The sequence below is a fragment of the Melanerpes formicivorus genome, unplaced genomic scaffold (assembly GCF_026170545.1).
Source record: "Melanerpes formicivorus ecotype bairdi unplaced genomic scaffold, bMelFor1.0.p_v2 SCAF_92, whole genome shotgun sequence".
NCBI classification, from domain to species: Eukaryota; Metazoa; Chordata; class Aves; order Piciformes; family Picidae; genus Melanerpes; species Melanerpes formicivorus.
In genome coordinates, this window is record NW_027142444.1 from 1,303,051 (window position 1) to 1,586,390 (window position 283,340).

General features: G+C 49.7%; 3 protein-coding genes across 10 annotated transcripts; 1 reads left to right on the plus strand and 2 right to left on the minus strand.

Moving 5' to 3' along the window:
- The first annotated feature begins 17,464 nt into the window (after positions 1-17,464).
- On the plus strand, positions 17,465-120,510 carry WDFY3 (WD repeat and FYVE domain containing 3). 5 transcript variants are annotated; one of them, XM_068165708.1, is made up of 67 exons: positions 17,646-17,730; positions 31,509-31,603; positions 41,835-42,045; positions 48,089-48,212; positions 51,901-52,010; positions 52,931-53,092; positions 53,679-53,871; positions 55,514-55,700; positions 56,259-56,425; positions 57,114-57,581; positions 58,890-58,988; positions 59,871-60,064; positions 61,444-61,901; positions 63,001-63,084; positions 66,793-66,970; positions 67,406-67,620; positions 67,891-68,003; positions 68,884-69,115; positions 69,981-70,081; positions 70,765-70,983; positions 72,946-73,127; positions 74,264-74,495; positions 74,628-74,788; positions 75,156-75,267; positions 76,295-76,485; positions 77,519-77,671; positions 78,334-78,407; positions 78,512-78,673; positions 79,958-80,052; positions 80,737-80,857; positions 81,520-81,737; positions 82,565-82,800; positions 84,029-84,163; positions 85,587-85,766; positions 86,212-86,445; positions 86,832-86,931; positions 87,765-87,925; positions 88,439-88,668; positions 89,721-89,830; positions 90,684-90,866; positions 91,332-91,489; positions 93,003-93,080; positions 93,576-93,803; positions 95,293-95,346; positions 97,688-97,856; positions 98,333-98,496; positions 99,482-99,630; positions 100,488-100,608; positions 101,047-101,132; positions 101,750-101,830; positions 102,354-102,408; positions 102,728-102,847; positions 103,764-103,881; positions 104,714-104,820; positions 105,950-106,103; positions 106,463-106,554; positions 107,414-107,626; positions 108,434-108,581; positions 109,290-109,444; positions 109,898-110,056; positions 111,130-111,309; positions 112,492-112,674; positions 112,908-113,004; positions 113,734-114,063; positions 115,188-115,299; positions 115,946-116,143; positions 116,792-120,510. In XM_068165708.1, the coding sequence occupies exons 3-67, from the start codon at positions 41,866-41,868 to the stop codon at positions 116,910-116,912; spliced, it is 10,584 nt and encodes a 3,527-aa protein (XP_068021809.1). In that variant the 5' UTR covers positions 17,646-17,730; positions 31,509-31,603; positions 41,835-41,865; the 3' UTR covers positions 116,913-120,510. The 5 variants fall into 5 exon arrangements, with proteins under 5 accessions (XP_068021813.1, XP_068021809.1, XP_068021810.1 ...); XM_068165709.1 differs by having other exon boundaries at positions 82,565-82,755; XM_068165712.1 differs by lacking the exon at positions 31,509-31,603 and having other exon boundaries at positions 17,465-17,730.
- Positions 120,511-121,844: 1,334 nt separating this feature from the next.
- Positions 121,845-145,301, minus strand: PPM1K (protein phosphatase, Mg2+/Mn2+ dependent 1K). 4 transcript variants are annotated; one of them, XM_068165776.1, is made up of 7 exons: positions 145,139-145,301; positions 134,920-135,413; positions 133,959-134,059; positions 127,733-127,898; positions 126,703-126,847; positions 125,568-125,702; positions 121,845-125,193 (listed from the first exon to the last, which is right to left on the minus strand). In XM_068165776.1, the coding sequence occupies exons 2-7, from the start codon at positions 135,357-135,359 to the stop codon at positions 125,062-125,064; spliced, it is 1,119 nt and encodes a 372-aa protein (XP_068021877.1). In that variant the 5' UTR covers positions 135,360-135,413; positions 145,139-145,301; the 3' UTR covers positions 121,845-125,061. The 4 variants fall into 4 exon arrangements, with proteins under 4 accessions (XP_068021877.1, XP_068021876.1, XP_068021878.1 ...); XM_068165775.1 differs by lacking the exon at positions 145,139-145,301 and adding an exon at positions 138,905-138,963; XM_068165777.1 differs by lacking the exon at positions 145,139-145,301 and adding an exon at positions 138,822-138,895.
- A 1,273-nt stretch (positions 145,302-146,574) lies between these two features.
- BMP3 (bone morphogenetic protein 3) lies at positions 146,575-160,444 on the minus strand. Its single transcript, XM_068165719.1, has 3 exons — positions 159,682-160,444; positions 151,659-152,569; positions 146,575-148,084 (listed from the first exon to the last, which is right to left on the minus strand). Exons 1-3 carry the CDS (start codon positions 160,052-160,054, stop codon positions 147,893-147,895), a joined length of 1,476 nt encoding a protein of 491 aa, XP_068021820.1. The 5' UTR covers positions 160,055-160,444; the 3' UTR covers positions 146,575-147,892.
- Between the last annotated feature and the right edge of the window lie 122,896 nt (positions 160,445-283,340).

Consider the following 283,340-nt stretch of genomic DNA (forward strand, 5'->3'; position numbering starts at 1 on the left):
GGCAGAGCAGCACACGGGCTGTTCGATCCACAACCAGTCGCGATGTGGGTGTCTGTGGCGGTGGTAGGGGTCTGCCGGCGTTGCTCACCTTGCTTTGTCCTGCTCATGTGCCTGAAAGTGTTCAAAGCCAGGTTGGGTGAGACCTTGAGCAACCTGGTCTAGCAGGAGGTGCCCCTGCCTGGCGGCTTGGAGCTCGATCATCTTTCAAGTCCCTTCCAACCAAAACCATTCTGTGATTCTCGTGGCCTTTTGTTCTTCACTTGTGAAATGAAGCAATAGGCTACCTGGTGCACCAGTGGTTCCACATGAGGCTTGGGACAAATATTCTATGATAGCAAAGGAAGGAAAATCAAGGAGACTTTTCTCAAGTGTCTTTCAGAAGCTTTTGTAGACTTCTTGCCTCTGCAATATTTTAGACTAGTAATTGAGTTTTGCCATGGATTAGAGTTTATCTGTCCCTATGTTTCATTTACAGTCAGTTTCCCTCCCCCTTCCCCCATGTGTGCTATTTCCATCTTGCTCAAAATGTTGGCCTGACCATTTTTAAGTGGTGCTCATTTGTTTCTCAAAAGTAAAGGCACAAACAGTATCCCCAGCTGCAACAGCCTGGAAGAGCTGCCATCACTCTTTAGAGGAGGAAAATAAAGATGAACAGCTTTCAGACACTTCATAATTAGTAAACAATGCCATGGCCTGTTCCAGAAGTAGGACAAGACCGAGTGAACTCTGCCTTCTTTAGAAAAATCTGCACTCCAGGGCCCTGCATGTGGCTGTTCCCTGGTGCAGGCAGCCTGCAGGCTCCACAAAGTAGGTAAGTGGTGTCATAGGCATGGGAGGGAGCAAGATAAGGGACTGGAGATGTGGAGCAAAGCTCTGGATTTTGCTCCTTGCAATCTCTGTTGCTGCAGAATGGGTAGTCAAAGATCTAATGCAACTAGGACTAGGTGGTGTGACTGCTGTCCTCAGTCATCACTCTTGTGACTTAGCAACAGCTGAACTGAATTTTAGGAACACTATAAGCAATGTCTGCACAACATGCATTTCTCACACTACCTCTGGGAAACACTTAAAGTGATAGTTCTTACCTGTAGAGCAGGTCTGAACACCAGCAAATGGCGAGACTGGCTTTAGCATTGCTGTGGGACACTTCTAGTTCCTGCATCCATAGGAGCTGAATTACCAGCTTGGAAAGATTAGATGTGGATGGAGAAAGAGCATGGGCTCGGAAGAAGCCTCTGCTCCACATCTGTATACAGATAGGCAGCAATGGTACATCAATTTCTAGTCAATTCACCATGTTTCACCTGGACATAACAAGCTGAGCCAGCACTGACAAAACAAATCAGGGTTTTGCTGTTTTACCAAACGTTTTGCTTACCAATGAGGTAATGAATTTTATTTCAGTTACTTAGTGCCTCCTTCTTGTCACCTTTCATCGCATTAGCTTTTCTGTAGTACTAGTTCACGGCATTCTGTGGCTTCTTTCCTTGCTTCTCAAACATGTCAGTTTCATCTGCCCCTTGAAACAAACCATGGAAGTGAACGGCTACGCATTGAAGTCGTAGGGAAAACAGCGGGGCAGGCTGAAGAACCTCTTGTCGCAAACTGAGCCCAAATCAGGATGGAGCAAAGTTATTTTTTAATCTTGCTGTGCTCGATGCCGAGTAAGGCCCCAGGGTCTCTGAACCCATCCGCTACGGAGACAAACCCCTCCCGTCCCGTCCCGTCCCGTCCCGTCCCTGGGCTGAGGCAAGCGGAGCCCGGACTTGCCCGGAGCGCCTTGAGGGAACCATTCCGCAGGCAGAGCGGGCGGCTCGGTGCCTGCCGGTTGACGGTACCGACCAACACCGCAAAGGCGGCGGGGCGGCGAGCAGCCCTCCCTCGGGGCCAGCAGCGCAGGAAGGCATCGCGCAGCTCCCGCATGCGCCGAGACCGCTGCCCGCCGCCAAGATGGCTGCGGCGGGCGGCGTGAGCGGCGCTCGCTCGGGGGTCCCGGTCCCGGTCCCGGTCCCGGTCCCGATCCCGATCCCGATCCCGATCCCGGTCCCGACCGAGCAGGTGGTGGCTCCGGGACTGCCCGGCGCTCTGGTCTGGCCTCAAGCGAAGCTCGCCACCCCATCCCACCCTGCGCAGCGCCTCTGGAGCTCCACTCGCGAGTGGGGCAGCACCTGGAGGTCGTGCGGCCATTGAGGTCTCCTCGCCGGTCCGAGCTGGTCCCCTTGTCCTTGCACCACGGCTCCCAAACGCCTCTGGCAGGCGGGTTTGCATGGGCCTCCCTGGTTGTGCATGCTTCCCTAGGTTACTGGTGCTCACCTGAGCCCTGGCCGATGGTTGCTTCGTGTTTGGGATTTATTTGTATTTAAAGAAAAGAAACCAGCAGCCTGGTTGCGATGCTGCTGTGTTTCCTGCAGGTCAGCCCCAGCTAACTTTCATTTTTCTTCAGCTCTGGGACAAATCTGAAAGTCCTCTAGGTGATAGTAGGTCCTCTGGTGTAAGTAACCATTAAAAGTTGAAGTGGTAACCAAGGCAGTTACAAAAATGTGCGTGCTGGTTCTGGTTGCTGTTTGATGTTTTCTGAACGGGGGTAGATAGCCATGTTGCCTCCTGTGAAATAAACTGAGCACATTAGGCTCTTGCTTTATGAAGATGCCATGGTAGGAGTGGGACAGTTTTAACCTGCAGATTTTGTGGCTGGTCATGAAACTCACAAGTGCATGATCTTCCAGAGCACAAACCTATCTGATCAGAGGCATGCTGAAATGTGTTGTAATAAATTAGTTGTAAAACTAGCAGGAAGTGTAACCAGTTTGCAAGACTTGGTCTAACATAAGTGTGATGCATGCTTGACCTCTGGGTGGTGAACATTCAGTGGGAAGTTGGTGGAGTTATTAATGGCATAAAGATGAGCATGGTTTTGAATGGTTGTGATTTGAGAGGAGTGAGGAGGTTTTTACTAATGCCATTGAAAATGTTATTTGATCTGTCAGCTTTGGGTGCAGCCTTTCTGACCTACAGAATACATCATTTTTCTTTTCTTAGGAAGAGTGAGCATTTACAATCTTCAGAGTGCCCAACTCTGATTTTCATCACAACCATCGAGGTGGTCAGGAAGCTGGCAGGCAGCAGTTAGTTTCCAGGTCTTTGCAGAGTGCTGAGCATTGCCTGGAGGACCAGGAGTTTTGGAACTGCATATGCCCACTATCTTCTGGTACTAAACCTAGCTCCTGAGTTAAAAACTAGTGTCAAAGTAAGCGTTCTCTGAGTTGTATGAAAGCATTTCCTTTACTCTATTCCATCCGAGGCTGAGTGACATGCTTTGTGCTCACTGTGTGTGTCAGATTTTACTACCTAGTCTTCAAAACCAGTAAACAGTAATGGAGACGTTACTGTGGGGGGACATGAGTAAGCAGCTGTGTGGTGCTCAGCTACCAGCTGGGGTTAAACCTGAACTCCCCTTTCTCATGCTGTTAAAAGAGGGTGAAATTCAAAGGGGGCGCAGAGGTCTTTGGCTGTGCTTCTGCAGGTATGGGAGGTGTTTAAGCACCGTGAGGACCTGGTGCTTAGGGGCATGGTTTAGTATTGACCTTTCAGTGCTGGGTCGGAGGCTGGACTGGATGACCTTTGAAGTCTCTTCCAACCGGGTGTTTCCTGTCATTGGGTATTGCCCTGCCTGTCCCTGGGGCGCCTCGGCGCAGAGGAGGTGAGCTCTGCTGGTCCTGAAGCTCCCCCTGCTAGCGCTCCCTCGTATTGCAGGGACAGTGCTCACGTCTCCTCCTGGCTGTTGCCACACGGACAGAAGTTGCCACGGAAAAACGTCTCGGTGCTCTTGTCTACCTGATTTTGATCTGTTCGTATTCTAATGACACATTTCTGTCTCTTGGTCGCTCCCTGTCTGTCTCTCATTTCTTTTTAATCAGGTGGTTGAGTGGTTTTAACTGGGATGGTCTGAGGACAGGTTTCCACCTGTAGGCTGCTGTTAGGAGCCTACTCTTTGATCACAGGAAGTCAAATACTTCTTCTGCCTGGCAGGAGCCACGCACCCCTCTAGAGAAAACAGTGAGAGCTCTGATTGCCCGAGAGTGGCTCCTGTTAACCATAGCTGGGGCTGATCTCCGGGGCTGCTGTGTACTTGAAGGGTGTGTGTAGCTCCCTGTACTTTGACCTTCTGCCTGGTGTGACAAACTGTCATCCTTGCCAGATGGAGGCTGTCCCCACACAGTAAGAAGAAAGCTTTGTCCTGCCCTGCTGCACCCAACTACATTTTTGAAAGGAGACCTCATCACCCTCTGCAACTTCCTCAGAGGAGGCTGAGGCCAGGTTGGGGTTGGTCTCTTCTCACATGCAGCAAGCGACAGACGAGAGGAACCAGGCTCTGGTTGTGGCAGGGAGGTTCAGCTTGGGTATTTCTTCCTTCACAGGAAGGGTTCTTAGGCATGGGAACAGGCTGCCAGGGAGGTGATGGAGTCCCCATCCCTGGAGGTATTCAAGAAATGTGTGGACATGACACCTGGGGACATGGTTTAGTGGTCATGGTGGTGTTGGCTTAACAGCTGGACTCGGAGATCTTGGAGGTCTTCTCCACCCAAACCAATTCTGTGATTTTTGCTGTCTTTTGATGCTGCTCTTAGTCACTGGGCCTTGTTTCTGATTATTCCAACCTTCAAGGTCATCCCATCCTTTAGCCTTAAGGACCTTCCATTCTTGTTAGCCCAGTTCCAGACCACTTCACTTTAACCTCATGCAACCTAAGGGCTGTAGTTCTGTCCTCCTGACATCACTCCTGCCAGCAGAGCCAGGGTGCCACTAGAGGTCCCCCGGGAGCCCACCCAGCACTGCTGCGGGGCTGGCACTGGGAGCTGGCACTGCGAGCAGGCTGACACTGGGAGCACTCTGACACTGGGAGCTGTCGGCTCCTGCTCCAGCCAGCTCAGCCTGAGTGTTGCCAGCACCTGGGCAGGAGGCACAAGTCGCTGGGCACAGTTCAGTGAGGAAAAGAGACACACTACAGTAGGGTGTGGGTGGCACATAACTGCTTCTCCTGCCCTTGCTCTGGGGGTGAGTGGGGTCCCAGGTGTGCTGTTGGTAGGCAGTGGGGTGGTAGTACTGGGTTTTGCTGGGGTGGAGTTAATTTTCTTTCCAGTAGCTGGTCTGTGGTTGGGATTTGTGCTGGAAACAGTGTTACAGCACAGGGAGGTTCTCCTTCCTGCTGAGCAGAGCTGACACACAGTGAAGACCTCTTCTGCTCCTCACCCCACCCTACCAGCAAGCAGGCTGGGGGTGCACAAGAAGCTGGGAGGGGACAGAGCTGGGACAGCTGACCCAAGGGGCATCACAGACCGTAGGACACCATGCTCAGTGTGCAAAGCTGGGGGAAGGAGGAGGAAAGGGAGATGTTTGGAGCCCTTCAGATGTGCCAATCTTAGATGATGATCACCCCGATGGAAAAACCCAACCCAGAGCCTCCTGTAACCAGCTTAAAAATAGGGGAGCTGTAACAGTCTGGAGAGTTGTGGCAGCTGTCATCCTGGTCAGTCCCCTGTTGATTCCAAGAGGAGCAAGGACCAGCTGGCCATGCACACAGCAGCGTGGAGGTGCTGAGCATGGGAAGGAGAACTCCAGCTGGGGTTGGTGCTGCCAGTGGCACTGAGCAACTTGTGACTTGGTTTACTCCACCTTCTCTGTCACCTTGAGTATGGTACCAGGCAACAACCTGCCCAGAGAGGTTGTGGGGTCTCCTCCTCTGTAGACTTTGAAGGTCCACCTGGACTGGTTCCTGTGTGACCTGCCCCAGGTGGCTGTGCTCTGGCAGGGGTTTGGAATCAATGATCCCGAGGTCCCTTCCAACCCCTACCATTCTGTGACTCTGCAGCTACTGTTACTGCGGTCTTTCTACTGTTTGTTTTGTCTTTGGGCTTCAGAGAAAACCCAAGACAAGAAGAGGGGGCATTAAATCATGTGATATCCTGAAAACTCTACTTCAGTAGTGCAGAGTAATCCACCAAGCCCCAGTCAGCAGTTGGGAGCATTTTGATCTGTCTCCATGATCTGAAGAGAGGTGACTCTGACAGTCTGGACAGCAGCAGGTGTCCTTAGCTGGACATTTCTATCACCACTGCAACCTCTCTTCCTGGTGCCCTTCTGTGTCCTGTGTGCCAGTACAAAGCATGTTAACCTTGGCAACCTGCTCCTTGCAGAGCTGCTTTTTGCCCCTGAGACCAAAGTGCAGGACCCAGTGCTTGGCCTTGTTGACCCTCATCCCGTTGGCCTCGGCCCATTGACCCAGCCTGTCCAGGTCCTTCTGCAGAGCCTTCCCCCCCTCCAGCAGATCAACACTGCCTCCCAGCTTAGTGTGATCTGCAAACTTTCTGAGGGTGCAGTTGATGCCCTTGTGCAGCTCACTGCTAATGATACTAACAAGCTGAAGTTACTGAATACATTTTGTCAGCAGTGAGCTGATCCTGCTTGTCTCAACTGAGGAACACAACTGCAGTGCCACCACCTTAGAACAGAGACTGTAAGCCAGGAGAAAAACAGCTTTGTGACTTCTGCTTTTGAGCTTCTTTCTGTGCAATCCTGTGTACAGCTGGACAACAGAACAACCTGCCTGCTGCAGGTGGTCTTGCCTCTAGCCACCAGGTCACAAAGATAAATCTCCAGGAGAAAGCTTTAAATGCTCTCTTTTAGAAGCTTATTTACAGTCTGTGGAAACTCACCTCCTGCACAAGTTGAGAAGAGAGCATTTGTCAGACTCAGACAAGGTCTCTTTGTCTGCTTGATGGTTGCTGTTTAATTTGTGCAGAGATCTGGCATGACTGTGGCACAGGGATAATTTATTCACAGCGGCTCAGTAACACTAACTTCAGACAAATTCTTCTGCTTCATGCTTGTTTAGTTTGGTTTTGTGGCTGGAGCAGCTGCATAACCCCACTATGTGTGAAAGGTCCCAAGTGCCTGATAATTTGAATGCTCCTAGGCAAAACAAAAACTTGGAGAACTTCCTTGTGAGAGAGATTTAATAGAGAGGAATTCTCTCCAGCCTCTTCCACTCCTGCCACTTCCTTTTTGAAGGGCTGCTTTCAAACCAAACAAACAAGGAAAGGTGCAGTGATTTTTGGTTGCACCCCATTGCCAGACAAAGGTGTTTGGAATATGAGGACGTTGAAACCCACCCTGGCACAACTTTAAGAGGTAGGAAGCCAAGCACTGTAACTAAGCAATAGTTTCTTTAATGTAGCCCCAGCCTTGGCAGAGTTAGGGAGTGGTTGGACATGATGATCTTAAAGGTCCTTTCCAGTCGAAACAATCCTGGGAGTCTATGAGCAGCCAACTCTGAGATCTGTTTCCCTGCTCCATGCTGCTCACATCCACCAGTGTATCATGTCTGGCCTGGGGACAAGCACCTCTTCCAGTGACACAAATGATACTCCTCAGGCCATTTGTTGGCTTTTGCTTTGTTTCTTAGTTTTTCTGGACTTACAGAATATTCTCCTTCCCCAGAAGCTCTCTGCCCTTCACTACACCAAGCTCATCCAAGCAGATGTCTCTTCTTGCAACCTACCTGCACAACAATCCCATTTGCAGCTGATAGGACTCAATTTCTCTTCCTCTGAACCACCACTCCAGTGCAGAAACCCATAAGCTGGGGTGTGTGCAGCAGTGGGGCACTCCCACCTCTAGCACACCTGTAGAGGGGCAGTGGAAGGGTTTCTCTCCAGGTGTGGTGTGTGTGATTGCAGGGCAGACTCAGCTCTGCAGATCCTGGCAGGGTACCAGGAATCATAGAATCATAGACCTGTTGAAGTTGGAAGAGACCTTTGAGACCCTCAAGTCCAATCACTCTCACAATCCCACCAGTACTGCCAAGCTGCTACCACTAAGCCGTGTCCTACATCCCTAAGGAAAGGCTGAATTTGCCAAACAGACTGGCAAAGAGCAGAAAAGCAAGATGTGACTGCCAACCAGAACCCAAGCAGCCTTCTACAATGAAAGCAAGATGAATCTGGTCTGATCTTAGCCTTCTGGCTGGTGGTGAGAAGGTGCTGAGATCCTGCTAGGCTGGACATGGTGTTTTGGTGGCTGTGTTGGCATTGCCCTGGAAATGGTGAGAAAGCCCTGCTCTGGGGGCTGCTTTGTGATGAGCTGCTAGTGGCAATAGGACATCTGGAAGCCATGTGAGAGCTGCAGATGGTGGAAATGTGGTACGTGGGCAGCATGTGAATTGCTCAGTAAGCCTCTAGGAACAGTGATGGAAACTCCTACGTGGTTGAGATCTTCCTTGGGTGTCTTGGGAAGGAGTTTGTCATCACTCATGCAAAAAAATATCAATGCTATTTCTGGATATGGAGATTGACTCACCTTTCAGTTTTAGGTAAACCTGATGGGCAGGTTGTGTGACACAGGAGAGGCAAGGGAATAGCATTTGTAGGTCATCCAATGCAACCCCTGCAGCAGGTCCCACTGTGCCATCGACTCCTCTTGACAAAGAAATCCCCTGTGAAATTAGAATCACAGAATGGCAGGGATTGGAAGGCACCTCCAGAGGTCATCCAATCCAACCTCCCTGCTAAAGCAGGGTCACACAGGAATACATCCAGACAGGACTTGAAAGTCCCCAGAGGAGGCTCCACAACCTCTCTGGGCAGCCTGCTCCAGGGTTCCAGCACCCTCACACCAAAGAATTTTCTCCTCACATTGAGGTGGAACTTCCTGTGTTCTGTGTGTGTCCTTTGTCCCTTGTCTTATCACAGGTCACTATTGAAGAGCCTGCCCCCTTCTTCTTGCACGCCTGGCAGGGTAGTGTCCAAACCCTGTCCTGTCTGACCCACTGGTGTGGCTGGCTTGAACTTCACAAGTGGATTACATCAATCTGCAACCACTTTTGCCTCAGGAGGTGCAGCTTGGGCTCTGTTTCATTTCCAGAGGCCTACAGTTGACATCTGACAGTAGCAATTGGGTCCTGAGAGAAGAACCAGTTCTTTGGGGCAGTATTTATGTATGAGAAGTTCAAATACAGAGCATAAGGAAGCTGATACCCAAGTGCTGAGCTGGGGGGGAGTTGTATCACGGGACATTTGTGCTTGACTTCTTCCAGAGCTTCTGGTTAAGTGCTCATTTTGTGCATCAAAAAACCAAACCAAACCAAAAAACAACCACAAACAAACAACCCCCCACAAAACCAACCAACCAAACAAAGCCAAACCAAAACTCTTTGCAAAATAAAGGAACCAGGCAACTCCAGGAGCTGCTTCTTTCCTCTGGTGACTCAAGGTAAGGTAAGCTACCTACACATCTAAAAGCTCCAGACTCCCTCCCTCTACCCTCAAGCTGTTGTAATGATGCTGAGGAAGGGACTCCCAAGTTCTCCCAGTTAACCATAGGAGGAGAGATGTAGGTGATCAGGGATTGGGACAGGCTGCACAGGGAGGTGGCGGAGTCACCATCCCTGGGGATGATCAAGAAGCATAAGGACATTGGCCTTTGGGACACGATTTAATGGCCTTGGTGGTCTTAGTTGAAGGTTGGACTTGATGACCTTAAAGGTCTCTTCCAACCAAAGCAGTTCCATGATTATTTTAGGAATAAATGGGAATAAAGTGGCTGTGATGACCTTGAGCAGAGGAATGAAATGGAAGAACGATCCTACCATGGAAACTCTTCCTTTTATCCACAGAACTGTAGTCATTTAGCCAAAGGGTTTACCTGGCTTGTTGTTGGCAAAGGGCATGGTAAATAAGAGTAAGTAATAACCTTTTTAATTAACATGCTCCTGGTTAATTATCTGTCCGCTCTTTGAAAGCTGCCATAAAAGCAGTCCCCTAGTGACTCAAGAAATGAAGGTGTTCTAAATTCATTAGGTCTCCTGGTTTGCTGTACTTACTGAAGTCTGTGCCCTGACAGACTCAGGTTCTCTGCAGGTGTGTGTAACAGAAACCTGTGGTGCCTCAAGTTTTGTTTGCTTGCCCCAGTTGCTGGCTGGAAGAGCAAAAGTTAGCAGATTTGTATCTTGCTAAATGAGAGACTTCAGTTGCAGCAGGAAGGTGCTGCTGAGGCCACATCCAGAGTATGGGGGTCAGCTTTGGAGCCCTCACTCCAAGAAGGACACTGAGGGGCTAGAGCAGGTCCAGAGAAGGGCAACAAAGCTGGGGAAGGGTCTGGAGAACAGGGCTGTGGAGGAGCAGCTGAGGGAGCTGGGGGTGTTCAGCCTGGAGAAGAGGAAGCTGAGGGGAAACATCATTGCTCTCTACAGCTACCTGAAAGGAGGTTGGAGTGAGGTGGGGTTGTTCTCTTCTCCCTAGTAACAAGTGACAGGGTGAGAGGAAATGGCCTCACGTTGCCCCAGGGGAGGTTTAGGTTGGATATGAGAAGAAAATTCTCTGAAAGGGTTCTTGAGATTGGAAGAGGCTGCCCAGAGAGCTAGTGGAATGGCCATCCCTGGAGGTGTTTCAAAGAGGCAAAGGTGTGGTGCTGAGGGACATGGTTTAGCCCCAGCCTTGGCATAGTTAGAGGATGGTTGGACTTGGATGATCTTAAGGCTTTCTTTCAATGGAAACAGTTCTGTGGTTCTATGCCAAGGCAGTTCCAAGGAAGCTCTGAGCTCTTGAGTCCCTTCACTTGTAGGCATGTCCCTTGTCTTTGCTCTGCTGAGCTGTGCAAGAAACCCCTTGGAAAACTCTTTGGTCCTTTGATTATTCCATGAGCTGGAAGCTGTTCTTGGATTAGTATCTCCCTGGGAAATAGCTGGTGGTGTGGGAGTTTGTTTAGTTGCATGCCTGAGGTTTTGTGACTGCTTTGTCCCAAAATTGGCGTGTTTAAAAATAAATGAGGTGCACAGCACTCTGCACTCAGCTTTCCAGTGGGAAGCTGACCTGCAGGTCTCAAGAGTTTTCCTTTGCCCTCGTCAGGGGACAAACAAATCTGAGTTCAGAGAAGCAGCAGTGATAGAGAGAGTTCTGTCTAAAATAGAGCAGTGGATGGGGCTTTGATTTGATCAGCCCTTCCAGTCTCTCCAAGCTGCCATTATGGCTTTCTGTGAAAGCCTGTAAAAATAAAAATATCTTAGGCAAAAATAACACTCCCTCACTCCAGCACCACCGAGTGTCTCAGCACAGATTTGGCACATTCTCTGAGGCTATGTCAACAACAATCCCAAACTGGCTGCTGTAAAAGTCAAACCATAAAAATAAGTGTTGGTTAGTGTCTTCTCCTGTATCCTCTGTGGCTTCTGATACGTGCTAAGTATAACCTCCAGTGCTCAGAGGAGAAAATAGTGGCCATTGGAGGTTATGGAGTGGCTGCCAAGGTCAAAGGCAGTGCTGCAAAACACATAGAGTCATGGAATGGTTTGGGTTGGAAGGGATCATAGAATTGTCAGGGTTGGAAGGGACCTCAAGGATCATCGAGTTCCAACACCCCTGCCATGGGCAGGTTGCTCCAGGCCTTGAACACCTCCAGGGAGGGGACATCCACAACCTGCCTGGGCAAAGCACTGTAAAGAGCACTTTCTCAGCCCCTTGGTTTTGAGGGCCAACGTGTCCAGAGAAGGGCAACAAGGCTGGTGAGGGCTCTGGAGCACAGCCCTATGAGGAGAGGCTGAGGGAGCTGGGGGTGTTTAGCCTGGAGAAGAGGAGGCTCAGGGGAGACCTTCTTGCTGTCTACAACCATCTGAAGGGTGGTTGTAGCCAGGTGGGGGTTGGTCTCTTCTCCCAGGCAACCTGTGACAGAAGGACAGGACACATTCTCAAGCTGCACCAGAGGAGGTTTGGGCTGGATGGTAGGAAGAAATTCTTCACGGAAAGAGAGATTGGACACTGGAATGTGCTGCCCAGGGAGGTGGAGTCACCATCCCTGGAGGTGTTTAAAAACAGAGTAGATGAGGAACTTAGTGCCATGGTTTAGTAAATAGGTTGGACTTGATGAACTTGAAGGTCTTTTCCCACCTGGTTAATTATTCTGTGATTCCATATGCCATGCAGGACAGTAACACCTTTGAACAACAGGAAGGCAACCAAAGGTGCTGCAGGGCTGACCAGGCAGCACTGCAGGTGATTCACAGCACCAGCACAGCCATCTTTTAAAGAAATATGACTGTTGTTTTTGTAATTTCTCCAGAGGCAGCAGATGGCAGCATTTTCCCTCACTCCGAGAGTGAGCTCATCCTCTCAGATTGACTCTTGGGATCAGCAGGCTTTGAGCCTTCATAAGCCCCAATGACCTCAAGTGAACCGCACCTTCCCTGTCACCACCTGCTCCTTTTCCCGCTTCCACGGGATGTGCAGGGTCACACTGAGCCTGCCTGAATGCAACCCAGAGCCCTCAAATTGGGGTTTGTCTTTTGCCTGTCCGGGTCTGAGGGTCTGCAATAATTATGAGCATGAGGGCATGTAAAAATGCCAACCCAGTGAGCATGGCTCTGAGCCCTTCATTTGATTTCCTTCTCCTCTAAATCTCAAGCAGCCTGCAGTGTGTTTGATGTTCTTTGGCACTACCCACTCTTTCCCATGGTCATGCACAGACAGTAATTCTTGCTTACAAGCAAACTTCGTGTGGGCTCTTTTTTCTCCATGCTTTATTCTTTGAATGTGGAGATAATATTTCATTGTACACCACTCATGTGTGCCTGGGTACATCCAGCCAGGCTTCTGACCTCTGTAGCCTTGCTCCTTCTGTAGGAAGGCTCCATTCCTGGTTAGAAAAAATCCAAGGCAGGGCAAGGATTTGGGAATTTAGCTTTGCAAGCCATGGCTTCTTTTACAGTTATGAATGTGGACTAAAGCTTTGTGGGCTGGGAATTCTCTTGTCACTTTGTCTTATGTCTTGCTTCTCCCCCTCATCCTCATGTTGTTGCTTATAAACCCAGTGGTTCTGCCACAGAAGAAAAAGCACACAACACACTCTGCTAAGCTGTAACAAACTGTTCCTAAATCATCCATCTCTGAACTCTGAACCTGCAGCACTGGGACACAAATGTTTAGTCACTGGCATTGTGAGAGTGACATCAACAGGCAGCAGAAGAAAGGCTGTTTATCCAAAATGGGGCTGGCTGGCCAGGCCCCAGAGGGTGAAGGAGGAGTAGCTCTGGCTGCTGCTTGCTTCGGCTGTTACTTCGTCAGGCTGCTGGCTTTCTGCTGTGGTGACTCTGTTAATGCTTCACAAATGCTGTGAGCTCAGCAGTAGACTATTTGAGGAGGTTTTAAACTTCTGACAAGCAGCTTATTATTTTTTCTGAAGAACACATGTGACAAGGGCTGATTTTTCCTTTTTCGTATTTCAGCCAGATGTGTGTTACAGGAGAGGAACACCAGACCCTCCACAGCTCCACCCGTCTTCTTATGTACTACCAGAAGGTAGCTATAAACAAGCAGGAAGGAGGGAGGGAAGAACATAGAATCACAGAATTGTTTGGGCTGGAAAAGGCCTCTAAGATCATTGAGTCCAACCATCAACCCAGCACCACCATGGCCATTAAACCATGTCCCAAAGTGCCATGTCCAAGCTTTTCCTGAACACCTCCAGGGACAGCAAATGTCTTAAACACGCCTTAAAGGAAGTCATAAGAATCTTGCATGATGAAAAGGTTGGGCTGTGTAAATTTGGGAAGCAGTGCTGGTTTTCTTCTGTTAAAAATCTTCTAATAAAAAAAAAAGAAGACAAACACTTTCTTTTGCCTAGCCATAGCACTTTTTACTATCCAGCACCTTCTCTGAAAAAGATAAGCAGGTATCTCTGATGAGCTTTGGGAGAGGTGACCTTGAGTGGGTAAAATGGTTGCATGGTTTAGTTGATTAGGTGGTGTTGGATGGTAGGTTTGACACGATGATCTTGAGGGTCTCTTCCAACCTGGTCTGGTCTATTCTATTCTATTCTATTCTGTTCTGTTCTGTTCTATTCTATAATGATCATAGAGGGGTCTGGATTGGAAAGGACCTCCAAAGGTTATCCAGACCAACCCCCTCTACAGCCAGCAGGGGCATCCTCAACCGGATCAGGTTGCCCAGAGCCCTGTGGAGCCTCACCTTGACTATCTCCGGGGATGGGAGTGCATGGTGTCCCTCAAGATGGATTCTTATTGCTTGCCATAATTTATTTTTGGAACTCTGACAACTGACCAAAACATGGGGCCTATAAATAGGAATGCAATGAGCATTAACTGTGCAAGAAAGAAAAAAAGCACTGTGAGCTGGCAGGCAGCAAAACTTCTCCCTGCTGTACAGCTGCCTGCAACTCCCACTGCCATCCTGCAGGACTCTTGTGATTTCCCACTAAGTTTGCCTCCACCCGTAATGAATTAGGAGCAGCACCATCTCTGTAAGCTTTGATTCTCACCCAGTGGAGCTGGCTAAGATGGTTCTTGTTAATCCTTTGCCTATAAAAGGTGCAAGTATCCTCCTACACGTAAGTTACAGAGAGAAGGTTTGTTTATTTTGTGAAGGGTGACTGCTATGTGCCATTCACAGACTGCATCTGGCACAGCCAGTGAAATCACTGCAGAATCACAGAATGGTTTGGGTTGGAGAAGCCCTTTAAGATCATCCACTCCAACCATTCTCTAACTCTACAAAGGCTGAGGCTAAACCATGTCCCTCAACACCACATCTTTGCCTCTTTGAAACACCTCCAGGGACAGGGATTCAACCACCTCCTTGGGCAACCTCTTCCAGTCTTTAAGAACCCTTTCTGTCAAGAAGTTTCTTCTAATGTCCAACGTCCCCTGGTGCAACTTGAGGCCAATCCCTTTCATCCTGTCACTGGTTATGAGGGAGAAGAAGCCAACCCCCCACTTGGCTTCAACCTGCTTTCAGGGAGTTGCAGAGAGCAAGAGTTACATGAACAAGCTGACGAAATCAGTGCTTCCTCTTCCTGCAGTCCAGAATGAAAATACAGCACAGAAGGGCAAATCCTGCCTGCATCACATTGTTGCTTCTAGACGGCTGGGGCTTTCGAACTAAGGACAATGCATTGTGAGAATTCAGGTGTGCAAAGAAATGCCTATCTTAGCTTTGAATATGTTGAGGTACAGACCTTCGTTGTATTTAGCACAGAATCATAGAATGGTTTGGGTTGAAAGGGGCCTTAAAGATCCTGTAGTTCCAATCCTCCTGACATGGGCAGGGATACCTCCCATTAGACCAGGTTGCTCAAGGCCCCATCCAACCTGGCTTTCAACGCTTCCAGGCTTGGAGCCTCCACAGGTCTGGAGACTCCACAACTCTGGACAACTTGTACCCAGTGCCTCACCACCCTCATGGGGAAGGATTTCCTCCTCATGTCTTGTCTCAATCCAGCTTCTTCCAGTTTTAAGCCATTACCCCTCATGCTGTCCCTCCATGCCTTTGTCAGAAGTCCCTTTCCTGGAGGCCCCCTTCCAATCCTGGAAGCACAAACACTCTATGAACTTTGAGCCAGGGACAAATGGTTTCAGTCTGTTAGTCTGACAGAATGTAACTGGACACACAAACTTTTCCTTCACTGTATACATTACTCCATGCTGTGTACAAAATATGGTGAGTGTCTCTACAGGCATCCCCTGAAAGCAGTGCTGTAGTTTCATGCTTGGACCCTCCCCATTTTCCCTTCCTGTTCCTGTAGCATTTCTAGAGGCCTCCTGCACCTAAAGAGGAACAGGATGATTTCCACTGCCAGCTGAAGAGACGGTAAAGACTCTGACTGGATCTCCATGTTTGGCTGGATGAATGCAATGTACTCCATTTGTCCTCAAGCACCAGATTACACCCATGAAACACAGAGCTCTTGGGTGGTTTGAACCTTGTTTATTGCAACTCTTAACCCTGCAGCCAGGTTCTCCAAACTGCTAATTAATGCTTGCAGTGAAGGCTCCCGAGGGGATTCTGTAAATGAAAGCAACCCCCCAAGCCAAAATGCTTGCGGGGTGCATGGCTGTTAGCAGCTGATGTCTTGAAGGAGCCACATTTATAAATGACTGGGAAAAGGGAGAAGGGTAACTGGACACACATGCTAGGACACACCTTTGCACCATTCCCCAGAAGCAGTGGAGCAGATGAAACTTGACCCAGGGTTTCACTGACACCCTGTGCTGTGGTGCCCAGCATGTGGCTAAACTGGTGCTTTGTCCTGCTGACGGCAGGAGTCCTTTGGCCATTGGGAATGTAAATGAACTGGGTTAATTAGGCAAAGAGTAACCAGCATGGTGCCCAGGTGGCCAAGAAGGTCAACAGCATCCTGACCTGGATCAGCAACAGTGTGGTCAGCAGGACGGGGGAAGGGATTGTGCCTCTGTACTCAGCACTGGTGAGGCCACACCAGGGAGCAGTTTTGGGCCCCGCATTACAAGAAGGACATTGAGGGGCTGGAGCAGGTCCGGAGAAGGGAAACAGAGCTGGGGAAGGGTCTGGAGAGGAGCAGCTGAGGAAGCTGGGGTTGTGTGGAGAAGAGGAGGCTGAGAGGAGACCTTACTGCTCTACAACTTCCAGAAAGGAGGCTGAAGTGGGTTTGGTAGCTTCTCCCTAGCAAGAAGGGATAGGACAGGACAAATGGTCTCCAGTTGCCCTGGGGAAGATTTAGGTTATTAGGAGAAATGTGTTTCCTGCAAGAGCGGTCAGGGGTAGGAACAGGCTGCTCGGGGAGGTGGTGGAAGCGTACCTGGAGGTGTTCAAGAAACGTGTGCATGTGGTACTTGGGGGCATGGCTTAGTGGCCATGGTGGTGTTGGGTTAACAGCTAGATTTGAGGGTTTTAAAGGTATTTTCCAACCAAAATGATTCTATAGTTTTATTTGTGGGTGCAAGCATTCAGATCATATCAATGGGATGGGCTGCACAGATGAAGCTCTCTTTGCAGGGGATACCCGGGATGCCCACTGGACTTTCCCTAGATGTACACTTGACAAAGAGCCGAGGAAAAGCACTTCAACCCCAGCCCCAAAGTGGTTTCTCTGCTCCTGCATTCGCTCGCCCACAGGCAGGCTCCCGGCTGGGGCCAGCTTCTCCTCCCGGGAGCCCGGGTGGGACCGGTGGTGGGTTCAGAGGTGAGAGGACCCCGGCTGAGTGCTGGAGCCGCGGGACTGCTGCCAGAGAACGGCAGAAACCGACCCCACCGTTCCAGACAGCGGGATGGCTGTGCAAAGCCCCCGAGGGTAGGAGCGGGGGCTGCTGCCGAGCCGGTCCGGGTGAGGAGGGGCAGACCCCCGGGGCGCTGCCGTCCCGCTGAGGGGAAGGGGCTGCTCGCGCCGCCCGCCATTACCGACCCGCGCTCCTTATGCGGCCGCGCCGGGCCCCGGGAGCGGCGGCGACCGCAGCCAGCCGGGAGGAGGAGGAGGAGCGGAGGGAGGAGGCAGCGCTGGCAGCCGGGCGGGGAGGGGGCACTGGGCGCCGCGCAGGAGGAGGAGGAGGACTAAGATGGCCACCAGCTGCGGCGGGCAGCGACCCCGCTCCCTCCGCCCCGCCTCGCGCGGCCCCCTCGGCCCGGCCCGGCCTTGATGGGGCCGGAACGACCCCGGCGCCCGGACGCTGCAGCGGCGGCGGCACCTCCGGCCGGAGCCCGCCCGGGCCGCAGCGGGGGAGCCGCCCTCCCGGCCCGCTCCGCACCGCCCGGCCGCGGCCGCCCCTCGGCGTAACCCCCTCCCCAGGCCCCTGTCCCTGCGCCGCGTCCGCGGAGAGGAGCGAGGAGCGAGGCGGAGAGGAGCGACCGCCCGCTGCCCCTTCCCCGGGCCGGGCCGGCGCAGCGGCACCGGCGGAGACCCCCTGGCCGCCTCCCGGTGAGTGCCTGGCGGCCCTGCCCGCCGCTCCCCGGCGCTTTGTCGCACCGCCGCCGGGCCCGGCCGCGGCCCCCGTCCCTGCCCGGGCACCGGCACGGCTCGGCCCGGCTCTCCGCAGGCCGCGGCGGCCGCCCCGCTCCCCAGGGCTGCCGGGCTGGGGCAGGGGCTGCAGGCTCGGGTGTCCGGGGTGAGGGATCCTTGTCACGGCGGCCGGAGCCCCGCTCGCGCTTGTGGTGGCTGAGCTCGGTGGCCCCCGGGGCAGGGCTGCGGGGGGCAGGGCTGCGGGGGGCAGGGCTGCGGGGGGCAGGGGGTCGGGGGTCGGCCCCGCCGGGCTGTGCCGGGGCCCCGGCCTGGGGAGGCCGCAGTGGGGCTGGGGGCAGCCGGAGGGGACCGCGGAGCCCCGCGGGCGCTGCGGCGGCGCCGGGCCGCTCCGGAGGCCTTTGTTGTGGCCGGGAAGGGCGGGTTTCCCCCGGGAGCCCCGGCGGGGTGTCGGGAGGCGCTGCGCCGCGCCGGCCCGGGGGCGTGCGGGAGGGTCGGGGGGCAGCGCCCCGCGGCCGGCGGGGTCCATCCGCAGCCCCAGCCCGGCGCGGGCCGGCAGCCCGGCTCGCAGGCGGCGAGGCGGAGTTCCCTTGGCCCTTGTGTTGATTTTTGTTTGTCATGTCGATAGCTATTTTGCCTTCAGACCTCGTGGTGGGAAGGGACCTTCAAGTTAGAGTACCCGATGGGTTCCACCCCGCGGTGTCCCCGGGGACAGCCGGGTTGTGGCTCCCGAGGGATCTGGAGCATAGTGCAGGTGGCTTTGTGCAGGTGCTGAGGTGCCTGCTGCTCGTCTTCGACGTGGTTTTTCCCTTGCAGTTCTGGGAGGTGATGTGCACCGATGGAGAGGCTGGCACAGAGGCCAGTCAGTGGTGCTGGGTGCTCAGACCCTGCATGATGCTCACCTTGAAGGATGAGGGCCATCACTGCTAGCTGTGCTTGCATACGCCTGTGTAGAGAGAGACACAGAAGAAAGAGTGCAGAGGGCTAATCTGTGGATTTCAACCTGTCATTTAATGAATAAACTAACTGATGTCTTGGATAACTGGAGTAGCTCCCAAGGCTTCAGTGGAGAACTATGAGTCTTGGCTTTATTTTGATGACTTTGTTCTGGTCACTTGGTGGTGTGGGTTCATGACGAGGTCTCTGCGTGTCCAGGTGTTGGACCATGAAACTTGACTATGGAAGACAAATGTGTTCTGTTCAGAAAGGCAAAATGTCTATGTAGCAAATGGAAATGATCAGCTAAACCATGAAAGTGTGGCCAGTAGTTCAAGGGAGATTCTCCTCCTCCTCTGCTCTGTGCTGCTGAGGCCTCACGTGGGTACTGTGTCCAGCTCTGGGCTCCCCAGCTCAAGAAGGAGAAAGAGCTACCAGAGAGAGTCCAGCACAGGGCCCCTGAGGTGCTGAGCGGACTGGAACATCTCTCAGATGGGCACAGGTGAGAGAGCTTGGGGCTGTTGGGTCTGGAGAAGAGGCCAAGGGGAATCTTACAGATGCCTACAAGTATCTACGGGGTGCTGTGTGACTTGGTCAGTTATTGGAAGCCGACCAAATCCATCTCTGGGCATTTAGGCAGGCAGGTTTAGGAAGCAGAGTGTGATGGGTGCTGGAAAGGTGCATCGTGTTAGCGCAGCGTTGTGCCTTTGCTCCATCATTCTGCTCAAGGAGAGCTGGCAATCCAGCTTTGGCTGCACATTTGGACTAGGAGCAGATATCTCCACGCTGAGTGGTGTGGGATCTGTTGAACTCGGCTGCAGCTGGGTGTGAAATACTTGACACCCTTGATACCAACGTGTTTTGGGTAGAAGAATGCCTCAAATATCAGTGGTGGTAGACTAGGGATCAGTGACCAGTGTTCTTCAGTGTGGTTTGTGCTTGCCAGGAGCTGGATGTGCTAGGTTGCAATTTGCTGAGCAGCCTTAGGCTGCTGGATTTGGGATACAAATGTATGTTTGGGATTATACAGCTACAGGAGTGTTGCAGCTCTTAGCCAGCTGATTATCTGCTGGATTCAAATGGATGCAAGTTAAGCAGAATGCTGCTGTGATGAGTATCTCCAGCACCCATATCAGACACGGTAACATTTCTGTGTGGTGGTTTAAGTGAGGGTTAGTCTGCCCAGTCAGGTGTTTGCCTGGTGCAGTTTGGTGCATCAAGATCAGCTGCTTGACAGTATGGTGAGGTGCTTGGGTTTCTTTCTTTCAGAACAGTCAGATGGTACACAACAAAATGACCACAGTTCTTCACAGTATCACCAAGGCTGGAAGAGACATCAAAGATCATCAAGTCCAACCTGTCACCCAACACCTCCTGACTAAACCATGGCACCAAGTGCCACATCCAGTCCCCTCTTGAACACCTCCAGGGATGGTGACTCCACCACCTCCCTGGGCAGCACATTCCAATGGCTAACAACTCTTTCTGGGAAGAACTTTCTCCTCACCTCCAGCCTAAACCTCCCCTGGCACAGCTTGGGACTGTGTCCTCTTGTTCTGGTGCTGGTTGCCTGGGAGAAGAGGCCAACCCCTCCTGGCTACAACCTCCCTTCAGGTAGTTGTAGAGAGCAATAAGATCTCCTCTGAGCCTCCTCTTCTCCAGGCTAAGCAACCCCAGCTCCCTCAGCCTCTCCTCACAGGGCTGTGCTCAAGGCCTCTCCCCAGCCTCGTTGCCCTTCTCTGGACACCTTCAAGAGTCTCAATGTCCTTCTTAAACTGAGGGACCCAGACCTGGACACAGGACTCAAGGTGTGGCCTAACCAGTGCTGAGCACAGGGCAGGATGAGCTCCCTGCTCCTGCTGGCCACACTGTTCCTGGTGCAGCCCAGGATGCCATTGGCCTTCTTGGCCACCTGGGCACACTGCTAATATTGTCAGTCTGGAAAGAATGCAACCTGAGCAGAGAGAGCTACGTTGTCTTGTTGCATCTTGGTACATGAATCAGCTTCTAAGCTAACAGCCATCTGGGTGGGTATGGAAGCTTGGTATTTAGCTCTGCTTTGCTGGAGCTGCACTGCCAGCTGAGTTCTCCAAGGCGGGCAGGTCTGCAGGGTGTTCCGGGGTGCCTGTGGCTGTCAGAGGAGCTCACTTCACATCTGCCAGGCTCTCTTTAACTGTTTCACACTCTTCTGCAAGCGTTCAGCTGGATTTTCTAGCACAGAAAACTTCTGGGATGCTACAGCTGCCAAGCAGAGAAGGACCTGGGGGCGTTGGATGACAGCTGGCTGAACACGAGCCAGCGTATGCCCAGGTGGCCAAGGCCAACAGCATCCTGACCTGGATTGGCAGCAGTGTGGTCGTCAGGACCAGGGCAGGGATTGTACCTCTGGACTCAGCACTGGTGAGGCCACACCTTGAGTCCTGGGTTCAGTTTTGGGGCCCTCACTCCAAGAAGGACATCGAGGGGCTGGAGCAGATCCAGAGAAGGGCAACACAGCTGAGAAAGGGTCTGGAGAACAGGGCTGGTGAGAAGGAGCTGAGGGAGCTGGGGGTGTTTGGTGTGGAGAAGAGGAGGCTGAGGGGAGACCTCATTGCTCTACAACTCCCTGAAAGGAAAAGGAGCCAGATGGGGGTTGGTCTCTTCCCCCTAGTAACAAGTCATAGGACCTGAGAAAATGACCTTAAGGTGCACAAGGAGAGGCTTAGGTTGGACATTAGAAGAAAATCCTTGACTGGAAGGGTTCTCAGAGATGGGAAGAAGCTACCCAGGGAAGTGGTTGAATGCCCATCCTTGGAGGTGTTTGAAAGAGGCAGGAGTGTGGTATGAGGGACATGATTTCACACCAGCCTGAGAGTTAGAGAATGGTTGGGCTTGATCTGAAAGGGTTTTTATAACCAAAACAATTCAATAAGCAGAGTGGGGAGTAAGCATGGGCAGATGTTCTGCTTAACCTCTGAAATGCTCAGGACTGTCATAAGATTGTTTGGAAACTTCAGCTTTGGAACACGGTGTTTCACTTCCTAAATGCTGATGTTAAGGGTTCTGTAGAGCTGAGCTGTGGGGACTGACAAAAGTAAAGCAGAGCCAGTAGTTCCCTCTCTGCTGGTCAGGTTGCTGAGGGACAGATCTGCTGATGTTGAGCAGCAGTTTCGTTCTTGGTTGTAAGTGATTTCTAAGTTCCTATTGCAACAGAGTGGAAATACTGTTTCAGCAGTGGCCTTTGGCTTGCAGGACTTCCTGCTGTAAGGAAGTCGTGTCCCCTTTGTTCAAAATAAACGTTTGGGAGAGGGCGGATGCGCTGTTGTGAGACACCAGCCGTCTTAGGCACAATTTACCCCCTGGGGCTTGCCTCGCTGGTGAGCCGAGCGGTGGGGCTCTGTGCTCACCCTGTGTTGCTGGAATGAAACGTTTCCAACCATGTCCTGGATCACTGATCCCCAGCAGCATGGGCAGCAGGTGGAGGGAGGGGATTCTGCCCCTCTGCCCTGCTGAGAGCCCACCTGCAGTGCTGGGGCCGGCTCTGGAGACTTCCACACAGGAGAGACAGGGACCTGTTGGAGCAGGGCGAGAGGAGGACACGCAGATGATCAGAGGGCTGGAGCACCTTTGCTGTGAAGGCAGTTTGAAAGAGTTGGTATTGTTCAGCCTAGAGGAGAGAAGGCTCCAGGGAGCCCTTACAGCAGCCTTCCAGTACCTGAAGGGGCTACAGGAGAGCTGGGGAGGGACTTCTGTTGAAGGCATGGAGTGGTAGGATGAGGGGAGATGGCTTTAGGATGGAAGAATTTGAATTTAGATGAGACATGAGGAGGAAATTCTTCCCCATGAGGGTTGTGAGGCACTGTTGCAGGTTGCCCAGAGAAGTTGTGCAGTCTCTAAGCCTGGAAGTGTTGAAAGCCAAGTTGGATGGGGCCTTGAGCAACCTGGTCTGGTGGGAAGTGTCCCAGTCCATAGCAGGGGGGTGGAATTAGATGACCTTTAGGGTTGCTGCCAAACCATTCTAGGATTCTACAGTCTGGGAATGGGGAATGGAAGCTTTTGCTGCTCTGTATACCATTCCTGGGTATGTGTACAGGGGCAGGGCAAATTGTTTCTGCAGGGCTGTAGTACTGAAGTTTTTAACTTCACTGCTTTCCCCCTTGCATGTTGTTGTTTTGGGGGTTTTTGTGTTGCTGCTGCTGGTGGTGTTGCTAATTTAAAATGGCCAAGTTGTGACAAATGCTTAGGCTGTTTGGAAGTTACTGGCAGTGCTGATTGTTTTCACAAATACTTCTTCAGTTACTTATGTGTCCAGGGGGACCTACAGCTTGAGCTGCACTGGTCAGCCTTCACATACCCCTCTGTGCTGCAGAGACTGAGGCATGCTGATGTAGGGTTGTCAGGTCTCTTGGAACAGCTCACTTCTCTGACTTTGTATTGGAAGTTCTCATCTTGTACAGTTTCTCTCTTGTATGGCTCCTGATGTCTTCTGCTGGAGTCTTTGCAGCCTGCTGCTGGGCTGCTCGCACTTGGTCAGGCTGGGTAGGTGGCAGGGCATAATAATAAGGCCCCTGTACAAGTTTGGACTAACACAGCTCTCTGTGGAAAGTGTTACACAGAATCACAGAATGGTAGAGGTTGGAAGGGACCTCTGGAGATCATCCAGTACCAGCCACATTGCCAGAGCAGGGTCACCTGGGACAGGTCACACAACCAGCCTGGAAATATAAATGCAGGCAGAGAGAATTCCTGTGCTGCTTCACTGGAACATGACCAAGTAGTGACTTGCTTGGTGAGAAATCATCTGGGATGAGGGACAGTCCCCAAAGTGAGGAGGACTGGGCAGAATGCTTTAGGGAGGGCAAAGATCATCCAGAAAGTTAATCAGATAGAAGCACACTTGGCATAACCATCCTCAGCTTTTGTCTGAGCTCTGAGAGAGTGTGTGGGGTGTTGGCCCTTGAAGTGTTCAGAGGAAGTGGAATGTAGCAGGGGAAGCTTTTTATTTTGCCTTTGGCTGGATGATCTGGAAGCCTCGGTGACAACACGGGGTTAAGCAGTTCCTGCACCCAAAATAAGCAGAGCAGTGGAGAAGTCTTGTATGGAATTACAGCAGCAAGCTCAGAAACGTTCCTGAATTGTGGCAGAAAAGGAACAGAGTCGTTTTCTGAGGGCAGCCAAAGGAGTAGCGGCAGCCAGGAGCTGGGGATTCCCAGCTCCATCAGGTTTTCTCCTCACTACAAGAAAAACATTGAAGTGCTGGAGCTGGTCTGTTGAAGAGAAGCTGGTGAAAAGGGCTGAAGAACTGGGGCTGTTTAATCTGGAGAAGAGGAGGCTGAGGGGAGACCTCATTGCTCTCTACAGCTCCCTGAGAGGAGGCTGGAGTGAGGTTGGTGTCTAGTGACAAGTGACAGGGTGAGAGGTAATGGCCTCAAGTTGCCCCAGAGGAGGTTTAGGTTGGACATTAGGAAAAATTCTTTACCAAAAGGGTTGTCAAGCCCTGGAACAGGCTGCCCAAAGAAGTGATTGAATCAGTGTCCTGGGAGGTAGTTAAAAGGGGTGTAGATGTGGGGCTGAGGGACATGGTTTAGCAGCGGGCTTGGCAGTGTTGGGTTAATGGTTGGACTCGGTGACCTTAAAGGTCTTTTCCAGCCTAAACATTTCCATGAATCTCTGATGAGGCTGTCAGCCCATGTTTCTGTCAGAGTTGTCTGGTTGTAGAAGCAGGGCCTTGCTGTTCTGACAGCAGCAGAGCCATCCAGGACGTTGGGTTTCCCCATGTGCCTTTGGTTTCACAGCAGGAGAGGCTGAGCTCAGTGACTCCAGGAGAGCAGAGCACTTTGGCAGGGGGCTGCTGAGTACAGCTAGCTCCTGCTTTTCTGCTGACATTCACCACCTCCACAGCATTCAGAGTGCTGCTGCTGCTGCTCTCAGGGCTTGTCTCTGCAGTTGTATTCTTGCCAAGGCTTATTTACCTGTAATGGGGTTTGATGGAGGTCCTTGGGGCTGGGTGCGAGAGCCGGGGACGCGCTCGAGGCCTCTGTGCTTGCCTGAGTGCAGAGAGTGTAGAGTGGCGGAAAGAGAGAGAACCACTGCATGTCTGCATGGAGAAATGGAGCCCCTTGCCAGCCTGGGAGCAGAAATGGCACAGTGCAGGTCCTCAGCTGTGAGATTGACTCACGTTACAGCTTTTAAAGCATTAAAGCACAAACCAAATGCATCTCCAGTCTCGGCTTCGGGCACGCAGCTGTTAACCTTTGCTCACAGCAGTGAGGGCTGTAGTTTTGGAGTCTCCCATGGGAAAATGATTGGAGTTGGGATGCCACAAGCATGATGAGGTAGAGAATAGTAGATTCATAGAATGGTTTGGGTTGGAAGGGATCTATAAAGATCATCTAGTTCCAATCTAGCCCAGTTTGCTCCAGGCCTTGTCCAACCTGGCCTTGAACACCTCCCAGGGCAACCTGTTCCAGTGCCTCAGCACTCTTCACTGGCAAGAATTTCTTCCTAATCTCCAGGCTAAATCTTCCCTCCTCAAGCTTCAGTCCACTCCCTCTCATCATATCACTACAAGCCCTTGTAAAAAGTCCTCCCAGCTCTCCTGTAGCCTCCTTCAAGTACTGGAACTCTGCTCCAAGGTCTCCCCAGAGCCTTCTCCATGCTGAACAGCCCCAATTCTCCCAGCCTTCCTCCATAGGGGAGGTGCTCCAGCCCTCTGATCATCTCCATGGCCTCCTCTGGTCCTGCTCCAGCAGGTGCACGTCCTTCTTGTGTTGGCAGCACCAGAAGGGTATGGTTGGAGTCAGTCTCATGTCATCGCTGGTTTTCTGTCTGATAAAGGGACTGGGGAGGACTGAAGCTCATTTTACTTGGGGGAGATTCTTTCCAGTGGCAGAAGCAAGGCTGCATCTCTGCAGAGGCAGAAGCAAGGATTCTTTGTAAGCACTCATGTGGAATAGGCACAGAGGCAGTTTGGGTGTTGCACCCCAAATGAAACACTAGCGCTGGAGTCAGTAGCTGTCGAGCAGCGAGCCACAACAGAAGTGTGAAACCCAGAGTCTCTGTGGATATGCTCTAAGAGGATGCTAATTTGCTTGTCAATTGGGTTTTCAAAAGTTGGTTTTTTCACCCTTCTGAGTAGTGAGGCTAAGCTGGGGAAGAGTATTGAATTCAGGTTTTGAGTGAGTCCTGAAGGAACCAGGGAGTATCTGCAAGCTCCTCCTTCTCAGGGAGTGTAAAGGCACGGTGGCAACACTTCTTGCTTTGAGTGTGGTGATTTCTGCTTGGATTTCAGCTTCTCACCAGGAGCATCACCAGCAGTGCTGGGCTAGGGAGGAGGAAGAAGAACAAAAAGGCCTCCTTGCTCTTCGTGCACACATGGGCAAGAGGGAATGGATGTAGTGGTAGAGTCACCAGCCCTGGGGGGGTTCAGGTGGCATGTGGAGCTGGTGCTTAGAGATGGGGCTTAGTGTTGACCCTTCCCTGCTGAGCCACGGACGGACTGTGTGAGCTTTGAGGTCTGTCCTGTGGCTCTGTGTGGTCTCTTTGTAACTATTCCTGTGAGTAGCTGTAGTAAGTTGCAGCAGATTCAGCTGCAGCTTGACACTGTTGTGGAGGGTGTCTGCTGGAGACAGGGAGGGATGTCAGCTCTTCTACTTTCACAGCCTGCCTCTGCAAACTTACCCTTAGAAGTGTGCTTAAAGAGGCATGGCAACATTCATGCCACATCCAAGCATGCATGTAAAGGTTGCTCCATGTCTTGGGCCTTACCCAGAAGCCCAGCAAAGCCAGGTGTTTGTAGCACTCCTGTCTTCCTGTGTGTTTGCAAATTCATTTCTCCCTTTCTCTGAGAAAGGCTCTCTGGGGGCCTTGGGACCATGTTGAAGGGTTTATGATGATGTTAGTGATGGGGCAGGACTTAGGTTCAGCAGACCAATTGCTGCTGTCTTGGAATAGAATCATGGAATTGTTTAGGTTGGAAAAGACCTCTAAGATCATCCAGTCCAACCACCATGGCCACCAAACCATGTCCCCACGTGCTATGGCCACAGGTTTCTTGAACACCCCCAGGGATAGGGACTCACCACCTCCCTGGGCAGCCTCCTCCAATCCCTGACCAGTGGTGCAGCAAAGACATTCTTCCTTGTATCCAACCTAACCCTCCCCTGGCACAATTTCAGGCCATTTCCACTCCTCCTGTCACCTGATACGAGGGAGAAGAGACCAACCAGGTGGAGACAACACCATGCCATTTGTGCTGTGGCAGTCATTAGAAGACCGTTTCTCTTCTGAGCTTCCTAGAGAAGCTATCCTGGTGGATCTGCAGTCCTAAGACAACAGCAGTCAACATGCAACAATCCTTCTGTCTTGCTCCTTCAGCTTAGGAAAGAGCAGCACTTGCCTTCAGGTGGATGTAGGCAGAGCATTTTCCCCTGCTTTTAATTGGAGGAACAGGTTTGGGGAGGGGAATACTTGTTTTGCACCCTTGACACTGGTTTTCTTCAGCTAGCCTGAGTTTGCCTGCCTGCCTTCTTGCCTGCCTGCCTTCTCACTGCTCAGTGCTGCAGAAGGAAGGTAACAGCTTGGTTGTTGCCAGGCCCTTTGGGACCCCTCTCGCTGGGTGGCACAGTAACTGTGCTTCCCTTGGGTGTCAGCAAGGGTTGGCAGAGCAGGAGGTGGTGTCTGGAGGTGCACTCTGCATTACCAGCATCATGGCCAGCTCTTCAGCCTCTCCCAGGCTGTGTGCTGATGAGTGGGCAGGCAGAGGAAGGAGTGTGTTGGCGTGCCACAAGCAGGAGAGGCCAGGTGAGTGACCCATCTCTGGCTCACAGGCAGCCTTTCTCTGGCAGGGTGGCTCCTCTGGGGCTGACACTGCTGCTGTTGCTTCTGGGAGTGTCTGAAGTGGTTTGGTTTAATATTCTGCTCTTGCAAAACGCTGGGCTCATGGAGTGTACAAAGGAGGCAGCGTGTGTGCTGGTCTGCCAGAGCATCCATCTGGCCTTGCTGCTGCTCGGGGGGGGTCTGGGAGGTCCTTTGTAACTTCTGTGTGGCAGGATCTCAATCCTTTCAGATCTACCCTTGAAAGAAAATTCTTCTTTCCAGCCTGGTTTGTGGCCTTTCTGCAGGTCTGTTGCTGCCACAGTCTGCTGGGATTCATGTTTAAAGCAAATGCTTTGGATTTGTGCCAAAAGATTGCTTGGGAAAAGATTGCAGCAGAGAATCCCTCCAGTGGCATCCTGGAAATGCTTCGGAGCACAGAGAGACCCCAGACTGCAGTGTGGGGCTGATACACTCAGACCCTTCTCAAAACTCAGCTCCCCTCCTGCCCTTACTGAAATTGGGGTCTTGTTAATTATCATTGAAGACCAGGGGGTTGGCAGGAGATGATCTTTAAGGCCCCTTCCAACCCAACCCATTCCATGGTCACAGGGAGAATACACTGAAGATTAAATACAGTTTAATTTCCCCCTTAAGTGCTTCTGATAATTTCTGTTCATTTAAATCAAGGCTGTTGCTGAGATTCCCTTAACAGAAGCCAGTTTATGGAGCACTTCTCTTTTCCAGGGCCATGGAGTTGCACTGAGCCCTCCTGACTCCTCCAAGTGACTGCAGCAGCACTGAGGCAGGGCTTGGGCTCTCCAGCAGAGCTTGGCTGGATTTATTGCCATGGCTTTGGTTTCTTGCTTCACAAATCCTTCAGCTGTTGGCTGTTAAACTTTGCTTGCTTTTAAATTCAGCCCAGTGCCAAGTGGTGGAATTTTTGGGGTGGTTTTTTTGCTCTTCTGTATGTGTAGGTTGTTTCTGGAGGAGATGTGAATGCAGCTGCAGCAGTTTCTCTAGGGTGATGGCTGCTTCTGCTGCACCTGGGTGTCACTCTGAGTATCTGTCTTCTCAGCACTCTGGGCTTTTGGAGGAGAATCTGGCTGAAATGCAGCACACTGAAGTCTGGAAGTAGTTTTCAAGTAAGAAGGGAGTGAGCTGGAAGGGCCAGGAGTGCATGGTGCTTGAGATGGGCCCTGCCCAGGGGTCTGTAGCCTGATTGCTTTTGGCTGTCGGACTTCATTGGGGCGGAGCAGCATTTAAGAGCTGTGTGGAATGGTCTCTCATTGTGACCCTTTGTGTTGAGTGTGAAGGCACCAACGTTTTGCTGCACCTCAAACACATCGAGGTGCTGCAGCATGTCCAAAGAAGAGTGAGCTGCTGAAGGGCCTTGAACAGGAGTCTTGTGAGGAGCAGCTGAGAGAACTGGGGCTGTTTAGTCTGGAGAGGAGGCTGAGGGGAGGCCTCATTGCTCTCTGCAACTCCCTGAGCTTGGTGGGGGATTGTGATTATTGCATGAGCTTGAGGTACATGGTTTAGCACCAGCCTTGGTAGAGTTGGAGAAGGGTTGGTCTGGATGGTCTTAAAAGGCTTTCCCAGCCCACAGCATTCTGTGATTCTGTAACTTATCCATAGAGGATTACCTGCAAAGTACCTGGAATGAGGGCAGTGAGCCAAGCTGGCAGTCTCTGTAATTTGTGTGTCTTTTCCAGAGCTGTCAGATTCTGTGGTCTGCCTTGAGCAGTTTGTTTCTTTGCAGGAGCCAAGTGGCTTGTGATGGCTGAGATTTGTTATTCAGCACGCCGTGGGCTGGCTGCTGAAGGTAGCCATCCAATGTGGTTGGGTTTGTTAAACTCTAGAAATGGTGCCCAGAAGTACTGAGGCACTGGAAATAAATCTGGAGCCCTAAGTAAAGCTCTTGGTGGGCTGCAGGAGTGGAAATGTTTGATGTTACAACGAGCAAGTTATTGAAATGCCAAGGACATGCAGTGGCAGCTGAGAGAAATTGTTCAGATCATCCATGCATGTGATGAGGAATTGATTTCAGCTTATCAGCATCAGTTCTGAAGCAGAGTGTTTGAATAAGCAGTGGGCAGAGTCCAGTTGTCTAGTTCCTTTATCTTAGCTGAAAGATTTCTATCATGATCAAGTGCAGGTCTGATAACACATCTGCTGACACAAGGCACTGTGCTGCCCCACAGAAAAGCTTTGGGTCACCTGATGGGAAAAGATTGTTTATGTTCTTCTGCTATTAGACAAAGTAGCCTGGGCTGCAGCAAAAGCAGGGCATGGAGCTGATGGAGCAGGTCCAGAGGAGGCCATGAGGATGCTCAGGGGGTTGGAACACCTCTGCTACAAGGACAGGCTGTGAGGGAGCTGGGGGTGTTCAGCCTGGAGAAGAGAGGCTCCAGGGAGACCGAAGAGCAGCCTGCCAGGACCTGAAGGGGGCTACAGGAAGGCTGCAGAGGGACTGTTTGCAAAGGCCTGCAGGGAAGGATGAGAGGCAATGGCTTTAAGCTAGAGCAGAGCAGATTTAGATTGGATGTGAGGAACAAGTTCTGCACCAGGAGGCTACTGGAACAGGTTGCCCAGGGAGGTGCTTGAGGCTCCATCCCTGGAGATATTCAAGGTGAGGCTGGAGAGGGCTCTGGGCAACCTGATCCAGTGGAGGATGTCCCTGCTGAGTGCAGGTGAGGTTGCACTGGGTGACCTTTGGAGGTCCCTTCCAGCTCAGCCCATTCTGTGGTTCTATGGCTCTGCAAAAGTACAGAAACTTGGTGACATGCCTGCAAATGAGGGCTTGGCTGAGAAAGATGTCTGTTGGGTTTGGCAGGAAGTGCTGGGAGCTGTCTGCAAAGGTGCAGGCTGGCTCCAGGGGAGCTCACCTTCCTTTCTGTACCCTTGTGCTTCTCTTGGTCATGCTCAAGCTGGCCAACCCAATAGTGTGTTTGGGGAAAGTCCTTGGAAGTGCTGTGTTGTAACTCTCTGAGCTGAAGGAAGAGCTGCAGTGCACTGAGGAGCTTCCTGTGAGCTCTGGCTGGGGGTGGGTTGGGTGACTGAGCCCTGGCTTGTGAATGACAGTTGAGTTCTGCAAAGTAATAGATGGGTGATGAAAAGGAAGGGACTCAGAGCTGGGAGGCAGCAGTGTGGTGTCTGCAGAGTCACACTCTGTAGGTGCAGCAGGTGGTGGAATGCCCACCCCTGGAGGTGCCTCAGAGGAGCAGAGTTGGGGTGCTGAGGAACATGGGTTAGCCCCTGCCTCGGTGCAGTTAGATACTGCTTGGAGGAGAGATTTAGACTGGAGATTAGGAAGAAGTTTCCAGTGAGGGTGGTGAGACAGTGGAGCAGGTTGCCCAGGGAGGTTGTGGATGTTCCATCCCTGGAGGTGCTCAAGGCCTTGAGCGACCTGGGCTGGTGGGAGGTGTCCCTGCCCCGTGGCCGGGGGTTGGTCCCTTCCACCCCAAACCAGTCTCTGATTCCATGGGTTTATGGAGTTGTGCTGGAGTGAGCTTCTCTTTGGTGCCCTGTGCCATGTGAGTCCACTTACCAATTCCAAGAGACTGGTTTTATAACTGAGGAAAGGGGCAGGAGATGCAGGGCTGGAGCAGGCAAGGTGTGTTCAGGAGCTTTGGTTGCTCAGCTGGGCTGGGCTCAGCTCAGGTCTTCCTCTGCTGTAGTGGTGAGCAATCAGCTGGCTCCTCAGAGGGCTGCTGCTGGTCACAGGCTGGCAGGGCACTAATTAGTGGGCCTGCATTTTGTGGCAGCTCTGCCAGCAGTTGAGGTGCCCTCGCTGAGGATGGGTTCATGGGGATGGTGATGCTCACTTAAGCTTAATGCTGCCTGTCAGTTCCTCCTTTGCTGCAGCCCCTGCTCCAGGAGCTGTTTCAGAGGTTTGTGGCAGATGCAGCTGTCACAGGAGGGACTGCTCTTGCCTTTCCAAACAGCAGAGCTTTGGGGGGGTTATTGTCACTTCTGTATCCTGACCTTTCCCCTTTTGCTTTGCCTAGCAAAGGGACAGCCTGGGTGCTGAAGAGAAGCCTCGGCAAGGAATGGGCCCTGCTCTCTTGAAGCTGTCTGCCTTGCTCCCAGGAATGCTCTAGAGGTTAGTGACAGAGAGAGACTGCCTCCTGGGCTGTAATTGGCACAGCCCAGTCAATCCTGTGGGAAGCAGCTCCTGTGTCTGTCACAGAAACAGGGGCAGGGTGTGGGTGGTTAACAAAAGGGAGGGCTTTGTGTGTCTGGGTAGATGTAGGATTGTGTTTGGCTGGAGCAAGCCAGTTCTGGGACATGGAGCTGTTGGAGAGGATCCAGAGCAAGGGCACACAGATGATCAGAGGGCTGGAGAAGCTCCCCTATGGGGACAGGCTGGGGGAGCTGGGGCTGTTCAGCCTGGAGAGGAGAAGGCTGCAGAGATATGTCAGAGCAGCCTGCCAGTACCTGAAGGGGCTGCAGGAGAGCTGGGGAGGGACTTCTGACAATGGCTTGGAGTGACAGAAGGAGGGACAATGGCTTTGAGGTGGCAGAGGGGAGATAGAGAGTGGAGATGGGGAAGAAATTCTTTGCAGTGAGGGTGGTGGGACACTGGAGCAGGTTGCCCAGGGAGGTTGTGGATGCCCTGGAGCTGTTCAGGGCCAGGTTGGATGAGGCCTTGAGCAAGCTGGGCTGGTGGGAGGTGTCCCTGCCCATGGCAGGGGGGATAGTGCTGGGTGATCTTTGGGGTCTCTTCCAATCCACCCCAATCTGTGCAAAGCAGAGCAAATTGTGTGGGGTGATGTGTGCTCAGAGCCAAGCTGTATTCCACTGGGACGTTTTCATTGCTTGGTTACAAACCAGAAGGTGAGAGTGGTGCTGAGAGCTGCTGGCTGTAAGGAGAGCTGCTGGTTGTGATGCAGGAGGTGTAATTCCTGGCTCTTTCTGGAGTTATCCAAGCCTCTCAAGCTGTACTCTGAGAGAGGACTCCTCCTGCCCTGCAGCAGCTCAGGCTGGGCTAGGTCCATGCTGTACCCACACAAAGGTGACATTATCTCCACTGCTGCCTCCAGTGAGCTGTGTTTTGGGTTCCTCTCCCTGTGTCTGTGCCTTATCTACAGGGCTGCTTGCTGTCAGTCTGGTGCTTTTTTTCCCTTCACAGTAGCCACATGGTCCTGTTATGACTATTATGGGCTACAAGAGGCTGCTCCTTGCAAGGAGAATGTTCAGTCTGGTTTACTTTCACATTTCTTGTGAAGCTAAAGAGGATTAAGTGGATTTATCACCCAATGGATTTCTTCTCAAGTAGTGAAGGGGAAAAAAACCTGCTCTTGACTGTCACATTCAGCAAAGGCTTTGCTCAGGAAAAGGACATTCAACAAATGGTGCTGGGGAGCAGGAGGGAAGAGGAAGAGGTAGGCATGTTGCATTCCATAGGAAAGGGAACTGCCCATGGTAAAAGTGAGTGTCCATAGGATTAGTCTGCAATCTGTTAGAGCTAGAGAAGTGTTGTATGGGATGTCTAGTCTGTGCTAGCCTGCTTTCACAGCACAGGTGTGTGTGGTCTGGCAGCTGAAGGGCAGTGGCCAGGCCTGGCTGGGACACCCTTTAATACACAGACCCTTTGGGAGCTCAAAGTAAAGTAACACCACCCTGGAAACAAATGCTGCAGCATGTTGCAGACAGAGGAGGTGAAGAGGTGAGCCAGTGGGAAAAGAGCTGTCAGGTGCTGGTTCTAACATACTCTGTTAGTGGAGAATGGGAGAAGAGGAAGGGCTCTTTTCCCTCTCCTCTCCGAACCTCACCTCTCCTCTCCTTGCTCTCCCTCTTGTCTCAGTAAAAGCAGTTTGCAGCAGGCTGTTAGTGCAAGGCTGTTTTGTCAGTCTGTGAAGCCTGTCTGTTAGTCTCATGAGCTGAAGTCCCTTTACTTCCATAGGAAGTGCTTCCCTGGCCCTTCATCCATCCTGTTCTTCCAGTTCTGAGGACATGCAGGGACTGGCAGAGCTCATTAGCCTGGCTTTAGCACTGCTGTGGTTGTGTTCCTTCAGCCCTGAGCCTGTTGCTGCTGTGTTTCATTCACTTGGGGGCTCCATGGGGCTGTGTTGAGTGTCTGTCTGTGGTGTGACTTCCCTGCAGCCAGGTGGGTGACTGTACAAGTGATGGTGCAGTTCATAAGCACATGGAAGGTAAAGAGGTAAGGAAAGAAGCAATCAACAGGGCTTTGTCAGGAGGGAATTGCATCACACTGATTTGTTTGCTGCCTTGACACAGGGATTGGATTGCTGCATAAGGGGAGGGAATGGTTAGAAGTGGCACAACTTGAAGTGTGTATAGGTCTGAGGGAAAGGGCCTCAGGCTGCACCAGGGAGCATTGGCTGTGAGGTGAAACTTCTTCCCTGCAAGGGGTCTCAAAGCCTGGCCCAGGCTGCCCTGGGAGCTGCTTGAATCCCCACCCCTGGAGGGGTTTCAGCAAGGCAGAGATGTGGTGCTGAGGGCCATGGTTTAGCCGCAGCCTTGGCAGAGCTAGAGAAGGGTTGGTCTGGGTGACCCAAAAGGGTTCTCTATTCTGTGTCTTTTCAAAGGTTACACATGTCATGGTTTCCTTAGAGCTCAGTACTGCAGCAGCAAACCCTGCTAAGAGATGCTGCTGGGGGGCAGTCAGCAGTGGTTTGAGCTCACCTGGGACAGCATTTGAAGCAGGCTTCCTTGCTTGCTTGCTGTGCCTCCAGTTGTCTTCAATGGCCTCCATGACTTAGCTGATGCAGTGGAGTCTGCTTACAAAATGTGCAGGGATGTCATGTGGGGAGTAGAGCTGTGGGCACCAAAGGTTTCTGTGAAGGTGTTTGGCTGTGATTGGAGCAAGCTGAGTCCTTGGCCTGACTGCCCAGTGGTTGGTTGTTACACCACAGTAACCCTGCCTAGAGAACCACAGTGGATGGAGCTGGCTGAGCTGCCTGACCTCTTCCAGCACCCTTTTGTTTGTGATACTTCCCTGTCCTTCAGTAAATTACAGCACTGAAACCTAGCACTTGAGTGGAAGTGGGTGTTACCTTAATAAATGGTGTTTCTGGATTTGAGCTGTTGAGCTGAGGTACACACAGCTGGGACCTGCAGGAGAGCTGGAGAGAGACCTTCTGCAGAGGCATGGAGTGACAGGACGAGGGGGAAAGGCATCAGCCTGGGAGAAACTGGGCTGAGATGAGAGGTGAGAAAGAAATTCTTCTGCATGAGGATGGTGAGGCACTGTAAGAGGCTGCCCAGAGAAGCTGTGGAGGCTCCAGTCCCGGCAGTGTTTGGTCAGGTTGGATGGGGCCTTGATGCAGTAGGTCATGGTGGGGGGGTTGGAGCTGGCTGATCTTTAAGGTCCCTGCCAACCCAAACCTGTGCTAAATGACAGTGTGCAGTGTCTGTACTGCCAGTGACACTGCAGCACACTTGATTCACACTCACTGGCTGGTGTTGCTTGTTGTTAGAGATGTTTGTTTTCCCTCCAGCAGGGAGGGCTGGTTCCTTGGGGTGTGTGTTGTGTGTACCCAGGGGGAGGATGGGCACAAATTCTGCTTCAGCAGTGATGCTCTGCTGTGTGGCTGTTCAGGCATTGTTCTGGGATAAGTGCAGTTAAAAGCAGTGAGCATTGCAGTCACCTGAGCAGCCCTCTGGGGCAGCAGGAGAGGTTTCTTCAGAGAGCTGCAGTTTCAGTCCTAATTTGATTTACTTTGGCTGCTCCTGGAGAAAGGGCCAGGTGGAGTGGTGAGCTGCAGTGTGTGAGTAACCAGTCATTGTGGAAGGGTTTCCTTGGGAAACCCCAGCACTTTGGAGTGGCTGTTATTAAAACACAGCAGCTGGCAGTGTGGCTCTGCACCAGGGGCTCCACAGTGTCTGGTGCTGTGCAGGAGGGCAGCCCTGCGAGCTGCCACAGGGTACAGTGGGGGAAAGGGAATGAAACCCAAAGCAGAACTCGAAGGGTTAGGCAGCTCCAGGCTGCAGCTGTGTAGGTTTGGCTAAGAAGGGTTTCTTGCCCTGCTTTTGCTTTTCCAGAGCAGCTAGTTCTATTCTACCAGAAATGCTGGCAAAGTTTCCTTTCTAGGAGATAAGGAGAGCAGGAGAAAAGCTTCTTCCCAATGACTTTATGAGCTGCAGCAGATCCTCCTGCCCCGCAGTGCCTGTGCTGCAGACCAGGCTCTGCACACCACTGTGGTCCTGCTGCTGCTCCTCTCATCTTGCTTGATTTTCTTGGGCAGCTCTGTCTGTTCCTGTGGCCTGGGTTTGTAAGGAGGAATCCCTTCCCTTCAGCTTCCTTCCTCCCCTGCCCCACGTCCCCAGGCTCGCTGGGAGGGCCCAGCTGCAGCCCACAATCAGCCCAGCCTGGTGCTGGTACAGCTGGCGCTGGGCGCTGGCGGCGCAAAGCTCGGGCTGGCCGCCTGACTGCCAGCAGGATGTTTACTGCCCAGGGGCTGGCACTGGCTTGTGGGCAGAGGAGCTTGGCATCTCCTGCTAGACATATCTTACACAGAGAAGACTGCAAAGCTAAGATGCTTGTGCTGAACTTCAAGAATTCAAGGTAGGATGAGACCTAACTGCACACAAACTTCTCTTCTCTCTTTGCATGGCTCCTTCCCCCCCTGGACTAACGTTTAATGACATGATTAGCTTCTGTCAAGTTGTGCTGCTTGCTGTCAGCCTCTGCTGGAGTTGTGCTGGATCTTGGAAAGAGAAACTGAACCAAATGAGAAGCTGAAGTTTAGTAAACACAGCCACGTCTTGGCTACTTCACTGAGTGTAGCTCTGCGGTCCCCTGTGCTCAGGGTGTTTGCTGCACAGGAGTCAGTGAAACATGGGCAGATGAACATTTGCCATTCAGCCTGAGGATGCAAATCAGACTTGCAGAATCAAGCTGAAGTGATCTTAGTTCAGCATGTGTGCAGCTGTCAGCCTACAGCTAATGTGTGCCTGCTCTCAAGCCTGGGAGCTCTGCTGTGCAGTGAGTGTGCTGCTGACTTTTTAGACAGTGTTCCTGGAAGGCTACCAGAGCTGGGAGGCTCTTACCATACTCAAATAGCTACCTGCTGCTCTCTGAGGCCTATTGGCTTATTTGCCAGCTAGCAGGGCTGTCCAGGTGGGAGGTTCAGGTTCACACTAACCTGGTGAGTGTTCTGTTTATCAGGTGTGCAGACTGAGGACGTTGCAGACCAGAGCTTCTGTTCTCCCAGGCGGAGGTTGTTAAGTTACTAGACACAATATGCCTTACAGTGAGTGCTCCACAAAGAGTCAGTGGAGAAACTTACCCTGTTTTGTGGTTATCTGTGTGCCTGGGCTCCAGCCAGCCTGGCCTTTCCTCTGCTTGCCAGGATGCTTGCACTGCAGAGCTTTTGATCTCCTCAGCTGCCCAGTCTCTCTGGTGAGCAGTGTCTTCTGTGCTCCAGGAGGGAGGGCAGGAGTTGTGCACCCAGAACTAAGTCAGGCTTTGCTGCAGTCAGGGCTGGATTGCCAGCTTGAGACCACACTGCAACAGGTCAAAGGAGTGGAAAAAATGCCAGTGTGGAATGATTGCCCAAGCAGAGCAAATGGTTTCTGGGAGCCTGACTGTCTAGGAGAGAGCCACCTGCGTGTGCTGAGGCAGGTCCCTCCCTCCTGCAGGAGCCTCTGCACAGCCACTGCTTTGATCCTTGCTGCAGCCAGTGGTTAGGGTGAATGAAACATGGCAGGGGTTGTCTGGAGCAGCCACTCCTCAGCTCCTAGAGCAGAAAGGCTTCTTTTACACAGCCAAAGTTGTGTTTGGTCCCCAGCCCTGCACCAGCAGTAGATTTCTGTCCTGCACAAATGATTTAAAGCCTTCTGACATTAATGTTCCTTTCTGCCCTCCAACTTCAGGAAGTGCCATGGAGCACAGTCTGAGGCATGGGATTTCAGACTTCCCTCATGGCTAGCAAAGCCAAACTGGTTCTTGGAGATCATATCTGTGTTTGTGCAGATGGGGTGATTAAAGACTTTGGATTGAAGCTCCCAGGTGAAGCTGTGCAGAACCCAGCAGTGTGGATTTGGATAGCCCTAGGGCTGGACTGTATCTCTTGCTCTTGTGAGGAGAGGAAGGACAGGTAACCCAAAGGTGAGCTGTTCTGCACCCCTTAGATGTTGAAGAAGTATTTCACAGAGTGGTCTGGGTTGGAAGGGACCTCCAAAGGTCACCCAGTCCAACCTCACCTGCACTCAGCAGGGACATCCTCCACTGGATCAGGTTGCCCAGAGCCCTCTCCAGCCTCACCTTGAATATCTCCAGGGATGGAGCCTCAAGCACCTCCCTGGGCAACCTGTTCCAGTGTTCCAGCAGCCTCCTGGTGCAGAACTTGTTCCTCACATCCAATCTAAATCTGCTCTGCTCTAGCTTAAAGCCATTGCCTCTCATCCTTCCCTGCAGGCCTTTGCAAACAGTCCCTCTGCAGCCTTCCTGTAGCCCCCTTCAGGTCCTGGCAGGCTGCTATTAGGTCTCCCTGGAGCCTCTCTTCTCCAGGCTGAACACCCACAGCTCCCTCAGCCTGTCCTTGTAGCAGAGGTGTTCCAACCCCCTGAGCATCCTCATGGCCTCCTCTGGACCTGCTCCATCATTTATTACATTCTGTTTGGCTTCTGAGATGTGGAAGTGACTTGTGGAATTGCCCTGGCCTTTTCCAAAAGCCACTTTTAAACCAGGTGGGGAGGATGCATCTCTCCAGGTGCTTCCAAAAGCAGAGTCACCTCTGGCTTCTTGGTGGCATGTGCCAGCTTAAGGCAAAATGAGAGGGCCTGGAAAGGCTCTTGAAAGATCATCTGGTCCAACCCCCCTGCCAGAGCAAGATCACCTAGAGCAGGTCACACAGGAACACATCCAGGTGGGTTTTGAACATCTCCAGAGAGGGAGACTCCAAGAATCTGTCTTTTACTTTAGTAGGAAAAGAGCAAGAGTGAAAAATGCCCAGGCAGAAACCTTAAATGAGTGTGTGGTCAGGGGAAGAAAGGCCTCTGAGCTTCCTAGCAGTTGGCTCTGTGGGCACTTGGCTAGCAGTTTATTACTGAGGTGAAAAATGGGAGTCCTTAAATCTTGTTAAAGGCTTGCTTGCAGAGGAGCAGTGCTGGGAATTGTTTGTGCTGGTGACAGAGACTAATGTCTGCTAAATAAAGATTAGGAAGCAGCCTGGAGCCCCAGGTCACAACTCTAGATGCTGTGTGGACAGTTTTGCTCCTGCTAGGAAAAGGCAGCATGTGTGCTTGCTCTTCTTTGCTCACTCTCAAACTGACTGGAGCTCCTTCCTCTCTGGTAGAGCTGGCAGCTGTGAGCCCCAGCCAGCACAGCTATGAGAAAGGAGTTTAGTCACACCCTGCCCCTCCATGTGTCCTTAGTGCTTGCTGACTGCAGTTCTTGCTGCTTCCCTGAAGAGCAAGGTTGAAGCAGGCTCTTCAGTGGCAAGGGCAGGGTGGGTGGTGGGTCTGCACCCGAGAGCTTGAAGTTGCCTGTGTTTTCCTGTGCAGAAATAGAAGGAGGCAAATGGGTACAGCTTGGGCTGTGGTTTGGTTAAGCCCCAGATGCCTTCAGCTGTGGTAGGATTTAATGTTTTGGTTTATAGGCTTTGGACTTGGGAGGTGGCAGGAGAAATGTTTGTAGCTTCTCAATATTTTATTACAGAATCACAGAATGGTAGAGGTTGGAAGGGAGCAGGATCTCCTAGGGTGGTCTGCACAGGAATCCTTCCAGGTGGGCTTTGAAAGTCTCCAGAGAAGGAAGCTCCACAACCCCCTGAGCAGCCTGCTCCAGGGCTCTGTCACCCTCACTGTAAAGAAGTTTCTCCTCATACTGAGGTGAAACCTCCTGCCTCCCAGTTTGCATCCATTATTCCTTGCCTTATTGCTGTGCACCACTGAAGAGAGATTGGCCCTCTCCAAAGGCCTGGAAGTGATGGTGGGAAATAAGATGTGGTTGTTGGGGAAAGAATTAGAAGATGCAGTGGTGGAGCTGCCTGCACCAGTAAGTCAGGAGTGAAAAGCAGTGCTTTGTTATTGAAACAGTTAAGTTCATTTTCATTTGGGCTCAGACCTGTGCCTTTAGTGAGACAGCTCCCCTCCAGCCCTGCAGCACAGGGCAGAAGGATCACTCTTAGTTCCTTGGTGTCCTTTTTCACTGACTACAAACCATTCATCTTCAAGAGGGTCCAAGCCACAGGAAATCTACTCTTAGCAGCACTTGCTGTTCTGTGTCATTATCACCAGTAGCTGCTGGGAAATCAACCTAGAAAGAGGAGGGATGGGCTGTGGTTTACAGCTGGACCTTCCTCTCTAACCCCTTCAGGTTTTCATGTTGAAGCAGTCCAATTCTTTGTTTGCAGGGATGTCAATCACTGAGGTCAAGCTGAGCATGAGAGCAGCACTGCTGATGTTGCACCTGACACAAGGATTGTCTGTAACTATTCCTGTGTCGAGCTCAGAGAACAGGACAAACATCCTGAGTTAGGAGAGCATCCTCTCCCTCTCCTCTTGGCCCCCAGAATTCTCCCCTCCTTCCCTTCTCCTTGTTTGGAGAGATGCTAAAGCAAAAGCTGACTGCCCTGAGTTCTCCAGCCTGGACACTGCCTGTGGACTGCCAGAGCTGGCTGTCAGCATCTCTGCAGCTTGAGAAACAAAGCAGTGTTTCACTGGGCTGGCTCTGCCCTTGCATTTGTCTCTAAAAGGGAAGGTGTAGCTTGCAGGTGATAACATGAGGTTCCTGCAGGCAAGCTCTAAACTGCTTCAGAGCAAAGGAACCAAAAGCCACAGCCCTGCAGTAACCCTGCAGCCTTGCCAAGCCCTGCCTGCCTGTCTGCCTTCCCAAGCTGCTGATGTCTCCCTGCTGGGATGGCTTCTTAGTGGCATGGTTGCTGGTTTCACCAGATGACCAGCTGTTTGAAAAGAGGAAAACTGAATCCAGCAGCAGGCACTTTTCTCCCTGGCTTGGCTCCAGGCCCTGTCTCACAGCACCCGGCGATGCTCCCCAGAGGAGTGTGTGCCAGTGCAGTCCAGCAGCAGCACAGCTTCCTTCTGCAGGGTCTCTTTGTGTGTCAGAGCTGGTTCATGGCTGGGGGAGGATAGGAGGAAACAGTTGTGTTCCTCATTTCCCTTCCTGCTGATGTTTTTGCCTCCAAAGGGAATTTACTATTCCTGTTGAGTTCTAAGGACACATGGCTGTGTATCCAGCCTGGAGCAGATCCTTAGTGGTTCTTCTGAAAACCAGAAACTGTCCTTTCTAAGAGTGCCTGCAGGGGGTTGGACTAGGTGACCTCTAGAGATCCTTTCCAACCTAAAGCATCCTGTGAATCTGTATTGGTGATCATCTCCAGAGCCAATGACATGGGCAGGGAAGCTCAGCATCAGGACAAGTAGCAGGCTTGTGGAGGGAGACATCACTGATGGTGAGGTACTGTGGCTACAAGACTTGTCTTGAATTTCCTTCTCACAGCCTCCCAGAATGCCAGGCCAGAAGGGACCCCAAGCATCATCTGCTCCAACCTTTGTAGGGCACACAGTAGAGCTGAAATGAGCTGGCCCAGCAGCCTGTCAAGCTGAGTCTTAGAACTGGCCAACAGAGTGGACTCCACTGCTTCTCCTGGGAGATGATTCCAATGTCCAGCTGTTCTCATGGGGAAACATTGCCTTCTGGAGTGCCATGGGGATCTCCCCAGCAGTAACTTGGCCCCATCACCCCTGTTCCTGAGCTAGCTGGAGGTGTGCAGTGGAGTCCCATTAGAATCTGCAAAGGAAGCAAAGCATTCCTACCTTGCTGCTCAGCTGCTGATGGAACAGCAGTACAGTGCCTGGAGAAACCCTTGTGACTGTAATTACCAAGCAGCTAATTACCTGGCTGCTTATTTAAATAACAGCCTTTGGAGCCAGTGCACAACTTGGACCTATAGTAGCTGCTGTGAAAATCAGTGTGTTTCCTGAGCCTTTGCTTCTCCCCTGACAAGTGGTTTGGTAGCTCCAGCAGTAGCTGTGCACTGCCATCCCCTCACCAGGGTCGTGGTCACCCCTGTGTGCCATGCTTCCCACCCTCTCTGCCTGGGAGCTTCCTCAGGTGCTGGGATTTTATGCAACACAATTTGTGATCAGTGACTGTGCCAGTGGAGAAGGGAAGACCAAAAGATGTCATCTCTCTGGACTTCTGTAAAGCCTTTGGTGCAGCTGCCTGCAGCGTGCTGCTCTGAGCTGGAGAGATGAGGCTCGGGTGGGCGCAGTGTCCGGCGGGCAAGCGACTGCTGGGGTGCTGCTGGTCAGCTTCTACCACTCTGACACTGAGAGGATTTGCTGGGGTAATGCCTCCCAAGCTGTTGCACTGAGGAAGCTTGTTTTTCCTTTCTGAACAGGGTAGAAGGGAGCTCCCAGAAGCCAGCCAAGATGAACATGGTGAAGAGGATCATGGGCCGGCCGCGGCAGGAGGAGTGCAGCCCGCAGGACAACGCGCTGGGCCTGATGCACCTGCGCCGCCTCTTCACCGAGCTCTGCCACCCCCCCCGGCACATGACCCAGAAGGAGCAGGAGGAGAAGCTCTACATGATGCTGCCAGTCTTCAACAGGGTGAGCTGAGCATGCTCTGCCAGAGGCCTGTTCTCTGTCTGGATGACTGCACAGGGCTAGGATTCCCAAGACCTTTGGTTCCAGTGCCACAAAGGCCTTTCTTCTGGTGGCATCTCTTTGGTTTCCCCTTCTCCTGCCATAGTGGTGTGTGAGTGGGCAGAGCTGCCCCTGGGCATCTCCTTCTCCTGCCACTTTGCTGCAGTGTAGACCACAGCTGCAGGTAGGCTGTCCCTGTGTGTTTCTGCAGAGCTTGCTGTTCTGCACAGCTGTGTGATTGCCAACCTAAACTTACTCTTGGCTAGTCTGTACCTACTTGTTCCTGTGTCTTTGAGCCATTGCTCCTCATCCTGTCACTACAGTCTTTATCAAAAGTCCCTCCCCAGCTCTCCTGCAGCCCCCTTCAGGTACTGGCAGGCTGCTCTGAGGTGTCCCTGCAGCCTTCTCTTCTCCAGGCTGAACAGTCCCAACTCTCTCAGCCTATCCCCCAGGGAAGGTTCTCCAGCCCTCTGATCATCTCTGTGGCCTCCTCTGAACGCCTTCCAACAGTTCCATGTCCTTCTTTTGCTGGAGGCACCAGAACTGGATGCAGTACTCCAGGTGGGGTCTCACCAGAGCCAGAGCAGGAGAGAATCAGTTCCCTCATCCTGCTGCTCACACTTGTGTTGCCCTAGGTCTTACTCCTGCTTCCTGGTAAGCTGTTGTGTGAGCTTGGGAGAAGTGAGCTCAGCTCATCTGCTTTCTCCTTCCTTCATCTGCCTGGCTTCCATGGCTTTCCTGTTTGTTATGACAGGTTAGCACAATGGAATCTGAATCTCCTGAACGCTGTTTCAATGCAGCTAAGCTTAGGAATCTCCCTCTGCTGGTTACAGGTGGCTGATGCTGCTGAAAAAGAGCTGCTTCAGTACTTGGCTGTCATCTGCAGGTGGAGAAGGCCTTTTTCCTGGCCTTTGTGGTGGTTCCCAGCAGTGGGATTGTACCTGTGGAAATGGCAGGCAGTGATGTAACTGGGACTGAGAATAACTGCAACACTGTGTTCTATTTCTGTGTAGCTGTCTGTCCTTGCACTTGGGTTCAGCTTCAGAGGTGCAAAAGAACAGCTAAGTTCCAATTTCTCTGTTTCTCCCTCTTCTATTCCCCCTCTTTTTTCTGGATACCTTTTTTTGCACCACCACTTGCTGGCTTTGTCCTGATGCTTGGTCCTTCCACCTGACCCTGCTGCAGCCTGGTTGTAGTGATCACTCACCTTTGCTATTCATAGATTCCTAGAATCACAGATTGGGTTGGGTTGGAAGGGACCTTAAAGGTCACCAAGTTCCAAGCCCCTGCTATGGGCAGGGACACCTCCCACTAGCTCAGCTTGCTCAAGGCCTCATCCAGCCTGGCCTTGAACACCCCCAGGGAGGGAGCATCCACAACCTCTCATGGCAACCTGTTCAGTGTCTCCCCATCCTCACTCTCCAGAATTCCTTCCTAATCTCCAATGTCAATTTCCCCTCCTCAAGCTTCAACCCATCCCCTCTTGTCCTAGCTCCCCAAGCCCTTGTAAAACATCCCTACCCAGCTTTCTTCTAGGTCCCTTTCAGGTACTGGAAGGCTGCTCTAAGATCTCCCTGGAGCCTTCTTTCCTCCATCTGAAGGAATGCATCCTGGCTGCTCTCTCCTCCCAGCTCCCACTATTTCCCTTCTTCATCACAGTTCTTTTCCTTCCACAGGTTTCCCCTCTCCCTTGTCTGTTCTGTACAGAGTCCATCAAAGTTTGGGGATGGACTCTTGCTCCTTCTCTGAATTTTGGGACCTCTTTTGTTCCCTTCTTTACTGAGATGAACTTAATGCTGAAGAGAGACATTCCTCTGTGTTTGAATGTTGTGCTTTTAGCTCCTACCTGCAGCTGTGTCTCTTCCTCTCCCCTCTTCCCTCCTTGTTTGGTTTTAACACTGCTCTCCTCACTCTGTTTTCATTCTGACCTCCTTGGAGTCTCCCTGCTGGCCACAAGCACAGGCTGTTGCCAGATGATGTCACTCCAGTTTCCAAGCCCTGTAAAACGTGACTTGGAGCCTGGCACACTGAGGGAGTGTGCATTGTTGGTGCTCTCTCCCTTCCTTTCTTGCAGTCCTTGGTAACCTTCAGCAGTCACCAACCAGCTCTTAGTGCAGCTCAAACAAAAGTGAGCTCCCTTGGCCTGTCAGGTCTCATCTGTCCCTGTTGCAAGGGTTTTCTTCTCTTCATCTCACATAGATGCATTCTTGGCTTCCTCTGTTCAAGCAGCTCAGCAGGTGTGATGTCATTTATTTCTCTTTCCACAGTTCACCTTTTTAAGGTTCCTGATTAATGCCACCAGCTTCTCTGGGGCCTGCATGCAGAGTGTACTGTGGTTTCCTTGGCTTCTCTAGTTTTGAGTCTTGTGGAGTGTCAAGCTGGTCATAGGGCTGGGGAACCTTCCCTATGGGACAGGCTGGGAGAGCTGGGGCTGTTCAGCCTGGAGAAGAGAAGGCTGCAGAGTGTGAGGGTGGTGAGAGACTGGCACAGGTTTGCCAGGGAGCTTGTGAATGCTCCCTCCCTGGAGGTGTTCAAGGCCAGGCTGGTCTAGTGGAAGGTGTCCCTGCCCATGGCAGGGTGTTGGCACTGGATGATCTTTCAGGTCTCATCCAACTCAAGCTGTTCCATGATTCTGTCTGCTGGGGATTTATTTTCATTCCTCTCTTGAGAGGTATCTGAGGTTTTGTAGGAAATGCAGTTCCATTTTCTTCTTGATATTGTGAGGCTTGTTGACCAGCAAAGCCACTGAAGCACTCCTAACTTCAGCTTCCATGCCCAGCGTGGTTCCAGCGTGCTGTAGCCTGCAGCACCTCGCCAGTTTGGGGAAGGAATGGCTTTACAGAGCAGTGCTGTCTCCTCCCTGCTCAGGGAGGCTTATGAAATGATGAATTGCATATTAATGAAAAGCTACATGGGTGCATAATTAACAAAAGATTGGCCTTGTGGAAGGGGACTCAAAGGGCTCCTTTGAGTGCAGTGCTGTGCTGTGCTGGCATGGGCAGTGATGCTTCTGCAATGTATAAACCAGTGCTGGAGTGCTGGAGAGGCTGCTTTGGAGCAAGTGCTCCATTGTTTGTCTTGAGCCTTGCTTTACCTGCTCAGAAAGATGATCTACTGGTGAAATGTTCCATGTGCTGCTGCTGGTTGTTACTGCAACCTCTAGGCAGTGTGCATCAACAGCCAGTGCAGTGCAAAGCTGCCTCATCACAAAGCAGCTCACCTCAGCCAACCTTTCACTGGAACTCTGAGCTCTCTGCATTTCCTGGGACCAGCTGACAACTCAGAGCATGATCAGGACAAGGTGCCAGGACCATGAGTTTTTCCCATCCCTTGGTGTGAGTAAAGAATGAAACAGTTAATGATGGTGAGATGCTCTGCCAGTGTGCATCCTGCTGTGGATAACCATGCCTAGATTGTACCAGTGAACATACAAGCCTCCAGTCCCTCTGCCCTTGTAGCCTGGTGGAGGTTAGAGGCTCTGGGGTGGACTGGGAGCTGACACAGCTGCAGGAGGAGGCCTTGTGAAGGGTTTAGGGCAGTTTGGAGCACAGAATCACAGAATGGTAGGGTTGGAAGGGACCTCTGAGGATCTTCCAGTCCAACCTCCCTGCCAAAGCAGGATCACTTAAAACAGGTCACACAGGAACATGTCCAGGAGGGCCTTGAAGGTCAGCAGAGATGGAGACTCCACAACCTCTCTGGGCAGCCTGCTCCAGGGCTCTGCTGCCCTCACAGTAAAGAAATTCCTCCTCCTGTTGAGATGGAGCTTCCAGGGGTCAAGTTTGAGTCTGTTACCTCCTGTCCTGTTACTGGGCACCACTGGCCCCCAGACTCTTCTTCCTGACACCCACCCCTTAGGTACTTGTAGGCACTGATGAGATCCCCCATCAGCCTCCTCTTCTCCAGACCCAGCAGCCCCAAGCTCTCTCACCTGTGCCCATCTGAGAGATGTTCCAGTCCGCTCAGCACCTCAGGGGCCCTGTGCTGGACTCTCTCTGGTAGCTCTTTCTCCTTGAGCTGGGGAGCCCAGAGCTGGACACAGTACCCACGTGAGGCCTCAGCAGCATGGAGCAAGTGGGGTGGCAAACCTGTATTGTCTGCACTGGGAAGGTTACATGCTCTGTCATCCCAAAGAGGGGTGTTTATCCTGGACTGCTGAAAATAGTCAACTGCCTGCAGTGTCTGGGCTCCTGTTTGTATTTATTGATAACAGTGCTTGACATGTCCTGCAGGAGAACTGCTTCATCCTTTTCTTCTGTGAAAAAAATGTTTTTATTGTGAGGAAACAGAGTGTTCAAACTCAGTGTTGTATTTCTGGCTCCATTGCATCAGGGCTTTGCAATGTGAGTAGGCAGGAAAAAGTATTTTGGGCTGTTCTGTAAGATGCCAGAGAACTGATACCAAAGGGGAGTAAGAAGTCAGACAAAGGTTGTTCTGTCTGCTGCCTTTTGAAGTCTGCTTCAGTAACTTTGGGGTTGCAAGGTAAGTCAGTACCAGAAGCACTGCATCCTCCTTGGCTGCAGTGTTGGGGGTTTCACTGATGTCCCTTGACTGCAGAGTGACCTCAGTGGCCTGTGTCAGCTGCCAGCTGTGGTGCTGGAGCTGGCTCACCCCGGGACGGAGCCCAGCTGTTGAGTCCCAATCAACTTACTGCAGGAGATCACATCCTCTCTCTGAGAGGCAGCTGGAGCACCTTGAGCTAAACTTGGACTGGATAAGTACTGGGAGCTGTTGTGCTTCCTGGCTCCTGGTGACACCCCTGCCAGGAGGGAGAAAAATGTAACTGAGCAGAGGTGTTGAGACCCTTGTGGTTGTTATCAGCATTGACACAAGTGGTGACAGCAGCGTTCAGGTGGCATGCTCTGCTGGATAACAAACTGCCTGGTTCTACTGGGCCTGTTTCAGTGCAAGGCTTACAGCAGAAGTGTGGGTGGAGACTCCTTTTTGTGTGCAGCCCTGAATGGGAAGCAAGCTCCCCCCAGCCAGCTAACCCATACTGCGATCCCCTCGTGTCCACAGCTCAGTGCGTACCAGAGGCTGAATGCACTGCTGCCTCAGAAGTGGGGCTGTTGGGGGATTAAGCAGGAAGGATAAGTTATGAGAATGAAATGGCAATTTAGGGGGAAAAAAATACAATCCTTAGTAACTGCTGTGGTTGTGTTCAGGTGGATCTCCAGAGAGGAGAACAAGGCCTTAGGATGGCATCCACATGGGAGGCCTCCTGGTATGGTCACCTGATCAAGGGAAGGCTTGCCAGGGCAGTTCTGCTTCCTAGTGCCCTCTCTGAGGCTTCACACATGTTCTGTATGTGCAGTTTACTCCTCTGGCATGTTTAGCTCCAGAAGATAGTAAAGAAGTTGCTCTTACAAGCAGAACTCCTGTTAGAACTTGCTCTGGTACCCAGTCTTTGCCCCAGTGTTCATAGATTCACAGAATGGGTTGGGTTGGAAGGGACCTTAAAGTTCATCCAGTTCCAGCCCCCTGCCATGGGCAGGGACACCTCCCACCAGCCCAGGTTCGAGGCCTCTTCCAACCTGGCCTTGAACACCTCCAGGGAGGGGACATCCACAGTCTCCCTGAGCAACCTGTTGCTGTGTCTCCCCACCCTCACTGTCAAGAATTTCTTGTCTCCAGTCTCCGTCTCCCCTCCTCAAGCTTCAATCCATTCCCTCCCTGTTTATCACTACCAGCCCTTGTAAACTGCTGTGCAGCCTCAGTCCTTTGGAGCTCTGGGGGGGTTGTCTTGCAAGAAACCTTGTCATTCCCTTCCTCCCTTACTCATTAGATCTTGCCTCCCTGAATGATGGCTTAATTCCAGCTACAAGTACATCTTGGGTTATGAGCTGGGGAAGCCAGCAGAGGGATGGATGCCTCAGGAAAACAAATCCTTGGGATCTCCACTGGACTCTCCAAAGCTTCACTTTCTTTGTAAAGGGAGGAGGTGCTGCATAGTGATCCCTGTAAATGGGATGGCTTCTTGATGCAGCCCTGTTTTCTTCTCTTTCAGGTGTTTGGGAATGCTCCTCCAAGTACAATGACAGAGAAATTTTCTGACCTGCTGCAGTTTACTACCCAAGTGTCACGGCTGATGGTGACCGAGATCCGGCGGAGGGCATCAAATAAGTCCACAGGTACTGCTCGTGGGGGGCACGAGGCTGGCCTTTGTGAGGGGTGCACCAGTCAGAGTGCTCTGAGCTGCCACCCACAGCAGCTGTGCAGGCTCAGAAATGAAGGCTCTGCAGCAGAAATGTCTTGTCTCCCATTTCTTTGGGCTGAGGCAGAGAGGAGGAGGAGGCTGGAGCTTTCCTCCTTGGGTCATGGAGTTAGGGACTTGGCTGGGAGAGCCTGGGGTATGGAGGAAGCTGAATTCCATCAAACCTGACAACACATCAAAAAGAGGGAAGTTGTATCATCTCCCAGTAGGAGGAGACTCAGAGCATGCCTGTGGACAGCTGCTGGGTTGTGCTTGAGGTGTCTGGTGGTGGTGTTTTATCCCTCAGACAGGTTAACATCCCCAAAACATGCAGTTTTAATTAGCCATTGCCCTGGAAGATAGTAAGATGTGAAATTACAGCAAATCCCATGTTAAGACCAGCACCACTAGAAGAATGTTAGGGGACCCCTCTGTTTCCTCTCTCTATTCAGTGTCTGGGTGGGATTTGGTCCTGTTGAGCCCCGAGTGTGTCAGAGCCTGAGCCGTGTGGGGAGCTGCGTGAGCGAGGACGACACGCCATGAAGCCCTTTCATTAGCTTTCCTCTCTGCTTTCCTCTTCTGCAAAGGAATGCTTCCAAGGAGTATCAAGTTTCTGTCTAGCAGAGAATTTTAAGATCTGTGTTGGCTTCTCAGTTTGGATTTGGTGGTAAATAAGGAAATAGCAGGCTGGAAAAGGCTGTGCAGATGCTTACGCATGAAGGCAGGAGTCACAAACTGCAATTACGATTTCTTTCCGTTTCAAGGGGAGTAAGTAGCAGGGAAACACTCCAGATGACTAACAGATAGCCCAGACAAAGCCTCTGCTGGGGGGTGAGCAGGCACTAAATGTGTTTTCCTTGGCTATTTGGGCAAGATGAGTGTCCAACAGCCATGCTGGCAGGGTGGTGGTGTTCATCTGAGCTGCTTTGCTGGGGAGCACCTGCCAGGCCTGCTGCTCTGAAGGCTTCTGCCCATTGTGGTGTGTTTAAGCCATACCTCTGCTTGTTGCTCCAGACAATCCAGTTATCATCCTTGACACTTCACAAGTCACAGGTAGTTTTTATTGTTGGTGAGTTTGGGGTTTTCTTGTGTTCTGCCCCAGCTGGAAACCTAACCACAAGGATTGCAAGGACACTTTGATGCTCTTCTGAGCTTTACTTTAGTGAATGCCAGTGGAAAGCAGTTACAGAATCATGGAATGGCTTGAGTTGGGAGGGACTTTAAAGATCATCTAGTTCCAGCTGCCCCTGCCATGGGCTGGGATACCTTCCACTAAACCACATCCAGCCTGGTCTTAAGCACTTCCAGGGATGAGGCATCCACAACCCCTCTGAGCAACCTGTTCCAGTGTCTCACCACCCTCATAGTAAGGAACTTCTCTTGTCCAATGTAAATCTCCCCTGCTTTAGTTTAAGAGCAGCCCTTGTCCTGTCACCACAGGCCCATGTGAGCTGCATCTCAAGCACTTCCAATGGCAGACTGACAGCTGCCACAACTTATTGTGTTAGGATCTAGATACTCTTGGCAGCACAGGGAGGTTCTGAAAGGGCCCCCTGATGATGGGCAGTCCTGCAACTTGGAAGAGCCTTCCACACTCAGAGTGTGAGTAAGTGGTTGTGGGGACAGCCTGTGGAAGCTGTGCAGAAGAGCAGAAGGTTGAGAACTGGAGCACTTTAACCTCTCCAAGGCCAAGTTTTGGGTTTGTTTTTGTGATTTCCTGAGTGCTGGACCCTGTACATCACTGCTTAGAGCACATTTGGCATTCAGTTCACTCCTCTCTGCCTTCACTGAGTTCAGCCAACCTTCTGTGTGTGTATTGCTGTTTGTTTAATGCTAAATTTGTTTCACCACACCTCTAGGCTGCTCAGCTAATCCTCCTACCTCCAGAAACAACATCTGCAGTCACTGTTCCTGCCCTCTGTATGCTTGGGGTGGTTTGGGCTGGGGGTTTGGGGTTTGGTTTGTTAGGGTTTTGTTTGGTTGATTTCCCTCCTTCACTCCAAATGCTTTTCACTTCTTCAGGCACTTTTCTGCCAGATTTGCTGCAAGGCTATCATTGTGTCATCTTCAAACCACTTTGGGAGATCAAACTGATAAAGCTCCTTCATCAGAATGTATACCCACTGCAGCAAACCACAGCAGTGGTTGGGGTTTGGCCTCCCACAATGCTACCTTTTCATTCTTTGCAGAACTCCCCTGCTCTGCAGACTCTGCCTTCAGTGCTGATGTTCACTGCAGTGTATCAGCAGAGCCATGTTTTATCTTGGATACATAGGAGTGTAATTTGGGCTCGATCTTAGCTGTAGACAGCAATGAGCTCTCCCCTGAGCCTCCTCGTCTCCAGGCTAACCATCCCCAGCTCCCTCAGCCTCTCCTCACAGGGCTCCCCAGCCTCATTGCCCTTCTCTGGGCACAGGACTCCAGGTGTGGCCTAACCAGTGCTGAGCACAGGGCAGGATGACCTCCCTGCTCCTGCTGGCCACACTGCTCCTGATGCAGGCCAGGATGCCATTGGCCTTCTTGGCCACCTGGCCACACTGCTGGCTCATGTTCAGCTGCTGCCTACTGGTACCTCCAGGTCTCTCTCTGCCTGGCTGCTCTCAGCCACTCTGTCCCCAGCCTGTGGCACTGCCTGGGGTTGCTGTGGGCAAAGTGCAGCCCCTGGCACTTGGGCTTGTTAAATCTCATGCCTTTAAAAAGGTGACTTGAGCAGGTAGAAGAAATAAATGAAGAGCAGTATGATGATAGACATTAATCTGAGATGATGGTGCTATCAAAGCTGCTTAGAGCAGATGACAAGAGAACTTCTCCCTGCACTTAGCATGCTGTCTGTGTTTTAGGTACTGCTTAATTAAGACTGACATCTTTGAAGCTGCTATTTATAGTCTGCCATGGCTCTGCCTTTGGGGATGCCAGTAGCATGACAACTTTTTCAGAAGCATCTATTTAACCCCTGAGTCACACCTTCAAAGATGACTAGAAGGGGAAATGGCCTGAAATTGTGCCAGGAGAGGTTTAGGTTGGTGATCAGGAAAAATGTGCTTGCTGCAGGAGTGGTCAGGCACTGGCACAGGCTGCCCAGGGAGGTGGTGGAGTCCCCAGGCCTGGAGATGTTCAAGAAACTTATGGCCATGGCACTTGGAGTCCTGGTTTAGTGGCCATGGTGGTGTTGGGTTGATGGTTGGATGCAGTGATCTTTAGAAGTCTTTTACAGCCCAAACAGTTCTATGATTCTGTAAGAGTTTCTCTTCCATGGGTGGCTTTTGGAACCTGTGTCCAAAGGAGTCTGCACACAGCCTGCTTGGTAGCAGGAACTGTCTGGGCTCCTGCTGATCATTGCCTTCCCTGTTTGCATTGAAACCATTGTTACTGAAACCTCTCTGCTGGTTTCAAGGGTGATGCATGCCCTAAAAATGGACTTTCTGCAGCCTTGCTGGTGTCAGAGCCAAGTGTATGGGAGAGTGGAATGTGTCTGGAGAGAGGAGCCCAGACCTTGTCCCCTCCTCGAGTGCTGCTGCGGAGGTGGAGCCCGCCTCAGCTCCCAGGACTGCTGAGAGGATGTGTTGCCTTCTGTGGCCTGTCCAACTGAATTCTTATGCTGCATTTTTAACCTCTGCCCCCTCCAGAGGCTGCAAGTCGTGCCATAGTCCAGTTTCTGGAGGTCAATCAAAGCGAAGAAGCAAGTAGAGGTTGGATGCTGCTCACCACAATCAATTTACTGGCTTCATCAGGACAGGTTAGTCTTAAACAGCAAGGCTCAAAATAAACTGCTGTGGGAGAGACAAAAGCAAGGGCATGGACATGCTTTAAAATGTGTGTCACTGCATTCTGCTTTCTCCATCAAGGGACTTTCTGTTACACTGGCACAGAACCTCTGTGCTTCAGCTCCTGGTGGTTTCACTCGCCTTAAAAAATTAATCATGATTGTGGGACTTGAACTGCTGATGTTCTCTTGAATTATGCACCCCATTTGTGGTGTTCCTCAAAAGCTTCTCTTGCATGCTGCTGCTTACTGCCCTGTGAGAGGCATGCCCCACACACACATACACTGCTCCAGCTTTGAACTTGGGCTGCACTTTCAAGGAGGGCAGTGGCAGCTGAGAGAAGCCAAGGCAGGAGCAGTGAGGTAGCACTGGGAGTCCTTGCTGCCCTCCCTTGGGGAGCCCAGCTCTGCCAGTGTACCAGACAGCTCTTTGTTTTCCAGCTCTGCTCTGCCTCTCTGCTCCAGCACATCATCTCATCTGTTTAGGATGTCACTGCCTTCCATCTCAACTTGTCTTTCTTCTACTGTGGCTTTCATGTTTTCTGCTACCTTGCTCCTTATGCCTGCTTGTAACAGCTAGCTAACGAGGGCTTGGCTGAAGGCCTTGTGAGCAACTTGGGAGCTTCTGCTGGCAGAGCTTGTCAGGTTTTGTTTGTCCTGTGCACTGACTGCTCCAAACTGTGGCTCTTAGATGCTGTTGTCATGCAAGTAAGTTCTGGTCCTATTTTTAGGTAGGCATTCAAGAATAGAAGGTGAATCCACACTGCCCTGTGGACACCTCACCAGCAGCATGAGGAAGAAGAATCAGCCTTGGAGTCAACTGCACTCTAGGAGCCTGACTGAGGACAGTGGTGTGCTGAACTGTTGTTTCCTTTTTCTGTTTTTCCCCCTAGAAAACTGTGGACTGCATGACTACTATGTCAGTGCCTTCCACACTTGTGAAATGTCTCTATCTGTTTTTTGACCTTCCACATGTGCCTGAGGTAGTTGGAGGAGCACAGAATGAGCTACCTCTCGCAGAGCGCAGAGCGTTGCTACAGAAAGTCTTTGTACAGGTAAGGAAGGTAAAACAGGTCCTGGGGTTTGTAAATGCTTCAGCTGGGGGCAGTCCACAAACTTTTCACTTCAAGCAGGTTTTGCTCTTCCTTGGCTCTTCACAAGCTGATGGCTGAGAGTAAGGTGGATTTGCCTGCAGGTTGTATTTCAAGTCTCCCTGTGGGTTTTGTCCTTGGCAAAAATCTCCTTCACAAGACCAGCTGCTTAAAAGGAGCAACCTGTGGACTGTTGTTCTGGTTTGATCTAACTGGCCCTACCAGTCTTTGGTATCTTGGGCCATTATTGATTGAAGTGGACCTCACTATGGTAGAGTAGAGGGGGAGGAGAGCCTTCCTTCACCTGCTGGCCACACTCTTAGTGCTCCCCAGGATCCCCTGGGCCTTCTTGGCTACAAGAAGCCAAAGAGATTTCAACTCTGCTGCTAAGTTTTTGTGAGACATTTAAAACTTGGCTCCAGGTGAAAAGACAGAAGCAGGATGCAGAGGGAGAGCAGCACAGGTAACTGGGGATAAGAAGGAGAGCTTCTCAGTGTAGGCAGCAGTAGCAGCGCTTAGGGTACTGATGATGTGATGTTTCATGTTGCAGATCCTAGTGAAGTTGTGCAGTTTTGTGTCCCCAGCGGAAGAGTTGGCCCAAAAGGATGACCTCCAGCTTCTCTTCAGTGCAATAACCTCCTGGTGCCCTCCCTACAACCTGCCTTGGAGGAAGAGTGCAGGGGAAGTGCTGATGACCATATCGCGCCACGGCCTTAGCGTCAACGTGGTGAAGTACATCCATGGTACCTGTCTCTTCCAGGGCTGTTGATTGTCTGGCCTGCTTCTCCAAGAGGTGTTTTGGTTACCAAATAGGCATAAAAATAATAGCTTGAGGAAAGCTTCCAGACTTTTTGTTTGGATCTGTAGTTATTTATGGGTAGGTGACATTTCAGAGCACTTGTGTAGTGAGGGAGGTGTTTGTAGCTGAGTCTTCCTCACCCACACTTCATTTTCTCACTGAAGGACTATAGAGTTTGCCCTCCTGTTTCAGTGGAGCTGCTGGTGACCAAAAGGATAGGCTTTCTGTAACTTCACTAGCTGCCTGTCCTGGAAAACATTCCCTGGGAAGGTGGACAGCTCTGTAACTCTTGCTGTGAGCAGTAATTCTTGCTGGGAGTTAGCTGGCTTTGGTCCTGCATTTGAGCTGGTAGCAGCAGCCCCTTGTGGAGATGCAGGACGAGCTGGAAATGCCCTGTTGGCAGTTTGTCTGAGAACCACTCTAGCTGGCAATACATTGTGGAGATGTCCAAGGAAGCCTCAGGAGGAGGAACCAGCTCCATGTGTTCTGCTGACGCAGACTGAGCTATTAGCAGCCTAGGAAAGCTGCTCCCTGTAGTACATACTGGGGAGAGCTAATTGGAGTGTGCTGGGAGAAGATTATTTCATCCAGACATCATGCTTTGGCAGAAAGAGTTGGCAAGCCCTGGACCAGGCTGCCCAGGGAGGTGGTGGAGTCCCCACCCCTGTGGATGTGGTGCTGAGGGCTGTGGTTTTGGGGCAGTGGCTTAGCATCAGTGGTGGGGTTGTGAGCTCTAGGTGAGCATTTGGACTTGAGGATTTCAAAGGTCTCTTCCAACTTCAAAGGTCTATGGTTCTGTGAAGAAGCTAAGTGAGGCTGCAGCTGTAACCACCACTGCCAGACTCAAGGTCTCTCCCAACCACTAATGTTCTGTGATGCTGTGACAGGAGGCTCTCCAGGACGTCAGGGGTGGTGTACCCTGGGAACAGCAAAGTCTGTGAAATAGTGGCACTAGGAGGTGTTCAGGGAAACCTGGTACATGGGCACAGGAGCACATGAGTGTGAACCTCTGATCCTGATTGATGCAATAGTCAGCTGACTTCTGCTGCTGTGCTCCAGCCCAGCTTCCCTGCAGGGTCTCCACTCCAAGGGTGTTGTCACCAGGGGGCCTCTCCTTCACCTGGCTGAGACCCAAGCCTGTGTCCCAAGGAGACAGTTTCTCAGTGCTAGTAGCTTCTCAAGAACTCTCTTTGATCAGGATTTAGCAGGCAGCAGGTGTGCCAGCCAAAGAAAAGCTAACCAGAGCATCACTAAGATGACTCTCTACAGTTGCCATATTTGTTTCTTTATTCTGCTGAGTTTTCCAGGCAAACTTTGTAATCAAAAACCCTCTTTGCCTACACAGTCTCCTCCTTAGAAGCCAAAGGGTTATGAAAGGGAGAAAGTGTTGGCAAAAGGAGGTTAGGGGTGGGATCCCAAGCCACTTGAGAATCCTTTGTGTGCTCTGATGTGAAATGCTCTGTGATTTTCAGCATTGTGATAGGAGATAGTTAACTCACAGCTGCTTTATTGCCATGAGTCTTAAACCAGGGGAGTTTTGTTGTGGTGGGTTTTTTCTGTGATCTGTTCCTTGTGATTCTTTTCAGAGAAGGAATGTTTGTCCACCTGTGTGCAGAACATGCAGCAGTCTGATGACCTCTCACCCCTAGAAATAGTTGAGATGTTTGCTGGACTTTCTTGTTTTCTCAAAGACTCCAGTGATGTATCCCAAACATTGTTGGATGATTTTAGGATATGGCAAGGATACAACTTCCTCTGTGACCTCCTCCTCAGGTATGCAGATGTGCTTGAAGGAATGCAGGCAGGTCTCTGAATGTCCTCAAGGATGGGGCCTCCACCCCATCCCTGGGCACTCAGTGTCTCACCACTCTCATTGTGCAGAACTTCCTCCTGATGTCCGACTTCAACCTGCCCTGCTCCAGTTTCAAACCATTGCCCCTTGTCCTATCACTAGAAGGCCTTTTAAACAGTCCCTCCCCAGCCTTCTTCTAGGTCCTCTTCAGACATTGAAATGCAGCTCTGAAGTTTCCCCAAAGCCTTCTCCTCTGCAGGCTTGAGCAGACCCAACTCTCTCAGCCTGTCCTCATCTTTGTTGAGTTCAAGGATTGAGTGATGAGGTGAATTTCTCTGGCAAACAAATGTGTGCTCTCCTAAAGCCAGTCATCTCTGACTGGCTGCATGGGGAGAAATATGAACAGAGAGTAGCTAAGATACTGCAGGAGCAGATCAGTGAAAGTGTGGTCTTTAATGGAGCAAAATGGAACTGATACTGAAGTGCTTTGGGTTGGAGTCAACCAGTGCTGTTAACTTCATCTGTTGCATTTTATTTAGATTAGAACAGGCAAAAGAGGCTGAATCTAAGGATGCTTTGAAGGACTTAGTTAATTTGATAACATCCTTAACAACATATGGTGTCAATGAGTTAAAGCCAGCTGGTGTTACCACGGGAGTTCCTTTCCTGCTACCTGGATTTGCAGTCCCACAGCCTGCAGGCAAGGGTGAGTCTCTGCTTTCTTTGTCCCTCTGTTTGTTATCTTTGTTGGGTTGGGTTTTAATGTTTGTTTGTTTAAACAAAATACAGAGAATCTGCATGCCACACAAAGCATTTGCAAAAGACTCTTACAGAATCTTAGTAGAAGAACTTACCAGCTGCTTGGTTCTGCTGGCCTCAGCGCTGCTGTTCTGAGGTTGCTCTGTACATGCTGCACCCCCTCGAAGTCTTTCTTGTAGTTAGGGGCCCAAAACTGAACCAAGCATTCAAAGTGCAGCCCCACTAGTGCTGAGTCCAGAGTGTTAGCCACACTGTTACTGATCCAGGCCAGGATGCTGCTGGCCTCCTTGGCCACCTCAGGCACCCCCTGGCTCATCTTCAGCTGGTAGTCAGCCAGCACCCGCAGGTCCTTTTCTACCAGCAGCTCTCCAGCCTTTGGACCTCAAAGACAAAACCAGCCTGCAGTTTCTTTTTGGGGCACTTTGGAAGGTGAAGATGCCATCTGCACAAACACAAGCTGTAGGTTTTGCAGTGTAAGTGGTTGTGCAGAGGCTCCTTCAGTTTTAGTCAAACTCCTGCCATGCTCTTACTTCATTGGCACTAGGTGAAGTTGATGACCACCATTAACCAGTTATGACGATTCAGAACTCTCTCTTCCCTTTTTCCCCCCACTCTCCTTTGTTTCCTGATCTTAGGTCATAGTGTGAGGAATATTCAAGCATTCTCAGTCCTGCAGAATGCATTTTTGAGAGCAAAAACCAACTACCTAGCACAAATCATCCTTGATGCCATCACCAATATTTACATGGCAGACAATGCCAACTACTTCATCCTGGAGTCCCAGCACACCCTGTCTCAGTTCGCTGAGAAAATTCCCAGGCTTCCAGAAGTGCAGACCAAATACTTTGAGATGCTGGAATTTGTTGTCTTCAGCCTGAACTACATCCCCTGTAAAGAGCTGATCAGTGTGAGCATCCTGCTGAAGTCCAGCACGTCCTTCCAGTGCAGCATCATTGCCACGAAGACGCTCCTCAAGTTCACCCGCCACGACTACATCTTTAAGGATGTCTTCAGGGAAGTGGGACTGCTGGAAGTGATGGTAAACCTCCTTCATAAGTATGCAGCCCTGCTGAAAGATCCCACTCAGGCACTGAATGATCAAGGTAGCGTGTGCTCTTCCATTTCCTTCCTGCATGGCTCTGGTTTGGGCTGGCTGTAGCAGAGGTCAGCACTTCAGAGGAGCAGCGAGAGAGTCTGAGCCTCTCTCTCAGGGGCTGAGTTCTGCTTAGGGCTCTGCACTGTCTTAGAAGTTCATTGGAATTGCTTCTCCCTTAACACCCTACAAGGTGCTTGAGGCAGGATTCAATGAATGCAAAAAGCAGTTCCTGTTTTGCTTGGTAAGTGGTTTTTGGGATGGATTGGGTTAATACTTGTGACGTGAACAGAGCAAGCTTAGGAGCAGCACAGAGCACCTCTGCCCTTCCTCACCTAGGGGGCTTGACAAAATTTGAAGCAAGCCTCTGGAGCACACAGCTGAGCTCTTACCAGAGGTGTGCAGGCAAGGCTGCCACCACAAGTTGGGTCTGTGTTTTGTAAGAGCATTTGAGAAAATGTATTAGAAAGAAGAAAGAGTTCTCTCACTTGCAGAGTTGAGATGAGCTCCACAGCTGCTCAGCCTGCCGAGGGGCATGTGCACACACATGCACAGGGAGCCTTTTCTTTTACATGCTTTATGCTGCAATCCTGTCACTGTGCATCAGTGACCCTTCTGCTTTAGTCCCAAGTACTGGCTCTTTTCACCTGGGTTTCTTGGCTGGAACCTCCTTGGTGAGTGGTAGCAGCTGGTTAGAGTTAGAAAGCTGTGTTGGCAGCAACTCCCCTGAAAGAGAGACATTCTCCTGCAGCTGAATGGAGCAGGTTGTCCTCTGCTTCGGGTGCTGCCTGGGTCCACATGCCCTCGTCCCGTGGCTTGCTGCTTCTTAGACTCCTTTTCAACAACTGTCTTTTCCTGGAGTGTTTCTCTGTGTTTCAGATGCCACTTGCAGAGCCAGTTGGTCTGTCATTGTACTGATCTGCCAGTGGGTGTGTGCTTTTGTGTGGAATTGCTGTTTTCAAGGGCTGAATGAGAGACCCTGTTACACCTTCAGCTGTGGTCCAGGCTTGTGACTTGAAGGAACAGCCACTGGGGATATGAAAGTACACCTGCAGCTGCAGTGACAGCCCCTGAGCTCACACAGTGCTCCAAAGCTTCTGTTTAAATTCCTGTCTGCATAGATCAGTGTTTCAAGCCATTCAGAGTTAAGCTATCCCAGGAATGCCTGTGCAGACCAAATCTTAAATTGCTTTGCACTATGGTTAGGGTGGATGTTCTCTGGGGCAGCAAAGAACATTGGTGGTGGAAACTACCAAGAAGTGTCTTACAAAAGAGTCATTGTTGCTATGACTCTGACTGAGGGAATGATTTCTTTCAGGGGATTCAAGAAACACTTCATTTGAGGACCAAAAGCAGCTGGCTTTGTTGGTTATGGAGACCTTGACAGTACTACTCCAAGGATCAAACACAAATGCAGGTAAAGCAGAGAGAGCACTGTCAGGATAGGTACAAGAGAATTCAGCAAATCCTGCCTGGAAGCAAAGCAGTCTTGGCTTGGTACCCTGGGGCAAGTGGTCAGACACACTGCAATACACTTCTGCTCTTTCTCTGTGGCCTGTCCCAGGTGACCCTGCTCTGGCAGGGAGGTTGGACTGGATGATCTCTGAGAGTCCCTTCCAGCCCTGCATTCAGTCTGTAGGAGTGAAAACGCACAGCTCTTATGGAGTCACAGTGGTGGCAGTTAGGAGGGACTCCAAAGCCCATGCGGTCCAACCCCCCTGCCAAAGCAGGGTCACCTAGGGCAGGTCCCAGGGGAACACATCCAGGTGGGGCTTGAAAGTCTCCAGAGAAGGAGACTCCACAACCTCTCTGCTGCAGGGCTCTGTGACCCTTGCAGTAAAGAAGTTTCTCTTCATGCTGAGGTGGAACCTCCTGGGTTCCAGTGTGTGTGTCCATTGCTGCTTGTCCTGTCACAGGACACCATTGACAAGAGCCTGGCCCCTTCTTGCCTCCCACCCTTCAGATGCTTATAGATGTTAATAAGATGTTTATTGCACTGTATGATCTCCAGAGGCCCCTTCCAACCCCATACCATTCAGTGATTTTATGAAGACCTCCTCTCAGTCTGGTCCTCTCCAGTCTAACCAGCCCCAGGTCTCTCAGCTCTTCCTCATCAGACAGATGTCCCTGGCCCTTCACCACCCTCATAGCCTCCCTCAGACTCTCTCTTGTCCCTTTTGAACTGGGGCTGACAGAACTGGACAGAGTACTCCAGATGTGGCCCCACCAGGGCAGAGTGGAGGGTGAGTTGTTGTCATCCTTTGTTCCTGATTCTTTGTCACTCTCCCTTTCTGAGCAGGCATTTTCAGGGAGTTCGGTGGTGCCCGATGCGTGCACAACATCGTCAAGTACCCCCAGTGCCGGCAGCACGCCCTGATGATCATCCAGCAGTTGGTCTTGTCACCCAGTGGGGAGGATGACATGGGCACTTTGCTGGGGCTGATGCACTCAGCTCCACCTATGGAACTGCAGCTGAAAACAGACATCTTAAGGGTAAGATAAATGCTGCTCAGGGATTCTGCTCCTCAGCCCCAAAGGAGCAACCCTGGCCCACCGGGTGGCTGGTGTTCAGCTGCTGAATGTAGGTCCTCTCTGGAGTTGAAATGAGTGTGTTTGATGCACAGCTTTTATTGTCTTCCATCTGTCCAGAGCAGGTTTCAGAATGAGAGATGAAGGCTAATGAGTGAGTTTGTGTCTTTGGATCATCACTGGTAATCAGCCTCAGGGGACAGGAAATGAGATTTGATAGTCCTGAGGGTCTTCCCAGGTGGAATGTTCTTTAGAGTAGATGTCATGAGAGTAGATGAGAGGGCAAAGGCAAACAGGCACCAGTTTATTTTCAGGGCCGGTTTGCTTTCTCTTGTGGCAGGCTTCCTTTACTTTGCCATTTGTTAGGTATAAATGCTCAGGAGTTTGTGTCTCTGTAAATCCTGGGGAGCAGAGTGGAAGACAAAGGACTTGCTTAAGCTAAATGGTGAAAAGGTAGGCAAGGAAGGCTAAGTGGAGGGGGAAGAGAGAATCCTCTCATCCATTTTTGTCTCATGAAGGCTTTTTGGCTGCTAATCTAGCCCCACAGTTTCTTCTCAGAGTAGCTGATGTTCTTTTTCTGAATGGACATAATACATGGGCCAAACCTTTCCTGACACCTGTTTGGTTTGGTTTTGGCTGGATGGGTTTCTCCATCCCTTCATCTCCAGGCCTTAGATTCATCTTATTTCTGCTCTCCATACTGTGGCTCTGTATTTGTTCAGCAAGTAAGCTTTCACCTAGTTTAGTTTTACTCAGGCTTATTTTTGAGCAGCAACTCTTAAAAGCAACTTTAGCTCAGTTTGGAGATTTGTGGGTTCCATTGCAGAGGAAGGCTAAAACAAAGGGGGTTGGGGGTGGGGGTGTTTGGGCTAATTTTTTGTTACCTCTGAGTGCTGTTGTGGCTTCTGGCTGCCAGGGGATGATGCCTTGTTGGTTTCTGGGATATCTGTGATAGGATGCTCCAAGCTTTAGGTTTCTCATAGCTACAGACAGTTGTCTGCCCCCTCCTGTTAGAAGTCTCTTGTCAAGTGTGGTGGCAGAGTATACTCTTTTTCAATAGCTGTATGCCCTCCCTAGCCCTAAGGGAATTCCCTGGGGATTTGAGCTTCTCTTCCAGGCTTGGTCAAGGCTTTGTGCTTGGCAGGTTTATTTATCTTCCCCCCACTCTCTTTACTTTGTAGGCTCCTGGGGATGGGGACTTCTGCAGTATAAAGCTGCTCTTGGAAGACTGGAGGCATGGCTCAGTTCTGAGAGATGCCAGAAGGCTTTGGCTAGCATGTCAGCCGTCACCATTCCCAGCTTTCCCCTGGCTGCCCTGTTCTGACGGTTTGTTTTGTCCGCAGGCCCTGCTCTCGGTGCTGAGGGAGAGCCACCGCACGAGAACTGTCTTCAGGAAGGTCGGTGGGTTTGTCTATGTCACATCCTTGCTTGTTGCTATGGAAAGATCTTTGTGCTCCCCACCGAAGAATGGCTGGGAGAAAGTCAACCAGAACCAAGTGTTTGAGCTGCTCCACACGGTGTTCTGCACGCTGACGGCAGCCATGCGCTACGAGCCAGCCAACTCTCACTTCTTCAGGACAGAGATCCAGTATGAGAAGCTGGCAGATGCCGTTCGGTTGCTTGGCTGCTTCTCAGACCTGAGAAAGATCAGTCCCCTGAATGTCTTCCCATCAAACACACAACTCTTTCAGAGGCTGCTGGAGGATGACCTAATAGCCCTGGATTCGGTGTCGCCTACGCTGAGACACTGCAGCAAGCTCTTCATTTACCTCTACAAGGTTGCAACAGATTCTTTTGACAGGTAGGAAGGGGAGGGGTTTCTGTCTCTCCTCTGCCTGCCTCTCTTCCCCCTAAGAACTTCCTTCAAATATGTGAATATTTCAAAGTTTTGTAGTGTCCACTTGAATCTATTTCTTTGTTTCTTTACTCCCATGAGAGGAATCTAAGGGGGCAACATCTGACCAAGTACTGGGTTGGCTTGCTGGTGTTCTGCAGGCTGTGCAGCCTTCTCCCTGATGTTGGATGCTTTTGTCATGGCAGCAGTGTAAAAGCAAGCTGTCAGTTCCTGGCTGTAACTGATGTTGGTCGACAGGCAGAGAGTCTGGGTGCTTTAGCATCCAGAACTAATCAATTTTTATGCTATTGCTGAGCCAGATGAAAAATATCACACCTTAACTTCTTGTTCCCTTTGATCCCAGACTATAAGTAATTAAATAACATCATTACACATTTAGAATCATAAAATCATTTAGGTTGGAAAAGAGTCTGAAGATCCTTGAGCCCATCTGTAAACCTAACACCTCGAGGTCTGTCACTGACCACATCCCAGGGTGGCACATCTACAGGATGGGCTGGTGGGAGCTGCCCCTGCTCATGGCAGGGCAGTTGGAACTAGATGATGTTTATGGTCCCTTCCAACCCAAACCATTCCATGCTTCTGTGGTTCTAAGCTACCTCATTAAGTTCCTCCTCCTTTATTTTGTTTCCCTGTTCCTATCATCTTGAGTCATCTCTTCAGTGGCCACCATCATTCTTCCTTCTTTCTTACCTTTTTTGCTTATCATTCTCTGTGAAGTTTCAGTTGATTTAATTTCTTACCCATGTTGTTTTTTCTTAATTCCTGGAGGCTTTACTTTCCCCTCTCAATTTCCACTGTTTAACACTGAAAGGTGTCCTGCTTTGCTGGTGTGGTCACCTCGGCAGAGCTCTGTGGAGCAGCAAGCGCAGGGTGAAGCACACTTGCACGCCCGTGGCTCGGTCACACCCTGTCTCGTCCCTGGTGTTTCTGAAGCATGGGTCTTGGTAACAATTTTATTGGTGCTGTCGTAGAACTAACAAGCTTACGGCCTCTGGTTTCTTCTCTAACCTCTCTGTCTTACCCCTGTCTGTTTTGTCTGTAGTCGTGCAGAACAGATCCCTCCTTGCCTGACAAATGAGACTTCTCTCCCCTCTCCCTGGGGTACGCCAGCTTTGTCCAGGAAAAGGTACCGACCCTTCCACGAGAAGTTGACCTTGCTGATGATTTCTCTCTCACTGATTTCTCTCTCACTGCTGTCTTCCTTAGTTTTGGGTGGCCTTTTTTTTTCTCTCAAGATGCAGTTCTTTTTCTGAGGTGTGCATTTTCACTTGTGTGTTCTTTTGATAAAACACTCCTGGAGGTATGTTTCATACTTTCATCCTAGGCAGCGATGCTAATTCTGGAGAGCAGAGACGTCTCCAGACTCCTGAGGCACTTCAAGTTAATTTCACAATTCAAACCCAAATAAGGTCTAGTGTAAGAAATGATCTAAGGGAGCTATTAATGACAATCTCAGGAGCAGCTCAAGGAAGATCAGAATATGAGAGTGGTGAAATACTGGGACAGGTTGCCCAGAGGGGCACCATCTCTGCAGGCATTCACGGTCAGACCTGAGCAACCTGATGTAGTTGGAGGTGTCCCTGCTTCCTGCAGGGGGGTTGGACAGGATGACCTTTGAGGGTCCCTTTCCACATTCTGTGACAGCATGTTAATTGTTACAGCAGGATTTCTTTTGACTAATTATTGAGGAAGAGCTACTTTCAGAAGGATGGAGGAATGGCTCCTTAAGGTGCTCCTTTGGTAGCAGTTGCACAGAATGAAAAGCATGAGCCTATCAGTACTTGACCAGGAGATGATGTAGAGGCAGACTAAAGTAAAAGGTTTGGAAAGGCAGAGATGCAGTGTGGCAGAAGCAGAATCTCCCTTACATGAGGGACTTTTTGACAAGGGTCTGTAGTGACTGGACAAGGGACAATGGCTTTGAGCTGGGAGAGAGGAGGATGAGGCTGGAGATGAGGAAGAAATTCTTGAGTAAGGGTGGGGAGACACTGGGACAGGTTCCCCAGGGAGGTTGTGGATGTTCCTTCCCCGAAGGTGTTCAAGGCCAGACTGGATGAGGCCTTCAGCAACCTGATCTAGTGGAAGGTGTGTCTGCCCATGATGGGGGATTGGTCTCTTCAAACCCAAACCATTCTGTGATTTGCCCCAGAGACCCCAGGGAGGGGGCCAGCCATTTGTTAGCTGAAGATGCAGCTTTGGCTTTTGGAGGCTTCAAAGTCATCTGCAAGGCTCTGATTATCCATGGGGCAGGTGCCATGTGTGGACAATATGCTCCCTCTTGCTTGTGTGTGCTTTAGGGTTTGCTATCAGGTTTTGTGTTTAGAATGTAAGGTATTTGGCAAAGCTGCTTTTGGAAACTGCTGTGGAAGGAAATGTTTGGCCTTGAGCAGAACAGAGAAGCCTTTTTCCCTCTAGCTGAGTGATGTTTCCCAAGTCATACCTGGCTGTTCCGCAAGGGCTGGCTTGGACAAGCTCTTTTTCCCAGCAGTCCAGAAAGCCTGGGTTTCCTCTCTTTTCCAGGACTGAAGCATTTAGGAGCCAACATAGCTGTTGCAAAACTTTAGCTGCCAAATTCCTGTCCCTGCCATTTACTTTGAAGAGAGCTGAAGGAAAGCAGTGTTTCCTGTGGAGCCTCTTTACTGCGGTGGCCCCAGCGTTGCCCTCCAGCATTAAGCACTACCCTTTGCTCTTCTCCCAGGTGGAAGTGGCCTGGCTGCTCAGGCCAAATTCCAATTTGCTCAGGCTCAAATTCAGTGCATTTGAGTAATTCACTGAATTCCTCAAACACACAGGTGTGTGGAGGCTTGCAGCAGAGCAGAACAGAGGCAGTGCCTGCCAAACGAGCTGATCCCAGGGCGCAGTGACTCAAAGAGTGCCAGATGGGTAGCTGAGGCAGCCTGGGAGGTAAAATAGAATTCTGTGTATCTATGAATAGGTAGCTTAGAATTCCTTTGCTTTGCTCTTTTGTAGTGCTGAAATGAAAATGCAAGCAGCTCTTTGCAGACCGCAGTGTGCAGGGTGGGGTAAAGTCAGTACCCCCAAGAGGTGCTTTGGGCAATTCAGCTAAGCACCAGTAGAGGAATAGGGCTCTTGAGTGCTTCACAAACAAAGGCAGGCCTCAAAGCAAAAGTGGACAGACAGAGTGATCCAGCTGGCCTGAGGGCTTTTCAGGTACTTTCTGCAAAACCATGATTTCAAGTTTAAAAAAAGAAGAGGCAGGGCTAAGTTTTTCCAGAAGTTGTTTGAGCAGCTGTCTGCTTTCTCATGCCGCTGCAGCGCCGTGTTTGTCATTCCTGCTGAGCTGGATACCAGTAGCTGGGATCTCCCTGCTTTCAGGAATGAGCAGCCTGGCTTCTGTAGCCCAGTAGTATTTGATTGGCTTGTTTTCTCTCTTTACATGTCAGATACAGTCAGCTTCTGTTGAAGTTGACTCTTCTGAGAGAAATGTTTGCTCTTCTCTTTCTGTTTTCTGTCTGCTGTGCTTCCCCTGGCTCTCTCTGGTTGCTGTGGCCTGGGTTTCTGCCTTTTGCCTGGGAAGGCAGGTGTCTGAGGGACAGCCCTGTGTTGTTGGGCTAAAAGAGCCAGCACTCTGCACGTGAAGGGTCCTCACAAACACAGCACAGCTCTGCTTTCAATGCACCATCTGTGATTCTCTGATGTTTGTTGCTGGGGTCAGTGTGTGTGAGATGCAGCCTTCAAGGTCTGCAGGACAGAGTTACACTTGCAGCCTTCCTCATCTCCCATCTATGTCCTGTTTTTTCCCAGGAGAAAGGAATTTCTAGTTGGAAGTGCCCAATGAGAGTGAGGAACAGTGAAGCCTCCCAAGTGTTATTTCTGTTGGGAGTTGGGGGTGAGCTGAATCTGTCACTGAGAGATGGAGTGAGGAAATGCCTCTTTCAACTGCTTTGATAGGAGGAGCCCTGGGTTTACCTGGGGTCACTTGGTAACCAGCAGACAGTACTGGATCTCCAAGAAAAATGGTTACACTGAGTTCTTTTCTTCTTGTGAATAAGGATGTATGCTAAATACTGTGGGAATATAGGGTGGCTTCATTTGTCTGTTGGTTTGGAGTGGGGTTTTTTGTGGTGAGCCTGAGCCTTTTGAGCTATCTTTTGCTCCTGAAGTACCATCTTGAAAGCATCTGTGCAGTAAGCTGCTCATGCTGTTTGTGTGATGAATCTTGTGCTGAAAGAACAGCATCAAGCTGATAGCTCCAAGGGTTTCAATGAGAAATGCACCTACAGCTCTCAGCACAAGTGGTTGTCTTCCAAGCCAGTGTGTCAAAACCTCTTCTCCCTGGTGCAGGCTAAAGCAATGGAATGTAAAACTAAATTGCCACAGCAGGCATGGGAAGACTGAGAGCATCAGGACTGCTGGCAAGAGGTAGACCAAGATCAGTTTTCTGCTCCTGATTAGAGATTGCTGAGAAGTTATTGATAGCCCCTTAAATAGTCACTTGTTAATGAAAAGCAAATGGGGGGAAACACATTCAAAGCTGAATTCGTCCCCAGAGCAGGAGCAGCTTTCATGCTGCAGTCTCTGTGTGCAGCCACCATGACTAGAATGAAGAGAGGAAGGCAAAAAGGCAACATTTTAAGTTCTTAGCACCCAGAGAATGGACTTCAGAGTTGATGCAGTTGAGAAGTTGAAATGCTTCTGGGTTGTGTCAGGGAAAACTTGTCCTACAGAGCTGAGAAGAGGAAAGCACTTGGTCAGTCTGACTGAGGGAGGAGAGAGAGGAGTAAAGGAGGCCAGTTCAACTTGAGAGCTGTTTGAAACTGCCAGGCAGGTAGCAGATGGGTGTTGTAACCATGGGATGTTTTCTGTCCTGCAGGCACACATACCATTCTGTTTCAACTCCTCCTGTTTGCCCTCAGAAAAACATAGCTGATGTGAAAGTGCAAACAGGCCCCCCGGCCGCACAGGGCTCCGACGCCGTCATCATCCACCCCGGCGCTGTGCTCGCCATGCTGGATCTCCTGGCTTCTGTTGGGTCTGCCACACACCCTGAGGTAGGGGAAAAATTCTGCTCTTGAGCCTTGAGAGTGGCTGGGACAAAGGATGGCTGTGGCAAATGGGAAGAAAGGGCCAGTGTCCTAGTGTTCTGTGCTGAGAAACGAAGGCATTCCCCACAGGAGCTGAGTTCAGGAACTGGTGACGCTGACACAGTTTTATTCCATGGGCTTGGTTTTGTTTGGCTCTTGTGAGACCCCCACCTCAGATACTGCCTCCAGTGCTGGTGTGCCCAGCACAAGAAGGACACAGAGTTGTTGGAATGCATCCAGAGGAAGCCACAAAGATGATCCAAGGGCTGGATCATCTCCTCACACACTCCCAGCACATGCCTTTAAGTACCTTTGCTGCTGGTAGTTTCCTTTTCATTATCTTGCTTTTATTTGCCTTCTCAGTTTGCCTCTTCTCAAGTTGTGTACTCTTCTTTTTCCAAGCATGCTCTGGATCTCCAGCTGGCAGTGGCCAACATCCTGCAATCTCTGGTGCACACAGAGAGGAACCAGCAAGTCATGTGTGAGGCTGGGCTCCATGCACGACTCCTCCAAAGATGCAGTGCTGCTCTGGCTGACGAGGACCACTCGCTGCATCCACCACTCCAGAGGATGTTTGAGAGGCTGGCTTCCCAGGCACTGCAGCCCATGGTGCTGAGGTCAGAAAGATCCCATGGAAATGTGTGTGAAGGAAGTGCAGGAGTGTGGTAACACAAGAGGTGGCTGGAAAAATCTGCAGGGGAGTGGACTGGATGAGCTTTGGAGGTGATTCTGTGAGTCTGTGGAGTGTGTTGATGGTAATGGTGCATCAGTTTCCTTAGCTAGAGATCAGGTTTATTACAAGTAATGGCTGTCTTTGCTTCAAGGGGTACATTTCTAGGCCACTAGATATCCCAACTGATTGGTCAATGTTTCTTTCTCTTTCCTAGGGAGTTTTTACGCTTGGGAAATCCTTTGAACTGTGGGGCTTGGGACAAGAAGCTGTTGAAGCAGTACCGAGTGCACAAACCCAGCTCGCTGAGCTTCGAGCCTGAAACGAGAAGTAGGTGCTGGAGGGCTGGGACTGCACGTACAGAGCTGCTTCCTCGTCACCCCCAGCTGCACACTCAGCTCAGATGTATAGCTAAACAGCTCCCCGGGTCTGGATGGATGGGAATCCATCAGTCTGGTGGGCAGAAGCTCTGGAAGCAGAGGGGGTGCAGGACTGGTATTGACCAGCCAGTGGGGAGTTGGTCCTTGTGCAGTTCAGAAACAGGAGCTGTTAAACCTGAGAGCAGCTTGCTTTGGAGTACATTCTGAGTTTGTACTTACTTAACAGTAAAAGGAAAACTATTTCTTCTTCCAGACACTTCTGTGTGCATAGCACATGGCATTAAATCTGTAGTGCATCCTCTGAGTTCAGGAAGCTGTCAAATAAAATAACTGAAATCCCTACACTTGATCTGAAAGACATCACACTTGGCTGGGGAGCCTGGCTCATCATTAGCATCCCTGAGAAGAGAAAGAAGGAGAACTAAGCAGAAAGAAAGGGGCATAAAAAGCATGATTTACCTAATCTGGACAAATCTCAGTCTAATTGTTTCTCTTACAAAGAGGTAGAATTTGGAGCTGAAAGACCCACTCTCAATTACTCAAGTTAAGCAGTTTCTTTTTGTCCATTGGCTCAAGCCTTAGGAGAGCAGCTGAGGGAGACAGGGGTGTTTAGTCTGGAGAAGAGGAGGCTGAGGGGGAGACCTCGTTGCTCTCTGCAGCTCCCTGAAAGGAGATTGCAGCCAGGTGGGGGTTGGTCTCTTCTCCCTATTTTGGGTGATAGAATAAGAGGAAGTGGTCTGAAATTGTGCCAGGGAAGGTTTAGGTTGCTGGCAAACACCCTGCAGACGCCTCCCTTTGTCAGTGCTGTGCTCTCTTGGCTTCCCCTGTAGATACCATGGTTACCTCCATGGAAGGTCTGGGCTCTGACAGCGTCTTCAGCATGCATGAAGACAGCCACTACCGGATAAGCAAGAGCCTGCTGAAGCCAGCAGAAGGCAGCACAGTACCCCTGACCAGAGTGAAGTGCTTGGTCTCCATGACCACCCCCCACGACATCAGGCTGCACGGGTCGGCCGTCACGCCGGCGTTCATCGAGTTCGACACCTCCCTGGAGGGCTTCGGGTAAGGTCCCCCAGCACCCTCACCTAGTACAGGGCCACCCTGGCATGTCTGTGTGCTTCCTTCAGAGAAAGGCTGGTGGCTTTTTGCACACCAGTCATTTAGGGGAAGGAATACTTCAAGCCACATAAATTCCCACACTCATTCCTTAGTGCCTCGAAAGCCAGTTCTTGCTTGCTGTGTGTGCAAGGAGGAGGCAGGCGTGCAGGCAGAAGTAGGTGTGCATCTGCCTTGTGAAACAGAGCATCAGTGTACCCTAGCAGAAACTCATTGGTTGCTGGGATTCCTGTGACACATGGGTGGCCCATGTCTATAAATATCTGGAGGGAAGGGGTCAAGAAGAAGGGGCCAGGCTTTTTTCACTGGTGTCCTGTGATAGGACGAGGAACAGCCGGTACAAAGTCCCCCCTCAACGTGAGGAGAAACTTCTTTACTGTGAGGGTGCTGGAGCCCTGGGGAAGGCTGCCCCGAGAGGCTGTGGAGTGTTGCTGTGTGACCTGCCCTTAGCTGCTCCTGCTTTGGCAGGGGGGCACCCTCAGTGCTCTCCAGAGGTCCCTTCCAACCTCTCTTGTTCCGTGACTCTCATTCTCTTAGTGGTTTTCCTGTCTCTAATTGAACACCTGCTGAGTGAGGCACTTGCTGAGGATCCTGTGATAGGACTGAGCTTGGCTCTTCAGAAGATGAAAACATGACACAGTTCTCAGCATCTCTTTAAGGGAAATATTTTGTCATTTTTGGTTTGAAAAAATGGAGTAGAAAAGCCTCCAAACACACTCCTTGTCCTCAGAAATGCTGAGGGTGTATTTTCCTAGGCTAGGCTTTGTTAGTGTCCATGACCTCTGATGGTTACTGGTTTTCTATCTGACAGCTGCCTGTTCTTGCCAAGCTTGGCTCCCCACAATGCACCTACCAACAATGCTGTCACAACTGGACTTATTGATGGGGCAGTTGTCAGTGGAACTGGAACTGGTAAGTACTTGGGTCTGACTCTTAGCAGTGCTTTGTATCTGATGTGTAGTTCTCTTTGGCCAGGAGTGACAGCATGGGGCTGGACCCTGTACACTCTCCACTGAGGTCTTTTTGTGTCTTTCTGGGTGTGTTTCTGTTGCATTTTGCTCCCAGTTCAGCAAGAAGCAATGGGAAATACAAATGTGTGCTTGTTCTAAAATCCAAGGCTTTCAGCAGAAGGTTCAATTGGAATCAGGATGAACCTGGATACAGTAAGAACAAGTTGAGGTAGCAGTGTGAAGAGCTGGAGTTGTGATGCTGTAGCAGTGACTTTGTTCTGCTGAACTCGACTGAGTTCATTGCAGGGTGTGGTTACATCACCACCAGAAGCCCATCCAGCTGTTTGCTGTCCCTCACACTTGTTCACTGTGGGTTCTTCACCCTCCATGCTTTGAGCAGATGATCCTGAGGTCCCTTCCAGTCCAAGGCTCTCCACGATCCACTCCATGATTCATTTTAGACAGCATCTCTTGGGGTGCCTTCCAACCTAAGCCATTCTATGAAGTAACACTGAAGTCCATGAGGGGGAAATCTGAGAAAGCAGAGCTGGTATCACCAGGGGGGAGGGAAAGGAGGAGGAATCAAGAGGTCTCCTCAGCATTTGCTGCTGCAGCTATATAATGAGCTCTCATTTTTGTTTTTAGGTGAAAGAATTTTTCCACCACCATCTGGTTTAAGCTACTCAACCTGGTTTTGTATTGAGCACTTTAGTACCCCTCCCAATAACCACCCCGTGAGGCTGCTGACCGTAGTGCGGCGAGCCAACTCCTCGGAGCAGCACTACGTCTGCCTCGCCGTTGTCCTCTCCGCCAAAGACCGCTCCCTGATCGTTTCCACTAAAGAGGAGCTGCTCCAGAACTATGGTAAGGGTTGGCTTCTGAGCATGGCAGTGCTGCAGACATACAGGTACAAGCCTATTTGGAACCTAGTATCTAGAAGAGTTCTGTGTGATGGAACTTCAACTGCAGCTTCGTCAGCTCCTGATGGCTTTTAACCATGGAAGAAATGCCAAGTGGAAACAGTCCTCTGGAAATGAAGGAGCTTTTATCATTTCCAAAGGTTTGCTACCTGCATAGGAAGAAGTATTTTTGCCCCACCCCCAGATATTGCAGATGTGAAGGAGGTATGATGTAATTGCTTTGGGAAGGGTTGCACCCTCCCTGGAGGAGCCAGGTTGGATGAGGCCTTGGGCAATCAAGTCTGGTTGAGAAGCATCCCTGCCTGTGGCAGGGGGTTGCAGTAGGTATCTCTAAGGTCCATTCCATGATCCTGTGGTGTTGCATCATTCATTTTAGACAGCATCTCTTGGGGTGCCAATGTTAACTGCCTTTGCTCTGAAAAAATAGTGAACTAACAGGTAGTGAAGGCTTCTTGAGCCTGGACTGTCCCAGTCCTGGAGGGCTACTTGAAGGCCATCAGTCGTTCAGGTCATGTTTTAGTGCTTTGATCAGGTTTCAGAAGGAGCTAGTAGCTTCTTTCAGTATCTCTGATCAAAGGTGAACTTCCATGGGGTGCAGAGGACATCTAAGTGAAGCTGGTGAGGCCAGTGAGTTTGTGCTGCTGGGGGGCTTCAGGCTTAGCCATCTCCTGTCTCCTGCCTTGTCCTCCATCAGAGCCTCCAAAATTGGTCAGTTTAGACAGGCCATTGTGACTGTGGAGCAGATGAGAGGAGCCAGGCAGCCTTCTGCTTGTGGTGCAGGTTTGGCTTTCTACCTGACCAACACAGGGGTTTACAGGTGGCTGTCAGCAGTCTGTTCCTGCTGCTGTCCTTCCCTTTGAGTAGCAGGCAGTAGGAAAGCATGGATACAGCTGTGAGGAAATAAAAACTCTCAGAGAGCGACGCGGGCTGCCTGCCGCAGAGCATTCCCTGATGTCATGGGGTCTTGGCATCCCCAGCTGCAGGAGGTTCTCTTAGCAGAAGTCAGATTCAAAACCTAAGGCTTGAGAGCTGAGAACTCATAATGACAAAGATGCTGGCAGTGTTTGCTCTCTCAGAAGACCGAATTGAATCAGTTTAACTTTGCATTAGCTGCATTAGCCGGTGCTGGAGCTAGCAGTTGTCTGGGTTTAGAGTGTAAGCCTGTATTATCTAACTCTTCTAAAGAAATTGGATTGGAAGAGGCTTTGTCAGAAAAGATCTGAAGGTCTCTGAGTACAAAGGCAGTTTTTTAATTGGATGAGACCCTTTGTCACCCTGTCATGGCTAAGTCATAGCTGGTGGTGTACAATGGAGTGCTGAGCAGGGAGGTACCTGAAGAAGTCAGAGGACAGAGCCTCCAGCACAGGGCCTGGACATGCTGACAAGTCTGTTGTGAGAATAAACTGGGGTAGTTCAAGGATCCTTCTTGTGAGAATTGTGCTCAGAGGTGTTTGGCTGAGAAAGAGCACTGGAGATTATTTTTGTACCTGGAAGCTAGTTCCAAGTGCTCTGCTTTTCTCATTTGCCATGTTTCTGAAGACATGAGTGGTGTCCCTCTGCAGGCAGCTTCATGTTGAAGGAAAAGAGATCTGAAAAGCTCCTGGTTTCTGTTGGAGCATACCCTGGTGGAGGATTTATGAGCTCTGTCTTTTGTGTGTGTGCCTTTTTCTTGTGGGGGGAGGAGTGTGTCTGTGCTTTCCAGCAGAGTGGGGGCTCTGCTGCTCTGCTGGAGGAGCTGATGCTCCTGGCAGACTGATCATCTCCTCTGGGATGGGAAATGCAGAACCCCTGTGCTGAGAACTGAGCTGTGCTTCAGTAGTCGGTTTGTTAGTGGGCAAGTATTTGGGTTGTGCCTGATGCCTTACGACGTTCCGCTGGTGCCCACTGACTGGGGCCTCTCTTGCAGTTGATGACTTCAGTGAGGAGTCCTCCTTTTACGAGATTCTGCCCTGCTGTGCGCGCTTCCGCTGCGGGGAGCTGATCGTGGAGGGGCAGTGGCACCACCTGGTGCTGGTGATGAGCAAAGGCATGCTGAAGAACAGCACCGCCGCGCTCTACCTGGACGGCCAGCTCCTCAACACTGTCAAGGTGAAGCCCCTTCCCGGCCCTCCGCTTGCCTGGCTGGAGGGACTCCTCTCTGTGCAAAACCCCACACCAGCCAAGAGCAAAGGAAGCCAGCACACCTCTCCCCAGCTCAAACAGGAGCCCAAAGCCCCACAGAATTAGGAGCCTTGCAAAAAGGGCCTTTGCTGACTGCACAGCTCAGAGCCAGCCCTAGTCCTGTTGAGAGAAGGTAATGGCTGCTTTCTGAGGCAGGAGCTGTAACAATCCTGAAGTGGACGTGTGGCACTGAAGCACAGATTCAGGCTGGGTGAGGAGTCTGGAGGAGGAGGACTTGGGGGTGTCAGCTGCTGACAAACTCCCCAGCAGGCAGCTGTGTGCTGGGCTGCATCCAAAGCAGGGAGAGCAGCAGCACAGGGAGGGGATTCTGCCCCTCTGCTCTGTTCACACCCCACTGGAGCACTGCCTCCATTTCTGGTGCTCCCAGCACAAGAGGGACATGGAACTGTTGGAGAGGGTCCAGAGAAAGGACACAAAGATGATCAGAGAGCTGGAGAACCTTCCCTATGGGGACAGGCTGGGAGAGTTGGGGCTCTTCAGCCTGGAGAAGAGAAGGCTGCAAAGAGACCTTAGAGCAGCCTGCCAGTACCTGAAGGGGCTGCAGGAAAGCTGGGGAGGGACTTTTGACAATGTCTTGGAGTGACAGGATGAGGGATAATGGCTTTGAGGTGGCAGAGGGGAGATAGAGAGTGGAGATGAGGAAGAAATTCTTTGCAGTGAGGGTGGTGAGACATTGAAGCAGGTTGCCCAGGGAGGTTGTGGATGCCCTTGCCCTGGAGGTGCTCAAGGCCAGGCTGGATGGGGCCTTGAGCAAGCTGGGCTGGTGGGAGGTGTCCCTGCCCATGGCAGGAGGCTGGAACTGGATGATCTTTAGGGTCCCTTCCAACCCCAACTCTCTGTGGATCTGAGGCAGGTGTGGCAGAGTGGTGCTGCTGCCCAGGTTCAGTGGGGATCAGAGAAGTCTGCCGAGCACCCCGTGTTACACTGCGGTCATCCGGGGCCTCCCCGCCCTGCAGAGCGCCTGCCCAGACTTCTGCTCTGCCTCCTTCGTGCTGATGGCACCCAGCCTCTCACTGACTCCAGCCTGTTTCTCTCCCTTCCAGCTCCACTACATTCACAGCAGTCCCAGTGGCTCTGGCTCTGCCAACCCCCCCGTGGTCAGCACTGTCTATGCCTACATCGGCACGCCGCCGGCCCAGCGGCAGCTCTCCTCCCTGGTGTGGCGCCTGGGCCCTACGCACTTCCTGGAGGAAGTCCTGCCCGCCCCGGGGGTCAGCACCATTTATGAGCTGGGACCAAACTACGTGGGGAGCTTTCAAGCAGTGTATGTGCCATGTAAGTACAGCTCCTGTCGTGGCCTGGGTGTGGTGGCATCTGTGGTGTGGTGGTGAGGTGGGAGAGGAGAGCAGGCAGGAGCAGAGCACGAACCCAGCTGTTACTGAAATGAGCTTTTATTTTGTCTTTAAGGCAGAGATTCCAAGTCTGAAGGAATCAACCTCTCTCCAGTATCACTGGTACCAGAAGAGAAGGTCTCCTTTGGCCTCTATGCACTGTCAGTTTCTTCGTTTACAGTGGCAAGGATAAGGAAAGTTTACAACAAGTTGGATAGCAAAGCTATTGCCAAACAGGTGTGTTGGGAAATGAGTTCCTTCCTGCCTCCCTCTTCTTTGGCCTTCCTCTGAACTTCTTTCAAGGCAGTTTGCTCAGTGCAACCAGGAGCAGTACTGCACTGGTTGGAAAAGTTGTCTACAAGCACTTGCATGTTTACACACAGCAATGGAGGGAGGCTGTACTCCAGGTCTGAGTCACATTCTTGTCATCACTGGTAGAGGCTGGAGATGTCTCTCTTCATTTGAGAATGTCTCAACACCTCCAGCCTCTTTTGCTCTTTGCTACTTGGTCTTTATCATGGGAAGAAAATACACAAGTTCTGTCCAGGCTTGCTTACAAAACCCTCTTCCCTTTAGCCCCTGCTCTTTCTCTTGTTTTGTTCAGCTGTCCATTTCTTCCCATGAGAATGCCACGCCTGTGAAGCTGCTCCACAACTCAGCAGGGCATCTGAACGGGCCAGCACGCTCCATTGGGGCAGCCTTGATAGGATATTTGGGTGAGTTGAGTGCTTGACAAGCATTATGTTGAAAAACTGCTAGCTGCTTGTCAGCAAGAACCCAGGGCTAGGAGGCAAACCATGGAGTTCAAGTGAAGAGTGCCTTTTAAAATGCATTGACCATTGGAATACTCCATGGTCACACTATTCATTGTCTTTGGTTTTCTCCCTTCCTAAGGCAAGATGCTTCAGTTTCTGAGTCATGATGGAAATGTGCTTGCTTACCTTGGGTTGTAAACTGTTTTCTGGTCACAAGTGGTGGTCCCTCAGCTCTCTTTAGTATCTTCATCAGTGGTTTGGACAAGGGCATCAAAGGCACCCTCAGTGAATGTGCAGATGGCACCAAACTGGGTGGGAATGTTGATGCTGGAGGGAGGGAAGGCTCTGCAGAAGGACCTGGCCAGGCTGGACCCGTGGGCTGAGGTCAAGTGTATGAAACTGAACAAGGCCAAGTGCTGGCTCCTGCCCTTGGGTCACAGCAACACCATGAACACTCCAGGCTTGGGGCAGAAGGGCTGGAAAGTGCCCAGCAGAGGAAGACCTGGGAGTGCTGGGTGACAGCAGTTGAAGGTGAGCCAGGGTGTGCCCAGGCGGCCAAGAAGGCCACCAGCATCCTGCCCTGCATCAGCAGTGGTTTGACCAGCAGGGGGAGGGAAGTGCTCAGCACTGGTGAGGCCACAACTTGAGTCCTGGGTTTAGTTCTGGATGGTGAGAGGCTGGGGCATGTCCAGAGAAGGGCAACAAAGCTGCTGAAGGCCTGAGGATCAGGGCTGATGGTTTAGCACTGGACTTGGTAGAATTGTAGAATGGTTGGACTCAATGATCTTAAAAGCTGTCTCCAACCAAAACAAGCCTTTGATTCTATGATTTGCTTTACCTCCTTCTGAAGTGTCACAGTTCCTCCAGTGACAGTCTTGTCATGATTGGAGCAATGCTGGAATGCAGATCTCTTGCACTCACTGTGAGTGATTTCCTACAAGAATTAGATCTGATTTGCTGTTAACTTACTTTCTCTGCTTATGCTCAGGAGTAAGAACATTTGTCCCCAAGCCTGTGGCCACTACACTGCAGTACATTGGTGGAGCTGCTGCTATTCTGGGCCTTGTAGCCATGGCATCAGATGTAGAAGGGCTGTATGCAGCTGTGAAGGCCTTGGTCTGTGTGGTGAAGAGCAATCCACTAGCCAGCAAAGAAATGGAAAGAATCAGAGGTTATCAGGTGAGTAAGAAATGTCCTACCCCTGCCCATGCTGCCCCAACAGCACTGCCTGGCCTGGCAGTTCCCATGGCAGCTCCTTGTGTGGTGGTAACCTGCCTTCCTGTAGGAAGGTCACAGAGCTCTGTGCTCCTGCCCCTCAGGGCCTGGATACTGTCTGCAGTGCAGAACAGATGGTCTGGGAGCTGAAGGGTGTCCTGGATGTGGCCCTGTGCCCCTTTCCTAGTGTAATGCCACCTCCAAGCTTTTCCATTATCAACTGTCAGACATACTTTAAAGACCTTTCAGAAGGGGCACAACCATTCCAGCCAGCATTGGGAGTGCTGATAGATGAGAAGCTCCCCATGAGCCAGCAGTGTACTCAGGCAGCCCAGAAGGCCAACCCTATCCTGGGATGCATCAGGAGTGTGTGCAGCAGGGCAAGAGAGGATTCTGCCCCTTTCCTTTGCTCTGCTCTGCTGAGACCCCACCTTGAATACTGCATCCAGTTCTGGTGTCCCCATTGCAAGAGCGACATGGATCTGTTGGAACAAGTCCAGAGGAAGGCCACAAGGATGATCCAGGAGCTGAAACACCTCTGCTGTGAGGAGAGGCTGAGGGAACTGGGGATTGTTCAGCCTGGAGAGGAGAAGACTCTGAGGGGACCTTAGAGCTACCTTCCAATAGCTGAAGGGATCCTGCAGGAAGGCTGCAAAGGGACTTTTTACAAGAGTGTCCACCACAGGACAAGGGGAAATGGATTTAAAGTGAAGGAGAATAGGTGTAGGTTGGATCCTAGGAAGAAATTTGTCACCTCAAGGGTGGCAAGAGTCTGGAATGGATTGTCCAGAGAGGCTGTGGATGCCTCCTCCCTGGAGATGTTCAAGGCCAGGTTGGATGAGGCCTTGAGCTTCCTGGGCTAGTTGAGAGGTGTCCCTGGCTGGAAGGTTGGATTGGATGGTGTCTAAGGTCTCTTCCAGCCTAGGCCATTCTCTGATGATTCTGTGGCTGTTGTGTGTTGCAGGCTACTAATCCCTTTTCTGTGTCCTTGCTGCAGTTGCTGGCAATGCTGTTGAAGAAGAAGCGCTCCCTCCTGAACAGCCACATACTCCATCTGACCTTCTCCTTGGTGGGAACTGTGGACAGTGGGCATGAGACATCCATTATTCCAAATTCTGCTGCCTTCCAGGATCTGCTCTGTGATTTTGAAGTATGTAAAGCTGCAGAGGGAAGTGATGGTGATGATGCTGGGTGGTGATGAAGTCAGATGCTGACAGCATAGCTTAAAGACTGAACAACAGCAAACGAGGCTGTTACCCTGAGAACCTCCTCTCCTACCTGTGGTGCAGTGAAGCAGCTGAGCAGCAAGATCACTGGCAGCTTTCCCTGCTGATATGGCTTGAATTGCAGCACAGGAAAGATAAGCATCTGTTGGGAGGGAGTCAGGAGGAGGCCACAGAGATGATCACAATGATCAGAAATGTTCTCTGCTGTGAGGAGAGGCTGAGTTTGTCCAGCCTGGAGAAGGCTCCAGGGAGACTTTATTGAAGACTTGCAGTACTTAGAGTACTTACAAAAGATGAGGACCATCAGACTCCTAAAGTTTTGAGCACAATATGCTTCCAGGGAACATGTTTGGTACCAACATGAATCTCTTCAGTCTTTGCTAGTCCAGGTGTAACACTTGTTTGAAGCTGAAGGACAAACAGTTGAGGACCTTGCAGTGAGCCTTTGAGTGCAGTGACCAGGTAGATAGTCTTGTAGGTGAACAGGTCTAATCTCTTCAAGCCATTCATACCCTTTGGTACTTCAGTGTCAGGGTTTAAATTGGATTTGTCTACAAAACATCTGATTGTTTGCTCTCTGTTTCAGGTGTGGCTTCATGCACCCTACGAGCTGCATCTGTCACTGTTTGAGCACTTCATCGAACTCCTCACTGAGTCAAGGTATGAGCTGACATCAGCCTAGCAATGAGAATTCCAGGTCTGGGTAGTATTCAGTATGCTCCAATTTTCAACTGGCATCTCCTTCCTTCCTTCCTTTCTTCCAGTGAAGCAGCAAAGAATGCCAAATTGATGAGGGAATTCCAACTCATCCCCAAACTGCTCCTGACTCTTCGAGATATGTCTCTGTCCCAGCCTACTATTGCTGCCATCAGCAACGTGCTGAGCTTCTTGCTTCAAGGCTTCCCTAGCAGCTATGACTTGCTCAGGTAGTCCACAGCTGTCACAGTTTTGCTTTTCTTGGTTTTGTTACATTGGTGATCTTGGTCGAAAATACTTCAGGGTCCTACAGCTGTGCAGCAGCACTGAATGTTCCTGTATGAACTGGTCAAGAGCTGGGCTGAGCTAGAGCAACAGTTGGAGTGAAACTCAGTTTGTCTCTGACCAGCTATGAGTGAATGATTGAACTGGCTCACTGCTCTGCAGGCAACAGGCAAAGGTGCTGTGTGGTGACTCTTATTCATGTGAAGCACTGAGCACTCTCCTTAAACACCATGGAGTATTCCTTGAGACAGGGCATGATGATTACTTCTGGCTCTAAGGCAGCTTTGGTTATTCTCCTTTGTGAAAGGTTTAGGTCAAGATTTTGTCCTAATGCTCACTGTTTAAAAAGCAACCTATTGAAGGCTGTCAGGTACAGCACTGGTTATTAAGACTGCTGAAAGTGACACACAGAATGTCAGTTTGTGCACATCAGGAGTATTTGAGGTGCTGCTCAGTGAGTTCAGCTCCCTCATAGCTGACATTTTTCTCATCTTCCATTTCTTTCTCCTGGGAGTTGATAAAACCCTGCAGGAGTAGTTGCTTGCATCTGAGTGGTCATGTTTCCAGCTTCTCACTTCAAGTACAGCTAAAGGAATTGGAAGCAGCAACCTGAACATCTTGCCTCTCATTCTTTTAATTATGGAGGATCCAAAAAGATGGTTCAAGAGCAAACCAGTGGATTTTATGCTTAAGTGGCTCCAGGACAGAGTTAGGGATGCCTGAGCATTCCTGGTGCTCCTCACTGGACATAAAACTGTTGTGTAACTTGGGAGCAATTATACTATCTAGGGAGCCTTTCAGGTTGGCAAAGAGGAGTATATTGCATCTCCTTTTTTGAACAGCACATCATCATCTTGCCTTGAGAGCCATGACCTAGTGTTGCATCACCAGAGTCAAGTACTCACCAGGTTTGATGTAACACTTGTTCAGCTGGCAGAGAGTTCTCCCTTCTTTAACTTGTGGTGTTCCTTTTACTAGGACTTGGGGCTGTTTCCTTTCCTGAGTTCCAGTGTTTTCAGGGGCCCTTACCTGCAGGCTGCAAAACTTCCATGATTAGTAGCTGTTACTTTGGGCTTTGGCTAGTAACTTTAAGTGGAGACTCTCTTCCTCAGTCTTCAGATGTGAGAAGCTGGGGAGTTGGAGTGTATCCCTCTCAGCAGTGCTATGGTTTTCTGTTGGAGAGTGCACCTGTCACATCAGTGAACGATGTTTTCTCTCTCTGCATCGAGGTTTGGACAGTTCATCTCTTCCACCCTACCTACATTTGCAGTCTGTGAGAAATTTGTGGTCATGGAAATAAACAATGAAGAAAAGCTTGACAGTGGTAAGTGCTGGCATGGCCCTGTAAGCTCTTCTGTACTTCAGATCTGTGAAACACAGCAGGAGTGTCTCTGGCAGTGTTGGTATTGGGTCTGACCTGGCTGCCAGTTGGCTCTGATGCTGCAGTGTTCAGTAACTGTTAGTTTTCAGTACTGTGTACAAAGCAGTGCAAAAAGCAGGTGTTCCCCTCCCTCTAACCCTGCACAGGCATGCTCTGGTTCCTCCACCTGCTGCTTCAAACCAGCTGGTGCATCTCTGCTTCTCTGTGGGGAGAGAAACAAAGCCTGCTAGGTGTGGAGAAGGTGAAAGAATGAGCTAAGGAATGCTTGGTTTAGAATCATGGAATTGTTGCTCTGGGAGGAGACCTGGAGGTGGTCAAGAAACCTGGGGCCATGGTTTAATGGCCATGGTGGTGTTGGGTTGATGGTTGGACTGGGTGATCTTGGAGGGCTTTTCTAACCAAAACAATCCTCTGCTTCTGGAATTCTCTCCTGGGAAGCTGCAATCCCCTTTTGCCCATTCTTCAGCTGTGAGGATGGGGCACCAAGCAGCTCTCAGCAGCATATTGCAGGCTGCCTGCACTTCAGCACTGCTTCCTGACAGCCTGAGTGGGGTCAGGTTACACCTGCAACCTGAATTCAGGAGTAGCCTTTCAAATGCCTCCTTTTGCCTTGTTCTTTATGCTTAGGAACAGAGGAGGATTTTGGAGGGCTTGTTTCAGCTAATCTTATTCTGCTGAGGAACAGGCTTCTAGATATCCTTCTGAAACTTCTCTACACATCTAAAGAAAAGACAACTGTGAACTTGCAGTGAGTACAAAAGTCCCAAACCTGAGGTGGAGAAAGGTTGTCATTCTTTTATTTCATTGAGGAGAATTATGCAGCAGCCCCATTTGATTCACAGTCAAACTGGAAGAAGCTGGATTTAGATGAGACATTAGGAAGCAATTCTGCCCTATGAGGATGCTGAGGCACTGGAACAGGTTGGCCAAAAGTTTTGGAGGCTGCAACCCTGGAAGTGTTGAAAGCCAGGTTGGCTGAGTCCTTGAGCAAGCTGTTCTAGTGGAAGGTCTCTCTTTCCATGGCAGGGGGTTGGAACTGGATGATCTTTAGGGTCCCTTCCAACCCAAACCATTCTGTGATTACCAGTGGAAGGGATAAAGAAGATGCAGTCTTGATTTTCATCTCCATGCAGCAAAAGACTGAAGAAGTGAACAGCAGCCAGATGGCTGAGACAGCCCACCCTAGGTCCCCTGGGGCCACTCTCAGGGGTGTAGCAAAACTCTCCAGTTACACAAAAATGAGCTCCAAGTTTCTTCTGGTGTAGCAAACTCAGCTAAGAATACAGTGAACTCTTCCAAAGACCTGAACTCTCTCTGATCTGGAAGCCTGCCCTGGGGTGGAAGGGAAATGCTGTCAATGAGGCTGACTTATGGCTGCTGATTTGATTTTCCCCTTTTCTCTTTGATTAGGGCCTGTGAAGAACTGGTCAAGACCCTGGGCTTTGATTGGATCATGATGTTTATGGAAGAACACCTGCATTCCACCACAGTCACAGCAGCCATGAGAATCCTGGTGGTCCTGTTGAGTAACCAGCCCATCCTTATCAAGTTCAAGGAAGGTCTCAGTGGTGGAGGCTGGCTGGATCAGACAGACTCTGTCCTGACCAACAAGATTGGTACAGTGCTAGGTATGGCACCTCAGCCCCTGACTGAGGGCTTGTGGGGAGCAGGTGTGCATGTGGAGTCATGGAGGCAGTGAACTGCTTGGGTTGGTGGAGACCTTGAAGATCATCCAGTCTGACTGTTCTCTAGCTCTGCCAAGGCTGGGGCTAAACCATGGCCCTCAGCACCACATCTCTGCCTCTTTCGAACACCTCCAGGGGTGGGGATTCAAGCACCTCCCTGGGCAGCCTGGGCCAGGCTTTGAGAACCCTTGCAGGGAAGAAGTTTCTTCTAATATCCAACCTAAACCTCCCCTGGTGCAACTTGAGGTCATTTCCTCTCTTCCTATCCCTTTTTACTAGGGAGAAGAGACCAACCCCACCTGGCTCCAGCCTCCTTTCAGGGAGCTGTAGAGAGCAGTGAGCTCTCCTCACAGCCTCCTTTTCTCCACACTAAACACCCTCAGGTCCCTCAGCTTCTCCTCTCCAGACCCTTCCCCAACTTTTTTGCCCTTCTCTGGACCCCCTCCAGCACCTCAGTGTCCTTGGAGTGGGGGTCTCAAATCTGACCCCAGTACTCAAGATGTGGCCTCACAGGAGTACAGTCACTTCCCTGGTCCTGCTGGCCCTGCTTTGCAGCAAGAATCTGGCTGTGTTCCTGTGTGGCCTTCCCTGGGTGCTCCTGCTCTGGCAGGTGCCTTAGACTCGCTGCTCTCTGTCCCTTCCAACCCCAACCCCAACTTGTAGTGTTGATTTCTGAGGAGGTCCCTTCTGGAGTTCACTGCCTGAAGGCAGTTGCCCCTCAGGCCCTTCCTCATTTACACCTCTTGCTTTTCTGTCCCTTCTCACCTCAGGGTTCAACGTGGGCAGGAGTGCCGGCGGCAGGTCGACGGTGCGGGAGATTAACCGGGATGCTTGCCACTTCCCAGGCTTCCCCATCCTGCAGGCCCTTCTCCCCAAGCACACCAACGTGCCTGCCCTCTACTTCCTGCTCATGGCCCTCTTCCTGCAGCAGCCAGTCACTGAACTGCCCGAGAACCTGCAGGTCAGTGCACCTGGCAGCGGCAGGCAGTGTAAGCAGGGCTGCCAGGTAGGGATCAGTCAGTAAGATCTCAATGTCATTCTGTCTGTCCTGAAGGGAAATCAGGAGTTAACCAGGCCCCTCACAGTCACAGTGCCCTCCTGAGTGCTGAGCTCTTTGGGGTGGGAGGGCAAGGTACTGTGGGAGGGAGGACGTGGAAGCCAGCCTGGCAGGGCATAGCTGCCACCACTGTCTTTCTGGGCTGTTTGAGGCCACAGAAGAAGACCCCAGGGGTGAGCTGCCATTGAAGGATGCATATTTCTTTTTGCCTGGCTTCTTTGATGTTTGAGGGGGTTTTGTTGCTTTATTTTATGGTTTGGTTTGGGTTTTGTTGTTGTCTGGGGTTTTTTAAAGAGTGGGGAGTTGCTGGGTTAAAGAGTCCATGAGGCTGCAGAGAAAACAAGGCAGCTTTTGCTTCAGTCTCCCTGGCTTTACAGGGAGACATCTCCCTTGGTGCTGGAAAACATTTAGTGCTCTCACTCTGCAGAGGCTGATGGTGGCCCTGGGTGGTGTGTAACTGAGGAGATGTTATAGGATCTACCACAGTCCTGGGAAGCCTTAGTGGGAAAAGGCCAGGTTACAGGCAGAGAAGGTCCTGTTTGGGATGGATGCAGGGCTGACACTTACTCAGTGTCAGTGAGAACTGGAGTGTAGCCATTCCAGAGCAGGAGGCATCATGCCTGCCCCTTTTCTCAAGGGGAGTACTTGACAGCACATTGAGCATTGTGGCAGGCAGGAAGCTCATCTCCTGCTTAGGGCACTGAAATGTGGCACTGTTACATCCAAACTAAATTCAACTACTTAAAATCCTCCTCAGCAGCACTCTTGGTGCTGAAGCTGGGCATTCTGGCCTTTCTTTTTCAATTGATTTCATTGTGTGGGCTTGCTGGAGAGCAGAATTTGCTTTGTTTGGGTTTGTTCTCCTTTTCCCCTCCTGTGAGGTACCAGCTGGATTTTACTGCTAGATGTGAGTGCTGGTTGTGCAGCACTTGTGCTCAGAGGTCTCCTTCAAAACACTTGAGATGTTCCTGAGAAGGGGAGAGTTGCAGTTATGTTAGCTCATGGTCAGGAGGAATTTACTGCAGTGACACTGGGGATCAAATCTGGAAGATGTGAAACAACTCATGTGTTAGATGCTGCCCAACAAGCATATCCTAGGTCAAATAGAAAGAACTATCAAATTGCCCTGGAGAAAGGGAGATTCTTTGACAGCTGCTTTCTTTCTCACCTCTCCCAGTTTGATTTGGACTCTATCTGGACATTCATCTTTGGAGTTCCTGCCTCCTGTGGCACCGTTACCTCTTCGATCCACAATGTCTGCACGGAAGCTGCCTTCCTGCTACTGGGGATGCTGAGGAGCATGCTGAACTCTGTAAGCACTGACCAGCTTCTGCTCCTCTCTGACTCTTCACAGCTGTTCACGAGATTGCCCTGTGGCCAAAAGCCCAATCAGCCACTTTGGGGCTTTGTTAATGTCATGACAAAGGCAGCTGTGAGTTAGGCCCCCAAAACCTGGGGGGAAAATGACCATTGTCATACTCTGTCTTTAGTTTTCAGTAGCTGTAGCAAAAGCAGTGGCCCCAAATGCACAGAAAGGCTGGGGGTTGTGTTTGGCTGCAATGAAAACAAGCCAAGAAAGCAGAAGAATGAAATGCCCTTGTCAGGGATCATTGAGTGTCTACCCTGCTGAACATGGTGGGGGAATGTTCGAGGCTCTCTCTCCCATCTGCTCAGAGCTAGGAGAGCTGCAGATTTTGTGCATGAACCTTCCACAGGCAGAGAAGTCCCCAGACTATGAATAGCCACACGCTGGAGGAAGTGAATTTGCTGCCAGAAAAATGTGTGGTCTGCTCATCTTGGAGTCTGATGGCAGCAGCAGTGAAAGTTGGTTTCTCAGCAGGGAAATTCTGCATTTCCTTGGAAGCAGAGTGTGGCATCTGCTGCAAATTACCTCATGAAACGTCTGAAAGGCAGCACCTGTTCAGCTGTTGCCTGTTTGCTCCCCATGCCTTTGTGATAGGCTCCAGAAAGCCTTGCTTGCATGTCTGTCCCACATTACAGTGGTCAGAAATGTCTTCTGGACTTGCATACATGACCTGCAAGACAAGTTCCTGTTGGTGTGGGTTCTGTCTCTTGCTGGTGACCTGTTCTGTTGTCTGTGTGGCCCTCAGCTGTTTGGAGCTGCTCAGAGACTTGTGCTGCCTCTGGCCCTGCTGCCTTGTGCTGTGTCATGAGGTGTAGAGAGACACAGATTGGTTTTGTTTGGAAAAGACCTTCAGGATCACGGAGTCCAAATATTCTCTCATTCTGTCAAGGCTGGTGTTAAACCACTGGGAGTATCTCCCCTCAGAGGGGAGATGGTCAGATGTGCCATCACTTTGAGCTGGCATGAGTCAGGTCACACTACCAACATGTCCCAGCATGTTTGGAATCCTTGCCTTGAGGAGAGATGCTGTGGCTGCTGGCCAGCCCCATGCTGTGAGCGTGGTCAGTCTGCTGGGTGCCATGGCCGCAGGTGCCTTGCTGTGTTCCCTGTGTGCTCGCTCCTGTGCCCTGGCGAGTGCTGCAGCGGACACATCCTGGATGTGTTCTTCACAGTAGTCACGTACCTGGTTATGTTCAGTCACTGGTGCTTGAAGCAGTGCTTGTCCATGTGCTTGACGACAACTGGCCTGATCTTTGGTCACGTCCCAGTGGCCTGTGACCCTGCAGCTCCTCCTGCTGCAGCTCCTCTGTAAGGAGCAGCCCTCGGTCGGTGCCGTCCATGCTGAAGTGCTGTGTGTTTGCCTCCCCAGCCTTGGCAGTCAGAGGAAGAAGGCTCTTGGCTTCGAGAGTATCCAGTCACCTTGATGCAGTTCTTCAGATACTTGTATCACAATGTGCCAGACCTCATTTCCTTGTGGATGAGCCCAGAGTTCCTGTGTGCCCTGGCAGCTACGGTGTTTCCTTTCAACATCCGGCCCTACTCGGAGATGGTAGGAAACCCTGCGGGGGGCATGCTCTGAGTCTTCCCTCTGTTCCTCTTCAGGATTTATCAGTTACAATTCTTAGAACTAAAGCTCTGCTTACCCTGCAGAAAGAAGTGGTTGTAAAGGCTGGGCTGGACATTTTGTGCTTGGGTTTTGGATCTGAGAGAATCAGAGAATTCTTTGGGTGGGCAAATACCTCTGGGAGCCTCCAGTCCAACCATTCTCTACCTCTACCAAGGCTGCTGCTAAACCATGTCCCTCAGTACCACAGCCTTGCCCTTTGGAAACACCTCAGTTCTGGTTTAGAAAACTGATTCTGAACACCATAATCTTGTAAAAAGGTTTCTGAAGGAGCAAAGGCTAAAGTGAAGAAGGCTTAGAAAGCCAGGACCAGAGAAAGGCTGCTCTTCATTTGCTGATCTCTGGGCTTTCAACCTGCTCTTCTGCACAGGTCACCGATCTTGATGATGAAGTTGGCTCCCCAGCTGAAGAGTTTAAAGCCTTTGCAGCTGATTCTGGCATGAACAGGAGCCAGTCAGAGTACTGCAATGTGGGCACCAAGACCTACCTGACCAACCATCCTGCCAAGAAGTTTGTGTTTGACTTCATGCGTGTGATGATAATTGATAACTTGTGTCTCACACCAGCCAGCAAGCAGACTCCTCTGGTGGACCTTCTGCTGGAGGTACAGCTTCTGTGGGCTTTGGGTTTGTGGTTTGAACTTACTGTGACACTTCATTCTCTGAAATGTTTTCCTCTACTGACCTTTCAAAGTTGGAGGAGTGATGGCCTGGGCTTCAGTGGAACCCTGGCAATTGTCATGAAATCAGAGGAGGAAAGGCCAAAGGAGCACTAGTGGCTCCTGAACAGTAGCTGCTCTGCCTTCCTGAGCAGCCTGGAGAACCTGAGAAAGCAAATGCAGAGGGTTTGTCTCAGCCAAGGCTTTCTACTTGACACAGAATGTTCAGAGAGCTGAGCTGGGAAGAGAGGAAGTCATCTAGGGCAGTCTCCCCTGCCTCTTGTTGCTGACTCAGAGGCAGTCATTCCTGAGCACTGTATTTCTCTTCTCAGGCTTCCCCTGAAAGGTCAACACGGACCCAGCAGAAGGAGTTCCAGACCTATGTTTTGGATGGGGTGATGGACCACTTGCTTGCAGCTGATGTTTTGCTGGGTAATATAACAAAGTTCAATTATCCATCCATTTATTTGAGCAAAAGCCTTTGATTATTTAACTGCTTCCTGATTAGTGTCCTGGTTAGCTACAACTTGATTGTCTTGGAGTTGGTGTTTTACCCTGCCCCTTTGGGACCCTCTGGGGTTAGCATGCCAAGGACCCAGTTAATAAATGGGTAGGAAGAGAATTAGAAGCTTACAGCTTGGATGGCAGTGGGTAGGCTGTCCCACCAGAGCATGTCTTTACATGCTTGTGAGGCAGCCTGTAGAAGTAATGCTGCTCAGGTGCCCAGCTGTGTTTTACAGTGGCCTGCTGGACTTCCCAGATACTCTTGGGCTGCTCTGTCTCTGCCCAAGATCTGACATGGCAGCATGATTTCTGTTCAAGAGGGCTTGTAAGGTTCCCCTTTTCTTGACACAGCAGTGATTGGTCAAGGAGTCCCATGAAAAGACAAGGAGTGATGGGGCCAAGTTACTGCTGGGGAGATTCCCATTGGACTCCAGAAGAAAATGTTTCCCCATGAAAACAGCTGGATATTGGAATCATCTCCCAAGGGAAGCAGTGGAGTCCCCTACACTGGACAGTTTGGCAGGGTGCTGGGCCAGCTCATTTCAGCTCTCCTGTGCCCTAGAAAGGTTGGAGCAGATGATCCTTGGGATGCCTTCCAACCTGGCATTCTATGATAGGATTCTATGATCATGAGAGGGAAGCCAGGAGGGTTTAGCTTTTCCTCTCTTGGAGCAGCCTAGGAAGTACAAAGCAGCAGCAATGTTTTCCTGCAGCTGTGGGGGGTGTGACAAATGAAGCAACCTTTGTGGTTTTGTCCCCAGGTGAAGATGCCTCTCTGCCTATAACCAGTGGAGGAAGCTACCAAGTGCTGGTGAACAATGTGTTTTATTTCACACAGAGGGTGGTGGATAAGCTTTGGCAGGGCATGTTCAACAAGGAATCCAAGCTTCTTGTGGACTTCATCATCCAGCTCATTGCACAGGTAACTGTTCCTCTCTTAGTCTGCTGGTGAAAGCCTTGCCACAGGTCACACTGAGGTCCATGGAGTGATGTCACTGTGCAGCTAGCTAGTGGCTACTGGTGGAAATCAGCTCCAGGGAGAAGGAAGGACCTTTGCAGTCCTGGTGGACAGTGAGTTATCCATGTGACAGCAACGTGCCCTTGTGGCCAAGAAGGCCAGTGGCATCCTGGGAGGCATTAAGAAGAGTGTGGCCAGCAGGTCAAGGGAGGTTGTCTTCCCACTCTGCTCTGTTGAGGTCACATCTGGAGTATTGCATCCAGTTCTGGATGTTAGAAATCCCAAGTGTCTGTATGGATGTTCCACCTCAAGTGTATCATCCTGCATCAATGTCCTTTCAGTCCTTGAAATCCATGGCATTGATGCTTTGAGTAAAACAGCCTTTGCTAAAAGTGAGCATGGGGCAGTTCAGGGAAGGTGGTGTGCCAGCAAACTGATTTTCTACTGTCTGATCATGGTTTTTTTCCTTCCCATCAGTCCAAAAGAAGATCTCAGGGACTCTCACTGGATGCTATTTACCACTGCCTGAACAGGACCATCTTGTATCAGTTCTCAAGGGCACACAAAACTGTTCCTCAGCAAGTGGCTCTCCTGGATTCCCTAAGAGTCCTTACTGTCAACAGGAACTTAATCTTGGGGCCTGGCAACCATGATCAAGAGTTCATCAGCTGCCTAGCTCACTGCTTGATTAATCTCCACGTGGGAAGGTAAATATCTCAGGCAGAAGCTCATGGCAGAGCCAGGGCTGTGAAGCACTGAACTGAGCTGTTCTGTCTCAGCAATGACACTCAGAGTGTAAGTCAGCACATTCTGGGTGCCTGTTGTGTAACTCAGCAGCCAGGGAAAGGCAAGCAAGCTGAAGGGATTCACTCTGAAGCAAAATTAGGTTTGAAGAGCCCAGCTGTGGGGAGCACTCCTACTCTCCTGTCAGAGAGGTGTTTAAAACAGTGTCACAAGTGCTTACCTAGCCATTTTGTTGTGCTTTGATAAGCTTTGTGTCAGGGGGGGTCCGGCTGGAGGAAAAAGGTCTTTGCTGCAAGAGTGGTGAGGCAGTGGTGCAGGCTGCCCAGGGAGGTGCTGGAGTCACCATCCCTGCAGGTGTCCCACACATGGCCATGGCACCTGGGGACATGGTTTAATGGCCATGGTGGTGTCAGGTTGATGGTTGCACTCAGTGACCTTAGAGGTCTCTTCCAACCATAACAGTTCTGTGGTCCTATGATGTGAAATGCTTTCAAGGTGGAAAGGACTGCTGGTACTAAGAAACTGATATCCAGAGGGATCTGTCTCTAGATTTATTGTCTGCTGAATCTTTTCATCCAAGTTCTGTCTCTCAGTGCTACAGAGCACTGAATGAATGCAGGTGGGTGTTGGATCAGATGCCCATGACAAACCAAGGCTGTGCTGCAGATTCCTGCCTGTGATTTTCATTTCTCCTTTCCAAACAAGATGTACATCATCTTGTGTCTCATCCAAAGACACTTGGGAAGCAGCAGCAGAAACCCTGATGCTCTCCATTTGTGGCCTTGTCTGGTTTGTGTTTCTTCAAACGCTCCCATCTTCCTCTGGTGCCATCAGGCTCCACAGCCTGTCACTTTTCATAACCCCCAGTTTAGCTTCTGACCATGGATTAGCAGGACTCCAGTGGACAGAAGGCAAGGCACAGTGCTGTAGTCCTGTCACAGGGAATCAAATGTTTTATCTTGAGGGTTTGGGTTTTTTTTCCTCTGGTTGTTGTGAATTTGTTGTGTGTTTGTAGCAATGTTGATGGGTTTGGATTGGAAGCAGAAGCCAGGATGACAACTTGGCACATTATGATCCCCTCTGATATCGAACCAGATGGAGTCTACAATCAAGATGTCAGTGAAGGTAATCTGAGAGTGACAAAGCCAGAGATGTCTGCTAATGCCACTGCTGTATTGTCATCACTAAGCTTTTACCCAGTTCTCTCAGGGCTGGGAGTGTGTGTGAAATACATCAAAAAACTAGATGAAAGCCCACTTACACATAGCAAGAGTGACATGTGCAGGGCCACTGACTGTCCTGTTAAAGAAGCAGGAGCTTCTCTTTGTTTTCTGGACACACAGCAGAGCTGGAAATGCTGGTTTGTATGCACTGTGAGTGGAGTGCAATAGGCATGGATCATTTTCAGTGTCCCCCATGGTTTTGCAGCAGCTGGATCTTAGATGAGTGCAGGCAAGAAATAATCAATATGAGCTGTAAAATGATTATCCAGTGGCATCTCCAGGATCTTTCACTCAAAGGGAGTTTATGAACTGGCTGTAGAAGAGAGGATTCAGTGATGCATGTATTCATTTCCTTACATAGAGAGAGTTCATATTTTGGCAGGTGTGTACTTAGGCACACAGCCAGGTGCAAATATTAAAGCATAATGTATGGAATTCTCTCTGTATTTATGGACAGATACATCTGTAAGAGCCTGTTGAATCTCATCTTGTTGAAAGATAGATATGGGAGAAGAATCACAAGGGATTGAAGCCAGTATTTCAGATCCACAGGGGGGGAAAAAGTTGCCAAAATGAACTGTTAGATATTTCCTGACAGCATCTAAAAGGCAAAAAAACCCAACCCCAGCAGCCTGGCCAGAGGCATTTCACAGGTGATGCACGAGGGGAAGAAGCTGGAGGATGATTACTGTAGGCACAGCAATTCTGTAAGCACCATAGAGAGCTTGTGTGTGATCTTTCTTGTCCCTCTGCAGGCCGCCAGCTTCTTTTGAAAGCCATCAACAGAGTGTGGACAGAGCTGATCCACAGTAAAAAGCAGGTTTTAGAGGAAGCTTTCAAAGTGACGCTGCCTGTCAACGACCGTGGCCAAGTGGATATAACTGTGGCCAGGCCTTTCATCGAGGAAGCAAGCTTGAAGTGTTGGCAAAATCATTTGGGTGAGTGGCACTGAGGATTCACCTGTCCTGAATGGCAGATTCCCCTCAAGTGAGCACTGTGCACTTAGATGTTGTAGTGTGGTAGTAGGGTTTGTGTAGCCCTAAGTGCTCTGAACCGTCACCACTTGACATCTGGTTAGGGATGGGACAAGAAGAAACAGCCTCAGGAAGTTTCCTCTCAGAGCCAATCTAAACCTCAAGGGGAGGTGTCCTTGCAGTCTTCTCCAGGCTGAACAACCCCAAGTCTCTCAGCCTGCCTCTGTAGCAGAGGTGCTCCAGCCCTGGGATCATCTTCCTCATCCAAGTTTCACTCTTAGCCACACAAGAAGCCCGAAGCACACTCCCGGCCTGACTCCCAGTGTGCCCGCATGGCAAACAGCAGGGAAGGCTCTGCTCTCTGCATAACAGCTGTAATGGGAGGAGGAAAGCCAAAACACCTCCCAGGTGCTTCTCTGTGTTTTTCAGCTCATGAGAAGAAATGCATCAGCAGAGGGGAGGCTTTGGTTCCAACCACACAGTCCAAGCTTTCCCGCGTCAGCAGCGGCTTTGGCCTCTCCAAGCTAACCGGATCCAGGCGGAGCCGCAAGGAGAGCGGGCTCAGCAAACACAACCTCTCCACACAGGTACCGCCTGGCACAGCCTGAAAGCCAGCAAGGTGTGCAGGGCTTGCAGTAGCTATCCCAGGGGCAGGAGTCCTGCAGGCTGTGAGGTGATGCCTGATGCTTCGTGGCTTATTTTGACTATCCACACTGGGCCATCTGTGTGTCCCAGCCTAGTAGGTGCACCTGCAGATCTGCAGCATGAAGCCAGGAGGTAAAGTCTTCCTTGCTGGTGAGGCTCTTTGGCTGCTTCTGGTCATGTCAAAACATAACACATATATGCTTTACTGCTTGATTAGTCTGGGGTCTCAATCCACTTTGCAATACTGCTGTGAAATGGAAGCTGGGAGACAGATGCTTGTCCTTTTCTCAGTCCTGTCCCCAAGATTGTGTGGTTTAGTGAAATCCCTGTATGAGGATGGCTGTCTCAGGACTGACCAAAGAAAATGCTGCTTTGCACTTTCTGTTGTACTGCAGAGGAGCAGAATATGTGAGGGCAGAACTGGAGAGCTGCTTTACAAAGCTGCTTGTTTAAAAAGCTAAACTATTTGACAAGAAAAGCAGAGGAGCAGAGCAGAGTCACTCCTCAGTAGGACAGCACTGCTGAGGCCATGCAAGGGGTCAGTAGGGAGTGTTTAAGGCATTGAAAACAAGGGAAAGAGAGAAGTTTGAAAGTTTTGGAGGATTGAATTCTCCTTGAACCTAGCACTTTAGGCACTGGGGACATGCTGTGTCAAGGTGGTTGCCAGTTTCTTTTAAAGGCTATTGCTGCACACCAGTGTAGTGCCTTTTTAACACAAGGAAACACGAAACAAAACCCAGCCTTAAATGTCCTTGCCTGCAGGAGTTTGCTAAGCTGGCACACAAAGGACAATTTCCTTACAAAAATGAATGACTGAGATGATGAATTTCAAAGTGCTGTGTTCTGGGCTTTTCAGCAGAATAGTTTCATAGTTTCATTCAGGGTTGGAAGGGACCACAAGGATCATCTAGTTCCAACCCCCCTGCCATGGGCAAGGACACCCCACACTAGAGCAGGCTGGACAGAGCCTCATCCAGCCTGGGCTTAAACACCCCCAGGGATGGGGCCTCAACCACCTCTCTGGACAGCACATTCCAGGGTTTCATCACTCTCATGGTGAAGAACTTCCTCCTCACATCTAGCCTGAATCTCCCCACCTCCAGCTTCATTCCATTCCCCCTAGTCCTATCACTACCTGAGATCCCGAGAAGTCCTTCCCCAGCCTTCCTGTAGGCCCCTTTCAGATACTGGAAGGCCACAATTAGGTCACCTCGGAGCCTTCTCTTCTGCAGACTGAACAGCCCCAACTCCTTCAGTCTGTCCTCACAGGAGAGGTGCTCCAGCCCTCTGATCATCCTTGTGGCCCTTCTCTGGACACGTTCCAGCACCTTCACATCCCTCTTGTAATAGGGGCTCCAGAACTGGACACAGTACTCCAGGTGGGGTCTCACCAGGGCTGAGTAGATGCTTCTTTCACAGAGCATCATTCTGTCTGCTCTCTTGCCTTTGTCACAGGAAATCTCCCAGTGGATGTTTACTCACATTGCAGTGGTTCGGGACCTGGTGGACATGCAGTACAAGGAATATCAGGAGGTATGGCACAGAGGTTTCATTACCTGCATTGCTGTTGTGACCTGTTGGGGTGTTCCCTAACAGGAATCCCCTGTCCCAGGAGGTGTTCAAGAAATGTGTGGCCATGGCACTTGGGGAGGTGGTGGTGTTGGGTTGACAGCTGGAGTCTGTGATCTTGGAGGTCTTTTCAGACTCAGTCAGTTGCATGATTCTGTAATTCAGAGTCAGTGGATGAGTGCTTTCATATTGGCCATGTAGAAATCTGTTCCATTAAGGATACCAGCCAACAGCAGAGCTTTTCCCTTCTTGGTTTGCCTTTTCCCTTGAGCTGACCACGTGACCCTTGCTTTGCTGGTGACTGCCACTGGAGAGCTCACTAAAGCCCACCAGCAAATGCTGTTAAAATGATGAATTACTCCCAAGCCTTCCTGTGGTATAGCCAAAGTGTCTGTGCCCAGCTGAGGGGCAGGCTGAGAGGCAGCACTCCTGACCCCTGCCCCCTGTCTCCCGGCTCAGCGCCAGCAGAACGCCCTGAAGTACGTGACGGAGGAGTGGTCGCAGATCGAGTACGAGCTGCTGCGGGAGCGAGGCCTCTGGGGGCCCCCCATTGGCTCCCACCTGGACAAGTGGATGCTGGAGATGACAGAGGGGCCCTGCAGGATGAGGAAGAAGATGGTGCGGAATGACATGTTCTACACTCAGTACCCCTACATGCCCGAGGCTGAGCAAGAGACAAACGTGCTGGTGAGTGCTCAGGGGGGTGTGCTCAGCACTGTCCTGCCCTGCTTTAAAACCTGCAGTTTTGACTGGCCCTGTCTCACTCTGCTGGTGTTACCTGAGGCTGTCTCTGTGTGCCCTGCACTGTTGGTGCAATCCAGCTGTTCCTCACAGGGTGTTTAAGGAAGGGATTGAATCCCTCAGCTCAGAACTAAGTGACTTGGAAGGTGTCAGTGTAGATGATCAGAGGGCTGGAGAACCTCCCCCATGGAGATAGGCTGGGGGAGTTGGGGTTGTTCAGCCTGGACAAGAGAAGGCTCCAGAGAAACCTTGTAGCTGCATTTCAGTATCTGAAGGGGAAGGCTGGGAAGGGACTGTTTAGAAGGAACTGTGGTGCTAGGCTGGGGGGCAGTGGTTTGAAACTGGAGCAGGGAAGAGTTAGGTTGGACATCAGGAGGAAGTTGTGCACAGTGGGGGACAGAAGCACACATGGCCTTTGAAAGCTTGGCAGTTAGGTCCTTTTGGAACAGTATTTTGAAGAAATGGAGCAGCCTTTGTTGTGTGTTTTTAGGCATGAGTGCATGTGGGCAGGGTGTAGTTCCTCAACTAAAGCTTGAGTGTCACAGTACTTCAAGCAAGCACAGCAGCAACAGTGTCCAGCTAGTCTGGCACCACCAGGTGTGTTCTGCTGGCAGTCTGACAGACACCAGCTGTGGCTAACTGCCACAGAGTGGAGAATGTGCCATCAGACCTGCAGTTATACAAGGCATTTGACACTCTTCCACATGATGTCTTTGTCTGTGAGATGGAGAGACATGGGCTTGATGAGTGGAGCACTCAGGGGATAAGGAGCTGGCTCCCCAAGAGCCAGCAGTGCCCTCCTGCAGCCCAGCAGGCAGCTGTGTGCTGTTGGGCTGCAGCCAGAGGAGTGTGGGCAGCAGGGCAAGAGAGGTTCTGCCCCTTGACTCTGTCCTGCTGATACCCCACTTCAAATACTGCATCCAGTTCTGCTGTCCCCAGCAGAAGAAGGACACAAGGCTGTTGGAGTGAGTCCAGAGAAGGCCACAAAGATGCTCCAAGGGCTGGAGCAGCTCTGCTGTGAGCACAGGCTGAGGGAGCTGGGGGTGTGCAGCCTGGAGAGGAGAAGACCTCAGGGGGACCTTAGAGCTGCCTGCCAGGAGCTGAAGGGATCCTGCAGGAAGGCTGCAGAGGGACTTCTCATGAGGGTGTCTGGAGACAGGACAAGGGGGAATGGTTTGAAGCTGAGGGAGAAGTTCTTCATTACAAGGGTGTTGAGACTCTGTAATGGGCTGCCCAGGGAAGCTGTGGATACTCCTTCCTGGAGGTGCTCAAGACCAGATTGGATGGAGCCTTGAGCAGGCTGGTCTAGTGGAAGGTGTCCCTGCCCATGGCCCAGAGTTTTGAGTAGATCTCTGAGATCCCTGCCAAACAACCATGCTGTGATTCTCCAAGTGTTCTTTCTGTGATGCTGATGTAATCAATGCCCTGTTTTCAGTCTGACTTCTCATGTAGACTTCCTGAGACACCTGATGATACCATTCCTCAAAAGGTAAAGAAAAAGCCTACACTGACTGAAAGAACATAAAATAAATACAACTTTTCCCCCCTCCTGCATGTTAGACAGTCTTAACAAGGCTTCCAAGTTTGGCTTTCAACTTGCTCTTTCAGTGAACATTTCCAGGCCTAAAGGTTTTCCCAGTAATCACCTTAGGAAATGCTCCTGTGCTCTCCTCAACCTTCACCTAATCCAGCCTCTGTAGGTCTCACCTCCTTTGCTGCACACTAACAGGCTGTGCTGGGCTGTGCTGTCACTGTTCTCACTCTGGGAAGTGTTGTGGCTTTGGGATCTCAGCTGGTGGTGGGTGGGACATGATTAGTCATGGGCAACACAAGCACTTGGAAGTGCTTACAAGAGTGCTGCACAGAGAGGATCTGGTGAGAGTTGCTTTTGGGCCCTAGTGGCCTGTGACAAGCCTGGTTTTGTCAGAGCTCAGGTGAATTTTGTTTCAGCTGACTCCTTTATCTTCCATGTAAACATGAGGAGGAAGAGTGACAGAGCAGTGGAACAGGCTGCCCAGATGGGTGGTGGAGAATGTCTCTCTGGATGTGTTCCTGTGTGGCCTGCCCTAGGTGACCCTGTCTCAGCAGCAGGGCTGGACTGGATGATCTGCAGAGGTCCCTTCCAGCCCCTAGCATTCTGTGCTTGCTGCTATTGAAGAGACAGACACTTTTGATTCAAAATCTGCATCCTGTCTTGAGCATCCCAGAGCAGTTTGGCAGTGGCTGCTCTGCCAGCTTCTCTGTTCATTACAGCCACAACCTTGCCCATCACTGAGCACAACCTGTAATGCCTGGTCCCTCATTTGGAAGTACATCCAACAGCAAACTAATACATGGAAATGGAAGGAATTTTGTCCTCTTTGATCTAAATACCTAACAGAAATGGTTTTTCCCTTGCTCCATGTTAGCAGTGCTAGTCAGGATTTCTCTCTAGGCTCTGCAGAAGTTGTTTCCACAGAGGTTCTAAGCCTCATTTAAGTGCCATCCTTTGCATGTAAGCATCATGTTGTGGTCATGAGGAGAGGAGACTTAGCTGAGAGTGAGCAAAGTAGAGCACAGTGCTCTGGGGTTTTATTTTGGGGCTAGCCAAGTTGATCTGAAATAATAAATCTCCTTCTGGCTGAGCTTAATCTCTTCATGAGGGGTTTGGACTTGATGACCTTTGGAGGTCCCTTCCAACCCCTTGTATGATCCCACTTGTAATAAAGCTTGCCTGAAAGGACAGTGATACAATTCCATATGTTCAGTGACTGACCTGCATTTCCAGGCATGTTTTGTAACTATCCCAACCTGATCTTGAAATGCCTGGGGAATAATGCTGCAAGCCAAACCCTTTATGATGAACTAAACACATCTGCAAAGCTTTCTGGAGTTTGAGGGTGGAATTCAACACTGTTCAGACAAGATGATGTTCAACTGCAGGATAAAATCCGTGGGGTTTCATCCATCCATCCTTGTGTTTTGAATTTGGAAAGGCTCTTGGCATTTTAATGCCCTTTTGTCTTCCTCTGGGTCTCCTGTGATCATTCTGACATCTTTATTATCCTCACTTAGCTCTCTGTTGAACATTACCTCCATGATCAAGTGTAGGCTTTCTACAACCCCAGAAGTGTTTGAGTGGCTGCACAGCTTCCATGCAGCTTAGTTGAGATTAGGTCATGCAGCCCAACCATGTCCTGGGCTGCATCCAAAGCAGTGAGAGCAGCAGGGCCCCTCTGCTTTGCTCTGCTGAGACCCCTCCTGCAGTGCTGCAGCCAGTTTTGGGGCCCTCAACACAAGAAGGACATGGAGAGGGTCCAGAGGAGGCCACAAAGATGATCAGAGGGCTGGAGCACCTTCCCTAGGAGGACAGGCTGGGGGAGTTGGGGCTGTTCAGCCTGGAGAAGAGAAAGCTGCAGAGATACCTTAGAGCAGCCTTCCAGTACCTGAAGGGGCTGCAGGAGAGCTGGGGAGGGACTTCTGACAATGGCTTGGAGTGACAGGAGGAGGGACAATGGCTTTGAGGTGGCAGAGGGGAGATAGAGAGTGGAGATGGGGAAGAAGTCCTTTGCAGTGAGGGTGGTGAGACACTGGGACAGGTTGCCTTGCACCAGCTGGTCTAGTGAGAGGTGTCCCTGCCCGTGGCGGGGGTTGGAACTGGATGATCCTTAAGGTCCCTTCCAGCCCAGCCCATCTCTGCTCTCCTGAGTCTCTGTTTCTCTGCATTGGTGTGTGACTGAGCATGCACAGGACACCTGCTGGGCATACACTGTGCTGCACAAGCTGTTTCTGAGCCCCCTGCAGCGGGGGAGGGGGTGTCTGAGCAACCAATCTCTTGCACGGTTCCCAAGAAACCGGCGCGGTACCGCAGAGCCATCAGCTACGACAGCAAGGAGTACTACATGCGCCTGGCCTCGGGCAGCCCGGCCCCCTTCCAGGACGCCATCGAGGAGAGCACCGTGGGGGACACGGCTCAGCAGGAGCCAGAGCATGGGGAGGACACCATTGCAAGGGTCAAAGGTAAGATCGTGTGGGGAAGAGATTGAGTGCACCACCGGCAAGTTTGCCCCTGCCTGTGTGTGGGAGTTGATGCGCTGGGAGGAGGGGAGGGCGCCCCGAGGGACCTGGACAGGCTGCAGAGCTGGGCCCGAGCCAGCCTCAACAGGGCCAAGTGCAAGGTCTGCAGCTGGGCTGGGGCAGGCTGCTGACATATCCAGGCTGTACAGAGAATGGATAGAGAGCAGTGGTCTGGTAGGAGGTGTCCCTGCCCAAGGCACCGGGTTGGAGCTTGATGATCTTTGGGATCCTTTCCAACCCAAGCCGTCCCGTGGTTCCGTGATCACTTGTCCTGCCTCAGACTGTTTGCCTTTCGTTATGTTAGGCTCTCTGCCTTTACATCCCCTCAGGCATTTGCAGTCATTTCCAAGTTCAGCAGAGTTTGTGAGGTGAACTCTTGGGGTCACTTTTTTCTTCACCTCTCTGCTCTTCCTTTGCAGGTTTGGTGAAGCCTCCCCTGAAACGATCTCGCTCTGCTCCTGACGGAGGAGATGATGAGAACCAGGACCAGTCCCAGGATCAAATTGTTGAGGGGAGTTCAATTGATGAAGAGGAGAAGACTGACAACACAACTCTGCTTCGCCTTCTGGAAGAAGGAGAGAAGGTACAGCCTGCCCCCAGCTCACTGAGCTCCTGCTGTGGCAGCACTGCTGCATGGCATAGAGCAAGCAGGAACAAATGGCTTAAATACCTCCCTTGGTCTGCAGCTTAATGTGGCACCAGCTTCTGCCTTGAAACCACATGTGGCCTTCAGCTCAAAGAGATCCTGAGCTGAAAACCTTGTACTGCAAACACTCTCTTTCTTTCCTACTGTCTCCTGGGGGGAAAAGCAGTTGTCCTGAAATGAATACTGTGGGTTGTCCCAGGCTTGGGTTAGCAGACAACACTACAGTGGGAATGTTGATCTGCTTGAGGGTAGGAAGGCTCTGCAGAGGGATCTGGGCTGAGGTCAGTGGTATGAGGCTTAACAAGGTCAAGTGTTGGGTACTGCACCTGGGGGTGTTGGTCAGCAGGCAGCTGCAGATGAGCCATGGTGTGCCCAGGTGGCCGAGAAGGTCAGCAGCATCCTGGCTTGGATCAGCAATGGTGTAGCCAGCAGGAGTCAGGGAAGTGATTGACCCCTGGACTCAGCACTGGTGAGGCCACACCTCCAGTCTTGGTTTCAGTTTGCACTCCAAGAAGGACTCAAAGGCTGGAGGGGGTCCAGAGAAGGGCAGCCAGCCTGGTGAAGGGTCTGGAGAACAGGGCTGGTGAGGAGCAGCTGAGGGAGCTGGGGGTGTTTTGTGTGGAGAGGAGGAGCCTGAGGGGAGACCTTATTGCTCTGTGCAGCTCCCTGAAAGGAGGTTGCAGTGAGGTGGGGATTGGTCTCTTCTCCCTAGTCTCAGATGAGAGAAGGAGAGGAAATGGCCTGGGGAGGGCTGGGTTGGAGATGAGGAAGTGTTGCTTTGGTGCAGGAGTGATGGGGGATTGGAACAGGCTGCCCAGGGAGGTGGTGGAGTCAGCATGCCTGGAGGTGTGCACGGAGCCTGTGGCCATGGGGCATGGCCATGGTGGTGCTGGGCTGACAGCTGGGCTCCTTCTCCTTGCAGATCCAGCACATGTACCGCTGTGCTCGGGTGCAGGGCCTGGACACCAGCGAGGGGCTGCTGCTCTTTGGGAAAGAGCACTTCTATGTCATTGATGGATTCACCATGACAGCCACCAGAGAAATACGGGACATCGAGACCCTGCCTCCAAAGTGAGTGCATCAGCAGAGGCTCCTCAGGCTCTGAGAGCTGACAGGAAGTGTTTGAGGAGGGTTTTGAGACACAGGCTCCAGAATGATGTCAGATTCAGAAAGACCTCAGCAGCCATTTCCTCTGTGCTCACACATCTCTCAGTGGAGTCCAGAGGTTTGTGAAAAGCAGCTGTTCCCAGAGCTGGGCTCTCATGTGTGCAGCTGCAGCCCAGACACTAACCCAGCCCTGGGCTGATCCCCAGCAGTGTGGGCAGCAGGGGGAGGGAGGGGATTCTGCCCCTCTGCTGTGACACACACACACACACCCTGCAGTCCTGGGGCCAGCTTTGGAGCCCCCAACACAAGAAGGACATGGAACTGTTAGAATAGATCTGGAGGAAGCCATAAAGATGATCAGAGAGCTGGAGCACCTCTGATGTTAGGACAGTCAGAGAGTTAGTTGGGTCTGCTCAGCTTGAAGAAGAGAAGGGTCTGGGGAGACCTTAGAGCAATCTTCCAGTATCTGAAGGGGGCTGCAGGAGAGCTGGGGAGGGACTTCTGACAAGGATGGGAGTGGCAGGATGAGGGACAATGGCTTCAGACTGGAAGAAGCTGGATTTAGATGAGACACAAGGAAGAAATTCTTGTCCATGAGGCTGGTGAGACACTGGAAAAGCCTTGGAGCCTCCACAATGTCTCTGGAGGTGTTGAAAGCCAGGATGGGACCTTCAGCAGGCTGTCAGGGGGACTGCAAGTAGATGATCTTTGGGGTCCCTTCCAACCCAAAGCATTGCATGATTCTGTGATATGAGAGGATAACTCTTTCAATTTCTCTTCCTTTTAATCACCTCTCTCCTGCTGCTCCTGCTCATTTGTAGGATGCATGAGCCAATCATCCCCAGGGGAGCAAGGCAAGGCCCAAGTCAACTGAAAAGAACATGCAGCATCTTTGCATATGAAGATATCAAGGAAGTCCATAAAAGGAGATACCTTTTGCAGGTAACTTGGCACCACAGTGGGGTTGAGGAGCCCCCTTGGGATGGTCTTGTGGAGATTGTAATTGTGAAAAACACAGAGCTGCTCTGGCAGGGGGGTTGGACTCCATGGCCTTCAGAGGTCCCTTCCAACCCCTGACACCCTGTGATCCTCTGAACTGACCAGTGTTTGGAAAGGGAAGCTCTTCACTGTGGTGCAGCTGAAGTGCTTAAGTTGGGCATCCTTGTTTGAAGGTTGGGTTTGAGTGGTTGGGTTTATTGTGCCCGTCAGGGAGCTTTGCTGTTGGGAAAAGGCAGCATCTGGCCTCACTAGGCCAAGTCTGCTGCACCACAGTTTGGTGTCAGATGTGGTACAGCCTGCCCCAGCTGGTCTGCACCTGCCCTTCAGAGGTGAGCAGCACATGTGTCAGTGCTGACATGAGTTTGTCCTCTCCCTTTTCAGCCAATTGCGATTGAAGTCTTCTCGGGAGATGGGCGGAACTACCTCCTGGCTTTCCAGAAAGGGGTTAGGAACAAAGTCTATCAAAGGTACTGTGAAATGGGTTACAGCTCTTCACCTGAGTGTTTGCAGAGCCCAAGCACAAATCCAGCCTGGGCCAGGAGTGACTGGAGAGCAGTCTGGAGGAGAAGGACTTGGGAGTGTCAGTCGATGGCAAAATCAACACGAGCCAGCAATGGCTGCTGGCAGCCCGGAAGGCAACCATACCCCAGCAGGCTGCCCCCTCCCTGGAGGTGTTCAAGGCCAGGTCAGATAAGACCTTGAGCGAGCTGGGCTGGTGGGAGGTGTCCCTGCCCATGGCATGGGGGTTAGGTGATCTTCAAGGTCCCTTCCAACCCAAACTATTCAGTGATTCTCTGAATCTATGGAATCTTTGTGCTGGGCCAGATTTGAGCTGTCAGTGACCTAACCACCAGAAGCAGGTTGCAAGAGTGATGGGTGTTAGGCTGTGGCTGACCAGGAAAGAACCCCTACAAAGTGCATGTGAAGCTGGTAGAGTGTGTTCAGTGAGGAAAGGGTCTTCCCATGTTGGGAGAGATGTTCTGTAGCTGCTCAAAACACAGCACTAAATGCTCTCTGCTTCTAAGGAGAGGGCATAGCAAGGACAGGAACACTAATCTTCATCTCCTTTGGGCTGCTGATGCAGGTTTTTGGCTGTGGTGCCATCTCTAACTGACAGTTCTGAGTCAGTGTCTGGGCAGAGACCAAACACCAGTGTAGAGCAAGGGTAAGTGATTCTGTTCCTCACAAGCTCACGATGCTTCATTATGGGCAGGATTTGCTGGAGGGTACTGCAGCCTCAATTCAAAACTGGGCATTACCAAGATAAATAACACCCAGTGATGCTGTGCCTCAGTTGCTTTAGATGTACTAGTACCACTGGCAGCATCAAGATACCTTCTTGCTGATTAATATGTGCTAGCAGGGTTAATGTTATCAGTGTGCAGATGGAGAGGAATTGAATGAAAGGAATTGGAGTGCCAAAGCCATGGGATTTGTCCAAGCTGTTTTCCTCAGCAGCAGCCTGTTAGATGTATTTGCACTTGCACTGAACTGCTTCCTTAGGATGATCATTTTAACAGTAACTGTTTAGAAATGCACCAAGGCACTGCTAAAGCACAGGAATAAAGCTCTGTTTTACTCATTGTTGCCACTTGTAAGGTTTAATCTTAAAGCTTTGGATTGTCTTGTGAAGATGTGACACAGATCTTAGTGCTAAGTCAGCAAATCCACTTCCTTCTTCCCATTAGGTCTGGCTTGCTTAGCACTTTAGTGGGAGAAAAATCTGTTACTCAGAGATGGGAAGTAAGTATGACAATGTGGGGGTTTCTGGTGTTCAGTTCCACGTCTTGCAGCACTTCCTCACTGCTCAGGGCACAGGAGTTGCATCCTTGTACTAGGACGGGTGGAATATCCTGCTGGAGAGAGGGTGTCTCAGCAGCTGGGTTGGGAGTGGTTTGTGGTATCCTCACCCACCAGCAAATGGTTCTGCTGCAGGAAATGCAAGGGGAGGGGCTGTAGTAAAAGTAATAGTGCAGTCAGTTTTGTCTGTGTGAGGAGAGCTGAGCACCTTTGGTTGTTGCAAAGTCAGCGCTTTACAGTGGTGTTTTCTGTCTTCCTTAAGAGAGGAGAGATCAGTAACTTCCAGTACCTGATGCACTTAAACACTCTGGCAGGCAGATCCTACAATGACCTCATGCAGTACCCTGTCTTCCCCTGGATCCTTGCAGACTATGATTCAGAGGTAAATCAAACACCTTGCCAGCTTTTCCCTCCTTTGTGTGGTGGAGGTTTTGCAAATGCTGCCTTGGTGAAACTGAGGCTTCACTTCATCACCAGCTGTTTGCTTCCAGCTCTGCTGTGTTCCTCCCACTTAGCAGCATATTAGGGGCAGAACATGAGAGCTTCTTGGCTGCCCCATGCAGGCAGGTGCTGGTCTGCACTGGTTTTATGGATGTCACTGGACTGTGCACAGGAGAGGGAGGCACAGAGCCCAGTGTAAGACAGTCCCCTGTGTGCTGCAGCAGTTCATGTCCTGAAGGACACCACGGCCACAGAGAAGAATGCTTGCCCAGCAGGCTGTGGCAGGGGCTGGTGGGAATTCTGCCCCCACAGTGAAGAACTGGCTCTTGAAAAAGATGAAACATCTTACTGATGCATCATGGGCAGCCACTGCTACCAGCCAGGCCACACACTGAAAGGAATGTCAAAGAAAAATCTGTTGAGGATGTGAGAACAGGATGAGGACCAGCTGGGGAACAGGGTGAGGGCAGCAGGGCAAAAATGATTCAGACCCTGGGTGTGCCTTCAAGTAAAGCCCCCTGACTGTCTTAGAAGAGACTGAAGGGCTGAAGTGAGTAAGCATATCCAACGTGGATGAAGGCCAGGCTGGATGAGGCCTGAGCAGCCTGCTCTAATGGAGGTGTCCCTGCCCATGGCAGGGGGGTTGGAAATAAAGGAACTTTAAGATCCCTCCCAGCCCAAACTATTCTGTGAATCTAGGGACTTTGCACCTGCTGTGTGTGTAGGGAACAGGGATGGCAGCCTTAGGAGGCATGTGGAGTCCAAAATGGTAACCAGCAGCGTGCACAGGGGAGGTTTGGAGTTGGTCTTTGTCTTTCTTCATCACATTGGTGTTTGGGTATTTGGTGTTTTTAAAGGAACTGGATCTTACAAATCCAAAGACATTCAGAAACCTGGCCAAGCCCATGGGAGCTCAAACAGAAGACAGGTTAGCCCAGTACAAGAAGAGATTCAAAGACTGGGAGGATCCCAATGGTGAGTAATGGCCCATGCTGCAGGGAGAGCAGAGGGACACGTGCCTGGCACGTGGTGGGAGTCATGGACTCTTACATTGGGGCTCAGGAGAGCTGGATGGCCCAGCAGTGTACCCAGGGGGCCAGGAAGGCCAGCAGCAGCCTGCAGCCTGACCTGTATCAGAAATGCTGTGGCCAGCAGGATAAGGAAGTGGCTGTGCCCTGCCTCAGCACTGGTGAAACCACACCTTGAGTCCTGGATTTGGTTTTGGCCACTGCAGAATAAGAGACACTGGGGGGCTGGAGCAGGTCCACAGAAGGGCACCAATGCTGGTGAAGGGTCTGGAGAGCAGGGCTGGGGAGGAGCAGCTGAAGTGACTGGACTTGTTTTGTCTGGAGGAGAGGAGGCTCAGGGGAGATCTCATTGCTCACTACAGCTCCCCAAAAGGAGGTTGGAACCAGGTGGGGGCTGGTCTCTCCTCCCAGGTGACAACAGGACAAGAGGAAGTGGCCTGAAATTGCCCCAGGGGAGGTTTAGGTTGGGCCTTAGGAAAAATTTCTGTGCTGCAAGAGTGGTCAAGCACTGGAACAGGTGCCAAGGGAGGCAGTGGAGTCACCACCCCTGGAAGTGTTCAAGAGATGTATGGACTTCAGCCCAAACTCCAGTGACAAACAGAAAGCTTTCAGTTTCTTGAGGGCGAGGATTACAGACCCCAGCTTCTGGTGTGTCTGACCAAGTCCAATTCCATCATGCCCAAAGGTCACAGAGTAATTAACTCCTTTTGTTTTTCCCCCAGTTAGCACAGGCACTGTCACTTAACTGCTTCATTGATGTTGGGTTTAATCTTGTGCAGGGGAGACCCCAGCTTATCACTACGGGACCCACTACTCCTCTGCCATGATTGTGGCTTCTTACCTTGTCCGCATGGAGCCTTTCACTCAGATCTTCCTACGGTTGCAGGTACCAGTTCCATCACTTCCCTGGCTGTTTCTTTCCTGCTGCACATTTGAGACCTGAGCAAAAAATACAATCAGTTGCCTTTGTTTTCATCAGATATGAGAGTACTCGAGTCCTGTGTCCAGTTCTGGGCCCCTCAGTTTAGGAAGGAGGTTGACTTGGTGGAGCATGTCCAGAGAAGGGCAACAAAGTTGGTGAGGGGTTTGGAACACAGCCCTGAGGAGAGGCTGAGGGAGCTGGGGCTGCTTAACCTGGAGAGGAGGAGTCTCAGAGCTGACCTTATTGCTCTCTACAACTACCTGAAGGGAGGTTCTAGACAGGCAGAGGTTGGTCTCTTCTCCCAGGCAGCCAGCACCAGAACAAGAGGACACAGTCTCAGGCTGTGCCAGGGGAGGTTTAGGCTGAAGGTTAGGAGGAAGTTTTACACAGAGAGAGTGATTGCCCATTGGGATGGGCTGCCTGGGGAGGTGGTGGAGTCACCATCACTGGAGGTGCTCAGGAGGAGACTTGATGGGGTGCTTGGTGCCATGGGTTAGCTGTTTGGGTGGTGTTGGATGATAGGTTGGACTTGATGATCTTGAAGGTCTCTTCCAACCTGGTCTGGTCTGGTCTGTTCTATTCTAAATTATTTTTAGCAGAGTTGTTACTGCCTCAGAGGTTTCTTTGTAAAAGGTGGAATGGAATTGACTTCTTTTTGTGTTCCTTCTCCTGGAATTTGAACACTTTCCTAAGTGCAGCAGAAGGAATGGTCAGCAGGCAAAAGCCCAAGCAAGTTTTATTGTGAAAAGTCCTTTGCTGCTCAAGCTTTGTTAGTCTGTTGTTGAGAGAATCATATGGCAGCTGTTTAGCTCTGTGCTGGAGGTGCTGAAGGATTGTTATTGTAAGCCACTGTCTCCAAACAGACATTTTAGAGGAAAGCTGAGAGAGATGAGCTTGCTCAGCCTTGAGAAGAGAGGGGTTAGGGGAGACCAGTGCATAAAGGGTGGCTACCAGGAGGATGGGGACTCCCTTTTGACAAGGAGTCCCATGGAAAAGACAAAGGGTGATGGGGACAAGTTACTGCTGGGGAGACTCCCATGGGTTCCAGAAGAAAACATGCTCTGCTGCTGAGACACTTCTGTCTGTCCCACAGGGTGGTCACTTTGACCTGGCTGACCGGATGTTCCACAGCGTGCGGGAAGCGTGGTACTCGGCGTCGAAGCACAACATGGCAGACGTGAAGGAGCTCATCCCAGAGTTCTTCTACCTCCCTGAGTTCCTGCTCAACTCCAACAACTTTGACCTGGGTAGGCAGACAGAGCTGGATAGCATTGCTGAGGGTGTGAGAGCAGTGCCAGGCAGCCTGACATGAGAAGAGTGTCTTGTGATGAAGGCAGGGAAAGGTCTGGTTCACTGCAGGAGCAAATGAGGAGTGAGTTGTGTGCTGTGAAGTGAAAGGACAAGCAGGCCTCTGCTGCTGCTTCCTTTGTGTTTAGTCACTATTGTGTCTGACATTGAGTGATTCAGAGCTCATCAGGAAGAGTATACAGCAGGACTTTCATTGTTTGTATCGTTCCTTTTCACTGTTGCTGTTGCAGTGCAGCTTCACTGCTTCTCCCCACAGTTTAATCCTTCTTGTTGTTGGGTTTGGTGGGTTTTTTAATAGGTTGCAAACAAAATGGGACTAAACTTGGTGATGTCATCCTCCCCCCGTGGGCAAAAGGAGATCCTCGGGAGTTTATCAGAGTTCACCGGGAGGTAATTGAATTTGCATTTGAATGAGGACAGCGGGAAACAAGGTCAGCTGGCACTTGCCACTCTTCCCTAGTGCAAGCTGGATGATGCAGTCATAGCTGCTGGCCAGTCCAGGAGTTCCTGCTTGATAGCTACAGCTGGTGTTTCCTCCCCTTCCTTTTTGGCTGGTATCCTGGTTTGACATGGGTACCTTTAAAACCCACAAAGTCACAGACCTCCAGGAGGTGGACTGGGAAGTGTATTTGATTCCCACAAGTCCTGCATCCCTATCAAACTGGCTGCAGAGTCAGTTTCCTTCCCCTTTCTTCCTTCCCTCTCCCCTCCTCCTCAGATGCACAGGCTGTTATCTCTTGTGCAGGAGTGGGGCCTGGTTTGGGCCTTGGCAATGCTGCCACTTTGGCCTGGAGCTGCCAAGCTGAATTTTAGCTGCATTACAATGGTTTGGTGTGGGGGGCAGAGAGGCTTGGGGCAGGGGGTGAAGGCCTGGGTTTGTTGGCCTGGTTTAAGGGGAGGTTTGTGTGAAGCTTTGGCTTAGTGTGTTTCTGTGTTAGGCCCAGACTATGGATTCTGTGCACTGTATGTACTTTGTGCTGTTGTATGTAGTTGAGTAGCATTTCCATTTAAACTTTCCAATCCTATCCAATTATTTGTGTGAGTGACTCTCTTTGGAAGAGGCAAAAGAGCATCTGCCTAAACCAAGGCAGCTGGGGAGGCTGCTGAGGCAAGACTTGCTTCAATGAAAAGCTTCATCCAAACCTAACCAGAACATGCCAGAATTCCTTGTGCATCATTCTGTGGGGTAGGTGTGGGCTCAAGCAGTGACCTACACAGCTGGTGTTAATGCCTGTCCCTTCAATTCCAGGCTCTGGAATGTGACTTTGTGAGTGCACATCTGCATGAGTGGATTGATTTGATCTTTGGCTATAAGCAGCAAGGTCCTGCTGCAGTAGAAGCTGTCAATGTCTTCCACCATCTCTTCTATGAGGGCCAAGTGGACATCTATAACATCAATGATCCATTAAAGGAGACAGCTACCATAGGCTTCATCAACAACTTTGGACAGATACCAAAGCAGGTATAGCTTCCATGTCATTCTTGTTTGCCAGGGCTTCCTGAGCTGGGCAGCCCAGGACTGGAGATGATACTCCAGGTGAGGCCTCACCAGGGCAGGATAGAGGGGAGGGAGAGCCTCCCTTGACCTGCTGGCCACACTCTTCTTGATGCACCTGAGGATGATTATCAGGTGCCAAGATGCTGCTGTTGCCCTTGGTTGTCATACATGGTCTGGTTCCATGCCCAGCTATGATCTGTGGTAGCACAGCCACCTCCAAGCTGCTCCACCTCAGGAGCTGCTGTTTCAAAGCCAAAAATTATCTTTCACTTTATCTAAGGCTAGAATTGAATGACCACCAACTTTGGGACTGTCTGTCTTGTTTGGTTTGCTTCAGCTGCTCTTGCAGCTGACTGCAGCTTCTAAAACACTCGCTGCAGCCTTCTGGAGTTGCACTCACTGCAATGGCAAATTTGTGTCAAAGGTTGCCAGAAGGGTGGGGGGGACCCTGGCACAGCTTGCCCAGGGAGGCTGTGGATGCCCCTCCCTGCAGGTGTTCAAGCCTGGCTGGATGAGGCCTGGAGCAGCCTGGGTTAGTGGGAGGTCCATGGCAGAGGGGTTGGAACTGGATGGTCTTTAAGGTCCATGCCAACCCAAAGCATTCTCTGGTTCTGTGATTCTAAGTTGTTAGTGAATGCTGGGAGCAAGCTCAGAGCCATTTGCTGAGCTGCAGAGTTTCTGGAAGGAAAAGTGGCCAGTCTGATGACCCTCTTAGGCTTTGTGCTCTTGGAGGCCTGTCCTGTTCAGTGCTAATGAATTGCTGACTTTCAGCTCTTTAAGAAGCCACACCCCCCCAAGCGAGTCAGGAGCCGGCTGAATGGAGAGGCCGTGGGCACATCCCTGCCCCCTGGCTCCACGGCTGACAAGATTTTTTTCCATCATTTGGACAACCTGAGGCCATCTCTTGCCCCAGTGAAAGGTAAAGTGTGAAAGCACTCTTGTTTCTTCACCAGAGCATTCAGAGTTCCAGGCCATTTCCAGGGTTTGTGTCGTTCTGGTGTTCTTAATACCTTGTGAGAAAGGTTTACAGCAGCCTCATGCTGCCAGATTATGTTCCTGGATGCCTTAAAATGTACTTGGGAAGCACCAGATCTGTGCCAGGGGGCTGAGGGGAGACCTCATTGCTCTCTACAACTGCCTGGAAGGAGGTTGCAGTGTGAGGTGGGGGTTGGTCTCTTCTCCCTAGTCTCAGGTGATAGGAGAGGAAATGGCCTGAAATTGTGCCAGGGGGAGGGTTAGGTTGGAGAGCAGGGCGTGGGGCAGTGGTACAAACTGGAAGCTAGGAAGTTCCACCTCAACATGAAGGTAAACATCTTTGCTGTGAGGGTGCTGGAGCCCTGGAGCAGGCTGGAGGTTGTGGAGTCTGTTTCTCTGGTGACTTTCAAAACCCAGCTGGATGTGTTCTGGTGTGACCTGCCCAGGGTGACCCTGCTTTGGCAGAGGGGTTGGGCTCTGTGATCTCCAGAGGTCCCCTCCAACCCCTGCCAGTCTGTGCCTGTATGGAACAAAGACTTTTCTCCCATAGCCATTCCAGAGATGCTGCATTTGCAGAGCATCAGGTGTTTAATGGCATCAGGTAGCATTTGTCTGTGCTAGCAGTAAAACATTGCCCCATATTCTGTTCTAGAGCTCAAGGAGCCTGTGGGACAGATCGTGTGCACTGACAAAGGCATTCTGGCCGTGGAACAGAACAAGGTTCTCATCCCACCGACCTGGAATAAAACCTTTGCGTGGGGCTTCGCAGACCTAAGCTGCAGGCTGGGTACCTACGAGTCAGACAAGGTTTGTAACTGCAATTTGTTCCAGTGCTGAGTGTTCCAAAAGCAATTAGTCCTCCACAGTGGGGGGAAAACCAACAAACTAACAAGGGAGATGTATTTCATGTGCTCATGAAAGGATCTTGCACTGCATCTGGTTTATTGCTCCCTGTCTGCTGGTCTTCATCAGAACACCAGCAGGCTGACATAAATTAATGCTGCTGGGTTTCTTTAACCAAGTCTGCCAAAGATGGATGAATTAAATCTGTGCAGCTAAAGCTCAACCATCTCTCCTGTCCTCTCAGGAGGCATCTTCTGGCAGAGGCTGGAATTGCTTCTGCTTGGGGAGAAGCTGCAGGGGGGTGGCCCTGATAGATTTGAGTTAGTGAGCCAAGCTGCAGGGTGCCACACAGGTTTCTTTTTATCCTGCCAAACACTAATCCTGCAAGTGATTCTTCCTTGTGTTCTGTGTTTTTAGGCAGTAATTGTTTATGAGTGCCTGTCAGAGTGGGGGCAGGTCCTGTGTGCCATCTGCCCCAGCCCCAAGCTCGTCATCACCGGGGGAACCAGCACGGCGGTGTGTGTGTGGGAGATGGGCGTCTCCAAAGAAAAAGCCAAAGCCCTCACCCTCAAACAGGTAAAGCACAGCAGGGCTGCTTTCTGCTGCTGGGGAGTTGTGAAAGGAGAGCTGCTCACACAGAAAGCTTTGCAACCCAGAGGCCAGCAGCCCACTGCATCCTTTGGAAGGGTAGCTGAGCACCAGGAGCTGGCTGGGGAGATGGGGAGTTTGGCAGTGGTGTTAACAGTGTTCTGCAGCTGACACCCCACCTGCCTCAGGGAAGGCAGTGAAGGAGACTCCTAAAGGCTCACTCTCCTTTGTAGTTACTTTTCTCTTCTAAAGTGGATGTATAGAAATTCCACCTCTGCATGAAGTGAGGCTGGGGAGACACTGGAACAGGTTGCCCAAGGAGGTTGTGGCTGCCCCCTCCCTGGAGGTGTTCAAGGCCAGGCTGGATGAAGCCTTGAGCAAGCTGGGCTGGTGGGAGGTGTCCCTGCCCATGGCAGGGGGTTGGAACTGGATGAGCTTTAAGGTCCCTCCCAACCCAACCCATTCTATGGTCATTGCTTTAGGTAGCTCTGCTGTTAAGTGTTACTGCTCTTGTTAGCAGAGCTTTTCCTGAAGGAAAGTTTCCACTTGCATGTCATGAAAAAAAATGTAGAGCCTTAGTTACTAACTTGCAGAGTCTGCAGCAGCTGTCTGAATTGTGTTCCCAGAGTGTTTTATTTAAGGACAGTGCAAAGATAAAACTCTCCTGAATTTCAGGGCAGTGTAGTAAGGGCCATCCATACTCTGGACTCCTGTTCCAAAGGTTAGGTTAAGCCTAACCTGTAAAAGAAAGGTCTAAACCAGGTAGATTCTTGTGGTGCTATTCTCCTGGAACTCTCTGCTCGAGTAGTCAGGCCCTGGAACAGGCTGCCAGGGAGGTGGAGGAGTGTGTGGAAGTGGAAGCCTTCAAGAAAGGTGTGACCACAGCACCTGGGGACAGGGTCTGGTGGCCATGGAGGTGCTGGGTCTGGGTTGGACTGGGTGACCTTAGAAGTCTTTTCCAACCCAAGCAGTTCTGGTTCTGTGATTACCTGAAGCTTTCCAGCCTGGTGGGTTTGATGTAGTTGTGTTTGTCCTTGTTGCTCCCACCCTCTGTTCTGCAGGCACTGCTGGGGCACACTGACACTGTCACCTGCCTGACAGCCTCGCTGGCTTACCACATCATCGTGAGCGGCTCGTGGGACCGCACCTGCATCATCTGGGACCTGAACAAGCTCTCCTTCCTGACCCAGCTGCGGGGCCACAAGGCTCCCATCTCGGCACTCTGCATCAACGAGCTGACGGTGAGCACCGAGCCCTGCACACCGCTCACCAGCCTGCCCGGGGGCAGCAGCGTCAGCCAGGAGGGGTCGCACCACAGACAGCCAACCCAGGCTCCTCTGGTGCTGCGGCAGACCTGCTGTAACTCATCTGGAAAGTCATTAGCTGGGTTAGGGAGGGATTGATTTGTGTCCTCTGCCCGCAGAGACACGCCTGGGTTTATTCTGTGCAGAGCAGCTAGAGCTCAGAAAGGCTGCTTGAGGGTAGCTAGTGTGATGTTCAAGTGGGTTGTCAAACCTGCCGCAGGGGATAAGAAAAGGCTTTGCTATGTTGATCTGAATTGACTTCTTTTCTTTGACACTTAGTTTAGAGGACATGGAATGTACCTTGGGTGAAGCTGCAGTGACCATTGTAGCAGTTAGAGCTGCCTGGCAGAGAAGGACCTGGGGGTGCTGGTTGTACAACCGGCTGGAGATGAGCCAGGGTGTGCCCAGGTGGCCAAGACCACCAGCAGCCCAGCCTGGATCAGCAGTAGTGTGGCCAGCAGGAGTAGAACAGGGATTGTCCCCTTGGACTCAGCACTGACGAGGCTACACTGGAGCACTGGATTCAGTTTTGGGCCCCTCGCTCCAAGAAAGACATTGAGGAGCTGGAGCAGGTCCAGAGAAGGGCAGCAAAGCTGGGGAAGGGTCTGCAAATGCAAGGAGGAGGTAGCAGGAGGCACAGTTATTAGCCACCAGGAATCTGGTGGTTGCAGTGCTGCCAGAGTTTTAGACTGCTGCTCCTGTTTCCCCTCTGCACTAGTTTGGACCATCTCTTGCTCTTTTACCAGTAAGAAGACAAATGCAAGGTAAGGTGGCACATGTGTGCCCACAAGAAGTGGAGGCAGCATGAGCAGAGTGTGGAAACTGAGCAGGGACAGTACTGAAGAGAAGCTGTTGGGTGGCTGTACTGTGCAAAGTGGAGGGATTGTTCCACTCAGATGCTGTAGATACAGCTAATGGGTTGCTGCTGAGCCCCCTTGTCTATGCACAACTGCAGAGCTGCATCCTGTTCTACAGATCTGCTCACACTCTGCTTGGGCAGAGCTGCAGAAGTGCAGCCTTGGTGGCCAAACTCAGCTTGTAGAGGAAGCTGCCTCAGATTTTTGCTGAAGGAGGCTTGGGGCTTGCATTGAAGTAGGGAGGTGTCACTTGTCTTTGCAGGGGGACATTGTCTCCTGTGCTGGCACTTACATCCACGTGTGGAGCATCAATGGCAGCCCCACTGCCAGTGTGAACACCTTCACTGGCCGCAGCCAGCAGATCATCTGCTGCTTCGTGTCGGAGATGAACGAGTGGGACACGCAGAACGTCATCGTCACGGGGCACTCGGACGGCGTGGTCCGGGTGAGTGCCAGCGCCGCTGCCGGCAGGGGGCGCTCTGCGCCGCAGGGGTCTGCCCAGCAGGGGCCTGGCTGGCACCAAGAGCAGTCCTGCTCCGTGTGGGTGCTCCCAGCCGAGCAAGTCCTCTTGTGGCTGCCAGTGCAAACCCCCAGCTGTAAAAAGCCATCTCAGCTACAGAAGCAGCTGAGCAGAAAGCTGAGAGCTCCCTGTGCTCACCTTGCCTCCTGTCTCTCCAGTTCTGGCGGATGGAGTTTTTGCAAGTACCAGAAACCCCAGCTCCAGAGCCCGTGGAGATGCTGGAAATGCAAGAGGACTGTCAGGAGGCACAGCTGGGTATGTCTCTGACAGGTGCTTTTGTGTTTGCCTTTGGCCTCATCTTCACTGGAAGCAGATAGAAGAGGTGGGCTCTCAGCAGAGCAGAGGGGCAGAATCCCCTCCCTCCCCCTGCTGCCCACGCTGCTGGGGATGGAGCTCAGGATAAGGGCTTTGCAGATCATGTTGCAGATCCTGTCTGGATCACAGGATGCTCATCAGTGATTATGATATCAGTCTAGCTTGGGTTCTTTCCTTTGTCACTAGGAATGGAAATATCTTGGGCAGTTGCTCTTTTCTACTAACAAACCTTTTACTGCTAAACCTGCCTCACGTTCCTCAGCCAACTGGAGTTTCCCTGTAGCTGAAGCTCTGCTTCCCTCTGTGTGTGTGGCTGGCAAGCAGCAGGAGTTGGTTTTGTTAACTTGAACATTTCTCAAAGTTTCACTAATTGTGTTCTGCCATATCCTGCCTCAGGCTGTGGTAGGAAATAGTTTCAGTTCAAGCCTACTTTAACTTTAAAACCTACCTGAACTGTGATTCCTGGCAGGAGCTGAACCTCTGCAGAGGCTTTCAAGATGCCTGCCTGCAGCTGCCCTCTAGTCAGGCTGTGGCAGCCAGGCTGTGGCAGTCAGGCTGTGGTGGTAGTTGTTGGGCCGTAGGTAGTGCAGCAGGAGAAAAGGAAAGCAGCTGAAGAAGCTCAGGGTATCAGCAGCCCTTCTAACAACATCTTCTCTTTGGTGGATCCAGGGCAGGAAGCCCACGAAGAGGACAGCAGTGACTCTGAGACAGATGATCCCTGTGTAGGCCAGGACACAAAAGTGCAGGAGAGCCAGAGTCAGCCCAGCAGCACCAGCCACAGGCCTCGGTCGTCGTCGAACAGAGCGGCGGCAGCGTGGTCAGCAGACAGTGGCTCCGATGACTCCAGGCGCTGGTCAGACCAGCTCAGCCTGGATGAGAAGGATGGCTTTATCTTTGTGAATTATTCTGAGGGACAAGCAAAAATGCATCCCCACATTCAGGTGAACCACCCACACCCCAGCTACGCTGAAGCACGGCACTACAGCAAGCTGAAACCAGGTAAAGGGGCTGGGGGCACCATTCACACGTGGAATCACGCATACACAGTGTGGGGGGTTGTAAGGGGCCTTGAAGATCACCTACTGCAAGGCCCCTGCTGAAGCAGGGGCACCCACAGCATGTTGCCCAGGATCACAATGGCCAGGAGACTCCACAATCTCTCTGGGCAGCCTGCTCCAGGGCTCCAGCAGCCTCACAGCAAAGAAGTTTCTCCTGCTCAGATGGAACCTCCTAGGTTCCAGTTTGTGCCCATTGCTCCTTGTCCTGTCCCTGGGCACCACTGACAAGAGTCTGGCCCCAGCCTCTTGCCCCGCAGGGGGTCCTTTAGCTCTTGCTGAGCATTAAGCAGATCCCCTCTGGGGCTGCTGTTCTCCAGGTTAAACAGCCCCAGGTCTCTCAGCCTCTCCTCCTCACAAAGGTGCTCCTCTGCAACTCCCAACTGGACTTCTGTTGCAGTGGGAAGCAGACAATCAATATGATTGGTAATCAGGCTTCAACTTTATTGTTCAAAAGCACAGCTTATAAAGCATCTTCAGCAACTAAATATGCACAGGTGTCACAACTCTATTAGCTGTTAGTCCAGGGTTACATCATAACATCCAGCCCACTTGTGGTCAGGCCTACGTGCCACTCCACAACCTCCTTTCTCAGTAGCTCTTTGTTTCACGTGTGTACTTTGTATCACACACTACTATCTTATAAGTAACCATTTCACATGGTGCTATCTTATGAGAAACTGCAAGCACAGTCACAGGGCTGTGGTGACCTTGCTGCATCAGCACACCAGCTAAGCTGTGAGCAGTAAACAGCAAGATGGAGTCTGGCCTGCACACTCTGATCAAACAGCTGTTCCATAGAACCATGTCCCTGCAATTCAAGCCATTCCTCAACAGACTTCAAGACAGTGGAGTCTCTGTCTCTGGTTTGTGTCCTCTCCTTTCTCCCACCTGCAGTTGACAATTGTGTTTTCCATGTCTGACACTCAGCTCTCAGGGACTTACCTCGGGCAGTGGAGAGGTAGATTTTTGTCTGTCTAGAGTCACAGGTATGCTAGGGGGAGGAAGGAACAAAACAGAGAAGAAATAGGTCTGCTTTTAACCCTGCCCTTTGCCACTCCTTCCCAGGGTACAGGTGGGAGCGTCAGCTGGTGTTCAGGAGCAAACTAACTATGCACACAGCTTTCGACCGCAAGGACAACGCACACCCGGCGGAGATCACCGCGCTCGGCATCTCCAAGTGAGCAGCTCAGCTCCCCAGCTGGCCTCCAGGCCACCTTCCACACTGCATGGCTCCTCCAGTGCTGATTGCTTCCAACAGGATGATTTTTCTTTCCCCAGTGGGAAGCAGTTCCTCACTTAATGTTGTTTTATACTGCTTCTGTGCAGGGCAGCTGTGCTCAAGGGCTCCATTAGACAGTTTGAAGGCCCAGCCTGACAGAGTACTGGGCCCTAGCTCATTTAAACTCAATTCTTACCCTGCAAGCTTGGACAGGATGATCCTTGAGGTCCCTTCCAACCTGGTATTCTATCAATCTGTTCCATCCCATGATACTAAAATAAATGGAGGCATTCAGCCTCGTTGTATTATACAGGGAGTCATTACAGCTCTGATTCCCATTCAGACCAGGCTGATGTGTTTAGCCTCCTTGTATTACAAGGGGAGTTGTTACAGCTCTGATTCCCACTCGAGTACAAGGGGACAGTCACTTCCCTGGTCCTGCTGGCCACACTATTTCTGGTCCAGGGCAGGATGCTGGTGGCCTTCTTGGCCAGCTGGGCACAGCCTGGCTCACGTTCACCCAGCAGATGGAGGTAAAGCCATCACCAATACCTGTGTGTCGCTGTCAGAGCTCTGCAGCAGTGCTCTTGCTCCTCTCTTGCAGGGATCACAGCAGAATCCTCATTGGGGATGGCCGGGGCAGAGTGTTCAGCTGGTCTGTGAGCGACCAGCCCGGGCGGTCTGCGGCGGATCACTGGGTGAAGGACGAGGGAGGGGACAGCTGCTCCGGCTGCACCGTGCGCTTCTCGCTCACCGAGCGGCGCCACCACTGCAGGAACTGCGGACAGCTCTTCTGCCAGAAGTAAGCCGGCCAGCCTGCAGCGGGCCAGCCTGCAGCGGGCCAGCCTGCAGCGGGCCAGCCTGCAGCGGGCCAGCCTGCAGCGGGCCAGCCTGCAGCGGGCCAGCCTGCAGCGGGCCAGCCTGCAGCGGGCCAGCCTGCAGCGGGCCAGCCTGCAGGCTCCCTTGGGGCTCTTTGCCACACAGAGTTCTAGGCTGGGTAAAGTTGCTGCACGCCAGGGAGCTCTGCTGGGAGACTAAGGTTTTGTGTGCCAAAAGAGAACTGATGAAGAAAAAGCATCAAAGCTTTCAACACTTCTAGGGAGGAATTGGAAAAGGCAGAGCAGCCCTTTCATAAATCCAGTTAGGAAGAAAGCTATCAGGAGAGCAACCTGTGCCAGTGTCTCACCACCCTCACTCTAAAGAATTTCTTCCTAATCTCCAGTCTCAATCTCCCCTCTCCCTGCTCAAAGCCGTTGCCCCTTGTCCTGTCACTACAGGCCCTGGTCAGAAGTCCCTCATACAAGTGAAGTTCTGCTTCTGCCACACCACTTTGCACCTCTGTGTTGAGATGAGTTTGGAGTATTCTTGATGGTAGTCTGCATGCCTGGATAGGAAGTGGCCTGGCTGGGAGAGGACCTGTGTTCACAGCAGTGTTTGTTCTCCTCTCCAGGTGCAGCAGGTTCCAGTCCGAAATCAAGCGTCTGAAGATCTCCTCCCCAGTCAGAGTCTGCCAGAACTGCTTCTACAACCTGCAGCACGAGCGGGGTCCAGAGGAGGGGCCTAGAAATTGATGGGGTCTCAGCAAAGGGAGACCTCCTCCCACCCCACCCTGACTCCAAGGACTAGTGGGAGTCTGGTGCAGTGGTCAGAAGGGATTAGAACACTGTCTGTTTACACTGAGTTTTAAGCACTAAAAGTCAAAAGGGATCATTGAGTGGAGTGGTGTTGAGAGAAGGTCAATGAGCGAAGAGCAAGCTCCGGGAAGACATGATTAATAACCACACACCCAGAACTGTCAGCTCCCAAAGCTGTGTTGATGTGGCTGTGGGGAAACTCTCGTGTACCCTGCCGAGCTGTTCTTGTCTTGGTTGTGCAGAGCTAGTCCTGTGGGGCAGGGGAGGGGACGGCCGGGGAAGGCTTTTTAGAGAGAGCTGTAAATCCGCCTTCCCCGCCGGCTCCTGTGTATATTGTAAATAGCTAGAATGGCCTTTTTATCTCCATCTGAACCTAACTGCCTGCTCCATGGGACTCCAGATTAACCACTAGACCGTGTGTGGCATCTTTATCTCATCTACCAGTTGAAACAGGAATGTTTAAACCTGCCTACACCCCAGGAAACGCGAAGGCATTGTGTGGATTTCTGTTTAACAGCCCCAGCCTGTGCATGTTTGTGCTTTCAGTTGCCCACATGTTCCTGTCAGGCTACATGGATTTGTCAAGTTACTGCTTTTTAGTCTCTTTTCTTTCCCCTCCAAAATAGAACATTTTTGAGACTAGGACTTGGGAGCATTTTCTTCTAGCTTGTAAAATAACCAGGAACTAAAACTGTACACTTGTGTTGCGTTTTATACCAGACTCTTGACCACCTCAGTGTTGTTCATATTTACTAAGGCCTCTTTTATACATAACTCAGAGCTGCAGTTTTGTTAATTCCTTACCCTTCGTTAGCAGCTGATTCATGCAGGGCAAGAACCAGCTTTTACCTTCTTTAGTTCATAGCAATTGGGCTAGCCTAGGGGCACAGAAGGAAACTCCTTCTGCAGCAGATCTTCCCTCTGCTGTCCTGCAGCTTGCTTGCAGAGCACCAAACGTCTGGAAGGCAAGTTCCCTGTCAAGCAGGGCCCGCTCCCAGCAGCACATGCCAGCAGCTGGAGGACAGCAGCAGATTTTCCCTATGGGTTTTTAAGTTCCAGTAGGGATTTTCGTGGCAGTATTTTTTTACTACTCTTCTTTCTTTTGCACTACCTGTGGGATGAAGTAGCGACGCCGACAGCCACTGGGATCGGAAGGTGTGCTCGGATAGGCCCCGTGGACTCCGCCTTGGAATGAGGTCTTGCCGGTGGGTTTGTGGTTGGGGGAGGGAGGGAGTGGGGAGGGGGCAGGCTGGCCTTTGGTCTGGTTTTGGTTTTTAACATATGTGTATATATTTTGTAAATGGTGACAAACTGACCTAGAACTAGGGATGTTCACGATGGAGGTAAGGATGTGCCCCAGACCAACAGCAGACTGGCGGCCCTGCGTTTGCTCTGCTGGCGCTTCAGCGAGCGTCCTCGCTCTGGATGATGAGTGATCATTCCCTCCTTCACTTGGAATGATGGGGGTGAGCTCTGGCCCTAGGAAGGGTACTGTCCTCAGTGCCAGAGCCTCTGTGGGGTGTGAGCTCCTTCCAGGAGGTCCTTGGCCCTGCTGGGGCACACGAGTCTTCTCTTGAGTTGAGCTTCTAGTGGTGAATAATTTGTTAGTCCTGACCACTTGCTGTTTCCCCCAGTGTCACCTCTTCCTGCACTGAAGGTTAAAGATGTATTTTGATACCTGTTTGTTTATTCTATATGTGCTGCTCTGTCAAATGAGATCTCTTCCTCTTTTGGTAGGTGTTCTGGGTCCCCAGGTGAACAGAAAGTCTTCTCTAGAGCCCTTGCACACTGCTGAGTAAATGCAGGTTTGTTGAGATGAGCTGAGACAGAGTGATGGCCACAGCAGTAGCCATGCTGCAGGGCTACCCTGGCAGACATGTCCCTAAATCTGAGCAGAGCTCCTCAGTAATTGTGTGGAGCACTGGAACTGCTGTGTTTAGCTCTTCTCTCTAAGGCTGCCTTCAGCCTTTCCAAAATGATGTGAAACTAGCAGAGCTCAGAGGGCAGGCTGGTGGCCTTAACATTGCCAGCCTGGAGACAAGGCTCCTTGAACGACTGTAATACCTCTGAGTCCACACAGTTTTCTTCTTCCCTTTGCCTCCAGCTTTCAAATCAACCCCAAACTGAAGGAAGTTAAAATCTATGGACTGGAACCTCTCCAGCCTAACAAAGCTCAGGTTTCTGGCAGTAACCATGCCAGAACTGAAACACTAAGGCAAACAGCTGGCACGCAGGACCATGGGTGGGCTGTCAGTGAAGAGGGAGCTGGCTGTGCTGGGCCTCAGCAGCACCTTCTGCCTGTGCTGCTCTGTGCTCTGAGCACAGCCAGGTCCTAACTCTTTACAACTTGTGTAGTGCAGAGGTTAGTCCCAGTTTACATTTAGGCTTAATCCTTTGGTTGTGCTGTTCCAAGCCCCAGGTTCTCACTCTCAGCAGGCGGAGGGGGCAATCCAAACCCGCTGGTGTTTCCTCTGCAGCTGGTGCTGGGGGCAGCTGCTGTGTTCACTTGGGAGTGGGGGTTCTTTGCCTTTTCTTTCCAGCATCTAATGCAAGTCCTTGCTTTTGTTTTCCATGGAAAGACCCACTGAGCAGCCCCATGCTCATGTAGGCTGACATTAGCAGACTGTGCCCTCTGCAAGTACCTCACTGTCTTCCCCTGCCTTGTTCTCTGTAGTAGGCTTACTCATGTACTCCTAACGTTTGTAGGTAGTGTGCAACTGTAACACCATGCTTCTGGGGGGTGGGCTGGCTGCCTCCAGCCAGCAGGCCTCAGCTCAACAGCAAAACACTTTAGAGAAGGTCATTTTTTTTTTGTTTGCACTTTCTTATTGTATAAAATTGGTAGGAACCCTTTGCATTGTATCATTTCAGGACTCCTGGTTGGTTGGTTGGTTGGTTTCCTCTCAGCCAATGACCTGTGTATAAAATACTGATGCAGTCAAACCTGTTTTCTAGGGAGTATTTTTAATTTCAGCAAGTTTGGTTACTTGTTGCATGACTATTAACACAGCTGACTTTTTGTGTCAGTGCAGATGTACATTCTGTTTTATTTGTTGGTTTGGGGTTGGTTGCTTTGGGTTTTGTTTGGGGGTTTTTTGGTTGTTTTCTTTCTTCCTTTCTTTCTTTGTTTTTTTGTTTTTGGTCCTGTTCTTAACTTGTAAGCCCTAGCTGGATGGCCATGTCTTTGTACAGCAGCAGGAGTCAATTGAAGATGACTGGCTAAGACTGGAGTGGGGAATTTTGTACTATATTGCAGAAATCCAGTATCTGTTTTTTGGTGGTTCCGTCAAAGGCCTGACGATTTCCTATCTAGTGTGCAATCTGTGATCTCTGAATGTTCATTGTATATTTGTCTCCAATGCAAAAAGGTAGAGTTAACACGACTACAACAAGACATTGATTAAATGCAATAGTTCAGGTACTGAAGTATTTTTTTCATTTCAAATAAATACCTGCTATTTACCACCAAAAAGCTGACTTGCATTTGTTGGAGAGGTGCAACAGGTGCAGCTGAATAAAGGTTTTCAACATGGGAGTGGTGAGGAACTGTTTCTGTAGTGTCACCAGGAGTTAAACTTCTAGGGCTTGTTGCAGCTCTGCTCTCTGAGGATGCTAGGAAACCACAGAAGGCAGCAGGCTGGAAGGGCCCTTCCGAGGCCATCTTCAACACCCCTGCAGTGAGCAGAGGCACCTCCAACTAGATCAGGTTGTTCAGAACCTCATCTGCTTTGCCCTTGACTGGTCAGTAGTTCCCAGAGTGTGTAGAAGACTCCACCTGCCTGCCAGGGCTTTCCAGCTGTCACTGCCTGGGGCTTGACAGCTCTTGTCAGCCACTTCCCTCGGGACTCTGGGATGCATCTCCTAGGCTTGGGTCTGGTCCTGTTCCTCAGGTGGTCACAAACCTTGCAGGGGGAGGGACTTTGTGCCCCTGGTCCCTGTCTTGTGGCCTCAGCTTGCTTCTTCCCTGAAAGGATTCTCCACTCCTGCGACAGGCTGCCCGGGGAGGTGGTTGAATCCCCTGCCCTAAAGGCGTTTGGGAGATGTGGGTCAGCCCCAGCCTGCTCAGAGCCAGGGAACAGTTGGACTCGATGCGCTCAAAGGTCGGTTCGATGACTCTATGAATACCGCCCCAAGGCTTCCCCGTGCCCTGCCGGGACTTCGGGGCACAGCAAGAAGGGAGCGCTCCGCGGCTGCGTCCCCTCTGGGGCGAGCGGAGCGGAGCGGAGCGGAGGCGCACAGCCGAACCCCCCAGGCAGCCGAGCAGAGCCTCGCGCTGCGGCGGCAGCCGAGCGGGGCCGACGGCCGGAGCAGGGCAGCGCGAGCCGGCAACTCTCGCGAGAGCACAGGCCCGGCCGTTGCCAGGCAGCTGGCAGGGGCGGGGCGGGGCGGGGAGCGGCTAGGGGCGGGGCGGGGAGCGGCTAGGGGCGGGGCGCGGCTGGGGGCGCGGCGCCTGCGGCTGCCCATGGCTTTCCCTGCCGAAAAGGAGCAAAGTGGAGGAGCGAGGAGGGCAAAGCCAGCTCTGCTTCCATCGGGCCTCTGAAAGTGTTGCAACTCCTTTCTAGGCTGAGGCATCTTGTGGCAGGGCTGTCTCACCGGGAGCAGCCTGCCCAGAGAGGCTGTGGAGCCTCCTTTGCTGGACACCAGCCTGGGCATTCTGTTCTGGGTGACCCTAGCTCGTCACCAGAGCTCCACACTTGGCGCTCGCCAGGCAAATGTTGTTTGTAGGCAACGCCTTGGTCAGCAGAAGCTTTTCTGGCAGGGCCAAGGCCCGGGGCTCTCAGGCCATACAGCACACAGCTTGGGCAGCAGAAACTCCTCTGGCAGGGCACACTGTGGTGGAAGAAGACAAAGAGCTTGCAGGGACACAACTCTAGCAGCCAATTCTTTATTACAAGATGTTTTAAGCATTCCAGTACAGATGGAGCTGCTCCACCAGAGCTTGGAGTCGATGAACCAATGTCTCAAACACAACTGCCCCCTGCCCACAGCCCTCTGTCCCAGGGAGGAGATGAATCCTGGGCATCCAGCCTACCAACCACCACCATCAAAGCAGATGATTCGGACAGAGCCCTAAGGCAAACCAAGGTGTGCAACTGCACTTCAGGCTGTACAAAGCTCAGACACATGCTGCTGCCCAAGCACTTGATGTCCTGAGTGAAGAGAACACCCCCCCCAGAGCTCTCTGCAGTGAGAGCAGCAGCTACAGAACCAAGGAATAGAGAGAGTGTTGCTGCACCGGACACTGGGCCTGGTGGGAGAGTGACCAATAGACTTAGCAGTGCCCCACTGAACTCACTGCAGACAAATCACTGAGACACCAGTTTCACTTCTGCCCTGGCAGGAAAGCCCAATGCCTCTCACCACAGCATCTGCACCTGCTGAGACAGAAAAGGTGATCTGGCACTCTCAGCTTGTGGCTTCAGTGGAAACCCTGGGGTGGTTCCAAGCTCCTCACACTTCATTTCCCCAAGCATGTAAAAAGCAGCAACACTGCTCCTTTCTCCTCACACCCCCTTCTCAACCACAAACTGTGCTCCAACCCTGAGCTTTCCAACCCAAAAGGACTAACTTGATTTAGATGGGACAGTAGAAGAAACTTCTTCACTGAGTAAGTTCTCAAAGCCTGGAACAGGCTTCCCAGGGAGGGTGGTTGAATTTCCACCTCTGGAGGTGTTCCAGCACGGCAGAGATGTGCTGAGGGCCATGGTTTAGCAGCAGCCTTGGTAGAGCTAGAGAAGGGTTAGCCTCAATGATCTCAAAGGGCTTTTCCAACCCAAACCATTCTGTTTATACTGAAGGACCTGTGTTAAATGAACTGTTGGCTCTCCTCCCTCTCTCAATCTCTTGCACTGTATTCACCTCCCACAGCCCAGCTCTCCTTTATCAAGGCTGCAAGTGACATTTTAGTGTAAAATTCCCCTTTCCAAGTGGCAGAGAGATGGAGCTGGAACTCCAGTTGCAGTCTCAACACCTCTTAGTTAATTCCTCCACCTGAAAGCAGGACAGAGGGCTAGGCTGGCCAAACAGAATGGGAACTGGCTGCAGCTTGTGGTGGATCTGTTCCAAATCCCTGCAGCACTGCTCAAGCTTCTCTGTCACTTGATACCAAAACCACCCCCACAGCAACTCCCTGTCCAGAGCTGGAGGTCTAACCCTTCCCTGTCCCAAGCAGACTGGTGCCTGCTGTGGGTAATTAACCCTTTGCTAGGAGCTCTGCACTTGCTGTTTAAGCAGGCCACTGCTTTGGCAGGAGAGCTCTCTCAGCTGTTGGTGCTGCAGTACAAACTGGTGCCCAGCAGTTCCCAGAGCAGCTCTGTGAGGCCCTGCCAGGTGTGACCCCTTCTCAAGTGCTCAGCTGCCACAGCTGCCATTGTTGCCACAAATGGGTTGTGGGAACCTTCAAACTCACTGCAGACTGCCAAACCCAGCCTGCTCTCTGAACACCAACACGTGAAAGCTGTCTCAGCTCCACTCTGCTCTGCTGGGTGAGCCCAGAGGCAGGGAAACCCACGTGGAATGACTGTCCAAGGTCTAACCCTGGGTGAAAGGAAGGGGCTCACAGCAATGAGGTGGACTTCACACTGGAAAATGAGAGGGGGACAGCTCAAAACTCTTTCTCCTTCTTGCAGGGTGATTTAGGATCAGGCAGCTTTGCTTTGCTTTGCTGTTGGAAACCACCCTCAGAACAAAAAACACCGTGGCAAGCCTGAGAGGAGCCCAGGTCTTCTCTGCCCATGTTTCACTGCACTAGGGCCAGCAGGAGGCCACAAGAGCTGCAGCCCTGCTGCGAAGCAGAGGAAGATGATCTGAAGGAGGACATTGGGACAGCTAATGTTGACCACAGTCCATGTCACAGCAGCAATACAAGATGAGCTGGCTCAGAGCTCTGCCCCTCCCATGCCTCATGGGATACAGAATCCCTCTGGAAAGGGAAGGGGAAACCCTTGAAATATAAAAGTCCCTCCTGGTGTCTGAATATCCAGCACCTGCTAGAGGCAATACCCACAACTTAGAGACATTATCCCACCTTAATACAAGACTCCCTTTTCTCCAGCTGGCTTGCTCTGGGCACTTCACAGCTCCCTGTGTGCCATGAAGAGACACAGGAGATCATGAATAACAAAGAAACCTTCAGTGGAGGGCAGGAAAATCCTCACAGACCTCTGAAGAAATAAACTCTCCTGTCTGTTCCACACATCCAAAGAATCTTGGTTAGCGAACTCTTGGAAATGAGCTGGTTGTTCCTTTTCCATCAACAAACAAAGTCACCATTCAAGTTGATGAGAGTCTCTGGGTATCAAAGCTGTGCAGCTTTCCCCCTCCTCCTGTCAAGCATTGGTACACCAGAGAGAAGTGCAAGGGGCTTCTGTGTGGTCCACAGAGAGCACACAGGCTTTGGAGTGAATGGAGAAATGTTCCCATCTGTTCAAAGGCACATGGCTCCAGCCTGCTCTGCCTCCTTGGAGCTAGGTCATCACAGATGATGGCAGGGAGGGCACAAAGCCCTGCGAAAGCAGCACTGGCTCAGGAAATTGTTTAGCTACACCAAACACCACTGGCATCAGAACATAAACATCTCTGAAACATCTCCCTCATTTTTCACCCTCTTCTCCTGAACACAGGGAAGCTTTGGGTGCTTGCACAGCAGAGGAAGACAATGAATCCTCTGTCTGCCTACTCAAGCACTGTGTGCGTTCGCTCCCCCAGCTGTCGGCGCACAGGGAAGCCAGCATGGGGCTCAGGCTCAGACTTACACAGCTGCCAGGTTACTAAGGGTCCTGGGTAATACAGGTAGGTATGAAACAATTGTGCAACACCTCCAGCCAAGGGTGGAACCCCAGAGCCTCACCTATGTGACCCAAGTGATGTGCAGAGCTGCTGGGACTACAGAGTCAAGGACGTAGCTGCCTGAAGGCCAACTGGAACACACACACACAGAACGCGATCAGCCGGAAGCACAGCGAAGGGGCAGGGGCACCTCCCACGACACCGGGAACAGGCGAGACGGACAAGACACTGAGCCAGCCGAGGAACTGGAGCATGCTGTGTCCAGGTGGTGGCAGGGAGAGAGAGCTTGGGCAGGTCTTCAGGCCCACCTCCCGCTGGAAGCAAAGCTGCGGCTGAAGGAGAAGTTGATCTCGTTGTTCTTGTACTTGCCCCAGGCTCCGAAGGGCACGATGACAATGGTGCTGTTGTCCTCCGTGCCAAACTGCATTGCCTGCAAGAAACCAACTCTCAGCAGGAGCATCTTGCTTGGGAAAGGAAACTCTGCCTCTCCCTGGGACAGTCAGGTAGAGCCTGCCCCTTCCTAGCCCTGATGCTGCATTGTGGTATGCAGTGCAAAGTGCCCAGGGGGTCAAGGCCAGCAGCATCCTGCCCTGCATCAGCAACAGGGACCAGCAGCACCAGGAAGTGACTGTCCCCCTGTACTGGGCACTGGTGTGGCCACACCTTGAGTACTGGCTTCAGTTTTGGGGTCCTCACTGCAAAAAGACATTGAGGTGCTGGAGCCTGTCAAGAGAAGGGCAATGAAGCTGGGGAAGGGTCTGGAGAACAGGGCTGGGGAGGAGCAGCTGAGGGGACTGGCATTACCTGCTCAGTCACAATGTGGGCAGCTTCAGCAGGATCATGGCACTGCTTGATGAAGTCACAGATCTCCTGGCTGTTCACCATGATGTTGATACCATCTGTGGTGAGGACCAGAAAGCTGTCATCTGCGTGGTGCAGCTGCAAAAGAGACACACAGGATGGCAATGCTGGAGCCAGTGCTGCCAGGTGAATTCATTCACCTGCCTCCATGGAGAGGATTTCTTCTGGAGATGCTGCATCCTCTTCCATTTCCCTTGCAAGAGCTACCTCAGATCCTTGGCTAGCCAAAGGCTGCTCCTTGACTCCTGCAGCATAGCCATCAGCCACACAGACTGTGCTCCCCATGCAGGGGGACAGCACCTTGAAGTGATTCCAGTTCTAGGAACACACTGAGGCCAAACCCCCAGATCTGTACATGGCTCAGTAGACAAAGTGCTTCCTTAAATTCAGGAAGCCATCTCCCCAGGCCCCTCAGGCCCAGAGGGTGGTGTTCAGCTAGGACCAACTGAACAGAGGTGAACTGGGGAAAAGTAACAAACAGATCATAAGCTGAGGGCAAAGCCTTCCTGCAAGGGTGAAAACAACTGCACTGAATACCTTCTGGGTGGCTAATTTGGCTTCTGGACACCTACAGAGCTATGGTGAGATGCATGCAGCTGCCCTCTTCTCCTCCCTTCCTCCCATGTGTGCAAATCTCTACATATTCTACTTCCCCCCACCCTGACAGCCCACCCATACCCCACCCCTGACAGCCCACCCACACCCCAGCCTCAGCTGGGTCTCTATCAGCATTCACCTCAGAATTTGGCCACGAGCCCCCAGCAGGTTTGTGTTTCAGTAGTGGGTTTCACACGTTGCCTTTCTTCCCTGCCCTGCACTGCATTTTGGTACAAGGGATTTAGAACTGTATCTGGCTGAATTCAGCAGCAGTGCCAGATTCTTCCCTGTCCCCTTAGTGGCAGTCTGAAATCAGTGAGTTAGATTCAGTCTCTGGTTACTTCCCCACAAACAGAGACCCAAGCCTGGCCATCAGGCTTCACCTGGGCACACACTATGTGGGTACAGCCACCTGCATCACACACCTATGAGGCCCCTCAGTCCAAGTGTTGCTGTCCCTCTTCACCAGGCCCTCTTTTACCTGCACCCTCTTTGTTTCTGGCTGGGCTATCACACCACAGTGCTTAAGCTCCAGGTCTCCTATGCTCCGTGTCATGGCAAGTCTGCCGTTCACATGAGGCTGTCCCACGCTGTTCCAGGCAACGAAGCCACCACACCTCTTGATCCTGTCCAGAGGCACAAAAGACAAAGCCAGGTATGAGTTACAGCTTCACTCCAGTGCTCCTGCCTCCCCCTGCAGCTCCTGGCACTAGGTACTGGTGTGGAACGGGGTGCAGAGGATCTGAAGTGAGAGACTGAGGCCTGGCTTTTGCTGTTTGAAGGGCAGTGAAGTGCTAGGCTGACTCCTGACCAGGGATCCACAGCTCCTATCTTCAGGTCTTGCCTCTATCCTGGCAGTTTTGGACAAGCCTGAACCATGGGCTCATGGCCCTATAGTGAGTCCTACCTGGGATGATCCTCCTGCTGGGCAGTTTACATCATGCAGGCCTTTCCACATCCCCTGCCCTCTGAGCAGAGCCAAAGGAATTAACCAGAACTGTGCTGCTTTCTGCCAGCTCAGAAGAGGTCTCAGGACATGACATGGATGATGGGACTCAAACATCTGTCTGATGAGGAAAGACTGAGAGTTCTGGGGCTATTTAGTCTGGAGAGAGAGGATTGAGAGGAGATTTTTCATGTTGCTAAGGAGCCAGGCTCTTGTCAATGGTGTCCTGTGACAGGACAGGGGGCAATGGACACACACTGGAACCCAGGAAGTTCTGCCTCAACATGAGGAGAAACTTCTTTGCTGTAAGAGTGACAGAGGCTGTGGAGTCTCTTTCTCTACAGACTTTCAAGACCCATCTGTGCTCCTGCATCCTTTGTGACCTTCCCTAGGTGCTGCTGCTTTGGCAGGCAGGTTGGACTTGATGATCTCCAGCGATGCCTTCCAACCCCTACCACTCTGATTCAACTCTCTGCTTTCTTCCAGGCCCAGCCCAGCAGCAGGCCACAAGCACATACTGCAGAAGGCCATGCCCTGGGAGACCACTTCATCAGCTGACAGGTACCTGTCCTTCTCCTCCTTCCTCTCTGGAGTGTGGTCAGTGGTGAGCTTCATGGCCTTTCCCTTCCGACACAGCAGAGCGCGGCTGTCTCCCACACTTGCCACAACCAGCTCGATTCCGTCCCGCAGCAGAGCCACTGTCGCAGTGGTCCCACAGCTCAGCAGAGTTGCTACAAACACCACAGCAAAGAGGGAGAGGTTTTAGTTCTGCCTCCCCCAGTTCCAGCTGGTAAACCCAAGACAACTTGTACTCTACATTGCCAGTAGTTTAAAATTGAAGCTAGAGCTACAGGTACCAGAAAGGAGCAGAGCAACTAAGCATGCATTCAGGCCTGGGGGAGAGAGGGAGAGAGAGCAGAGGCTGAGCATTCCTGTGCAGCAACATGGCTCCATGCAAGGAGGGCAAGTGGAATGAAAGCAGTGCAAGGTACAGTGCTTCCCTTCAGCTTGTAGCAAGCAGCTTCTCTGTCCCACTGGCTCACCTCACGTTACAGGGCTCCTGTCCTCATCCCTGGGCACAGTGACTGCATGGGTAGGCCAGCACAGGGCTGATGGTTCTTCCCTTCTCCTAGGTGGTGAGGTGGGCAATTGAATTACAGTGATGGTAGCCCCACAGAGCTCACCAGAGTGAACTGCTGGACTGCTCCTTTACACTGCTCTAGGGCATCCTCCCCTTGCTGTCAGAGCTGACAGTCTCCCCCTTCTTCCCCAAGCCTTGACAAGAAGTGGGGGGCTCAGCCAGCAGGCCACTGGCTTTTGTTCAGAAAGGAGACTGCTCCCTTCAGCCCCTGCCAGCTTGCTGGAGGTGCCAGTGCCAGAGTGAAGCTGGATTCTGCCTTGCTTTGTGCCTGCAGGCCAATGCAGTCAGCTGGCAGTGGCTCTCTGGGCAACCTGCCCTGGGCACTGGTGGGATCACTTGACAGGGGTGTACAGTGACTGTCTAGAGGGCAAAGCAGAGCCCTGTAGAGCCTGCCTGCCTTCTCCTGCAGGCTCAGGCAGTGAGCTGAGCTGCCTGTGTCCAGGGACCTGGCTGGATGAAGTGGTGCAAGTTAAGGCTTCTCATTTCAATTTCTACAATGCTCTGGGAAAGGAAAGGAGAAGTGCTTGGAAATGAGAATCCCAGAATGGTTTGTGCTGGAAAGGACCTTCAATAACACTGAGCTCAACCATTAACCCAGCACTCCCGAGGCAGCTAAACCATGCCTCTCAGCACCACATCTATGATTCTGTGGCCTACATGTCTTAAATACCTCCAAGCACTTCCCTGGGCAGCAATGCAAGCCTGCCTGTTTCAGGAAGGCTCTGCAGCTGGCCCTGCAGTGAAGGAAAAGCCAGGAGAAGCATCCAGCATTCCTTCTCTCTTTCCAAAAGGAGCAGTCCCATTTCAGAGTCAGTCTTCCCTTCCTGCAAGCTGTGCAGTGGTGACCCTGTGAGAGGTGCCTGGAAGGCAGTAACTCACTCCTACCCACTCGAGCTGTTGCAGCAGAACGTTTGGCCAGGACAAGCTATTGCCCAGAGCTCATTTGCATTCCCAGCCAAGGCAAACCCCCTGGAAAGGCTCTCTGCAGGTCTCCTACAGTCTGGGATTTGCCACTTTTCCCTGGTTCTAAAACTGGAGCCAATTCAAGAGGGCTCTGGGGCTACCTTAAGAAGAGAATCCCCAGTTATTGTTAGGTGAAACCAGGGATAAAAGATCTTTCCTGCACCACTCCTGGCAGAGCTCAGCTACCACTACATGTGCCAGCTCTGGAACCTTGGTGACCTCCTTTCTCTTAGCACCCCACAAACAAAACAGAGCTGGCAGCAAAGTGAAGTGCAGGAAGCCCTGAAAGCTGCATTGAGCCTTGTTGTGCAGCAAAAGCAGCGAGGAGATGAATCCAAAGCAACTGAGAGTGGAAATGAAGCCTTGTGCTCCCATTTCAAACAGGTATTATTACTGCAGGGGAAGCTTTGCTCAGCTGCACACCTTAATCCTGACAGCAGCCATGGGGAGCTAGGTCAAGTCTTGGACTATGTTACGGCTGCCATGCAAGCTACAATACCCCAAACCATCTTGGTGCCAGGAGCTCCTGGTTCTAGAGAAGAACTGAGATCCTCTCTCTCATTTGAAGCAAGGAGTAGCCCAGTGCAAGGCACACTGTGCAAGCAGCAGTGCAATTAGAGGTTTAGTAGGACCAGTAAAATACCTGTTTGAGCCAACAGTTCAAAGGAGTGAAATGAAGAACCTGTGCAAAGCCACCTTTGTGTTTAACAGAGGAGACATTAACATTCAAGCTACTCTCCCACTTCATTCCTTGTGCTTGTTCACTGTGCTGATCAACACAACCAGTTTCTGAAGAAGGTAAGATCCAGCATCTTCAATCCATAAATCAATGGAAACCTTTAGGTATGAGTGAATCTGCAGCTCTCAAGTGCAAACTCGGAGGAAAGAGCCACTTCCCACAAAATCCAGGGATGGTGCTTCAGGAGAAGCCAAGATGCTGTCCCCAGTTGTGGTCAGGGTCACAGTGATTGAAGTCTCACATAGATCTGTTAGTTAAATAGCACTGCTATTAATTAATAACTAACTACTAATCAAATGTTGCCCCCTTGGAGCCAGCCCATGACCTGGACAGAGGTGCAGGAAGGTGGCTGTAGCTAGCCTTCCAAGAGTGTTTTGCTTTCTAGCACAGCTCAGAACCACAGGAATGATAATGGGATAACATTGCTGCTGCTACCACAACTGCTGCTAGGTTATTGAACAGCACCAAGCCACCTCCCATCAGCTTAGGTTTGCTTTAACAGCTAAACAAGTCTGGGATGTTTTCCTAACAACATCACCATAAAGACTAGGATCTTTCAACAGGTTCTTTAACACTCACTGGACAACTCCTACTGCAAGTCAGCTCAACTAATGTGACAAAGAGGCTGTGGGAACCTTCCAGTAGCCCAGGCTAGGAACCGCCGGACTCCTTCACCTGGGACAAAATCAAGCAGATCTCTCTTTCCACTGAAGCCCACCACACAGTGCCCAGGGCCTCCAGCTCTAGAGCTGCTGAGCAGGCAGTCTCTGCCACAAATAGCATGCACACAGAGGCAAACAGGCAATTCACCCAGGGATTGGTTCAAACAGAACAAACCTGCAACACTGCAGATGAAAGAAGAGGGGAAGCAGTCACTCTTGGGTCTGCCTGCACTGCCTTTTGCAGGTCCTGGAGGGATTACACATCTTTGGCCACAGATAAGTCAGCCTTGGTTATTTCTGGGGAACTGCCACCCTTCTTGCCTTCCCACTAAAGCTGTGTGACAAAATCAGTTTAAACTCAGCCAAAAAAAAGGAGGAGAAGTTGTTTGGTTGGTTGTTTTTCCTGGGGAGGTAAGGAAGCACCAATTCAATCCAGGAGTGGTATCAGTTCAGCCAGCTGTCTCACACAGGGCAGGAATTTCCAGACCATCTCCAGCAGGGAACATGGCCCAGGCTGTTTCCTCAAGGTTTCATGTAGTATTTTTAATGTACAGCCAAAAAATGGGGAGGTGCAGCCAGTGCCAGCTAAAGTGGGGCCACCCTAAAAGCACTGAACAGAAGTTTATGAGCCCATGGGAAAAGATGCAAACCAACTACTCCTCTAGCCAAGTCAGAAGGTGCTAATGAGAGGCTTAGGTAATAATCAGAGCCCCTGGCTGAGCTCTGCCTTTGCAATGTGGATGGCTTTGGGAAATATTCCAGTCCCATTTCTGCAGCTCTCCCTTCTCCTCAGTGTTGCAGGTTACCACAGGCAAAGCAATAAACCCATGAACACAAACTCCAACCCCACCCCCCACCCCTTTTCTGGTCATTTAGGAGGGGTTTCTCCTAACTTTTGCTGTTTGCTCACCATAAGATTCCAGGAGAGCCTTTCAAATACAGATCCACCAGTTAGCACCTGGCTCTGCTCTAATAACATGGCTATTCCAGAAGTGAGTGGGCAGTGTGGTCAGAGCTGGATGCAGTGGGTGTGGAGAACGATGGAAGCCTCCCTGTTGCTTCCCCTGCGTGGCAGAGAGCAGTGCACAGGCAGCAGCAGTACCCTGTAGGACCACAGCAGGCCACCAGAGGGTTTGTCTTGCACTTCTCCAGAGAGATGCTCCAGTTTCCTCAAGCACATGAGTCACTCTCCTATTTCTGTCCTTGCTGAGCACAGCCATCCAGCCTTTACATTTTAGTTTGTGTGGCTGGCCAAAAATACCACCAGAGAATTCTGCCCCTCTCTGCTAAGAGTTGGCCTGTGAACAATGACCTACTGCTGGACCTGAGCTTCCTTCCCTGTCTCCTATAACTCAGTTCAGCAGTGGTTTGAGAGACTGGCTATACTGAAATGTGTGAAGTGAATGAAAATGCATTTCTGAAGAGACATCAAACAGCAAGCTGCAGGGCTGAGACCTATCTCTAAGCTGTTAATGATTAGAAAGGATTTAGGAGGAGGGCAGATTATGCCAGATCTACCTACAGCAAGTTTCTTATTGTGTGAAGCAACAGGTACAGTTGACTGCCAGAGGGGATGCTGAGCCAGTCTCTAACAGGCTAGTACAGCACTGCAACAACACTAGGGAAGACACAGAGCTTTGTTCCAGGACTTGTGCTCCTTGCCACCCCCAGGCACCCCCTTTCACAGAACCACAGAGCTGGTTCAGTTGAAGAAGGCTTCCAAGCTCCTTGAGTTCAACTGCCATGACCAGACCACCATGGCCATCAAAGCCATCCCAAAGTGCCATGTCTGCAGGATGTCTGAACTGCTCCAGGGACAGTGACTCTTACCACCTCCCTGGGCAGCCTGGTCCAATGCCTGACCACTCCTGCAGTAAAGAAATTCTTCCCAATGTCCAACCCAAACCCCACCTTCAAAGCTGGCTGTGTGTCAGTAAAGAATTGGCCATCCTTGCACATGAACTGGTTTTGCTGCAGATAGAATGAAAGGATGCAGGCAGGGTCATCTACTGCAACAAGGCTGAGCTGTCAAGAGGAAGCCAGGCTTGAGGAGCATCCAACATACCCCAGACCCCCAGTGTTACACAACCAGCCTCCATTTTCAATGTACTTTAGCAACAGCCTTCACTGTCACATCTGGAATAGCCATAATGAGCCAGAGATTTTGCTGGCAAACTGTTTGGCAGCAGGCCTCCAACAAGGAGACAGGCCAAGCACTGCCATTAAATGTAAACGTCAAACCAGCAGCACAACACAGAGATAGCCACAGCGAGCAGTCAGCACAGCACCCAACTGTTCTAACAACATAGGCAAAAAACCAGCTCAGTTTGTTCAGAGGTCAACACTTGTCTCTGCACCCTCTCACTCCACTCTTTGCCTTACAGCTTTTCAAAAGCTGGGAACCAGCCAAGAGCACTGGGCTCTTTTAGACCCCAGTGTCTGCTGCAAGAGCTTGGAGGCATTCAGCCTACCTGAGAAACACCGAGTGCTTGCCAGAGAGGGATGTTTGGCAGTGCTCTGGCCCGCTCTGTTGCTTGACCTCAGGCTCTTAGTGAGGAGGGTTTGTGCAGTGTCTTGGTAACCACTGTGTAAACTTGCTGGCATTTGCACTGTATTTCATTTAGCAGCACCAGCCACTTCACCACTATGACCAAAACCCTGTAAGCAGCTCCAAAATGCTCAGCTTGCTGCACCCCCAGTTGCTGGAACTGGGAGTTCAGATAGAGCCTTTAGACAGGCACACATGAACCTGGTTAACAGCCAGGACTAAGGAGTCCCAGAGGGCTGGTGCCAGCCTTACCACAGCCAACTTTGTTCTAGAAAGGGGAACTTTGGACTCTGTCACTTTTAACCCATAGGAATAACAGCTTTCAAACAAACAAACAAACCCCAAACCAACCAAGCACAAACCCCAAACACACCACAAAACCAACCCAAAACCCCCCAACAACAGCAACAAAAACCCAAACCCAACCAAACCCCACCCCCCCAGTTTCTTGTAGCCAGCTGTGCTGCTTGCACATCCAAATCACTCTGCTAGCTTGACACTGAACAGAATCACATCAAGAGAAACCCCCTGAGGGTGCTGTTAACATCCAGATTAATAACTCCTCAGTTACTCTGATTTAGACATTTGTAGAGATCATTTTTCCCTTCCAAGGAAGTAGAGCATCACTGTTCCATTTGCAAATGGTCAGAGCAAAGCTCTTGCCAAGCATTTTGTTCTGGAGGCTCTGCTACAAGATTTCTGACCCCTTGAGAACAGCCTTTCCTCCTTTTGACCTACCATCAGCAGACAGGTGAGCATGCCTTTCATAGGCTCTGTTTATTTCTAGGAAAGCTTTGTTCAAAACATTTTCCAAGTTCTCCTCCTCAGCAAGAAATTCTCTGGAAACAAACAAGCAAACAAAGAAAGTAAACTTCTTTCCAAGCAGTACACCTAGAACCTTTATAGAACTGTTCCATGACCCCCACATCTTCATCAGTCTCCTCCACAGCCTCCATCTCCTCCCTGCATGCACTGGATAACCCTGGTTTCAGGGAAGGTAACATGATTTAACTGATGACCTGCCCTGGAAGCATGACACTGTCATCTTCCAAACACTCCTCTTCCACGAGGCAGGGCTGTGACACAGAGATGCAGAGCAGTGTAAGCAAGCCCTGGATCAGCAATCACACTGACCCTCTGCATCCCCAGCCCCCTCCTGGAAGGTGGGTACAATCCTATGGCCTTCTCTTGTCTTTGTAGGCTTGCCCCATGGGGCAGGCACCATGCAGAGCAAGCAGCTCATAGAGTGCCTGTTGTACTGGACTATCCCAGGCTGGAAAGCATCCAGAGAGGGGCCACTTACATATCCATGGAGGATGGTTCAGTGAAGCGTTTGTGTACCTGCACCCACCCAAGCGGTCTGGGGTCTGTCCAACCCCCTCCTCAAATTCCCTTTTGTGACACCAAGGACATTTTCTCAGCACCTTTAGTTCCTGATGGATAACTTGTACCCTAAACTCCCTTATCAATGTTTAACTTGCATACAAAGCAAGGGAAGAATGATGACAACAACCCGTGACAAAACCAGTACCTTCCAGGAGCAGCAGCGTAAGGCGAGAGCCCAGGACGACAAAACAAAGCCGCAAAAGCCTTGGCTCTCTCGAAAGGCAGAGGCCTCAGGCCTCTGAAGTGCAAGCTTAGGGCAATGCAAGAGGCTCGAGGCGACGACAGGACAGTGGCTGGCTCGGCACACACTTACTTGATGTATTTCTCCATGTACTTGTCACAGAAGTCCGCCGCCGCCGCGCCGCCGTGCCCGTCGTACACCGCGAAGTAGAGGATGTCCTCGGTCAGCTGAGCGTAGTCGAACCGGTCCTCGTTCTCCTTGCGCTTGCCGAGGATGCTGGCGCAGCCCACCCTGGCCAGGCTGACTTTTGGAATGGGCTTCCCGTACTTGATGCTGGGCGGGAGGAGAATCGGCTCGTCGATGCGATTGTCCCAGATGCCGAAGCTGTCCCATGTGGTAAGCTGCCCGCTGCCGTCCGAGTCGAAGCGGGACGCGCGGCGCTCGGAGGTGGAGCTGTAGCAGGCGGCCGCCGGCCGCTTCTCCTCCTGCAGGAGGCGGGAGGTCAGCACCGCTCTCCTGCTCACCTGATAGCCTCCGTTCCGTACCAAATTAATTAAAGTAGCTGTTGACATCCCTTGTCCTCGCAGAGACTCGTAGCAGTAAGAGACAGGCAGCTGCTGGGATGCCTTGGAGAACAAAGGAAAAGCTGATCAGGAACCAGGCAGCAGAGGAAGAGGAATTTTCGGTTACATGGCTCAGGAAACAATGTCACCCTCAGAGCCTGCTGATCAGGCGCGGCACAGCACCGACTAGAAGAAACCAGAGATGGAGCTGCGTGACTCACCCAGAAACAATCCCACACAGCGCACAGCTGGCAGGGGCTGCTGCAGAGCCTTTCCTGCTGGCCCCTGCAGCACCGTATCTGCAGTTTGCAAAGGCTGAGGAGGCTGTGACAGAGCAAGTGAGAGTGATGGTGACTTTGCCCCAACACTCAAAGTGTGTCCCACAAGGGAGGTGCTCCAGCCCTCTGATCATCTTCATGGCCTCTTCTGGACCCACTCCAGCAGTTTGATGTCCTTTTTATGCTGGGGGCACCTCACCTGGATGCAGTACTCCAGGTGGGGGTCTCATGAGAGCAGAGCAGGGGGGCAGAGTCATCTCCCTCTCTTAGATTTTGAAGGGTTTCCTCATCTGTACATACTTGATCCTGCTGCATTTAATGAGGACTTGAACAATACAACACAGACCTGTGATGTAGATTGTTGTTTTTTCCCTTAGGCTAAAACCTTTGACCACTAATTGTGTGCCCACAGACAAACACAACTGCACACACCATCCTCCCACCCTAAAACCCCAGGCAGCTCTTGGCTGTTTCTCTGGCCTGAAGTTCTCTGCCACCTAACCTTGAAACGGGCCCCCTTGGCTAAAAAAGGCAAGCATGATCTTCTACTGGCTTCTCACCTCCTTTTCCCAGATAAATCAAATGCACTACTTGGCTCAGCACAGATAAAAATTCACTGCTGATGATTCATCTAGCATGCTGAAAATCCTAGAGAGACTGGCTTATTTAACCTTGTGTAGAGTTACCCCCAGCTCAATCAAAGTCCAGCAGGCTGGAATGCACTACATCCCTGTGGCTCCACTGGAGTCACCTGAACTGGGCCATCATCAGGTCACTGCAGCTAGCCACATTTTAAGAGAAGGACTCCTAACTTTACTGCTCAATGCTTTCAGAGAGCTGTGAGGGAAAGGTATTACCTGCCACAATAAGGTCATTAACAAGCTGCAGGCTCCTGGTGAATGGCAAATTAAAACACAGGGGTCGGGGTGGCCTGGCATAATCAAGCAGCAAAGAGCAACACCTGTATCCCAGAGCCGCTGGTGCTCTAGGCTGGAGCGTCTTGCTGCTTTACTTCCCCAATGCCACTCACCACTGCCTCTGTAGATCTGGAATATTTGTTCAAACTACTCTTTAAAAGGAGTAGACAAAACCTGGGAGCTTGCAAAACACACAGGCACAGGTAACTTAACAAGCAGATAATGGCTTGCTTCAGCAGACAGTAGTTGTGACAGACATTACACTTTTCACTCACAGCTCAAAGCATTTGCTTCTGATGTTCTTGCTTTACCTTCAAGCGATTCTTACATGAAGAAAGGCTTCTTAGCACTTAAAGAGCAACTGTCAGCTTGATAAAGGGCTGAAGGTGCTTGTTGCACCAGATGAATGGAACTGACCATTGGGAATTGCAGTAGCTTCCAGTTTGCTGCAGAGGGGTGACAAAATCACATCCTTCCCTCACTGTACTTACAGGTATTTGAACACCAATTAACCTCCTGGAGCTGCTTCCTCTCTTCTGTTACCCTTGACTCCTAACAAGAGTCTGTTAAGCTCCTCCTGTGAAAGGCAGCAGGACGGAATTGAAAGCCTGCCAATTAACAAAACCCACACTCAGCTTCACTTCTGACAGCTTGAAAGGAGCACGTGGAATGTTTGGGTATATTTAGATTTCTCAGTGTCCACAGCATGAATCAGAGGATTAAACCAAAATCCCGAGCTAATGAATGCAGTGCTCCCTACCGAACGCAACTCCCCAAAGGTCTTTTTTCTTTCCAGGCAACTGTGAGTACTGAACAGTTTTGCTTCCCCCTGCAAGCCGGGAGTAAGAAGCTGCTCCTGAGTTTCTGCAGAGTAAACAGCCATGCTTTCAGATGGACAGAAAGCAGCCTGTGCTTTCTTAACTGAGACGTCTGCAAACAGCCTATCTGGGCAGAACAAGGCTGAGGTACCGAAAAGGGGAGCACTGGTCTTAAAGCCAAGGTCGACGACACACAGTTGTAAATGGAAACCTGCTTTGAGGTGCTCCATCTGACCCTGTTAACCTGCATACAGCTAACTTGCAGCAACCCTGTTCCTGCAGGCAGACACAGAAATACCATGCTTAAAGAGAATGATTAAACTGCAGCTCAACACACACAGTGTTCCTTTTACAGCCTGGCCGTTCTCTGCAGATGGAAAGTTTCCAGGCTCAGAGTAGAACCGGGGGAAAAAGGCACCCGGAAGAAAGAGAAGTCATGCCTGCAGCCCCGGGGGATAGAACGCGTTTGAAAAGGAATCTGAAACTCTCAGCACGTCCAGTGCACTTGCCTTGCATGTGTGCCAAACCCCACATGTGGCCAGCGCTCGTGTTTCTGTGTGATAACAGCATCTTAAATCTGAGGGGGGTTTGAAATCTCGGACAGTACAACCTCACCTCCTGCCTGGGTAACAACTGTCCAGGCCGCAATCTAAAGAGCTTTCTGTTGCCGCTATTTACTAATTACCAATTAGGAGAGGCCCGCCTGACTACCAAAGCTGTGCGGGCGGCCCAGGGGCCGCTCCTCGCCGCACTGTGACCGCCTATGTGAGCGACCCGACCGCGGCCGGAGGTGGGAGCCCAGCCCGCCCCGGCCCCGGCTGCGGCATCCTGGCGAGCAGGCAGCGCGGAAACTTCGCGGGGCCGAGAGCAGGGAAGGGCACAGCCCGGAGAGCGACCCCCGGCCGCTCGCCCGGAGCCCGGCGGCACCCGCGGCTTTCTTCCTCCCTTTCGGGTGCCGCTGCTCCCGCTGCAGCCGGGCTGCCGGCCGGGCCACGGCCCCCGGGACTGCACCTGCCGGCCGCAGGGCCACGCCGGGGAGCGGAGCACAGCTGCTCCCCGGGGCAGGCTCGCTCGCTGCTCCCCGGGGCAGGCTCGCTCGCTGCTCCCCGGGGCAGGCTCGCTCGCTGCTCCCCGGGGCAGGCTCGCTCGCTGCTCCCCGGGGCAGGCTCGCTCGCTGCTCCCCGGGGCAGGCTCGCTCGCTGCTCCCCGGGGCAGGCTCGCTCGCTGCTCCCCGGGGCAGGCAGGCAGGCTCGCTGCTCCCCCGGGGCAGGCAGGCAGGCTCGCTGCTCCCCCGGGGCAGGCTCTCGGCTCCCCGGGGCAGGCTCGCTCGCTGCTCCCGCCGCGCCGCCCGGCCCCGGCCGCCGCCCGGCCCGCTCCCCTCACCGGAACGCGGGAGCGGAGGGAGAAGCTTCCTATCTGTGGCCCCTCACGCCCCGGCGGTGCCCTGCTCTCCCTTACCGCCGCTCCCGGGCGGGCCGGACCCGGCTGCCACAGGCGGTTGCGGCCGCTCGGGCAGCAGCCTCGGGTGGCGGAGCTCTTACCTCCCTAGGCGCCCGGAGAGCGGTGCGAGCTGCGCCTCCCCCGATGGCGGCTGCCGCTGCCTCTGCCCCGGCCCCGCCGCCGCCCCGGCCCCGCCCCGCCGCCCGCCCGCGGCCCTGCCTCCCGCCGGCCCCAATGGCGGCTGCCGCCGCGGCCGAGCCTCCGGCCCCGGGACCGCCCCGCCGCAGCTGCCAGGGGCCCGGCGGCGGCCTCGGTGCCAAGCCGCGCCTTGGCCGAGCCTCCGCCAGCAGGGAGAGGGAGCGCAGGAGGAGGGAGGTTGACACGGCCTTAGCAGGGGCGAGAGCCGCACTCGGACCCTTGCACAGGCTCCCGTCGGAGCTCCACCGCCTTCCCGCCCCACCAACCGAGTGTCGGGCAACCCTTCTCAAGAGGGCCCCGGGGAAAAGCGGTTGTGCTAAGGAGAGAGCTGGCAGTAAGCTTAAAATCCAGCGGGGTGAGCTGCTGCGAGGCGGCTGCTTCTCTGAGGATGACCCTGCTGCCTCCTCCCTACCTGACCCGTGTCCAAACAGCACTTTAAGAGGCCATTTGCGTGGTGCTCTGCCACTGACAGTTGCTGCCCTTTGACGCAGCTTGCTAAACCAGACGAGTCTAATGACAAAAACCTTTGGAACTCTAGAGACCAGATACCAGAAAACACAAACCTGAGGAGAAAACAATGCCAGAGCCATTTCCATAGGAGCTTGAGGTGGTCACTGTCAAGCTTACCTCAAGACAGTCATGATGTAAGGAATTGTTGGGCATTTTGTTCTCAATTTCAAGAGCATGATCTCTTTCTTTGGGGCTGATTGTGATGTTACCTTATTAAAAAGCCATTGTACTGTGATACTGGAGCTGCAGCTTTACAGACTGACCATTTCCACTTCCCAGACAGGGATGCCACAAAGCCACCAAGCTCTTTGGTCTCCTGACCAGAAGGGCAGTACAGGTTCTCAAAAGCTCCAGCCTCTCTATCTAGTGCTGCTGCTATTCCCCAGGTGATCCTGCTTCGGCAAGGGGCTTGGACTTGATGAAGAGAGCAAATGGCCTCAAATTGTGCAAGGGGAGGTCTAGATTGGACATTAGGGGAAAACAATCTCTACTGCAAGAGTGGTCAGGCAGGGGAATAGGCTGCCCAGAGAGGGGGTGGTGTCACCATCCCTGGAGGTGTTAACACAATGTGCAGACATGGCACTTGGGGATGGGGTTTGATGGCCATGGTGGTGTTAGGTTGATGGTTGGACCTGATGGTCTTAAAGGTCTTTTCCAATCAAAACATTTCCATGATTCCATGATCTCCAAAGGGGCCTTCCAACCCCTACCCTTCTACCATTCTGTGGTCCGGTAGCATCTTATCTTTCAAGGCTGCTGCAATGTCATCTTGACTCTGTTTGAACACAGCCTGACGTCAGCAGTCACCCTGCTGAGCTCTAGTGGGTGACAGCTAAGCAACCCTCACGCCCACTTCACAATGTGCCTTGATTGCAAAATGCCAGCTCCTGGCCAGAGAAGCTGCAAGAAAACCCCTCTCAGCTCTCCCTGTACAGGTCTGCTCAGATGGAAGAACAGGGCTTTACTTTAGGGCTTGAGTCCACAGCCAGGATGCTCCTTTAATAATGTATTCCCATGGGGAATTACTGACACTCAGTGGCTCCTGGCTTTGTCCAGAATGTCAGGGGGCTTGGGTGGGTGCGGAGGGAGTCATCTCATGGCAACACAATCAGTGGGAATTTTCTTACTGTTGTTACTGTAGAACAGGCCCAGCTGTGACACTCCAGGAAAGTACACTCAACTTGTAGCAAACCTCCCTCTCCCTGGCCCCATTTCCTTCTTCCCTGAGCTGTGGCTGGACAGAGTTCTTCTCACAGAGCAGGGTTGTGGTTGTGCTCTGCCCTCACACCTTTGTTTGAGGACTCACAGGATCTGTTTTTAAAAGCCCTTGCCACAAACAGAAAGAGGAACACACACTGCCGTGCCCGAACAGCTGTCGGTGCCAAACCACAGGCTCAGCACTGAATGAGATGCTGGAGTGCTGCTTTCAGTCGGGGCTAAGACTGCAGAGCCAGAGCAGAGGACCCTTTCTGCATGCTGCAGCACACCTGAAGAGACACTGGGCAGCTGAGGAGAGCTGGCTGTTCCCCAAGCTGCCTCTGCTGGGGTGGCTAACAAGTACTCCAGGCACATGAGACAGAAGCACAGAACTGTTCTGGTTGGAAAAGACCTTTAAGAACATTGAGCCCAACCATTAACCTGACACTACCACTGCTAAAACATCTCCCTCAGCATCACATCTCTGCTTCTCTGAAGCCTCTCCAGGGATGGGGATTCAGCTACCTCCCAGGGCAGCCTCTTCCAGTCTTGGGAAGAAGTTTCTTCTCATATCCAACATAAACCTCCCTTGGGGCAACTTGAGGCCATTTCCTCTTGTCCTGTCACTTGTTAATAGGAAGAAGAGGCCAAGCCCCACCTGGCTCCAACCTTCCTTCAGGGAGTTGTAGAGAGCCATGAGGCCCTCCCTCAGCCTCCCTTCCTTCAGACTAAACAATCTTAGTTCCCTCAGCTGCTCATCACAGAACTCTTCCATCCAGACCCCTCCCTGGCTGTGTCTGGGCCTGCTCCAGCACCTCCATGTCTTCCTTGTAGTGAGGGCCCCCAAAACTGAACATCTGACTAAAAACAACGTGAGGGAGACAGAAATGAAGAGGACTCCAGTGTGACTTACACAGGAAAACATCACTTACTGCAGCCAGCACGACTCCAGCTCTCAGTTACTGCTTTGCTGTCGTGAGGCCGGAATGAAGGAAAGGCAGAGTGCCCAGTACCACCCAGCAGGTTTAATTGCTTTACCTCCAAGGGCAAGGAAATGCATTTAAATAACTCTGTCGTGCAGCAAAGTTGAATTTCCCAGGCCTCAGCCTATGACAGTTAAGAAATCAAGCCATGAGACACCTGTTGCAGATGGCCCAGCTCCTTGGGCACAGCACGTGTGGGTCGGGGAGGGGTGGTATCGGTGACAGGCAGACAGTCCAGCTGACAGCACAGCCCTTCAAAGGCTTGGGAGGCAAATGCAGTGAGCACCCTCCTGACAGCTCTGTGGCTCCCCAGTAACATGCAATGGCTTCACCCAGTGAAAGCTCAGCTGCAGCACATGCTCACAGTACTATTTCCAAGGTTTTAAGACTGATCAGTTCCTGTGAATTCAATTTCTGACTTCCAGACAAATGTAAGAGCATATTCCAGGGAGATCCAAGGCTAGCAGGCTGCAGAAAAGAAACAAGGAAACACAACCTGCAGCAGTGTGTTCTGGTGATGGTTTGTCAGCTGGTGTTCTGATTTCTACCTTGACAGGGATTTCATTTCTCCACACCAAGAAAGCCTGTCAGTGGTGCTGTGCAGGTGCTTACCAGGAACAACTGGATGACAGCTGAGGAGATTCTCAGCTGCCTTATCCATTTGCTTTTATTTGCAGGCTTGGTGGGTGAAGATGCTGCCTCTTGGTCCTCAGATGGTGTCTCTTCTTTGCTGTTAAGAGTAGGTTTGGTTGAGGATGGTGAAGTTAGGGGAGCTCTCTGCACCTTCTTCTCTAGAATTAGAGCCAGGCATAGAATCACAAGTGGAGGACCATGGTGGCACTGAGTCAGCTTTTCATCACATGCCCCTCTACCCATTTAGCAAGTGCTCCCTGGCTGGTCTGGAGGCAGTTCACCAACATGCAACCTGTGGCCTGAGGGCAAAGCAGTGCTACATCCACCCAGAGGCCAGGCTGAGGGGCAGCTGAGCGTCTGCCCCTTGTGCACTGCAGCTACTCTGATGTCCTTTCCCTGCATCATCCCACAGGTAACACTGTGTCACCATGGAGCTGTCCTCCCTCCTCTGCTCCCTTGGGCACAGAGGTTTTGTCAGTGCATCACTCACTGACAGAGGCCATTCTGTGTCTTGCTGCTGGTCACTGGGACCAGCGCCGAGAGCAGCAGCTCTTCTACGCTGTGTCCACTCTGCCTGTGTCATGGCAGCAGGAACCCAGAGGGTGTGCCAAACATGACCGTGGGCTCTGCTACAGAACCATTAGGTAACAGCCTGCCTGTGGCACTCCACTCCTGATGCTCTGATGTCAGAAAGCATTTTGCTGTTACTGACCAGCAGCCTGCGGATGCACACACTGAGCAGCACAAGAGCTGAGGCTCTCTGCAGCCCCTGGGGGACAGAGGAGATCTTTGCAGTTGCTCCCCATGCCTCCCCAGGGCCCTGGCTGCCCCCCACCAGCAGCTCTTGCAGGGTTTGGCTGTAGGCAGCTCCAGGAGCCCATGGGCTCATGCTCCTCCTGCCCGGAGGCGACAGGGCGGCACCGGCTGGCACTGATGTCCTGTGCTGGAGCGAGCTCAGGCCTCAGCAGCGCGCTGAGCACCATCCGCAGGCTCTGGCCGTCTGAGCTGCTGCTGTTAACGACCGATTTGTGACGGAGTGGCGATGGGAAGGCTGCAGCGGGGCAGGGAGACCTCCGCCCGGCAGCTGCCGGTAAGGGCCGGCACGGGCCGGGGTCAGCGCCTGCGGCCAGCAGCGGAGGGAGGCGAGCAGGGCCGGGCGGCCGCGGGAAGCGCCGAGCTCAGAGCCAGGGGCCTGACGCTGCCCGGCGCGGGGACGGCTCAGGGCTCAGGACCGCGCAATCAAGTGGCGAATCCCGGGGCCAGGCCTCCCAGGGCAGCGGGGCCCGCGGCTGAAGCCCAGGGCGGGCGGCAACGGTGTCCCCGCAGGGTCAGAAAGCATCGCAGCCGCGGAGCCGCGAACCCTTCTCCTCCCTTCCTCGCTCACTGCTGCCGTGCCGCGGTCGAACTACGGTATTGCAGCACGCTGTGGCGCCGCCGCTCTCCCTGGTACCAGCTATGCGATGCCTGCGAGGCGACGCTGCCGTCCTCGCTGCTGCCTGACAGCCAAGCATCCCTGCCACTGCCTCTCGCAGGCGGTGCAGGCCGCCGCTCGCTGCCGCCGGCCCCGGGACGTAGCGCCAGGGCCTATCCCGGGTAGCGCCGCCCGCCCGGAGCTCGCTGCTGCTGCCGCCTGGTGGCGTAAAGGCAGAACTGCAGTTGTCACCGGCGTTTTCTGCAGCTCCTGGCCTGGGGCTCCCCTTACAGAGTCATAGAAGCGTTTCGGTTGGAAAGACCCTTAAGATCACTGAGTCTAACTGCCCTCTCACAACACAGAGCAGTGCATTTTGCATCATGTGGGAAGCTTGACAGCTATCCCAAGCTGTATGTATCTAGCCACAGCACAGGAGAACAACAGGGGCTAAGAGTCACAGAGCCAGAGATACCAAGCCTATAGAGAAGTTCATTTCCTCCAGGCAAGCTCTAAATGGTTAGAAGTTAGTCCCCGATGCTGGATCTTCACAGCAACTTACCACATAGACATTTTTGCCCCCATTTTCCATAGGAAATCTGTTTCTGAACCACTTGCACTGAGGAAATGGGTTTCCAACAGCTCCACATTCTAGTACCAAAGCATCCCACTCTGTCAGGATTTGTGGCTGAGGCCGAATACAGATCTGCAACTTGTTTTCAGGCAAAGCAATTAAGCTCCCTCGAACAAAACAAAGCAGTAAGATAACCGAAAAAAAAATCCAAACAAAACAAAAAGCCCCAAAGCAATTTTAGAGCAAGCCTCATCCTTTAACCCATCACATGTTGAAGTTCCCTTCCCCTGTGGTTCCTGGTTGCCAATATCCGTAAGACATAAAGCGAGGCACCAGGTTGTGGATACCTGCTGCCCTGCAGTCAGCAAAACCAGAGCAGTTCCTGCCCATGTCCACACGGCGGCAGCAGTGAGCACGAGACGTGCGGCACTCGGCCCTACGCGCCGCGTCCATAGCAACGCGCGGGGCTGTACCATGCCCGCAAGCAGCAAGTGCCAGTTTGGGGCAATCGGCCCCAAATCGGCAGGGGCAAAGGGGAAGCAGAGGCTTTTGAAGGCGTTTCTCTAGCTGGGATAGAGAGATGTTTAGAGGGGAGGCTCAGGATTTTAAATCCTTGCTCTAAAGGGGCAGTTTAGAAACCTACTTACAACTGGGTATTAGAGCACTTGGGCTGAGTTCTCTGGTTACAGCCATCCACAGCCTGCGCTGCACAGAACAGCTGCTTAGACTGACTGCAACACAGAAGTGCAGACAGCTCGGTCCCGACTGTTGCTGTCTATTTACAAACTCAAAGGCAGCTAGATATGAAGCAACTCCGAAGTCCATTACTTACATGAGTCGCTCTAAAACGCGTCTCAGAGCCGTCACGTCTGACCAAGTGTTTTGCTGGATCCTTGCGCAAGAGGAAAAGGACGAAGCTCCCTCAGCGAACGGGAGAGATTTTCCTCCCCCGCGCCGTGGGGACGGCGGCTCGCAGGCACCCGGGGCTGCTCAGCACCCTGCCAGACGCCAAGTCTGGGGCTCTCCGCAGCCGCTCTGCTGCCAGGGCAGAGCCATGCCGCGGGCCTCTGCAGCGTGCGCCCCCCGGGCTGGAGCATGAGAGCGGCAGCGGCGGGACGCGGAGGCCCGGCCCGGTTCGGCTCGGCACCGTCCGGCGGGGCTCCATGCGGCTTCTGTCCCCCCGCTGCGGCCCGCACGACTCAGCTTGCTCACGCTCCCCTCGCCTGGCTCGCTCCGGCTCCGACCGGCCCGACTCGGCTTCGCAAAGTCGGCTCCTTCCGGCTCCGCTCGGCTCTCCTCGGCTCCGTCCCTCCGTCCGCGCTCGGCTGAGTTCGACTCCCTTCGGACGGACTCCTACCGCTCCGCCTCCGCCTCCGCCGCCGAGGCGGCGCTCTGAGACGCATGTGCGGTGTCCGCGGGAACGGCAGCTGCGGTCCCTATGAGCCCCGGCTCCGAGAGCACCCCGGGCTCCGAGAGCGCCCCGGGCCCCGTCGCGGCACGGGGCTCGATCTTCTGAAATCCTATTTCGAATAGAGCAGCTGTAGGCTATTTATTTGTTTATTTAAAAACTATAAATTAATACTATTTTTATAATACCTATCTAAAAAGGAGAGATTTCTGTCTGTCCGGGTTGGACACAGCCTGACGTTTCTCCTCTTCATGGAAGTGGATCAAATGAGTCTCGCTCTAAATGTACACAGCTTCACACCTTGCGCTTGGTGTGATCTATGCTGAGGATAGCTCTTGGCCACTCTAGTGAAGGAGACTTTGCCATTCCCAGGCAACAGACTCATGAGGGCAATACAATGCTGCAGAATCCCAGTGTGCAAGAAGCAGGTCAGACAGCTGTGCCAATCAGCGTTGCTTAATTGGAGCCCATGAACATGTTTCTGGTGGCGTGCTTTGGGAACCTAACTTCAGCGGTACACTGTTAAGCAGGGCAAGGCAAGGGCCACAAGCACAACTTGCATATGGGACTAACCTGTGGTTCTTTTAACTCCTGTCAGCTTCCCCCAAGGCTTTGTGCAGTTAAGTGATTCCTGGGAAGACCCCTAGGCGCTCTATTTTACCCCCACACCTCCCCCACCTTTGCACATTACCCAGTCTGGTAAACACCACGGCACCAGTGACCAAATACCCCTCCAAAAAACCCCAAAGGAATTAACAACTGAGAGTTCAAACTAGCATGAAATAAGGAGGAAGCTGCAAAAAGGCACACACAGAGGAAGAACCACTGTCACCTCCAATATGCTAAGGAAAGCAGACTCCAAAGCAGACTTTAACTCTCGTGGTGAGGGGGAATTCGTTTATTCCCTGTGAATACTTGCTGCTTAAACACCATTGCAGAGATGCAGTTACACAGGCAACTTCTGTTCACTCTGAGCGCAAACTGAATCACTGCCCTGACCAGCCAGAAGTACTCCATAAAGCATCATCCTCTACAGATCATGATGCTAGGAAGGGTATTGGGGTTCTGCCTACAGTACTTCTGTCAACATTCACAGCTGTGCCTGAGGTTCAAGATAAGTTTTCTGTCCTGCTTGGAGTTTCCCAAATGAATTTGTAAAAGAAATCACGACAGCGTAGATACAGATTTGATTTTCAGAGAAGTGAGCCAACTAAGAAGGAAAAAAAACCCAAACTACTATTTGGTTAATGTAACAATCAAACCTTGCCAAGCAGAGGCAGTTCTGATCACACAACTCTAGTGAAGGCCTACAGGAAAGAACGATGCACCAAATAATCTCATGTCAGGAATCAACCACCACGGTTTACTCTGAATATTTGCAGCTGTGCTCTGGGATGTGTGCTGAGAAGTCGTCACTCAGACACGTCACTGAGTGTGGTGCTCTCATGCCCTGGACCTGCTCAGCTTCTGCAGTGGCCTGAAATAAAAGTCTTGGCTTTTGGGATACCACAACTGCACACACAGCAGGCATGTGTTTTGTGTTCTTCCAGTCAAGGGTACAGGCCTGTAATGAACTGAATCACAAGGAACTTGCCAAGGCAAAGGAATACACAATGCAGTCATGTCATACCCAGCAGATATATATCTAGGATGGATTAGCTAAGGCTCTCAGAATGTCAGGTTTTAGTTCCTTGCTGCACTACTCAATGACCTAAGGCAGAAAGCAGAGCTTTACAATGGAGAATAGTGTATTTCTGATCTCCCTCCTAATCAGTCACCATTTGAACAGAGACAAAAACATTTAACAGCTGATGCTGCTTCCAAAGTCTTGTACAAAAATAGATCACTGCGTCCTTCTGGCAGTCTCAAAAACCTCAGAGTCTTCTGCAAATTCCTCCTTTGTCTCTTGATTTCAACAGAAACAGTCAGTCCCCACTGCCAAGACTTGTGTCCTTGCCAAATGCAGAGATGAATGAAGTTTGTATCCTCTTCCCTTGGAATTAGTGTTCAGAATCCATTCCACCTCCACCCTCCTTGTTTGGATCTCTTTGCTTGGTTTTTTGCTCTTTTTTTGTCCCAAGGACATGCCTTGACAGTGCAAATAAGAAGTAGATACCGTGAAATGCACACACAACCCCCCCTGACCAGCTCAGTGTTTCAAAAGGCTCTCCCAAGATGTTATCTGCAGGCACAGGATTCCACTGTCATGTTGGGGTACACCTTCAGAACCACGTTTTTGTTTTCATCGAAGAACAAGATGCTGAGGGAGGCCATCCTCTCGGGGACGCAGCAGGGCTCGGGGATGCCCGGCACAACCCCCACGGCTCGCACGATGCTCTGGATGGTGGCGTGGTTGGATGGCTTCAAGGCCTGCAAGAGAAACACACAGCAGGAATGGAGCTGCAACTGTGTCAGAATGCACCCAGGAACTTTAGAACCAAACCACTTGTGAGAGAAAGGGCCCTGCAGAGACCCCACAGCTGACTGGCTTGTAAAATCTGCCTTCTGCTTGACCATTCCCAGCTGTCACCAAAGCTGCCATGAGCCAGCAGCAGGGAATGGGAAACTGGTCTGTTTCATCTGGCTACTGGATGCAAGTGTCACTCCACCACTTTTGGCTCAAGTATCCTGCTGGGCACAGGGCCTGGGGCTCCCTGTGGGACAACGATTTCCCAAGGAAAGATCCAGGCAGCAGATCTTGCAGCAAGCTGAACTCACAGGTCAAGGTGGTCTCCTCTGAGTGAACTACACTACACGTGGGCTGCAACTGTTGGCCTCATTTGTGGTCATAAATGTAAAGGCTGAGTGCCCAGAGGCTGGAGCCAGGCTCTGCTGGGTGATGCCCAATGACAGCACAAGGAGCAATGGTGGAAGCTGAGGCACAGGAAGCTCCATGGGAACATGAGGAAACATTTTTTCACTCCGAGTGACAGAACACTGGAACAGGCTGCCCAGGGGGGTTGTGGAGTCTCCCTTTCTGGAGACATTCAAGACCTGCCTGGATGTGTTCCTGTGTGACCTGCTCTAGGTGATCCTGCTCTGGCAGCGGGGTGGGACTGGATAAGCTTTTGAGGTCCCTTCCAGCCCCTAACATTCTGTGATTTAGTCATAAAAGTTGTTTGGCTGAGAGCAAGGCAATCAATGTGCTTGTAGGCAGAGTCAGACAGGAGAGAAAAAGAAACACAGGCTGTGGGCTGGGGTGCTTGACCAGTGGAATGTGAGTGCACCAGGGAGAACAGAAGCAGGTAAAAGGCATGCAGGTGAGAGAACACAAGTACTTTACACCACGATGCTAACTGTTCCTGTTATCCATTGTATCCATTCCCCCCAGTCCTATCACTACCTGACATCCTAAAAAGTCCCTCCCCAGCCTTCTTGTAGGTCCCCTTCAGACATTTGAAGGCCACAATAAGGTGGCCTTTGGTTTGACATGAGCAAAAAGCAAACCTGACCAGACACAAACCCAGAACACATTAACTCAATCACAAAACTAAACCAGCTCCATTCTGGCACTGTGTGATAAAGGAAGTGCTGACTCGAAGTCTGTCTGAAATGTCCATGGCCCTTAAGGGGCACTCTGGAGCATGCCCAGCTTTGGCATAACTCTGCTTCTGCCAGTGGGAATTTCACTGTGACTGGAGTAAAACCAAAGGTGTGTCCTCAAGAGAACTGAGCCTCCTGCTGGAGTACTGAGCTGGCATAACACCATGGGAGGCGAGTTAGGCCATTGCCTGTAGCTGCCTGCAGTCTGGTCATGAAAAGCAGGCAGAGCTTTTCCATAGGAGGGGAGAATTTGGAGGCTGAGAGGAGCAGCAGGAGGGAAAAATGCCAAGCTGAACCCAAACTGCCAAATCCGTGAGTGAGTCCAGCTGTGGCTCAGGCTGCACCTGCTAAGCTGCACACGTTCTCGGGAGCCTTGCTGCCCTGCTGAATTTCATTAGGGATGCATCACCAGCAGGGCAAGTGATGTCAGTCACAAACTTTCATTCCTGACCCAGGAGAGGGTCTGCTACAGCCTGACCCAAGCCCAGCACATGGGAGTTTTGACAGCAGTCAAACCAGCTAATTGAAATCAGGAAAAGGGGGAGGCCAGAAAGCTTGGAGCTGGAAAGTGTGGGGGGGGAAGGGCACATCTGTTCTTAATTACCCAACAGGGTGTCAGCTTTAGGAGCTCACCTTCAGCAAGGGAACATTATATACCCATAGGCACAGGATGGTTAGTTATTGCCTGATGGGTTTAGTATTATTCTTGCAAACATAGTCTTATTAGTAGCACCAGGTATGACACATGGCTCAAGAACAACAGCTGGCTCTAGCAGAGCTTCACTTTTTCCTGTCTGTTAGGTTTTCTTTCTCTCTGGAAAGCAAGGTCGTTCTGGTTTGTGCAACTGCATATAACACACAAAAGGAACCATGTGCACTGCAACATGCACAGAAATCTACCAGTTGCTTTCAGGCAGCTGGGCTCACAATGGGTTTCAGTAAGCTGCTCTCTTAACGAGCTAGCTCTCCCTGCAGTGCATGGCAGCACATGCAGCTTCACAGTGTCTGAAGAGCTGCAATGCCCTGCTGCTGTAATTCTTCACCTGAGCCTAGAGAGCCCCCCACAAAAAGGCCAGATCAGGTGTCTTAGTAGGAATTCAGGGGAAAAAACTGTGTTTTGGTTGCAGCCTTGCAGGCCTGCGCTCCAGGCTAGGGCCTGGGAAATCAGACATTCTGCTTCATGGCAGACAAGTTCTTCAAGCTCTGTGCTTTATTTGCCTAGCCATTTCTCCTCCTTATTTCCCACCTGTTTTCTACTATGAGCTTTTTGCAGGGCAGAGACCTCTCCTGATAGTGTGCATGTGCCTATCATAGCAGAGCAGAAGGATGAAGAGGAAGAGGAATAACATTCTTTTGGAAGTGCTGTGCTCAGTTACCAAGATAACAGTAGCCAGTACTGCAATCTACTTATCTGAGAAGATGGAGCTTAGCTGTGACATCCCAGAGGCCTGCACTTACACCCTGCAGGAAAGCAGAACCCAAGTTTCGCAGAGCAGCCCTTGCCTCTGTATGTTCAAAAGCTTTCTGATGCAGTTCAGGGGAACTTCCCAAAGATGGACAACTTGCAGATAAAGCTGGTCCTTCTCTTTCAGCTAAGCAGCATGTGTTAACTCTGGAACACATGCTGTGTAGTGAGGTGGGTGTTGGTCTCTTCTCCCTAGTAGTAAATGATAGGACAGGAGGAGATGGCCTCAACTTGCACCAGGGGAGGTTTAGGCTGGATACGAGAAGAAACCAAAAGGCTGGCACAGGCTGCCCATCCCATTGCCCCTTGTCCTGTCATTGGGCATCACTGAGAAGAGCCTTACACTCAGAGCATTCCAGCCACCCCCAGAGCTCCAGCAGAGCCCACTCTCACTGTCACAGTTGTGCCTCAGGAGGCACACATTTTCCTAGAGCATGCTACACCGACTGCCTCCAGCTTGGCTCTGCCAGCAGACTCTTTTGAGGCAAAGTGACTACTGGCCAATAAGCAGTTTTCTGTATCTGGCTTGCATTGTGTCCATTAAACAGAGCTATGCACAGAGTTGGAAGTTAAGGAAACTAATATGTTTACTTCTGTTAAAAGTACAAAAGGTATTAAGGGAAAAGGAATACATATACAAACCCAGCATCAGCAATGGACTAGGTCCCACTATGCAGCAAACAGCTTCCCACCAGTGAAGCCTCCCCCATGCAGCAAGGGAAAGCAAAAGGCAAGAGAGCCAAGAGAGCTCTCCCCAGAAGCTCTGTCTCTTAAATAGAGAAGATGCAGGAAAAGGAAGGGAAAAACATATTGCAAGAGCCAGTGCCTCCCCCTTGGGACTGACTTTCCACCCACCAGGAGGAGTTCCCCTCTATGGTTCAACAGCTAACCCTTAAAAGCTTAAAAGGAAGCATAAAGAATAGATAAAGGCTGTACCTTTGGAATTGGGAACTGGCATTCCCCTGAGCAGTAATAGGCATCAAAGGATTTAGGAGAAATAATCCACTCGCTCCAGCCAATGTCTGCGAAATCCACCTTGAGGTAGCGCCGGGTGCAGTACCTTGGCTCATTCCACTGCTTCCTCCTCGCCTTCTTCAGTGTTTGCTCATCAAACTGGAGCGTCTGGCTCTTGTGCTGATGAGCCTTCCTCTGCTTTTTCTTACTCTTTGACCTCTCAGCTAACTGTGGCTGCAGGGGTTTGTAGGGTTTTCTGTCTTCCCACCTCTCGTCCTCGCCGTACTGGTACTCAGCTCCCGGCAGCTCGTTGTTCTGCAGGGGCAACAGAATGTTTGTGGAGCGCTTTTGCCGCCACCTCCCGAGGCTGCTCCTCACGTGGTTTTCTGGCCTGGGAAAGACCCTTGCCAGGGGATGGCGGTGCCCTTGCAGACTAGAGACAACGCTCTCTGGCTCTGAAATAGCAGAGTCGTTGGCATAAATCAGAATGTAGGGTTCATAGCGAGGAGGAGCCCTCTTCCAGGGCTGGTGGCTGCTCAGATCCATTTTGACCCCGATGAGGAGTTCATTGTTTTGCTTTGCCTCATGCAGAAGCTGGGTGATATCCTTCCACTGCCAGGAAAGGTCATCCTGGTAAGCAGCAGAGACGTTTATTAGGAAACGTCCCAGGCTCCGAGTCCGGTTCCCAGCAGAAGGAAAGGTCCAAGCTGAAAGATGCAGCTGAATTTCAGGCTTCCTGTGCCCACGGGCAGAGCAGCCTCTGGGCTGGGAGCAGTTCCAGGGAGCATGCAGCAGGTCTCCAATGTAATAATACACCGAAGCCGACAGGACGTTTTCAGAGTCGGTGAGCGATGTCAGGTTAAAAACGTACACCTCCTGGCTGGCAGGGCCCCCTGGAAGGAGAGAGCCTTAGATAAGCACAGGGGCATTTCAGAATGCTACAGAGAAAGGACCAAGCATGCTGCTCTCTAGGTTACACATTACACAGTGCTGTGGGAGCAGGCCTGGGGCACTGTTCAGGAAAACAACCAAGCTGGCAAAGTGGTGACCATAAATCACACATTTTCAATCTGGTTTCCTTGTAATACCAATCTCCATTCAGAAATACACTTTTCCTACTCCTCCTCTGCCCTTGGGGAGCTAGGTCACAGGAACAACCCAGCTGGAGAACTTACACACTAAAGACTTCATCATCTGAAAATTCAAGTGATGCCACAGTAAGACTTTGCTCTTTTGTTTTCCTCTTTCTGTAAGGTTTCCAGTCCCCTCCCTCTCCAAATGCTCTGAGGTGAGGATGGCTGCCAAGCCAATTGGGATGTCGATGGGATACCAACAGCACTGAATCACGCCTTAGCCCAGACCTAGCTGAAGCAGGAGAAAGGCTCCCACTGGCTTCAGTAGGCTCTGGGTTGTCTGTAAACAGTCATTATCATATTGAGCCTCAGGTTGTTGAGCAGAGGCTCAACATGCCAGTGAGGAAGAGGAAAAACTTGGATTCAAACACAGCATGATTCTCAGTGTTGCCACAGGCTTTCAGATGTATTGCCAGCTAAGTCACTCAAGCTCTGACTGCCAAGCTGTTCAGTGCAAAACCAGCCTAGACAGTTCCTTTAAACCTTATACTCTGATCCACTGTGATCTGGGCCTCACCTACAAGACAAGGACTCTGGGGCCTGGGTGGTGTTTACACCTAGCTTCTAAAGGTGTCAAAGAGGCTATTAATGAGAGACTCAAAACCATGCAACATTTTGTACCCATATCAGGAAGCAAAACAGGCAAGCACAGAAAGTGCTACACACTTCAAAGGCTAAATGAAAAGGCAACTTGAAATCCTGTCTTACAAAGGGTATTTCCTCTTGGTATTAACCATTCCTCCAATAGAGTTAGACCAATTTATTGGTCCCTCAAGCAGACAGTGACCTCAGCATGCACAACTGGATCCTTGTGACCCTGAGCCCTTCACCACAGCCAGGTTAGAGCTGGGCAAAGAAGAGAGTATAAGGTTATTGACAACAGCTTTGCACATTTGTAATCACTAATAGCAAGGTGTGCTAAGTATGCCCACCTTAGGAACCAGAATTGATGGTGTCTCATGAGTGCCTGTTAAAGAAGTTGTTATCTGAATCACTGTTTTGTGTTGAGGGACAGGCTTTTTCAGTTTTAATAAGAATCCCACAAACAAATACTGCCTGTTCTCAATCGCTGTATTACAGTGGGACACGAAACAAGCTGCTTTTGTTTATGGAGCAACCCTAGATGGTGTGAAGCAGACACGGGAGGAATATATAATCTTGATTAAAAGCAAACCCCAGGCAGGCACTGTTGCCATCTGAACCCTGCAGCCAGAGGAAGAACCGGCAGCAGGTGGTGCTGTTTTCTCACTGAATAACCTCTAGGCTCGAAAGGCTCTGAAAAAAAGTGGTTTTAATTCATTCAGTCTGCCAAGTCGTCCTGAAACCACTTACTAATGGCCGGCACAGATGTGTATGGGTTTGCCGGCTTCTGGCTCCCCAAAACCCAACTGTGTGGCCTGGGTTGCTGTCATAACTTAGGAGCACTGTGCCAAAGATACTCACTGTGTGACAGCAACACCTGACCTTCAGATGTGGGCAACACACTAAGTATTCCCCAGGCTATTCTTTTCCAAAATGACAGGCATGACAAGGAAAGTTCAGCTCTGGAATACCCACAAATGCACCTCTTCCTCAGGAAAGTTTAATTTCACATAAATGAAACTTTATCATTCAGTCCAAGACAGATCCTTAGGAATGAGCCAAGGCCAAGCCTCCTTTGGCTTGAAGGAAACCCAGACCCCAGTAGCTCCATGGCAAAGCCTGTACTGAGACACGCCAGTTTGCCAGACTCCTGCACAAGTGACAACTGAGCTCTCTGGGGTGGGGAGAGAAGGGAGGTACAGTCTCTGCAGGCCTGAAGCAGAAAAGCCTTCCTCTCTCACACAGGCACACCAAGACAGGCTGTGCCATCACTCACTGTTTGGGGGGCAGAGATGCCAGCTTATTTACCGCCAGCCCAGAGCGGAACGGACCCAGCTCACAGCACTGCAGCCAGATCTGCAGGGGCACAGCCCATGCTTCCTCACCTTCCTGCAGGAACACACAGCAGTGTGCACTGCCTGGTACTGGCACTGAAAGGGGATTTAAGAAAAAGCAGTAGGTCTGTGGAGACTGACATCACTGGCATGAACTGACATCACCAGCATCACGTTACAAGGGGCATTTCCAAGCATCAATAAGCTGGACCAAGTCCACTAATGTAGTGTGTTTACATTTATAGAGGATGCACTGACATTTTTATGGACTGCCAAATCTATCCCAGGGGTGAAAAAGGATGCAATAACGAGGACCATTTAGTTATATAGTCATCATTAGCCATCACTTAAACAAGATATTAAAGCGGTGCCCTTGTGCCAGTGCACGGCTAAGAATGGATCAGTGTTTCCATTGTAAAACTTTGTTTCCATGGGTTCATAGCACAGTTACAAAAGTTCACCCAGAGCTGGGAATGCAAACCAGTGCCAGAATAGGAACACAAATTTAGAAGCCAGATTTCTCCTTTTCTCCCACCTTTGCTCTTTCTTGATTGCTGCTTCCCTCTTCCCAATTGGGGAATCTTTTGTAATGGAAAAAATACAGGAGCAAGCTCTGTCTGTTTTAAGGGCACAGGACTTGGTGCCAAACTGGTTTGAGGAATTCTTTTAGCAAAGCAGATAAGGTCACAGCAGCTAGTAACTTGATATAAAAAGTCCATCCCTGATTAATGCTATCAGCTACTTAAATAAAGACCTTCAAGAAGCAGTGAAGGTGCATGCTCGGGATCTGACTTAGGTGTAGATTTTGTGATATGGAAACCACAAATATGCACATGGCACGTCATAAACGTGCTGCACAGTGGGCAAAGGATCTCTCTTCTATAGATTTTAAGCAGAAAGACCACAGCAGGTCTGAAAAACAAACAGAATGTTAAACTCAAAGCTAGTGTAGGCTCAGTAAGTGAAGAGGTCGCACTGATAAAGTACACAACTCTAGGAAGGGGAATGCAGAAAGCCAACTCTGCTGCTTCTCACAGGTTAATTCCACTTTGGCTGGCAGCAGCACAGTCTGTCCTCTCCAGGTCAGAACTCCTCACTTGTGAAGGGACATGCTCTAGGAACTGTGGCTGACTTGGGACTGGGAGCACAGCTCATCCATGTGCATGGCAGCACAGGGAGACTGCCTGGAACAGAGGGCAGAAAAAGTGCTGGGTCTGGGCCTGAGAAGAGAAACCTACCTGCCCCTTTGCCTTGGAGGAGGTTTGCCTGCAAACTGCCAGTGTGCTGCTGCTTGCACTTTATTTGTAGGGACATAGAGAAAAAGCCCCAAACCAACACAACAACAAAACCAAACCAACCAACCCCAAAACAAAAACCCACTCGCACTGTCTCCTGCCTGAGTGTTTGTCAAGTTCTCATTACAAAAGACCCTGAACGTCAGCAGAGCACAGGGGGGCTGGAGTCTGGCCTGCACTGGCTCCTGCAGGCTGCCGGCGGCCGGTGCCTAGCTGGTTTCCCTGCGCAGCGCTTGGTTTCCTCCGTTTGCGTGGGCATCTCACACCACAACAAAGGGAAGAAAGGCATTCTGAGAAGGAGAACATAGCTCTTAAACCGCAAGAACTGGCCTAGGGGCAGGTGTAATACCTAAAATTACTTGAAATTTAGTCAATAAAAAAGAGTTTAAAGTAATTTCTGACTGTATAGCTTTACTATAACATTATTACAGAGACCTTCCAATTAGAGCCGAGTTTTTTAAGTGACTCATTTGCAAGACATGTTCCTTTAGCACTGCTGTGATTAAAAAAATATATAACAAGCCTTCAAAAGCAAACTGAGAGTCTTGTGTTTGAGGCGCTGATCTTTCCACTGGCTTTTATTTATTCCATGCAGTATCTTTCCTCCAGATCCTGAGCCCCAGAGGCTGCAGACCAGCACAGCTCTACGGGAAGCACTGCAGGTAGGCAGAGTTTTCTCAGCGGGGCATCTGGTCAGAGTGATTCACTGAGGGTATAAAGGAAAGAATGGCTGTGTGCAGAAACTGATGCACAGGCTCACCCACCCAAGTGTTCAGCTATAGCTTATGCATCAGCTGACCTTCTTCCTAGCCATTGTCTGAAAAGTCACAAGGAAAGGAAAACCACTCACTGCTGTGATACACGGAGGGACAGAACCAAGAAAGGCACTGCCTTAGGATTTTTACTGAAGCAGAGCTCACTTGTGAGGCCTGTCCCAAGCAAGACAAGGGCTGCTAAGTGTCATCCCAGAAACATCCCACAGTAACACAGCTGCCACAGAAATCACAGGCTGAACATCCTTTGACTCAAACACATAGGAGTAAATTAGGGCATGAGAGAGAACAGTGCTGAAGCATAACTAGCTATGCCATGACTGATGTACACTCTTGCTTTGCTTGTAATGGATTTGGGGCCTGGGGTTTCTTTCAGCTTCATCGTGGGCATCAAAGGTTTTGGAGATAATATAGCAACATGAATGGAAAACAAATTTACCTGAATAGAAGATCACACAAGGATTCATCCAAATCAAAGGCTAAACTCCCCAGCCCAAAGAACAAACCACTAATAATCCAGTCTGGTCATGAAATCTGGTCTGTGAGAGATTTCAGAGCAGCAGCGTAGGATGCAAACATCAGAGGTACTCATGAAGCGCTGAAGCTCTTGTCCTATCCCCACAGAGGGCTGAACCATGGAAAGAAAAACCTGCATTTAACACTTGTTAGGATGCTTCTTTTAATTAATCATACCTTAGATCTTTCTTGTTGGCTGTCCATGGTAAGTCTGCAGCTGTCATGTGCAACACCACTCCTCTCGGACTAGAAACAGGGACAAGTTTTATCAAATCCTACCAGTTCTCGGCCTCTTCACACAATACTGTCTTACACTGTCGTGAAAATTTGTCTGGGAAAGGCCAGAAGCCCTCCAGGGGAAAAGCAAGGATGGAAAGGTTTCAAAGCACCCTTGGCGGGTTGTGTTTCAGAACAGAAACAGTTTTGCTTCTGAATTACATTTGCTTTGAATTACATTTCAAAATGTACAATTAAACTGCAAATTACAGCAGTGAAGATCTCCTTCCAGGCCTCTTGCTGTAGATTCAGGAGAAATGGTCAGAATCTTAGGGTAGTTCTGCTAATTAACAGACCAAAAAGCTGTCTCCTGAAGGGGCTGGCAGTGGGGATGGTGAATTGTGCAGAAGGAGTAGCAGCAGTATAAGTTATTAATGTAACTAATGCAGACACATTGAGGGTGAAAGCGAACCTGTGGGATACTGAAATTTGCAGTCCGAGAGTGCAGCAGTCAGAGTAGAGGATCTGGAAACAAACTTCCCCAAAGGGCAAATACTTGGGATGTGCTGTTTCCATCACAGGGCTGGCCAGGCACATGGAAGAAGTCAGAAACCAGAAAAGGCCTTTTCACTTCCCTCATCACCCCAAGGAACATTTGATCTGAGGGTTCTCTCAACATGTACCTTTCTGCCATCAAAAAACCCCCAAACCACAACCAAACACCAGCCCATACAAAATGAGCTGCTGGTGCCTATGGCAAGGGAAAGACAGCAGTTAACTGGTTAAATGTTTTATGCAAATACTTAGAGAAGTGTCAAAAAACTTATAACCACTTCCAATTTATTGCTTTGGCACTTGAACTGTGGAAGTATCGGAGGAGGAGGAAAGGGATTAATGAACAGTGTGTTTATAGGACTGCTGCCACCCAATGTCAAGTGAGAATATAAATAAAATCAGAAAGACCACAGAGGAGGGATTTGAACCAAAAGCCTTCTAAGTTTAGAACAATAAATATCTTTAATCAGATATGATTAAAGGAGCAAATATCACTCTGCTGAGATTGTGACACCTCACCCCCCACCCCTTTGAAAAAAATGTATTACACCTTCCTCTCTCTCAACGAGGAAGCTGCTTCTTTCAGAACAAAGCAGCATGCAGTGGACATCACATTGCAAAAAGTAGTAGTCTCTGATAGACAAGGGGCTTCCTCTGTAGGAACAGCAGCTGGGAAGTTCCAGCTCCCTGTCCTCCAAATGCAGGCTACTTGCACCTCTAGCTACCAAAGCCTCTCTTTACATTTCCACGTGTATCTACGTGCAGTCACAGAGAGATCCAAGCGCCACTGCCAGAGATGCTGAGGTGCGGTATTTACCAAGCACAAATTATGTTTCAGCGATGCTCATTTGCCATTGCCCCTAACGCCAGTACTGTCACTGACATTTCGAGTGCTTTGCAGATAGTCTAAAGGATCTCCAAAGCACGCTGTTGCGCTATCACATGCAGATCAGACCTTGGTTTCCACAGAACCTACACATACAAAACACGGCTAAGGAGACTCCGAGGGGTTAATTACTCCACTTCCCTCACATGATAGTCAGACAGGGTACGGCAGCGGCGCTGAGCACAGAGTTGATGAGAGAAACCAATAATTTAAATATGGGAGACAATGTCAACATTACATCCTAAAATACACAACTGTTGCTGCAGGAAGCATGACTTTTCTAATCCTTTTCTCATCTGTCAATCGGGTTCCCTAAGCCCTAAAGCAGACGAAGCACTCGTCTGACAGCGCAGGACCATCGCTTCTCGCAGGGCTGCAAACGGACCGTTACCTTAATTTTCGGAGACCTGGCGCTTATTGCCTGCACAGTGTCACCCGAGAGCGAGCTGCCCCGGCAGCCAGCTCAGCGGCTAGGGTCACCCAGTCGAGAGCCCTCCCCTCCGCTCCAGGCCTGCGAGTCGCGGGGGAGCGGACGAAGTGGCTGTGCACGCCCTCCGCCGCGCCCCCAGGGCTCCGGCCCCGCAGCCGCCCGGCCGGGCTGTGCGGCGGCTGTCGGCCCCGCCGAGCTTCCCTCCTAAGTGGCTGGCATGAGCGGTAGCGCAGGGTCCCGCGGGGCCGCCGCCCGCAGCCCAGCCCCGCCGCGGCCCGCACTCACCTGCAGCCCGCGGGCGGAAGCCGCGCACCGTGTTGCCCTGGCGGAGGTGCAGCCCGGGCAGCCCCGGCAGGTCTCGGCGCCGCGCCGCCCGCCCCCCGCGGCCGCCACTGCTATACTGGTCGTAGAGAAGCAGCATGTGCTCCGAGACCTTGTCCCCCGGCTGCAGCCTCTCCGGCCGCCGCTGTTCCTCCGGCTCCGGCCGCTGCCCCGGGCCGTAGTCACCTGCCGCGGCTCTCGGCCGGCCGCCCCGTACTCCTGCCGGGGTGTTTCGCCGTCGCACCCCGACCCAGCGAGCCTTCAGCACGTCGCCCAGCGCCAGGCACAGGCACCCCCAGCCCAGGCACAGGCACAGCACCCAGCGGTTTGCCGCCATCCTGCGCCTCCGACACGGCCGGGCGACCTCCGCAGTCTTTCTTGTCCCTTTCTTGCCCCGGCAGGCGAGACCGAGATCCCCAACCAAGTTTGTTTCGGCCGGATGCAACCGCCGGCGGCGGCGAGTGCAGATGGGGCTGCGCTAAAAATCAGAGTCGGGGTTTCCTCTTTTAGGGAAAGTGCGGGGGGAAAGCGAAGAAATCAGAAGAAAAGGAGCAAAGTGGGGTGGAGGAAAGTGCCACGATATCAAGAGCCCGTCCCTCCCGGTGCGGGCGGTGAAGCGGTTTATTCCCGGCTGTGCAGGTTGTTTTTTTGGCGAGAGATGGAGGTGTCGCTCTCTGCAGCTGGATGCTCGCTCCCCGCTCTGCCGTGCAGGCGCAGCCCGGGGGAGGCTCCGTGGGTGTGCGCGGGGGGTGCGAGCTGGAGCGCGGCGCCGGGGCTGCGAGCGGCAGCCACTCGCACCGCCCTCTCCGGTCCGCAGCGAGCGGCAGGCGCGGCCGCGGGGAAACCACCACCCCGAGTCCAGAGACTCTGGAAATCCAATCACTGGCGCTGACTGTGTCCCTGAGGGCAGCCCGGAATGAGGGGGGAGGGGGTTCCCCTCCCCACCTCCACCCAATCTCTTCCAAAGGCAGTAAAATACACGGCTGCAATAAAACAGAAATCACGGCTCAAACCGCACTCAAGTCTTTCCCCCTGGAAAATCTCACGGGCTAGCTGGACTCAGAGCACAGCCCACGGCAGGCAGGTGGAAGGGCTGCTAACCGGGCCATACGGAGCTTCAGTCTCCCCTCTCCTCAGGACCAGCCACGCTGAGTGCGTTCTACTTCCTCCTCTGAAACCCTCGAACCCGTCCAGGGCTGGCAGAGACATCCCCAGCAGCACACGGGGAGGGACATGCACCGTGTCCAGGTGAAAGGAGGATAAACACTTCTGTGAGCTGCATGGGATCGGGCACGGAAATCCTGCACGTCAGGACTCCTCTAATACAGCAGGGCACAACAAGGGGTTCCTTGCTTGGCTGAGACGATTTCACTTCCCTTCTGTCTTTACTGCTTTTCACTACGGAAAGCACAGAAATGTCTCACCCACCTTGCCAGAGCCACAGCATCAGACAAACACTCCACTGGATGCTTAACACTGTCCCTTCCAAAATACACTTTGCAACACAAAGGGTGCCTACCCCACACATCCGATGGGCAACACTACAGGAGGTGGGAGAGAACCCTTGCTGCTTTTTCACAGTCTGTAAACGTGCTGGCTCACAAGAATGACCTCTTGTCTAACCTGAAGAAGGGAAATAAGCAAATGGCTTGCAGAGTGGTGTGTGGAGCTTAGCACACATCTCCAGCACAGAATATTCACATTTCCAATGGGCTACAGACACTGTATCATGCTCATGAGGTACTGAAGGTTGAACTTGCCTTTCAAATTCCACTGAAGTGGGATTGGCAATAAATACTGTTAATGCAGCTTTAATAAGCCCATCTGTAACTACAAGAAGCAAGCAGGAAGGAAAGAAAATTATTTCCAAAGCAGAGTAATGATTTTGCTAGGCTTCTGTATTTGAGTGCTCAAATACCAATACATGGCAGCATCTCCAAAGAGCTCTGAGTCACTGAATTTGCTGTTGCATCTAGAAATATTCTCTGCATATGTACAAACAGACACAATGTCAATGCTAACAGCCAGAATCCTCACTTCTCTAAGGAGCTTACAAAAGCTCTACAAGGGAATGTACGTAATTAGAACACAAAGGTGTGATGGAGGTTTTGGACACAAGTAATAAAACCAACGTAGATCTGTGCAGGAAACCAAACCAACCAACCAAATTATTTTAACTGATAGCCAAGAAGTTCAGCACAAAAGCTGCAAACTGTCTTATGTCTGTGTCAGAACTGTTTATCCCAAAGAAGAATCTTTGAGCAGCTGAAATACTGCAACTGTTAGTAAGGCCAGGCTGGATGGGGCTCTCAGCAACCTGATCTAGTGTGAGGTGTCCCTGCCCGTGGCAGGGGGGTTGGAACTAGATGATCCTTGAGGTCCCTTCCAGCCCTCACAGTTCTGTGATCCTATGATCCTGTGTTATTTTCTGCTGGCAAGAGATGTGGTGTTAAAAAAGCCCAAGGACATGCCACAACTCTCTGAATAAAACCAGCATAACTGAAGCCTCTTTTAAACCAACGGCACCAAACAACTGTCCACGAGCATATGTTGGGCACATCCAACACCTCTTCCAAACTGCACCCTGACTCTGGAGGCTGGACCACTGCAAATCAAGAATTACTTCAGTAATGACAAAAACACTCAGAGAGAGCAAGTATCTGCCACCATACTCAAGCAACCAAGGATCAGACAAGAACAAACTGAAGTTCAAGGTGGAAGCTCAGCACCCTGTTGCTGAGCTTCCATTTAAACTCTTTGACATGTTAGCAGAAAGCACTATTTATGCAAAACTAGTTTGGCATTTGTCTCCCAGAGCCTTACCTCATTGCTTGGTTGTGGCTGTGTAAGACAGTAAGTTGGCTCTGTGCAATTCTCTTAGAGCCTGTAAGGAGAGAGAAAGAGGACACTTGATGTGAGGCAGGAAGGAAGAAGTGACCCCAAGGGCATTAGGTGCCTTCTCTCTGAACCCACCTTTTGAGACAGCCATTGGATTTTGAGAGTGCTGCAGGACACACTGGCTTTCAAACACCTCCTGCTTGGTGCATTGTCCCTGTGACACGGTGAGATGCTCACCACATGCAGTTCTGTGGCTCCTAACCTTAACAAATATCCCTAGCTCAAACTGGAGGTGAGATTTTAAACCACCAGAGCACTGTGCACAAACCAAACCCAACCAAACCAGCACATGTAAGGTGTTAACTCCTCATTAGCAAATAACAGCTGGCAAACTCAGAGCTGGCCTCCAAGATAGCAGTGCTTTTGCACTTCTCTAGTATTCCTTTTCCACTTTTTTCATGGAAGAGTTGCAAACAGGTAGCAAGTTTAGCATTGTTTAGAGAACTAAACTTCGACCATGTCACAGAGAACTTACAGTTTAACCTCACAGGTTTCAGAAGAGTTGTGCTGATTTCCATAGAGAAGGAAGAGTCCCCTAGCACCTGTATTTATAATGGTGTGGTACCATGAGCAATGGTGAAGCTATATGCCCAGCCTGTGCTGCTTCCACAATAAATGCTGTGGAGATAGAGGCATCCACAGGCTCATTCTCACAACAGTTCTGACAGTGAATCTTTTGAATTTCAGGCAGCAGTGAGTGCCAGTGAAACCACCCTGCCTCTTATGGATGCAGCATTTCCAGCTAGAATGCAGGCTCTGCTTTTTGGCTTTGATAAAAGAATCTGGAAGATCAAATCCAAAGGGCTGTTTAGGTACTGCTCAGATTCCAGCTGCTTCTACAATGCTATAATAATGTGTTGGCATGTAGCATTTATGGGAGAGGACAGGAAATGGGAAGAAGTAATTCACAAGTGGGCTGTAAGAGGGAAAGGACATGCTGTGACAAATGTCCAGGCTGCCTAGCTCACCCAGCACAGTCACAACTAGCAATGTACTAAGGAAAATCAGATCCTGCCCTGAACTGAAAGGACTATCTCAGGTTTTGAGATGCTTCAATCCTCATGACTCCTCTTTTCTGTAAACCTTCTGCAGTGGGTGACCAACAAGAAACCAGCTAATCCCAGCTGTCATGGTCATGTTTGTGGTATGACTGCCTCAGAACTGGGAACTGTCCCCAGTATTACTGACTGAGACAGCATCACTGTTTCTGTTAGGACAACACATATCCAGTCAGAGTGCTACAGGTGTAAAGCTTGGACAGTGATGCTACAAGGAAAGCACCCAGCCTACTTCAACACCCTCAGCTCTCACTGTTCTGTGTGAGAGACTGTGAAATATACACTTTACCAGTCCTGATCAAGCAATGAACTAAGCTTTGGCAGCAAAAAGCTGCCAAACTAAGCAGCAGAAAATACACAAGGGTTATTTCCTATCCTTTAGGCATTTTCTCTCCACCATCTTATTGCAGTTTTGGAAGTACATATTAAATGTATGCTCAGCACTCTGCAGAAAATCTTCCTGGCTACAAGCTTGCACTGTGAGTCTTAGTTCGTGTGGGCAGTGCGCAGCAAACAGGCAAGCAAGTGCCAGTTTTCAGCACAAGACACTGTTAAAGCAGAGAAAGATTTTTTCCCAAGGCTCTTCTGAACTACTGCAGCAGAAGTGCAGGGTGATGTGATGGAATGGGAGTCAGCAGCCATGCTATTCTCTACCACTCCTGGTATTTTCTGCAGTTCTAGTGGGGCCCAGCAGAAACACTCAAACATTATGGCTGGTGTATGCTTGTGTCTGTTTTGTAGCTGGGTGAAGCTATTCACTGCACTCAACAGCAGGCTTTGAGTCAGACAGTTTGCAGTCCATGCAACTGCCAAGACACTCTTTTGAGTTGTACTGCTGTGACTGGCAGCTTCAAAGATTGGAACAATATTCCTGAGCTAGATTGTGAGCCCCTGTGATCATTCTGTAGCCTTCCTCTTCAGGGGCAGCCAGGTGAACATGTGGATTAATGCCCTCTTCTGAAAACAGACTGGCACACAAGCAGCAGTCTCTGCATTTGCTGATGGGGGGGGGGGGGGGGAGGGGGGAATCTTTGTTTGCACCAGCTGATGAATATTCATGGCTACTGGTTTGCACAGTTAGTAGCCTTCGATGGCAGGAGCATAGATGATCCTTGTGGTCCCTTCCAACCCTGACTGATACTATGATACTATGAACTCTACCATTCTTTCACCCAGGCTTTGCTTTCCTTCTACCTACCAACATCTGTTGCTAGGATATGGATGTATTAAGCCATTGGGCAGGAGGCAAGGCAAGTGGGCAGAGTGAGAACATGGTTTCATTTAAAATGAAATATTTCAATTGAAGTAAACTGTGGTTGGTTAGTTTGGATTCTGACTACGTCCGCATCTGAAAGTCTCCACAGGCATCTTTTCAGCTCAAGTTCTGTAACGTTTTACACACACAGAAATGAGGGCTATGGAAAGAACCTGTGGTTTGGGTTCCAGCAGATATTTTGACACTGGCACTACTTCCAGAATGGAAATATAGCTCTGTAGTTTTTCTTAACATACATTATGGCCTGAGTCTTGCTCCAAGTGAAGCAGATGGGTGCTCCAGCCTGGTTGCCTTGATTGGCAAGGCTTCATAGGGCAAGTACACAATGACACAATGAAGTCAGCATCTGCTGATACATTTTACTACTGCATTTCATTCTCTTTAGGAATTATTAGACTGTTCTGGGCTGATAAAGGCAAAACAAGTCATTCAGAAGCCTAAGAAGGGTTAAAGAATGTGTTGAGCTGTAATGTTGATGCAATAGCAGTAAAAATGATTTGTGCAGAATGAGCCTCAGCCTGAACTTGGTGCAGGAACATGCTGCACAGTTGCATTTTTAATGGAGATGACTAAATGTGGCCTTAATTTCTTATTTTTCTCCCTCCTTTTTTGTCTTGTTTTGCCAGTGCAGCAGCTCAACGGCACAATCATCAAAGCAAGTGTGGAATAAGAGCTTACCTGCCTTTCCTGTGTTTATAAAAACAAGGCAAACATTTCAGTATGATATACTGACAGGCTCCACATCTCAAACACTGCCCAGCTCCTAAATCACTTAGTTGGAATAGCCATATAAACTCATCTGCCTTTCACCCAGCATACAAATCATTCTGGTACAAATGTACAAATCGAGTCTCAGCCAGCCTGGAGGGCAGGTCTATACACAAACCAGCTGCAGCGACATGAAAAGCTGCAGAACATGCAGCCAGACCAAAAGAATTACCATCCCCACAAGGGACAAAGGCTGCATACACACTGGTGTGATTACAGAGTGACTCCATCCCATCCAGGACAGCCACTCTGGATTTCCATCTATGGAAACCATTTGAGATAACAATTTGAGCTGCTACAGATAATCTCTCGTTTTTCCCTTTTCTGTTTTCCTTCCTGGCTCCTCTCTTCTGTTAAGAAACAAGAAAACTGCAAAGAGGTCAAGCAATGCTGCTCTGGGTGTAGGCACCAAACTCCAACTGCTCGATGCACGTGCATGCACCTGAGGGCAGATTTGAGGCTGAACGAAACCAAAACTATCTGAAATGTTGACTGTGCAAAAGAGAGCTCCACTGGCTGCCTCCCTTTTAGCAATATACAAGTTGCCTGCCTTACAGTCAAGCAGGACTGGACTTTCCAAGCTGATTTTCCACATATACTTATTTTGCCCCAATATGTAGGCTTTTTAACCTCTCAGCCTTGGGCACATGGTAGGCTTCAATGTTAATTAAGTCTATTCAAATGATGAGCAACTTTGGTGCCATTTTCAGGGCTGGCCTCACCACCCCTCCAACAGCCTCTTTCCAAAGTGCCTAGTGAAAAACTTCACCAAAACCTTCCAGGTTTCCACTTTTTCAGAGCTTGCTATGTAATGCACATAACTGGTAACTTAGTTATTTGTTCCTGCCACACAATCGTTCAGAAGTCCTGGGGAAGAGGAAACCACAAATACTCCTTCTGGGGGAAATGAAATAATTACATATTTGCATAACAAAGTGATATTAGCAGAATCTGTTCAGCATGTGAAAGCCAATCCCACTGTTGTGCTTATTAGTTGTCTGTCTTCCCAGCCTTCCAGAGTTTAAGCAATCCCCACTCCTGTGACTGCTACATGCAGCTCTCCTCACTGTCATCTGGTGAACACCCCTTGCAGCCTCACCTCAGCTGCCTCACACCAGCTCTTGGCACCATCTGTTTGCCCGTCTCAGACGGGCTTCTGTGTATTCTGCTCTGGCAGGACTCCTGCCACCAATCTCTGGGTCAGTGATAGCAGCTTTTTTCCCAGCAGCATGTCTCTCACCCACAGAGGGACCCCTACTCATACTAGATCCATCATCTCTGGCCATCACTCCAGAGAAACCTCGTCTCTTCTCACTGGATTCAGTCTGGTGACCCACTCAGCAGAGCCCTCTCTGAACGACTCATCCCCAGCTGTATCCCTTCCCTCTCTCTCTTACATACAACACACATTCCCATATATGACACTGGGGAGCTCATAATCAGCACAGGAGGACACTAAACAGCGCATCAGCCAGCAGAGCTTGGGATCACACTATACAAACATGCAGAGCCAGCTCCCCCTTTGACTGGGGAACAGTGGCATTTGCTCTCTTGGAATCTCCTTGCTCCTGGAGGCCAGTACAGAAAGCAACCTTTCACCAGGGAGGGTCATGGTGAGAAGCTTCTGCCAACCTGCTCCCGCGTTCAGCCATTACCTCTGCCCAGCCTATTCTTCTGCACTCGCTGGCCCGGCTGTTTGCTCAGGTGGCCAGCAGGAACCTTCCTGCTGGAGGTGCCTTCCCAGCATAAGTTCTTCCCTAGGGCCCAGAGATCATGTTTCTCTCATCACAGAGAACCTCTGCTATGCAATCTGTAATAATTCTGCTTGGAGCTGAGCTGAAATAAAACATGTGTCAAGTGAACAACAGCTCAGTAACAAGGGTGATAGCTTTCCTGCTTGAAAAGAGTGTGCACTGCACACAGAGGCCACTCAGCATGGCTTTAGCACATTCAGCACCTGTGGGTTTGTTTTCTTTGCAGTGGGAACAGTGGCTTGGCCTCACTGCTTGTCCCTGCCTGTCTTGCAGAGAAGTGCCCAAAAGTTCTGCTCCTTTTTAGTCATATTTCTGTTGTGTGTGTGGGGAGTTAATGGAGGATTTCCCCCTACAACCTCTTTCACTGAGAGCCAAAAGGAAAACACTAATGATCAAGTTGCACACTCATGGACATCTTCTCGTTCTTTATTTGAGAGGGTGGTGCAGCCACCTCTGCTTCCTCCTTTTGGATTGGAAGGGGCAGCTTTTTTGGCAATGCTGCTGCTGGAATCATGAACTTGGGAGTTCATGAAGTGCTGCTGGGTTTTCTGAGCTGATACTTTACTGTACAGCCAACAAATTCAAAAGTGGGGCTTCATTACCATAACTTCATGTGTTCCTCAGACAGCTGGCCTTCCACAGACCCACTCTTGGTCAAAGGATGTAAAGCTGCCAATACCTCTCCATAGAATCACACCAAACTCACCAGAATTTCACTGCATTTCCAACTACCTCAAAGCATCCTGCTGAATTTCAGATTTTGGTGTAAAATTACTCTTCTTTTCGAAGCCTTGTATTTTGTACTAAACAGTACCTCTTCCTGTGCTTCTGCTTGTGGCTCAGGATGGAGATGTTCACAAACAATTCCATGCCACTCTTCATCTCTGCTCTACTAGCCAAAATAACAACAGCAGCTACCAACATTGCTACAAGACCAAAGACCCAGACTCCACATAAAAGGAACAAAACTATCATTTTGGCAGGGAAGTGAAAAACAGCAAATAGTCCAAAACATACTCAGGCTCATAAAAAACTCTGTAGACAGTAACTCATCTATGCAGTTTAGGCATGCTTGAAAAAAACCCCAACAGACACACCCTTGAGTTGTACATCTCGAGTTCCTGGGGTCCCCTGCAAGGATGCACCCTCCCACCAGTGCCTAAAGTCAGTTATCTTACAGAAGTGTGTGCAAACATTGTGCCTACAGCACATGCCATGACCAGCACTGACACCAGAGTCTCTTTTCAGAACAGAGAGATTTCCACTCACCTGACATTTACAGTGGGACAGTTTGCATTTGTTTCTGCTAAACAGTCAAAGAATGTACACATGAAGCTTTCATGTGGTTATCAGTCCTTGGAAAGCTTCTCTCTTGACTACCATATGTTTTGCATACTCACTGTGCCTCTGCCCAAGCCTGAACAGTGACAAGATGTGGGGAAAAAACCACCACTGACATTTGAGGGAACTGGAGTGTAACACCACTTAGCTGCTTCGAGGCACAATCCTTCTATTAAGTTCCATGTGCATATGCACTAGGTGCACCATACTTTTATTAACTTCTATTCACGCTATTTATTTATTATGACTCCGAGATAATGCTCTCCAAACGTCAAGGATCACTTTCCAAACTTCAGCCCTTCTCTTGGCTGCCTCAAGACACAGGGACAGTCAAACACAGCCGAGGCAGTGCCAGCAGCCTGGGTTTGAAGGGAGCTGCACGGAATGATGGAAGCCTTCATGCTTGGTACTGCTAAAGGAGGAGATCGCCTAGAAGCACCAGGCTCAGAAAAGCCTACCCTGACAGTGCGAAGCCTTTGATTTCCACAGCTCGGCCCTCCGCAAAATCAAGAGAGTGACGGCACCCTCGAGCTGCTCTCCCCGTTGGCAGCCCCGGGAGGCGGCGCAGCCAGCCTCCGCCATTCGCGCCGCCGGCACCAGGGGGCTCTGCCCGCCCGGACATGCCGCCTGTGGCGGGGCTGCTGCGGAGCGCCCGGCGCCGGCCCCTGCCCCTGCCCCTGCCCCTGCCCCGCGCGCTTTAGCGACGTTTGTGCGCATTGATAAGGTCCTCCTCCGGAGCGCAGGGGTGAAGCGCTGTATGGAAAAGCAAGATGTTACAGTAAAGGTCTCTCTGGAGCCTTCTTTTCTCCAGACTGAAGAACCCCAACTCTCTCAGTCTGTCTCCATAGCAGCGCAGCTCCAGCCCTCTGCTCATCCTCGTGGCCCTTCTCTGGACACCTTCCAGCACCTCCAGATCTTTCCCGTAACAGGGGCTCCAGAACTGGAGGCAGCACTCCAGGTGTGGTCTCACCAGAGTGGGGCAGAGGGGGAGAATCACCTCCCTCGACCTGCCTTCTTGCAAAGGTCAAGCAGCTGGTGTGCCGATCCCAGCCGGGCCCGTGGCAAGCGCTTCCAGAGAGCTTGTTTGCCATCCGTGTTACGGGGGAGCCCAAGTCAGATGGCTCTTATTGGGACTCACAGGCCTGTGCCCTGCAGCTTGCTGTGGGTGGATGCGATGTACAGGCACAAACGCTTCTTGGTGTGCTCCTGGACCACGAGGACCTTTCAGGAGGATACTAAAGAGCTGGTTATTTGTTGCAGATGTTCTGCAGCTGCAGAGCAGGATTGGTGGCCCACTTTCAACGCAGCGAAACATTTTTAGCTCTGTGTCTCTGAATGTCTAACAAACCAATGTGCTTATTTTGAAACACATGTAATTTGGTATTTTGTACTCTTACTATTCATATGTGACCGTCTTTCATGGGAAACCCATCAAAGAAACCATCATCCTGGATCAGTGCTGCAGAAATCTAAACAACTCATGGCCCAGCCTAGTTCCTGTGGGTTTTGAGAGCAACCAAAGCCCAAGTGCGTTTGTTGCATCCAATCTATAGACCAAGGACTTCAGCCGTAAGAAGCCTGGTTCAGTGCTGGTTTCTTGCAGGGAGAGCTGTCTGTACTGATAATACCTAGTCAGCTCTCAACATGAAGGATAAAATACCCGTGGCAATTCAATCAGCTTTCAAGTGTGGCTGAAAAGATCTGGGTATGACTTGAGCATTTGCTTTGTGGATAAATGGCAGAGACCAACTTCAGCAATCATAGCACCAGAATGGTTTTTAGATGAAAGCAAAGCATTCACTTGCACTGTCAATTGCATGTGAGACATCGAGTCCACAGCATTCACTCAGTTTACAGCACTGCTAAGGCAGAAGTATTTCCCTTTCTTTTGTTCAGTTGTGAATCCTTCTGAACCATTCACTGCATGCTGGAGAAGCACAGCTTTCTGCAAGAAGATGCAGCAAATTGTCTTGTCTGAGGATTTAAAACCCAAGTTTGACCCTTATCACAGTATCACTAAGGTTAGAAGAGACCTCAAAGATCATCGAGTCCAACCTGTCACCACAGACCTCATGACTAGACCATGGCACCAAGTGCCACATCCAATCCCCTCTTGAACACCTCCAGGGACGGCAACTCCACCACCTCCCTGGGCAGCAGTAACAGTCACAATCTGCTGCAAGAACTAAATGGCTTCAGTGGGGTCACTTTCCTTAGGACTTCTTTCTTCTTCTCTTTTTGTGTTAAGGAGGAAGCATAGGGATTGTGTGTGGTTGGGAAACAAAATCTGCTACTTCCAGCTCACCTGGAAACATCCTACCTAGAAAACATCCTACACTTCAGAGTAGTGCCAGGATCTGGGGCATTGGGGTTCCTGCAAGTTGCAGCTTTTGTTTCAAAGCAGTCTCATATTTATTTCCATCCATCTGCAGACATGTTTCATAACAGAGACTTGATTTTTAAGAGAAGATGAATGCAGAGACTGCCAGTCCCAGATGTGCCACCGACATTTTAGCCAGTTTTGCTCTTAGCTGGAAGCACATCTGAGTCATCCTCTGAGTAAAACACACTGTCTTCCTGCAACAGATGTACACTCCCATGCCTCAGCCCTCACATCTTCCAGTCAGTCCCACTTTCCTCCTCAGCCTGTTCCCAATCCCATGCTTCCCTTTCCTTAGCACTTCCCAGCAATTCAGTTAGTGGGACATAGCCTCAGCCTGGGGCTATCCTGGCAGTAAAGGCAACTGGTTCTGGTTAGAAGGAAAAAGGGCAGGAAAAGGGGCAGGGTGTAAGAGAAACTCTAGTTCAGAAATCACATTTATTAGTCAGCTCAGCTTCTGATTCCTGTCATCACAAGGGAAAGGCCCAGACACACTCGATCATAAACAAGGTGGGCTAAGCTTATCCTGACAGGGACCAGAGCAGCTGTGATAACAACAGGAACAGCCTATCTGAGCAAGCCTGAAACAGGAGCTGTGTTTTGAGAAATACTCCATTTGCAACTGGACTCAGCAGTTCAGCAGAACTCCACTTCATAAAAGCAATTCAGAATATTGGAAAACACCTCCAAAACGTTTACCTCGGGATCCACATTTATGGTTTTCCTATTGCTTTTGTTCTTGAGGAGCAGTCCACAGGCATTTTCTACAGTCACTTGGTAATTCAGGCTGGAATCTGATGTGCTGACATTTCTATCCCTGTGAAAATGTGAAACAGAAATGTTCTGCTTTTAATGGATGTCATTCTTCCTCCTGAAAGGGCAGATTCTGACCTCCTTACTCATGCTGAGTAGTTCCCGATTCCACCACAGCCCTTCTGAAAGGCAGAAAGATTCACTGAGTAGCAGAAGTCTACTAAATGTTAGAAAACTCATCCAAATGTGGTTTTACATATCTGATCTCTGGCAAACCAAAACTGAGGCCCCTAGCTGTCTCCTCATCTGTTCAGTGCTAGCCTACCAAAGGAGTGCAGGTTATAACTAGTGGGAAGTGGTAGTGCTCGAGAACTACTACTGTGATGGACACAGCTCTGGAGACCACCTGACAGTGTTTCCTGGACCACCACAGTTCTGCAAGCCAGATGTGGGAAGTGATGGTTTCCCCTCAGGATGTCATTGGAACTCTCTTACTGCCTTAGTGTTTTCCTTTCTCTTGTTTTTTTGTGTGTGTGCTGTGGCTGCTGACACCAAGTGAGCTGGACAATCACTTTGCTGGAGGCAAATCCTTGGCAAGGTTACAAGCAGGATTTTGATGCCTTACCCTCTGATCTTCTCCCTTTTGCCTTTGTTCCACAGTGGGAAATGAGCTGTGGTGGAAGAGCTTTGTACACAGCTCGTTCCAGGGATGGAAATGCCATGGTGCAGGAGGCCTGGCCAGACTGGAAAAGCACCTCAGACCCTGAACAAACTGAGGGTTGTCAGTCAGCATCTGACCAAAAGAAAAGAAGGTGTGCATCTGCAGGGTGAGAGCTTTGTTGTCCCAACTTACTATTTACTATTTAAATCAGCAAAATCAGAGAGACAGAACACAGTGTAAAGGTGTTTATGTCTATGTTGGCCCTACCTTTGATCCCATGGGGTTAGATTATACTACCCTACTCTTTCTTCCCCTCAGGATAAGGATTGGTTCCTTGATTCAGTTCTCTGTTTTTCTTTCCCACCCACACATACACAAAGATAAAACCATTCCCTATAGCAGACTGGGACTTCAGTCAAAAACTAATTATAAACAATGATGGTTCAACAGCTTTCTTCAGCTTGTGGTTCTGTGAATTTGTGATGCAAAGTATCTGGCTTCTGACCCTCTCCTGGTAATTTACAGACCAGCTTGCTTTAGTTGGGCAGCAGCAGAAGGGTGTAGACAAGGGAGATGGGGGCATGCAGGACAACAAAGACAACTAGAATAGGGAATAAAGAGAAGCAGCAATTCCTTTATGCTGGTGTTCTCTTTCTCTCTGCCCTCTGGTAGAGTGCACTTTTGATCATTCTAATGGGGGGAATTGGCATTTTGCATGGGCTTGCCAAATATGACAAAGTAGCAACACACTTGGATGGGATTTGGCCCCACAGTCTTTCTGGTGCAAAGCAGGCCGGTGCCTCCCCGGGACACAGCTCTACACCACCCACTGGTTCTTGGTAAAGTGCAACTCACAGACCTCAACCAAGAACTAGCTGGGGTTTTTTCACCTAAGAAAGCCAAAGGTGCAGAGTTTTGCATTTATTTTTCACCTTGAGGCAGCTTTGACTAAATATATTTACCAAACAACGGACAGGGTAGGGTGAGATGTGTCACAGTACTTTGGAAGACCAAAGCAGTTTGACTTGTCCCCAGCTACTGTGCACAACAGCCATTTTGGCTATCCCCAGCCCCCCCCTTACCTGTGCTGTATTGCCACTACTGAATTAACACCTTGCAGCATTTAGCCACAGTCAAATGTCTGATTACCTTGCAAACTGGCTGTAAAGCAGGAGTAACTCCAGGGAACTTGCAGAAATGAGCACCTGGCCTATAGGGCAAATCCATGCCTGTGCTTCCTCAAGGCAGTGGAAAACCAGAGCACTCTCCACTACACATGCAGGAGTCAGCAGTAGACGGCAAGGGTCTGTGATGGCCTCTTCATATGATTGGTACTGTGGGTAACGAGGTCTCTGCCTCTCATCTGTAACTTCCCTACTCAGAACTGGCAGAGTGAGAGAGTAGATGTTTAGCACTACAGCCAGGAAAAAAAATCTTTAAAGCTGTTTTGGCCTTGCCTTTGCCGTTTAGCTAACATGTAGCTCACTGCATCTCATCAGTGAACTTGGGAGACAGCCTCAGCAGCAGCAGGATCTGCAGTGGCATCACTGCAGACACTTTCACAGATGCACACTGCACCAGCTAGTACCAGACATGTCTGAGCCTAGAAGAGATACAACTTCTCCCCCTTGCTCAAATCTGGACAGCTCCTGCAGCAGCTCTGTGGCAAGCACCAGCACATTCTCTCTGCAGTTCTTGGACCCAGTGTTTCCTTTGCACATCTCCCAAGTAACAATGGAAGCCCTGGAATCCATCTCAGCAGAGAACAGTGGCAAAGCTGGTTGCACAAGGGCTGACACTCACCCAGTATGTTCAACAAACACAAGACAAGAACTAAGACATCCCTGCTAGTCATCAGGACTGCAAGTGCTCCATGGCAATAACACTTATGAAGAGCAAGAACTTGAGAACACCTCCCTGAGCTGTTGTCTCTCCTTTTTCTTATGGCTTTAAAAGCAAGTAGGTTTTTGTTCTCCTTTTCCTTCACTTCATTAATTTTTATTAAGCATAAGTGGCATTCAGCAAGAACTGGGGAGGAGCATGTCTGTGCTTATTCCTCTGTGCTTGTGACTCCACAGCAAAAGGATGAGCTCAGCATTCCGTGGAAGGGACTAGATCCTGACCCAACACCACAAAACCAGTACTGTGAGGATGCACAGACAGCCAAGCCCTCAGCACAGGAGGATATGCTCCACACTGAGTGCAGGGAAGTGTCTGGGGGAGCATGGAGGTGGGCTTTAAGCCTGCTTTCTTTTAACACACAGTCACAGAATTGTCAGGGCTGGAAGGGACCTCAAGAATCATACAGTGCCAACCCCCCTGCCATAGGCAGGGACACCTCACACTACAGCAGGTTGTTCAGAGCCACATCCAGCCTGGCTTTAAATACTTCCAGGGATGACACTTCCACCACCTCCCTGGGCAACCTGTGCCAGTCTCTCACCACCCTCACGGGGAACAACTTCTTCCTAACATCCAATCTGAATCTACCCACTTCTAGTTTTGCTCCATCCCTGCTAGTCCTATCACTACTCAATATCTTTGCTGTTCAGTGTATCATTATTTGAACAAATAAGAGGGCTTCCATTAAACCACTTTCTGTTTCCTTGTGTATTTTCACTGATGTGAGAAGTCTGATTAATCAATTGTGAGTTTTTCATTAGAATTGTCAAATGTTGTGGAAAATTCTGACCCTATCAGTTTGGGGCTGAAACAGTTAGGTATTACAGGTTGTAGCATTGTGTGGTGAGAATAAACGTGAATGTTCCATTAAAAACAACCCACCAACCAGCATCTCTTCTTGCCTCACTAATTCAAATAAGTGCTTTGTATGCTCCTATTGGCTGCAAAGAGCATTAAAACCAGAAGAAATACCTTTCCTTCCCCACCTTAAATGTCAGCCCATGCTTCTCCCACCACTTCTCCTGCTGTTCTCCAGGAAATATTTTCCCTGTGGTTACACGCCGTGTGATCTGCCTGTGCGCAGAAAGCCATAAATCCATCTTAACAAATGTTTATCCCAGCTTTTGAACCTCTTGGAGAGCATGGTATCACTATCCCACAAACCCCAGGCTATACCAGGGGAGCAGAGAGAGCTAGCCAGAGATCATGTCCTGCTACAGAACATTTTGATCCGTGGCTGTAATGAGAAGCAGCGCTGCAGGCAGGTTTCCTCGGTGGCAGCTCCAGTGTGTAGGTGCAGGTGCACTGCCCAGACAGAGTGCTGGAATAATGCACTGCTGGCGCGGCCGGGACTCGGCTTGGCTCAGCACGCACAGCTTTCGCATCCAAACCTTGTTACTAGATCAGCCTGGAATGTCATTCCAAATCCATAGTCTCCAGGAATTAATCAAGAAAGGAGGCCAGCAGGAGGGGGGATAGCCTGCTTAAAACTCACAGCAGAGAGAAAACATACCCTCCAAAAATGTCCTATCCGTGAGAAGAATGAAGTCGCTTTCCTAGCTTGTGGTCATTTTCAGAGACACAATAAAAATAAGCTCTGGGACCCACGCAGTACCTGCAGTTAAGTTGTCATCACATGCATATGGATGGCATCTTTACTATTGCAGTGCATTACATTATTTCCTTAAACTGGTTTTGTACTTCAGTCCCTGGAAAAGCACCAGAAGAATTTACAGGGGCTGCGAGACTCGGGTTGCGCTGAACAAGCCCCGCTGGGCTCGCTTGGAAATGCCTGGGAACTCCCTGCCACTCAGCTGTTAAGCCGGGCATAAAAGGGAGAATTAAGAGCTCTGCGAGCAGCGCTGAGTGGCCGCCGTGACCCGAGCTGCAGGCTCTGGAAACAAGGAGGGCTGCTCCTGCCCTGCAGGAACAGCACGGCAGCAGCCCTGGGTGAGAGCTGTGCCACTGTCACACCACAGCCCAGCATCAGAGAGCATGCAATGGGGCTCGGACTGGGAGACTCGTGTCCCATGAAAACAGAGACACAAAGACTTACTACAGAGCTTCCCAGAGGAGAGCCCAGTTTTGTGAGCTCTCCATGAGTGTCTGTGAAGGAGAAGGGGGAAGGAGGCAAAGGGATTCAAGGAAATTCGGAGACTAAGGGGGAAAAGATTTAAAACTCAAGATGATGAAAACAAAGTGCTAGATATATGTCATTCAGGATAAGAAAGGAGGTGTATGCAGGATGACTGGGGAAAAGAAGTCAAAAAGCACATGACACTCTAAACTATGCACAGCACTTTACATCTGAGAGGTGTTGCTCCTCCTTGGCATCCCCCTGTTGGTGCTGAACAAGCTGCCTTGTCTTGAAGCAGAGGAGGCTGAAACAACTCTCAGGCTTCCTCCTGAAGCTTTACTAACTCACAAACCAGACTTCCATCTGCTCTCCATAAGCATGGGTGCCTTCAGGAGACAGTTTGGAAATATAAAATCACTGTTGGGTATTGTATGAAGATTTTCACAAACATAAATATGAACTCTGTAGTGCAAACAAACAAAAGATTTGTTCCTTCCCCTGCGCTTTCTTAAGCAACCAAGAGAAGCACAGAGAGGCTCGACGAGGCCTCAGGCAGCCTGGTCTAGTTGAGGATGTCCCTGCTGACTGTGGGAAGGTCAGACTGGATGAGCTTTGGAGGTCCCTTCCAGCCTGGACCATTCTATGATACAGCATTCATGCACTCACATCTCTGCTACAGGCCAGGAGCTTGGTTTCTTTACCTTCCCAATACCCCTCAAGAGATGCAGTACTGTGATACAGTGGCAGGAAGAAAGGTCACAGTCAGAGCACATTGCTTATAAAGCTTGTGATCCTTTTTCAGAACACATGGAGAAGCCAACTGAAAATGGCTGGAATGACATTAACTTGGTTTTGATCAAGTATCTTTGACACAACCCTTGTGGCCAGGAAATTCAATTCTTACTCAGTTTTCTTGCTTGGGAAAGATTCTCATTATATGTGTTGTGTTTCTCTAAACACAGAAGCAGGGAATTGAATGCCAGATCTGGTTCCTTCTCTGGGGGTCTCACTCATTAGCTGTTTCTAATATTAATTGCACTGCAGTCATGCCAGGAAGCCTATTCTGGTGGGCACCTTGTAGTGGCCTTCCAAAACACAGCTTGAGAGGGTTAGGCACGTTCTCCATGCATGACTCCATGTTGACTGGCAAACCTTGTGCAAACAAAGGGACAATTTAGAAGAGCTTGATAAAAACCAGCCCGACAGCACCCACACAGATCTCTTGCCTGCACTGGAAAGGTCAATTCAGTATCATTTCTGGTCAATGTTAAGAGAGAGCTGAGGCTGGTGTAAAGATATGTAGCTATCTGGAGAGGTGAGATACTCAGGATTTGATCTCAGGGCCTGCACAGCTCCTTTGGAATGAGCGACCACACAGGTAAATACTGCAGAACTGTTCCTTTCCTGTGTTAGTTCTCTCCAGGAGTCAGCAAGATCCATCATAGTTAGGTCTGACTGCCTGCTGCATCTGTCTGTGCATCACAACACTATCTTCACGTGTAAGCAGCCCTGAATCATTTCTGATTCTCAATTGCACACAGAAGCTTCAGCCCAAATCACCTTCCAGGCAAGCGCTTGGCCAATATGTACCTCCCGAGAGATTTTTCCTACTGTTAGGTTCCTCCCAGTGACAGAACGACTGCACTGACAAGGAGAGGAAGATGGCCTTTCCCCTGCATGACAATTCCTTCTGGTTTTAATAATTTGCACTTTCCCTTTCCCAGTAGCAAACATCTGAAGTTCGTTTGGTGGAAGCTGCACAATGCCAATCTTTGCTCTTTAGAGGCTTTATCTTTCTTAGGAGACTGAGGTTTGAATTGAAAAGAAGAGAGAAAGTAACCATGAAAAACAGTGTTTGCTGTATTGAAACACAAGCCAGATGTGGAAGCACACACCTCCAAATTAAACATTTACTGAGCTGGCAGCAATGGAATTTTCTTCTCACCCATGCAAACGCCAAGGCTGAATGTCCTCTCCTTCCTTCCTCCACCTCTACCTGCCTCTCTCTCTCTCTCTCCGCTGCCTTGCCTACCTAAGTGGCAGTTAAGAATTATCCCCTGGACTTCTGCACAGCTGCTGCTCCTCCCAGCACAACAGCATTGCTTCATCACCAAAAGATCTGAAGACTATGACAAGAAATCCTGGCTGTGACACTTTCCCTCCCAGCTCTTGCCTGGGCAAGCGTAGTAGGAGCAGCACTCAGATCTGTGAGGTGTGGGGTACAGCAGGGAAAGGAGAAGTTGCCTCATGCCCCATGCTTGAGAATGTATTCCTGGCCATGATTTGGCCTACAGGTCTCTACAGATTAACAGATGGTATCTTAGAATACACCTGCCAATAAAATGGGAGGGAATTCCAACACCAGTTAATGAATGATTGTGAAACGCTGCACCCAGTCGCAGCTAGAAGAGATCACAGCTGAATTACAAGAGAAGGGCAGATCCTGATGGGATGGCTCTTGCCAGTAACAAAGAGCAACATACCATGTCTGAAAGACCCTAAGTCATGCTACACTCCTATAGCAGAAGAGGAGGGTCACCACAAAGCCCTGCATGCTGGACCTCCCATGCTCAGACTGATGCATGCCGGAGCCAAAACCAAACGAATTTCACTGCTGCTGAAATAAGCAAGTGATTTCAGACCAATTAGTTCAGGGGAGATCTAGGCCCTGTGTTCTACACTAAATCGCTCCTTCCCTTGCTCTGTTTTAGACAATAATGCTCACACTGGAAAGAAGAAATGAAAACACTGCAACCCCAAGGCAAGTGTGAGGATCAAACACTACAGTGTGCAGTATCACAAAGACCACATCTAGCAGGCTTCCCCAGAAGTCTCATGGCAAACCAGGGCAGGAGGGCACGCACAACTGCAGTAGTGCAGTTCTACTGCAAGACACTCATTTCATACTCCTTCTCTGGGAGAGGTGGTCAAAGCATGACTGATCAGACAGAAGGCAGCCCAGACTGTGTCTTTGCTTCTACTTCTTCATTCAGAGAACTTTCTTGGTACAGACCCATTTTCTCTGAACAAACTGCATGATTCTTGGTGTTCGTCCGATTACATGAATTAGCTGAGAGGGAATGGCTTCAATTGCAGTCCACATTCCAGGCTGCTTAAGAACTGACTGCCTAACACATTCCATTCATTTAATAAACTGGAACCAAATGAGGATTATATCATATAAATAATACTCCCTTGAAAGGGCAACACAATAAAAAGTCAAAAATACTCAGAGGAACCACCTAGATCAAACACAAGAGCTCTGTTATTACCCACTGGATTTCAAGTATGGCTATCACGTAAATTTAATTGCTCAGTGTTTTTACTTTGTGTTGTGAACAAGAATCTGTTTCAGAGGGAACTGAGAACCAAGTTTAATATCTTCTGACAGCTTCAGACAGCTAAGGGAAAAATGCATTGCAGCAAAGTATGGATTTCCATGTTTAAAATGTGATCGCTCGGAACAAGACACTAACCTCTCCTGCAAAATCCCAGGGAGCATCCCCTCTAGGTAACTGAGAGCAAGTATCAGCAAGAGTAAGCTGTGCAAAGCTCTGAGCAAGACAGTTTCCCTGGCTTGTTTTGTGGGAATGCAGCACTTTGGAAGTGAACTGACAACTTCTAGGAACAATCACATTTGGTGGAAGCACTCACAGGGTCCTTCAGCATGAGGCGCAGATATGCCATCTAGAGTTGGCCATCTTCGTGCCTGCCTAAGTGTCCAGGGAGGAAAAAATGTAGACAAAAGACTTAGGCTTGAAGTTTGACAAGGGATTCAAAGCTGAAGGCACAGAATGAGTGATACATTGGTCAGATTATCCCCACTCACAAACAGCATTCTGCCAAGTTTGCCTGAGCCTCTTCATAGCTCTCCTCCATCTATCCAATCACATCCTCAATGTCACCCATGGGAGACCTGGTGAGAATGAAGCACACTGCTCTGACGACACCTAATTGATGCAAGATGGACTTTTGATCACTCCTGGGGACCACGTGTCATGGTTTAACCCCAGCTGGCAACTGAGCCCCACACAGCCCCTTGCTCCCTCCCTCCCTCCCCCTGGGATGGGAGAGAGAATCAGAAGAATTAAAGTAAGAGAACTTGTAAGCTGAGCTGCACAAACAAGTGACAGAAACCAGGGAACTGATCACCGCTTCCCATTGGCAGGAATTTCCTGGAAAGCAAACTCCAACACACCTAACTACAAAGTTGTCATGAGACTATGCAGGGAGAAAATCAGAAGAGCCAAAGCCCAGCTGGAAATGAACCTGACTTCAGCTGTTAAACACAAGAAATGCTGCTACAAACACACTGGCAACAAAAGGACTACAGGGAATCTCTGTCCCTTGTCGGATGCACAGAGAAGCTTAGTGGTCAAGGATGAGGAAAAGGCTGAGGGACTCAATACCTTCTTTGCCTCAGTAAGACCAATTGTTCACTGGTTACCCAGTCCCCTGAGATGGAAGATAGGGATGGGGAGCAGAATGAAGCCTCCAGTCGCTGGTGGGGCAGGGTAAGGAGCAGAAAAGGCCTTGAATGTGGAATCACTGCTCAGCAGTAACTAAACCACCCCTGTGTTATCAACACTGTTTCCATTACAAATGCAGAAGACAGCCCCATAACAGCTACAATGGAGAACATTCACTCTACCCCAGCCAAAGCCAGCCCACCCTGGGATGTGGAAATGTGTTAGATTTTTCCTGTGGCGTGATGGGGCTTTTACCTGGGACACCACAGAACCACATCACTGAGCCATGGAGTGGAGGCTTTTTCCTTAGCCAGTGTACAATGTGCTAAGGCATCAGGATCTATGATCTATTTGTAGGTATCATCACCTATCTCCTTACAGATCTGTGTGTGGCCCTCATGAAGTGCTGTGCACACATCCACACCTATCTCTGCAAGGCAGAGGGATCAGCCTTCCTGGCACCCTTTGCCTTCAGCTGGAAACATCCAGTGCAGGCTTGCATCAGTTACTTTCTGGTGACAAAACTCAGAGTATTAAGTCACACTCTAACCCCTCGGTCCTTCCCCTCACCCCCACCTCCTTTTTTCCTCCCAGCAGAGGTTATGAAACACCACTTGAAGCTCTGTTCCCGCCCTGGAAGGTACGAACACCCCAAGCTGTCTGTGTAGTTTGCAGCATATCTTACAGAAGGGAAGGAAAAGGAGGTTGCAGCATAGCTTAAATGAAACTTTTCCAACTCAGAATAGCCAGGACTAAGCACACCTGCTGAATACAATGCTGACATTTGATATTGGATATGACAGCAACAATTAAAAAATGTCTATTTATGAGCCACTAATAAAGCCCTAAGATGTAGGAAGGACGTAATGTACAAAGCAGACACGACGTTATGTTTACTCCTGTTGTTAATTCGGTCATAGACAACAACTGCCTGCTCGCCCCTGTGATTTAAATGCACCAAATCATGATTTTACTTTCCATACCAGGTGGCTGGGAGATTTCCGTGTCCCTGCCTCGTTACTGACATCTGCTGTCCCCTGACTGAAGAGCACACAGCCTTCCCCGGCGCGCTGCTCCCCTCCGCCTCACTCCTGCTTTCTCGCTCTGCAGTGCTACCAGAGTTTGAGCAGCATTTGCCACGAAAATCCCTCCGGGAAAATGGACAAAATGCTTTAACTCCTCTGTGCTGGACACTTTTTCACCCCCTGCCGTTGCACATGACACTGCAGCTAGCTCTTGACAGTTCTCACCTTCTAACAGGCAGGCAGAAGGGCCTCTCCTCACGATTCAGCCCACTGCGGCGTTTACCATCGCTCCCCCCATGGCCAGCAGCACCCAGCTGCCTCAGTGTATGTCCTGTGTCTCCTGCTGCCACATTGGCAGGGTTTTCCCAGAGGTGCTGGGCCATATCTGCCAGCTCCATGCACAGCATGCACCCCAAAGCAGTCTGGAGCCACTGAGCACCTGTTTTTAAGCAAGGGTGGTGTGTATTTCGATGTACCACAAGACAGGGTCACTGTTCAAAGACAGAAGAACTGCTTCCCCTGATATTACCAGAAAGAATTTACTTCCTCACATTAAGCTAAATCTGCCTGTCTGAAATATCCCACACCTGAGAGAGTGTTTCCCTCTGGTTAGAATATTACAGTGGAACTAAGGTACTTGCCCAACACATCACTCTTCCCATGCTCCACACTTCTTTTGGAGGAACTGGTGTATCTACCCTGCTCTGTCATGCTGAGGTGTGACGCTGCTGCCTATGAAAGAAAAAGCTATTGAGACAAATAAGCTTTCCAAGGAACACCTCGAATTTTGTACAGTTTCCATGTACCAGAAGGCTATCAGCAGTTTTTCATAAGGTAATACTGCAGGTGAACTCTCCAGGGCTCAGACTTGTGTTTTTGCTATGATGGTAAAGCATACAGCAAGGACTAACATTGTTTCTAAGACCAATTAATATTCTAGGGAGGGGGTGGCAAAAGAGCAAGTGTATTTTAGGGGTAAAAGGTACTGGTGTTGGTTACCTTACAGTAACTTTTCTCTCTCCCCAAACCCTTGCCTTTCTTCTGCTCTTGGAGCAGAACATTTTTAGTCTCAAAGAAAATATTTTAATGTGGGCTTTTCTTTCAGCACCTCCTCGACACAGTTTGTGGTCCTACACTCTAATTACAGTCATTTTTTAACTGCATCCAGTGGCTCTGGACTGGGACCTACGAGGGCAAGAGAACTGGAGCGTGCCATGATTCAGCTTTCCTTCAACTGATTGCAATGCAGCTGCGTGCAAGCGCGGTGCAGCTGAGGAGGAGAATATATGGGAGTGTAAAGAGAGCAGCCCTGCTGCCTGGTGAAGCAGCCTTGTAACCTGAGTTCTTTAACAGCATGCCAGACTGGAGGGAGACCAGGGGAAAGTAAAGACAATATTTAGGAGTCAATTACTAATTCACCGAGGAAGCTCTCTTCACGTGGACAATATCGCAGGTGGGGACCCAGGGGAGCAGGCACAATGAGGCTGAAAGGTGCAGGTGTAAAATGCATTACCAGTTAAAATATACTTTTAACGAGGAGCAATTTATTTGTCTTGCCTAGTGCTGGGCCCTACTTGCCACCTGCAGATCACATTACATGGAATAGAAATACCAGTGGGCAACAGTAGTCAGAAAAAGGACCTCACCTCTCTGTCTTTACACCAGATGCTATTACCATTTCTGCTTTACAAGTTGGAATAAATTGCTGACCTGCTCTTTTGGCTAGCTGGGAGTGAAAATCACATGGAAGAGAGGCTTGCAGATCGGGACTGACCTCCTGCATATTTTGATTTGGGGTGAAGGGGGTGGGGCACAGCAGAAACGCGTTGTCCTTTCAGCAGAGAGACTGAATCACCGCTGAAGCAAGCCTGGAATGTGCTCTGCACGCATGCCCCTACTTTCATCTGGAAATACCATTCTCTTTCTTCTGCTAACTTTGTAACATTTCTAAAACTTTTACTATGTCTGAAATTGTTTCAGTTTCCTTCTCCTGCGATAAAAAACCCAAACCAAGCAGGCTTTAGGCAAACACAGATCTTTCACCTGCCTATTGCTGTACAAAAGAGGAAAACCCAAGGTTTTTGAGAGTGCCAGAACCACAGCAGCCTTTAGGCTGCTTTCTTATCATCCATCCATAATGAGTAGGATGTGGTGTAAAGGTAAATGCAAAATTTCAAGTACAATTTTAAATCCTTGCACACACTCACACAAGTACAACATTTGTTTGCCTTGCTGTTTGGGGCTTTTTCCTTACTTAAAGTATCTTCAAGCTCTGATCACAGGAGCTCGATAGCATCTCTCTCTGCTTCCTCTGTTCAGCACCTAAGTGCTGGGTTCCAGCCCCAGAAAGAACTGAGGGTCCCAACCTGGGACACCAAGAGCACACAGAAGTACTCTTGGGTATTTTATTTCATGAGGAGAAACACAAAGACTGTAAAGCAATATGCAAGGTGATAGTCCTCAGGGCCAGCCCGATGGCACTGCTCTGCATCGGCTGCAGGACACAAGCCAGAGGTCCACAGCAGCATTTGCCTTCTGAAGCTGTTCCCTGCACTCCCTGCTGTGGCTCTGGGAACAGTTCAGACACACAGGCAGCGACACACAAGCACACACAATAATCTAACCTGGGAAGCAGCACTTGTGGAAACTGATGCAGATGTTCTAGGTTTCAGAACAGGAAAAAAGGGGAAAAATAAACCCAACCCACAACAAAAACCAGCCAACAAACCCCCAACCCAAGCCACAAAAACAAAAGGGGGGGGGGGGGGGAGGGGAAGAAGGAAAAACCCCCAAAGCCTGGTTATCCTTCAGAAGAAGAAATGTTTGCCATGTATGTGCAACATGTGCTTCCCAGTCCCTTACTGTGAAGTGTCTGGCAGCTGCTCTGACTGGAAGAAGCTCTGTGGACTGTGAATCTGCTTATATATGTAAACAGGGTGTTGCCCCAGTTTGAAAACAATATTCTGGCTGAGAACAGCCTGCTGAGAGTGTGAGTTTGGATTAATTCTGTTAGCATTAAAATAAAAGAGCTTATTAAGACCAGAAATGCACACAGAACCTGACATTAGCTCAGACAGATGCAAGTTGTCAGCGTCAGCAGCAAGAAGGTACCTTTGGGTTCAGGTAACATGGAACAAGGCTCATGCTCACTTCTCGGGTGGATGAGGGACAGGAGCTGTGGGCAATGCTCTGAGCAGAATGAGGAGATGCAATGAGGAAAGGAGCAGAAGGACAAAACCAGTGGTCTGTATTTAAGGAGAAGTGGAGGGGGAAAGTAAAGCAACAGGAAACAAGAATGAAAAGAAGAAACAACAGAAAGAAATGCCAGTGCAGGATACCTACCCCCTTCCCCCTGCATTCCCTTTCCCTCTCCCCTCCAGATTTAAGTGTAGGGAGAGGGAAAGAGGAGACTTTTTAATTAAGACCTGCCACAAAAAGAGAACTGCAGATTCCCCATGAAACTTGTTTGGGAAGCAAGCTTTTACTTAAAGCTACTGAAGCACTACAAGCCTTTTACTAAGCTCAGAAAGACAAAGCCAAAACCAAAACCCAGCTCAGTACATGAAGAGAGAAAGATGAGGGAAGAACACCCCAGAATGCCTGCAGATGCCAGCTCAGCCTATTTATGCTCTCTCTCAAGCAACAAAATCTTTTTGAACTACCATCTCCACCAGGGTGCTGGCTGAGAGCACAACTGCACGGTGCCTTGCTGTTCTCCACAGCGGGACATCGTGCATCACCTTATCAAGATAGCCCTGAGGAGGTGAAACAGAAAGCAGGGGGCTTCTAGCTGCTCAGGATGACACTTCATGCCTGCTACAGAAACTGAGCTCCTATGTGCTTCTTCCAAGGCCCTCTGCCAAGCCCCAGTGTACAATTTTTCCATGGCATCCAGCCGAGAGGCAGAATGAAGGATTTAGGGGATGTGAGGCCACTGCAGCTCCCTGTTGGGGGAAGACCAGGGAAAAAGTGCAGACTGAGTACCTGCTCCAACACTACAGCCACAGATGGCCTTGCATGGAAAAAGTCTGGAAAAAGACTTCAAAGGACATTGGAAACTTCACCAGAAGGATCTTTTGTCAGTCAAACCCTCCCATGATATTTCATTCTATTAAAATAGCATCCTTGAAACCTATTCTGGTGAAACAAACTGCCTTACAGGTAAGTCCCTAGTTGAACCGACTGAAATTCCTGGATCATGTCACCATTTTCTCAGTATTTACCCCTTGCTGAGCTCTGCTTGAGCTCTGCTTGTATTAAACTTTCACCAGTTCTTGTTTTCCCTCAGCCAAATGCCTTGTTTTGATTTCAGTGCCAACATTAGTTTAGCGCTGAAGCTAACCAGAAGGAAAAAAGCACAACTAGCTTCTCCTCTCCTTTCAGTTCAGATGCACCAGCTCAGAGTGTGCTTGATAGCCACACATCTTACTGCCAGTAGCAAGTCAGAGGTTCTTGCACGTCAACAAAAACGTATATATACACATGCGTTACACACAGTGACAGCAGCCAGGCAAACCCAGCAGCCTGCACAGTTCCTGCCCCCACCATGCCAGTGGGTCCAAAGAGCAGGAAGAAATAGTGTCATTAGGACACAGCTCTGTGCAGGAGCCTGGTACAAGCTAGCAAGAGCTAGAGAGGATGAGGTAACCCCATGACATGCAAGCAACAGCTTTGGTAATGGCCCCTGGGCTACTTGTTTCTTTAATCCAATGTAAACTTCTGCAGCTTGTAAGAGAATAGCAACAGCCAAGCCTGGCTGAAGAAGGCAGCAAAGGCATCTCTCCTGGACTGAGGCTGCTGTGGCCACACAACACAGGACATTCACTCTTAGTTCTGCACCCTGTCTCTATAAAAAAGCCACAGAACTGTCTGCTGACAGCAAGGGCATCCTACCAAGGGTTTCTCAGCTGCAGATCTATAGGCTGCCTGTAGCAAGGACACACGGAGGTGAAGCGCTGCCTGTTCAAGAGGATTTTCTAGCTGAGGTTCTGCCTCTGATGGGGGAAAAAGAAATAATTTAGAAATGCATCTATTTTCTATGAATTACCCCAGAACCCTTCAGGGGCCCCATCCACGTCCCACCTGGCGTGCTCTCTGCCCACGCGTGTCGGGCAGGCACCCAGGCCGGAGCAGCCTCCCCGCGGCGCCGGGGCAGGGATGAACAATCCCCCAGTGTTCAGCCTGCTGCAGGTGTCTGGGGGTGTCAGCTGCTGCCATTCATGGCTGCCCTGCTGCGCCCGGGGAGGCAGCCCAGGCCATCACTAACAGCTCTGTGCAAACGGGTCAGGGGAAGGAAAATAAAGCCTGTGCAGTGGGACCCTTGAGGGGCTGGGCTCCTGCTGGCAGGGCCTGGTCTCATTTCTCTTCAGGTGCTACTTAAAAATTGCTACTTGTTTGACTTGGAAGGGACTTCACATAGCTGGGGCTGCGCAAGCCCTGCGCTGTAGGAAAGCAGCTGGAGGCAGGTGTGCTGCTTTTGCACTTCCAGTCCTACCAGAGGAACACTTCCTCTGCCCAGTTCTGAGGGGTTTGCTTCTTACCAGCCTGTTGGTGTACCTTGTTTTTCAGAGAAGAAGGGGGGGGGAACAAGAGTAAAAATAATAAAGGATTCATTTGCATGGCTTTGAACTTGAAGGGGTTGTTAGGGTTTGGTGGGGTTTTGGTTACATTTTGACAGAGGGGGGGAAGGGGGGAAAGAAGAGATAAAAGACCTCTTAGAATTGCATGGAAAAGATACAAGCAAATAACCCAGCAAATCTTTTTCCCTTTTCTACTGCTCTAACAGCAAAACGTGACCCCTGCCAGTCCTTCGGTGCTGATAACAGTTGCAGAACCTCTTGCAGTTACATTTTTTTCTCGAGGGTATTATAAAACAGGACTCAAGGTAGCTTTGGGACTAGAAAATGGCTCAACTGCAGCACACCAGATGTCTCCAAAGCTGCTGCTCAAGGCACGGCCAAGGGAGCATGCGGGGCAGTGCAAAGAGAGCGCAGGCACCCTGGTTGCAGGCCTGGGGACTGCAGCTGAGGGAAGGTCACAGAGACAGGTTGTTAGAAACAGCCTGGGAAATGAAATGAGGAAACCAGATCTCCCTGCTCGTGCTGCTGGATGAGCAGAGGAGCCCCATCCCGGGCGCTGCAGGGGGGCCTGGCTGGGCACGCATGACCGGACAGCCTCCCCTGGGCCAGGGCTTTGTCTCAAAGCGGGGAGTCTCTCTGCCAGGACAGCCACAAAATCACTGCTAGTTTGTTCCCAGCAGGCAGAACCTGTGCTCACCTCAGGACGTCCCACTGCCTTGCCAAGGGCGATGTTTGCACAACCTACAGCTCCAGTCACTGAGGCAAACCACAGGGCCAGGGCTACGCTGAACTTTTCTGCTCTTTGGCAACCCCCCCAGGGCGAGTTCCGTTAGAGCCCGTTACCTAGGCAAGCCCTCCCCGTCGGAGGTACAGATGTGCAGCTCCCTGTGGCACCAAAACGCCCTGACTCCGTACCAGACTGCCCAGCTACGTGGGAATCAGCTAACACCTTAGGGAAGCCACCAGCTGCACAGAACACAAACAGCCTTCCCCTTGGCAAAGACCAAAATGAATCTCTCCCCCGTTGTGCTCTGGGGTCACCTTTACTCCCACAACAACAATTTCAAGGCAGTGATCCTGCTTACACCAGCAAGTGTTTGCTTTCTGAAACCTCCCCATGCTGTTCCTTGGCCTTTGGGGCAGCTGCAAAACTAGCTGGGTTTGGCAGGTGCAGAAGGGCCAGCTGGTGCAAACAGCTACAGCCACTCTCCTCTCCAAAAGGAGCAGAAGGAGCTCTTTCCTGAATTTATTCACATCAAGGTACAAACAGGCAGAGTTTACTAAAGCTGACAAAAAGCCCTGTCCCTTGATGCCAGCTCTGATGAAATGTAGGAGAGACAAACATGCACACAGAAAGAAAACACGAGGGGAACATAGTCTAGTACAAAGCCCAGGAGGGTTGAACTCCAGGTGTGATGACAGCAGCTTCTAGTAGCTGCTGTGGGGTTGGTGAACATTTGCTATGCAATTACATACACACTTCAACTCTCTGTAAGTTATGAGACCTGAAGGACCACTGCAAAAATTCCTGCCAGATACAATAAGCATTCACTCATGGCTCACAACCTCAAAAACCATTGCTGAAAAACATCTTTATTGAGGTCAGTCAATACCAAAGTAAGATATCTGGCCCTGGAGAGTGGCACAAAACTCAAAAAGTAGCTCAGGCATCCACCAATGCCCTGAAGCCTCCACAGAGGGGAAAAATCTCTCTCAAAATTAGCTGAGGAAGACAGGAAAAGGAGTGAAACCACAGCAAAGGGGAAATGTCTTCCTTGTCCTGTGTGCAAGTTTAGGTGCTGTTGATCATACAAAAGCACACTCATTTTTTCCTGTCACAGGAATGGGTAAGCCTGTTGATTCTGAACTCCTAATTAAAAATAGGATTTGATGTACATCTGCCTACATGATCTGTTCAGGGTGTAGGACCTCCCAAAGGCATCTCCTATTCCACTGAGTTTTCCCCAAGCCAAAGGCAGGTCAAACCTGACCCTTGCTGCCAGCTCCGGCGCCCGTCCTGCACACCCACTGCAGTGCCTCCCTTCCAACCGTGCTGCTCCTCCAAGAGAAGAGAGGAGAAGGATTTGCAATCCTAACAGCTTGCTTATTTTTTGTGGTCAGGAGTGACCTTTAAGAACAACCCACCTGTCTAAAGAGCACTCTTTCCTGGTGTTTGTGGAGGGTAGCTAAACAGATGTGACTGCAGGGAATGTCATGCCTCCGGCAGCTGAACTGGACTGGCTGTTCCCAGGCTTCCTTTCTTACCTTTTTGAAATGCTGTTTACTGAAACATTCACAAAATCCACTTGGCAGACTCAGGGCCTGAGCCTCATCTGTGACACCCTGTGTGTGCCCAATGCTGGCACTGCTGGTGGAGAGCAGGGATAAGGTTACGGATTCACTGCCTGACCTCAAGGGAGGGTGACTGCCCAGGGCCCGTGAGCCCATGGTTCTGCACAGATGTTGGGCAGTGGCAAGCCCTGAGAGGCCTTGGGAGCCTGAAAATTCTGCAGGGTAGGGAGGTTTTACTAACCCCTCTTGGTAAGCTCCAGAAGTTGTTCACAGATCTTTCCTAAATACCACATCTAATACCCACAGAAATTGTACTCTGAGCATCCAGCATCCTATTGCTGCTGCTTCCCTTGGGTAGAGCACCCCGATTCACCTCTGCTCTCAGCAATTGCTGCCATATCCTGAGGAAGGCATCTGCAGGTAAAGCTGGCTTGCAGGGAAGTTGACTTCTCTCTTGGCATTCCAGCCAATAAGATTTTTAGTGATGTAAAGCCTATAATTACAAAATATCCCTTGATTACTTTCAAACACCTGCTTCTGTCATAAGAGGAGAGAAACCAACCCATCAGCCCAAACAAGCCCTGGGGAATGGTCAGATGGGAGAATGCCTTGCAGAGGGTGCAATCACAGGATGAATAACCAGCAGAAAGGAGACAGAACAGGGGGTTAAAAAGGCAGCCTAAACAAGTGCTTTACTCAAGCTAGTGCAATGCCAGCATGGGAGCAGGCTCCCCAGAGGGCTTGTGGAGTCTCCTTCTCTGGAGACTCTGAAGACCCATCTGGGTGTATTCTTGTGCAACCTGTGCTGGATTCTATGGTCCTGCTCTGACAGGAGGATTGGACTGGAAGATCTCCAGAGGTCCTTTCCACCCCCTAACCTCCTGTGACCCTGTGAAATCCACGAGCCCAGCCCCAACACAAGCTGACACATGGCACGATGATGCCAGGCAGACAGCCTCCACACAGGCTACCAGGAAATCCTTGGGAAGTGTAAAGCATCAAAGAGCAGCAGAGACTGGCTCAAAGCCTGCACACTGAAAATGTGCTGCCAGGAGCTGGGTTAACTCAGGGCAGGAGTGAAGTGTCTGCAGCAGAAACAGTTAATTAAAAAAGAAATCTCCATTAAAAACCCCCAACCCTGAGGTGGCTGGCTAGGGTCACCTCATTTACAGAGGCTGTGGGGGCCAGGGAACACTGTCTTGCCAGCAGCCCTACAGCCAGCATTCCCCTGGTTTCACCAATCTCCCACTCCAGCCTGGGCTGGTGCAAATGCCACCTCCCTCTCTCCCTCCCTCCCACCCCAGCAAGCACATCCACCAGCACAGACATCCCTCCCCACCTAATTACAGGGTGGTGCCACTGCACAGATGTCTTCATGCAAAGCTTTGACAGCCCACAATTAGCCAGAAGAATCCTGCAGCAAATGTGGTTGAAAGGAAAAGAAATAAAGACAAGTTTACCCCAAATTTGACAGAGCTGCCTATAAATAGCTGCAGGGCCCTGGGAAGCACATCTTAGCTCTGAGTGCTCCTCAAATACCATGTGAGTGGGGTTTAGTCACACATGGATGTTTGCCATCAGAAAAGAACCTCACTGATACCTTTTAAAGAGGTCTCACTGCTCTCTGCCCAGCATCTGGAAGGTGTGCATGGATTTGTAAGACTTCTGTGAAGCAGAAGTCAGTGGTTAACCAGTTTGGTTGTACCTCATGTGACTACTCACTGTGACCACATGGACATTCTGTCATCAGTCAAAAGGGGGAAGCTGCAGCTAGCCTGTAATTGTAGTTGACTGCATGAAGCCTGTTCCATGGACTCACATGCATCTGGCCCCAGATCTGGAATCCAACGGAGGTGCTCGACAGTCATATCTTTAATGACTTCCATCTGCATCTCACAGGGCTGACAGTCTGGAGACTTTTCTCCCCTCAGTACTTACTGACATGATGAAAGAAAACCAGAAAACTCCATACTGGCACCATGAATGGACCCACAGTGAGAGAGGAGACTTTGATGATAAAAGTCACAGCTTTAGGCTAAAGATGGAGCACTGGAAATAAGGGTGAGGCTCAAACATCTTTGCCAAGGCTTGTGATGGTGCTGTGTCCCAAGGGAGGGTCAACTCTATGCTAAGGCAAAATTTCAAGCAAAGGATTTGGCCCACTGCTCCTACTGCATGCCAGCACCCTGTGCCTGTGAGACCTGAAGGCGTAAAGGTGACCCACTTGCCATTTCTCCTAGTGTTGCAAGCATCTGTCCAGTCCATCTGCAGCTGACCAAGTGATGCCACTTAGCCCTCTGAACACAGCCCTTCCAGCCCTCACATGCATGCCTGCAGCTCCCTGGCAACCTGTGGGAGAAGAGCACTGCTGTGATTGCCTCACATGCTCAAGTCAGTAAGTCTGACAGGCACAATCTGCAGCTGGGTGCTGCAGCCTGTGGGATGCAGCCCTGGCTCTTCTAGCAGCACAGATCACTCAGGACATGTGTGGGGCTCAGGAGATCAAAGTCCAGCTGTTCCATCCAAAGGCCACCACCCAACACTCTCTCCTGCGGCAGGCCAGCTCCTTTCCAAGCGCTTCTGGCTCACTGGACTAGATGACCTCTGGAGGTCCCTTCCAACCCAGACCATTCTATGATTCTTCCTGTCACTGGGCTGGGAAAGGCTGGGGCAGGGCAACATAGAACCCAAACTGCTACCAGCAGAATCCCAACTTGCTGCCTTTGTAAGGGAAAAGGAGCTTTTCCTGGGAAAGATGACCTCCACAATTTGCCCTGGCTTCATCCTGTGGCTCAGCTGAGTGACTCTGCTGAGTGACTCTGTGTGACCAGCACTCCCTTAACTGAAGAAACAAAACTTTCTGTGTCTATTCCACAGTGTTAGAAATTTACTTTCCTGTCCCCATCCAAATTTCAGCACTCCACCTCCCTTGAACTGGTACTCCTAAGCAAGCTGCAATTGCAAAGTGCATCCCTGCCAACTGGTTTTACTGCAGAAATGGAAAGTGAATTCCTCTCTGGAAGTGGAGTGAACAAAGCAGTGGGAAGCTCTCTCAGAGGACTTGGTTCTGAGGGTTTCCCCTTTGCATCTCAATGATTTCCTCAGAGGTTCTTCCAAAAGACAGCAGCACTCCAGCACTGAGGCTGGAGGAAACCACACTGCTGTGCTTCTGCTGGCTCCCTTATCAGTGCAGCAGAGCAGTGCAGAACACTCAGAGCCTTGTGTTAATTAAACACCAGTGTCACGAGGGCAGAAATCACAGCCTAAGACTGTTTATGGCAGAAAAGATGCATAAGTGGAGAGCAAAATAGAAAGGCAGAAGAGATAGACACTGCTCTATGTTAGTCCTTTAAATACACAGAAACAAACCTTGCTGAAGTCTCTCCACCAAGCATACAGACTGTTGTGCAGGCAAGCCCATAGACTCCAGGTAAGGACATCTCACTCATGTCCTGCAGGGGCCTTCCAATAACCCCTGTGTCTGCCACAGCAAGGGAAATTTGGACATCCTCCACTTCTTTCAGTTCTCTTACCTGGACCATACCACACTTCTCAGGGTCCAATATGAAACAAGCACATCACTTTTTATGAGGCTGACAAGTGGGAATTAAGCTACACAAGCTAACCTGAGAGCACAGGTCTAAGCATCAGATGACTGACTGAAGCCTGGCTTTTAATAAACCAAACCCAAACTGTATAGGCAGTGCTACACTCTTAGAACAATGATGTTAATAAAGAAAGCTAACACATAAGAGGACACCTGGGGTAGTTCTATCACATCTCTGCTGGAATTCCAGTAAAAGCTTATGGAATTTGTAGCAGTGCACAGTTTAGGGGGGAAGAAACAAACCCCTAAGTATCTTGAAGGTACTTCACAATTCAGCTAAATCAAAGCAAATGTTAGTGCCCTGAAGTCTAATTCAGTGTCACTGATGCAAATGAGCATTAGTAGAGTGAGTGAACACCTAAGTGCACTCAGCCCTGGTGCCAGCATCACACATGGTACAACGTGCTGCTGAATTTGCCTATATGGGTCACCAAGAAAGTATTTTGTGCTTCTTGGTTACAACAAGAGGGGTTATTAATCTCCCAGGAAAAGCTCTCTATTGCACACTGATAGCTACTGTATAGAATTTAACTTGCTCCAGTTTCCCTTCTGCAGACACACGTCACTGCCAGACAAAAGAGCTGTCACCAAGGATTTGCTGGGAAAGCCTGCAACTTATTGAATTGAAAATCTCACCCACCATTTGCAGTTGCATTGTCAGGAACATCTTTTACTCCTTTTGAACTGAAGCCCTCAGCTGGCTCAACCTTTGGCTTTGGCAGCCCTCTCAAGAAAGGTAATCTTTGGCTACCTTGATAGACTCCAGTTTTGCTTTAACCCCTACTTCATGTTACTTGTCAGTATTCTCTCAAACCTGTTGAATGAGCAAATGTTCCAAGCTCTCCTAAATAGGAGCTGCCACACAATGGAGAGAACTGACAGTTTCTTTCTTTCCCTTCCTTTCTGTGTCATTGGGAGTCAAAATGCCAGCACGCACTCGGCGGACCGTTCACCCCGATTCCCCAGGAAGCCGAAGCCAGGTGCTCTCCTCACCAGGAACAATTGCAAACCACCATTCAGCAAACACAAGCAAGGCTCCTCAATATTCCAGAAATTCACCTTGCTGTTCAACTAGGCTACAGCTGCTCCTGGGATTACAACAAGAGGCCTTGAGAAGAATCTTTAAAGCTGGTGCTGCCTATGGACATGCAATCCCACACACAGGTTCCTCATGCACATAGTGAGGAGGCAATGGAAGAACACAGCAGCCAGAGGCTTGTTCTGTCTTCCTCCCCAGAGGCAGAGGTGCATGCCTGCTCCTCAGGTCATTCACTCCCTCCAGAGAGGAAGCAGTAGTGCTCCTGATGGCTCCTGCTCCCTGGGCAGCACGTGATTGATCGGCTGACCCAGCTGAGGGTGTGCTGCCTGCTGCAGCACTTGATTCCCACCACTTACCCAAAGAGAACATGAAAGAGCCAGCAGGTTGGAGGCCTTCATCACATCATGCCCTAACCCAAAAGGTGAGGAGGCTGGGGCATCCCTCTGGTGTGCTTTGACTTGGTGTGCTGCTGTTTGAGGAAAGGGACCATGCCAAGGCTCACTTAGTGCCAGGGTTTCCTTGGGGTCCATGGCCAGCATGACCCTCCCAGGTGAAGGGCAGCAGTGCAGCTGGATTGGACAAGGGCAAAGGAAAGAGACCTGGTGCAAAATGACAGCACTGAAAGAGAGCTGGGCTGAACTTTGCTCCATCTGCATGGCATTTCCACAGGGAACCAGTGGGGATTTACACACTGCTGCAGCAACTGCCTGTGCCAGGCTTTTACTTTGGCTGAAAACTCAGTGCAGAGAACTCTCTCCCTCCTGTCCCTCTGGTCTTCTGCTTGCCCTCACAGCTTGGCATGGCTTTCTATTGCCAGCGGTCCACATACCTAGAACCTAATGCCAGGGATGTTTGGGGACTCTGTATATACATGGCAATAGCTAGGGAAGGAAAGGGAAGGAAAGGGTTAAGTATGGCTTTTGTTCCCTGTTCTAATTGCCCCATCTGCCATGGGCCTAATGACCACAAGCCGAACAATGAGCCTACCAAGCCAAATCCTTACAATTGGAAACATCTGAAACGCCGCTCACCCGCCGGAGACAGTTTCTGTGTGCCAAATAATGCTGCAGTTTCACCCTTTTCAACTCCAGCAAAGCTTCTGCAAATAGCTTAGGAACCCAGCTAAGATGAGAGTATGCCACGAACCACTGCTGTAACCCTGGCCCAACCAAACTCAGGAGGCCTTTTGTCTTTGCCAGCTATAAGACAGCTACAGACTCTGCAGCCACCCGTTTTAAGCACTTCAAAACATTTTTGTGAGGGTCTTGACAACCTTCCAGTAGAAAGCAGCTGTCAAAATGTATGGTACAATATACCAGCAGACCTCCTCCACACTGCTGCTATAATTAGGTGTTGGGGTTTTAATTTCAGTATTTTTTTGTCTTGAAAGCAGCTTGCAGAGAATCTGATTTTCAGTTTGACTCCACAGCATGCTCAGAGCACCTCGGGTCCGTCATTATGTTTCAATTTGAGAGGAAGGTGTTTGGTTTAAAAGCAAGCAAGGAGTGGAGTTGGTGGTAATTTAGTTTACCTTTCACAGCTTCTGAAAGCCAAACCCTCAGAGAAACTACAGCTCACAAAGCATGCAGCAATTTGAGACCTGATGGGAGCTCAGCATCCACATGCCTCTTTCAGGAAAGCACTTTGTAGGTAGAAGATTTGAAGCTTTTACCTTCCAAGTCTCTTCCTTTCTCAACTGCAGTGAAACAGAGCACTCAGCTTCCCACCTCATTGTCCAGGAGAAGTTACAGAGAACAGAGCACATTTCCTATTAGGGTCAGGCTGTTTGTGGTGCTCTCTGGACACAAAATCCCAATAAATAAGGCTTAACTGTGTTTATGGATGCTGTGTCAATGCAGCTATGCAAAAGAGCCTGAGGTTACTGAGCAGCCTGGCTCCAAAAAGCATACACCAGCACACTTTTGACAGCTGTACTTAACAGAGCTTCTTTTTGAGAAGCCTTGGCTGAACACGTCCCTGTACAAGCCCGCTGAAGCCAAGGGCCGAAGGGAAGCACAGCCGACCCAGTGCCTGTTCTGGGGCCCAGCAGCCACCAGTGCCCTGCGGCATCTTACCTGGTAGAGCAGCCCACAGCCTCCTGGAACCTCAGCCTAGCCCTACATAATACACCAGCACAGTGTATGGCACAGTTCTCCAGCCTTGCCACTTCCAGGGTTGTATTTTTATGCTAGCTAATTGCTCTCTAATAACCTTTCCTTCATAGTTAATGAGGTTGTTTTCTCCTCCATTTCCTCAGACTACTTTTCATTCTGCATTAAAAGAATAATCCCTTCCAGTCACAGCTCGACTCTGAACTATTCTCTGCCCTCCACTGGGCAAAACAGAAAAGCAGTAGCATATGAAGTAAAAGCTTGTTATATGCCATTGCTTTTTACCTCTAAGAGCAAAGGTGAATCCCTAGGACAAGATTCCCAACACCTCTGCTGCCCACCTGGACCAGGTCCCTAACCATTTCCTCTTGGGTTGTGGGAGCTTCCTTCTGCTCCCCATCTTCAGGCACAGGGGTCTGGGGACCCAGGGCACAGCTGATCTTATGGTTAGAGGCTCAGGCAAAGAAAGCATGGAGAACCTCAGCCTCAGTTTGCAGAATAATTAAGGACTGAGCACGAATGTTTTAGTCAAGTTCCACTGAATCTAGCAGGAAACTTACTTGGCAAAGGGCGAAACCCAATGGATTTCACGTGGATTTCACCACAATAAGCTTGACCACAGCCAGTCCTTTAGCTTCCTGACTCGGGGGTGACTCAGCACAACCTCCAACACGGGTGCATGGTACAGAGAAGCAGGCATGGGTGTCCCTGGGGTTAGGAGAATCCTGTCACACCAGAATCAGCTGTTGTTTTCAGGGATGCTTAGGATTCAAGTGCCTTGGGAATGGGCATGAAATCACATCTTTGCGCCTGGGCTCGTACAAGGATCGCAGTCAGGCTGCAGGAAGGGAAGGCTGCTTACAGTGAGCTTCACATGCCATTTGCAGGGCCAAGTTCACCCTTGTTATCATTCCAGGGACTTGACCCCAGCTACAGCACTGATTGCTTAGGTTCAGTGAATTCCACACACCCGTGAAATAAAAAGAGCCTTTTATGCAAATGATGGCAGTTGTGCCCTGTGCCTCTCTCTGAGCATTTTCCAAGCCCTGGAGGCTGGGAAGCCATGGTAAAGGCTGCAAGGAGCATTGCTAGTCATGCCTGTGAGAGAACACCTCACCAGCTCTCATCTGCCCAGAGCGAGAGCAGCAAATGGAGCCTGGGAAGCTCAAGACAGGGAAGCAAGAGAAACTGCTGGGTAATGGCTTTCCTGCTACCTGTCATTGGTGCTTGCTAAAGGGGAAGCAAATCATGGCATCTCCAGCAGGACCCACCTCATCATTTCAACTTCTCTTCCAGCTCACTTGTTGCACCACAGCATGTCCAGAGAGAAGATTCAGCCACCCTCTGCCCCTTTCCCTCTAGAGAGCACAGGCTGCTGCCATCACCTCCTGCACCCACCCTTTGATGGGTACAGCTCCCAGCTCAGTCTCTGCCTCTTAAACAGCACTTATGTCTTGTGCAGGCAAAGGGACCAAGTTATCTGCTCTCACTCACTTGGCAACATCTTAAATGCAGAGGAATGCAAGTCTCTGACTTGCGAGTGAAGCAGAGAGATGGGGACAGGCAGACTGCACAGGCAGAGCTCTCTGGCGCAGCAGTCGCCATGCTGTGTAGCACACCAGAAGGCTTCAATTATGCAGATCTCTTTCAAGCTCTGGTCTGAAAGCAAACATAAGGTTCTAGGCAGTGGAGGTTTTCTCCTTCTGCAAAAAGCATTGATGGTATCTGAAGCAAGGAAAACACTGAAATATAAATTGAACCAGAACTCTTAACCCCCAAACTGGATCTTCTCTTGCCTATCTTTTGCCAAACCTCTCTCCTTTCTCCTCCATGCCTGCACTGTGCACATTCAAGGTAAATCAGAAGTGAAAATTCATGCCTATGTCACAGCAATCTGTCCTGAATGAAGCTGACCTGAGTGAGGCAGCAAGGGGTCTGCACAGCTGCCCAAGAAGCAAGTGAGGCTTTATTTCTACATGCAGGGTTTAAATGGAATCTTGAGACAGACATCTTTCTGCACTGGGGCAGATTTGTCTTCCAAGGAATTGTCTCACAGAATCACCCATTACCCAACCTACCCTTTACCTCTACAACGTGACAGGAGCTGCCAGGCTCTAAGTGAATCTCACTTCCTTTTGGGAATAAACCACCACTTTCACATGAAGCCAGGACATTTTTCTCCCCAAACACCTTCCTTCTTTCACTTGCTGTACATAATCAGCCAACCACTTCATTTCTGCATTTGTTTATTTATCTATTACTGAACAAGTTGTTTGTCTGGAATGGCACCTCACAGCAGGCACGACCACAGGGCACACGGGGACTCAACGCCCCAGTTCCTGAAGGGTACCACAAGTCACACAAGCGTTACCGACGTGCATCATGGGACAGCTTCACTGACCTCACACTGCTCTGTCCCTTCCCTGTGTCCATTTGTCCTTCTGATCCTTTGGAGACTTGATGGGGTGCTTGGTGCCATGGGTTAGTTGTTTAGGTGGGTTGGATTGGTTGATGGGTTGGATGCGATGATCTTGAAGGTCTCTTCCAACCTGGTCTGGTCTAGTCTATTCTATTCTAGTCTAGTCTAGTCTAGTCTAGTCTATCCTATTCTGTCCTATTCTACATGGAGGCTCTACATATTTGGGGAAAAAAGTTGCTTGAAAGTTTTTTTCAAGCAGACATAGTGCTTATTCCTTATCTCTTGATTCATCCTCCTGAGAGAAGCTGTTAACAAGTGTCAAAGTTTAAGTTGCTGCCTGTACAAGCTTCTAAGATGCTACAGCTTGGCTGGGGCAGCAGCATCTTTTAGTTCAGCAATGCTGACAGGATAAGCAACAGCCTTGGCTCTTTTACACTGAAGCAAAGTTTTAACTCTGGATCTGCCTATCTTGACAGCAATTAAGTAAGAGGACTGGTAAGAAGTAAAAAGCATAATGCAGCTTTCTATGGATTTCCTCTCAGTACTAGAGGATTAAATGCATCATATTTGCCATTGTGCTTAAATTCAGAGTCTTTAGCCCTCAAAAGATGAAATGTTTCCCCCTGCCTCAAAGTAATCATTTTTTGCTGTTTGGAAATACATCCCAAGTTGTCACTGCAACAGCACAAAGGTTTTCTCTGGTGCTGACTACAGGAGGAGATGGACGACTACAGTAAGACAGTTCAAAGTCTTAATTGTGAACAGGATTTCATTGTATGCTCATTTATATAAGACAGTTCCCACTATACACCCCACTGTATAAAAACATCCAGCAAGTATAGTGGCCACCCAGAAGCAAAGGCCTGAATTCCATGAGATTGTGGGGAGGAACACAGCTTAGTTACACATGTGTTCTTGTTTAGATCATTTTTAGCAAAATTAAATTGAGCTTTGAGCAAATAACATTAAATATTGATGTCAACAAAATGCAAATTTCCAGAACATCTGTGCTGGAGAAATAGAATCATCCTCCTCAGAGCACTGGCTGAAGCTACAGCTAGAGTAGGCAAACTGAAGCCCAAAGAGAGTTGAGATTTGGGGTTTTTTGATTTTTCTAAGGGGAAAGCCCTGTAAGAGTAATGTCACAGAAGTAAAAGGTCCAGCTTGAAGTAAAGCAAAAGTAGAGAGTAGCTTAGTCTGAGTTCATGACACCAATCTGCATGGGCATTCCCCCTGTCCAATAGCTTTCCTCTCACCTGGGTGGGGATTGGGCAGTCTGTGGTGGTGCAGTGAAAAGTCTGCTTATACACAAACGTTTCCAAAACCTCCCAGACACAGCTGGAAAGATAACTACAGCTATCCCATCTCCCAGATGAAAGCAGTCACACATTCACACCTGTTAAACTGCAACAGCTATGAACTCCTAGAAATCCACTGGCCTCAAACTGCACTGCCCCAGAGAATGCAGCGAGCCGCGGCAGCAGCAAACCAGGGTTTGGCAGACACGATGGGGCGAGCCCAGCTAAACTGCGGTGAGAAGGAGACAGCAGGAGCATATTTCTAGCTCTGATTTGGCCTGGGTGTTCTCTGCTTGCATAAAGCAGATGCCTACATTTTATCTACCTTGATCAAACAACAAAAGGGAGAAAGTCCTGCATCTGAGCTCTCTACAGCCTTGAAGGTCCTGCACTTGGCTGGGAATGAGCTGTCATAGACACCCTTGTGTGTCCCATCCATCACCACAGAAGATCAGAACTTCTTATGCTTTCACTTTTTTATTGTCAAAATCACTCTGGTAAAAGCTCACTCCAGGCAGGGAGACTTTTAATGTAGAATTTAATAGCCTAGCAGAAGAGAATGCAGCTCAGATTACCAGTCCTAGTTCTTTTACCCAGCCTGTCATAATCTGACCCAAAGCACTGGAGAGGGAAAAGAAAAGAAGATGACCTAATGCCCATACTGATTTGTTTAGAAGGAGCACACAAGCTTTTAAGCCATGTTACTTTGCTAAATTCCCTTTCCAGTACTACAACCCAGAAACAGGGTGATGGAATCATCAATGGCAGAGTGGGTCAGCAATTCTCAGAGCACCAGAAGGCTGGTAGTAAGAGCAGGTTTCACTCACTCTTTAGGTGTTTGTCTGGAATTGCCTCTGTGGATGCTCACCTCAGCTTCAGCATCCTTCCTCTTCCACTCAGCTCCTCTCCCCTCATCAATCCCTCAGACATTTCTGCCCTACTTGTCTTAAAAGTCAGCCTACCAACTAGTTAATCCAGCCTAGGGTGTCAACAGCTCTGCTCAGTTTTAGCATGGTTTCTTCCTCTCAGCCACATAAACACAGAGCCCCAGCCCTTGACAGGGTGCCATGGTAATACAAACAAGAAATAAGACACCAGCATTGCTGACCCTAACCAGAAACCCACCCTGTGAGACTGTCCTAACACTCAGGCCCTTGTCCCATGGCAGCAGAACCAGCTTTTACTCCAGAGATGGCACTGGCAGGCGAAGGCACGGGAAACACTTTGTTTGGCAGCAGAGTCTGTCACAGGCTGCTGCAGTGGCCACGCTGCAGCCATGGCACCGGAGCACGGCAGTTCAGCGGTGTGTACACAGCTCGGGGCAGAAAACAGCATGGAGGTTCCAATCCCACATTCAGGCAAGGCTCCCATTGACGTCAAACATAAATATTGGAGAGTTCAGCTGTGTAAGCCTTCTGCAGTGCTGAAAACAAGTGTATTTTCTGTACTTGGCATGTTCTTAAAGAGAGTTCAGATGAAATCTTAAAGGCAAGCCCTTCCAAACAAGAACTTACTGCTGTACCAACCTTGCAGCTGAACAATGTTCCTGCCTACATCAAGACACCGGAGCATCAGGCCAAGTCACAGCACGACAAGCACCTCAGCAGTCAGGTAATCCTCCTCTGTGCTATCTCAGCTGTTAGGTCTGTGGCACATAGAAGCACTGACTACATGTGAAGACACTGCAGGGATGGTATGCAAAGTTTCTGGGCACTACCTAGTGTAATAGGTTGTCCCTATGTGCTCCACAGAAGGCATGACCAGACCATCTGCTTCTGTTGACTGCATTAACTGTTAGGTGTTTTTACATTCCTGAGAATAAAACACAGTGACAAACAAAACACCCATCTGTCATGCTTGCCAGTAAGTCACAGAACATGGCAGAATGTTAAGAGAAGGCACAGGTATGTGCATGAGCAGAGCCTGAACTTCTGCATGCCTGTGGACACACCTAAGAGCAGCCAGCTAGAAGACAATTCTACTGGGCTCCTTTAGGAGAAGTTGGTACAGACTGCCAACAGTGTACAATTATAAGGGCTCATTTTATAGCTTCCTCCTTCTGCCCATTCCTATTTTCCTGAGTTCAAATCTCATAGCAGAAGAGGAACTCTGCCGTTGCAGAAGGAATCACCGCTGCCGAGCAGATGCGCTGATCAGGAGGGCAGCACAGCTCAGCTCCCGTCTTCGGTGCGATGCCTAAGCGTTAGGTAGCACTGCAGATGTCTGTTTCAGCCAGGGTAGTTTTTATTTATTGCTGCAGAAGTGTAAAAATATTTGGTGGTAAAATGAACCCAGCGGATGTTTTTGCTGGCAGGAGCCAGGGAGTGACAACTGTACTGCTCATTGTGAAAGAGCAACAGCTGAGCATGTGCTGGAGTTGCTCCACGCTGACACGGAGGCATCCAGTACTCTGTGATTAATTGGATTAGAGAGGCTTTCCACTTCCCACCCAGATCAATTGGCATTTTAAGTTATTCACTTATCGCCCTGCATGAAACTAATAACTTCAATAACAGCCTTTTTGCAAGAGTTTAGCAGACTTCCCTCCCCAGCCCTGCTCCCTCTTTGCTGCATCACTCTCAGCGACAGCATTTTCCTTCTGTAGTGAAATAATCCATTAATGTGACACAAAATAAAACACTGGGACACAAATATCCCAGAGATAAAGCAAAGCAAGCATCTGAAACTTTGTTCTAGGTGACTTCAGAAGGAACATGGGCAATGGATGGAAACTGCAGCACAGGAAGTTCCACCTCAACATGAGGAAGAACTTCTTTGCTGTAAGGGTCACAGAGTGTTGGGACAGGCTGCCCAAAGAGCTTGTGGAGTTTCCTTCTCTGGAGACTTTCAAGCCCTGTCTGGATGTGCTCCTGTGCAACCTGCAATAGATTCTATGGTCCTGCTCTGGCAGTTGGGGTGGACTCAAAGACCTTCAGAGGGCCCTTCCAACCCCTAACGTCCTGTGATCTGCCACACAGTCATGGCACACTGGTTTGGGAGCCAGGAGGAGAATGGGTGATTTCCTGATCAGGTTGGTAAAACACAGCTGAAGTAAGAAGTGACCACAGTTTTTTTAGAAAGGGAATATGAAAACAGTACAAAGTCACTTCTCCTCCCCCCCAAAGAGGAAGGATAATGGAAGAGTAATCAGGAATTCAGTGGCAGTAGAGGGTCATCCCAGGAAATGAAGCATCTATACCAAAGTCTCCTTCAAGAAAGCAAATCCCATTCTGTAGATTTTTACAGCACAGAGCTTCCTGCCTCAAAACTGTTAAGTGCAGCATCACTGAGACCCCAAAGAGAGAAACTAGAAAGAAACTCTGCTAAGTGCACATTAGTTGCTATGGAACTCCACAGGCTGTGTGTGTCCTTTGTGCTAATGACCATTTTCACTCCAGAGGGTGGTTAGGACAAGCCAGTCCTGGCAAATGCTCTCATTCTGGCCTGCCTAAGAACTTGTTTTTTTTCCAAGTGATGGTGTTGACAGTCTGCCCTGTCTTTGACATCAGCAGCCTGATCAAAGCTGCATCTTACTGCCCTGATCCATGTTTAGCATTTCTTACATGGCTGGTGCACAACCCCATGCTGTCAGCACACCAAAGGCAGCTATCATCAGGCTGGCTGAAGGATGAACCTCAGCAGCTCCATTGTTTAGACATCCTCTTGTGTTTTCTCTAACCTACTGGTACAGTGGCAGCACCGCTTGGCTCTGCGGAGCGAGGAAACCACAACCTCTTGCCAATGCCACTCAGAGAGGAGCCTCAGCTACTTAACACCACCAAAGCACAGGCAGAGCAGCAAGTCAGCTCTTTCAGTCTTCACACTTCTAGACCCAAAAAGTTCAACAACCAAATGGTATAATTAATGTTTTCTAGGACTTTGTTTAATCTGACTGCTGCTCAGTGTGACTGGGTGCCAAGTGCACAAAGCCACAGGTGGAATCCAACTAATCCACAATTCGTGAATCCCAATCACTGAATCTGTGCTCACTTACTGCAGCTGGACTGGCAGTGCTGGGAACTACAGTGAGGAGCCCCATCCTCAGCAAAATTCCTCCTTTACACTGAGTGTGACATGTACACCCTGGGACACACCTGTGAGCATGCTGCCCTGCCTGACTGGCACTGCTAACGGCCTGCACACCAGGGCTAGCCTAGGAGTCTGTCCCAGTAAAATCAGGGCAGCCAGTTACATCCATTCCAGTGTACTACTTAACTCAGAGGTTGCCACAGTTACACACCTCCAGGGAACAAGAGGACCTGTGCCTGTTCATTTGTTATTTGTGAAGTGCTTGTTTCACCAACATCCAAGTAATTGCTTCAGAATCCTGTGCTGCTACTCAGAAATCATCCAGCTGTTTCAGTAGTCCTTTGTACACAAAAGGCAGCCCATAAGGTTGAAGGACAAGAGAAATGGTGAAGTACTAATTCCTCATCTGAAAAGCAGGGATTGACTGCACAGACTTTCCCTCAGCTCCACTGCAAGGAGATGAACAAGGCTTCAAAGGCCATGGTATGGGATACAGCTTGTCCCCGTTCCAGCCCAGCATGTGGTTACCCACCCTCAAGCTACTCATTGATCTCCAAGTTATGTCAGTATCATTCCAGGGAAATGCCTGGCAGACTAATTCCTTCCTTTCCCCCACCTCAAAGAACACAGGGAGGTTTTCTAAGTGCAGCACCATCCATGCTTCCTTCAAAAACACAGCCTTGAAGCCTTGCTCCCATTTCAGTGCAAATGAACCCAAGAAAAAGGCTCAAAGAGCACTACTGACATTTGCCATCCACTCAGCTTGTCCTCTCCCAGATAACAGCTCTGAAAACCAGCTTGCTCCTGGGAGGGATAATCGGCTCTCTGGGTTTGAAAAGGTCATGCTGGAGCTGGTGTGGCTCCCATAAGGACCACATGCCCTCCTCTTGCTCTGTAACCAGCTATGCACTTGCTTGCTTTTGAACAAGACCCCTTGGCTTCTCAGCACATGCCTGTCTTCTAAAAAGAAAACTCCAACAAATCAAATGACTCCTTCTGAGTCAACTTTATCTGCAGGTCTATTAACTGAGAGGTTTATGTGGCATGATTTTCCCTAGAAGAAGTCATTTGAGTGTGATCCACCTGGAGACACTTAAACAACTTATTCTACACTGTTCTACACTTGCTCAGAGCTTTGCTTAGCTCTCCCATGCAGCTGAATGCTGTGTAACACAGAACTGCTCTGCCTCTCAGCTCAAATCATCCTTGAATTAAACCCTGAAGTGAGCACAAGCAAGTTTGTGCATCCCTTGCTCTTCTGTTGATGTGCTTTCTAACACTCTCCTAACTGGATTAGTCTGAATGACCCCAAAATAGTTCCAGCTTCCAGAGATGTATTTAAAAATAAATAAATGAAAAATGGGTTCATTGCTAAGGAACAATTTGCAGGTGACCCTGCCCTGGCAGGGGGGCTGGAAGGGATGAGCTCTCAAGGTCCCTTCCAGCCCCTAACATTCTGTGATGCTGTATAGCCAAGAAGGCTGCCAAGGAAGCAGTTTTCTGCTAATAGGCATCCTCAGCTTCCCTACCTTTTCCCTTTACAGCACAACAGGGTAGTTTGGCTCCAACAAGTTGCATTTATTCACAGTGAGAAGTGTTGTCAATTCTTTCTTAGTAGGCTAGGGTGATTGGGGAGACTGGGATCTTTCATGGACAAAGAGCTCTGTATCAAGAGAGCAACTGTGATACTACTTTCAAGAACCCATGGTGTCATAGCTTTGCTCTTCAGCTGATCTCAATTATGGCAATCTTCTGCAGATCTGTTTGAAAAGATGCTGAGGTTGTGTCTCATTCTCAAAGCAAATCACTGTGAAAACATGCCACATCATGCCACAGATGGGAGTGCAGCCCTCTGAGCCAAGCTGTACTCTGTGAAACAGCATTTAAAGTAATCATCCAAGTAGTCATGCTGCTGCCACTCCAAATAATGGTAAAAGTCAGGTCAAACGATTTCCTTTGTCTCATACAAAGCACAACTTGCTTGCTGTCCTGTTATGTTATTGCAAGCCATTAGCTGCTGTTCAGGACAAGCAATAATCTTCTATAGGAAGGACCAGACAATTTACAAGGAAGTCCACAGCTTGCAGCTAAGCAAATATTTCATCACTTCATTGAGTAGCTCTATCATCTGTACAAAATACTCTGTTGTTATGCCATCAAATGATAGCCATAAAACAGGCTCTGCAGGTCACTATCTATCCTTGTACCTCATCCATTGCTAAGAAATGACTGAGGTTATGCTAGTGCGTGGTCTGGCACTTCTCTTCCATGGCCTCACCAGGCTCCAGTGTACCCTGCTCAGCTGCATTCAGTGAACAGTATCTACTCTGTGGTGTAACTGCTGAGAAGAATTAAATATCCCTGAGAGCCAAGGAAGTCAAGTTTTGTGCTGAGCTATACACAGGATCCTGGGGCTGGGGGAGAAGCAAACTTTCCTCCTGACACACCTCCAGACACTTTCACCAGAAGGACTGGGGTCCTTGCTTTGGGAAGCATTACCATCACCAGATTTTTTGTGAGGATACCACTTCCAGTTAGAGCAATTTTTCTACAAGGAAAAGATTTGACAATCTCTATCCAAAAAATAACCACCCCCCCAACCAAGCAAAACAAAACAACCTGAGAATATTCTGGAAAAGAAACCAGAGACACTCTCCCAGTAACACTTTTCAGTGATGTTGAAGTGCAATATCTAATGCAAACATCCTTATCAAACAATAAACTTTATGGGACCCAAAGTTCTTCTGAGTTATCATTATGGCAGGCAAATCAGTTGCTACAGTGTGACACAGAAGTGATAAACCCTTCTCTCCAGGCACATTCTTGTTTGCTATTACAGAATTTAACACAATATTGATAATATGTAACTCACACAGATGATTAAAAAGCATCTGCTTTGCCACCTTTCCAGCAGGAAGGCTTGTGTCCTATTCCCACCTGGCAAGCCTGTGCCTTGGGTGAGAGCCCAGAGCCAGATCTCAACCCAGCATGCACCTGGGTGAGGACCAGTGGCTGGGCAGATGGAGGCTGGGAGGAAGCTCTTTTCCTCACACAGACTGTGTGCGCCAATGTGTCTCAGTGGCTGCAGAAGGCAGCTCAGAGAGGGAGGCTGGCTGGGCAAGGGGAGGGAGATGAACATGCAAAGCTGGGCAAGGCACTGGCTGGTGAAGTCCCTGCCCCCGTTCCTGTCCCATTTCCCAGCCACCATCCTGCACTGCACCCTGGCACACGTCATACAACATCACCCAGAAGCTGGTAAATGAAGGCAAAAGAGAGAAATGCCAAGGAGAGTTACCCAGATCCTGAATAATTAATAATAATAACATGAATAATATTGGGGTTTTTTCCCTGATCAGCTATGGAGAATCCAAGAGTCATCACATGCAGTCTTGATTTTTCACCCCAGGCAGAGTGATAGACTTTATCTCTCTGTTATCTAAGTGTGTCCTAATCTATTTTATGATGTTTGTAAGAAAAGGGTGTGAGGCTGGGGATATTTTGCAAGCAGCCACAGGGATTCTCAGCTGCATAGAGTATTCTGCCCAGGCAGTCCTGGAGATATGCAGAAACAGAGAATTTGCCTTCTGAGTCCCACCACGGATAACTCCCTTCCTATCTTCCCTTCTGACATTCTTACACTTGCATATTTCCCTGCAAGGATATGAACTTTAAAAGTCATAAAAACAGACCAACAAAAAATGCCATAAAAGAAACCAAACCCCAAACTCTCCTTATCAAGAATTAACACAGCTACACAAACAAAGCTGCTCATGACAACCGCAATACCAAGGCTTTTAAAGCATCATCAAAAGCTCCCAAGGACCAAGTGCAACCATTTCAGCTCTGGACACTGCTAACCATTTAATTGCTAGCAGAAGGCCTGACAGTTATCACTGACCCACATCTGTGAGGAAGAACTGCTTGGTTTGTGCCTTCAAGGCAGAAGACCCTGCATCACCTGCTGGTGTATGGAACCGTACCTCCAAAGGGGTCTGGCCCTTGAACCATGCCCTCCGAGTGCCTATGGCAGTCCTCCGAAGCAGCATGAAGACACATAAGGAAAAATCCTGACATGGAATAATTTTCTTCAAGGCTTCTGCATTTTTGGCCTTTTTCCAATCAAATGAGCTTCTTTCACAACTTCCTGTACCTCGTCCGTGCATCGGACACCACAGGCAGGCGGGCACAGGGCTCTACCGATATGCACGTGGACATTCCTGGGTCATCAAAGCCTTCTTCATGACCTAATGTTACATGCAAGAAACACGGTGTGGAGGTTCTTTATGATAAGTATAGCAAGATGCTTGCCATTGGGGACTTAGAAGTGTCATAGTGCAGTGAAATCAATCAAATGTCATCAATTGCAGCAGCACATGCATCACCCAAAGGGCTCTCATGCCAAAATATGGTTGAGAGCCCTAAAAAAAGACCCCAAAGAGCAAAAGAAACCAATCCCCCCCAACACCCCCCCCCCCCCCCCCCAACCAGACAGTCCTCATGCAGAATAATAATAAAAAAATGATTATGCTTAGTTGTGTCTTCTGAACTGCCAGGCACACAAACCTACACACACAGCAAAACAACCTCCCACTCTTTCTTTCTTTATTGCACTTCCCATGATGTGCTTGAATTTACCCCAGCAGCTGTGAAAAGGGAAAGTGAGGCAGAGCAGATGAGGGCTTGTTATCTGGGAAAGTCAGTACTGAACATTTAGAGTCAGACAAGCAAAGAAAAAACCCCAAAAAAACTCCAAACCCCACCAGCACAACAAAGACAACTAGGAAGAAAAACTCTTAAGGCTGAAGGCCCTCAAGCTTAGCAATGAGACACAGGCTGCTGAACTGGGCTCACTGGAGTTCGAAAGCCATTTTTAGAGCAGCCCCACTGTGTGAGTCTTCTAGACACAGCTCTGTGCCCCAGGACACACTGGAGTGCCAGCAAACACTCAGTTTGTGTTTACTTTTTCCTTGTTTACATTTTTTAAGCATTTGTGTTAGTCATGTTCACCTAATCAGTTGCCTCAACTGCATCTCGCCGCGACACGGATTCTAACAGCCAGAGCTATTAAATATTACTCAAAGTACTGAGCAGTAAACAGAGTTTAATTATTCAACCCGGGGCTACAACAAATATTGATTTGCAGGAGGAAAGTCATTCAGGTATTTTTCCACCCTTATAAAAATGGGTGCATCTCTTCAGAGAGCTAACCCTTGTGGGGAGAGGCGGGCAGGCTGTGGAGTCAAAAATAGACCAAACTAAGATTAAAAGGGAAAGAAATTGTGAAGCTGCAAAGCTGTTTTGCAGGCAGTGATGAATAATTTGCAGTTACCCTGGTCCAGGTTGTGTCATGGAAGGGAGACCATTTCTCATGGTGAGTGTGATTAATTCTGTTATTAGTGACAGCACTCTAAAGCACTTTACTTACACTATGGCCTGGTGTCAAGCAGAAGACCCTCATGTGTAGTGCCCAGGGAGCTGGCTATCTCCCGCCGGTACGACCTCCGCAGGCAAAGGCCAAAACGGACCCAGCCGAAGCACTGCACCAAGGACAAGGTTTTCAGAAGCACTTGGCACCACTCTGCTTAACTTGCCAAAGTTGATGGGACCTCTGTGGCAAGGTCTGCAGCTGATGAGTCTGCATGGGCCTTTGGTGTTGGTAACAACCCAGCAGGGAAAAGGAAAGGCAGATAAATGAGGTATGACCAAACAAGCACTGAGAGTAAACAGAGACACAGAGGGGAAAGAACCCTCCAAAAAGATGATAAAAAGTTCTCTTCCAGAGACTCCTTGAAACAACACCAAGACTGCTGCTTCAAGGACATCCACAACAAACCTCAAGGCAAGCTTGAAGGAAGCTCTGAAGAAGTCACAGCTCAGGGTAGCATGTGCAATAAGCATGGCCAGGGACTGACTTGCTAGGCTCCAAAGCATGCACCATCCTTAGGCACCAAGGAAGCACAGAAAAAGTCACTACCAAAGTGAGCTGGGTCACTCTTACTGAAGCTTTAGAGGGTTTTTTTTCCCTTGGGGAGGTAAAAAGCTTCTCATCACCATACAGCTAAAATCAGAGGTGACTTAAAACAGAGGTAAGCCATAACTTGATTATGTTCTGTTTCCAGCAGCACTGCAGAGATTTCTCTGAAGAGATCAAGGCTGATTTTTTTTCTTCATTTTGTTCCCCCTTAATAAGCAGTGTTGAAAGCAAGTTGTTCATTAACAGGCAGTAAGTTGTGCTTCCTTGTGCTGGACTGCCTAGCAGTTACTCGAGTCAGGTTTCAAGGATGCCGTATCCACAGAATGAAGTTTGAACCACTCATGTCCTAATCTCAACTGATTGGGACATCTTCAAAACATCTGCACATTTTGGTGCAGTGCCCAGGAATTATAATTATTTCTGAGGAGGAGAAACTGAGATTTATTGACTAAGACAGGGCAATACCTGGGAAAGTATGAATCTTAGGAAAGATATGCTGTAGCTAATGGCATTTCAAGACTTGAGGAGAGTCAGCACTGTGGAATGGTGAACCCCAGGCACACTTTTAATGAAGTTTTTGATTACACTCTATTTAAAAGAATCAGCTGTCAACACTGATCATTTCCTTTTGTATAATTCATAAAGTGGTTAATTTCAGGAGTGAAAATAGTATGGGTTTGAGTAATTGTCTGCTGAAGCACAGTAGGTACCAGACCTCCACATCTGGTGAGCGGGCACACGTGCTCAGCCTGCTGCAGGCCCGCTCAGAACCGCCCTGTGTGAAGGAATGTGCTTCCACACGCAGGCTCTCTGCCTGTGGGGAGGGAAAGGACACCTCCCTGGGGAGCACAGGGGCCTGGCAATGCTCACACTGCTCCATCCACAGAAAGCCTGAGGGCTCTGTCCTTCTCCAGAGGCTGTACATCCTTTCACAGCCCAGGCCCTGCCTTTGCCAGTGACAGACGGGGACAGCATAACAATGACCCTCCTCTTAGCTACACCACATTAATGCCATTAGAATCCAAGTTCTGGTTCTTTGCATTCTACACTTGTGTCTAATAAAAGCTCTGATTGCCGTGGTTGTGGCACTTAGTGTTTCTATCAAACAGCAAGGCTGTGCTCTCATGTTTGCATAATTTCTGAGCTCTGCTTCTTGAGCTGAGAGCAGAAAATAGACACACATTGAAGTGGATCTATTTTAGCCAACAGAGCCATCTCATCATTCATTCCTTCATTACTATTCACAAACATCCCAACAGTTCCTGTAGCTGTCTACCCAGTCCGTGGTGCATCTCAGTCTCTCAGGACGTGTCGAGTACAACTCTGGCAGGCCAGTCCTTCCTTAGCCTGTCACAAGTGAAATGATTCCTTTCCCCTTGCCACAAAAAATCAACAGATTTACTGATACCAAGGGGCAACATGAGATACCAAGGTGGGGAAACATCCTGGGTTTGGATTGGTGCTCCCACTGGAGGGAGCTTCAAGACAATCTGGCTGCATCCATCCTCATCTTTTCATACACAACCATTTTGTGTCACCTGCTTCCTAAAAACACAGCCTGTGACTCCAAGCCTGCCTCACAAGCACCACCCCCAGCACTAGAATTTTCTCTGTCATTTCTTACACAAAGTACTCTTCCCAGAGTGCTCTCTGTTACCAAAGCAAAGCAGAAGATGTCTCAGGATCTCCACCTGCCGTGCCAAGGGAGACAGAGTGGAGCACTGAGCAAAGCAGAGCCAAGTGACAAGGCCAAGAACTGAAAGGAACCACGCCATTCTCTCTGCAATGCTTTTCTCCTCACACTGAATGGAAAACACTGTCCTGTGCAGATTGCTCATGAAGCCAGGCAGGAATTGCTTCCAAGCTTCTGAACTTATGCAACTAGAAAATGGTAATTAATTACAGAGAGAAGTCTAACATCTGCTGCCTGCAAGTGGCTGCCCCCACTGGTTAGTGCACAGCAGTTATTCTGAAGAGGAAATCTCCAGCCTCGATTTCCACGGGTATGTGACACAAACACCAGCCCCAGATACAGTCCCCAGCGAGTTTCACTGCCTTGGGGAAGTACTGCATAAACCACCAAGAGTTAGCAACCCACCAGAATGTTTTAGTAATTGACAGTTACTGTTCTCTGAGCACCTCTGCTGTGGAGGCAGACTGAGAGAGTTGGGATTGTTCAGTCTGGAGAGGAGAAGGCTCCGAGGAGACCTCATTGTGGCCTTCCAATATCTTAAGGGGCCACAGGAAAGCTGGTGAGGGACTTTCCAGGGTGTCAGGCAGTGATAGGACTTGGGGGAGTGGAGCAAAACTGGAAATGGGTAGATTCAGATTGGATATTAGGAAAAAGTTCTTCAGCATGAAGGTGGTGAGGAACAGGTTGCCCAGGGAGGTGGTGAAAGCCTCATCCCTGGAAGTTTTTAAGGCCAGGATGGATGTGGTTCTGGGCAACCTGATCCAGTGTGAGGTAGGTAATCTCTAGAAATGTGGCACTGTATAAAATGCAGCTCTCAGGACCTCTCTAAAGTGATCCTGATCCCCAATTCATTGCTCTGATAGCAAGCTACTGAGAGAGAGCGAGATTGTTGTTACTCGATTCAAATAAGCGCCAGAAACTCTGTGACAGCTTAAAGTTTGGAAACACACAAGAGACAGGGACAAGCAAGCCCCAGAGCCAGGGGAGCATTTCTGACAGGAACAGCAGAGAAGCAAAGGCACATTTTTGGAAATGACTTTGCACTTGCATGGTACCAAGTTATTCAAATCTCCACCAAAATACCGAGTGGGGGAAAAACACAAACCTCTGAGCACTTCCTTTTCCAGTGTGATTCACAGGAACATTCTGGAGAGGAAGGTGAGTGGGCAAAAACCCCTGAGAGTTTTAGTTGTGGAAGTCAGCAAACAAAGAGGATTAAACTGAAGGAAGAGCAAGGAAAAGCTAGGGCCCATGCTGCCTCAGCCATAAATTACACTAAAAGTAAATCTGCTGCCAGGAAAACATTTTAAGTTGTCAGGCAGAGCAAGGGCAGAGCAAAGCACCCCCAAAAAAAGAGTATCACAGTGCAAGGCAATGCTTATTCCACATCAGCTCTCAGTGGAGAGGGGAGGCAAAAAAATGTAGAGCTCTGAGTGAGGGCAGGTTGCAGTAGGGCCCCAGCAATGCCTCACAGACCTGTCACTCACTCCATGAAACTCCTCAAGCTAGCAGCAGAGCGGGGCAGGGGAGAGCCGATTCCCCTTCTGCAGGTGCAATTTTGCATACAGAAAATGAATTCCAGATGCAGACCAGAGCGGTTGTCCATCTCTAGAATACAAACCTATAGTTAGACTGACGTCTGCTTGCTGAAATTCCCACCTGCAGTTCAACTGGGGGTTAAAAATGGGGGGGTGAGGGGAGTCCTCTCTGGAAAGTCTGTGCCAGTCAATCCTTGTCCTGGCCCATCCCCACACACAGAGCGATACACCGGGGCACGAAGAAATAAACCTACACCCTGACCTTCCACAGAGTGGTTTAGGCCTAGAATTAAAGCATGCCAATTATTTGTGGTAGATGAAAATATTTTTTCAATTATCAATTAAACTTAAAAGGGAAGAAAAAACATCTGGAGAAGTCTTTTGTGTACTTGCAAATATGGAACTTTATAGAAGTATGAAGTCTTTGGGGATGCCAAACTGCTTTAAATTCTTTATAAATCACATTTCCAATCACATTCCCCCCCCCCCACTCCCCCAGAGTGCACAGCACTGGAACCTGAGGAAAGCTCAAGGCACCAAACTTTTGCAGAAGTAATCAAATGTCACAGCTGGCTCTAAGGTCTTCTGCCCAGGACCATTTCATTCAGTTTACATCACAACTAAACATCTAACACGTTCTAATCAAGGCATGGTGTGAGGAGAAGGATCCCAGTGGGGTGTCACACCAAGCATGCTGCCTGGGCTCTGTGTGTCACTTTTTCAAGGAGCCACAAGTGCCCTGCCCACAGTGGTCAGAGCCCTGAGCAGGTGCCCAGGAAAGCTCCACACTCAGCCACAGGACCTTGGACAAACATTTTCTCTATCAGGCTAAACTTTTCCATTTCATTTTCCACAAGATGAAGCTGAAAGAGGAAGTGATCTTTTGTTTCCTCTACAGACCACCACCCAGACCACAAGAAAAATCACTGTCAAAGGAGCCTTTTTTTGCTGCTACCTGAAAATGAATGGCACTCAGCAGCAGTATTTGCCTGCACTTTATTAGGCCTTACTAGCCATATTCTCTAGTCCTTTGACCCACTAGCTCTGGAGAGCAGAGAGATGCTCCACAGGGAGTCATGGACACCTGCTTGGCAAAGAAGGAACCCTACAGCCTCAGTCACCAAATGCTATGTAAATGTGCCAAAAGAGCAGCTAAGGCATCTCCAGCTCTGCTACACTGCTCCAGCTGTTCTCTGCTGCAGGCTCTCAGCTTCCACAGGCTCACTGCTGGTGCTCAGTAATGCAGCCAAACCATCATGAACTCAACCCTGTCTTGCAGGAGCTACACGGGCAGCTCAGGCAGTGGCACTCGAATCAGGAAAGAAGGATGTGAGATGTTGGCAGAAGGATTCAGAATTGTGGACTCCTGAGACAAGGGCTGCCACAGCACATCTCACTCCAGCTACATCTGACTACATCACAGCTACAGAACAGGACATCTCTAGGGAAACAGTTCCTGGTCATACACAAAGCCACGGCAGCAAGGATCAGGGGCCCTGGCAGCCCTCTTCAAGCCCACTGCTTACAGCAGTGTCACACATACAAGTACACTATTTATTGCCATTACATATCATGGACTGGAAAACCTGCAGCACAGGCTCAGTGCAGTGGGAATGCTGCAGGACTTCTTGCACACTTCCCACCCAAACAGCTTGGCCAGAAAGAAGGTGGGAGAGAGGAGGCGTAGATCGGGATCACAGAGGCTTTCAAGCCCACCAACACTGCTACAAATAAGAGGCTTCTGCTAACAATTATTCACTCCATTAACCATATTGTTTTCTGTGGATAAAAGGAAACCATACCAGCAAATCTCATGTTTCCTGGCTTAGCTCTGTGCTGATCAAACAGGCCCACAAGTTAACTACTTGGCATTTTATGACCGGCAGCAAGGTTTCTTCTCCTGAAGCCAACAACAGACACAGCTCACAGGGCCTCAAGAGCTAAGTGCCTCCTTTTATCCCTCTGAAGGGAGTAGAAATTCCCCTGTGCAATGACACAGAGTACATTTAAATGACAGCTTCAGGGCTGACTGCAGCAGCAATGTGACAATGGAGGGAATGGGGAGAGAGGGAGCAGGAGGTGGCTGCACGCACCAGCCAGTGCTCTCTTATGGGAACAGGTAAATTACTACTGAGTGAAGCTAATGGGGAGCTGCAGGCCTCACTCTCCCTCTCACACAGTGAAGCTGCTCAGGGCTCCAGGGTTTTTACATGGACAGTCTAAATAAAAGAGATTGCTTCCAAATTTTCCATTTCTACAGACCTTGTGCTTATTAGGCAAAAACCATCCTGGGAGCTGTGGTGCAATAGCTTTTGGCAAGTGGCAACCAAAACTGCTCTACATAGATGGCATTGGAAGAGGCACCCATGTTATTTGAGGCACATCGTGTGGTTTTATGTATAAATGCATTCTAGGAGACTCTTTTCACCCCAGCAGGTTTACTGTGTTGGTAAGAGAGGCAAAGGGTGGAGGGGAATGGAAGCAAAACCTGCAAAGTGACTTCCCCAAAGATCCCAGAGCAGCTCAGCAAAAAAGGCAGAGATCAAGTCCTGGTGTCTGGATTCCCCATCAAATGCCCTATATGCTAGACTGTACTGCTTCCACTTGCTTGGAAACACCATTTCCAGCTGTGGGCCAGCAAGCTTGCTTATCCTCAGAAACAGGCAGAGTGTCTGACAGGCTGCAATATTTTGATGCTCAATAAAAAGGGAAGCAGCAGTTGTGCAGAGGGCTGCATTGGAGTCTCTCATTCGATGAGCAGCACTCCTGCCAAAGGACACTGTTACCTAACTGGCAGCAGACTGTTGTTATCTCAACTTTTTCAACAACTTCAGGCTGTGAAATCACTTGAGCTCTCTGTGCATCACTGTGCCCAAAGAGGATAAAGCCAGGAGAGCAATATTTGTGTGCCAGGTTTAAGCAGTGGTAGGTGTGAAAAGCCAGGGCTGGTTTAAGTCCTTTGAAATTCTTAGACATTAAGATTCTCCTTGAGACCAAGAACGATGAAAAACAGAGAAAAGGACTAGGGAGAATCAGCCTGGCCACAAGGTGAGACAAACACACAGTGGGTAAGACAGGCCCACCCATGGCTGAGTGTGTGCAGCCCAACAGTGCTCCCAGGGCAGCCTTGCCAGCCCAACAGTGCTCCCAGGGCAGCCTTGCCCTTCAGCCCTGCTGGAGCCAGCCAGTGCTGCCTTTTCTCGGCTCCAGGCTCTATAAAGACCTTGTCCTGTACCTGGCAGACCCAGGAGAACTGCCAACTTGTACAACTCACATGAACAAATGCACTGGGAAGGGCATTCCTGTTCCCTATACCACCACCACCTCCTGCATCATCTCACTGGCTCTGACCACTTTCATCCTGATGGTGGAGAGGCTGCCAGTTCTGCTCCCCAACATCATGGCTTGGGGCTGGGGCTGAGCACAGCATGTCAGCTCTCCAACCCACACAACCTTCACTGCTCCCCACAATGCAGGGTGGAGGTGGGCTGGGGAGTGCTGTGGTCACACCCTGAAGCACAGGCTACACATATCTGGGAACTGACCTAGATCAGGACTTCAGATGCAGGCCTGAGTCTTCCCATTTTGATGCAGGCAATAAAATGCCTCACAATCCCCACAGCATACCACCCATGGAGGCCAGGGGAGACCAAGGGTATTTCCAGCATGTTCAGAGCATGTGCTGGCTGCAGAGAGACTTGTAAAGACCAGCTAGCCTTTCCTCCAGAGTCATCAACACCTGCAATCAACAGAGAAGCCACAACCATAACACAAGAGGCACTCATACACAGGAGACTACTGCTGAAAGCTCCCTGACCCCAGTGCTGAGCTCTGCAGAGGCTGGGGCTGAAGGGAAAGCTCTGCTTCTCCAAAGCACACCTACATTCTTTCCAGAGCACCTCCAGCAATTCAGAGCCTGTTTTTCCATACATATGCCATTTGACCATGAGCCAGCAGTGTGCTCTTGTGGCCAAGAAGGCCAATGCCATTATGGGGTGGATTAGATGGGGTGTGGTCAGTAGGTCAAGAGAGGTTCTCCTCGCCCTCTACTCTTGCCCTAGTGAGGCCACATCTGGATATTGTGTCCAGTTCTGGGCCCCTCAGGTCAAGAAGGACCTCAGGGAACTGCCTGAAAGAGTCCAGTGCAGAGCCACAAAAATGATGAAGGGAAAGGAACATCTTCCCTATGAGGAGAGCCTGAGGGAGCTGAGGGCTCTGTAGCTTGGAGAGAAGGAGCCTGAGGGGTGACCTCATTCATGTTGATAAAGATGGGCAGGGTGAGTGCCCAGAGGCTGGAGCCAGGCTCTGCTGGGTGATGCCCAATGACAGGACAAGGGGCAGTGCTCAGACACACTCTGCAGGTACAAATGGTCATCTCAGCCTCAGCATCTGCTTCTGTCCTGGCAGCTTGTTCCTCCTCTGGAAGCTGCCTCTTTTGCTCTCCTCCTTCGAACCCCACCAACAAGGAACTGCTTTTCCTTGTTATTTCTCTCATGCTGCTGAGCATGTACATAGAATAGAACAGACTTAACCAGCCTGCTCACCTGCTGGGAGACTAAGCACCAATACAGATCAACAAGAAGAATTCCACACTGATCTCTGACCAAACCCCAAACCAAAGAGTAAACTAGAAAATTCCCAGAACACAGCCACTTCCATGAGGAGAGTCAGGGCACCCACAGATCCCAGCCACCCTGAACAGAGATGCCTGGTCCTCCTCTTCCTCTGCCCAACAGCCCCAGAAGCTCAGGCCATGCCCTGGGCCAGGCTGTGTTGCATTTGCACAGTGCTTGGCCTCGTAGCCTATTGCCCTTCTGACCCACCCTGGTGACCATGGGGTTGTGGCTGTTCCTAGTTACTGTCACCAGACCTGTTCTCCTGCTTTTGCTTGGGCATTTTAGAGTGCCCAGCTAATGAGGTCACTGCCCTGCCTGCCAGCTGCCACCTGCAGCTCCTGCCTTGACACTGATGCTCCTATCTCCTACATAGAGTATCTTCAAAGGAGTTTACTAATCCTGGAAGTAATGGGAACAACCCAGCTTTAAAGATCTACTGGCAGCTTGAAGTAATTCACCTAAGGTAACCACTGGTACCTGTGGCTGAACAGCCAAACCAAATCTGAGCTTTTACATCTCAGGCTCTAACACATCCCTTCTGCCCTCCCAGCCTCACCTCCCCACTCCTCCTGCTGTCACCCCAATGCTGCAGAGCTGCCAGATGTTCAACCCCACAGCAGGCTTGATGGCTGCAATCTCACTGGGGAGAATTACTCAATTACAAAACAGTTTCACTTGCCTTGAGCCTGTGGACTGGGACACAATCTGGGCTGTTCTGTTGTGCCTTTTCTCAGGTTTGGTTGGGGTTTTTTTGAGCTCTCTAGGCTTGATGTGTAAACACAGCATAGTTTGCAAACTCCACAAGCAACTGTGTGTATTGCATCTTTCCAACAGCAAACATCAGCCAGTCTGTCACCACCTGTTTCTCTTCAGAGAAAGGATCTCAACAGGAAACTTTTCAGTAATTAGAGGCAAACTGCAAGGTTCCACCAGCATCTATGGATCCCTCTGCTTGAACTTCTCCACATGACATACAGCTCCAAAACAGGCAGCCAGCAGAAGCACTCTGCATATTCACACAGGCACACTAGAAGCAACAAGTCTAGTTCACAACCTGGGACCAAATTCTTACCCAGGAGAAGTTTGCCCCCGGTGCACAGACACCCAGCCCCTGCAGGGCAAATCCTCTCCTCTCTCCTTGGGGCCCTAACAAGGAGTATCTGCAAGCACTGTTGAGGGACACTGGGAAGTGGGGCACGTGTGCCTTCCAGTGGATTTCGTGCAGTCTGAGGTGAGGCTGCTCACTGAGCCCCCCGATGGCTCTTGCTGAGACGAGTGGCTGACAGCGGTGTGGGTCTGTGTGCTGTCAAAGGGGAAGGGCAGAGGGACAGACAGCTCAGCAAAGCACCACATCACGCTGAAGGCTCTGGATTGCATGCTCCCTCTGCTTCCAGACGAGCCTTTTCCCCTTTCACTTCACACCAGGCAGGACATACAGTGATAACCTGCTGGATGAGAACTCCCCAGGGCTCCAAGAGAGCGATACAGATGGGACAGTGGAGAGTTGGACACCGCACAGCTAACAGTGTAGCATCCCCTCAGTGAGGCTGCAAACCAGCCCTGCCCTGCAGATGGAGAGCACTGCAGGCTCTGGGGAAGGACCAGCTGGCTCTCTGGGTTCCTAAGCGAGTGATGAGACCAAACAGTCCAAATCCTTCTTAATTTACAGCTGAAGGCAGCCATCTTGCTGGGAATTGCTCTCCTTTCTTACTCCCCCTCAGCCAGGAATTCTGGCATAAGCATCTTTTAAAGCTGCAGTTTCTACAATTTTTGCTATAAAGAATTTAGCATTTGATGAAATCCTACACTGTGTACACAGAAGAATTCTCCCCAGCTAGCAAACATAGTCCCTTGTTTGGTTAAAGACATACCAAGGCCAAGTACAAAGTCCCCAGACAGCCTGCAGGATATTCAAGGAGATTAACCCCTTTGTCAGACTTCCCTGACCTTCAGGATGGATCAGCCACGTTTGCTGCAGGCATTTCTTCAGGCATTCTGGCAGCATTAATGCTCTGTTCTCACCTCCAGAGGTGGAGCCCTGTGTCTCTTCTGGGACACGTGCAGGTTAGAAGCCAGGATAATAAACTGCCCTTTGGCCTTAGAAAAGTTGTGTCACTCATCCCACTGCTATCCACCTGCTGGAGACAACACTGACCACATCTCTTTTACAAGAGCCTGTAAGATCATTTAGGAGCACACCCTGGCTGCAGTTCCCAGCCCAGCTCCCAGCACAGTCATTCTGAAATGTTGCATATAAAAAGGATTATTCAAGAAACCTAAAAGAGCCCTCAGAAACTGAGGGTAAAGACCCCAGATCTTTCCCCAAATACTGCAGAGCATGTAAGAGACAAATCCTGGATTCTCCCTCTGGAGAAAGAATTGCTGAAAACTGTGTAAACTGCAGTTTTCACTGAGGAAACTATTGTGTTTGTACCACTCCAGTGTCTTCAGGCTGAACAAAAATCAAACCTAAACTCAGATCTTGGCAGGTAAGAGGAGAAGTGAACCACAGAAATCCTCAGACAACATAAATCAGCATAGCTTCTGGGCAACAGCTTCAGGTTTTAAACATACCTGCAGCTTTTAACTCAATCTCCTGATATGTACAACCAAGAGAAATGTGCACACAACCTCAACTCCAGGACTGGGCATGCAGCTCCTGATGGACCTTGACCTTGGGAGCCAGCAGCGGCAGGCAGCTGGACAGCACTGCCCAGAGGCCACATCCATCCCCAGGAGCAGCTCTGCTCTGTGCCTTCAGGTTTAACCTGTGCCAGTGGTCAAGTAGCAGAGAACTTCCCTGTAGGCTATGTGGCTGCCAGAAAGAGCCACTGACTAAAAGGGATTGAGAAGAGTTTGCTGCTGCTGAGTGGCAAAAGGAGATGAGTTAATTGTTCCAGAAAGAAACAGGCTTCAAAAACAATCCTCCGAAGAAACAGGAGCAAAATGAATTCTGCCCCCCAGCAAGGGCTGCAGTAACTGCAGGGAGAGCTCAGCCTGGGCTCAGGAACTCAAAATCTGTCCCACAGTCTGGAAACAGACTCCTGTACCCCGTGCTAGGACAACTTGTGGTGCTGCAAAGGGCCTTCGAGCAGCACCAGCAGGACTGCCTTCCTCGCTGTGGAGGCTGCCTGGCTCTCCTGCAGAGGTTCCCCACCAGTGAGATCACCGCTGCAAACCATGGGGCTGCACGTACCGAGTCCTGCCACTGACAACCCATGCAGGAAGATAAATCTTTCTGCTGCTGAGCTACAGCAATCTGCTTGCCAGAATTCTGAGCTCTGAGGAACAAAATTTTCCATGTTAATGAGCTCTCTGCTGTTTGCTTGGTGACTATCAAGCCCTCAGGGATTTTGCTTAGAGCTATTAAACTTAGGATATTCTACAAGTCCTAAATAAATAAGGAAAACCAACTTGTGTTAAGTAAATAAATCAACCCAAAAGTTACTTCCCAGGAGTGCAGCAGCAGGAGGAAGACAAGCAGGCAGTGAGAGGCACTAACACACACCCTGTGATCACCCTGCAAGAAATGGTCCAAGCTTGAGTTTAGGATCTCTAGGACTGGACTTTATGCATTCATTTAAAAGGTCCAAGCACATAGATACTGTCACACAGCTACACACTTGTTAATGTGCAGGAGGTCATTTCCAGCCCCTGGCAGCATGGAGCAGGTGCCTGAGGAAGCCCATACTGCTCCTTTGAATGCTTTTATCCCACAGAGACAAGATTAAGACAGAACTGAGTGGGGGACCACACCTCTCTTCCAATCTGCTTATAGCTCTTCCACTAGACTGTGCCTAGAGCTATAGGTCTGAGAACATGTTTACCATAACTTCTGTCTCTGCCCAAGCTTTTACCCTGGTCAGAGGCAGTACTGTTGAGCCTTCTGCCCCAACACTGGTGTGCAAGTCATATGTTGGCAATACATCCTGCCTCACACAAATGTCTGGTCTCCATGAGAACCATGTAGGAAAAAAAGGATTGGATCCTATATTAGGCTTCAGCTCAGCAGTAGTCAAATCATGTAAGGCCCAAAAGGCTCCACAGCCAAGACCATGGAAATCTGTCCTTTGTGTCTGCTCAGATTTTGAATTCAAGAGCTTACTTGTAGAGCAGCCATGGTGGAACTGCAGAAGGAGAGGGTTCCCTTGAAATAGTAACAGTTACTCGAGAAGAGGAGAAACAGCCTTCAGAAAATCAAAGAGGGTCCTGTAGACAAGGCATTAGGGGTGATACAGGAAACCTATTTCTGAAATAACACATTTCTTACTACTCCTTGGGAGCTGAGATTAGCTTCCAAGGAAGGCATTTTCCTCTGTCTAGTGGCCACACAGAAAGGAGAGCAACCGAAGCATGGCCTCAGAGCTGGAGATGGTGCACTCGCTGTCAGCCATTTCTACCTTTACATATCACTCTCATTTTGCAAAGAATAACCCTCTCCCCCAGCCAGAAAGCAGAACCTGGCAACTGCACTGTACACCTGTTATTATGCATTACAATGAAATTCAGCTATGCAGGGAATTTGGCAAGCCTGCGCTGCCAGAAGCGTGCTGCTGGTTGTGACTGGGAACCGCGCAGCGAGGGCTGCTCCTGCTTGCTAGGAAAACATTGCTGCACCAGAGCCTACTGGTGGTCAGCAGCTGGCCTTTCAAGATAAGCATCAAAAACGTGCACTTGGTGACATCTGGTCAGATGGCACGGGTGCCGAGGCTCTTGTTGTTCAGCAGGAGCAGCAGGGAAAGAGCAGAGGAATGCCCCCCTCGCAGGCCACGTGTGCTGACCTCAGTGGGTGAAGTGCAGAGCACTATTTATTCAGGTGCAATAATCCAAATCTTTGTGGGCTGTTCTGCAATGATAAAACAAAGAGGATTCCAAAGAATGCTCTCCGGGTGGGACTTCCTGAGCCCGCTGTAAGCACACCGTGCTCGCAGGATCAAGTGACAGCCAGAAGCACAGTTATTGTTGTTCGGGGCCACGGAGCACAGAACTGAGCAGCTCCTCAGAATGGGAAAGGTTTATGGTGCTGCAGAGTGTAACTGGGACGTGGGGGATAACACAGGGGCTTGATGGAGGTAGGGTTTTTCTCCCACAGGTACCTGTTTTGGCTGTCCTAACCTTTTCATGTGCAAACAAACAGGACAAGCTGGCAATACAAGGCAATGTACGTGCACTGCTTTTCCCTCCACAAGCTGGTTGCACTGTAGAGTACAGGAAGCTGTGTGTGTGTCCGAGCAGGCAGCGACCACAACTCATCCCATTAGTCACTGTTCTGTTAAGAGCAGAGAATTTATGCTCAGTAAGAAACACCACAAGCAGAGGGGAGAGTGAGAATCCTGCTAATGTACAGAAATGTACTTCTCACCACGAATGAGAGAAAGCAGTGCAGAGACCTCAGCATCAGCAAAACCTACAGCTGAGATACAGCTTACTGCACAGAGGCTTCACCACACACGCACACCTGGTGCTACCCTTGTGTAACTGATCACTCCTGTGCTTCTGACACCAGCAGTGACTGCAGTTAGCAGTGTCATCAGGTTATTTTAACCTTATCTCCATGCTGAATAATCTCCTTGTCCCACGGTTTTGAAAAGAAAACGCCTAAAGGATCTGTGATTTCCAACCACCACAGAAAGAGTATCTGCACTGAATCATCACTGATCATGTTCAGCAATCTAGGACAGGTTTTTCTGTAAGTAGTTCAGGACCATGCCCTGGTTGCAGGGAAGCTGTTGTTCTCCATCTGGCCTATGTCAAGAGTGCAGAGAGAGATGAGGTGACAGAAGCAGCAATCTCTGAGAGCCAAATGAATTACTTGTCAACTAGGAATCAGACTAGGGTCTGAATTCAAACCCCACTACTGCATTATATCATTAAAAGTGTAACTCTTTCAGTAGCCATCTGAAAAATAGCTGTAAGCCCCCCATGATCACACACAGGCAAACCTGAATGTCCTTTCTTGCCAGTACCTGGGAAGACAGGATCAGTGTCATTTATGTCTGGAGAGAATACAAAGAGAAGCTGAGTGGTTCCAGGTTCATCTGCTGGTGATCGAGCAGTTAATGAAGCTAACCCAGTAGCTCAGGTGGGAAAGGACTGAGTTTCTTCTTGCTTCTGCACTCATTGCACTTGTTTGTGGGGAGATGTAGCAGGCTTTTGCATAGATGGGGCTGCCCCGTCCCTAAATTCAAACCCATGTGCCAGGTACAAAATATGTGCTGTATTTCCATAACATGGACTCCTATTTTGGCAACAGTCTGGGCTCTCTTGCAAACAGCTTGCACTTACTGAAGGATCTTGGTAAACAGTACACTTGTGGATAGCTCTTGTTAGGAAGAGGCAGTACTGGGCCCTGGCTCTCCTAGTTTGCTGCTGTCAGATAAAGAGGGGGTTGCAGCCAGAGGGTATGGCAACTAACCTACCCAAAGGGCAGCCAGGGCCTCCAGGAGCTTGCTTAAGACTAGGGTAAAGCCCACCAGATTTCAAGGTAAGGTTATAATTCAGATAAAAGCAGTGCAGTTTGCTACAGGAATTTTGAACACAGCTGTTTCTTAAACAGAGTCCTGAACACAGACCTGGACTGTCCTAAAATCAAGTTGCCATCCTGAAGAAAAAGGTCAAGAAACACTGGTACAAAGCCTGTGTAAAAATACTGATAAAGCAAACCTTTCTGTGTGAGTGTGAGCCTGCCTTCTGCCTCCCAGCAAACGAGTAACAGTGGAGTGTGGGCACATCCATCCATCCCAATGAGACAGAAAACTGCAGAGTCGTTGGACGTAGCAGGACACTGTGATGCCGTTTGAGACAGTGCCTGCAGAAAATCTGCCAGATGAACTGAGTGTTCCTTTGTCAAAGCTGAGGGGCTCAGTACTAGGAACAGATGTTCCCAGTTGGAAACTTTTAAGAAAAACTGAAGCCTTCTCCTGCCTCATCTTCTTGATGGCTGTCAGAAGTAAGGGCATGTGAAAAAAAGCCCAGAGGACTCTTCTGCTTGCATCCAGTCTAAGGAATTTGTCAAGGAATCACTCAAGCACAATGACTTTTGGAAAATGGTGTGGTGTTCCTGCCAGAGTCTGAACTAAACCATCAAATTCAGTATGCCCTTGTCCAAAAGAGGAAAACAGAAGAGCACAGGTGACAGTGAACTGATACTGCAAGATTTAAAATAGGCAGTTCATAGAGTCACACCCTCAGGACCACCAAGTCCAAGCATTCTCCCTACTCTACAAGGGTCACCCCTAAGCCATAGCCCTAAGCACCACATCTAAACTACCTTTAAACACATCCAGGGCTGGCAACTCCACCACTTCTCTGGGCAGCACACTCCAGTGCCTGACCACTTTTGCTGTGAAAAAATGTTTCCTAATGCCCAGTCTGAACTACCCAGTCACAGCCTGAGGCCATTGCCTCTTGTTCTGTCACTAATTACCTCTAAGAAGAGACCAGCACCAACCTCTCTACAAGGTCCTTTCAGGTAGTTGTAGACAGCCAGGAGGTCTCCCCTCAGCCTCCTCTGTTTCAAACCAACCATCCCCAGCTCCTTCAGTCGCTCCTCATATGATTTCTTCTCCAGGCCCTTCCCAGCTTCCTTGCCCTCCTCTGCACTGGCTCCAGCACCTCCACATCTCTCTTGTATTGATGTGCCCCAAACTGAACACAACACTCAAGGTGTGGCCTCACCAGAGCTGAGTACAGGAGGACAATCACCTCCCTGCTGCTGCTGGATGCAGCATTTCTAATGCAAGTCAGGATGCCGCTGGCTTTCTTGGCCACCTGGGCAAGATAATTCCTTCTAATAAAACAAGACATCTCTGGAAACACAAATCACTGTTTTCCATTGATTCTTTTCCTTCTGAAAGAAGAAAGAGAGGCCCAAACTCCAGTTCTATAGTGGTCAAAACAACCCGAGATGAGCCTTTCATCTAGACTCACTGGTCAGCTCGCTGTGAAATGCATTCACTGCGGGATCGTTGTTCAGACACGAAATGTGTGCACACCTGAAAGCATTCATCAAGATAAATTCTGCTAAAAAAAAAAAGCCCACAAGAAAGTAGGTTTTGAAAAAGGAGAAACTGTGTAAATCACACTGACACTGGGAAGGGATGACTAGAGTTGTTTGATATGGATCCAGGGCAGAAATATTTTAATAACTCTGTTTGGTAAGAGCTTACCTGACCCACTGCACTGGCACTTAGATGTTGTGCCTTTCAACTCCAGTGTGTTCAGAAGGAATGTTAGGTAGATCAAGAGAGCAACAGAGCTAGCAGAATTCAGGGGCTGGATACTTTAGCTTCAGAGCACTACTGGCCCACGTGGAAGGTGCTTTCTCTACATCTGGATATATGAGGAGAGGTAAATCACAATGCTCAAATACCTTCTCGTTGATGGTTTGAATAAGCACAACCAAAGTGGAGCTGAACACGTATTCTGTCTTCATTAAGCTCACTGGCCTAGGTAGAAGTTACCAATTAGAATAAATTAAAAGCACTTGCATTGCCAGCTCTCACCTCATCATTCAGCTTCTAGTTCTTTCAGTAATCACACTGAGCATGTTTGAGGGAAATAAACTAGAGATTCCACACGATTAAAAGTACTTCCATTTGCCTACTGCAATGACAGCTTCCATACAGTCTATCTTCTTCACTGGGAAGAAAAAAACAACAGAAAGGGAAACTACCCAGCAGAAAAACCTTCACTACTGTCCCTGGCCTTCCCCTGGCAGTTTTAGAGCAGCTGGCAAAAGTCTGCTTCCAAGGAACTACAGAAGAACAGCACTTACATTTCAAGATGATTGTTTCAAGCTTAACTGCTGGTGACTGACACATCCCTGGGCAGCGATTAAAAAACACCTCTTGGATAATATATTAACTGAGAGTTCAATGCTGCTTTTGCTTATACTCAAGCAAAGGAGTGTACTCAGCACTCGTTCTGCAGGGCTGAGAGTTTCAAGTCCTTACAAAACAGCAAAGGGAGCCTCTGCAAGGACGTGCAGCCTGGTGCCAGCTGAGATGGCAGCTCTGTGGTTATTAGAGGAGAGCTGATAGCATGCAAGGCAAGCGAAGGACTGACAGGCAGGAAAGCAGAGGAGTTTGTCACTCAATAGTTAAAATATTACCAGAACCACAGTGGCAAAATCCTCTTACTGGGCTTCAGACTTCTGAGCATGAAAACCTCTCACCCTGTCATTAAGCTAAACTGTGACACTGTCCACCCAGAGTCCCTGCACGCAAACATTGCTCAAAACAGTCTGTCAATTGCCAATCTGCAGGTTGAAAGCTTGAATTCTGCCACTGCACCAGGGAAGGATGGAGTTGGCCAAACACAACAAACTATAAACTTGATTCACCTCAGTGTCATCTTGCATTACAGCACTGCTAGATCCAGCTGCAGTACAAGAAACATAACCCTGAGTGTGGCATAACCTGAGCGTATGAAAGCTTCTCTTCTCTCTTGTCCCCATCATCTCAGTGGACCTGGAGCACACTCCTGGACTGGCCACCTCTGCAGACAAAAGCAATGTGCAGCATTCTGATGCAGCCTCCTCTCTCTTGTATGCATTAACTTGAAATAGAGAAAATCATGCAGATAGTCAAGATTTGTTTCCTGCTGTCTGAAGAGCAGAAGGAGGGAGGCAAGAGAAGGCACTTTATATATATATACATAATCAGGCACTATGATACTGCTACTTATCAAGCAGCTACATTTCAGATGGACTTAAGTCCCCACATAAAACTGTTAGATGTACAGGAAAGGTGCATCCACCTGCAGTCTTCCCAGCCCCTGCCTGTGCTGCACCACAGATCGGTGCTTCATGGAGCTGCCCTGTCTCAGAGGGACCAAGAGCAGCAGACCCAGGGTGACCTCAGCCCACACATGGGCACCCTGTGCTGTCACATGGCAAACCCCACACCTCGAGGGAGACACTCCAGGCAAATGTCACTGACTCTAGGGGGACAGGCTCTGGCACAGCCAAGCAACCTGCTGCCACGACAGTGGCAATCCAACCTCTCCCCGAAACATTTGCTCAGATAAAATAGCACCAAAAGAGCTTCTGGTTGATGGACAAAGATTTTTGATGGGTTTTTTTTGAGCAAAACCAAAATAAAGAACTCAAGTAATATAATACATGACTGCCTAAATACTTCAGTAAATAAAGATTCATTTCAAACTAGCCTCCTTCCAACCCCCCCAGAAATGCAAGGCCATCATTTCACCGCTGTAGCAAACTTTGGCTTCGGCCTCATGGACATATGGTTCAAATTAGCACCTGCATACCTCAGTTATTAAATAAAAAACAGCTCTCTCTGCATGACCTGTAGGGTTCTTGTATACAAGGACTTATCCAACAGCATTCTGTCTTCTCTTATCAGATGTGTGTGGTATGACATAATGAATGTAGCGCTGCAGTGCCGTTGGCACCGGTTCAATTCCCCAGCACTGGGTCACACTTCCCATCGCATTGTTTTAAAGCAGACACTATGGACTTGGTGGCTAATGGATGGAGCCCTGGAATGTTACCTCAGAGCCTTCAGACTTAACCTAGGCCTGATGAACTAAATTCAGTCTCCAGGGAACGATGCATCTGTCAAAGGCAGCGCTTGCAGCATCTGGCTGAATTGCGAGGCCCGCACCAGCAGCTCTTATCTTGATTTGCTGCACATAAGTTAAGGTCTCTGCTGTGCCAGCAGGATTTCAAATGAAAAGATGCTGTCCTAGGTATTCTTCCAAAACAGCACTTAGGGATTTGGATGGTGGAAAACAAATTGGTTTCTTGTTAAAGCACATGTCTTGGTGTTAAGGAGACCTAGTTTCTATTTCTGACTCCCAAGTCAGACTGACTACCAAGCAAGCCAACAATTGCTTTCCTGCTGTCCCTAGCTCTCATCCTTAACCAAAAGTACTGGTGCTCCTGCAAACAGGGCACTTACACCAGCTGAGGACTGAACTGTTGATTTTTTCACTGCTCTTGTGTACAAACAACTGTTGGCTGATCATGCAGTCATATTCACTCACAGCTGTCAGTAGATTCAAGAGCCGGTGTAGGGGTTTATTCCTCCCCATGTGCAGGACCCTACGCTAGCCCTTCTTGAATTTCATACGGTCACTCTCTGCCCAATTCTCCAGCCTGTCCAGGTCACACTGGATGACAGCACAGCCTTCTAGTGTGACATCACCCCTCCCAGTTTTGTGCCATCAGCAATCTTGCTGAGGGTCCATGCTGTCCCTTCACCCAGGTTGTTGATGAATATGTCAAACAAGACTGGATCCTGGACCAGCCCCTGAGGGACACCACTCATTACAGACCTCCAACTAGACTGCCACTGACCACAAACCCTCTGAGCTCTCTCCATCTTTCAGCCAGTTTCCATTCCACCCCACTAGTGATGCATCTAACCCACAATTGCTAGGCTTGTCTGTGGGGATGCTGAGTGAGACTGTGTCAAAAGCCTTGCTGAGGTCAAGGTAGACATTGTCCACCACCGTCCCTTCCTCTATCCATTCAGGCATGGCCTTGTGGAAGGTTATCAGATTAGTCAGACATGACTTTTGACACTGATATGGTCAGTCACTGTCAAATCTTAACATTAATTTGTTCTGCACTTGCTCAAAGACTGCATAAAAGAAGACTTCCAAGTGCAAACAGCAAGCCATGCAAGAAGATTAGATTAAGTGCCTCCCTTTTCATCTCCCCTGAACACTGGCCAGCAAATACTCTGAATGGTGCTGGACAATTTTGTGCAGCTGTTCATTAGAGCAGACAAGAGGAAATCATTAAAGATAGAAACTTCCAGCCACTTGATTTCCACACCAAAATAGAACAGGCAAGTGGGCACATCCATGACCCAATTTGCATGCTCACAAGCAACTGCCAAGCACGGCCTTGCCCTGTAACACAAATGAGTGTTTTTCTCCCATGTAGCGGAGAGCTTTCCAGCTCTGCTCTCCTGGGCTCCCTTGCCTGCAAATCCAGTAGCTAGAATGTACATAATTGCAATTTCACTGGGCAGATATTGTTGGACTTCTCTTATGCCTGATTTTCTCAACAGCTGCTTCTCAGAGTGGAAGCCTTTACTAATTAGTGCAAATATTTAGTGGAAGAATGCAAACCAGCCTTGCTGCACAGACTACACACACCCAGAAAAAAGAAAGAAGAAGAGGAAAACTTCTCATGGTTTGGAAGATGTTTGGGCTAAAGGGGCTTGTGTTGGGGTTTTCCCCCCTTTCCTTCTCCTTCGCTCTTTAAGAGCGGCACATGCAAAACATTTGTGAAGCCAGCACAGCTGCAGGGCCTACTCACCAGACCAGTGCTGTCTACTCAGTATCCTTCCTAGCTTTTTATAGATACTCTTTTAAAACACCATGAAATTTATTTCCTGCAATAATAATCCCAAAATATTTTCTTTAAAAGTCAATGTTTCAGCAAAACTCTCCCAAGAATGTGGAGTTATGCATTTACATTGTGTTAGCAAAGTCCTTGCCTCCCCACTTCCTTCATTGTTCCCTCCTCAGACACTCCTGGTGCTCTGTTTTACCTACCTCAGTCTTCACGGTCCGTGAGTCCAGGCTGGTGCAAACACCTCTGTGCATAGCCCCCTGGAACTGGCACAGCCCATGCTGCAGAGCAGGCACACGTGTGGCCTCAGAGGCTCTTTTCCTTAAATTCCTCTCTTTCTTGCCATAAATTCCTGGGCAGATAACTTTATAGCTCATTTTCCTCCTCTTATTTGCTTCAGGCTGCTCCTGGTCTCCACCTCTGCATTTTCAGTGCTAGCCTAGCCTCAGAAAGGATATCTAGAAGCTGTTATAAAATAAATAGTGTTATTTTAAGCTAATAAATGTAAGATCTCTTGGCCTGCATACACAATCCATTCCATCAGACTGATATCATTTCCTCACCCAGCACTTGTTCTTTTAACAATTAGACTTCCATCAGCAGCAGCCTTCCCTGCAGTGGAATGGAGACCAGCAATGTATGTCTATACACACCAGACTGAACTCTCTCATTCACAAGACTCTCTGATGTTACTTGGGACCACTGGAAAGCTGGCATGAAGAACAGCCCAGGACAATGCTTGGAGTAAGATATGACTGGCTCTAAAGGAAGCTTTGGAGCACTGCTGTGCACTGCTCAATCAGCATCAAACTGCCTGAGGTGCTCCTGTGCCATTCTCACTTGGGCAGACCTGCAAAGCAGCTCCAGAATTTGTTACAGGGCACTCTGGATAATGAATAGTCCTCAAAGCAGCAGAAGACAGACAATTGGTCTACATGCCTGAAGCTTACTTGCTTGAGCTAAGTACATCCTTCAGCCCAATAAATGACACTGCGTCTCTCCACACTTCGATCCTTACCTCATTGTGGTTACAACAACACAACAGTATGTCAGTAACCCCTCACATGCAATGCCCACTTAAAGATGGCTGCTCCTGGAACATTCTTTACAACCTCACAAAAATCACAGAGTGGGTTGGATTGGAAAGGACCTTTAAAGGTCACTTAGTCCAACCTCCTGTAGTCAGCAGAGACATCTTCAACAGGAACAGTCTGCTCAAAGCTCCGTCCAACCTGAGCTGGAATGGTTCCAGGGATGGGGCAGCTGCCACCTCTCTGGGCAACCTGGACCAGTGCCTCATGACCCTCAGTGTCAAATGTCTTTCTTCTATCTAATCTAAACCTCTGTCTTTTAGTTTAGAGCCATCACCCCTCCTCCTGTCACAACAGGCCCTAATAAAATGTGTCTGCCCCTTCAAGTGCTGAAAGGCCTTGGATCATCTTCCATGGGCTGTCAACCTAACACCACCACAGCCATTAAACCATGATAGGAAATGCCACCTCCAGGGTGACTCCACCACCCCCCTGGGCAGCCTGGTCCAGGGCTTAACCACTCTTTCACCTTAGGTTGTGTTCATAGTTTCTGTTACCTGAGGCACTGAGCTATTAAAGCGAATGGTCCTCAAGGATCTGCAACACAGGAGGTCTGAACTAGGTGGTGACTCCCACACACACCCAGCAGCAGCACTAATTATTTGACCCAGCAGTGTTTCTGTGAAGCATCTGACTTCAGTCGGTGCTGAATGCTAGACTTAGACACATTGGGCAGGCACAGTGAAGAACTAAGCATTATCTAATTGAAGGGACACAGCTTGGTAAGTCTTTGCTTAACACCCACATGGTACAATTTACTTTGGCAGGATCTGCCATTCATAGCTGCTAGGTTTAGAGCCAGAAGAAAGGGTGTTGGCCATTCTGATGAAAAATGAGTGACCCAAGAAATACTATAAACAGATCTATCCAATTTTATGTGTCAAGTAAAAGATAAAATCAGGTTGATTTTACTGCACCTTATTTGGACCACTCTAGTTGTCAACACCAGTTCAGGGCAATATGATAAACCATCTTTGTATAGTGATTGCCCTGGAAGTAGCAGTTGAAGGGAAGAAACCCAACTGTGTCTTACAACTGGTACAGTCCTGCCTGGAAACAGGAGCTTCTTTATTTGCAATCACATCATTTCACCACTGCTGATTGCTAAAAGCAAGAGTTCATTCCCACATATTTACACTCTTTAGTGATCCATGTTGTTAAACAACAAAGGGATTAGACTCCAGGAAGCAGAGGATAGGTTAGGAAAATCCCCTTTGGGCAACCTAAAGGGAAAGCCCTTGAAGGGAGGCATCTGAGGGCAAGCAGTGATGGTGAGCATCAGCCCTGGGCCCCAACCAAGTGCAGTGCTATTCAAAGACAAGGGTAAGAGCCTGCAATGTCACTGTTCTTTATGCTTTCAACTATCTTCTCCCTTCACCTTGCTCTCAGCAGTAGACCTAGAGTAATTAACTGCTGTGAGAGTACAGTAAGCCACAACTCGGTGTCAATTTAAACTGAAGCCAGGTGGTGAGGAACAGTTCCTGCATGGTGGAGGCCTTTGCAAGCTGCCTAAATGCCCCATCTGTATGAAACAGGTCCTGCCTCTCTTCTTTCATTTCACAAGTATCACAAGGGATGAAGGAATGTCAGGGCTGAGCTCTCCAGTACAGATGTAGAACACATGTATTTGCATCATCTTAAGGATTACAGACACTGGAAAGCAGCTGTGGTTTGGCACTAGAAATTCTTCCACTTTAATTAACTTATGGTGCAAATGATTTCTAGAAAGTCTTCCTCACATGTCATGACTTTTACCAGGAAAGCTTTACTGAGCAGATTTCTGGGGAGAACAACTCAGAACTAATTCCACTCAAACTCAGTGTGAGACAGCAAGTTAACTCCTACATAAGCAAGTGCCACAGGTTCTACCAGTTAATGATGTGTGACTGAGGGCCACAGTTTTGCCCACCATACAGACCTCCTTTGGGTGTCCTTCAAAGGGATCTTTCCACCCAGCTTGCCCAATTTCTGTCCTCCATATTTTGTGCATCTCTTCCTAGCTCAGCTGAAGAGCTGAGAGACCTGGGGCTGTTTAGTCTTCAGAAGGCTGAGAGGGGATCTGATCAGTATCTGAGGGGTGGGGGGTCAAGTGGAGGAGGCCAATCTCTTTTTGGTAGTATGCAGTGATAAGACAAGGAACAATGGATACAAACTTGAACATAGGTTTCACTTCAACATGACAGTGAGGGTGACAGAGCCCTGGAACAGGCTGCCCAGGGCGGGGTTGTGGAGTCTCTTTGATGCATTCCTGTTGGACCTGCCTTGGGTGATCCTGCTTTTGGCAGGGGGCTTGGACTCGATCCCTGGAGGTCCCTTCCAACCTCTAACATTCTGTGATTCTGTTTCAGAATAAAACCACCTTATTTTTGGCAACTGTTTAAAAAACATATACTTAAAATAGCACCATGTTTTTCTTTTGCTAAGTGCATTTATCCAGTCTGTGCTAGATCAGAATGATCTTTAGTGGAGCTACAGGTAATGCATTTCTTTCTTCAAAGCACACATCACTCCTGATAATTTGCTGTGCTAGGATGAACAACACATGCAAGAAATAGAAAAATGTGGAAAAGAGCTTAAAAAAAAAACACCAAAAAAAGGCCCAATCCTAAAGCTATTTGAAGTGAAAGGCCTGGGTCTGGAAACGAGAAACTGCTTACAGACAGCCCTTGGAAAGTCATCAGAAATGCCACTTCCCCTGGAACTATGCATGATGTGTTCAAGCCAGGGTGGTTAGATCAGCTGCTCCCTTTTCAGTAATGCAATGAGAAATGACAAGATGTGCACAGGTAATAAATGTACTTGTTAAGAAGGGGAAGCATGTCTGAAGGTCTCAAAGCTATGCACACAAACCCTGTTGCAAAAGAACTGTTTTCCAGTATGTCATGTCCACCAAACAAGGACAAGCTGATTGTCAGTCTGCAGCACCAGAGACCCACGCCCCAGGCTGCCATGTCAGCATCTCACTGCTTGCACAAGCAGCCCAGATGCCTTAACCAAGAAGAAGAGAGGCAGGGACTGAAGGTGATCTCATGATTACCATGGCCAGATTACAGGCATGTAAGCAATTACTGTCTGAACCAAAGGAAACGTACCTGAGCCAAAAGCACCTTCCTGCTGAGAGCCAGAGCAACTGCCTTGGCAGGGATGAGCCTTGTAAACGTGGCAGTGCAGCTGCTCACCTGTAAGCTAACAGCACTCTGCAGGACCTACATGAAGTAAGGGTCTGACTTTCTTCATCTGCTCTCTGTTTAAAGCTGTTTCTTCAAGACGTGTCAAAAACACAAGGTTTTCACTGGCAAGCAGGAGTCAGGCTTGAGGCCAGAGTTAGCTCAGGACAAGATACCTTGTCCAAAGTATTCATGTGAAATGCTGCTGACATTTACAAGCACCTGAAATCATTCTCCAGCTCCCTGCAGATGCAGGGCAGGGACAGCCACTGCAGATTGTGCTTGCTGGAGTGAGCCTAGAAGGCAACAGATACCCAGGGGGGAGGCTGCCTGCAGCACCTCGGAGGTAGGTCCAGTTCAACATAGCCTACAAATGCACCAGCAAGCATTCCTCCAGAACAAGCCAGACACAGGCAGAGAGCTCACACAGCTGGGATGGGTATAGCTCTACAACGTGCACACACAGTGCAGGAGCAGGAGAAACAAAGTGGTGTGTGCATTGTGATTGCACAGCAGCAATCACTCCTGAGCATCCCTAAAAGCTGCAGTGAGAATGCTGCACTTCCAACACCTGCTAGCTCCCACTCAGTGCAGCAAAACACAAAGAGCAAGCAAGCTGAAGGGCTGCTGTTGCCTACTGGTTTGCTGCTATGACAGTTTCCATTCTGTTAATTCCACTCAGTTTTGTAGACTTCACACAAAGGAAGGCTCAAAGCCTGTCCCACTCTGAGCACAGCCAATGACACGTGGCAGGGGGCGAGAACACGCTGCCATCATTTTGAAATCCCATGTTCTCCCCCTTGCCTTTTTTTAATGAGCAGACTGGAGGTGCAAGAGACAGGATACTTAGGGCTGCTTAAAGCCTCGTGGAAAGAGCACAACGCATTTAAATCACATTCACTACACAATCACTCCAAGTTAATGTCTGAGTTGTCTCCTCTAGCTCTGCTTGATGGCTCTTCCACTCCTCTGTGCAAAGCAAACCTCAGTGCAGCCTCGAACACTGTGGAGTGTTCCTGCCCCCTCTTGTCACAGCTCCATTACTACCATACCATGTTTCCTTTTCCAAAGATAACTAATCTCTAGCTGATGGTCTGTCTGCTTTTACCCTAGAAACTTTAACCCTCTCATCTTTCTCAGGGATCCTTCCCCTCCTAGACATCCTATGTTTAATGCAGATACCCATTCTCCAGTTTTCAACTCAATGTTTCACGCAGCCCTTCTGTCTGTAGTGCTTTAAAGGTGTGCTTTAAATGAATGTACAGTTCCCAAGAACCAGAATATATGGCTGCTACAGTTGTTGGTTATGCTCTGGGTAATTCAGGTATCTTTCCTCTTTCTAATAGCAGGAACAACCTGAACCTGTATGCCACTTCAGTGCACAGCCATTCAGACGCTCCCTGGAAAAGAGGGGCAGGGATGAAGGATGAGGTCTCTAATGATGTGAAGTTTGGTTTTAGGTCACCTGAAAGGTGAATTCACACTCTGTTTTCAGAGGTACCTTACAAGCCCTAAGGAAGTGCCCATCAATCTCTTCTCCTGCCTTTGGTGTTGATGTCAAGGGCAAATGGTCAGGCAGTGGAGGAAGCCTTCCCGATGCTGAAATACAATAGTTCTGGGAATTCATCTTTATTTTGACTTTGAATTTGATCTTTCAGCTGCATGACTGACCAGGTTATTACCTCTGCTGAGCAAGGTCTGCTCCAGGCTGAACCTTCTAGGTCTACAAACCAGAGACAAACCCAGCCATTGTGTGGTGTGTCAAGGAAATGGAGAGGCATCGACAACCATTGCTTTCCAGGGCTGAGGAAAGAGAATATTTGTCTATCAGTTCCTCTTCTTACTGTACATTACACTGTATCTATTACCAACTGCTGACAATGGCTTTTTAACATTTCCAGTTTATTAGATTAAAAAAAAGAGCAACTCTTGTCAACTTTTTGTTGTCCTGACAGCTGCTGTGGTGTTTCTGTCTCGGGGAGCATGGGACTGCTTTCCTTCATCACTGCTTATGGGAGACTGGGGGTTTCTGTTCTACAATCCATCTACTTTCCCTTCTCCTAATGCCATGCAGAACCTGTGGCACCACAGCTGTGCCAGGACCAAACCCCTCATTGCAACTCAGAGGAGCAGCTTCATCACAGAAGCCACCTAGAAAAGAAGCCAAACTCCTTCACTTGACAAAAACCCCAAGCAGTAGACCTCCAGATATTTGACCCTCCTGCTGCTTCTCTCACACAAACACAACTTTGTTCTGTTCCACCCACCAGCCTCCTGCCTCCACTACACACTGATCTGACTGACCTCAGCTGACTTCTGACATCCAGCTATCCTGCAGGAACAACGTTCTCTCCCTCCACACTGCTAACAACCCAGCATGTCCTTTCTGCTGCAGCTGCTGTTCCACCTGCAACGTGGGGCCATGCAACACAGGCAGGCGTGCTGGCTCAGGAGGCCGGGGAAGTGTCAGGCATCTTCTGGCCCTCCTGAAGAGACAGAAGATGTAGCACAAGCCACATCCTACACCATTACTCAGCAGAGTTACAATCCCCTTTCACTCCCCCAAGCAAGTTCATGAGCTAGGCCAAAACCTGTGCTTCAGTAACTGATGGATTTACAATTTCCTATTTACTGAGGAAGTATCAACCCCCCCCCCAAAGAAAATCTTTGTTGCCTCTTACCATTAATTCCCTCTTTAGTTTACTTAGCATTCAGCTTTTGAATGAGTGATTGTTCTAAGGAGCACAGAGAATTATCCCATAAGCAGAAACTTGCTCTTAATTACAGGGAAAGGAAATGCAGGAAGGAAAGAATGGGCATGCCTGATTTTATCTCCTCATGCACTGAACTCCAGGGCCTGGGATACTGTTCATTTGCTGTGTCCTCAGCATCAATCCTCAGGAACAGCAAATTACTCAGAAGAAGAATCAATGAGAACTCCATTAAAAAAAAAAAAAAAAGAGAGAGAGAGAAAGAAAGAAAGAGAGAACACCCCAAATCCAAACAACCAGAACCCAAAGCAACAAAACCCAACAACCACCCAAAATCAAGAAGCAAGCCAGAAAAGGCAGAGGGAGTTCATCTTCCAAGGTGCTCCAGCCCTCTGGTTGTCCTCGTGGCCCTTCTCCAGCACGTCCACCATGCAAACTCAGAAAAACACAGCAGCCCTGCTGAGGCTTTTTATTACTGCTATTGAGCAGTCCTAAGTTTGCAGGCTACCACTGCAAGTGACCAACGTTCTTTAGGGGTAACTCTCATGAGGAAAAAGAAGAAAGGACTGTGAGACATTCTCTTCACGTAAAGGTTGCCTGTTTCATTCTCACACAATAGCTAATTCAGCAAACCAAACACTGCAAATGTATCCCATGCATTTGAGACAAGAAATACAACAGAAAACAAAAGTACAAGGCAAGAGCTTGTGGCTGATGGAAAGCAGCTGAGCACAGTGCTGCTCCTGGCTGGAGAGGCTTTAAGAAACCTACAGTGATGGGAAATGTGCACGCTCTGCTTGAACTGCCTGTGCCCCTGCCTGCCAGCGTATCCTGTGCGCTGTGCAGGAGATGTTTGGACAGCTTTTGAAAAGCCTCCCTCTGCTACACATAATTCTTAGGTACTTCACAGACTCATCACTTTATTAGCTCTTGTTGACAGCAGCTATCTAATACTCGATCAATGATCTTAACCAGGAGTGGAGTCCCACGGACCAGGCAGCAGAACGCCTGAGTGCTTTTCCAAGCTGAGTTTTGGCAGACACCCTTACATTATATAAGTAAATCCATAGGAGGCACTCATGCTCAGTTCCCTCTACTTATGGAACCCATTTCTAGCAAACAGTGCATCTTAAGACCATTCTTCACCTAAAACCGCAGCCAGAAGCAAGCTGCCGTGCAGCAGGTCAAGACTGGTATGTCCTCGTTCCTCCAAGCCACACTCTGGGCCTGCTGAGGCAGTGCTTAGCTTCCTACTAGCGCTGCAAGAGAACCTGTCAGTGCTTTTTAGCTCTGTAGTGCCTGCAGCTGCAGCTGACACCCGGGGCCCTGAGCTGTCCTGCAGGAGCAGCACCCTCAATCAGGCTGGCTGGCTGGGAAACACCTTGAGGTGCACTGACTCAGTGCAAGCTCACTGCCAAAGCAACAGCAGGCACGAGGTCTGCAGGCACGAGGTCTGCAAACAGGGTTGAGTATTTACCAAAGGGAGAAAGAAGATTGAAGAAACCAAGAAAAAAAATCAGGAAGGAAAAATTGGGAGAGATTTCTAAGCACCAGAAATCATCATAAAGCCTTTTTATTCAGCTCATTCTTTTGACCAGCAGCACCATGAAAGGGACTTGGGGATAGACCCAGCAAATCACTGCATGGCTAAAAATTCTCTTCAGCAGCAAGGATTTGACTTGCTGCGTTTCCAGCAGCCTGATGGTTCCCCTTCCAGCTGCAGCAGAGAGAGGCACAAGGAAGGTTGCTTTAACCTCACTCCTTTTTTGTATCTTTTTGCTATTAGTCTGAACAATAATTGCCATTACTGCAATTTAGCTGAGATGTGCATGAGCTACTTGAGCAAGTTCATCAACACCTCCTCCCCTAACCTAATTACAGACAGACTGAACAACATTTTTCTGCACAAAAACAAGCAGAAGCTGAGTTCTAAAAGCCAAGAGTTTCAATGCACTGTTTGAGAACAGGTGTTATGCACAGTCCCACTAAGACTTTGAAGTCTTGGAAGGAATGAGACGAGCTTTCAGAAAGAGAAGCAGCCTTTTGAAGTATTCTGAAATGCTGCAGGTATGGCTGAGAAATAAGTGAAGAAAAGGGAGGGGGAAACAACACCAAAAAACAACCAAAGCAGGCACTGGCCTGGAAGTCACAAGGCTGGTGAGGGTTGAGGTAAGTCAGAGCCATCATGGAGCAGTGTAACACAGGAGGAAATGAGAACCATTAAAATAACATGGCAAGAGCAAGGCCCCTGACAGTTGCCAAGAGCCTTGGAGAAGATAAAACCTGGCTACTGCTCTTTACTGAGGAACTGTGCTGACAGTAGGAAAGGTAGCTGAGCACAAACTGGTTTGATGTAGGCAGCATCCCCAGTCTCCCATGAGAAACTGAGCTTTGCATGTACAAGCAGAGCAGGAGGCACTCCTTGGCTCAAATTACTTCCACATTCAGCAGGCAAATAAAGAGAGGATGAGATGAGGCATGTGAAAGAGTGTCCCTGAGGTGCTGAGGATGTGACAGTACCTTCACCAGAAGTTTTTTAACGCAGCTTTATATCAACTCAGGAGACTAAGACCTGAGTCTGTATCACATAGAACATGAAAGGGGATGGGGAGAAAAAAACCAACCAAACAAAAACCCAACAAAGAACAAAAGAGATTCTCCTGCTTATGAAGCAGAGGCCTTCTGTCTTTCACTGTGTTCCTTCACTGATCTCCAACAGAAAGGGCATCAAGACTGTGCCTCCTTCTGGCAGCAAAGGCTGGTAAGCAATGGCTTGCTCTGGGTGATAGCCCTGCACAGCTCCCGGGCCTGCAGGGGCAGTTTGGCAATGGAAACATTACACCAGGCTTTAACATGTGCCCAGCACTCAGGGCTTGCAGCTTCTACTCCCTGCTTAGCACTTCTTTAACAGCCTCTTTCTGTTTGCTCTCTTCAGATCCCTGCTTCACTGAATGCCTGCTCCAGTCTGTGGGACATCCACACACATTCATCTACAAGCTCCATTCTGTCACCCTCTTCCCTAAGGACATCAGTGTAGAGTTACTGTATCACAGGGACTGCATTTTGTCCCAGCACAGATTTTATGCAATGAGAAGCAAGAGTCTTCTGCAGTCCTTGCACCTCAGCTACTATGAGCAATCAGCTGAAATAAAACAGATGAAATTAACCTGCACAATGGTGGTTGTACACACAGCAAAACCCTGACAGCCAGTCCTTCAGGTGTGCATGACTGCAAACCCACCTGACAGCAGCACAGACCTTCAGTTCCAAGCTGTGTCTAATGAGGATTTCCACAAGGCACCTTTCCCAGGCTTTCTGCCTTGTTTTGCTAGTAAAACAGAGTACCAAAATTGCTCTCTTAATGTTGCTTCCTTTCAGACAGCCACACACAAAAGTGTTTATTAGAAAGTTGTTACAGGCACAACAACCTAAGTTATCAGGGAGTGCTAATTTATGAAGGATGGAACAAATACATTCCTGCTTGATAACTGAAGCAGTGGGGATGAACTGAGGCGTTTGGTTTACCTCAGAGCTACTGGACAGCTGCTTCCCTTTTCATTTAGGAGTGCCAGTGCTCAGTCTCCCACCTGTGCTGCTTTCCACATGCAACAACCACACAGCATCTGCCACTGCCTTCCATTCTAAGTATGGATGCTGCATACTCTTGCAGAAAACACCTCAGGAGGAGGATGTGTTTCCAACAGCTGCCCAAAAGAGGGATCAGGAGCTACATTTGCCAGGTCTACAACTGTAGTTACATTCTCATCATTCATGCCTGGTTTGTGAACCACCTTACAAGCAATATCACATGGCTGTGTGAAAGGCCTGGATCCCTGACTCTACAGCTGTAGACACCTGTACATTAAGATCAGGTTGGCTGTGTTCTCCTTGCTCCCCTAGCAGATCAGTTCCTTAAAGCAAACATTTCAGCACAGGGCAAGTACTTTGGATGTCTAAAGGCCAACAGATACATTTTGCCCCAGCGACACAGGCTTTGCCTGCTCGGTCCCTGTGGTGCTGAGCATTCCATGTCAGACTCTCAGGGGGCAGAGACTCTCTGAAGTCTCCTGAGCCACCCTCCTGCAGCCTGCCAGGTGATAGAGAGGGGAGGCAAGAAGCTGGCCCAAGGCCAGGCCCTGCTGGGCTTCTGCTTGGAGCCTGGCTGTTGGGCTGCTGCCCTCCCTCTGCTCCCTCCTGAACCTTGACCGTCTTCCCAGCTCCCAGCCAGGTGTGAACTGCACCTGGTAAGGCATTAACTTTGTTCTGTGCTAACAAAACAGGAGCTGCCTGGGTGCACCTGTTTGTGCAAGGCTCCTGGCACCGCAAGGCCATCGGAGCTACCCAAGGAGAAGTCCAACTATGCCAAGGGCTAAATTCTCAGCTGGTATTGCAGCTGAGTGAAATAAAACACAGTCCAATTTTCTCATGTCAATTACCCTTTGTTGTGGTGGATTTCTCCTTGCAACCCCTGAGGTCCCTTGCTCGGTTCAGCGTGCAGCCCCTGGTGCATTGTGCTATCTATTAGACTTTGTACATTATTTTTTCTAATGCTTTTGAAGGTTAAATTCTGCTGGGTTTTGCCTCACCATCCTTTTACACAAGCTCTAGCCCTACCTTTCCAGGCATTCTCAAGTCCTCAGAAATCAGTCTCAGTTTCGCTACCAGCACCTCAGAAGTTGGTGTAATACCTGCTGACTCCTTTCACAAAGCCAGGATGTATATTATGGCTGCCTGCAGGTTCTTGATGAAGCAAAGAGAGACAACAAATCGTTCTTGCAACCCAAATCTGAAGCTAATGACTTCCACCTCATATCATGCACAGGAAGAAAGAACAGAGCAGAAAGATCATAGCAATGCCATAGAAGAAGTCCTTGCTTCTGGCAGGGAGTGTGAGGTTCACAACCAGCTTCTATAGCACCAAAATTAACTGTCCATGGACACAGAATGTTAAATGCCATTAACTATTGTCAGTACAGTAATGACAGCTCTGGCCAGGGCCCTGCCTCCATAGATGTTGTACAGCTACCTGACAGAAAAGTCAATGCCCAGTTCAAGGGAAAGGCAGAAACCAAAGGTAGGTGCAGCAAGTTTCCATGCTGGAGCTGAAGGCAGCCTAGGACAAGACAAAGAGAGGAGAAAAGGGCCAAGGGGAAACGTGGAAGGAGGAAGAACCAATGTATTGGGTGATAGCAATGTGCAAGAGCAGGAGGGGGAATGCAGAAAGGCTCCCCACGCAGGCCACACGTTCACCCTTCCCTGTCAGGCAAAGCACAAGAGCCAGAGCAGCTCTTGGCTGTATTCAGAGCACCCAGGGACTGATGAGGCAAAAAAAATCTCAAGCCAGGGCTCACAGCATCAGGCTTGCACTCCCTGGAGATGGGATATAAGCAAGAGATACTCCTTAAAGCTCTACTTACTGTTAAACAATAAACCCACTGTGACCATGCCCCACTGTTGCTTTTCCTGTTCCTGCATGACAGTTTAGGTGATATTCTTTGAGTGTTTGATCATCTGCCACTGTAAACACAACACAGAGAGCACCTCCCTGCTGCAGACCATCATTGCAAGAACCTTTGCTGGAGACATCTCTGTTTATCAGCTTCTGGGCTGTTTTTCCAACCTTCTGGAGAAAGTCCATTGTCATGAGTGAAGAGCCAGCCCTCTCTTTGCACAGCAGAGCTGATCCCTAGCTTTAAGAAGCCAAGTATTAGCAGAAGCACTAAATAACAATTTTTCCTTTACAAAGCAGAAAGATGTAAAAGGCTAAACCAAGGTCAGCAGCAGTCATTAATGTTGCTGGTATGCCCCTTTTGCAATGACTGGATAGGAGCCCACAAGCTGATACTCAGTGGGTACTGTGGTACATTTTCCACAGGTGTAAGCTCTGGCAGCGTTCTGACTTTGTGACCCTTCCAGTTGCAGCGTTAGGAAGCCAGGTAACTCGAGCACCAAGGAACATGCAAACACTAGGCAAGGAAAACAGCTCAGTGGAAGACCTGATACCTGGTTCTGTCCTTCAACTTCTTTTCAAGCCAAGGAGGAGGGCTGTGTGACCTCTGGTATTTTAGTGCATGTTAGGTTAACAGTCTGTTTTCTCTTGCACTGTTTTGTTTGGCATTTGTGGGACGCTCAGAGTTTTGGGAGCTTCTATGCCAACACACAGGCTTAGAAGCAGCTCAGTGAGGCAGATGTGACTCTGAAGTGTTTGTTTTGGTATGGTGCAGGTTTTGATCCAGGATGGCCAAACTGAAAAGGTTACTCGAACAGCAGTGCTGAACACCATAAAAATAGACAAGAATAAAGCAATGAAGTGTGAGAGGGCTACATCTAGCTAAGAAACAGTCCACAGGCGCCATGAAAGCAAGGTAGGGTAGAGTTTCTCATGTGCTGTCAAAAACCATTGCTTGAGCACCACAGAAACACACCACCACCACAACTGGTATGGATGAGGGGAATTCCATTCCCTGCACTGCTGCAAAGTGCATGACAAGAAAGAATTCTCTGTGTCTCAAAGGGAAACCTGCAGCTCTTCCCCTTGCTTACAGAATGCTGGGCAAGAGCCATTATGACTGCTCCTAACTGTGCAGTACCTGGCAGGGAATTGCCTTGTCAAAATGCCATCATTTCCCCTCAGAGCAAGCCCTGCTCTCAGTGACACCCAGCAGCCCACAAACAGGTACCAAGCACAGCCCTGGAGCTGTTCATGAGCAGGCAAGGTGGCCCAGAGTGTCACTCCCACGAGGGAGGGGAACGCTCAGGAGCACTGCAAGGAACACAGAACCCCCTTCAAGCCCATTCCTTCTCATTCCAGCTGTCCTGGTGTGCTTCCTGAAGCAAGGCTTTTTATGCCTTTGCTTCCAGCTGGTTTTCACTGAGTCTCACTTATCAGACCATTAGTTAATTTGAGCAAATGAAATGACCTGTTGACAGAAGAGCTGTTTATGTCACTCATTCCACTAAAAGCTTTCATGCATCAGCTCTTTCTGCCTTTCTCCATTGCTTCCTTTAGAGGCAATAATTTACAACGTGAAAGCCATTGTGTTGGGTAACATTAGGCAGCCAGATGGTTGGGCTTTGCTTCCTACAGCTAGGAGAATAGAAAAACTCCTACTGTAAAGGTTCAAGAGTTGATACACTAATAAGTACCTGGGAGCATAATGACTTTTACAGAATCACAGAATTTTTAGGGCTGGAAGGGACCTCAAGGCTCAGCCAGTTCCAACCCCCCTGCCATGGGCAGGGACACCTCACACTACATGTTGCCCAGGGCCACATCCAGCCTGGCCTTAGAAACCTCCAGGGATGAGGCTTCCACCACCTCCCTGGGCAACCTGTTCCAGTGTCTCACCATCCTCATGGGGAAGAACTTCTTCCTAACATCCAATCTGAATCTGCCCCTTTCCATTTTTGCTCCTTTCCCCCAGTCCTATCACTACCTGACAGAGCAGCACAAGACTGATTCCAAGAATGGGCTAAGACTGTGGCCCTGGAGACCAGCTTCAGATTTAAGGTCTCTTTTCTCCAATTAAAGCCAATTAGTACATTCCAATGTTGCTCTGTGATGCCAGCCCAATGTGTGGTAAGCAAGGCCCTCAGAGAAGCGTTTCCAAATGGCCCTCCTGGTCCCAGCTCAAAAGCCAGTGCAGAGACAGCCTCACAAACATGCATGCAACTGATCAGCAGTTCCTCTCCATCCATCTTTATAAGGAATACAAAACTCCTGCTGAGACAGACAAAACCAACTACAGGGTCATTAAAGGGAGCTGAACTGGTCTTGAATTAATAGCAGTTAATGAAATGATGCATTCTGCTCAGAATTCTAAGTGAACCTTGAGGTCTTCTGATGACAACTGAAACTGTCCCAGTAAGATGCCCCACACCTTTCTGGCAGCTGCTCTGAGACATGACCACTTGGCACAGCACAGGTACTGTGCTGTTACTCACAGCACTTGTCACTGAAGTGGTGCAACCCATGTGCTCTGTAGCAGGTATTCCTCTCTCCCAACTTTCTCTTCACTGTCCATAAGTTACAGAAAAAGAATGAAGAAGCAACAGCAGCTGTAATGTTTCTGCTCTTTTCCCACATGGTTTCCTAGATGGAGTATCAGTTTTGCAGCCTTCTGATGGAAAACACAAACACTCTAACAGTGCCATTTGTAGCTGCTTAAAATGACCTACACTCCACTGGCTGCATTGTGTAACTAGGATGATTTTGTCCTACAAATTACAGAGAAGGATTCTCGTGGGGAAAGAAAATCATCACCATCCTGTGCTTCTTTAAGATCTATTTCTCTAGAGCAGATTAGACAAACAGGGGAAAAAACCATTCTGAATTGAAGAGCTGCCTCAGTGTGCTCAGCAGTGCTTTTAAGAAACATTCTTTGCTTGCTCTTATCCCCTTTCTCTTGTCAGCACTTCCCCATCCTGCAAGTGAAATGCTAGAAATAAAACCACACCATAACTGCACAGCCAGCTCCCTGACTGCTCTCTTGGAGGTTCAGAGCGCTCTGGAACCAAGGGCCCCATTTCCAGCTGCTTTTCCACTCTGTTACACCTGTTGCCAAACATGCAGCAGCACACAAACAGTAGCAGACAACCACGTCTGTGCCTTGCAGAGATGGAATACAGGGGAGAAAGGTTCTGCTTGCCACCTGCACAAGAAGTCTCAATAAGTAACATCAATTCCACACATGCCTTTTGATTGGGAAGAAAGGCATGCTAAGCCTTCAGGAGATGAAATTAAAAGGTGACTTCTATGTCCACATAACACAGGTTCAGTTCTTTCCTGCAAGACTCACACCAGTGACAGGGCATTTGATACATACTTTGCATTTCAAGGGCAGAAGTTATTTGTTTGCAATTAAGTCATGGATTACCTGCATGACTCATGTGAATTCCAAAGCTGTTTATAAACCAAACATGGGTCCAGTTAAAAGATAAATAAACATTTCTGTAACTCTCTTTCTCTCCAGAGATGTTGGGAAGCAGTAAAGGGGGAAAAGTTTGTGTCAGCATAATGCTGCTGGTCATAGACAGTGCCATCTTGTGCTTCATTGAGCGTTCAACACAGAAAGCACACATCAGAAGGTGCCTTAGCCACAAGTGTTTGAGTCAGCTGCAGTGGGTGCTCCAGGTGGCTCCAAAAGAACAAGCCTAGCCCAGTGCCTCTGCACAGCCTCAGTAAGTCATTTCAAAGTCAGACAGCCCCATCTACCAAACTGCTTCCACAGCCAACACTCAGTGCTGCAAAGAACTACAATGTTGTTCAACAAGGCATGGCTTTCACCTGAGCTCCTGCTTCTGAGAGCAGAAACATCAAGGACATTCGCTGTCCTCTGTGGAACCCATTTTTCACCCCAGTCAGTGGAAAAGAAGAAAGAAGGATGGCTTAGCTTGCAAATGTCCCTGACTTCCACCCAGAGATTCCACCTAATTATTTGAAGTGCCTAAAGACTTTCAATGCTATCAGTGATGCCTGCACAAATGTAACTGTTATTTACTCCCACTGCCACGAAATCCAGACCCTAGCTCACAGGGTATCTGTGTCTCCAGACACCTCAGTGGAGCTGTAGGATTCCTCTCTGCCCCATCACCCTAAGCCTCTCCCAACAGGTCACCCTCAAGGTATTCTCACAGTAACCAAGAAACTTGCTCTGAACACAAAAAAGAGTTCCTGAGTATTGCATAATTTCCTAAGGCTTTTGTAAATACAAACTATGATACCCACATAGCCCTTTATCACCTTGAATAAACAAGAAGTATTTAATGCATACCAGAGGAGAGGTGAGGGCTAGATAGGGTAAACTTACACCTGTGCAAAGAAGTCAAGACCTGTCTGCCTGCCTGTTCATCTGATCACAAGACTTGCATTGGATTCTAGGTGAATTCATGTATGAGAACAGAGAGAATTCAGCAGTACTGCCCACAGCCAGCAGCAGCCCCTTCTTACCTCACCCTGCAGCCCCTGCTCACACATCTGATCTCTCACAAACTTTCCTGGATCATGTTTTTGAATGGAACTGGTTGATAAGCAAACAGATACAGCACTTCTGTCATGCCAGGCTTGTTCTAGAGAATTAACCTCCCAGATCAACTAGGCAGATGGCTGATTTGCAAGAGCCAACATGAAATGGAGAGGACCAGCCACACAGAGTGACCAAGAACAGCTGAGAGAGCTTGGGGGTTTTTGTTCACATTCTGAAACTGGGTGCTTTTGAGGCCTCCTTCTCCAAGTCTATGTAAGACAAAGAGAAACATTTCACTGTGAATTTCTGTTGCTTCTCTGGTTTGGGTTTGTTGGGTTATGTCTGGGTTCTTTTGTGCTTTGTTTTGTTGGGTTTTGGTTGGGGTTTTTTGTTCTTTTTTTGGTAGGGTTTTGTTTGATTTGTTTTGTTCTGGGTTTGCTTATTTTGGTTTTGGGTGGGGGATTTTTAGGGGTTTTTTGATGTTTGTAAGCATTTCTTGGCAGCAGTTTCAGCTTTCCAAAGAGGCAGTGCTGTCTTTGTTAGGCTGCTCTTCTTAGCAACCAACATACGTGGTCTTAGAGCCCAAGAGTGACCCCTAAAAATGGACCAAGTTGTCTGTAGCCCTGGTAATAGCACAGGCATGCAAGGTAATGGCCTTAAACTGAGTGCAAATCCTGAATCTCAGCTTCCAGATTCAGATGTAGAGCTGCCAGGTCAATCACTGGCCACTTTCCCAGCTGTTATCCAGAAGCATCTTGGTTTGAAGCTGTTTCTCAGAAGTGCATCTGCTGCACTGTTGGATTTTTGCTCCAATGAAAGCCTGCCATGTGGCTAAAAACACCTCAATTAAGTACACGTAAAAGATGGAGAAGAAGTGGAGTATCAAGTTTTCCTTTTCCTTTCCAGCTAAGAATTCTGCATTCCCAAAGTCTTCTTTTCTCAGGCAGAGGTTAATATAAATCAACAGCAAATGCATGTTTAACAGCTACTCCTGCCAGCTTCACCTGTAGTTTGTGGCTCCTATTCTGACCCAGAAGGGTGTGGGTGCCTGAAAGATGACATGCTTTTATCCACTTCAGCCTTCTGTACCAGAACAGACTTCCCCTTCCCTCAAAAACCTTGTCTTTGCCCCATCCTTCCATCATCAGCAAACCAGTCATTTGCAGAACACTAAGGTGTAAGAAACTTCTTCTTCAGTAAACATCACTTCTGCACTGGAACACACCAAGCCACACCTGGAATCAGGCCACACTGCTTCTGAACAATAGGAGGTGTCACTGGGTGGACCTGTCTAGGTCAAAACCCAGCCAGTGTTAAAACACAGAGCTAAGAGGTCACAGGTGCATCACAGAGGTAAGGCAGCAGTTTCTCCCAATAGTTCAGGTCACTCCTAAAGGGCATTATTGTGCCAGCCTAGCTGGGATGACTGCTTGAGGTCTATCTCAGAAATTCCAACTTCTGTAAGACAGGAGATGAGGAAAGACATCCTCTGAGACTTACAGGTTTTTCAGCCCTCTGTTCTCAGCAACAAAGTCCCTCTTGCTCTTCTGGAGATGTTTCAACACCTGCAAATTAAAATGGAAAAAAGTCTTGATTTAACTAAAGCAAATTCAGTCTCCCCTGGCTCGTGAGAAAAACCATCAAGGACAATGCCCCTGCTGAGGAAAACATCAGGAATGCAACACAAGGAGCTGGCAGAAGGGGCTGCAAGCTTCTGCAGACATGTTTGCAGGGAACTGCTTTTAAGACAAAAAATATAATAAGTCAATCAGAGTGACTTCAACAAATGCTGCATAAAGACTGGCAAGCTTCCACTTGTACATGGCACCCATCTGAACAGGGCCTCCTGTCCCCCAGGAGGATGCAGCAGTTACCAGCACACCCTGGGAGCATTTCTCCCTGGCCAGCCTCACAGATTTGTCTGGTACATTCTCCACACTATATTCAACCACCACAGCAGAATCACAGAATGTTAGGGGTTGGGAGGGACCTCAAAAGCTCATCCAGTCCAACCCCCACTTGCCAGAGCAGGATCACCTAGAGCAGGTCACACAGGAATGCATCCAAGACAAAAGAAAAGATGAAGGCATTCCACTCTGCAGAAGTTCCCCCCACATACACAGGCTGAGCTGTTGGGGTGTGACTAGTCAGGAATTCAGGAAGGCCATGTCCACCTTTGTTCCAACTTCCTGCCAGGCAAGATGAGGGAGTTCTCCACGCAGGGAGGAGCAGCAGGAATTCTCCAGCACCCACCAAATGCTCCTCCTGTCTGATGAGCTTTGCTTAACTTGCCAAGAGCAAAAAACTGCTGTTCAAAAGGATTTAAGAAGTTACTTCCTAATATGTGTACTGAGAGCTTCACAGAGGCAAAGGATAGCAAATCAAGCTCAGGGAACAAGCTTGCTGGTTGCAGCAACCCTTGGGAGGGAGGACACAGACTGTTTCATTATTAGCACACATTTCTGCATCTCCAGCATCACACACAGCTCCCTAACATTCATGCACCGGCAGAAGTGACTGCTGCCACCCAGCTCCTGCCCCAGCTCACTGTCTGAAGGCTGCTGCAGAGCGAGAGCCCAATGTATGAGGCAGATTTAGCTCCTCACAGGGCACTCTGATGCCAACTGCAGTCAGCTGTATTTGTTGCTGTAATTCCTGACTGATACTTCCAGTTATTATCTGCACCAAAAAGGCAGAGGCCCACACAGAGAGGAGGAGTTACTGCTCAAGGTGCTGAACAGCCCTCCTGTCTTGGGGAGCTCTGAAATCAAACACCCAGACACAGAGAAGCCTGCTGGAAATTGTCATTACAGGAGGAGGTTCCTGCTCTTGTTTTTCAAATGGGAATCTGAGGCCTGCAGAAGCAACACATCCAAAACTAACACAGAATGTTTCCTCCAACATGTCACTATCGTCACCACCCTGGTGGCAAGCCCTCCATAATTCCTGTGTTCAACACTGACTGCTGTATGCAGATGGCAGACTCACAGAATTGTCAGGGTTGGAAGGGACCTCAAGAATCAGCCAGCTCCAAGCTCCTTGCCATGGGCAGGGACACCTCACACCACAGCAGGTTGCTCACAGCCACACCCAGCCTGGCCTTAAAAACTTCCAGGGCTGAGGCTTCCACCACCTCCCTGGGCAATCTGTGCCAGTCTCTCACCACCCTCATGGGGAAGAACTTCTTCCTAATGTCTAATCCAACTCTCCCCTCTAGCCTGGATCCATTCCCCATAACAACATTAACTGTGGGCTGCAGATTTTCGTTCCACAAATGGTTACTTCATGATGCTCAGACTTTCACTTATGAAACTTTCCACAGTACCTTGTTCCTTTCAAGCTGCTCCCCTCCCTCCAAGAGCTCCTAGCATCTCCCACCATCCCACACACCCTTCTCACGGTCCCAGTTCAGATGCCTTTTGCTTGCAGAATGCCTCTTTTTGTCTTCACTGATAGGTGTTAGTGAAGCAGAAGGAAAGAAAGCTCTTTCTGACCTTGGGTTAGAGGTCCTTGATTCTTATTTTGACAGGATACACTCCTGCCTCTTATGGGTTTTTTTTCCCTTCCCTATTTTGTTATGGTTCCCTCAGGCTTCATTTACTTTATTTTCCTACATCTTCTAGCATGTGGGCTTTTCCTGAGAGCACTGCAGTCACAGTTGGAAACAGAACAATGTAGTTTAACTTTTAGAGAGCCCTGCTGACCTGAAGAATGCTTTTTATCAAACTGAGATAATGGGGAGAACATCTAGCAGTCACACTGTTATTCTTTCAGAAAGAGGCTCCATGTTCCAGTGCAGCAGAAAGCTGAGCTGGAATGCACATTCTCCCCTGCCTTCTGCAAAGCAGCTGTGTTTTGGGAACACCTGCCCCAGGATTACTGGGGAGACAGGCTTCAGAACTCAGGCCCAAAGTTTCTCCCTCCTCTCAAGACACATAATTTTTATTTGAAAACATCTGAAGGCTCAACCTCCCAGTGCCATGCACTTCACAGCACTGTGTCCAGAGGCAGGAGGATTACTTGAGCACTGTTCCAAGACATCAGATGTGCATTTGTTTTCTCTGCATGAAGTATGCATGCTTTAAAAGAGGGGAAAGACTACAGTACAGGATTATCCCTCAGAGACAACAGGGAAGGCTGGGGCTGGAAAAATCCGAGTTGATCGTCTCTCTCTCTTGCAAATGTGAGGTGTGAGCTCAGTGATTTGCACCTTAGTCTGAAGAGCAGGGATGACTCCACTTCTCCAGCTCAATATGGCCAAATGCAGTACAGCCACCTGGGCCTCTGCAAGAGGCACAGCTCTTAGAGGTGCTGGAAAGCCCTGAGATGGTGTAGTAACACGGAGAAAATTCTCTGTCGTCAGTGTTCAGGCACCTTAGTTGGAAGCCTTTTGTCAGCAAGTCTTCCTTGCAGGGATGCTAAAATGCTTCACCTCCACTCTCACCAAATGTCAGTGTGGCTCTGCAGGCTGCCCCCTGGGAGTATCAGGCTGGCTCCAGATCTCTCCATTCGTGTTCCCAGGCCTTCCTCCCTTTCTGACAGAGCTAACACTGCCCCTTTCGGCTAACTCACCTCAAACAGGAGGTGAGGTCAGAAAACAAGGACAGCGCTCAGGCAAGGGAAGCCAACATCCAAACTCCCAGGAAAGCTTAGCAAAAAGCAGACTCTGTCTGCCCTGCTGCATGCAGCCAGGATAAGGTAAAGGCAGGATGAAGGCTGTGCATCAGCAGTGCCAAGGTCAGGCTGCAGGGATGAGTGTGGCTGATATTCACTGCACAGTGACATCTTTTCTCCATTCCAGTGAAACAACTCACACAGTGTCTTCAAACTGCAATGACATCAGAGAGGGAGAAGCACAGTCCTTAAAACCATGGCTACCTGAAATCATCTACAAGTTTGCCTCCATTTTAAAAAGGGAAAATTAATCATGGAAGAAAAGCCTACATCTAAGTCACTGCTGTGGAGTGAGCTGTCAGAGAATGACCTTCAGAGTCCATCCCTCTAGCCTCCAGCTGCATTTCCATTGTATTCCAGTGACAAAGCAAAACCAGGCACCCCAAACATCAACTGAAGCCACAGTCTGGATTTGGACTATGACACACACAGATGTCTCTACCCAGGGATGAAAGGCAGGTACTTCATTGCTACACAAATGAGGTATGGGACTGCTTAAAGGGGAGGTCTCCATTTTCAAAAGCTTTTTATTTCACCATGCTGAACCAAAAAAACTAAAAGCCTGATGATGCTACTGCCCAATCTGACACATTGCATTAACTTGCACTTCCCTGGAGCTGCTGAGAGCAACAGCAAAAGGTAAAATCATCATGTGACTCCTCTTCTATTTTCCAAAGCCAGGACTGCAAGGAGAAGACAATGACTTCACTTTCTTTGAACCTAAAATAACAGCAGCAAAAGGCAGCAGCATTTGTACGAAGAGCCTCTGTCTGAGTTTGAAGTGTATCATGTGAGGATCCTGGAGCAGAGGACCTAAGCAGGAAGGCGTAACTAAGAGTGAAACACAAATGAACTTTGTTTCTGTTGTGGCACTGTTAAACCTTCTCAGTTCCAGCAGGAACAAGACCTGGCTGTAGGGGCAGGGTGAGTGAGAGGCTTAATGCTGCCCTCAAGAGAAAGGAATGTGTACAAGGCTGGAACTGCATCTGGCATGACTGACCTGCTTCACAAAGTCTTTCTGACAGATTTGGAGGTCTCTGCAGCCTACATGTTCTTCCTTAAATGCCCTGTGCAGAGCTCCCACCGAGCTGCCTAACCCTGAGGTCTTGGTACGCACAGCTCGGGCACGCTGCCATGGAGGTGCAGGCTGGGTACCACTCTTACTCATGCAGCTTCATTGCCAAACACTTCCACTGCACGAGTGTCTGTGTTAAAGAAGAGTCATTCCTGACGTGGAGGAACTAAGATTAGGAACTAGAGAGAGAGGAGATAAAACTTTCAAGTCCTTGGACATTTTGGAGCATATAACCTTTATGAAAGCTGTTGCAACATTTGTGATTGCTGCTTACCTAACTGAACACCCAGGAAATGACTCTCTAAGGGCCCTGACACCACACATTTCATTGTTCAATATCGCCAACAACAAGCTGTGACAACTAGAATTGTGATATTCAAAGCTCCACAGAAGAAATGCTTTCAAAAAAACATTTGAGCTGCTTATGCACTTCCCTGGAACATTTTCCAGAGCTATCATGGAGTTGGCTTCTATGGAGAAGTCCACACCTGACAAAACACTGACACCAGTACTTCAAATGGTCCAGGCTACCAGTAATGTGGTCCTGTCACTCATCCAACATTCACAAACTGTGGAATAATAAAAACCAAATAAATTCCTTTATCAGCTCTTGCTAAGGCCTAGATCACACACACTGCTGCCTGCTGGAAACAAAGAAGGGATGAAATGCAGAGGTTTTTCTAAGTGGCTCTTGTCAGAGCTCACATCTGCAGCAAAGACACTGTACTGTCCTATTCATTGTGCCCTGTGCAGGTAAGAGTTGGACTCATGATCTCCATCTCACAACCAAAGCTCTGCTGACTGGCAGCATGCTGGGCACGTGGGCCACAGCTCATGACAAGGAGACGCCTTGGGCTTCAGGATAATTTTTCCTCATTCAAAGCTGGACTAGCAGCAGGCCAAGCTGCTCCTCTCCTCATGCAGGGCAGAGCAGCCACAAGACCTTGATTCCAGGTTCAGGAGCTGCAAGGCTCCACAAAAGAGCTGCTAGGAGAATGTGGTCCCACACTGCTGTCAGTTTGTGTTGCAGAAAGGCATCAAAAAGCTAGGAGAGAAATACAGCTCCTCATTTCCAGCAGCAAGACACTGGCCTCTAGGCTTGCAGTACCAGATCGCAGTCGTGACTGAAACCAGGTTATTATTTTTTTGCCCCATAGGCTCAGTTATCTCCATGACCAACAACTCCTCCGAAACTCAGATCATTTAGGCTCCCAAGGCCTGCACTGGAGCCACTCTCCATGCCTGCTCTAGTAACCAGGAGCCGAAGCATCACTCCTAGCTTTCTCTGTAGACTGAATATGGTCCTCTGCAGATGCTGCTTCTAAAGACATATTAATAGCCTTGCAGGTAGAATCAGTTCCCACCAGACTCAGCCAGTGCTTTAATATAACACAGGTTGAAGGCTCCCCTTCTTCCTTCACATAGCTGCTTTGGAGAGGTGTCACACAGGGAGAGCACAGGAAGGAGGAAAAGGGGCTCAGAAACATTAGTAACAGCCAGAGGCTGCTTGCAGTTTCATCAGAATAACTGACAAAACCAGAGCCTAGTATTGGGAATAAGGCTGGAGGAAGGCTGGGGAAGACAAATACTTGGCAAGTGCTGGTTCAAGTGGAACAGGGAGAGCCAGCACACACCTGCTGGCTTCACCTCACAAATGCTTCATTTTCCATCTCCAATTTTTCCAAGGGGAAAAAGGAATACTTCTAAAGCAAAACAATTTAAGGCAGCACACTTAAACGAGGCACTCTTATCTGGTTTTGTGCTTGGCTGCCTGACCATTCTCCACTTCAATTACTTGGCTGCTATTATGCAAATGAGAAGGAAGCCAGAAGTTGTGCACCTGTGTTTGCCCCTGTATTCAATATTCCTACCAAGTCCTAAAGCCTTGTTATGTGGTAGACAGGCATGTGGGATTGCTCAACTTGAGTTACAGCAGGGCAGGTGAAGGGCTTTCAAGCTCAAACAAAGCTTACAAAGAATTCAAGTCAACATAGTGGTTAGAATTGGTCTTGCAGATGAGAAGAACAAAAATGAGGAATATTACTGGGAAGACCACATCTAATGCAGGTGCTCCTATGCACTCAGATACTTTGTGTGTGAGAAGAGAATACACAATCTTGGAGCCCAGGCTGCCCACCAAACAAAACCAACAAGTCCAACTCAGACATCAAACTGAGCTTATCCACAGCTCTGGCTGGTTTGCACATTTTCTAGGACAGAACATACAGTGTCAGGAATATTCTTCCTGTATCTGGGGACAAATGATTCACTGTAAAAGCTGTCACAAGGCTAGGTCTTAGCTACCCAGAGAAGGGCCATGAGGATGAGCAGAGGGCTGGAGCACCTCCCCTATGAGGACAACCACAACCTCTCTGAGCAGCCTGCTTCAGAGTCTCACCACCCTCATACTGAAGAGTTTCTTCCCAAGATCCACTCTAACCCTGCTCTCCCTCAGCTTCAAACCATTCCCCCTTGGCCTGTCTCCAGACACCCTCAGGAAAAGTCTCTCTGCAGCCTTCCTGTAGAATCCCTTCAGCTATTGGAAGGCAGCTCCAAGGTCCCCCCAGAGTCTTCTCTTCTCCAGGCCGAACACCCCCAGCTCCCTCAGCCTGTCCTTGAAGCAGAGGTGCTGCAGCCCTTGGATCACCTTTGTGGCCTCCTCTGGCCTCACTGTAACAGTTCCATGTCCTTCTTATGATGGGGGACACCAGAACTGGACTATGAATTGGAATATGAACTGGCCTCTGTTTCTCTTGGGAGTGAAATCATCTTGACAGAGATAAAAGGCAGGGAGTGGTGTCCATTCTGCAATGGAATTAACAGCTGGGTTAGGCTTCACCCTTGAGTAAAAAGAAGATAAGAGTTTCCCTTTAAAAGCTGATAGTAGTGTTAATTAGAACTGGGCACTATGAAGTGCTCATACTTGGTGCCTCTCTCTCCCTGTGGCACGTGGAATTTACAGAAGTGAAAAATAGATAGCAGGAAGACTACACTTCAATGACATACAGAGAGTGGGGCAAGTAAATGGAAGCCTGCAAGTGGTCTGGGGCCAGGAGGTGCTGCCAGCATGTTTTGCTTGGGCTGTGCTGATACAGTCAAGGATTTGTGAAGTCTTAACAAGCATACCATTAAAAAGAGCCTGAACAAATCCAACAGGATGATATTCCATGCATATAATTCTCTAACATTACTCACACCATGATGCCTCACTTGGGCTAAAGTGACATTTGTTTAAATCCAGTGAGACTATAGGCTCTTATCTAATTGATAAGCCTATTGCTGGTTTTATTACCTTGCTTCACATCCATTACCACCTGCCATCCTTTCCCTCCAGTGTTGTGCTTCACTATCAGTTACAGTTCCTGGGAAAAATCTAGGTAACATTTAGTGCAGTTCTGAACTGGATTTCTGTTGTGATCCCTTCAGGGACTTACTGCATCCAAGAAGAATTACCACAGAAACTGCTGCATCAATTAATAAGCTAATCTTGCAGATTCTTTCCAAATCTCCAAAGCATTCCTGAAGCACAGGTTAAAGCTAAACATTCTCAGAGGCTACAGAAGGAAGGAGGCACTTTGAACAGCCTTCCTTTCTGACCCACCAATAGGGTCTAAGGCAGAAGCAAGAGCAGCAATCCCACTTCAGGACACTGCCTATTGCCTGCAGCAAAACACATCATTTTGCTTTGAATAATCCAGCCTTTGTTTCACTCCTTGCAGCTCACCTGTGTCTCAAACTCCCAATTACAGGAAGTCCCTCTGGGCCAGCACAGAGATGTTCCTGATAGCAATGGAGAAAATGGGAAGCTCCTTGCACAAGGTGTTTGCACGGACCAAGCCTGCCACGCAGCAGGCCCGAGAGCTGTGAACACATTTCACTCCTAACCTTACATAAACTGACTTACAAAACCTAAATGCTGCTGCACTTCAAGCAACCAAATTCAGTTATCTCTTGGCAGCATGCTGGGAGTTAAATCTACAGCAGACAGCATAACAGCACATATTTCTGGAGGTGCCTACAGATTGCCAAGTGGTTTCTTTTCAAGTGACCCTGATTTTCAACAAGTGCTGAACAGCCACTGGGGAAAAATCAAGGCCCACGGGCCAAGCTATGGAAAAAAAGACCAGAAGTGGTCACTTACAGAAGAATTTAGCTTGACAAGCCCCTTCACAAAACTGCATTCAACACATCCATCCCCACAGCTTCTCAAGGCCAAGTTACTCACAAACCAGCCAGCACAGCCAAAGAGATAACATACAGCTGTTCATTTTAACAACCAGCAGCAGGCAGATCACTCCTCATTACTTCACCAAATGAGTGTTCAGGATGAGCTTTGGGAAGTGTCATCCCTGGGCTTCAGCACTGAAGCTCTGTGCTTCTGCTCTCTTGTTCTTGCGAGTCCAAAGCTCAACATGGAGAGTTGGTTAGCAGCATGCTGAAGCACCAGCAGGAAATGTCCCCCAGCACCTTGTCCCCAGCTCTCACCCAGGGCAGAGGGGAGACTTAAAAAAAAAAGGCCAAAAGGTGATATCTGTAGGAATCTCCAAAACAGTTCCAGTAGTCAACTGGTACAGCAACACCTCCCACCTCTGAGCCCACCTGGCTTTAAGGAATGGATATTTGCATCCAAGCTGCCTACTGGGACTTGGCCCAGGATGGGCTTAACTCCCAGAACTGCAACTGATAGGTCTTGGGCCAAGGTCCAAAGAACCACTACCAAGGACCAGTCTCAGATTTTCCCTACAAAATGACCTAGTTCACATGCCAGCACATGGGCTTTGGCACAGCTCCATCACTTAGCACAGAGATAACCTGACAGAAACGGGGCCAAATGGAATATCCCAAGGCACAAGGATGCTAACATGAGTTTGGAGTGCCAAAATTCAGCACAGCTAGACCCTAGCAGAAGGATCCCTTCCCCTTGCCAAGAGGTCCTGGGTCCCCAGAACACAATGTAACCTCTACTGAGCTGGCATCGTCTCAAAACACCAAGGCTGCTTGGAGAGGCCCAAAGCTGCCTGGGAGCCTTGGCTCCCTGTTTGGATGCTTCAAGGGACAATAGTTTATGGGATGAATTCTGGCCTACCCAAACTTCTTCTAAGGCCAGCAGACATATTGACTTAGATAAGTTATGGCTGTCAGGTGGTAGCAAGTAAAGCATCTGGAGGCTGTCTCAAAGTGCTCAGGACCACTACAAAGGGTGGGATGTGTGCCTGAGGCTCCTGGGAGAAAACATTACAGCTATGTGCAGCCTGCCAAGTGGGAAAAGCACGAATCCCCTCAGCACAGGGACTTAACACCACAGCAGCAAAACAATTATTCCAGACAGCAGGCTGCATCCTGACCCCACACACAACTAACTTTGTCACACATTTGCATGTTAGGGCTGTGAGCAACAAGAGAGATGTTCAAGCAGAGCATCAGTTAACAGCTAAAGGTGGTGGGGGCAAGAACAGAAAGAAGAAAACAGACAGTTGAGACCTTTTCTGCTGGGAGAGCAGACTGAGAAGGAACTGAAAATTACCAGCTACAACTTGCTATAATTACAGCTGCTACTGGAGGCTCACAGCTGCTGCCCAAAGTGTTCCCTGAATTTCTGCAAGCTTTGAGAGCGCTGCCAAAGCAAATGCCATGTGCTGCAAGCTTGGGAGCCGATTACCAGGGCAGGTACCTGTCCTTGCAAGGCAAGTCACAGCAGCTTGAGGACTTTTGCTAATCTTTTTCTTTAGATCTAAATTCCAAGGCACAAAAGAAAAAGGCTTTGGGCACAAATTGACTGGAGAAAAGGTCTCTGTGTGTGTATTGGAGAGAGCAAGTTAAGGTACTTAGCTAGTGCAGAACAGGCTTCCTCTGATTGCCAGAGAACACTTTGCTTACACGAAAAGAAAGCTTTGTGTTTTCTTTCCACGGGGTGATCCAAGAGCTTCTTTCAGCTGTCCCCTCTGTGTTCCCAGCAGACACTGATCTCACCTGAAAAGCAAACTGGAGCTCGACCAAGTCAGAATCATCGTCCCCCAGCGTTGTACCACCTGTCAAAGCGAGCGGCTGAGTGGATCTGCCTTGCAGGAGAGCCTGTGTAAGTTACCTTGCTGGAGCTACAGAAGCCAGGGAACTCTTCACTGAGTTGAAGTTCTCACAATTAAGAGGAATTATTTTTTTTTCAGTCCCTGGATATATGGATGTAAAGGTAAGAAAATAAATACATATGTCCTGAACTGACCAGAGAGGAAGACAAGGTAAACAGTGCTGTGGCCACATCTGAGGAAACACAGGTGAGCAGCTTTGGAGAATCAGTCCACACAGATGGAGACTTTTTAATAGCTAACAGAGGAAGATGAGGAGCATGAGTATTACCTTTTGAACAACCTAACAGTGTTCTCTTAAATGGGATAATATCTTTATCCTGGGATAATCAACTCTCTGACCTTTGGCATTTGAGTTTAACTCAAGATACAATAATGGTGTCATTACCAGTAAACAAGCACGTTGCAACTTAACATTATGGAAATGCTTTTAGTCCTAACCACAGGGAGGAAGGGGCGGGGGGGGGGAGGTGCAGCAGGGAAGTGTGAATCCCCTTCCCAGCTCCCATACACACTGAGATGTCGTGAACCTCAGTACAGCTCCATTTACTGCAGCAGCTACACAGATGACAGCAGCTGTGGGTCTGGCCTAGCATCTTAAGCACATAACACTAGAAGTCTATTAGTAGGAGTTTACATGCTTGCAAGAATAAAATGTTAGTTCTGTTGTGGCTGATGAAAGGTATCACAGTACTCAGCTTCCACACAGATCCTGAAACAAGCTCCCTGGCAATTGGCTAATCCAAGAAGCTGAATCTTATCCAGGCAGCAAGTCTTGCCCTAATCCAACACCACACACCTCACCCCTCTTCTGATGACTGCAGTTAGGGATTGCCACAGAGCAGGGAGGAGGGTTTGGCAATCTACAAAACCTGCAGCATTTTTAGCAATGAAAATCACAGTTGCATTAAGGTTTTGTGCCATATGGTTCCTGTTTACAGTTCTTCAGCCCTCGTGGACCCATTTGCAAGACTCACGATGAGGTTAAAATGCTTGAGGAGAACACAAACAAACAAACCTCGCCCAGACATGCAGCTCTGCTTCGGTTTGCTCTTAGGGTACTCCTTCTTTCAAAGCCTAACCTGATATGGGGAATCACACAATCTTAGGAGGAAATCAAGGAAACTCATGCCCTGGGAGCCATGCAAATTCAAATGGAGCAATTCAGATTCATGCAGTTTCCATGAGCATCTCAAAGGGCTGGCTGAAAAGGAAAGGAAAGCCAAGCCTCCACTGTGACAGAGGAACTGAACACACACACTTCTGCAGCCAGAGCATAAGAGGAGTTCTAGCACAACACAGCTCCTGTGCCCATGGGACTTCTGGGCCATGAGCTGGACACCTGCATCTCAATGCATTCTGGCCCTCTGCTCTGGTGAGACCTCACCTAGAGCACTGTGTACAGCTCTGGAGCCCTCAGTACAGAAAGGACATGGACCTGACAGAGCAGGTCCAGAGGAGGGCCATGAAAACAATCAGGGGGTTGGAGCATCTCCGCTATGAGGACAAGCTGAAGGAGCTGGGGTGCTTCAGCTCGGAGAAGAGAAGGCTCTGGGGAGACCTAATAGCAGCCTGCCAGTACCTGAAGGGGAAGAGGGACTGTTTGCAAAGGCCTGTGGTGATAGGGTGAGGAGCAATGATTTGAAATGAGAGAAGAGCAGATTTAGACTGGCTGTTAGGAACAAGTTCTGCACCATGAGAGTGATGGAACACTGGAACAGGTTGCCCAGAGAGGTAGCTGAGGCCCCAGCCCTGGAGATATTCAAGGTCAGGCTCAACAAGGCTCTGAGCAGCCTGATCTAGTTGAGGATGTCCCTGCTGACTGCCAGGGAGTCAGACTATGTGACCTCTGAAGGTCCCTTCCAACCCAGACCACTCTATGGCTCTGTGATTTCCTCTCAGTATGTGGGCTCTACAGAAGGATTTTTAATGACAGTTTTAACTACCCTAGCCAAAAAAGCAAACAGTCCCTGGAAAGAAAACATGGGGTTAGGAACTACAGCCTGTGCGAGGACAAGCTCAACTTCTTCATCCCATCCCATGTCTCTCTTTAAGGGCTAGCTTTAAAAACCAGTTATATACACCAGCTAGGTGTACCACTCTGGTTAACTAGCCCAAATAACAGGCTGCTGATTTGTGCAGTGGAGCTTGGTATTAACACCACAGAGTGGCTGGGTCACCTCTTGAAAAGAGGCTGGGATGCTGCCCGTTACTTTATCAAACACCTAGAAACTAAGTCCTGTGTATGGGGTTAGCAGGAAACAAACTCTGCCCTCCCACCTGCAGAGATGAGAACAGCATTAGAATATTTTGAAGGACAAGTGAGGAAAAACATAGACATAAGTTTGTTATGTTACAGGTGGTTTGAGTTAGGAGGCTTCACCCTGGATCTCAATGCACCTTAGAAGCCCTCAGTCCCCTTTAAGCTGAAAAGCTGTCCATGCACACACACAAAAAGCATCTAAATAAAAGATGTAATTTGAAAGCAAAGAAGTCATTTCTCACCTCTTGCTGATGTAATTGTGGTGGTTTGCACTTCCTAAACTACTTCTGAAAATATCCAAATCTGTTCAATTATTCTGTTTGCTTTCATTAAGCCATTAATTATGAGGGGGGAAAAAAAAAGATTAATGATTTTGGAGGCTTCCAAGTAATTGAGTTAAGATGTTCATCTGAAGAGCTTTTGAAATGAGTCTCTTATTTGCTTTTAATGAGTGCTTAAGTGTCTGGGGAAGGCACTGCTTTTATTAGGTGCATTTTAAAGTGTGAGTCTAAAGAAAAATGAGTGTTAAGACACTGAAAATCTGGAAAACACAGAAGAGACAAAAGCTACCTCCATTAATGCATCTAGATCTCTGAGAGTGAAGGCCACAGAGAACTGCAAGTATTTTCTTTACAAGACGTGCTACAGAGCTCGGAGTGCATGGCTGCAAAGAGCCTGCACTGCAGCCAGAGGGGCTGACATAACTCACGTGCTGAACCTTGACCCCTGAGTGTGAGTATTGGTTCAGAGAGTAGTTCATCAGGTCATAAATAATTGGTGGGACATTTAATTCCATGTGGAATAATGTTAATGACATTCTTTAGAGCGGTACTGCTGCAGCTGTTAATATCAACAGATCAGCTGCAGAGCACTCCAAATATTTGGGGGAAATGCAAAAAAAAACAAACCTGAAGCAAGCAAACCCCAACAATCTTCCAGTTCTAGCATGCACAGAGTTTGTTTACTTTACAGGGAAGATGGCTTGAAACCAGAACCAGAATGAAACACACACACCCCCAGCCTGCAGGACCTTCCAAAATTGGCTTAACTTGCCTGAGAAGTTATAAGCTGGATGTACATTTGGATTGTTGTATCACCCTGGTGCTGAGTGTTCAGGGGTGAGAGTACCTGAGCTTTTCTGTAGCCTAACTTTCACACTCAGCCCTCTGAGTGCTTACACTGCAGAAAGGGATACTTCACTACAACAGTTTTAACACTTTTGTGTTGCAGTGCAGAGATTTTTGTGCCTGCAGTTCCCTCCCCTCTGTTTTTGTAATCTTGTGAGCTGTGCCTTGCACATTGACAAAAGCATTGTAAGAGTAATTGCTTTTGAACTGTACAGCATCGTTAGGGCCACGAGGAAGAGCTGAGGGCTGGAGCACCTCTCCTGGGAAGAAAGGCTGAGAGAGTTGGGGTTGAAACATTGAATTGAATCAATAAGGTTGGAAAAGACCTCAAAGATCATCAAGTCCAACCTGACACCCAAAATCACATGACTATTAAACTTGTTCAGTTTGAAGAAGAGAAGGCTCTGAGGAGACCTTATTATGGCCTTCCAATATTTGCAGGGGGCTACAAGAAAGCTGGGGAGGGACTTTTTAGGATGTCAGGTAGTGATAGGACTGGGGGGAATGGGTCCAAGCTAGAGGAGGGGAGATACAGATTAGACATTAGGAAAAATTTCTTCCCCACAAAGGTGGTGAGAGCTGGGCACAGGCTGCCCAGGGAGGTGGTGGAAGCCTCATCCTTGGATGTGTTTAACACCAGACTGGATGTGGCTCTGATCTGGTGGAGGGTGTCCCTGCCCACAGCAGGGGGGTTAGAACTAGATGGTCCTTGCGGTCCCTTCCAACCCTGACAATTCTGTGAAAGCTGTTCCACAGAATATGCTTGACATAAGCTTATTGTCATCATCCACAGCAGAATGAACCCTCCTTAAACTTCTTCAGTCTGTCCCATACAGCCACACAGTAAATAGACTGCCCCCTTCCTCAGCAGCTGAAGCAGCAGCAAACTCCAAAGAGCATTTTCTACTGGTTTTGTTTACCCTCTTCTCCCCAGGTTCCCAGCAGTCTAACCATGACATACAGCTATGTCTGATGTGTAGTCAAGAGGCTAAAAAGTCAAGGCTGAGAAGTCCAATAAAGCTGTCACAGGGAAGCTAAAAATAAAAGCAGACCCCAGAGATGACAGGAAAGGCTGTGAACCTTCTGTAGTACATTAGCTACAATCACTGCTTATATCAGCTGGGATGCATCCCTTCCGATCACAAAAGGAGCTAATTATGATCACTACTGAACATCATTAGTCTGGCTCTGATTGCAGGGATCTCTGAATCCAAAGCATATTTAAAAGTCAGCTAGGGACTGGTACCTGCAAGTCACAGAGGGAGGAAAAAAAGCAAACACAGGAAAGCTTTGGCATTTGAGACATCCTGAGGCTAATGACACGTGTATCTCTTCGCCAACGCATCTCTGAGCAGGAACTCAGAAGAAAATTCCAGGAGAGGAATCTCATACCTTGAGAGCCACGTGCCCAGAACTATCATCCTCCTCAGCAGGCTGGCTGGAGGGCCCAGAACAAGCTGGAGCTGCAGTGGTAAACCAAGCAGCTGCCACTGCACACAGCACTCTCCCTAGCACTCCTCCATCAGCAAGGAGTTGCTCTTGCTGTAGGAAGCTGTTCTCACCTTTGCACAGCACACATGATGACAAAACCCTCTCTCCAGTTCCCCACTGGTAAATAAGGCCAGGGATTATATAATGCAGACCATCAGCAAACCCCAACACACAACATGGTACACTGGAGAGCAGGGAATTTTTTTTCCCCTGTGAGGGTAACAGAACACTGGAACAGGCTGCCCAGGGGGGCTGTGGAGTCTCCCTCTCTGGAGATATTAAAAGCCTGCCTGAATGTGTTCCTGTGTGATCTGCTCTAGGGCATCCTGCTCTGGAAGGGAGTTGGACTTGATGATCTTTCAAGGTCCCTTCCAGCCCCTAGCATTCTGTGAAAATCCACTCTCTTGCAGAGCTGTATCATTGCCCCTCCCAGAAGTGAGCAGTTACAGCAAAATCTGCAAGAGTAGGGGTGGTAGCTTCAAGGATATGATGCTGGCTACTGAAAGTTATAGCTGATCACCATCAAAGAGCAAATGTAAGGAACCAAGGGAGAAAACAAACTGAATCAGGACTGGCAAAGGCCCTTCAAGAAATGCTTCCTGCAGGCTTAGCAACCTCACCCACCAGCACTCCACACACTGCCTTATGTAAGTCAGGCCAACCCACAAGTCGGACACTTCAATGCAGACAGCTGGCACAACTGATGGAGAACCTGTAGGACTTAACTGCATTAACAACCAAGAATTGCAAGAGCAGAAGGAAAGACTTGTAAATGGGTATCCAAAAAAGCATGAAGGGACTTAACCAAACCACACCCCACCAGAAAGTGAGCAACTTCCACTGCACTGTGCAAAGCTTCTGTGAAGACCCAGAATGGCTACAGGTTAAAATGTTCAATAAGGAAGGCAAGCCCAAGCAATAGTTCACAAAAACTTAACCACCCCCTTTGGAAAATGAGTAAGAAAAGCTCACCTGACAGGTAATTCTTGGGCAGATGTGATTAGATTCTCCCACAGAAGCTTTATTTCAGCATTTCAAAAGGGAATGATCAAAACACTGGTTCACACTTTTTGTCAGGCACTGTAAAACCCATTCTGTCAGCCTGCTTGCCAAGAACACAGGCAAAATTGACACTGCATTTTGCAAGCTGTCCCCAGGCAACAATGGAGAGCCAAGGGTATTGGCTTCTTTGTGTTTCAGGCTGCTGTTAGCCAAAGGAATTCCCAACAAACTTTATTTCTGAGATCTCTGCCTATTTGCTGGACAGGAGCACTTAGACCAGCCAAAAGCATGCAAACCACACAGCCAGTGGCTGCCTGAGCTCCTGAACGCTGTGGAAAGTGGAGTCTGGCAGAATAACTTGCACCTCCCAAACGCTGCCTCTACTTCCCTGCAGCTACCCTCAAGGACTTGATTCAGACTCCGTTCAAACTCCATCACCACTGAACTTGTTGTGTAAATCAGCCCAAAAGATAAAACTGAGTGGTGTGTTGGTTTTTTTTCTGGTACTTTCACAAGTTAAAGGTTAATGAATAGCTTTGGCATAAAGCACAGGGCAGCTGCTTTGTGATATCATTCACCCGGCTCTTTGGCACAAGGAAACACACATTTCTGATCCAACTTACTCTGCACTTGCTGACAGCTACAAATTTACTATCTAAATATTTTTACTCATTAAAAAAAATTATTAGTACCTCTATCAGAGTATTTGTGAATAGAACCTTCAGCCCATATGGTTATAATGGGAAATACCTTTTGAGTGCACGGAATGATTACAGAGAGAGGTCTAGTGTTACCATAAATAAATTAATTGTTCTAGATTCTGCCCAGCTGACAGTTTCGTGTTCTGACTAGTAAAGCTTTGGGGCTTTGCAAGGCTTAGTTTCTTCAGCAAGGAAACACATCAGAGCTGATCTTGCAGCCTCCCTGCTCTTGGACTGTCCTACTGCAGGAGGCTGTCTAGTCGTTTCACAGTTTGGAATTTGATTTATACCTCAGCACAGGCATACAGACCCATCTGAGGTATCCTGGAGCATTTAAGAGACATGAGGCTGTGAGGCATGAGGCAAATGCCCCAGAAACACGTACCTGATGGAAGCAGCAGCTGAAATCCACGCTCTGGGCAGGGACTGATCAGTTAGCAGACACGGTGGTGGAGCTTACTGCATTACAGACTCTACCTATCAGCCAGCTTCAAAACACTGGACAAGAAAACCCTGTTTGCTTCACAGGACAATTCATATCTTTGTAGGATGAGGAAACACTGCCATTTCTGTACCATGTGTGTAAACTGCTGGAGCCCCGGGAAGGCTGAGCACCCCGGGAAGGCTGAGCACCCCGGGGAAGGCTGAGCACCCCCTTGGCAGCAGGGAGCTTGCAGGTGAAGCAGCACTGTGCTCGTCCCCAACTGGGAGCAGGACCGCTGCAGCCTGTGCAAACCAGGCCCCTCCACTGCCTTCCCGCTGGCAGCACTGCCTAGAATTCCTTCTCTCGTACAAAGGCAGCCAACAGCTACTGAAAGCAACAGGAAATCATTTTGGAAGCTAATGTCTGTTACTGCTGTACCTCCGACAAGCTGCAGCTCTGCCTGCTGACTGCCTGGGCTGGAGAGGCCTCTGCAGGCCTGACAGGGCAGGCGGTGAGCACCGAGTAAGGCATCATTTAGCTGAGCTTCACTCTATGGGGTGCTAGCTTTTCTGTAGAACTGCTGTGAAGCACTTACTCTGTGCCTTCTGAACTCCTGGGAGCCCTTCCTGGGAGCCCTTCCTGGGAGCCCTTCCTGGGAGCCCCTCCTGGGAGCCCTTCCTGGGAGCCCCTCCTGGGAGCCCTTCCTGGGAGCCCTTCCTGGGAGCCCTTCCTGGGAGCCCCTCCTGGGAGCCCTTCCTGGGAGCCCCTCCTGGGAGCCCTTCCTGGGAGCCCTTCCTGGGAGCCCTTCCTGGGAGCCCTTCCTGGGAGCCCTTCCTGGGAGCCCTTCCTGGGAGCCCTTCCTGGGAGCCCTTCCTGGGAGCCGTGCTGAGCGGCCGCTGCAGACAGCCCGGCTGAGCTGCGGGCTGAGCCTCCCTGCAGCAGGCAGCCCTGGGGCAGCACAGGGCCCTGAGAAGCTCTGAGGGTGGGAAATGGATTCCCCAGCGCCCAGCTGCAGCCAGGCACTGGGATGGGCAGCAGCACACCACAAGCTCTGGGAGGCCGGGGCTCTCTGAAGACACTGCTGCACGTTGAAGCTGCATTCCCTCGATGGGGCAGTGCTAGTGCTCTGGTTAACTGCTGCCTCTGCTCCAGGCCTTTCCCCTCTGGTTGCCACATTTCTGAGGGCTGAATGTCCACATTTCTTTGTCAGACCATTTTCAATGCTCCCATGTGTACAGTAAACAGAGCTGGACAGCTGCAGTATCATTAGCAACTTTCCTGTTTTCTTTAAAGTCACCACGATCCATTTTCATTTGGTTTTTCAGGAAAATTAGAAAAAGGCTTTGAAAAAGGAGCTCCAAAACCTAATGCACCACAATGAGCATGTGGGCGGGCTGGGGGGAAAAAGAAAGGGAGGTAAGGAGGGGGCTCAATTGCTTCCTGTGGTTAAGATGCTAAAATCCATTCCAGAAGAGTCTGGCTTCATACCCTGGGTTTTGCTGGTATCTTATTTATGAAGATCGGAAATCGGCTCGCATATGTGCCCCACTTTCGGTAGAAAAGCACGTGTTAAACAGATGGAACTTGGTTATATTTCCATCACACACAATTGAAGACTCATATTGAAGATGCTGCCAGATGCCACAAAAACTAAACAGTTTCCAGAAGAGCAGAATTTGCTGCTGCAGTGACAGCACTTTCCAACAAAATAACAGGCTGTGCTAACAAACTGCAGGAATTCAGCTTATCCACAGAGAGATTTCTCTTACTCAAGGCATTTTCAACTTCTTTGTAACTTAGACAGGCAGCCATTCATTCCAACTAATTTAGGGCAGATATATTAATAATTGGGTATACACTATGCCAGATTTAAGGCTTCTTTAAACACTTCCACACACACACAAAAGGAGTCAGAAGCAGGCTGTGCTCAGACTAGGATGGTGCACAGTGACTCCAGGCTGTATTGTGTGCCTGCTCTCTGGGCACACCACAGCCAGCATCACTGTCAGTCAGCTATTGCATGTCTGGCCTCCCAAGTGCAATGATCACCTTAATCTTGACTTATTTCACTTCCCATTCTCGCTTGGACATTGCCCTCCTGTTGGGTACATTGCCTGTATCATTTCCTCATCCCTACTACCCACCACCAATGGCAATGGTCAAACAAAGCAATTTGTGCTGAAAATGAGGGGTTTTAGAGATTTCTCAGAAATACAGAGTAAAATCAACCCCATCCAAATGGAGCTGGAGAAAAATCAAGGTTGTTCCTTAATAATAAAGTGCTTCATATGATAAAATGCAGTGAGGTGTTAATGAGAGCTGCAAAAAAGAGAGACAGCAAGAACAACTTTTTTTATGGCACAAATCACATTATGGCAGAGGAAAAAAGAAGCAAGCCTAGTGCCTGTGAAAAGACAAAGCATATCCTTCCACGTTCCTACAGAACCATGCACAGGTGCCTTGTCAGATCACTGCTGTCTTCACTGAGGTGCTCAGGCAGACCAGCCTGAGTTAAGGAACCTTGCTTGCAGTAAGGCAGGCCCTGCTGGCAGCACCTTCTGAGTAAAAGCACCTTTTCCTGCTAGAACCCCATTTCCTAAGCATGCTGCAAACGCTGCTCCATCCAGGTTTTTGACAGAGAGGAAAATAGATGGAGGGCATCACTGAAGGCAGGAGCACTACACCATCATATGAGAAATAACCATCTCCCATTACAATGGGCAGATATTATTATAGGTAACAGGGCTAGGCTTTTATTCCACATCCTATAAATACTCTGTTCTACTGCTGTTTAAGCCCATGACATATCTGGAGGGAGGGAGGTAAGTGGGCCTTCCTAAGCATATAAAACAGCACAGGAACTCATTACTAATCACACGACCCCAGTGAGTACCAGCTGAGTGCTGAAGGACCCTGAGAGCCTCCATGCTTCCTCTCTCCATGTAAAACCCACTGACAAATTAACAGTGGTCAAGACTACTTCCCTGCACTGCCAAACTAGGAAGCATACGCCTGGAAGATGTGCTTCAAAGCCTGGTACATGGGTACGGCTGGAACTGCTTATCAAAACGATGAAGAGGTGATGGGATTATAAATATCTCCGTGCGGAGGAGCCACCGGATATTACCCAGCGCATCCATTTACTAGGGAAGGACCTAGCCAAAACCCATGGCTAGCAGCTGAAGCCAAACAAAGCCAACAGAGTTGCAGGAGTACAGCAGAGCACCTGGCCACAGACACTCCATTTACACACAGAGCCAGCTGGTTTGGTGCAGTGTACTGAGCTATGCTTTTTGAATGAGACATCAACATCTTCGCACTGAAATAAAAATATCAGCTGATCTTCTGTGAAGTATAGGGTTAAAAATCATCGAATGGTCTGGGTTGGAAGGCACCTCCAAAGGTCATCCAGTCCAACCCCCCTGCATTCATCAGGGACATCCTTAACTGTATCAGTCTGCCCAGAGCCCTGTTGAGCCTCACCTTGAACACCTCCAGGGATGGGGCCCCAGACAACCTGTTCCAGTGTTCCACCACCCTCATAGCAAAGAACTTGCTCCTAACATGCAACCTAAACCTGTTCTTCTCTAGTTTGAAGACTATTGCCACTTCTATCACTGCAGGCCATTGTAAACAGCCTCTCTCCATCCTTCCCGTGGGCCCCATTCAGGTACTGGAAGGCTGCTAATAGGTTTCCCCAGAGCCTTCTCTTCTCCAGGCTGAACACTCCCAGCTCCCTCAGCCTGTCCCCATAGCAGAGGTGCCCCAATCCCCTGATCATTTTTTTCTGCCTCTGCTATGGACCTGTTCCATCAGGCCCATGCCCTTCCTACATTGAGAGCCCCAGACCTGGATGCAGCACTCCAGGTGAGGTTTCACCAGAGCAAAGTGGCAGAATCACCTCTCTGGATCTGCTATGATCTCTCCCTATTTCCATGCAATCTCTGGAAGAAAAATAAATGAATAAAAGCTGTGCTCTCTGCTCTTTTCAGGCAGTGTAATCAGTAATTTGTCTCTTGACTTCCCACAGCCAGCTAGCTCTGTATACAACATGAAGCAGTTGTGACAGGCCAGAGTGTTCTTGTCTCTGTCAAAGATGAAGAGGCTCCATGGCAGGTAAAGCAGCAAAAACATAGTGAGAAAAAGGGTTAATGAAAGGAGCAAGATATGTGAACAAACTGAAGCTGGTAGATGTTTATATTCTCTTTGGTTTTTCACCCTACTGTATCAGCTACTTGAGCTTCAAACAGAACAATTAAAACACATCTGAGAAGCTTTACAGAATGCTGGTGCCCTACACAATTATCTCCACAGCAAAACGTGGGGCTAGTGTGTTGCAATGCTATTCAAACAGCAAACACTTCCTCTCCTGTGATAGAAGATAGTCCAGGAATTTAATTTGTGAACTCCCAGGTGGCTGTCTTCCACATCACACATGCCTGAGGGCAATTAGTCCTTTAATACTTTTTTGCACCCTCAGGTGAATGTTCCAGACACATTCCAAGAGGAGCTTCCCTTCATGTAACCACATCACACAATAACAAGCAAGAATTCTACCTGAAGCTAAAGTGAGATTATATTAAGAGCTACCTAAACACGTTATTGTTTCAGTACTTCACATGCACTTGGTACTGTTTCAGTTTCTCCTGATTATGTCTGGAAAAATAAAAATGAGTAAATTCTGCAATCTGCTCCTACAAAGAGGCTGCTGCTGCCAGCAGCAAGGCAGCACTACAACAACACAGCAGGAGCCAATGCTTGGGTGCTGGAGAGGAAACTGCTCGGCAGAGGGAAACGTCTCGATGATGTGCCTGTCAGTTTAGCATCTTCTGCAGCACTCTAATAGGCCAAGTCTCAACTAACACCACAGGCACAAAGGACACCCTCAGGTATACCGCCTAGCTTTTGAGAAGATCCTGGTGTATGGTCTTCTGTAAAGGTTTTACTATTGCTACAGAAAGAAACAATTAAACAGCAGTTGTAGCAACAGCATATTAAAATGCAGAGTAATGTTTCCACAAGAGATCAAAAGGTTCTCATGCATGCAAACTGAAATGTGACTTTCCTCCGTAAAGCTGAGTGGAGCAGGCTGTCTCAGCTGTCAGGTCCCTCCTTAAGGTTCCAGGATGAAGCAAATCTTTAGATCAGAAAAGGGAAAAGAACCACTTTCAAGGTGTTTCACAGATATCAAAGCCCTCCTTCCAGTAATGCAGAGCTAAGCCCAAGCAGCAGGAAGAGGCTTCTTTTCCTCTGTCCTTTTTCAGAGCACTGTACCAACAATACCACACTTCTGTAACTCACACAGTACACCAGTGCAGGAAGCCATGAGACCACCATCTGTGCCCTCAGAAAGGGTATTTGCACTATTTTTGGAAGCTGCAGAAGAGCCAAGAGCAGGATTCACAATAGCTCATTCTCCATAATCACAGGGCAGCTGAGACAATGGGTTTGTACTCGTGTCCAACTTTCTGTGCCCACAAGAGCTACATTTGGGGGACACCACGGAGCATGATGATGCCTTTGGCTGAGGGTGTTCACACACGGGTGCTCGCCTGGCACTGCTCAGTAGCAGCAGAGTAGCTGCTGCTTTGCTTTGCTGCAGGCTGCTGCAGACTCACCACCTGCTTAGCAGCTCAGCACATGTGCTTGTGGAAAAAAATGAATAATCAAACTCATTCTCAGTATTACAAACTCACCAGAGCCCTTCCTGCCACCACAGCAGGAGCCAGCTAGGACTGAGCAATTACACCCACATGCAACTTCATCTAAAAATTAATGACATGGCAGGTTGATAAAGAAAGTTTGGTTTTCTTGAGACAAAGAGAGACCTAGAAATCTGCAAGAGGGAACAGGGGGGAAATAATGCACAACCCTTCTCTGTGTGCTCATTTTGCCTGCAGATTGTCCCTATGTGGCAAGAGTTGGAAGAGATCAACCGGTTTCCATCTGCGGGTAGACCATAAATACAAATGGACTGGCCCAGCTGGCTGGAGCTGCACTAGGAAAGAACCTGGAAATGATGGCTGACAGATGGCTGGCAGGGACCCACAGCCCACACAGACCTCTGCTCACAGGCTGCCCACCAGTGCCCATGGCCTTCCCAGTGTGCTCACGTCAGTGGTGTGTGTCCTGCTGACTGTCTAACATCTGTGTTCAAACAGGGCCAATCCCTGGGCTATTTATATTGAAACCACAGCTAGGTTCTGCAGTGAGGAGCTGTGTGCTTCAGTTTGGACCAGGTCTGCCAGAACATCTGCAGAGAGCCAGGCTCCTGACATCTGCCTGGCTGCCCACTCACAAGTCCTTCTGGATCTCTCACAAGCACAAGGTGCTTCCAACATCCATCTGAAGGAAAGGAGACAATGGGAGGAGGGGTTAGCACCCGTGCAAATGTGTGGTTCCATATGCACTCAGCACAAATAATACAATGACCTTTTGTCTCAGTAGCAGGTTGTTCATGCTCTTTATCTCACTTTGAGGGTTCATGGATAGAGGGAGGCAGAAGAGCTATAGGAAATTAAGTTAAAGGTTTCTCTTCCACAGGCTGCTTTTTATGCAGCTACTACCTGCCAATTGGTGGGATTTAATAAGGACTCTCATTTCCTCAGGGAGGGGAAATTAGTATCTGTGTCTCCTTAATGCTCAGCAGTTGCTTTTCCTCTACATTACAGGACTTAAAATGGCATATTTTGAACACACAGACTTCACACTTGTGACTTACAAGAACCTGTGAGGCATATTCTATACACCTTAAGCAATTAAAACAACATTCAGGAGCAGCTGTCAGGTTTATTATTAGTGTGCATGCATGGGTTGTGGTTTATGGGTTTTGCTCCCAAGTATTCCAGACTTCCAGCAGGAGGAAGTCTGTGTTACTGGACTGAGGGCTTTCAGGTCATGCTGACTGAGCTGCATCTTACCCCATACAGCAGGCACTGACTGAAGTCTGTCAGCCATGATGAGGAAGGGGCTCTGAGAGACAGACCTGCTTGCTTTTAGGCAAAGGGGTGGTGTAATTCTCTTTGTTCCACAGGGGTAAGGATTAGACCCTAGGCAAATGTGGTGCTGCTCGATAAGCAGACGCAGCCGAAACGGGAAGTGGCTGAAAGCTGTGGCCAGTCCCTGCTTCGTTTCATTGGAAGAGAAAACCATGCAGGCACAATGCTGCATGCCTATTAGCTTCAGAAGACAAAAAAGGATGCAACTCAAAAATCAAAATTAAGTTGCAAAAATTGCCATTTGGTGTGGTTTGGGGTTTGTTAGGGTGCTTCTTGCCTAAGCACTCTTTCCAGAAGGCTTTCATATCATTATGTAAAGGTGTGGCTCAAAGCAAAAGCAAAACCAATAGAGGCCACAGATAAACAGCTTGGATTTTGTGTTGCCATTTTTCCCCCCTTGTCTGAAGAAGCCCAGCTACCTGAAACACTGCTGTAATGCATGCAAGTTCAACCTGCCAGCTTCTCAGGAGCACGAGCCAAGGCAGGCCACGCTCTATGGTGTGAAGAGCAAAGATTAAGGAAGCAGGGTACACAATATGCTTCCCAGGATAGGTTTCAGGCATACCAGTAAAAGCTTAAAAAAAACCCCAAGAAGTCAATCCAGACATCGCTTAGAAGTCCTGGCTGACCAGAGCCTTCAGTCACATACTCACCAACTACTAGTACAGTCATCAATACCTTAGCTAGCCTCAATTTTCCACATAACAATCCACTTCTGTGCTACTGCAAGGCACTACAGCCCCTGGAGCTGCACTAGGAGCCACGTGCACACACAGGCCAGTACCCTGGCCTCACTGCAGCTCTCTGACCTGTCAAGGGCTCTTGCAGCTAAACAACAACAGCAAAAAAAGGGTAGCTTTAAACCCCAAATACCTGACTTATTTCCAGGTGGCAGATTGGAAAACACAAATTTGATGTAAGATCTGTTTTATCTTTCAGAAGGATTGCATTGATTGTTCTTGCAGAATGATAAAGGGTCAGATCAAAACCAAACCTTATTTGATCTGTTTGCAAATAATCATCCTGCACCTTGCCTTCATTCTTCTACACTGACAACATACAGCTTTGATGTCCTGAGTGCAGAATTAGGCAACTCTCTCCAGCTTTGGTTAAAATCTCTTTAACCTTTAATGTGATAAACTCACTGTGTTTCTCTTTAAAAAAAAAATGAATAAATGAAGTACAGGTTGAAAGTCATGAAAGATATTCAAGGCCATATGAGGAGACACAAGGAAGGCTGGAAGGTTTCAGCAAGTGGCAAATATTCACGTGGCTACTCACACTGATTTCCTGCCAGCAATGAATGCCTTGTGGTGGCTCTCAAACAGCATCTTCCAAAGTCCTGCTGCCTAGATCTAACCCAGGCACTGGCCCAACAGTGGATACCACCAGATCATCACTGCCTCCTCTCAAAGGAAAGCATGGGAGCCACCAACCAGCACTGCTTCAACAAACCACTGCAGATTTTTGTGGCTGCCACTGCAAAAAGTGGCAGCTGAACACCTTCATCTGTCTCCAAAAAGAGTGACTCAGCACTTGACACTGCTATTTCTCAGGCACATGCTTAATTTAAGCACTTAATTAACTCTTAGGCACCTAATTAGATCTGGGAGTGCTTACAGGGCCTGAAGCCTAATGCCCTATTGTGGCGCACGTACAGCATCTCACTTTGTGCCTACAGAAGTCATCATGCTACTATGGAATGTTTTCTTCTAGAAAATCCACCCATTACACTGCTTACACATCTGACAAATATGTAGCAAGCTACCTCCAGTCCCATTAATTATCCACTTTCTCTCACCACATCCTTAACCCTTCCTGAAAAAACCTGTATCATTTAAACCATGAAGCGTGCCCAGCTGCTGAGTGCTTCTTGGAAATACAACAAAACACCCTTTCCTTGGAACAGAGGAGAGTGGGTGCTGAGGGCACAACACATCTCCTGCCCAAACCACACACTGCAGCCCTGGAGACAGCAGTGCCCAAGCTGGGCAAGCACAGCCCGTGCCACCTCTGCCAGCAGCGTCACAGAGAGGAGGGCTCACCCCGCTGGTTCCTGGCACACGGCAAAGCCTGGCCAGGCTGCCCAAGCAGGCCACCTCCAGCTGCTGCAGCAGGGACCTGCCTTCCCACCTCCCTTGCCGGGTGAAGAACAGATCTCTTCTGCATGCAGGGTGTTGCTGTGGATCCAGCACATCTCTGCAGTGGAGCTGACAGGAGAGCAGCCATGTGCTAGTCAGCAAGACTCTGACAAAACAACCAACATTAATGCCACGTGCAGCACTTCTGCTCTCTCTTCAGCAAGGAGAAGTGCCTGATCACTGCCATCAAAACAGCCCCTCGAGTTCAGGGAGAGCTGAATCAACCTCTGCTGCTGTGGAAGTTTATCTCCATAAACATCCTTTAAATACCTTCAGTCCCTGCAGCCCTGTGGTAACAATTGAGTTGTTTTTAAAACGTTCTGCAATAATCCCCACGCAGGAGATTAATTTACAGCGCTGTCAGCTCACCCAGAGCCTTTGCCTTGACTCTTCTCTCAGGAAGCCTCCATTTACATGCAGGACCTTTGTGAGTGCAGGTGTATAAATAGAATAGCTTCAGCTAATTGCAACGTTGCCCATAGGCTGTCTCTGATCAGTTGCTGCTGTGCACCTGCAGTAGTAAAATACCAAGAGAGATAATGAACTGAATTTCAATCACATGTTGCTGTGTTACATATAGCTGCTTAAAAACATTTCCTTTGCTCCTGAGCTGTTTGTAAAAGGGTGTTACCAATTAAGCACAAATAGCCTGGGGAGTGATATTACAGGTCACACAATTTGGTGATAGTGGCTAAGCAGGGAAAAGCAACTTGATAGCAACTGGTATTTTTCTTAAACGGCTAACATAATCACAAGACTTTTTTTTTCATGAGCCCTTGCAAGGAGAAGAGAGCTGGGGTGGTTTGAAAACCCTTGCCACGTTGTAATGTGATATTATTGTTTAGCCCCAAATGATTTGCAGTTCAATATGGAAGCTAAAATGAAAACAATCAGCGTGCAGGGAAAACAAAATTCAGAGGCACTTGAGTGCCAAGATGTTCCCAGAAAAACAAGGAGAGATTTTGGTCCTGTTTCTCTGCATACTCAGGCAGGCAGCCTGTGCCACTACACACAGCCCTGTAACCTGAAAGCACGTGTCAAAGGGAAAACGACCCTCTGGCCTCAAAGGCATTTCTTCCAGCTGGCTTTAAAGGCCTTCTGTAGTGCAACACTGCCCCAGGTCTGACAAATGCTTTGTTTCCTACCAACACCGAGTACACAGATTGATGCTGAGGCAATTTGGGTGTGCACTTAACTGACAATAAAGCACAGCAGGAGAAAAGAAGACTCTGCAGCACCTGGCCATGTACAGCAGAGACCCAAGCTCCACATCACAGCCCCTCAGTTTCTTGGTTCACTGCTGGCACCTCAGTGCATCCTGGGGAATGGTACAGCTAATTTGGTCATGCTTTGGCAACTTGGATGACTGGGACAGGAGCTTGGACTCACAGCAGATCTAGCACCAGCTCTACAGTGGCAGCAGGAAAGGCTATTGCAAACAGGCTGTGCAGGAAGATACTCAAGAGTAGATGCCTTGCATCCCATCATAGCACACTTGTTCTCTTACTAACTTAAAGGTAAGAACCCACATGCTGTTGCCAGACCTGGTGCCTGCTGAAGGGAAGTTTGCACACAGCTAAATCTCAGATATGCAGAGTGTTATGATTTGCCTTTCAGAAACTGCTTTACTGAGTTGTGTGATGATTCAGGTAGTTCTATGGCGTGTAGAGAACAATACTGTGTGAAAATAGGATGTATTTGGGGAGCATGGTGTAGCTCAAGTGCCTACAGTGAGTAACAATCTTGATTTTGATGTTACTGCATAATTTGGCTGCACACACATCTCCCACACACAAGCCAGTCTAGGCTGACAGTTCACTCTGTTCCCAGCAGCTTTGCAATCCTCTACAGGGGTGCAAGCCAGAGACAAATCTGGCCTTGTTAGTGCACCATTCACACACACAGAGGCTGAAGAAGCACACCAGAATGTCTCAGAGCAGAATCAGATCCCAGGAGACGAACGAGACAAGCATGTCACAAACACTCCCAAAAGCATGCATTGCTGCAGTAAGAGATCTTTTCTGTCTGGAAGGCTGAAAACCTGCTGCAGTTCCTCTTCCAGCAGGCAGAGCTCCCAGGTGAGGAAGCGCTGCTCAGCCCCAGTGCCACATCTGGTCAGCAGGAACCAAGTGACAGTGGCTGCTATGATGTCACAAGGATGTGGCGTTAGACACAAGGGCAAAGCAGAAACTGGCCACTGCTAAACTGATCTCTACAGCCTCAGATTGCCTTCTGTGTCTTTTTCATTTGAGTATGTAGCCATGGGAAGCTTAGGGGAAGCCCAGAAAGAATGACTGCAGCTAATTGAAATGTCTGTGAATCCCCAAGAAGCTGACAGCTGCCTGCCATGTTCTGCTCAAATTGAGGGCAGTTAAACCAAAGTCAGGTGTCAGTAAAGTGTCAGCAATTATTTCCTTCCTTACCAGGACACGTAAGTAAAAGGTGACATTATGGTTCCATGACCATTTACAGATTCAGAGTTGCTGTTTGCACAGAAGAGAAGACTGGAGGTAGGTGAAAGAGGTTTTGTCTTCCTGAAGAGAGACTTGAGTTGCTAGGAGTGGCAAGATGTAACAGAACATACAGACAAGCTTTAGGACAAGGGACAATGGACATAAACTCCAGCACAGGAGGTTCCACCTCATCATGGGGAGGAGCTTCTTCACTGTGAGGGTCACAGAGCACTGCAACAGGCTCCCCAGAGAGGTTGTGGAGTCTCCTTCTTTGGAGACTCTGAAACCCATCTGGATGTGTTCCTGTGTGACCTGTGCTGGATTCTATGCTCCTGCTCTGGCAGAAGGGTTGGACTTGATGATCTCCAGAGGTCCCTTCCAAACCCCAACATCCCGTGACCCTCTGATCAGAAGGGGAGGAGTCCATGATTATCAGCACCTAGAGATCATGCTACTAACTAGTACAGTTCTAAACATTAACCAACTACTTCATCTCCTAGCTTTTTCTGCTAAATATAGCTGTGTGGGTAAGAAGCAATTCTCAAGCCTCCACTTTTCTCTGGCTGGGTCTCAGGAGTTTCAAAGCATGACAGAAGCAGAAAGTACTACCAGATCTCTGTATCATCAGCAAATAACTGTCAGAGTCAGTGTTCCAACAGGAGTGGGAGTTGCATTTGCCTTCTTCCTTCATTAGTCTGAAAAAGCACTGCTTCACACCAAATCCTTGAGGAAAAACCTGCTGCTATCTTAGCAGTAGAACAAGCAATAAAAAATTCAGAAAGGGAGGGAAAAAACCTGGTCTCAATCTTGCTGTTAGGTTGAGGGTCAGGAATGGGTCATCCTCCCCTTCCCACTAAGGTACTGGTTTAGAAGACTCCAAGGGAGGGTGTGGAAAAGAAGAAGAGAAACACAGAGAGAACAGGAATATGTCCAAAAAAGCTATTTTGCTGGGCCAGAAGGGCCACCATGAAACATTCTAGAGGCTGTTCCAGTTTGCTCTGTTTACCCAGTCTTGAATTACTGAGACATGTGCAAGCTTCAAAAAATTCTGTGCAGAGAAGCCTTCCAACACTGATATCAATCTAAATGTTATCTATACATTATAGGCTTGTAAAAAGAGGAAGAAAAGAAAAGTTCTAAGATATTCCTGCCATGGATTTTCTTGCACATTCTCCAATTCTTACTCATTCTGGTTGAGCCAAAAAACAGACTGTGAGCCTCATGACTCAAGCTGTTCGGCTGCTAGTCCCAGCAAGTGCTAAGAGCACAGATGCACGTTGATATGAAATATAATTAACCATACTTTGTCCATAACATCACAGAAAAAAAATAATCCATCCATTGGAGCTTAGTAATAGCTCTGGGAGAGATTTGGCCAGGGTCAAAATCAGGACTGGCTTTACTGCATCTGCAGGAACTTGGCTCTTCAAAGCCTTGAGGAAGTGAGCTGCTTAATTCACTGGAAGCTGGGTGCTCAGCAGCCTTGAGCTCCTGTCAGCACCTCACCTAGGAAGGAGCAGGTTTTCTCCATATTTTTCATGCTACCTAGAAAGCCACAAGTGCTTGAAACAGGTATCCCCTGATCCATCCCTGGCTGTAGAGACACTGGCCCCCGCAGCAAACTGGGCGCGTCACAGACTCCCGGCACCCTTCTGCTGAAGCAGTTTGCTGCACATTCTAGTACAGATGGTACCTTTCCCCCTTCTCAGTGAAGGTACAGCTCATGCCAAAGTTGAAATTAATTTATGAGCTGAAATGGGGAAGGCAGGGACTAAAATCATTCCACTTTCCTCCGAGATCCTTGGGTGTATGGAGAGAAGGTCACTTTCCACACTCCTTCAGGAACAGACTCATTCATCCCTTCCCACATCCTCCCTCTGAAGGTGCATCCGTGTAACACTTGGCCACAAGTGGACTCATACAAAACAAGTACTCTCAAAGATATCCCAACCCATAGGTTATTGTTTAGCTACTGAGGGTCTGCTCTGCAGCCACAGCAGAGTCTACCAGGCTGCACCAAGTAGAGAGCCACTCTAGCACAAGAACCAGAGTGAAGCTTTGAAGGAAGACTCAAACGACCATTTCAAATCCTAGATACTGCATGAAGGTCTGTCCTCCTGTACACCAGAAAGGCCTTTAGACCACATCCACACACATGTGAAAGCCCCTAGCCAAGGGTTTTGCTTTAAAGATGCTGCACTTCACATTACAGATGCGAGGGGTTTGGGGTTTGGCACTTCCTGCAATGCACAAAGAATCAGAAGGAGTACACAGAAGGTTCAGGTAGCAGACAGAGAGAGGTTAAAGTGAACTGTGCTCAGTAGGACACAAGCATTTGAAAGCAGGCTGCTGTGCAGCTGCCTCAAGCCCAGAGATTGCAGAAATGAGATGAGCTCCCCCTTCTGCTCCATGCTCTGCTCTCTCTGATAGATGGGCAGCCTGTGTGGCACCCCCAGACTGGGAGCAGGGTCCAGCTTTGCCACCTGCTGCTCCACTCCCACTTCATTTGCACGGGAGAAATATCCCTGACCTCCTGCTCCCAAGGCCAGTGCTGGTGTCTTAAGGCCCAGAAAAGCAGCCCTGGGAGTGATGCTGGAGTCCAGGACACCTTCCCCTTCTCAGGCAGCATCTTGACTGCTGGGCTAACTAATCACCTTTCTGCTCCAATTAGACCAAAAAAACCCCGCCCAGCCCAACACCAAACCAACCAACAAGCATTGGGTGTTTTACCCATGAAATGGACAAAGATCCAGCATTCCATTCCAGAGCAGCTAGTAGCTGGGCATTATTCCTGCATTTCCCAGGCAGGGCTGTAAATACCCCTGGACTGAGGTGACTTCCCAGCATTTCTACACCTGCCTGAGCGACAACAGCCCGGGCACTCGGAGCTGAAGCGGCAGGCACTCGTCCAGAGGAAAGCCGTACAAGGACGGTCCCAGATCGTTTATTTTTCCCCTCCTTATCATGGTGCAGTCAGCGCTGAGCAGAGGCAGCGCCTGTGAATCTTAAGCAGAGGGAGGCCTCTCCTGGTTGCATCAGGTAAAGGCACGCAAGAAGCTCTGAAGTTCGGGTGGAGCGGAGACACAGGATCCCTGTCCTAAAGAGAACATTGCAGCCGCAGCTCCCTTGGCTGCAGGCTTCAGAGTGTGCAGGGGCAGGGACAGCTCACAGCAGGGACATCAGGAGAGCAGAAGGTGAAGGAGAATTTATTTACAGTTCTGCTGGTGTTGCTTAGCTTTAAATCTTGTGGGTAGAGAACATTCAGAAGTAACTTCAAATCCCTGTCAGAACAGTGCAGCTTCCCAGCAAGCAGCAGCCACAGCAACCACAGTGAAACACAGGTATCAGTGCCAGGAAACCCAAGCAGCCTGGAAACAGGCTTTGAAATACAAATTTTAAGGCAATATGAAAAGGGTTTATGTAAAATAAGTACAAAAGTCTATTTAAGAGTGCAGCAATTACTGCTGCTGTTGTTGAAACCAAGACAATAAATCCACTCAGATGAAACAGGAGCAGGTGAGAAGACAGTTTGCCAGAGCCTTTCTTCTCTTCCTGGACTGTCACAGCAACCTTCCCTCCCTTGAGCCACACTCATGAACGTCCTCTTGCTCCCCTTGATTTCACAGGACCAATGCTTCCACCGGCATTGGAGGCTAAGTGCTGCCAGCAAGCAGGAAAAATCAAGAGAAGCATTTTGGTCTGGCATCCCTTCTCCTAGTAAATCCCTTCCTGCTGAAGAGCAGAGAGCTCCCCATGCCTTGGGAGCAGGACCACAGCAGGCTCTGGGCTTCTGCTGCAGGTTTTGGGCTTCTCCTCCTGCTTGGGGAGCAGTGGCCAGTACAACGTGGCCTGCACTCTGCTTGCAAAAGCAGTGGCCCCAAAGGCTTACATGAACTCAACAGCTGGAAATGAAAGTGAGATGAAATGCAACACAATGAGGAAGTTACCTGTGTTGCTTAAAAACCTCTTAAGTTACCCAGAGACTATTTATAAACATGACAGAGACACTTACCCATTTTTTAAATGCCCTCAGTCTTCTCCTGATAAGCAAACTCATTTCATGCACCTGCAGAAGAGTGTCCAGCAAGTACCAGGAGGGGGTTGTCAGTCCACACTGCTTAGGCTAACTTGCATTAGGCTCTCTGCTGAGGTCACTAACAAGCTGCTGGCTGCCATGGCACAGACCTCTCCATTGCCACAGCACAACTGTAGCCTATTCAATCACTGTAATACTAAAGCACCAGCCTCCCCCCTGCAGCTTCCCATGCCTGCTAGAACCCCTTGTCAGCTGTGAGCTGTTCCTGACTGCCAGAACCCCCAAGTAAAAGGTTTCTGTTTCAGCAGCAGCCCTGTATGTATAGCACAGAAATCACATGCCCCTGGGGATAGAGCATGAGGTGGGAAAGGCCCTACACCATCTCAGCCCACATCAGGCCCCACTTGCACTGGGTAGGGGAGTGAGGGTTTCACCAGCCCCCCAAGAGAGAAGACCTCTGAGGTGGTCCCTTAAATTTCACCCCACAGCTCTGCAATGTGATGAAGGCTCCTCCCTTCCTCAGTAGAAACAGCAAGGGGTGGCAGGAAAAACCCAGGTCACCCAGACCCATTAGTAGGAGGTGCCCTGTGGGCATGGGAGCTGGCTCAGGGGGGACCCTAATTGCCCTCCTGTCCCAAGAGTAGTGTGCTGGGACCATGCCAGTCCATGCTGCTGGCAGCTGCAACCGAGCATGCAGCATGTCCCAGTAGTTGCTATGGCAAACAATGGATGCTGGCATCACTGCTCAGTTTGGGATCTGTTTTTGCCCATAAAGACATGGATCAAAGCAAATTCTGTCATACAGGCTAGCTATCAGTCAGTATTTTCCTTAAAATAAGATTTTGAAAGTACATTTTTGCTCTGAGAGAAAACTGTGGCATCAAGGGACTACAGTTGCTCTTCCCTACCTGCCTGAGCTCCAGGCACCCAGCCCAGGCAGAGAGCTGAGGACAGCACCCTCCTACATGGCTCCTGCAAGTGTTTGCATGCAATTAGTTCATTTAGGTGGCCTTATGCTTCACTGAACATTAATTACATGTAATTGTGCCTGCTGCTGGACAGCAGATAAGCAGCGATGTTGGGGTTGGTGAGTTGGCACTCAGGCCTTCGAGCTGGAAATGGCCAGGTGCACACAGTGCCCGTGGCTGGCTTCCCCTCCCCTGCTGTGACTTGGGCACAGGCAGCTGCCCTAGAAGCTCTTGGGGGTTTGTCTCAGTGCACAATGTGAGGACCTTGGCATAGAAAGGAAGTGAGTGCACCGACTTCACCCCACTGTCTGTCCACACCAGCCAAACCCTCTGACAAAAACACCCCCAGCAGCTAATCCAGCAGG

Bases quoted from the DNA above. Each gene is read 5' to 3' on its own strand.
- PPM1K (XM_068165776.1), bottom strand. From the start codon at position 135,359: ATGTCAACAGCTACTTTAATTAATTTGGTACGGAACGGAGGCTATCAG. The intron at 127,899-133,958 runs GTAGGTCAAAAG...TGGTGTTTGTAG, and splicing joins TGCTCACCTGTCTGCTGATG to CAACTCTGCTGAGCTGTGGG. The intron at 125,703-126,702 runs GTAAAAGAGGGC...TCTCTTTTGCAG, and splicing joins CAGAAACAAAGAGGGTGCAG to CTGCACCACGCAGATGACAG.
- WDFY3 (XM_068165712.1), top strand. From the start codon at position 41,866: ATGAACATGGTGAAGAGGATCATGGGCCGGCCGCGGCAGGAGGAGTGC. The intron at 91,490-93,002 runs GTACCGCCTGGC...CCTTTGTCACAG, and splicing joins AACACAACCTCTCCACACAG to GAAATCTCCCAGTGGATGTT. The intron at 106,104-106,462 runs GTAGGCAGACAG...GTTTTTTAATAG, and splicing joins CTCCAACAACTTTGACCTGG to GTTGCAAACAAAATGGGACT.
- BMP3 (XM_068165719.1), bottom strand. From the start codon at position 160,054: ATGGCGGCAAACCGCTGGGTGCTGTGCCTGTGCCTGGGCTGGGGGTGC. The intron at 152,570-159,681 runs GTGAGTGCGGGC...CTCTCCTTCCAG, and splicing joins CTTCCGCCCGCGGGCTGCAG to GGGGCCCTGCCAGCCAGGAG. The intron at 148,085-151,658 runs GTACAGCCTTTA...TTTCTCTTGCAG, and splicing joins GCCAGTTCCCAATTCCAAAG to GCCTTGAAGCCATCCAACCA.